This window comes from Podarcis cretensis, assembly GCF_951804945.1.
Source record: "Podarcis cretensis genome assembly, chromosome: 13".
NCBI lineage: Eukaryota > Metazoa > Chordata > Lepidosauria > Squamata > Lacertidae > Podarcis > Podarcis cretensis.
Genome location: NC_137182.1, coordinates 2,723,257 through 2,998,540, shown reverse-complemented (window position 1 = coordinate 2,998,540; position 275,284 = coordinate 2,723,257). Strand labels below are relative to the sequence as shown.

The following is a 275,284-nucleotide window of genomic DNA, read 5'->3' as shown; positions in this document are numbered from 1 at the left end:
TATGAAACTGTGCAGTCACCTATCCAATGTATCTCTGAAAGCAGGGGAAATAGTACAGACACACATCTGCAGTCAATGTGGAGTTCTTATGGAGTATGGATTGGCAGACATGAGCAGTGAAGTCAACACCAAGGAAGAAAAACTCACACTGTTCTAAGGACCTAAGTATAAGCATGTTTGAATAAGTTTCCTGCTCTGCAATGCGTCTTTTTTTGTTTGTTTGAAAGTTAGGATTTAGCTTCAGGCCAGTTCAACAAAGAAAACTATACAATATCAAACAATAACAACCAGAAAATCAGATGGCATACTTCTAACACTATGGTGCAAAATCTTATTTGTAGGGCTCTTTGACAGACCCCTTCAATAGTTGTGCTTCAATCCTAATTTGTTTACGGGGTGTTTGTGTCTTCCCATTTATCATTCATTCATACCCTATTTTTCAATGCATTTCCGCATCACTTTCTAAATTGCAAAAAAACGGATTCTTTTTTAAAGTAAGATTTGTTGTAGTAGGGCAACAGTCAACTTTTAAAAATTCCACAACCTAAATTTACAGTGTGCACATGAACACCTGCAAAATAGTGACTGTCTAGAGGCACTCTGAATTAACACATTTGTATTTTACTGATGGTTTTGAAAAGCAGAGCTGTCCGATTAAATGGGCAGCCTTGCCGTCGGTTAAACACTTGCAATTTGATTAACCAAGCATATCCCTAATAAGAATAGTATGTCCAAACCTCAAACTGCAGCTTTGGTGAGTACTTTTTTTCTAACTACACTAATTTCTCACCTACAATAGGAGAGAGGCCTGCAGCCCCCTTTTAGATTAAAGTGAATAGAATCAGTTTTGCTTAAACTGTCTAGTCCACCAGTTCCATGACGGAGTCTTCTTGTGATGTCCCTTTGTCATCAGTTGACTTTGAGTTCAGCAGCATAGTGTCGCCAGGGACTGCAATGTCTTCCTGCTGACGTCTGTATGCCAGATTCCAGCAGCGAGGGTGGAAAAGGTGGGGCTTGCAGTGCTCATAATGTGGAGTTCTCTCCCCCTACAGACCTTTTGGGAGAGTTCTAAAAAAAATACCCAGATGGCCAGATGGTTGATAAATAGTGGAATGTTTTCAGTGAATTTTATGAAATTTGATTCTGCTTCACTTGTCTTGGTTTACCCTGAACATCGTCTATAGATCCAGGTGCATCACACAAACGAACGGTATCATAAAAGTCTTTTAAAAGTCCACGTTTCCCTAACTTTTCTGTACAAGTTCATGTACCTGATTTATATGAGTGTGTTCTTTTGTTGTCGATGTTATTGTGTGGGGAATTTTTTTAAAGAGATGCCATGTTCCAAGCATGGCCAAATTCTTGTCTTTATCTTTTCCTATTGGCCCAAGCAAGTATCTGAATTGGGATCTTGGATTTAATTTTAGTACCTTACATATACTTAATTCACACCACAGCTTCAGTTAAAATTCCATTCACCTAGCAAATCCTACCATGTTATATAAATAGGTTACATAACCTGAATACTGAATCATGAATACACAAGCAACCCACTGATAAATGCATTGTAAATTTGAAATGATGCAAAAGGTCACAAGCACCAAATTTCAGATCCTGGAGAAAGCCGTTCATTTGTAAAGGTTTGTGGTTGAAATTTAACTCAGCTGTAGCTTGTGCCCTGCTTTACATCACTGATCATTTCTGCCACCAAACTATAGTTCTGTGGTGTGGTTGGAAATCTATAACAGTGTAAATTCAATATCTTCACAATCTATATTTTCCATGACTTGATTTGGGGTGACATGATGAAAGCATGCCTCTTATACAGGTGTAAACATGTTTATCCTGTTAAACCATGGTTGACAAATATGTATTAGTTTTTAAATTTGTAATATAAAAACTGTGCCCCCATGACAATGAATCCACAGTACCTTCACAAAGTTACACTTTGGACATTTATTTGGGGGTAGGCAAAAGTAAAGGGACCCCTGACTGTTAAGTCCAGTCGCAAACGACTCTGGGGTTGTGGTGCTCATCTCGCTTTACAGGCCGAGGGAGCTGGCGTTTGTCCGCTCCGCAGAGTTTTTCCAGGTCACGTGGCCAGCACGACTAAGCCGCTTCTGGCGCAACGGAACATCGACACCAGAGCAGTGCACAGAAACGCTGTTTACCTTCCCACTGGAGTGGTACCTATTAATCTACTTGCACTTTTTTGGCGTGCTTTCGGACTGTTAGGTTGGCAGGAGCTGGGACAGAGCAACGGGAGCTCACCCCGTCGTGCGGATTCAAACCACCGACCTTTTGATCGGCAAGCCCAAGGCTCAGTGGTTTAGACCGCAACGCCACCCACGTCCCTTATTTGGATGTAAACACTAGGAACTAATCTGGTCTCAAAGCAGTCTAAAGTTGTAGAGTAGTGATGCCCTAAGAAATGGTAGACTAGGTTCAAGAAGGCTTGAAGCACAGTGAGAAGGAAGGCTCACACAATGAAAGTCTTAAAGCAAATTAAGTTGAATTGAGTAGAGACTTGAAACATCTTGGACAAGAAAAGGAAAAGTGGAGAGTTGTTAAAGACCAACTTAGGGAGTGAGTTCTGGGGTGCAGGGTAGAGGAGGGATGTTGAGGGAAGCATGCCTCTTGTGATGTAAGAGAAGTCGGCAAAACTGTAGCTATGTGGGGGAGGGGTAGTTGGACTTTTTGCCTGGGTGAAGCCTCTAGGGGGCACCATTGAGGCTCCCAGCTTGTGTGCATGTATGCAAATGCACATGGGGGTGCCAAACTGGGTCTTTGACCGGGGTGAAATAAAGCCTAGTTTCACCCCTGGAAGTTGGTATTAATATGCATTTGCTAGGACTTATTAGTGCTCTTCCCACCATATGTTTTCTCTGTTGGAATCCTGGAAGCAAAACCCCAAGTTTGAGCCAGGCACACTTGGGTAACGTTGCAAAACACGCAGCAAAGGAAAGTATTGAAATACAGGCTGTAAAACCTTTAACTTGTGACCTTCCAGTGAGGCCCCAAATGTCCTCTTTTAAAAATTCTCTCCAAACTATCCTACTTCCCTAGCACAGAGATAGACCACATGCTTGGTAAGTCATAATATGGTTTACTTACAAAACTCTTCAAAGGTCAGATTCATGTGCTTTTCCATACAGCATTCAAAAAAAATGAACAAGCAGTCCAAATGTTGCCCAGTGACAAATGGTAAAAGTTTCTAAACTACTGGTATGGGGGGGACACACTAGTTTCAGACTCAGTTCTGTTCTGAAACAAAAGAGGCTAATTAAAGCCATGTACATACTGAAATCCACATGGAGAGAGATATATAACAAAAGCTGGTGACCCATTTCCTCACAAGGTGGGGAATAATGGCATAGGACAGCTTACTCTATGGTTTTAACCTCTTCATTGACTAAATCAGGGGTCGGCAACCTAAGGCTTATTGAAATTGAAATACTTTATTGTCACTTGTACAACTTGTATACAGTGAGATTACATGAGCACCCCCCACTCAGCTCTCTTAGTCTTAATTCCCCTCGTTTACTGACGCACACCCACCAAACCTGAAAGTCAGTTGCCCTGTTGCTATCTTTTCATTCAGCAGCCTAACAGCCCACGGATAGAAGCTGTTCTTTACCCTGTTGGTGCCACTAATCATGCTTCTATATCTTCTGTCCAAGGGCAGGAGATCAAGAAAGTGCCAGCCAGGGTGGGAATCATCCCTGAGAATTTTCCTCACTCTCCTAAGGCTATGTTCTTCCTCAATGTCATCCAGCGGATTCACGGGGCAGCCCATAATATCTTGTGCTGTATTCACCACCCTCTGTAGGCACTTCCTATCAGTTGATGTCAAACCAGCGTATCACACCATGATATGCTTTCTATTCCAGGACACTTTCTATTGTGGACCGGTAGAAGGAGATTATCAAATGTTGATTTGACATCGTTCTTTCGCAATACTCTGAGGAGATGGAGTCTCTGTTGGGCTTTCTTAACCACCTGGGTTGTATTGATTTTCCAAGTAAGGTCTTCACTGAGATGAACTCCTAGGAATTTAAAGGAAGAGACTCTCTCCACACAGCCCTCCCCAATGTACAGTGGGGCTAGTTCTCCTCTCTTCCTCTGAAAGTCGAACACCATCTCCTTTGTCTTTGGCTCATGCGGCTCGTCTATCCGGCCCATGGTGACCCCTGCCGCCCCCCCCCCGCCCTCCGCTCTTACCGGTGCAGTGCAGCATGGTGCAGTGCAGGGACTGACTTCCGGGTTGCTGATGCCTGTGCACGTGCACATGGGCACTCTTCCAACCCAGATGTGCACTGAAAATAGTGTGTACACATGCATGCAGGACGGAGAAGCGCCCGTGCGCATGCACACACACTATTTCCGGTGCACATCTGGGTCGGAGGAGTGCTGGAAATAGTGTGTGCACACCTGCATGGCCTCTCCTCTGACCCGGAAAAGCACGCATGCGCACACGCATCCTCCGACGGACAGAGCGTTGACCGGCCCATTGTTCGTTAAGCTTGCCGACCCCTGGACTAAATAGATTCAAATATGCTAACATTATATGAGGCTAAGACCCTACAAGTTCTGCCTCCACCCTGGGAAGGGTGAAGGGAAACAAGAAGAAACAGAAGCCTCCACCATATGCAGTGGCGGAGGAAGCCTCTCGGGCACCTGGGGTGGTGCGCCCAGGGGCAGGGTGAACCACCCATAGGGAGGGACAAGGCAGGGTGCACAGCACCCATAGGGACAGGACAGGGCGCCCATTACCATCCCCCTCCGTTGTTTGCTCACCTGCCTCCTTCCTGTCCTCTCTCCTCCAGCCAGGAGCACGGGGTAACAGTGCGCTGCCCGCCTGCGACTCCCGACCCAGGCGTGATCCGGTGCAGAGGCCAGGCCGGGGTGTGTGATCCGGTGCAGCCGCGATCAGGCCTGGCTGGGAATTTGTCACCCCCCTCAGGGATGACATCCAGGGCGCACCGCCCCCACATTGTTCCGCCTCTGGGTGTATGTGTGGTTATAGTCGCTGCCACTCAATAGGAAAGTGACGGATAGTGAGGAAGAATCATAGAATCATAGAATCATAGAGTTGGAAGAGACCACAAGGGCCATCGAGTCCAACCCCCTGCCAAGCAGGAAACACCATCAGAGCACTCCTGACATATGGTTGTCAAGCCTCTGCTTAAAGACCTCCAAAGAAGGAGACTCCACCACACTCCTTGGCAGCAAATTCCACTGTCAAACAGCTCTTACTGTCAGGAAGTTCTTCCTAATGTTTAGGTGGAATCTTCTTTCTTGTAGTTTGGATCCATTGCTCCGTGTCCGCTTCTCTGATGCAGCAGAAAACAACCTTTGAGTGGAAGTCCCAAATAACCAAGCGCTTTGCCCTCTGTTATCCAAGGTCTTACATGGCCCCCAACATGTCCCCAGTGATGCCAACTGCTGGTGCCAAGCATGAGGCTTGTGACCCTCTTGAAGATACGTAGTGGATATTTTGGGATGAGATGGGGAAAGAGTCTCTGGCTAGTATAAATTCCTTTCGAAAACAGAGGCTTAGACCCAGACTCAATCTCAATTAGATTGCATTGAAAGAAAAGTGAAAAGTGAAAATGAATGGGACCCACGTGTGACTGCCTTTCTCTGGATCCAACCCATAATATTTGTTTCACAATGTGTTTCCCAAATCCTCATGTTTTTACAAAGGGACCAGGATCAGAGCAAAGTAAAAGAGGTTTAATTAAAGATCCATGACAATTAAGAGCTATGTTTAAAACCTTATCAGATTTTTGATAAATGTGACTGCTGTAATAAATGCAGAATGGAAAGAGTTGCTATTTTAAACGCTTCCATTCTTACAAAAGAAATCTCTCTAGAGCAGAAAGCAGTGTGTGTTGTTCTTTGAATAAAGGAATTAATTTCAGGCTTTATTAACAATACAAATAACACTGCGTGATTTCTTTGCTTCCTAGAGCCTGACTCAGCCTCATAAACCAGGAGTTAAAACATGATTTGGAATTCAATAGCCTCTGAATGACAGGAGTATACATTTCCTCTCTTGGCTTGATAGGAGACCAAATGATGCTCTCACTTGCCTGATTAGAAAGTGTGTGGGGGGGGGACAGTTTCTTTATATGAAACTAAATTAACATTGCACTTTTGGTTTAACGTGTGCCCATATTCCCTGATACTGCAGAATACTGGGGAACTGCAGCAGTTGAAACCCATACAAGGGATGGACAGATCTTTGCATTTCATCTGCCTCAGTTTATCATTTTTCAAATTTTAAATTCAGTTCTGCACATTTCTGCAGTAATTTGCATTAAAGAAAACTCATGAAAATTCATCAGCATTTTAGTGAAAATTTCTCTGAATAAACACATTTTTGTATGTTATTTTTGCATCTTATTTTCACCAATATATTCATTTTTACACAGTCTCCCAATGTTTGTATAAGCGTTGCTTGGTTAGAGAACCACAATGCAAAAATAAGAGACATGCAACTTGAAAGGATGGCTATTTTTTGGTTTGCACATTATCTTGGAAAGTGCAGATTAGGTAGGTTTGCTGTCAAAAACAAAGGGAATCAAATTTCTGCTCGAGTCCCACCTTCACCAGCAATGTTATTTTGGCAATCCGGATGTGGCACACTATTCTATTTTGTGGTGTGTGTGTTTTTAACCAAGGCCAAGATTATCCAGGGTGCAATTGGAGCAACTGCATCAGGGCCCCTGACTCACGGGGCCAAAGGGTTGGAGCATACTTAAAAGGAAAGTAAGTATTTAGCCACCTTGGAAGGAAAGTTATAAATCAAAATGTGTAGGGTACTAAACTGACTAGAGTTAAGATTTTCCTGTTGGGGACGCAGCTTTCATTTTGCTCGGCAGAGCAGCTCCAGGAGTCAGAATGGTCCCCTCCCCTTCCACTCTGATTATTATTGTTGTTGCTGTTGTTATATATTTCTTTAAACCCCACCATTTGTGCTGACAGGACTCAAGGCACCTTAAAAACAAAAACTGTTAAAAGCGTAGAAAAAACAATAATTAAAAACAATTAAACACACAAACATATATATGAATGATTATATATACTCTATTAAAACCAATTACAGTAAAACTGCACAGAACCAATCCTTTCATTAAAAGCAGTCATTCCCGAAAGGCTGTTGGAAAAAGAAAGTATTCACCTGCTGGCAGAAGGACAAGGAAAGAGGCCGTCTAACTTCTCCACAGAGTGCCAGAGTCTGGAGACAGCCAACCAGAAGGCCCTCTCCTACGTCCCAACCGTTCATGCCTGTGAGGATGGCAGGACTGAGAGAAGGGTCTCACCAGAAGATCTCATAACCTGGGCAGGTTTGTATGAGGGAATATGGTTTTTCAGATAGCTTGGACCTAAGCTGTATAGGACCAGCACTTTGAATTGTGCCCAGAAACAAACCAGTAGCAAGTGGGGCAGTTCTAGCAAGGGAGTCGTCTGCTCCCTTTAACCAGCCTTGGTCAACAATCTGGCTGCAGCCCTTTGAGATGGTCAGAGTTTCTAAACAGCCCCACTTAGAGCACACTAGAGTAATCCAAACGAGATGTAACTAAGACCCATGACCATTCATTGTGACCAAGTGAGACGACTAAAGAAATTGTCTGTGAAGTAATCCTCTCCGCTTCTTTTTCGTGGAAACTCTGAGAGTTTCCCACCCTTGAGAGTTGGGAAGTGCAGGGTCTGCCTTGGGGGTGTGTGTGTGTGTGTGTGTTGGAGAGTGGGGGCAAAAACTTCCCTCATCCTTCTGATCAATCACCCAACAACAGTGCAGTGCCATTAACAAGCTAGACTTCATAATGACAAGTGGTGTGAATTGAAATAAGTGTGACTTGAAAATGTACCTGTTGCACATTTAAACCCCATGTTTGAGAGCTTTGCACCTCTCACCTCTGCATCTTGGTCTAAACGAAGAGAAAGGCAGGTAATAAAACTGGTTCTTGTGATAACTAAGTTGGGAATAAGTGACCTCTCTATAGCCTCTTACTAGGAGTTGTATCTTACCCCTGGCCCATTAGGCTCAGCGTGAAGGGCAGGAATGATGGGGGCCAGGGAGGAATTGGTCTCTCATACCCTCCAACTCATTATAATCCCAATTTTGGACACACACCCCACCAACATGCCTCCCATAACCCCCTGCCTCCCCCTTATCTTACTCTCCCTCTGCCAGCTCCTCCTCCTTGGCCAGCATGACGCAACCAGCCCTTCTTGGCCTCCTCCTGCAGCTGGCACCGCACAGGCAGGCCTCCTTGCTTCCTCACTTTGCCGCCGTTGCTCCACTGCCAGCCCATTTGTGTTTTTCTGCTCCCCGCCACATGCTTCTCCCAACAGCCACTGCAGCCACCTTCTTTCCCTCCTAAGCTATTAAGACACTGAGAAGAGGGGAAAGTCACACTTCTGTGTGGTGGCTGCCCAAGAGAGGAAGGACACATGTCCCAGGATCTAATCAGAAGCTTGGGTGACTTATTTAAATTTGGGGTGCCTCAGTAAAAATGGGACATTTGGGCTGTATGGGCTCTTTGGGCGTAGCATTATGTGCTGCACAGTTGGCTGTGGGCAGGGGTGGAGTGGGCAGGCAGGACAACAGACTTGGACTTTGCTTCAGGCAGCAAGCTCAGTTCAGTCCTAAACTCATGGTGCAAATACTGATTGCATCCTAAGGCAAAAAACCTGAGTTCAGTCAGTCAGCAAATTACTTTGCAGACTCATTTTTCATCTAATTAAGAAATGTGTCTCTGAAGAACACAAGAGAAGCTGGGCCTCATCTATTATAATCACGGGATAATTTTGTTCTAAATATAGGGTGAGATTAGAAGGGCTAGCCTTCCAAAGCCCTAGCAGAGCAACCCAATTCCTGAACCCTCGTCATCAGCAGCATATGTGGACTATTTATTTTCTCAACTCCTTTTCACCTTGATTTTCAAACTCCAGTTTCCCTGCGGCTCTCTTAGCATACAAGAGATACCCTTCAGCTTCAACATTCCCAGCTCTGTCCCAAGCCTAGGCCCAACTCACCATGTAGACAGTCCAGACTCCAAACCAGTTAGGCCAGATCCCAAACTAGCCTGCCCTGCTAACACAAACTTCAAGTACTGAAAGCACAAGTGTTTTGAGACTGCTTCACACAATGCACATCTCAGATGAGGCAATAACTACTAGCTATGACCACATAGCTATGACCATGACAGCTAGAAATTACCTTTATGACCAAGGCAATATACACTCAAAAACCAGATGCCTTGACCACAGAGCATTGCCCAGCACTCCACAGGACTGACTCCTCGGCTGACCAGCTGTTGCATGGAGGTTCTGATCCTGAGGGGTGCTGCTTCAGGGGGCAAGGTGTTGAGTGGGAAGAAGGCAAGGCTGGGCAGGAAGGAGAGGTTGGGTGGGAAAGCCTGCACCCCGCATCTATACGCATTCATCCTGACCTTTTCCCAAGAAGACACCTTCTTCCCAAGAAGAAGAAGATAGTGGAATTTGTTTGTCTGTTGGAATGTCCATGTTGTGCGCCTCCATCTGTATTCAACATATGTGTTTGCAACAAGCACACATCTATCCTTCCAAATATTTCACATTATATTGATTACTCTCCGTATCCAGCAACAGCATCAATTTATGGCAGATGAAGCTTGTCATACCAAGTTGTCAGGGTCTGGGCAGAGGAGGAGGAGGAGTGGTGGAGACAGCCTCCCCATCCCGACCCCTCCAGGGAGGAGGAAGAGGAAGACAGTATAGATTGACAACAGGGGGTTGAGGGAGGTCACAGCTCAGAGGCAGATGAGGGGGAAAGTTGGGGAATCATGGGAGAGCCAGAGCAACAAACACCTGGCTGACGCGTTGTCACTAGAAAGCATTCCAGGCCCTCCATCTCCCAGAACCCGGCGAGCCTTGAAAGTAGGAGAGCAAAGAGCTCAAAGACAGAAGGCACGTAGCAGCACCTGTAGAGGAGATGATGATGACGAATGAAGAAGTAGAAGAGAAGTGGGTGGAGATTCACTCGGGACAAGGCCACTATCCAAGAGGCTGGGTTCTACAGCCTCTCCGTGTAAAGATTGAAATGAAAAAGGACTGTAAGAAACTTTTCCTTGTCTTTATAATTTCCTGGGCAAACCAGCATCCTGACACAAGGTGAGAAAAGCAACTGCATCCTAAAATTCCTTCTTGTTTTAACCCCAACTGCATGCATGTATGTGCAGCCACAACTGAGTCTTTAAGTCCCACCACCAAATCTCATTAGAGATTTCTAATTTAGAGCAAATTAAACGCATCCACACACCCTATCCAACATATGCTTGGAGGGTTGTAGTTGTTGTGGGGTTACGTTGTACTGGTGTGTTGGAATACACTACTTGTTTAGGCAGCTTGTAGCCAGTCTGATGTAATGACACAACATCATGTCGTTATACTGACTAGAATCACACAACAAGGCAAAATATAGGATAGGCCCAGAATAGGAGCCGTGAGTAATGGAACACTAGGGCTGGAGCAGACATGGGAAACACTAAGTTTCCAAGGAGCATTTTGCACCTTTAAAAGCCCCCCTTTTGCCCTGAAAGATTAATTGGGTAATTTGGCTCATCCCTAATCTGATCATTTAAGGCTGTAATCCTGCTACATTTCCAAGGGAGTAAATACCATGGAGGTCAGAGGGATAGCTTCTGAGTAAACATGCTTAGACTTGTCCTACATTATGTTCAATAAGGGGATCGCTGGTGGAAGTCCAGAAGCATCCACCGTGACCCCGACCCCCCAAATCCCATGCCAGTTAAGTCACCAGTCTGTGTCAAGAGTTAGCTAATGCTCTGGTTGCCATAGAGACTTTTCTGTGGCAGATAAAGCTGAGAGATACCAAGCTGATTAAAACACCAGGATAATGTACCTTCTGCTGCTTAATTAAGGACCAGCAACATCTGAACACACTAAAACCCCTGGATTCTGAACATCATCCATATTTAAGTGCATCTTTACATATAGAGCCATAGCCGACTGACAAGGAAAGGCAGCATCTGCTTGCAGGATTATGCTAAGGATAAGATAAATTACCCTGTGTTTGGATGTGCTACTGCCTCACTCTTGCCATTTATTTCCTATTCAGTGAGTTCTGTCAGATTAGAATTCATAAGAAATCTCCCTCTGAGGGACTGGGCATCTGGGATTTGAATGTTGTAAAGGAATCATTTAAAATTATGCTCAGAGCTGGATTTACAATTATGCTCAGACAAACCAGAGGTTTCTCAGGTACCAGGCTGGCAACAGTGGCTGGATCTGGACACATCAAATAAGTGTTGTAAACTTTGCATGAGAAATCGAGTTGGCAAAAACAGAACTCCACAGCGCCTTCTGGTGCCACAATGTGATAATGCATATACAATGCATATAAAACACCTTTTCTTGACCAATCTAGCAGGCACAGTGTTTACTTGAAGGCAGTGCTTTTTTTCCTTAAAAATGTTTAGGGGTACTCTCATTTTGACTCAAGAAAATCACCATTTTATAGTTCAAATCGAGAAAAATAAATACAGTAAATGGACAAAAGTACATAGAACATGCATTACCTCATATTGAAATACTGTCCCTCAATGAGGCCAAACCTTCACCAGTAAAACACCACACATCCACATTCCACACTGCTTTACATATTAAACCCTCGCTTCCGTCTGAGACTCAGGAAACACCGTGACAAGAAATGAAGCTGCCATCAGGGGTAGCAACGGAACTAACGATTCACTGTGCTAGAGAAGAAACTAAAAAATTTAAAATTTTTAGTTTCTTCTCCTGTTAGATTCACAAAATGTTTAGGGGTACGCGTATCCCTGCGTGCCCCCCCCAAAAAAATGCACAGCTTGAAGGACTAGGGTTCTTCCAAGGGGAGAAGGACTAAGCTACATTAATAGCCAAATCACAAAGTGTACTTTTTATTGAACTCTACCACTTCTGGAGGAACGCGGGTGGTGCTGTGGGTTAAACCACAGAGCCTAGGGCTTGCTGATCAGAAGGTCGGTGGTTCGAATCCCTGCAACGGGGTGAGCTCCCGTTGCTCGGTCCCTGCTGCTGCCAACCTAGCAGTTCGAAAGCACATCAAAGTGCAAGTAGATACCTTCCAGCGGGAAGGTAAACGGCGTTTCCGTGTGCTGCTCTGGTTCGCCAGAAGCGGCTTAGTCATGCTGGCCACATGACCTGGAAGCTGTATGCCGGCTCCCTCGGCCAATAAAGCGAGATGAGTGCCGCAACCCCAGAGTCGGCCACGACTGGACCTAATGGTCAGGGGTCCCTTTACCTTTACCTTTTAATCAATGGGACCTGGGTGGTGCTGTGGTCTAAACCAATCAGAAGGTCGGTGGTTCGAATCCCCATGATGGGGTGAGCTCCCGTTGCTTGGTCTCTGCTCCTGCCAACCTAGCATTTCGAAAGCACGTCAAAGTGCTTTCTTTTATTAATCCTGAATCTTCCAACATTCAGTTTCATTGAGTATCCACAAGTTCTAGTGTTGTGACAGAGGGAGAAAAACTTGTCTCTCTCCACTGTCTCCATGCCATGCATCATCTCATAAACATCTATCATGTCACCTCTTTATCACATTTTTTCCTAACCAAAAATCCGCGAATGCTGCAGCCTGCCCTCATTGGGTAGTTGTCCAGTTCCCTTGACGCTGCTCTCCATGATGCAACTGATGAAGAGCAATGCCCAGTGGCTGAGTGTGGACTAAGGGCCCAGGTTCAAACTCCAGTTAGAAGCCTCTTCCTTTAAGGCCGCTAAAGATTTTTGGCAAGGTGCAGAATTGGAGTTGGGCTCAGGGGACTCGTGGTCTGAATCTATATGAGAATGGTCCGGATGCATTCCTATGGTCAAGACTAAGGAAGATGCAAGGGCTGTCCAAGGTCAAATCCACAAGAGTATGCCAGTCAGAAGCAATTTGTTAAGAGCGTGGGTTGTCAGCACCCGGGGCAAGGCAAGTAATTTGCGCCCCCTAACCCATGGATTTGTGCCCCCTAACCCATGGATTTGCGCCCCTAACCCTAACCCCCAGATGTTGCGCCCGGTGCAGCTGGCCCCCCTGCACCCCCCACGCTACGCCACTGGCTAAGAGGAGCAAAAACAAAACAAAAAAAACGAGCAAGAGGTCCAGTTCAAACAGGATGATGGGAAGAAACTCTGAAGCAAGGTTCCACAAGCAGGAGAGAGAGTTAAGTCCTGATGTCTCCTGCTCTTTCTCAAGTACTTAAGAGTTTTCTAAATGGAAGAGCATCAGCTTCCTTTCCACTCTGGATTTCTTTCTCATTCATCTCAGAATCAAGCCGGGAGCACTATATGTACAGGGGGCTGTGATCCCCTTGAGAGCATTATTTGGGGGCAGTGGCTGCCAAGAGTTGGACTCCAAGCTCCCATCAGCCTCAGCCAGTTTAGCCAATGGTCAGGGATTGTGGGGTTGTACTCCAAGAACATCTGAAGTGCACTGTGCTGGCTACCCATTTTGTAAATGTTGACTGAACCTGGCAAGCTTCCTGCATGTCCACAGGCAAACAAGAAACATTGGGTGCTGGACATTTCTTGTGCAATTTAATCCTTTTGTGTTTAAATAACTAGTACAGTACCAAGATGACCTTGGCTTTCAGTCTAGTGTTTCTTAGATACAGTGGCTGAAAATTACTTTCCTATAGTTAAGGCCTGTAAATAAAAGCTAAAGCTAAGCAGCCGTTTCTCAAATAAGGGAGATGTATAAGGCTTGCTTTAGGTTGATTATTTAGGCCCTCATAATTTTGTTGTGAGCATTAACTTTTAAACAGAATTAATGATCAGCCCCCAAATTCCTTGTTCATCTCATTACTTTCCGTTCTGCAGTAGCCACCTGCAAGCATACGGTAACTGCAGTCAGGGAATGGCTCTTTCTGCCGAGAGATGGATGTGGAGAAAATAACAGTACAGTGGAACCTTGGTTTACGAACTTAATCTGTTCCAGAAGTCCGTTCTTAAACCAGAACCGTTCTCAAACCAAGGTGCACTTTCCCTAATGAAGCCTCCCACTGTCGGTGCCCTTCCACCATTCGGATTCCGTTCTTAGACCGAGGTAAAGTTCTCAAACCAGGACACTATTTCCGGTTTTGCGGAGTTTGTAAACTGAATTGTTCTTAAACTGGACTGTTCTTAAACTGAGGTACCACTGTAAATGCAGCTATGGGAACAATAAGCTAATGCGTCAGGAAAAGAAGAAGCACCCAACTGTTCATGGAAAGGAAGAGGCTAGAATGGGGATAGCACTGGGGAAAACCTAGAGTGACACCAGACATCTGACTGAATGTACCATATTTTTCGCTCAATAAGACGCACCAGACCACAAGACGCGCCTAGTTTTTGGAGGAGGAAAACAAGAAAAAAAATATTCTGAATCCCAGAAGCCAGAACAGCAAGAGGGATCGCTGTGCAGTGAAAGAAGCAATCCCTCTTGCTATTCTGGCTTCTGGGATAGCTGCGCAGCCTGCATTCGCTCCATAAGACGCACACACATTTCCCCTTACTTTTTAGGAGGGAAAAAATGAGTCTTATAGAGCAAAAAATACGGTAAGCATACAATACTGCACAGGAGCTGAAGAAATCCACTGCTGTGAAACTAGGTTTTGTCTCAACAGAGACCATGTCTCATAAGAGGGAAGGTCCCAGCCTCAGACTGCATTATTATATAAAGCCTCAGCAAGCTGATAGGGAGAAAAGAGAAACGCTGTGGTTCAATTTGATGCATGTGAAGAAGCTGAGCAGGAGCAATTGCAGTACTGGGAGGTGGTGGCACAGGGAAATAGATGAAAGACCAGCAAATCCTGATCTGCAAAAGAATTGGTGGGGTTGTCGTCTTTTCTGCTGGACCTGCTCCTTTGCCTTTAAAAACAATCAGAAAATTGGCTGAGGATTCTCTTTTTCACCACATCGCTATGCTGCTAATTTCCTGCAAGTCAGGCTGATCTTAGAGTTACAGGAGTAAGACCTGAATAAAATTAGCACCACCAGCAGCAGTTTTCCTGTGGAGGGAAATGAGATGGAGGGAACATAGGAAGCTTCCTTATACTGAGGTTCAACCCTTACTCCACACTGACTGGCAGGGTTTCAGGCAGGAAAAATCCCCAGTCTGACCTGGAGGTGCCATTGGGGATTGAACCCAGGACCTTCTGTGTGCAAATCAGATGCTCTTCCACTTAGCAATGGCCCTTTCCAGGGAAGAACCTGTTTGGAAAGTGTGCAGGGTTGCCACCTCTTCACTGGGCCTATTTCTCTGCCCTGGGGAATGTTACCAGGGGAACATTCTCCAAGAGATAACAACGTTGTGAGTGGGGTGGGGGAGTGTTAGCTGGCATGATAGCTGAGTCCCTTTTACTTCCAGGGTCCTGGATCCAGCAAGCGTTGAAATCTAATGGAGGATTCCATTGTTGAACTAGTCAGGCCAGTTTCTTTGTCAGAGTATGGCTCTGTGCCAGAGGCCTTTGCCCTCACCTGGCTGGCAGTTCGAAGACAAAAGCTAGGGCAGTTGTGTGAGAGCTGGGCTAGCAGCAGGCAGAAGCTGAGAGATTTGCTTGATTATCCGCTAGAATCCAAGGCTGTGACTATGGAAAAAGCGAGACCTTTTGCGGTCTTAAGGCTGTGAGCTCCTCCATCTTAGGCTCAAGTTGTATTGAAACTACTGCCTCCTGCGTTGTTTTTGCTGTGTTAGCAGCAGTGAATTGGCCTCCCCAGGGTGCAAGCCTGGGCTGCTCAAACCACAAGACCCCCTCTTGGCCTTGCTGATCTGGTCCAAAGGGAAACAGAGCAATACATTTGGCACCAGCTGGGCTGCAGGAGTCGCCGGAAGGAGGCCTACAAGATGCTACCCAACCGTCTTAACGACTCCACTCCAGATTTGTGTCACTTTACTCCTGAGCCTTTTCTTCTCCCAAAGATGTCCCACAAGGCAGCAGGTATAGATTTTTCCTTAGGGTTTACTCGTGTAGCTTTTCTTATGAATGTGTATAGCCACCAGGCAGCGGAGGTTTAGGATGTATATACAGTGGCAGGGCCGTCTTAAGTATATCCGGCACCATGATGCGAAGATCCCTCTGGCGGGGGGCCGCCCCCCATTTCCTTTTTACAGCGCTGCCGGCAGCGTTGCGGGGCTGAAGGAGGAGGGCAGCGGCTAGAGGGCAGCTCGTCCAGCAGGGAAGAGGCGGAGGCTCTGGGCGCGGCACGGCTTCAGCAAGGCGGGTGAGGGCGGTGAGCTGATGCCGGGAGGTGCCATGCCCAGCCTCTGCCTCTTTCCTGGCACCTGTGCTGCGGTGGCCACAGCAGGCAGAGGCTCTGGGTGCAGTGCTGCTTTGGCAGAGGCGGGCAAGGGCAGCGAGCTCATGCCGGGAGGAGCCACATCCAGCCTCTGCCTCTTCAATGGCGCCCTCCAAAATGGCGCCATGGTGCCCCGCGCCACTTGCCACTATGGGCAAGACGCCCCTGTACAGTAGTACCCTGGGTTAAGAACTTAATTTGTTCCGGAGGTCCGTTCTTAACCTGAAACTGTTCTTAACCTGAAGCACCACTTTAGCTAATTGGGCCTCCTGCTGCCGCCGGAGCACTATTTCTGTTCTCATCCTGAAGCAAAGTTCTTAACCCAAGGTACTATTTCTGGGTTAGCGGAGTCTGTAACCCGAAGCATCTGTAACCCGAGGTACCACTGTATGTGTAAATAAACCATACATCACAAAACACCAAAGTCTCCACTGCCCATGGGTTCGGTTCGCCTGGAACTCAGAGATGGAGCGGGGAGTGTGACAATAATAATTCCACCTGCTTAAGTGATAGTAAGAGCTCCACCTGTGTCAAGCTGCTGTGAAAGTTACAAGAGTAAAAACTAAAAAGTGCCACTTTAGTCCTTTGTTGCATGCACAACCTCATCTTGCCTTGGTGCCATTTTGCTTCTAGTAGAGTGAACAGAGAATCAGAAATAGCATCAGATGGGGAGATACAAGTGAAGACATCACTCTGTGCCAGCAGACCCTGCTGCTGTTTAGATATGGCACAGCAAGCAGAGTCAGCATCAGAACCTGGCATCTCTGGGCAGCTGCCAGAGAGAAAAGCGGATGTGCCACTGCTGCTGTTCTTGGGATCTTTGTGCTAGACATCCGGATCAAATAGAGGCCCGCTATTATAATTACCCACAATGCCAGTACACTAGCAAGTTTTACCAAGCTGCGGGAGGCAGTGGAAGACAGGAGTGCATGGTGTGCTCTGGTCCAGGGGGTCACGAAGAGTTGGACACGACTCAACGACTAAACAACAATTATAATTACCCACAATGCCAGTGCACTAGAGTGGTGCTCTGTCATGGGCATTGTGGGTAATTTTGAGTGTGGGTGGCTCACAACCATCTAGCATAGACTGTGTTACTGCTGCTGCTGCTTCTACTACTATTTGCCATCAGATAGAGGAGCCCACACTCCCGCCAGCTCTGGAGCTTGCCCTGAACCTCAGCTGCCAGTGACACCTTGATTTCAATGAGGCTGCTGCAGGAGTACAAAATTTCATTGTTTCTATCAGAGTTATAATTTTACATAGGTCCCAAAGCATTGGAGAAGTCTAATATGTTTTCTAACACTTCAGCTCATGGTAAAGAATTCCTGACTACCTGTGCCATTCTTGTTGAAAGCTTAATCTTGACCTTAAGAAACTGTGCTGAATTTATGGGAGTTATATTCTTGCTGAAATGTTTCCTAAATACATTCTTGTGTCAGTAAAGACAAAGAGCTTTGTCTGTGGATTATGTTTAAATCCTGCTGTAATAAGTCAGTCAGATCTCGCAGGAAATGAGATTGAGTAATGAAAAAAGTGCACAGAGCTTCTGTTAATCCGAAATGTAAAAAAGAAGGGCATTAGTAACGTTTAAAAACGTTTTCCATCCCAATTCCCATTGACTCAAAATATGTTAAAAATTTGGTAATGAAACTGGAGCTGTACAACATCTACATATATAATCACCTTTCTTTATCAAAGTAGTGTAGGAAACAGTAATGGGTTGTGGATTTAATTGCTTGTTTTCAAAGCTTTCCTTGTAAACCAAGGAAGAACTTGTTCTTCCTTTTCCAGAGGAGGAAACAGGCACAGCATAGAAAGAGCACTCAGAGGTTAGGTACTCTGCAAACTCACCTAGCCCAGGAGAAGAAGAAATTGGGTTTCCAAACAGGGTTTCTGATGGGAAGAGAAGCAGGATGAGGCCCACCATATTTCCTTCCCTCCCAGGCAGCTGACAGGTGATGATTTTGGCTTTTTATAACTGGTACATGAGCACAACCTCAGTTTTATTGTTCATATTGAAGCATGGATGTGGAACTTTTGCATCTAATGATCTAAATGCGAGGCAATTGGAATAGGCTAACATTTTAGAACAGAACAAGCCGGGTACATCACCTGGTGGGGAATTTGTGTCTTTTCAGTGTGGGGTTTTTAGGCACAAGGCACTTTCAGAGTGCCCAAGAAAATATTATTTATGCTTGCAGAATGCAGGCTTCATTTACTAACATTTCATTGACTAACGGAGATGGGGAAAGAATGGAATGACAGAATGGAATGGCAAAGCGGACTGCATGCTGATATTAACATAAAATTGTAGTGCATGACACTGAAAGCAAGAAGTAAGGATTAATGAACATATAGAGCACTCTAAAGGTACCACTTAGTGTTACAGGGCAACTAGGTGTCCATGAGTCCATGAGAACACTAATGCAGAGCTGGGGATGGCAGGGGAAAGGATGCTTGACAAATTACATATTTGTGAATTCTAATATAATCCGACCTTATTTGTACCTCTGTTAGGGTTACCATCTGTCCAGTTTTCCCCAGACACGTCCGGGATTTCAAGGGCGAAATCACTATCCGGGTGGAATTGTTTTTTAAAAACCTCCCAAATGTCTGGGTTTTTGCAAACAGAATCAGAAGAGTGTGTGCAAGTGTCACTCTTTACTTTTTCCTATCTCTATGGACCTGCCTGCTCTCTGTATAACAAAGACTTGCTTTGTAAGCAGAACCAGGCAGTGTGCATAGGAGGATCTGTCTTCTTTAAAGAAAATATTTTTGCATTTTCAATTTTACAATATACAAACAGAATTTAAAAATAAATAAACGTAAAATCCCCCTTGACTTCCCTCCCCCCCTTTGTATCCTTCATACAATGTATCCTCGTCTCTATGGGGCGCCTGCATTGTGCATGCTGGGATGGGTCAGATCCAGCAGATCTCATGCAATAATAATATTTAAGGAAGGCATATACTCAAGACAACCTCAGGGAAGAACAGCCAACTTTTATGTTCACACTGGTACTAAATGGGTGAGAACAAGTGACCACAAGAGTATATGGGCCAAGCAACATGGTACATGGAGCAAGTTTCTTCTAAAAGCGGCTATGGGGGTGGGGTAATTTGGATCGGGGCCATGGAAAGGTTGAATCATCTCCTGGACTTGCTATTTGTCCTCTTGGAGAAAATGTATGAGCCACAAGCCCTTTTAGGTCTTCAATTTTTTAAAAAAATGTGTCAGTTTTTGAGCCTACAGAAGCTAGATGTTCTGCTTTCTAAAAAGAGGCTTATTTTCTAAGTTCTAGCAAGTTGCACCCAGCGGAGCCATTTCAAATCTCAGTCAATTTCAGGGAGGCAGCTGGAGGACGGTTACCAGGGTAGCTGCCTACACAGCAGATGGGAAGTCTCGGGAGGCCAAACAGGCCGGGCAGCACTCAGGTGGCAGCACAGCTGAGAATGGCAAAGCCCAGCTTCTCTCGGCTTTATCAACGTGTAAATAATAAAGACAATTGCCTTGCTGCAATACATTCGGTTTATTCACCCCATCATCAAGGAGCAAGGCTGAAAGGGCAGCTTTGCATGCTGCTTTCTGAGCAGTGGAGCCACTTATGGCTTGGCTCCGCAACAGGGGAACTCTGAAACGTAGCCCTATCTAGGTTAGAAGGATCATTCTTCGTTATTTTTTTTAAAATGTTAGTCACTTTATCTGCCCCAAGGCACCCCAAAGTGACTTACAACCAACCAACCAAAACCCCACATAGATACAGTACTTTAAAACCAAGGGGGGGGCCGAGTGGCAGGGAGAGAAATGCATTAAAAACATCCCCCCCCCTTTCTAAAGGCCAAAAAGAATTAAGGCCCCAAGGCCTGGCTCTGGAGGAATGGTTTTGCCTGGCCATATTCTGAAGAGCAAAAAAAGAGTGTTATGTACTGAGTTGAATAGGATCCAAACTGCAGCAGTCTGATTGGTCCTAGAACAATAGGATCCAAATTGCAGCAGTCTGATTGGTCCTAGAACAATAGGATTCAGAATGCAGCAGTCTGATTGGTCCTAGAACAATACAGCAGTATGATTGGTTGGCAGGAACCACCCAATCATGCTCCAGATATAGGTGAATCCACAACCTGATTGGCTTACAGTAGAATTCCAGAATTAGCCAATCATGTGTAGCCCATTGTGTAAATAATGTATATAAAGCAGATACTTTGAGGGGACTTTCATTCATTCCTCCTCACCACCATGAGCTGAATAAAGAGCATGAAATCACTTTGCGACTCTTGAGTATATTTCAAAGAGGCTACCCAAGAGAGAAAGACAGGACAGGTGTCTTAAGGCCCCACTGTCCCACAGAACCAAGGCGGGGAAGAAGGAAGGAGCTGGGCAAGAGGGGTGGAAAATAGGTTTCTATATCTGATTATTCAGATCCAATTCACCCCGCTCGCAAAAAGCCCCATTTAGACTTTTCCAAAGGCTTCTCCCTCTTCCAGCCACCTGGAGAGGGGGCTTTCCTTCGGGCAGCAAGGGAGACCCCGCACCCCAGGTGCGCAGAGGGAGGCAGGCGTGGCGTAGCGGCCCCTTCCTCCCGGCCTCGCTCGGCACTGCCCGCTGCTTCGCCCGCCGCCCCTCTGGGAGCCCCGGCAGCAGTGGCGTAGCATGGGTTGTCAGCACCCGGGGCAAGGTAAGTAATTTGCGCCCCCTAACCCGTGGATTTGCGCCCTCTAACCCTAACCCCCAGATGTTGCGCCCAGTGCGGCCGGCCCCCCCTGCACCCCCCACGCTACGCCACTGCCCAGCAGTGCCTCCTTCCTGCGCCCAGAGGGAGGAGGCCGGGCGGGCAGGAGCAGGAGGGGGTGGGCAAAGGGGCGCCGCAGCCTGGGCACGCTGAAGCAGGAGGGGGCGGCAGGGCTCCCGTGGGGCTGGAGCTGCGCGCGAACCCGGAGCTCGCCTTCCGAGGGAAGATCCAGCCTGGTGCAGAGTTCCCCTGGCTGAGCCGGAGCTGTGGTGGGAGGAAGGAAGGAGCACCAAGGCGGGGCAGGAGAGGAGCACAAAACCCCGGACATTTTGCTAAATTTTAAAAATCCACCTGGATAGACATTTTGACCAGTGCTTTTTTTCTTTAAAATGTTTAGGGGTATCTCATTTCCCTACTCATATTGAAATACTTCCCCTCAATGAGGCCAAACTTAGATTCACAAAATGTTTAGGGGTATGTGTACCCCTGCGTCCCCCCAGAAAAAAGCACTGATTTTGACCTTAAAAAAAGAGGACATGTCCAGGAAAAACTGGACGTATGGCAACCCTAAGGATATATAGTGAGGGCAGCAAGTGAGTCTCCCTGGGGAGAGCATTCCACAAGCAGGGAGCCACCAGAAAAAAGGCCTGTTCTCATGCTGCCTTCACCCTCCAGGCACACACAGAAGGGCGTCCGCTGACCCCCACAGGGTCGGGTTGGTGCATATGGGGAGAGGCAGCCCTGGAGGTCTTGCGGTTCTGAGCCATTGTTACGGTTGGCACAATGCAACACAGTAGCCAGAGTCTTAATTCCCCAAACAGCAGCTTTTTCTCTCCTTTTTGTAAATCTTTTAATATTGATGTATTGATTAACAAACCCCACTTTTCTTTGAAATGATTTGAAGGCAGCTGACAAGAATCAAGTAAAACAATCAAAAAAGAACAAAAAAGAAAACCTGTAAGAATTAAAAAGTTGCAGATGTTAAAACAGTCATCAAAAGGCACACACACCCCCAAATTTAAAAGTAGAAAAATATCTGCATCCAACATTAGAAGACCTCCAAGTACTCCAAGCAGAATGTAGTTGGGATTCATACAACCCAGCTGCCAACAGAAGAAGGTCTTTACAAGGCCATTCAACTGGACACAGGTATTGGAAAGGCCTTCTCCTCAGTTGTGATTCGGGGGTTGCTGGGACACACAAGAGCACTTCTGTAGGAGTTATTAATAGGCAGGCAGACTCTTACATGGAAAGGAGGTTCTCAGGATGTCCTAGTTCCAAACCTCAGTGGCTTTTATGACTGAGAGAAGGGCAACAGGAATTGTATAGCTGCCTAATCTTGCTCTGATTTCTTACCAAGGAGAGCTGATATGAGGTAGTATGTTGCCATTTCCTTTGATGAAAAAGTCTTTGACTTTAGTAGAACAGAGTTTTGTATTGTATTTATTTGTATACTGTCCTATAGCCACAGGTCTCAGGGCAGTTATAACATAAAATCACAATATAAAAGCACAAAATACATAAACCCAAAGCAGATCAGGCTGTGTAGGTTTTGGGTGCCCTGCTGTACAAATAAACAATTCAGAAAGGCAGATAGATTCAAAGCATCCTCCATGTGCATTTAAAGCGGATGACTTCCCCTAAAGAATCCTGGAAACTGCAGCTTCCCCCTCACAGAGCTACCATTTCCAGCATCCCTTTAAAAAACCTACAGTAGCAGAGAAGGAATATGTTTTGCCTGTCCGGGAGGCTTACAGCAACAGCAAGAGCCAAGAACTGGAAGAAAATCCTCAGTAATGGATGAAGAACTTTTCAGGATGTGAAGCTGGTGATGATACAGTTCAGGATTGAGAAAGCAAAACAAGCAACAGCTGCAGCCTGGATGTAGGAGCCTCTGACAGCTTTCTTCAGCACCTGCACAGCTGTGGATGAAGAAGGGGCAGGAAGCAGAAAAGCTATAACGCTGTGTGCCAGAAGAGCAGCCAGAAGAACAGGATGAGGCCAAATCCTTGACTGGTTTTGCCCCATAGGCAAAATCAAACCACTATCTTAGTTTTTCTATTTTATTTCTGGCATTCATGTACCACCTTGTGGATGGTTGACAGATTCCTCTACAGGCCATGTACCCTAGAGGCAAGACCCCGCTGAGCAGCGATTCTTCAGACCCTCAATGGTCAGAGGCTCCACCACTGTAGGGGAATTACCCATTTAGGGGACCATACCAAAGGAATAAGAATCATTCACATTATTTTCTCAACGCCTGAAAACATAGTCAAAATTATTAAGCCACCCGAATGCACACTGACATCCTAGTCTTGTATATATGCAAGGAGTTATTGTACACGATAAATTATTTAACCCATCTGCAGTCTGAGCAGTTTTGACCACTTCATGGGCTATTTATGTGAGTGGGAAGCACTCACATAAATGTTAAAAAGCTTGTTTCTGTTACTGCCTGCTTACTTGTACGTTTCTATTACAGTAACATAAATCTACAGGAATACCTGGGAATTAATGTGATTATATCCCACTCCATCCCATAGGCTCAAGAGAGGCTTACAAGCTGTTTTTCTAAATGTTAATAGAGCTGTCTCCAGGGGGTTCACAGTTTAAGAAAACATGTTTTTTCTGGCATAAAAGAGGCTAAATTAAATAAAAAATGAGATTGTGAACACATATTATTTTTTTAAAAAACCCCAAACCCAAACAACTTAACACCCAAACCAAACTGTAGCCAACCTACCCAAAAAGCTACCTGAAGCACAATGTTGTTTGCAGGCAGGCAAAAGCCTAGTTGTTGTTGCAGCTCCATTCCAGCTGTAGTCCTGATGGTGTCCCTTGAGGTCCTGCCAGGAAACAGGCAGATCTTCATCCTTAGCCTCTAGAAATGTCCCACCACCAACTGTGAATTTCCTAGAGTGTGTGAGCCATCAGGGAATTCATCCCCTGTTGCTCATTACAGGTCCCAGCATCCAATATTTTAAATTCACAAAAAGTGATGGGGAGGGGGGAAAGGAAGATAACAAATAAAGCCCACAATCAGAAGAATCATGTGGTGCAGCTTTTGCTGGGTGGTTGCATTTCAGACTGAAGGTGTGGGAATATGTATTTGTTTGAATGTATCTGTAGATACACACCCACCCACCCACCCACCCAACCTGCCCATTCAAAGCTAGGCTATTAGAATGGTTCTGTGCTTAGCCCTTTGTCTGCCACATTGTTTTTTATGTGCAGACATACAAACTCTCCACCTGGAATCTGCATTGTCTGGGTAGGGGAGTGAGGCTCTGTTCCACCTGAGTAGATTTCAGAGTCAGAGGAAGGATTTTGGATTAGAAGATCAGTGCTAAATGAAAAAGCTATACATTCACCACCAGTTGCCCAGTGGATGATCTGGTTTGGTGGTCTGAGGACCTTTTATGTACAGTAGAAGAAATTACTTGCTCTTCTGGTTTTTGTACGTGACATGTATAAATGGATGGCAACTTTAGCAAACCAAAAGTGTATTTGTTACAAATCTGGACTTCACTTGGAAAAACTCTTGGATTCCTTCCTTCTTTTCTATGGAATATGATCCCCCAAAATCCTTATCCACACAATTTCTTCTCCCCTCTCTTTCCCTTCTCTCAGTTGTTTGGTGTTATTTCCCCCTCCTCTTTCTTTCATGGTGTTCATGTTTTAAAATACACTCAGTCTGCATATTTGTAGAGTTATAAAATGTTGAATAAGCCACTTAAAAGAGAAAGATGACAAAGGACCATTAGCAGAACATAAGAAGTGCTTTTTGCTATATCAGACTAAGCTCCACTGAACCCAGCATTCATCTTTCAGCAGCATGTTCCCCTGGGAAGTTCAGAAGCAGAGCATAAAAATGGTGCCTTTCCCCTCTTGCTTGCCCCCCTCCTGCCCCATGGTACTCACACTGCGTCTAAGCATGGATGAGCCATGTAACTATCACAGCTAATATCTCCCTTATATAGCATTTTTTTCTCTGGCTGCACACCATGATGCAATTGTTTGGTGGCAATTCTAGATGTGAAATTCAGAATGGGCAAAATCATTATTATTACCGTTTTCCATTTCATTTCTATACCACTTTATATTTTTATGAAAACTGTTTGAACAGTTTGCATGAAAACATGAAAACATCAAATAAAACAACCCAAAATAAAGCATTGCAGAAGAAAATCAAATATAAAGTATATATTCAAAGTGACATAACTAACAGAAAACTAAAATACTATCTTAATGAGTTCAAAATAAGACATAACAAAGGAGGTTCATGGTGGGCAGTGGTTGTGGAAGATGGGGCTGGATGAGACCTGGTGTCAGGCAGAGAAGCAGAAGGACTTCAAGATGACCCTAAGTGTGCACTTAATGTTGTACCTGTCATGTTGCTTCCACAGATACAGCTCATACTTCAACAATTCTCCACATTTCCCCTCCTCAACCTTAGGACACCTGCTTACGGTTTAGGCTTCTTGGCATATGTATGCAGATTTGTACATCACCTGGGTGTACAAGAGGAAACACAACTAAGTTTCATTCAGAGTAGTCCTACTGAAATTAATAGACCTTAGCCATGTTTTGTCATTTCAATGGGTAAAACTGCCACCCCCATGGGATGTCACAACCTGTCTGAGACATGGGAAGAGTCAGACTCGGGAGATGAGGAATTACAGTCATAGTCAGAGCAAGAATTGGTTAGTTTGGGGCCCACTTCCTTCAGAGTTTCCAGCGGCAGATAGTGAAGTAGACTTAGAAGGCTCGGGGGGGGGGGGGGAGAGAAACAGATGGCCTTGAGGGGGCTGCTATGCAACCAGAAGGGAGGCAGCATTTAGAAGACTCTTCATCTGAGAGTGGAGAAGTCCATCCACCCTCCCCCTGCTCCAGGAGGGCTGAAAGGGTTAAAATGCAACAGAAGTGCAATGGAGGGAGGATGGGACATTGGTGCACTTCCTGCTGCAGAAGGGGCGGAGACTCAGAGTGAGCAACTCATAACCAAGGGCAGATGGCTCAGTGCTGCTCTCTCTGTGTTAATTGTAAATAAACGTACCACAAACCTGCCAGAGGCTCATTAATTCTTATCGGAGCTTGCTTGTGTCTGCCTGAGATCCTGACACAACCCTGGCCTCAAGCTCAAAATCAGAGAAGGATGAGCTGACCATGTCAGGAATGGTGTACTGCCTGCTGAGGAACTGGACTGGGTTCTCAAGGGTCAGGGGCACCTGTGCAACGTGAGCCAGGACCCTTGCAGATGCCTTCCTCCTTGCCCTAGTCACCTGAGGAATCAAGAACCTCCTATACTTCACCATGGTACAGGGGGATCACCAGAAGGGAGACCACAGAAAGGAGGTGAAGCACTCACCTTCAGGCCAGTGGGTTGGTCCTTTCAGGCCAAAGGATGGAGGTTGGTTGGACTAAACTGGAAGGAGGGACTCTTAAGACTTCACTTCCATCCTTTGTTGGAGCACATTGTTCATTTGGAGCTTTCCATGGTGCTGAATCATGGGTTTCTCTGCTGTAGATGGATTACAATTTCTCTGATCAGGGGACAATTATTCAGAACATGTGTTTGAGGGCGGGAAGCTAATCAAAGTCAGAGACAAAAAAAATAGCATCTTGCAGCAAGAACCAAAGTATAAATCTCACAAATGGACCACTGTCTGGTGGCTATAGCTTCCCTTTCACAAAAATAAGAAAGAAGGAAGCCTCCAAGCTGCACAGAAAAAAGTGGTTTATTAGTCCCAGTGTGTTTCAGATAGAGACTCAGCAGGGGCACGATGTTCTGTATTCGTGTTGCAAAATAATTACTACAGGGTGTCTTTGTAGTCACATATATGCACTTAGAGTCAGGATGTCTCTCCACCCTCACCTCATCTTCCCACTTAGACTTAAGACCTAAACAATGGTGAATGCAGTATAAAGATTTCTAAACAATTATTTTTAAAAAGCACCCTCAAAATCTATCCTCAAAGAAAATCAGAAAAAAATTAGAGACAGTTACACTTAGACTGACCTGGTAAACAGAGTTGTATTTAGTTGCAATCATTTGAACTATAGAGCTTGGACATACTTCTCACCCTGGAACAGTAGAAAAACATGCCCATCACATTTCTTTTCTTTCTGTGGCATGCACGGAACTATGAAGGAGTAGTGATTTCTCAACAACTTAATTTCAAATTGAAATAGTTCCTACTTTCCCCCTGAATTTGAGCTATAATCAGTTTGACTTAAAAAAAGAAGAAGATACTATTCTTTGAATTCAGTGCTATTCTAATTACTCTTGAAAAGAGTGAGTAAACTGTGAAAGGCATAACTCTGTGGTTGACATTTCTATAAAACTGCACAGGTTAGCATTTATTTGTACTCTACGATTTAGTATGGACAACTAGAAGTAAGAAGTTTTGAACCTTACTGGCTGCGCCTGCATATCGCTTTAAACCATAGCTAAGGTTTAAAGGATTACATGCAGCGTGCTGGCACACGGGGCGAAACTCATGACTGCTTCATTCCTCTTCTACTCTTGCTGCTGCCAAGCTGCCAGGAGCTAAGCCATGGTTTGGCTCACTGCTGTGTCTGAACCTGGACTCAGGGTTTGTTTCTCCCAAACAAACCACAAGAACATACTTTGGTTACAGCTCATGGTATGTTTGGAGCATAGGAGCCACCCTCTCCCTATATGAACAGGTCCCGTCATGGTACTGGGGCATAGGTACCAACTCCTGGGGGCCAGGGTTCCTTCAGCCCCCACAATAAAATATTTGAGGGGACTGGGCCCCCACAAAGTTGATAGGCATTGCCATTCAAATGGTGCATGTTCTGTGTCTCTTGATTGATTATGTGGGGCAGGGCTTACCTGCCCCCCCATATTTTATCCAAGTTGGCACCCGTGGTTTTGGAGAGAGCCTGAGATGGATGTGATGCTAAGCTAACAATGGTTTCGCTCTCAGCAGCACAAGCAGGAGCAGTGAAGCAGCCAATAATTTCACCCCATGCACCAGCATGCTACACATTCACCTTTAAACTGTAGTTAAGTGGAAAGGATCTAGAGGTCTTAGTAGATTACAAGCTTAACATGAGCCCGCATCAACAGAAGTATAGTAGAATCATAGAATCATAGAGTTGGAAGAGACCACAAGGGCCATCGAGTCCAACCCCCTGCCAAGCAGGAAACACCATCAGAGCACTCCTGACATATGGTTGTCAAGCCTCTGCTTAAAGACCTCCAAAGAAGGAGACTCCACCACACTCCTTGGCAGCAAATTCCACTGTCGAACAGCTCTTACTGTCAGGAAGTTCTTCCTAATGTTTAGGTGGAATCTTCTTTCTTGTAGTTTGGAACCATTGCTCCGTGTCCGCTTCTCTGGAGCAGCAGAAAACAACCTTTCTCCCTCCTCTATGTGACATCCTTTTATATATTTGAACATGGTTATCATATCACCCCTTAACCTCCTCTTCTCCAGGCTAAACATGCCCAGCTCCCTTAGCCGTTCCTCATAAGGCTTCGTTTCCAGGCCTTTGACCATTTTGGTTGCCCTCCTCTGGACACGTTCCAGTTTGTCAGTGTCCTTCTTGAACTGTGGTGTCCAGAACTGGACACAGTACTCCAGGTGAGGTCTGACCAGAGCAGAATACAGTGGCACTATTACTTCCCTTGATCTAGATGCTATACTCCTATTGCTGCAGCCCAGAATTGCATTGGCTTTTTTAGCTGCCGCGTCACACTGTTGGCTCATGTCAAGTTTGTGGTCAACCAAGACTCCTAGATCCTTTTCACATGTACTGCTCTCAAGCCAGGTGTCCCCCATCTTGTATTTGTGCCTCTCATTTTTTTTGCCCAAGTGCAATACTTTACATTTCTCCCTGTTAAAATTCATCTTGTTTGTTTTGGCCCAGTTCTCTAATCTGTCAAGGTCGTTTTGAAGTGTGATCTTGTCCTCTGGGGTGTTAGCCACCCCTCCCAGTTTGGTGTCATCTGCAAATTTGATCAGGATGCCCTTGAGTCCTTCATCCAAGTTGTTGATAAAGATGTTGAATAAGACTGGGCCCAAGACAGAACCCTGTGGCACCCCACTAGTCACTCTTCTCCAGGATGAAGAGGAACCATTGATGAGCACCCTTTGGGTTCGGTCAGTCAGCCAGTTACAAATCCACTGAGTGGTAGCATAGTCAAGACTGCATTTTACCAGCTTCTTTACAAGAATATCATGGGGCACCTTGTCAAATGCCTTGCTGAAATCAAGGTAGGCTACATCCACTGCGTTCCCTTCATCTACCAGGCTTGTAATTCTGTCAAAAAACGCGATCAGGTTAGTCTGACATGACTTATTTTTCAGAAATCCATGCTGACTATTGGTGATCACAGTATTCCTTTCTAGGTGCTCACAGACTGTTTGCTTAATGATCTGCTCCAGAATCTTCCCTGGTATTGATGTCAGACTGACTGGGCGGTAATTATTTGGGTCCTCTCTTTTCCCCTTTTTGAAAATAGGGACAACATTTGCCCTCCTCCAGTCTGCTGGGACTTCGCCTGTTCTCCAGGAATTCTCAAAGATGACTGCCAGTGGTTCTGAGATCACATCTGCCAGTTCTTTTAATACTCTTGGATGCAGTTCATCTGGCCCTGAAGACTTAAATACATCTAAACTAGCCAAGTATTCTTGTACTATCTCCTTAGTTATTCTGGGCTGTGTTTCCTCTGCTGAATCATTTGCTCCAAATTCTTCAGGTCGGGCATTGTTTTCTTTATCGGAGAAGACTGAGGCAAAGAAGGCATTGAGGAGTTCAGCCCTTTCTGTGTCCCCTGTTTGCATTTCACCATCTTCTCCTCTGAGTGACCCCACTGTTTCTTTGTTCTTCCTTTTGCTACGAACATACCCATCAAAGCCTTTTTTGTTGCTTTTAACCTCTCTAGCAAGCCTGAGTTCATTCTGTGCTTTAGCTTTTCTGACTTTGTGTCTACACGTGCTGGCTATTTGTTTGAATTGCTCTTTGGTGGTTTCCCCCCTTTTCCATTTTTTGTACACATCCTTTTTTAATCTTAACTCAGTTAAAAGTTCTTTAGATAGCCACCCTGGCTTCTTTAGGCACCTTCCATGTTTCCGTCTCATTGGTATTGCCTGAAGTTGTGCTTTTACTATCTCCCTCTTAACAAACTCCCAGCCATCATGAACTCCCTTTCCCTTTAATATTACTGTCCATGGGATCTCACCCAGCACTTCCCTAAGTTTTATGAAGTCGGCTTTCTTAAAGTCAAGAAATTGAGTCCTAGTATGCTTGGCTGCTCCTTTCCGCTGTATAGTAAACTTCAGAAGAGCATGATCACTCGTGCCTAATGATCCTTCCACTTCTACCCCACTAACCAGGTCATCAACATTGGTTAGGACCAGATCTAAAATGGCTGTTCCTCTTGTTGCTTCTCCCACTTTCTGGACAATGAAGTTGTCTGCAAGGCCAGTGAGGAATCTGTTTGACCTTATGCTCTTGGCTGAGTTTGACATCTAGCAAATATCCGGGTAACTGAAGTCCCCCATTACTACTATCTCCCTTCCTTTTGCATGCTTGGCCATCTGTTCCAGGAAGGCATCATCTATGTCCTCCGTTTGGCTTGGGGATCTATAGTAAACTCCCACAATGAGGTCCCTGTTATTCTTCTCTCCCTTAATTTTGACCCAAATGCTCTCACTTTGGCTTTGAGGTTCTAAATCTGGATCTCTTCACAGGTATACACATCCCTGACATATAACGCCACTCCTCCTCCTTTCTTGTCTGAACAAAGGAAGTAATAGTATGACTCTATTCTGCCTTGGTCAGACCACACCTGGAATACTGTGCCCAATTCTGGGCACCATAATTTAAGAAAGATGTTGACAAGCTGGAACATGTACAGAAGAGGGCAACCAAGAAGATCATAAGGGTCTGGAAACCAAGCCTTATGAAGAACGGTTGAAAGACTGGACATGCTTAGTTTGGAAAAGAAAAGAATGAGAGGAGATATGAGAGCCATCTTCAAATATCTGAACGGCTGCCACATGGAAGATGGAGCAAGCTTGTTTTCTCCTGCTCTGGAGGATAGGACTCAAACCCATAGCTTCAAGTTACAAGAAAGGAGATTCTGACTAAACATCAAGAAGAACTTTCTGACAGTAAGAGCTGTTCAGCATTGGAACTGTCTCCTTCAGGATGTCATAGGCTCTCCATCCTGGGAGGTTTTCAAGCAGAGGTTGGGTGGCCATCTTTCATAGATGCTTAGCTGAGATTCCTGCATTTCAGGGGTGAAGTGAAGGACATGAGGCAGGAGTTGGTAATGCGGGTGAGCTGTGCACAAGCAAGCTGCCAGCTAGCTCTATAGAGGCTCCTTTTATTGCCACAATATACAAACCCAGGCAGATATATTTTGGGCTGTGATCTTTACACATCTTCCAGTTCCGAGATCGTGGGGTGGTAGAAAGTTATTTTGGCACCTGTTTCCACCATGTCATTTTCCCCTTGCACAATGTATGACAAAGGAGACAAAGGTCACAGACAGAGCATGGCAGACTACTAAGACCGCAAGAGGTTAAACAGAGGGGAAGATGTTCAGACAGCTGTGGATTTATCTGTGAGGGGGAGTGTGCTCCGCACCCCAAGGTCACGTGTGCAGACAGCTAAGGCTGCCTGTGGGCGGAGTGTGCTCCATGACCCAGCAATCATTCCTACACAGGGGTTGGACAAAATGAGCCTTGGTGTCCCTTCCAACTCTACACTTCTGTTTTATGATCTATGACCCTAAGTGTGACATGTGAACCAGGACACTGACTTAAATGGGGACTGTAAACATGTGGTTAAATGCCTCCCACTGACATCCACCGAATATAGAAGTGCGTCACAAACCTTGGCAGGATTGTGTCCTGTCTTTGGATTTTAAGAGAACATTTCTGTATTCTGTTTGAACTATTTTTTACATGCCTAGCAAGACACCACACTGCTTGCTAGTGCTTAGGCTAATGACTGAAACCTAAATATGGATGATGCTTTAACTCTACTCTACTGCCTTGCAAGAAATGAATTTTCAGTATATATTCCCAGCTCCACAGCAGATGTTCAGTAAGCCTGGTCGATGAACTGTACTATGCTTTAAAATGCAGTGTATCAGATTAGCACTCAGTCCTATAGATGTGCATAGCTGCAATCATACAAAGACTGGTTTGTTCCAATATAGCTGCAGGGGTGTCATATGTGATATGAGTGGCGCAAATCTGTCAGGCTTTGCTGCCTATCCGCTGAAATCCCATTTTAACGGCTTTACTGCAAATATATTGAGTGTTGGGCCATCTTGGTTATTTTATTTATTTATGACATTTGTACACTGGCTGATGACAGAAAGTCTCTTGGGCAGCTTAAAATAAGTACATATAAAAACACTCCGAGTACAAAAAGCCCCATAGAAAGCATATATAGCACAAGTATTACAATAAAACCAAACCGTTCTCAACCCCAAAAGTAAAAATTGAGATGCCCAAGCTACACAAGTTATTTAAAATGTCTAGGTGAACAGAAAGCTTTTCACTTGACATCAAAAACCTTCACAGAGATGCTTCCAGGCCCTTCTTCCTGGAAAGGCTGCCCCACAGCCAGGGTGTCACTGCCAGCAGAAGCAACGACTTGTGTGGTTGCCCCACTTGGAGCAGCACTTTCAGAAAAGAACTTCATGTTCTGGTGGGTACATATGGGAGAAGGTGGCCTTTCAAGTAGGTGGTCTTTTAGTTACGGCTAAAAGCAGTATTTGAAATAGGGCCTATAAATGGACTGGGAGCCAGTGCAGCCGACAGGCATAAAATAGAATAAATAAATTAGGCAAAATGAATCCATCACCTCCAGCAACAGATGCTCCAGGGCAGTGATGGAAGCCTTCTGGTTTTTCTTCCTAAGCTCTGAGGCATCTCTCTCAGCTGAAAGACAAAGATGTATACATATAGATGGTCCTTCTCTTCCCCAATGCTGATGCCTCCCCTGATGCTGCTTTCAAAAGTGAAAACAGAAGCAGTGCTACTGGGGATGGGGGGGGGGGTAATCTCGTGCAAGTGTCATGAGGGCTGCACTGCAAGGCCTGTTCCTGAAAGGGAGTACCAGAGACCAAGAACGAGGGGAGTGTTGAGATGCTAGAGGTGTCTCCTTCTCATTTCAGGCTAAGTGTGAAGGACGGCTGGATGTGCCTCTTCCATCCAAGGAGCAGCCACACTACTGATGCTCTCACCCATCGCTGGACTCCAAGGCAAGCCTTTGCACCAGGGGCGGGGAAGAAGGGCTTGAGAGAAGGGTGGAGGAAGGGGTTGATCAGGTTGCTTGAGCCTCCTCAAACAGACCCATCAAACTTCAAACTTGCCGCTCAGGGGGTTTAGATACTGGAGGACACTTCTTGGTTCATTTTCAGGCCAGTTGGCTCATTCTTTGCCCAAATGCATCCTAATGTAGCCCTTATTGATCTGGTGTTTGCATAACAAGTAAGCAATGACCAACTCCTTGGGAGATGCATTGTTTGCCATATTATGTAAACACACCTTCAGGAAGGACTACGTAAGTTGATTTTTTAAACACTAATTGCAAATCTGTGTGTCACGAGGGCTCCAAAGCATTGGTTTATGCTGTGCCTGATTCACTGGTCAGGCCATTTCTCATACCAATAAGCCTCTTCTAGGCAAAGGCCATTCTAGGGGTGGGGAACAGTATCTTGCTGATGGGACAGATCCTGAACTTCCCCACACCTTGTGAGCCAGTATGACAGGTTAGGCAGATGGTGCGCCTCACCTGTCAATCACCTGGCATCATCATGACAGCAGCTGAGCCAGCTTCAAAGGAAAGAATTGGAAGTGGGGCTGCCAAGAGGTAGTATGGCAGGGCTGCCATATTCTGAAGAGCAAAAAAGAGGACACATTTGCCGACACTATGACGACTCTCATTCTAAATACTATATGTAGGCTATAGGAGCTGTGATATATTGCTACTAGCAGTGTTATTAACTTTCAACAACAAAATAATAATAATACAAACAATTGAATTGGCTTTAATCAAATAAGTAACTAATTGTAAAAGTAAATGTGCTCTAATTACAAAAAATAGAACATGTGTTTCAATACATTGGTAGGCTATATGAATATAGGGCAGAGGAGGAAGAGGAAGACAGTATAGATTTACAGCAGTGGTTTACGGGAAGCCACAACTCAGAGGCAGATGAGGGGGAAAGTTGGGAAATCAGAGCCAGAGCAACACCTGGCTGACACATTGCCATTAGAAAGCATTCCAGACCCTCCATCTCCCAGAACCCGGCGAGCCTTGAAAGTAGGAGAGCAAAGAGCTGGAGGACAGAGGGTACTTAGCTACACCTGTAGTGGAGAGGATGATGATGACGAATGAGGAAGTGGGAGAGAAGGGGGTGGAGATTCACTTGGGACAAGGCCCTTATCCAAGAGGCCTCTCTGTGTGAAGACTGAAATAAAAAAGGACTGCAAGAAACTTTTCCTTGTCTTTATACTTTCCTGGGCAACCAGCAGGGAGCCGCTAGCAACATCCTGACAATGAAACTCCTGTATTGGTACAAATGTAAATGACTACCTCATGGTCACGGCAGGAATGCCTTTGAGGCTGGTGGAGCAAAGAGACTCAGTCAGTTGCTATCACCTGTTTTGAGGGTTTCCGCAGGCAGAGATTCCACTGGTTCTGCCCGCTACCCCTTTGGCTTTCCTGCCAGCGGTAGAGTCCCCCCCCCTCACTGGCAGAAGCCAGAAGGGCAATGCCCCACTCAAACCACCTCTCATATGGCATGTTGGAAGCTTGGATTTCTCAGTTAGCTCCCATGTGCTGTGTTCAAAATATTTTTTTTTTAAAAATAATTTTTATTAAAGATTTTTTAAATACAACAAACAAAATAAAACATACAGAAATGTCATGTGTCATAACATATTTTCTGATCCTCCTTGGACTTCCTCACATCTCCCGCTCCTACGTTCCAAATTTATAAAAATTAAACCAGCAATTTCTCAGCTTATCCCCACCTTAAAATCCCTTTTTACAATGTTATATCTTAAATTTTAGATATGTTTATTTCCTCTTAATTATCTAAAAAATTAGTTTTTTCATAAATTTAACTTATCTTCATAATTCACTTCATTTGTTTCCATGGTGCCCAATTGTTTATGATCAAACATCCTGCTTAACATTCATACAATTTACAATACTTTTGCAAATAAATCTTAAATTTTCTCCAATCTTCTTCCACCGTCTCCTCTCCCAGGTCTCGGATTCTGCCCGTCATCTCGGCCAGTTCCATATAGTCCATCAGTTGCATCTGCCATTCTTCCAGTGTGGGTAGATCTTGAGTTTTCCAATGCTTGGCAACGAGTATCCTTGCTGCTGTTGTTGCATACATAAAAAATGTTCGATCCTTCTTTAGTACCCCTTGGCCAACAATACCCAAAAGGAAGGCCTCTGGTTTCTTAAGGAAGGTATACTTAAATACCTTTTCCAGCTCATTATATATCATTTCCCAGAAAGCCTTCACTTTAGGGCAAGTCCACCAAAGGTGAAAGAACGTTCCTTCATTTTCCTTACATTTCCAACACTTATTATCAGACAAGTGGTATATTTTTGCAAGTTTGACTGGGGTCATGTACCATCTGTATATCATTTTCATTACATTTTCTTTCAAAGCATTACATGCAGTGAAATTCAGCCCAGTAGTCCACAATTTTACCCAGTCCTCAAACATAATATTGTACCCAATGTCCTGTGCCCACTTTATCATAGCCGATTTAACCATTTCATCTTGTGTGTTCCATTTTAACAGCAAGTTATACATTCTTGAAAGTACCTTAGTCTTAGGCTCTGACAGTTCCGTTTCTAACTTCGATTTTTCCACCTGGAATCCTAGCTTTTTATCAAGTTTAAAAACTTCTTTAATCTGAGCATAATGTAACCAATCTCGCACTTTGTCTTTCATTTTCTCCTGACTCTGCAATTTCCAGTTGTCTCCATCTTTTTCTAATATTTCCCAATATTTCGGCCATTTGGCCTCCATATTGAGTCTTTTTCGGGCCTTAGCTTCCAATGGTGAAAGCCACCTTGGAGTTTTGTTTTCCAATAAGTCTTTGTATTTTATCCAGACATTAAACAATGCTTTTCTGACGATATGGTTCTTGAAATTCCTATTAATCTTAACCTTGTCATACCATAAATATGCATGCCAACCAAACGCATTATCAAAACCTTCCAAATCCAATACATCAGTATTCTCAAGAAGCAGCCAATCTTTCAACCAGCAGAAAGCTGCTGATTCATAATACAGCCTTAAGTCTGGCAGGGCAAAGCCCCCTCTTTCTTTCGCATCAGTTAATATCTTAAACTTAATTCTGGGCTTTTTGCCCTGCCAGACAAATTTGGAAATATCTCTCTGCCACTTCCGGAAACACTCTGTTTTGTCCACAATCTGCAATGTTTGAAATAAAAACAGCATTTTTGGCAATACATTCATCTTTACAGCAGCAATTCGGCCTAACAAGGAAAGTTTCAATCTTGTCCAAGTTTCTAAGTCTCTCTTAATTTCAACCCAGCATTTCTCATAATTATCTTTAAATAGACTCAGATTTTTTGCTGTTATGTTCACCCCTAGGTATTTTACTTTTTTGACCACATTTAACTCTGTCTCTTTCTGAAACCGTTCTGACTCTGTAACTGTCAAATTTTTTCCCAACACCTTAGTTTTCTGCTTGTTTAATTTGAATCCCGCTACCCGACCAAACGGGACGCAGGTGGCGCTGTGGGTTAAAGCCTCAGCGCCTAGGACTTGCCGATCGAAAGGTCGGCAGTTCGAATCCCTGCGGCGGGGTGCGCTCCCGCTGCTCGGTCCCAGCGCCTGCCAACCTAGCAGTTCGAAAGCACCTCCGGGTGCAAGTAGATAAATAGGGACCGCTTACCAGCGGGAAGGTAAACGGCGTTTCCGTGTGCGGCTCTGGCTCGCCAGAGCAGCGATGTCACGCTGGCCACGTGACCCGGAAGTGTCTCCGGACAGCGCTGGCCCCTGGCCTCTTAAGTGAGATGGGCGCACAACCCCAGAGTCTGTCAAGACTGGCCCGTACGGGCAGGGGTACCTTTACCTTTACCTTACCCGACCAAACTCTTGAATCAATTGTAGTACTTTTTTCGTACTAGATTCTGGCTCCTGTAGAGTCAAAACTAGGTCATCTGCAAACGCTTTAAGTTTATATTGTTTCTCTCCGACCTCAATCCCTTTAACCAACCGGTCCCCTCTAATCATGTTCAAGAGCACCTCCAGGACCGAAATAAATAACAATGGGGAAATAGGGCAGCCTTGTCGTGTTCCTTTTTCAATTTTGAGCTCTTCTGTAATCACATTGTTTACTATCAGTTTAGCCTTTTGTTCTGAATAAATTGCATCTATCCCATTTCCAAAACCCCGTCCCACTCCCATTCCTTCCAAATTTTCCTTCATAAATTTCCAAGAAATATTATCAAAGGCCTTCTCCGCATCGATGAAAATTAACACTGCTTTTGTGTTGATATTTGTTTGCAATAGTTCCAAAATATCAATAATGTTCCTTGTATTAGCAAACAAATGTCTACCTGGGAGAAAGCCTGCCTGGTCCTTGTGAATTACTTGGTTCAAAACTTTTTTAAATCTACTTGCTAAAATGTCTGCAAATATTTTGTAATCCACGTTTAAAAGAGAGATGGGGCGGTAGTTCTTAAGTTGAGTCTTTTCAGTTTCCAATTTTGGTATCAATGTGATAAACGCTTCTTTCCACGATTCCGGCGCCTTCTTCCCCTCCAGAATTTCATTGCAAACCTCCAACAATGGTTGTATCAAATAGTCTTTCAATGTCTTATAGTACTTGGAGGTGAGCCCATCTGGCCCTGGGGATTTGCCCAGTTGCGTGTTCTGAATGGCTTGTTCAATCTCTTGTCGTGTTATTTTAGAGTTCAGGATTACTCTATTTTCCTGTGATAATTTTGATAGTCCATTTTTTTTTCAAAAATTGTTTTATCTCCATTTCATCTTGCGGCCCTTGAGTATATAATTTTTTAAAATATCTCTGGAAGCATTTTCTGATATTCACAGGGTTCTGAATATTTCTTCCTTCAACCTCTAAATTTGTAACAGTATTTAATTTTTGTCTCTTCTTCAACTGCCATGCTAGCAGTTTTCCACATTTGTTTGCCGATTCAAATGTTCTTTGTTGTGCTGTGTTCAAAATAGATGGGAATTAAGTATCCATTCACTTTCATACTTCTCTAGAAAAGGGGTGAAGGTGAGTCTTCACTAGGAATATGGAACCTGTGACTCTCCTGATGTTGTTGAACAACAACTACCACCATTCCTGACCCTTGGTCTTGCTGATATCTGAAAGGCCATCAACTACTCATTCCTGAACTGCATACACTGTGCCCATGTACACCTTTAAAGGACATTCAAAGCATATTCATACTTTCAAAGAATTATGGGCACGGTAGTTTGTTAAGGAATGTTGGGAATTGCACTGCTGAGAGGCATAAACTACAGTGTCCAGAATTCTCTGAGAGAAAGAATGTGCTTGTAAGGTATAGTGAATACGTAGCCTGTGGCTTTTAAAATCACCATTACCTTTGAACAAGGCATCAGTCCTAAGCAGGCTTTTTAATGCAAAAAAGGAGAGGTGCCAAATATACTTGTTGTTGAGTCGTTTAGTCATGTCCGACTCTTTGTGACCCCTGGACCAGAGCACGCCAGGCACTCCTGTCTTCCACTGCCTCCCGCAGTTTGGTCAAACTCATGCTGGTAGCTTCGAGAACACTGTCCCACCATCTCATCCTCTGTCGTCCCCTTCTCCTTGTGCCCTCCATCTTTCCCAGTATCAGGGTCTTTTCCAGGGAGTCTTCTCTTCTCATGAGATAGCCAAAGTATTGGAGCCTCAGCTTCAGGATCTGTCCTTCCAGTGAGCACTCAGGGCTGATTTCCTTCAGAATGGATAGATTTGATTTTCTTGCAGTCCATGGGACTCTCAAGAGTCTAAATATACTTAGCCAGCGGCAAATCAAGATTGCATATGCTACCAGGAAGATAATGATAAGAGTAGTTTGTAAGCCTCATTCAAACAAATAAGCTGCAATGTGGTGGGCAACAGAAATCAAAATCATGCTGAGGCTGTTCGTGCAATGCAAATGATTCTACCACAGCACAAGCTTCCAAAGAAAACAGTCTGCTGTGCCATGATGTCCAAGCCCAGTAGCCACACTCAAGCAGCTTGCCACATATGGACCTCAAGCAGTTTTGGATGTCAAGAGGCTGCTGCTTTATGCAACTCGAACCTTGAGATATATTTGCATGAATGTAGAATTTGTTGTTGTTTAGTCGTTTAGTTGTGTCCGACTCTTCGTGACCCCATGGACCAGAGCACGCCAGGCACTCCTGTCTTCTATTGACCACATCCAACCTACCAAGGTTCATGGTTCTTACATTCCAGGTTCCTATGCAATATTTTTCTTTAAAGCATTGGACTTTCCTTTTGCTTCCAGGCATATCCACAAATGAGTGACCTTTCAGCTTTGGCCCAGCCGCTTCATCAGCTCTGAATCTACTTGTACTTGTCCTCTTCTCTTCCTCAGTAGCATGTTGGACACCTTCCGACCTGAGCGGCTCATCTTCCAGTGTCATAACTTTTATACTGCCTTGCTGTGGCAAAGGGGCTTGAATAACTCAGAGAAGCTATGAGCTCTGCCATGCAGGGCCACCCAAGATGGACAGGTCATAGTGGAGAGTTTTGACCAAACGTGATCCACCTGGAGGAGGAACCGGCAAGCCACTCCAGTATCCCTGCCAAGAAATCTTCATGGACAAATGTAGAACTACCAAACCACAAAACTACATTAAGATGCACAAAAGCAAAGGCATATTTTTATCAAATTAAAACCAGCAAGCACACAAAAGAAAAGAAAACAGGCATCCAGAATAATGCCCTTAGGGTAGGACGTTGGGGCAGAAGTCCTGGTCCCCAATCAGCAGAAGATGCAGCAGGCCTGCTCACCATACGTTCAAGTAACACACATTGCCATCCTAAAAGGCCACTGACTTCAGAGTCTACGATTGCATAACTACATCATTTGGGCATACAAAGATGTGCCAAAATATAGGTACTCAAATTACTGTAGAGAAAAAACTACGCTGAGTCACAATGTATTTTGCTAGCTACCCAATATAAATCAGCCCACCACAGTTTGGAAAGGCATGTGCCCGAAAGCACTGAAACAAAAGGCCACACACACACACACACACACACACACACACACACACAGAGAGAAACATCTGCTAGAAAGATGAGAGAGAGAGAGAGAGAGAGAGAGAGAGAGAGAGAGGAGAGGGTTAAATGCAGAGACTCAATAGACAGACATTAGCAGAGAGGTATCTTAGGGGGTGCATTTGAGAGAGGATAAGTGAGAAAAGCAGGTCCCAAAGTGAATCAAGTTGGCAGGCAGGAGACACCAGATCCAATGGCGGCAGAGGGCAGGACGTAGGTAGGTAAGGGAGCATCTCAACCCAATGAGTGCTGCGGCGCTGTTGAATGATGGGAGGTGCGCCCAATAGAGGCATACCTTAGGTGGGAGCTAGGGTACCAAACAAAAAAAAAGGGGACATTTTGGCAAATTTAAAAAATCTGCCTGGATAGACACTTTACCAAAAAGAAGATGTGTCCAGGAAAAACTAGACATATGGAAACCCTATAGTATGAGGGATGCTGACGTCATTTCGTGGGGAAGGCATGAGCTTTCGTTTAAAAAAATAAAAGCAAGTGGGTGTCCTATAAATAAAGTGGCAAAGCCAAAGTTACAGGCAAACCTTAACTTTCTGAATGATTTCTGTGAGATAGTTACCATAGCTGCTCCCAAATTTCAGCATTTTTAGACAGTGAGTGAAGCCAAGGCTGTGATTGATCAGCAGATTGTTTGGATGCCAGGAGACAGGAATCCTTCTCTGCACTTTCTTTCCAGCTTCTGTCTCCTTTTCCATTCCATGGAAATCCTGTGCTTACATTCTGTGAGTTACTTTCTGCAAATGTTACTATACAGTAAGTACTATACAGTAACTATACAGTAAGTGTGGGTAGGGGTTAAATAATTCTCCTTCTTTTGAGTGTGTAAGGGAGAGCTCAATCCACATACAATATTCCACTCCCCCCACCCCTTGGCAGCCCAGGAAGTAATGAAGGGGTGGAAAGAACCAGGTTTTCTTGGAAAGAACTTGAGGAGTGTTAATAGCATGTCACTTTTACAGCTTAGATCTAGGGGAAAACTACATGGATGTTGGCATGCAATTCTGTTCGCTGATAGCTTATTGATTCACTCTTCATAGAAAACAAATAGGAGATGAATGAACAGGCCCATTTCCATCTTGTCTGCTAGACAGGAAACAGGCTATGTTGATCTACTTGACTTACACTAGTTGGAGCTGCTTTAATCCTGGGGAGAAAAGACATGTTGCAAGGTTTGGACAAAAATAATGCATAGTAAAACTTTATCACTCAGGAACTCGCTTCTGATTTTTATTAGCATGACTTACCGCAACTCACCCTGGGTGGGAAATCTGCTTACCCTTTGCAAGTCTGTATAACTCCCATGACATTCAGTGGCCTCAGTTGCCCATTTGCTATTGGGTGGTTGGACTGACACGTGGGGTGGACAACTCTCACAGCAACCCTGATTTCTTCCCCTTCCTCCTATTTTCCTCCAGTTAAGGGGGCACAGTCATTCTCACCAACCAGAGAAAATCAAAACTCTTGGGCAGGGCTAGACAAAGAGGTTCAGGTTCTCAACATTTCAGAGAGAAATAATAGAAAATGATAGGAAACTATTATCGAAAATGTATAATCTGTTGCTAGAATGGGAAATGAAAGATGAAGAGGTTAAATCAGTTATGATTACATGGGCACAAGATGGAGGATTGGGAAAAACTATGGAGGACTGACATAAAATTTACTGCAAGTGTGGCGATTAAAGAAAACTATGAAAATGATGTATAATGGTATCTAACTCCAGTAAAATTAGAAAAAATGTACAAAAATAAAGAAAGTGTTGGAAATGTAAATTAGCAGGAGACATTTTTTTTCATATGTGGTGGGATTGCAAAATTGTTAAGAAATATTAGGAAATGATTTATAATGAAATGAAGATGATGTTTAAAATAACTTTTGTTAAGAAACCAGAAGCTTTTCTATTAGGTATAACAGGAGTGGACATACCAGGACCACAAAAAGAAGACTTATTTAAGTATACAACTACAGCTACACGAATACTGCTAGCACAGCACTGGAAAGAAGAAGGTGTCCCAAAGAAGACAGGCAAGTTAAATTAATGCAATATGCTAAAATGGCAAAACTGACATTGAAACTAAGAGGAAGAGACGACGAGTTTAAAGAAGACTAGAAGGACTTTATTGTATATATACAGAAGCAATGTACACAGGTTAATACATTAGCAGGATTCTAGAAATATTTGTAAGGAAATATGAATGGACAATAAGTAATTTTAATGATTTTTAGAATTAAAATGGACATGCGGTATGATGATAAACAATGGAACCAGGGAAGGGACTAGGGGGAAGTCAACTTTTCTTTTTCCTTTTTCAATTTATTGCTTTTTTCTTTTTGCTTTTTTCTATGTCCGATTATGAATATGTATTATTGGTGCTATTGTTGATGTTATTCTTTCTTTCCTTTTTTCTTTTTCTGTTTTATATTTGGAAAATAAAAAATGAAAAAAAGAAAAAGTTCCGGAACTTGCTGACCTTTTTTAGGGGAGCACCCACCCAAAGTTGTTGAGCCAGACAGCGCCTCTGCAGCACAGCCCCAAGCGCCATGCCACCTGCCACCTCTGCCACGCAGCCCCAAGCGCCATGCAGGGGGACAGAACTACAGAACTGCTGGAGCACAACAAAGAGGGGCTAGAACTCAGTTCCAATGAGCTCCAGCTGGAAAAAAGTCCTGATCTTGAACCATCTTTCTGCTTCAGCATATATTTTGCTAGGTTGTATCAAAACTCCTTGAAATCTCGTGCTTTAACTGTGCAATAAAGGTGCTTAAACATTATTTCATGATCAGTAGCTAAGAGCAGGCTACAGTGTTCTCTTTAAATTTGCTTTGCCTTTCTGTGACAATGAGGCAAATGAAGAAAATGCTTCTAATAGATGATGTATGGGGCAAGAAAACAGGTGGAGAGATCAGTTGTTGGCAGGCAAAGTAACAGGCACCAGAAAGGGTTGCTGAATCTAGCAGTTAAAAGCACACCAGTGCAAGTAGATAAATAGGTACTGCTGTGGCAGGAATGTAAACAGCGTTTCCATGTGCTCTGGTTTCTGTTGCACCAGAAGCGGTTTAGTCATGCTGGCCACATGACCCAGAAAGCTGTCTGTGGACAAATACGGCTGCCTCGGCCTGAAGTGAAATGAGCGCCACAACCCCACAGTCACCGTTGACATCCAGGGGTCCTTTACCTTTACTTTTTACCTGTTGAGCCTAGAATGTGGCTTCATATTTCAATGGTTACATACTCACGGCTCTGAGGCTTTTTGATGGCTCTGGTTCTTTAACCATAGTTAAAGAGGAAATTTGCATTTACCCATAATGCTAAGTCATAGTTAGCATTAACCAAGATTTATAAACCAACTACAAACCTTGGTTAATCTCCATTCTTTAACTGTATAGGTAAGCTGCAGGACCAGGTTTGGACCATAAAAATTAACTCTGGTTAATGAAATTATGCATTATAAACCAAGACTTAGCATAATATGTCTTCCTTCTCCATGTAGAAAGGAATGCCTATTGTAATAGGGGAGCCGGTGCTGTAACTCTGTGCACATGAAATGTTAAAAGTAAACTACTGATTTCTTGTTAGTCTAAAGAGGTTAAGTAGGTCTGGTGTCTCTATACATTTTTAAAAACAGAAATGCGCCAACAACAAGAGGACACTAGTGTCAGGCAAACATAGGTCCAACTATCATGAAGAATAATTTTTCTGGCACAGTGGAATGAAGAATAATTATTGTGCTGGCTTCCTCTTCATTGTGCTATAGAAGACTATACGATCAGCTATGACTGCAATATGATATTCCTGATGAAACCGCATGCTGAGTATTTGTGTTTTGAGAAGCACACAAGATGTTTCTCGGCCTGTTTCCATGGGAGATGGAAGCTGCTTTGATGGAAGTGTTGACAGTGTTGTCTGCAGCTCCTCACTGACCTCTGTGGACTCATTCCATACTTTCTTTTGCAGAGATCCTGGGGTGGAAATCGTTCAGGCATTAAGAAGAGTTTTGGATTTGATATCCCGCCTTTCACTCCCTTTAAGGAGTCTCAAAGCGGCTAACATTCTCCTTTCCCTTCCTCCCCCACAACAAACACTCTGTGAGGTGAGTGGGGCTGAGAGACTTCAGAGAAGTGTGACTGGCCCAAGGTCACCCAGCAGCTGCATGTGGAGGAGCGGAGACGCGAACCCGGTTCACCAGATTAGGAGACTACCGCTCTTAACCACTACACCACACTGGCTCTTTAACATTATTTCCCCCTACCACTCATTCTCAGAGATCAAGCCAGCCAAACCCACAATAACGTGAAGCTGCTCTTTAAAGGGCGTCTATCCCACTGGTGTCTATTTTGAATGACAGCAGCACCCCAAAGTCTCAGGCGATGAGAAGCTACTTAAGAATCTTTTTGGCCTGAGTTATAGGGAAGTGAATCCAGGAGCTCCTGTCCGCATGGCGCTTGCTCAGTCTATGACCCTCTTGGTTAGAATCCTAAACTGTCCCCAGAATAGCCTGTCCCCTTCAGCCACCCTTGAAGGATATCGTAGACAAGGCTTCACGGAAGTCTTACTATAATTAACTGAAATTTTTTCAAAGGTCTCCAGAGAGCATGTTGTTAGTCCCTGCTAATAAACTAAATTGCCATAAAGAACTGTAAAATTGCATCAACTGAGTTAAATGGCCACCAACTGTGTAAGAATAAGAATGTTCTGTACTGGAACATTGTCCTGTCTTGGTTTTACAGTCATTTATGATTATTCTTACATTACTGGCCTGCTGTTTTCCAATAAATTTTATGATTCTCTCCTTTCTTCAGTTGAGTTTTAGAAAACATAAATTAGTGGTTCTTATAACTGTTATCTGTTAAATGCAGTTTGCATATAAAAAACAATGGTTCTCTTCCAAATGAATTAAAGTCTTGATTGCTGGGACTGTGTGGGAATTTTGACGATTAATATAGTAAAGAGACACACAGAGAGAAGTGAACAGGAAAAGGAAGTCTAATCAGTGATGTGATTTAATGTTGTAAATTACTTAACGTTCTCCTGTGCTTTACATTTTCTTTATTTTGTAGATAACATATACTATTCTAATTCTCGCTGACAATGTCAAAAATTTGTGTTTTACATTATGATTTTATGCTTGCATTATTTTTCGGGTTAATATGTTTCCAATATAACCCTTAGATATGTTTACATAAGCAGTCCTGACTTCCTTTTAAAGTAAATTATGGTTTTAAGATCAGGCCAAGTCCATGGACAGTTGCACTCCAGCCAAGACCTTGAACATGTGTTCTCTATCTCATGTGCACTGCTTTGTTGGCCAGGCTGAGGGCCAGGGCAGAAGACAAAGAAGATTCCCTCCCATTTTGTCATTTATACTTCCTGTCAATTTCAGGGGGTGGTGTTACATATTCCTATTCCCTTCTGTGTTTGAAGAAGGCTCTAAGTTAGTGTGGCGCCTATTCTTGTAACTGAGACTATGTAAGGTGAAAAGGAAACATGCAACATTTTTTCATCTATATGTGCAAACAAGGACTTAATTAAAAAACCATTCCTGGTCTTCTGATTACTGAATTGGCTGGTTGTCACCTTTCTCCATTGGACTGATGGCTATCATTTGCACCCTTGGTTCCTTTCTCTCCCCCCCCCCCCTTAAGGGTCTCTTCTAGTTTTCCTAGTACTTGATTTTCCTTTTTTGTGTAATTCATGATATTTTGGATATCATTAGTCTGTGGTTGTTGGGAAGCTCTGGCATGTTTGTTTTTTTAAAGCTTCTCTTCAGCCTTGACATCAGTAAACTTTTCTGGGTAAACAGTTGGCACCCTCCCCCCCCCCCGATACTTTGTGCTATTGCAGCAGTCTTTCTAGGTGAACAGTCCTGCACACATTCATGCAGGTTCTTGCAAGGACCAATATGGCGGCTCTTAGCTAAGCATATAGAAGCAAGAACCACTGGGTCCCAAGCTCAAGAATTGAGTTAGTTCCTCATTTACACCCTAGAGTCCCTGACAAATTGGATAGGAGTCTTTAAAAAATAAAAAATAAAAATGAAGGCTCATATTCTATAAATACAAGGTGAGTCCTTTAAAAGAGGCCCAGTGGATACAGAATACACGTTAAAAGACTCACCCTGTATTATAACAACTAAAATGATCACAATTTGTTTGTTAATGTTGTGACACACTTCACCTTCAAGTCTAGTTTAAAAGAATAAATTTAGGCAAAAAGAAGAAACATATGGAAAGTGTTTTTCTTTCTTCACACTGATTCACTGACACATCTGGTATTTAGCAACATAGCACAGTATTCTGGAAGTTATTGCATAATATTGTGAAATGTTTGTAGACACAACATTGTGTAGCTTCACTGAATACATGTGGTATCAAGCATCTTCTCTAAACGCCCTTTGTGAAGCACCAGGAATTTCAGAGCAGGAGTTCTGATCCAAGAGATCCAAGTGCCTGTTTCTTGCCATGAGGATGGCAGCTTGTCAGAAGAGGGACCTGTCTGTGTGCAAGCAGCAAAAAGAGCCACTTCTTGTTCCTCAGCTGACACAAAACTAAAGGGAGCAATACAGCACTGGGGGCATGTTTCACCTTTGCAACGGTGAAACTTGGGGTGGCAATCTCTTCAGTTGGTTTTTCAGGTACAGTTGCATTCCAGTATTTAAAAACACACGGTTTCAACTGAGGTGATATCATCATGAAGTTAAGTGCCTTTGTCAAGAGTTGTCTGAGGAAGGGTGGGTATGTGGGTAACAAAGGAAATTCTGTTGTGATGTCATGTCTCTCACACGGGGGTGGGAGATCCAGCATACGTCCGGCCCTGAGGTTCAGGTGTCCAGGTCACTTCATGGCGGTGCTTTTTTTCCAGCCGGAGCGCAATTCTGACACCCCTACACTTTTTAAAGACCTATGGCTCCACCTGACTCCTAGCCATGATTGGTCAGGCTCCAGGGTGGAGTCAATTCGTATTTCCTTTTCTTCAATCCATCTCCCATGTGGCAGTGGCAGGCTTTAAGCCTTCCAGCCAGGTGTTTGCGTGAGGGCCCTTCTGAGCTGCCCTGGCTCATCCGCCTGAATCTAAGAGAACAAGGCGAGGGTGCATTCACTTGACCCACACCAGAACCAGGGGTGACCCCCAAACCAGTTAGGGAGACAGCTTGCCTTCCATATCAGGACTGGTTCAGGACATTGTGCTGCCTAAGGTGAAGACAACCTATACCATCCCACATACAGAAGGCTTGGCTGTGGAACAGCATCCTCCACCCCTCCTGAGCGAAGTGAGCTGGTTTAAGGGAGGGGGTGGAGGGCAGGCCTTGAAGTGCCCACAAAGGGAAATGGCTAGTAGGCTCAGGGCTGCTGCCGCTGCCTGGTTGCCTCACTCTGGCTAGTTATAGAATAGAATCATGAACTTGGAATCGACCCTGAGGGTCATCTAGTCCAACCCTCTGCAGTGCAGCAATCTCAACTGAAGCATCCCTGACAGATGGAAGTCCAAACTCTGCTTAAGAACCTCCAAGGAAAAGAGCCCACCATCTTCTTAGGGAATCCGTTGAAAGGTCTTCCTGATTTTAGTCAGAATAGGACTGGCACAGTTACACATTGGGCTGAGGCAGTCTCTCATTCAGACATCTTAGATGGCCAAATAGGTCTAATTTCATAATAAAAGTGTCATAACTTCATACCATTCTCTGGACAAATTGTTCTTGCATAAAAGGAGGGCAGTCTTTCCACAAGTCAAGGCAACCTCTTTCCAAAAGTAGTGGAATAGGGAAAATCTTCAAACTGTACATTTCTGATAGCTCAGTTGGTAGAGCATGAGCCTTTTAATCTCAGTGCCATCGGTTCAAGCCCCACTTTGGGCAAAGTCCTGCAGGGAGTTGGATGAGAGGTCCCTCGTGATCCCTTCAGTCTCTAGAATTCTACTATTCTGTGATTTCACAGGACACATTAGTGATCTGCGGTGCTCAAATTACAAGTGGGCCAGAGGGATCCCAGCCCATTTACCTTTGAGACAGCCTTCTTAATTAGTGTACTGCTGGTCAGAGACTATAGGGGACATGATTTAGCTAAGATTAGGGGTGGTAGTCAATGTCAGTCCTACTCAGAATAGACCCTTTAAAGTTAATGGACATGAGTAACTTTGAAACTAATGAATTTAAGAGTTTATTCACCACAGGACTTCGTGGAACATAGCCCTATTTAGCTTAGGGCTCATCCAAATGTTTGTCCCAGTTGAATTTTTCAACATTCAGTCAGATCTTACAAAGAGTCTGGCCAGAAGATGCTCAGGTAGGGTGAGGGTAGAAAGTTCAAGTTGGCAGGATGAGTAGCATTTGGTGAGGTGACTGGGTAGACTTTGCCCAAGTATGTTAAAGGCAAGCTGCTGCACCCAGCAGATGGCTGCTATTTGGTTCGAAAACCTCTTGAGAATTAAGGTCCCTATACAATGCAATCCTGTAGCAACTCCCTATACAATGCAATCCTGTAGCAATATCCCCAGTGCTGTTTTCAAATAGATTTTTAAACTGACTAGTAGCCAGCTGCTGAGGAGAGTGGCTTGGCTCTGTTTAACGTTAATAAAAATAGAAGGAAATGGGAAGGTCACTCACTCACCTATTAAATAAGCAGGTATTCTTTCCGCCCAAAAGTTTTTTGGTTTTCATGGGACTGCCATGAAGATTGCAGAAATTCTCAGAAAATCTTCATTTGTGGACCAAGGTTCAGCAAGGAGGCAAGTGGGGTTGTGTATAGACTTAACTAAGTCCCATCCTGGCAACAGGTATAATTTTTGGGTCAAGTTGAATTTGGGCAGACACCAGTAAATGACATTCAGTAAGTAGTCTTACACAAGCCAGCCGTGCTTCACTGACTGGCATGAATTTTAAACTGCTTACCTGGAGGATGAGCAAACCGTAGGGTATCTTGATTTAAGGTATGTTCCCGTAGCTCTGCAAGTCAGCTCAATGCAAAAATATGCTAACTGCATTTTTCACCATCGTTGAGCAGGGAAAAGGGACACTGCCTCCCACAAGTGAGTGGCACAACTAACTTTAAGGTCAGATCACAGCAGACAGTTAACAGCACACAGAAGTACAATTCTGCCTCTGGGCACATCCATTTGAAATGAAAGAGAAGATAGGTACATGGTGGCAGGTACGGTATAATTAATGAATCTGGAATGCTGCCATGCAGTCTATGTTAATGGCTCTCCCCTTGTAAAAAGGACAGCCACTTTTTTTTTAATTGCTCACCAAGAGCAAAAGTTTAGTTTCGTATTTTTGAACAAATGTGGTTAGATTTATATTAGAACTCTATTTCCTTCTGGTTGGAAGAAAGGCAGATTACATCTTGCTTCATAGAACTTGCATAATAGAAGAGCAAAGTGAATTATAGAATCCTAGAATTGTAGATTGGAAGGGCCCCTGAGGATCATCTAGTCCAACCCCCTGCAATGCCGGAATCTCAACTCAAGCATCATTACAGGTGTCCATCCAACCTCTGCTTAAAAACCTCCTATAAAGGATAATCCTTCACCTTCTGAGGGAGCCCGTTCGACTGTCAAAAGTTCTTCCTGATGTTTAGTCAGAATCTCCCTTTTTGTAACTTGGTTTGAGTTCTACGCTCTGGAGCAGGAGAGAACAAACTTGCTCCATCTTCCATATTGAGATAGTTGAAGATGGCTCTCCCATCTCCTCTCAGTCTCCTCGTTTCTAGGCTAATTTTGTGTTATGCTACACCCTGATGGCAGCCATATTCTGACTGGCACCCACAATACTTCCTCAAAAATTGAAATGCTCCTACTGGTCCAAAAAGGTTGGCCTTGCCTGCTCTAGATCTGTTTCAGCTCTGGTTGGGAGGGTGAATGTGTAAAACTGTTTGCTTATCCAAAACTATAGTTGGCACTGAAAGGGAAACTCTGTATTTTTAGAGAACAGAGTATAAATATTATCAAGCTCCTATTAAGTCCAATATGTACCGTATTTTTCCGTCTGTAAGATGCCCCCCCCCCCCATGTATAAGAAAATAGGAAGAGATGCGCCCTAATTTTTGACATTACTTTTTAGGGGGAAAACTTAGTCTTATACACAGAAAAATACGGTACTTACTGGGTGATAATCTCACAGAATTTAGCCAAGTAGATTTCTGTAGGAATAGGCTGAAGAGCATCTTGGAATACATTTTAAATAAAATAACTCATTTATATATAGAGGTGTAATTTGGTATTGCAAATTATTTGAGAGATCAGTAGACTCCCTCTAGTAGGGTAAATTTTTAGCAAACTGACTTCATGAAATCTCCTCTTGTATACCTTGACCTAACCCAATTCTTCCAACAGGCATTGCAGCCTTGTTCTAATCTGGTAATTTTCCTTTCTTGCCCTAATTTTGAACAATGTTGCATTTCCCAATTAATTTCTCTTTCTTCTCTTATCCAACGTTCTTTTAATATTTTGTTTTGCTTAAATACTGAGGTAGGGAGTGCTTGTTAGGCTTCCAGAAGGCCAAAAGGAGTCTGTAGCTATTGCAAAATCATATATTCCCAGCCTGGTTGTTGCAAGGGAAGAGAGGTAAAGAACACAAAAGGGCTGTAATATTTTCTTTATTTAAAATATATCTAGGCTGCCTTTCCAGGTACAGTAGTACCTTGGGTTAAGAACTTAATTTGTTCTGGAGGTCTGTTCTTAAACTGAAACTGTTCTTAACCTGAGGTACCACTTTAGCTAATGGGGCCTCCCATTGCTGCTGCCGTGCGATTTCTGTTCTCATCCTGAAGCAAAGTTCTTAACCTGAAATACTATTTCTGGGTTAGCGGAGTCTGTAACCTGAAGCGTCTGTAACCTGAAGTGTCTGTAACCCGAGGTACCACTGTATATTCTTCCCAAGGTGGCTTGGGCGATCATAAATGAGAACCTTTTGAGGATCAGGTTTTTGTTTTGTTTTGTACAGAACAATTGTGCCACCAGCCTTCCCCTTCCCTATGAATTGCACAACCCTTTAACACTTTCTGTACTTAGCTCATACGTCCAGTTTTTTTCAGAGCTGCAAAATGCACACCACCCTGAAAGGCAGGTTGTATGTGGAGGGCAGACATTGCAAGGATCTCCGGTGGGTGATGGGAACATATAGAGGTGGGTTGTGTAAAGGTGCCTTCTCACTGCCAGGCCAGCCAGGGCAGAGAGCAAGGTCTGCTCTCATCATAACAGTGCAGAACTTGACTTTTCTCCATTCGAGTGATGGCAACCTTTCATTTCTCTGGAAGGGCTGAAATTCATGGACATGACTGGAGTCTGAGTTAAACTGCTCCTTGCGGCTTGTGCTAGTCACTTGGACTCCTACTTGCTCCTACACACAGCCCTGGACAGAGAGAAACTTGGCAACTTGCAGTGTTCACTGACAGAGACAGGGAAGTGAGACAACTGGCCCTTATCTGTCTTGTGCTTTGCTGCTTTGATCCATGGCATACCATAGAAGACACTGTGTTAAGATGGATGCCTTCTGTGCTGAAGAGCTCAACACTTGAGCCATATACTGTTTTCTTTCTTGGAGAGGGCAAACCTTCTTTGTTCACACATGCATCTCAGCATGCCTGGTCCTGCAAGAAGGTCCTCCATCTGGGTTTGGCTTTGCTCTAGGACACCAACACCTAAAGAAAGGGCACCATTAATGAACAACAGTATCATTACTTTATGGCTTTTTATGTATTGTGGTATTTTATGTATTTTGCTGTTGCTTTATTTTATAATTTAAGTAACGGTTACTGCAATTGTTGAGAGTGAATTTCTGTCTAATATTTGCTGATAGGTTGACTTTTTTTTCTTGTATACGATTATATTCTAATGGGTTATTAAATATTACTTTATTTGATAATGTTGTTTATTTTAAGTCATATATTTATTGTGATATTTGGATTGGATTATTATAAGATGTATGACCTTTGCTGTATATTATTGTTTCTTCAGCTTGTAAACTGCTTTGTATATAGCAAGATAGAAAAGGTGGTATGCAAATTAAAAATGAAATGAAAACGAAACAATTAAGGGTGCAGCCTCAGTGTGTTCTGTGCTTTACAGAAACCCTTGTTTCGCACTCCCTTCCACTGGCCTCACCCTAAGCTCTGTGCGGGGTGGTGGTGGGGTGGCTGTCGGGTGTTCAGGATCTGCCCGTGTGCTTCCCATTGGCATCTGGTTGACTCCTGGGAGAAGAGATTGCTAGTTGGCTTGATCCAGTAGGGCTCTTGTGATAGTAATCCTAGAATGGTAGAGTTGGAAGGGACCCCCGAGGGTCATCTAGTCCAACCCTCTGCAAAGCAGGAATCTCCACTAGATCATGGATGGAATGGCGGTTCCTACAAAATAAAAGCACAAAATACATTGATGTTCAACAGTGAAAGGGGCTCCTTTGGGAAGTTGTGGGCTCTCCTCAATAGCTGAGATTTCTGCATTGCTGGGGGCTGGGCTGGATGACCCTTGGGGACCCCTTCCCACCTCGGCAATCCTGGGACAAAGAAAACAAGAGCACAGACTGGGAAACAAACCAGCCATTCCCATCCTAACAGTTGCTCAGGCCCAGATCCAAGCGTGCGTTGCCAGGCCCCTTCCTGTCGGCTTGGCCTTGCCCAGAACTTACTCGGAAGTAAGTGTCCAACGTCCGCAGGCTGCTTGGGAGTAAGAGACGCGCTCTCCGCCGTTCGCCTGCCTCGGCGCGGGCCAGAGAGGGCGCCCCCGACTCGCCGAAGGGCCTCGCCGGCTTTCCGGGGAGGAGCGAGGCATCTCGGCCGCTGTTCCGACCCCTCTTCCTCCGCCCAGGTGAGGCCAGGTGGAGCAGGTGGCCGGCCCGGCGCAGGTAGAGCCACAGGCGCCCTTTCCGCGAGGCGGCCCCGGAGGGAAGGCGGCGCCTTGGGGCGAGCCAGAGCGACGGCGCCGCCGCCGCCGCCGCCACAGGTCGCCGCTGCCGCCTTTGTGCCGCCGCCTTCGCCGTCTGCGGCAGCAAGGGAGGCGGCGGCAGACGGGGACCCCGCCCAGCGGCGGCGAGCCCACCGCTGCCTGCCTGCCTGGCTGGCTGGCTCCCCGGCGGGCGGCGGCGGCGGCGGAGCTCCGTCCGCGCAGTAGCGCCGGGCCGCTCGGAGCCGGAGTGCCGCTCGCTTGCCCTGGAGCGAAGGCGCGCCATGCTGCGGTTCCTGCGCAGGACCTTCGGCCGGCGGTCGATGCAGCGCTACGGGCGAGCAGCCGGCGAAGGAGACGAGCGCGACGGGGCGCCCCGGGCGGCCTCGGCCGGAGCCCCGCTGGCCGCGCCCGGAGCCCCGGCGCCTCCGCACATCCAGGCGGCCGCGACGGGCGGCCGAGCGGCGCTGCAGTGCCGGGTGCAGCTGCTCGACGGCACCGAGGTCAGCGTGGAGCTGCCGGTGAGTGGGGCCGCCGGGGGAAGGCGGGCTGGGGCTGCGGGACCTCGGGGGGAAATTGCAGGGTCTTTAAAACACGGCACGGGTTGCCTGCCATTGCTTTTTTGTACCCCCGTGTATGCATTCAGACGTGCGGCTGGCGCCTTTCCGTGCAATTTGCGCGCCGGAAAAGCGTTCGCGTTCCGAGCGCCTTGGTCCCGGTCGCGCGTCGCTGGCTGCCAGCGGCGGCCTCCTCCTCCCTCCCTCCCTCCCCGGGCGAGGCTTGCAAACACGAGGGGGGCGCGCCTGGGACCGACGGCTCCTCCCCTCGCCCTCCTTATCCCCGGAGGGATACCTGCTGCTCCCCCCACGCGGCGGGTTTCCAGGTGGGGCCCCTTTCCAGGCCCCTTAGCCGACGGCGCGGGCTCCCTCCCCGCGTCCACTCGTGTCAACAGCCGCCCGCAGCTGCATTTTGCAAACTTCCTCCTCCCCCCCAAGGAGGGGGGGGGACAAACCTGTGGCGCTGCCTTGGGCGTGGCTAAGGGAGGCGGGGGGGGGTTAGCTGTCCCCCAATCAATTAAAAACAAAAATACATAGCAAACTGAGGTTCTCCCCCCCCCCAACAAAAGGCCTGCCCCTCCTTGGCTGCGCCCCTGGGAGCTGGTGCCTGTTTGTTTTTGCCTTGCCTTGCCTGAGGCAGGTGGGACCTGAGAGTCCGGCCTTCTTTCTTTTCCATCTTCGACTTGACAGGCGCATTTCGTTGCCCATTTGGCACTAATGAATTCCTGGCACTGGTGAAATTCTGCTACAAGTTGTGGTCACGACCCTCTTCCCCTGGCAGGGGCATAGCCAGACTTTATATGTGGGGAGGGGCAGAACCTCAGTTAAGTATTTTTATTGATTTGCTTGATTTAATGGGGGGAAAGCTGCCCCCCCCCGTCCTCCCTTGGCTACTCCCCTGTCCCCAGGGAAGAGAGTTTTCTGACCCTTGGATCAAGAGCCTTTTGAGTTTTCACAATACCAGTTCTGCCTGTCCCTGGTTACTCCACCTGTGATTGGGCTGCCTCTAAGCAGAGGATTGCCCTTTTCAGGGCAGGATCCAGTTCTTAACTGTCTAACCACCCTGCCTTCCCTATAGAAAGAATCCTTGCTGGGGATGAGTGTCAGGTGGGGGTCAGACAAGCCCCCTCCCCTCCCCATGTCCAAAATTGTTGCTTCTGCTTCCTACAGGTCTTCCTCCCCTCACTCCCTGTTTTTATGCTTCTTGGGTTCCTTGTGAAATTGCCTTTACAGTGTGTTGAATTTCTAAAGTGTTGGATATTGTTTTTAAAGAAACATGAGCAACTGTAGTTTTGAAAGTATGGAATTCAGCCACAGAAATTGGCCGGATAAGCTCCTGTTTGCTCTCAGTAAAAATAAAATAAAATGCAAATCAGATATGATTTTAAAACAATATGGAATGTAAGCAAGGTGAAACTTCTTTTAAACCCCCAAATCATCAGAATTCCATATGAATTTGTGTAGAGTCTGATTGTGTATTTTACTAATAATGACCTTGGAGTAAATATATGTGTGTGTGTTTAAGGTGGTTTGGACAGTGCTCAAATACACCAGATTACCAGTGTAATAGGTATTAGTCTTGCATGAAAATACACTCCAGAAATCATGTGAGAGATCTGTGTGTTTAATCTCCATACAGCAGGTCACTTATTTGTACATCAGAACAATCAGGTGACCTGTTTTCTGGAGATTTTAACACAAAGATCTCTCGTATGATTTCTGGTGCATCTGTATATCCAGAAATTGTGAGACTTCTGTGTTAAATATCAGTACCTTGAAAGCACATACGATGCTAGTTCTGGTGCATATAGTATTTCTGTTCTGATCATAGTATTTGTGCTTAGATTCCTAGGCTGGTTATTTTAACTAGGTCTGCCATGATTAGTTCTGATACTCAGGAGGCAATATGTTCTTCTAAAGCAGGGCAAATGGTCCCAAGGGAATGATTATGGGGCAGAGGGCCCAGAAATAATTTACTAGAGGGAATGCAAAACAGATGTATGGTTACACACCCTCCAACGTTTCTCTGATGAAAGTAGGGACATCCTATTCCATAATAATAATTGCCCCTATCCACATTGTTAGGTGGGCTTCCCCAAGTGCCCAATCCCCTATCCACTTTGGGCAGCTTATCTCCTTAGCTCAGAGATAACTCCATACCTTCCAACATTTCTCTGATGAAGATAGGGTCATTCTGGGATCAAATCAGAAATCAAATCAAATCATACATATCACTGTGTTTCTCTACTTCAACGGACATTGTAAGAACTGAGCCTTTCCAAAACGTTGTCTGCAGAGCACTCTAGATTTTTATTTTTATTTTTAGTTAAAGGGCAGTGGTGAATACCTTTTTTTAAAAAAGTTCAAAGCTCTATTTCATTGTTGCTCTTTTTAACCAACACAAAACTCAGAACTCTTCAGAACTCCACAGGCAACATCACAAGCATGTAATGCTGTAAGGCCTGTGAGACCTGTTGGAGGACACAATCAAGTGCTAGGAAGGAAAGCCAGTGGGATGCCGCAAAGTGTTTTTTTTTTAAATGTGCAGGCAAGAATACACTCCTCAGCTGCCTCTTTATTGTTTTTGAGTCAGAAAGAGTAAGTGACAAGTCCATGCCCCCACTCCAGATCATGGAGGAAAGTGAATCCCATTTGCTTCTGTTGCAACCCCACCCAGACCTATTTGCCTGCAGTTTGGTAGGCGTAATCCACTCTATAACCAATGCAATAAAGGGGGGGGCAGACAAAGGACCCCCTTCCCTGCCATGGATGGACCTTAGGGGAAGGGGGGGTGCAGGGGTTCCCTGGCTGTCCAAGAGACATGAGAGATGAGGGCCCTGGGTTCTGGAAGAATTTAGTTTAAGGGCATGAGGGGAAGGCCAGAGAGAGCGAGAAAGGACAGCCAAACCATTGCACATGAACCAGGAACTTCAGAGGTTGGCGAGGTTGAAGTTCATTGACTGATCTTTGAAATAAGCAGGCATCCTTGGCTTCAGGCCTTTGTTTTTAGATGAATTGCTCAAAATATCCATTGATTTTATTTTTGCCCACTTTCTTGCATTTCATTTTACTGTGCAGCTATTTTTTAAAAATAAAAAACCCTATTATTTCCCTCTTCTCTGAAGTGCATAACCTCAAAAGGCTACTAGAAATTGTGCTTGCCTTTTAATGTAAAGGCAGTTTCCTCATCAGGCTTTTCAAGTCTTGATCTCCTAATGCTTTCATGCTCTCTTCCTATGCTTTTAAGTCTTTACAGTGCACTTTTTCAAAAGGGCTCTCTCTTCTTTCTAAATGGAGTGATGCACTCTCTAGCCTCTTGAAGCTAGAACTCCTCAGGGTCTTCCACGCTGAACGACACAGATTCTGACACGAATGTCCGTTCATCTGTTGCTGTGGAGCGATTGCCTATGGCGAGAAGGGTGTAAATGTAGCCATTAGTTCCCGTTGACCTGATCCCATGTGATTCACTATGAACTGTTTTAGAGAGTAGTGAGAAGTGAGAGGAGCACTTGGAACACAACCCTTCTCTCTGCCTCAGTGTCTGGGCCAGCTAAAAGCTTGCCGCTCTCTATCTCAAAAAATTAAAATTGCAAATCTGCCCCTTCCTCTAGCTATGAGAGAGACCCGCAAACTCTGATGAGTATTGCACTCCAAGTCTGAAAGAATATTCAGGGAACTTGTTGAATCATCTTACTCCCAAACCCACAATTGTTTCCCTTAGTTTCAGGAGGAAAGCCTTTGTGACATCAGCAGTCATGACAACACTTCCCACCTTCAGCTCAAGAGAAATGTTCATACCTAGCAACTAACACAGCAGAAGCAGGAGGAGGGAGGAGTTTTTGGTGTCTCCTGTTAATTCTGTGAAGGGATTCCTCCCCCTCCCCAACACAAAAAAGTCTAATGTAGCCACTGCACTGGACTAAAGCTGAATGCAACAGAAAGGAAGTGAAGGTGTGAGAAGGCAACGGAGGATAAAGGCAGGATTCAGAATTGTAGAGTTGGGAGGGCTCCAACCCCCAGCCTTGCAGGAACCAGGAATCTTTGAGGGGCAGCACAGAATAAAGGTGGGTCAATGGCAGCTGCCACTCAGATGTCGTCCCCAATGCACTGCATCCTCACAGCATTTGAGGAGCGTCATGTGAGTCTTTTGATGAAGAGCAGCTAACCACAAAGAAATCCTATTTTTGAAAAGTCATATAGACTGATACTACACAAGCTTGCTTCTCTGCTTCATTGTTATGATTTCTTTATATAGATATGTCCACATATTCTTAAAACCCACATTTCTGTTAATGAATTAATTATATAGTATGATTAGGTATGCAGGTGGCGCTGTGGGTTAAAGCCTCAGCGCCTAGGGCTTGCCGATCGAAAGGTCGGTGGTTCGAATCCCTGCGGCGGGGTGCGCTCCCGCTGCTCGGTCCCAGCGCCTGCCAACCTAGCAGTTCGAAAGCACCTCCGGGTGCAAGTAGATAAATAGGGACCGCTTACCAGCGGGAAGGTAAACGGCGTTTCCGTGTGCGGCTCTGGCTCGCCAGAGCAGCGATGTCACGCTGGCCACGTGACCCGGAAGTGTCTCCGGACAGCGCTGGCCCCTGGCCTCTTAAGTGAGATGGGTGCACAACCCCAGAGTCTGTCAAGACTGGCCCGTACGGGCAGGGGTACCTTTACCTTTACCTTTATGATTTTTGAAATACACCCAAACCCCACCTTGCTATTTTGCTACTGAAAGAGCTGTTAGACAGTGGAACAGTCTCCCTGGAGGTTGTGGACTTTTCTTCACTGGAGGTTTGTAAGCAGAGGCTGGATGGTCACCTGTTGTGGGTGCTTTAGTTGAGATTCCGGCATTGCAGAGGATTGGACTAGATGATCCCTGGGGTCCCTTCCAACGCTACAATTCTATGATTCTAACTCATAATTGTGCCCAGCCCTGAGCTTGCACTATTCAGAGGTGTACTGCCTCCAAATACAGAGATTTCATTTAGGTGTCATAGTTAATAGCTATTGATACACTCCTTTTCCATGAGCTTGCTTTAATTCTTTTTAAAACCCATCTGTCAATGTCTTCTTTCTTTTTTTAGAACAATTAGTGTAAGTCTGAAATAATTTCATTTTAAACAAGTGTTAGGAATGGCTCATCACTGGCAGTTAATACTTGAGTGTAGCTCATGAATGAAAATGTTGGCTCTCATCTTCATACTGCTTCTCTATTCTAGACTGGTCCCGGAAAATATGGTAATAATGCCTAGATCTTCAGTCCACCATCCTGTAATCCTTGCACTAACTCTGTAAGAAGTGGTCAGTCAGTGTCCTCTGGAACCTGGTGGGTCTACTGAGAGTTTCATGGTGGGGTGGTGGCCAACTTTTGGTTTTCTCCCTATCATCTTTCTCTCTTGCATAGATACTTAAGTGGACACTTAAGCATTGCTGTTTTACAAATAGCACCAGGGTGGATTTGATTTAAATCAAATTGATTTAAATCACAATTTAAATCGCTAGTCAGTAAGACTTGATTTAAATCATTTTTTTTTTACAGAAAACTCATTCTTGCTGGTATAATCTTAATATTTACAACTAAATGAAGGCTTCATTTTTGGGAACAACAAATTTTCAGAGTAGTTTTTACAGTTACTGTATATAAAAAATTACTGATTTGGTTATACTATTAGAAATACATAGACAGATAATTATGAAATTATTGTGAGGTTTAATAAGTTAGCTGTTTATAGGGGCTATATTTCCCAGCAGCCCTGGCTTTGGAGAGGCTGGCCTTTCTTTTTCTAGAGGGGAGAGTGGAGGGAGGAAAGATAAAGTTGGGAGACCTAGTCTGGAAGAGGCTTGCAGAAAGAGGAGGCGGAGGAGAAACAGGCTGGTGGAAAGCTGGAAAAGGGGAACCAAGGACTGGGGCAGAGAATGTCAGGGATTCCTGCTGCAGGACTGAAGTTCCCGGTAGAGGCTGTATTGTTTGGACAATGTCAGGCCAGCCCTGGGAAGAAGGGCCTGGAAGCAGTGGACTCTTCTTAGTTGACCTGCAAGCACTTCAAGGACTTCCAGATCCCAGTTATTATTTCCACCCCTTTGGATTTGCCCAGTGGGATTGAGAAGAGGCTGCCATCCCTGAAGAGCCTTCAGCACTTGCCTCAAGTCTAAGTTGCACACAAAGCATCCCTGCTGCCAGAATTGCATCTCTGCTGGGAGAAAAGTTGTCTTCTTTTCCACCAGTTTTGGTACTCTCCCTGTCCTCCTCTTTGCAAAGAAACAGGGGACATTTGAACATTGGCATTTTATACTTAGCTGTTTGAGCTGTTTGCAGATGTAGAAACAGCTCTGAGCATGCTCAGAACAGCTCGTGGGTCTACTGGAAAAGTAGACTAGTTCTTCTTAGATGCATTATCTGGATTGAAATAGGGACTACAGTGAGGAGGGGAAATTACACATCCAGGACAAATAGCTAGTACTTCTGGTAAGATAAAAATTGGGTTTGGTGCTTAGAGACAGATGGGCAGATCATGACCTCCTGGTCTGGGAATAGTTTTGGACTGAGATTAACTGAGTGGTACAGAGAGCTCATTAGCCATAGAATGGGAGATTGAAAGAAAAGTACCCAGGGCACACTCTACCTTGAAATCAATTGTGGAATGAGGTGTGGGACAGGAAACAGTGTGGCTTTGAGATTTGAGGACTTAAAAAAAATATCTGGGCATTTCATTTGGTAAGGTGAGCCCAGGTTGTCCCAATGAATCAGCTTCCACCTCATTAGGTAAGAATTAGGATTTGAAATTTGCTAGGTGCATTTTTTCACCTGACTCTTGGCCCTTGTGACTGAGTGAAGATGCCTGGGCACTAGGATGGCACCTGAGGTCTTCGCCATCTGGAGGTGCCTGCCTGGGGATTCTTGGATCTTGACTACTTTCAAACACTAGCAACACATCCTATAGAATGCTATCTGTGATATTTTCATAGAATCATAGAATCATAGAGTTGGAAGAGACCACAAGGGCCATCAAGTCCAACCCCCTGCCAAGCAGGAAACACCATCAGAGCACTCCTGACATATGGTTGTCAAGCCTCTGCTTAAAGACCTCCAAAGAAGGAGACTCCACCACACTCCTTGGCAGCAAATTCCACTGTCGAACAGCTCTTACTGTCAGGAAGTTCTTCCTAATGTTTAGGTGGAATCTTTTTTCTTGTAGTTTGGAACCATTGCTCCGTGTCCGCTTCTCTGGAGCAGCAGAAAACAACCTTTCTCCCTCCTCTATGTGACATCCTTTTATATATTTGAACATGGCTATCATATCACCCCTTAACCTCCTCTTCTCCAGGCTAAACATGCCCAGCTCCCTTAGCCGTTCCTCATAAGGCTTTGTTTCCAGGCCTTTGACCATTTTGGTTGCCCTCCTCTGTACACGTTCCAGCTTGTCAACATCTTTCTTAAATTATGGTGCCCAGAACTGGACACAGTACTCCAGGTGAGGTCTGACCAGAGCAGAATACAGTGGCACTATTAATTCCCTTGATCTAGATGCTATACTCCTATTGATGCAGCCCAGAATTGCATTGGCTTTTTTAGCTGCCGCGTCACACTGTTGGCTCATGTCAAGTTTGTGGTCAACCAAGACTCCTAGATCCTTTTCACATGTACTGCTCTCAAGCCAGGTGTCAAGCTAGGTTTTATCCTCACAATCAGAATGAATCACAGCACCAAAAAGGTGTATTGAAAAATATGACTTTTGAGCCATCTGGCCCCAAAATGGCAACTAGGCATTCTGTTCTGGCGACTGTAAGCCTGGTTTAAGGAGCCATTTGGCACCTAGCTTATATATCTGAGTTTCTAACACTGATTACAGGGTCATGTGTGGATTGAGGGCTTCGAAGAGGGTTTGCTTCAAGTTACTTAGTGAGTTCAAAGAAGAGGTGAAATTTGAACCAGGTTCTCAGGATACTCTTTATAGGAGCAGCGATAGTGTTGAGGGTAGCAAGCTTTTCTTTCAGTGGCTCTGAAATGCCCATTACCACATAATACTTCTTTTCTGTAGAGCTCTGTGCCCCTTATCAAACTTTTGAGTATACCAAATCAATTTGGTCTAGTGGAAACTCTCGCATGAACAAAATTGGATTGTGTCTGACAGTAGAATTAAATGCTTCATCTCCTTGAGTACCTGAGCTGCCAAAGGGAAAGTTTTGAATGTGTGTGTTGCCTTTCACCCTCATTACTGAACTGGAACTGAATAGTTTGAAAGGCCTGGCGGGAGACGCTCCTGGCAGGCCACAGTGCGTGTCTTGAGGGCTGCATTTGACATGTAGGTCACAAGCTGTGCTAATCCACCCTAAAGCTAATTTTAAAAATAAGGCTGGGGCTTTCCCCTCCTCAAACAACGTTATCCACCAAATCTACAAAAAATAACACTTCACCATTTTTCACAGTTGCGGTCAATTAGGCAAATATGTTACTTAGAAAATATGCTTATTCCTATGATGTTTGGATTGCATGAAGTGAGCAAAGTGGTTCTCCATTAAGGCTAGTAACCCACTGGATCCATTTGCTGCTTTGGTGAAAATGCTTTTCTCCTTTCAGGCCTGGGAAGCTGCCTTTACCAGATCAGACTGTTTGTCCATCTTGCCGAGTGATGTAAACTCTGACTGAATTCCTCTTCAGGCTCTCAGATAGAACTTCCCCCCCAACATCTGTACTTTGTGTTGTTGTTGTTGTTGTTGTTGTTGTTGTTGTTGTTGTTGTTGTTGCTGCTGTTGTTGTTGTTTTGTCACCCTGCCTATCTGGCTGGGTTTTCCCAACACTATGGGTGACTTGCAGTGCATATAAAAACATAGTAAAACGTTGCACATTAATAACTTCCCGATACAGGGTTGCCTTCAAATGTCTCTAAAAGTTGTGTAGTTCTTTATTCCTTGACATCTGATGGGAGAGCATTGCAAAGAAGGGTGCCACTGCCGAGAAGGCCCTCTGCTTGGTTCCTTGTAACTTCATTTCTCCCAGTGAGGGAACCGCCAGAAGACCCTCGGAGCTGGACCTCAGTGTCTGGGCTGAGCGATGGGGGTATATACTGGGCCAAGGCCATTGAGGGCTTTAAAGGTCAGTACCAACACATTGAATTGTGCTCAGAAATGTACTGGGAGCCAGCGAAGATCCTTTAGGACTGGTATTATAAGGTTCTGGTGGCTGCTCCCAGTCACCAGTCTAGCTGCTGCATTCTGGATTAGTTGTGGTTTCCGGGTCACCTTCAAAGGTAGCCCCACGTAGAGTGCATTTCAGTAGTCCAAGCGGGAGATAACCAGAGCATGCACCACTCTGGCGAGACAGTCTGCGGGCAGGTAGAGTCTTAGCCTGAGTAGCAGAAGTAGCTGGTAGACAGCTGCTCTGAACACAGAATTGACCTGTGCCTCCATGGACAGCTGTGAGTCCAAAATGACTCCCAGGCTGTGCACTTGGTCCTTCAGGGGCACAGTTACCCCATTCAGGACCAGGGAGTCCTCCACACCTGCCCCCCTGCCCCCCCAAAACAATACTTCTGTCTTGTCAGGATTCAGCCTCCATCTGTTAGCCACCATCCATCCTCCCAACTGCCTCCAGACACTCACACAGGACCTTCACCGCCTTCACTGATTCTGATTTAAAAGAGAGGTAGAGCTGGGTATCATCCGCATACTGATGAACACCCAGCCCAAACCCCCTGATGATCTCTCCCAGCGGCTGCATGTAAATGTTGAAAAGCAAGTGAGAGCCCAGGGGTCTGAACACTCATCCCCCACCACCACTTTCTGGACACAGCCCAGGAGAAAGGAGTGGAACCACTGTTTCATGTAGATGATGAACTTTTCAGTCCAGGGTAGTAGTTTATTTTAAACTCATTTGCCCTACTCCTTATAGCACCAGAGAATTTAATTTAAATTCTGTTGCTCTTTGGCTGCAGTCCTGACACTGCCTGCCTGCTTTTAAGCATACCAATAGCCTGAAAATTGCAAGATTAGGTTAGCATTAGACTAGCTTCATGGACCTTCTAGAGTGCACTGTCAGGTTTAAATAAGTAAAGGACCCTTTTATTGTTCAGATTTCATGATAATGCTTCTCTCGTCTCAGAGCAGCAAAGTGCATTTCAGAGAACGACTGCTTTTTTAAATCATAATGGCATTTCACTAGACTCTGGATAGTTTTATGTTGTAATGGGAAGATGACATCATAATGAAACATTGTTCACGGGGGAACCTTGAATCAACATTTTCCATGAGTTAAAATCAAGGCTGTTCCATCAGTTAAAGACATTTAGGTTGGTAATTTTACCATTTAATCAATTAGTTCGTTTAAATTTACATATGCATATTCATACCTCACTACTGTATAGACCTGCTTCTTAAATTTTGGAGGAAGTGTGAGGCTAACAGTAATGTTAAATCTCACCATTTGCAATAAAGGATGTAGAATGCTTTCTTTTTTAATTCCCTATTACAATAGCATCAGCACCAAAGTAGCTTCAAAAATAAAAAATGCATTTTACTGCAGCCCTACTCATTAAAATTTTGCCTCCCAACCAAATTAGTTATTTTGCAGCTTTAGTTCTTTAAAAATCCATTCATTACAATTTCCAGTGCTACATATGTATGAGTGGGTTCAACATGTTGGAAGTATTTTCTGTAACATGTTTACAAACCATGAACTTTGCCCTCAGAGTTCAGTGAATCTTTTGCATTTCAGATATGAATAAATGTTGCAATTGCTTCCTCTTAAAATTAAAAAAAAAAAATGCTAAAATGAGGCAAGACAGCTTTCCGGGAGTCAGCGAAACTCAGGAGGCACTGTCAGGCTGCAGAAACTTGCTCATCTGTCATGGTTTTTGTTGCTATTTGCAGTGTGTGGAATGTTTGCATGATTCAGGAAGTTGCCCTTCAGCATCCAGGACTTAGGTGTGCAAATAGAAAGCAAGTTACTTTCATTTTCTCTCCCTCGGGGTGTTGACAGGCGGCCTTTGTAAGAGGGCTATTTGAGGTGTGTGAAAGTTGGCAAATTTGGCTGAATTTTCAGGATCTTGTCAACAAACTTTTATCCTTATTTTTGCCATACTTGTTCCTTCCTCTGTTTTCATCCTAAAAGGCTTCTGCTGAGTATGTTAAAATCCTTAGGAGGTGCTTTGTAAGCAGGATCTTATTTTGTACCTTTTAAATATGGTGACAGGTGTTTCCTAGTTTTTTGCTGCCCTAATTTTTTATGTGTGAAGTGAGTCCTTTAGAATTTGCTAAATATATAAAGCAGTTTACTGAATACAAGCATGGGATGAAAGTGCCCTGCCACTGAAACACAGTTTGGGACCTGAAAGCTTGCTAACTATTTTGCAATTACTTTGGTTGATTCTAATACATAGTTTGTCCAACTATGGGTCATGGTATTTTCCTATGGACAACTTTCTTAGTTTTTATATATTTGGTCAGTACCTGTTTTCATTTAATATCTCATAATTAGCTGACTTTGGCTGAGTGTTTTCACTGAGGCGCCAACTGCATTGGGATGGTTGCTTGCTTTGCCAGTCAGAGTGAAGAAAAAGGGGTGTTTCTCTCCCAAAAGTGTGCTGTTACTTGCAGGAACATTATTGGCTGACTAACCTCAGGGCCTGCAAGGTGAAGAAACTGCCTCGGGTGGCGGGATCCACAGGAGCAGCAGATCCAGCTTCCAAGGAATGCATTGGCTGTTGCTGGGCCACACACCTTGGAGGATGGGTTCTCCGCAGCCCTGCCAATGCTGCTTCTGTTCTGTGTGAATAGGAGGTGCTGCTGGTCTCCTCCCACCCCCAGGAAGCAAGTGGCGGGCCGGGCTGCTCTCTGGGGTCAGCTGGGCTCCTTCCTCCCACCCGACGGCCTTTGATCCCCATTTCAAGCATCAGGTTAGGTTGGTTTCATTCTTGCCTTGTTCCCGATGTAGATCTCCATTCCCTGCTTCTTCCCTGCTGGGTGTTGGTGTCATTTTGTGGCTTGCCTCAGGTGCCAAAATGTCTCTCCCTTACTAACCTTGTATCTTAAGCTTATAGTTGTGGCAAGAAACAAAATTCTGACGCTGGGCTCCCTTCCCTTTTTAGAGGGGGTGTATGGCGGCCTTATAAGGATACTTCTCTGTGGAACCCTTAACAAGAAGGCAGCGCAACAGGAGCCGCCTAGAGAGAGTCCAGGGTGAAATTCAGTGTTGCCTCTTCTGGTTTGAAATGAGATTACAGATTTTTTTTTTGCTTGCGTTGATTAGCCAACCAGTGCCAGGATGTTTTGGGTTAATTCGCAGCGTTGCCTTGTTACCAATGACCGCTATTTTGCTTTCATATAATTATTAATATCTGTACAATATCTGTAGTTCTCAAATCCTTGGGGGAGAATCAGACAAAGTTTTGTTATTTGTAACAAATCCACTTGGTATGAAATTAAGTAAAAAAAAATGTATCTCATTCTCTGATCAATATTCTTAAGGGATAATGCTTGTTATAATGGGGTTGGCATTTGAGCCATATGTTTGTTTTTGTTTTTTAACTGGTCAGTTTTAATGCTATCAGATCCAGGCAGGTAAGAAAGCAACATATAAATGAACAACTTCCAAGGGGAAAGTTAACATTTTTTCCTTTTTCTGTTTCTAACTGGAATTCATGTAATGTTAAGTCAGTCCACAGTGAGCACATATGCTGTAGGCTACCAGAAGGAAGGCTGTGGGCTCTTTGCTCCTTCCTGGTCCTGCTGCTGCTGTGCGGGGCCACAGTTTGGCTTAGCATATCATCTAAGCTCAGGCTCATGGTTTAGCTTTCTTCCAGACAAACCACAAGGTGTCACCAAGGCTTGTCCTGTGGTTTGTTTGGGGGGACAGCACACCACAAGGCTGGGCTCAGATGACACATTAAGCTAAACAGCAGCTGAGTTCAGTGCAGTGCTGCAAGCAAGAGAGCCAGCGAGGAGGAAAATTCCTCTCTGGAAACCCATTCATTTGCATTGACTAAGCCATCATTTGGCTTAGCTTTAATTGTTACCTAATTCATACAAGCACGTGACAGCATTCCTGTATCAGTTTTATTAATATTTTGATGGTGTATTTTCATGTAGCATACAGACTCAGTTTACTATTTTTTTGGCAAGATTTTGACAGTGTATATCTTATTTTTAATGGCTTTGCTGTACATGACTCATGCAACAAGGTGATCTAAATAATTGTATATTCACACTGAAGGCTTTTACTGTGTATGTTTTGGAATGTAATACGCAAACTATACTTTGACTTCAACTCCTTTCTGTATGGAACCTTGCCCAGGGTTAGAGGATGACATTCTCCAGCCCTGTGCACGGAGGAAATAATATTCTGAATCAATAGACTAGTAATCCCTTGCAGATGATGTAGTTACTAACCCATGGCATATCATTGTTTTCTTAGAAAGAACAGAACAGTCACTCTACCACTTAAGACGTAGGTCATTGTTATTCTTCTTTTCCATCCTTTCGAGGGACCTCCAGCTTCTGCCAAATTAATGTTCTTTCTGTCAGTGCTGCCAAGACTCTTGAAGAGCTTCTGTTGTCCAACAATAGGAACAATCGGGGGTTGGAGAAGGCTTTCTAGGGGGAACCAGCCATCCCTTCTGGGTTCCGGCAGGATCTAGTGAGATGGGTGCATGCCCTCAGAGGTGCCCCTTGGATTCCACTGCCCAAGGCAGGTGCCTCAGTCGGCCTTAGGGCTTGTGCATGACCAGAAGGAGACTCAGGGCTCTTTGACCAGGCTCCACTAGGGGCGGGAGAGCTCCTGTCCCCAACAGAGCCAGCCCAGATTTCCCTGCTGCTTGCACTTGAGCAGCAAGGACCTTTGGGGCTCCTTGGCCAGACTCCCTCCACGTTCGCTGATGTGGGGGGTGGGCGAGCCACCTTGTCCACTCGCCTCCCACTCCCCAATGACGGACCAGGCGGCAAGAGCCAAGCACACAGGCTCTGTGCATTTGACTGCCTTAGCCTTTGCCTGTGTGGGCGTGCTGCCTCTTTCCTGGGGAGGGGGGTTCATTCACCCCAGGAGGAAAGACGCAGCCCAACCTCCTGGGCGAAGGCGCCTTGTGGAGAGGGGCTGCTGGAGGCTGCTAGTGAGCACTAGACACCCCCCCCCCAGCAGCATCCAAGAGCCCCTACACCACCTGGCTGCCTTCCACCGAGAGGGTGGACTCCAAGCAAGGCTGCAACCCCAATCCCACTCCTCATGTGCAAGCAGGAGCGGGTTTGGGGCTCTCTCAGCTGGGAAGGGGGACCAGTTTAATGAAGCCGCTGGCTTGTGTGCGCCGGTAGAGGGTCGGGGGCTCTGAAAAACTGCTTGTTTCTCCCTCTGCCTGTCAGGAACTGGGCAGAGGAGGAATGTTGGAAACTGCCTCCCCAGGAGGAGGAAGAGGAAGACAGTTTAGATTGCACTCAGCACTGGTGTTGGCCTGGGACAAGCCACCGCCGGGCTTGGATAGTGGCGCTGCCCTTGCCCTGACAGGATGCGGCAAGCAGGGCAGAGGCGCCCGAAAGGGAGACGAGGGGAAGCTTTGACTTCTCAGGCGGTGTGAGCAGAGTGGGTGAGTGGAGCTGTTTTACCCTTGCCCTGACTGTTACAACCGCCTGCAAGTGGCGCTCAAAATTGGAGCACGTTCGGCTTCCAAAAAAAGTTTGCAAACTGGAACACTTACCTCCGGGTTTGCGGCGTTTGGGTTCCAAGTTGTTTGACGACTAAGCTGTTCGAGAACCAAGGTGCCACTGTAATGGGAGAGGAGGAGCAGGCAGAGTCAGAGCAACACCTGGCTGACATGTTGCCATTAGAAAGCATTCCAGACCCTCCATCTTCCAGAACCCGGCGAGCCTTGAAAGTAGGAGAGCAAAGAGCTTGAGGACAGAGGGCACGTAGCAGCACCCGTAGAGGAGAGGATGGTGACGAATGAGGAAGTGGAAGAGAAGGGGGTGGAGATTCACTCGGGGCAACGCCACTATCCAAGAGGTTGGGTTCTATAGCCTCTCTCTGTAAAGATTGAAATAAAAAAGGACTGTAAGAAACTTTGCCTTGTCTTTCTACTTTCCTGGGCAGCTTGCAGCATCCTGACACAGCCAGGGCAGAGTGTGATATACCGCTGGTGAAACCGTCCCTGCTTGAGTCCTTGTGCCTCCAGCTCCTGGCTAGTTTGTTTGTCCTTCGGTGCGCTAGGCGCTGGAGACAGAGGGACTCAAGCAGGGATGGTTTCACCAGAGATATACCACTGAGTGAAGCTGCCATCGCAGTCTCCCCCCCATATACTGGTTCTGTGAAATATATTGCCCTGGCCCAGTTGTAGCATCATTCCACATCTTTGTATTTCTGTGGCAGGCTATACCGTGGTACCTCAGGTTACAGAGGCTTCAGGCTAACAGAGGCTTCAGGTTACAGACTCCGCTAACCCAGAAATAGTACCTTGGGTTAAGAACTTTGCTTCAGGATGAGAACAGAAATCGTGCTCTGGTGGTGCGGCGGCAGCAGCAGGAGGCCCCATTAGCTAAAGTGGTGCTTCAGGTTAAGAACAGTTTCAGGTTTAAATAAAAAAAAAGATATATATATATATAATCATTGATTTTTATCCACCCTGGTTCAATCATGGTTTCTAAGGTCACGACATAACACTACAAGTCATGACTAGGAAGGTCAAAACATGATTTGTGGCCAATTCTTGACCATCGTTTAGGCATTCAGAGATCTTCAGGGGGGGGGGGAATAAGGAAGCCAATATATATATGTCAGGACTGACTTTTTCTTTCTGGTGCATTTAGCTGCATGTTTTTTGGGCACTCTTAGAACTGGAATCTAGACTTTCAACTCTGCATTCTGCTTGAGGGCCAAAGAACTTGCTTTAGGTGGTTGTTGTTGCACCAATGTCATTCCTTCTGAATATGTGAATTTGTAAATATAATTTTTGGAATACGTTTCAATTTATAGTTCACCCTGTCCAGAAGTTGCTGTCCAGACTGTACAGTGGCTTTTCCTTACTCGTCCTTGCAAACTTTTTAAATGGCAGCATAGTTTTAATGATAAGAAATGGCGGCTGTAATACAATGATTTGCTAGAGTTGATGCCTGAACTTAATTTGAATCCTTATCTCCTATGTCTGAGTCTGTACAGGCTGTCTTGATTTCTCTCATAAAGATTAGGAAGATTTATTTTGACTTAAAAATGCTTTCAGAAGTTATTTTCAGACAAATTCTTTTTCTGAATTAGTTGTATAAAGGGTGACATACTTACTTCTCTCCTAAATCTTCTAATCTTCATTGATCAGAGGAGGACCATCTGGTTGGGAGATGAGACCCTGGATCCAAGACCTTTAAGTTGTTGTAACAAGATACATCTGCCTTGAAGCAAATATTAAAAGGGTTTCTCTTAAAAAAATAACTAGAACAACTGCCTGAAGATTACCACATACCTTCCAAATTCCTCATTTTGATTTTGGCATCGTTTAAAAATGCTGCATTTGTTTGTGAGGGACATGTCACCTATCCTTTTTTTAAGTGTTCCTTTTCTTATGATTCTAAACCTTGTCCACATTCCTATTTATACAGTAGAATTATGTAAGTCTGCTTAGCAACAAGGCATCTGTGCCTGCAGTTATACTAAGATTTCAAGGTAGGTATAGCAGGAGTGGCGAGCCTCCAGTTTGGGGTCCTGATCCACACACACCGGCATTTTTTTCTGGCCTTCCAAGACACTCCCACCCCAATTTTGGTGGCAGTGGAAGAAACAAAAATAAAGTTTACACACCACAGCCCTGGGGCGATAAAGCCCAGTGCCCTGATTGGGATGCCAATCACCCCTTCCTCACCCCTCACTTGGATCATTTGAAGAGTGGAGATGGGGCAATGCGCCCCTGCTCTGATCTGCAGAGGTTGGCTGAGGAGAGGGGACTGTGTGCGTGTGCATGAGAGTGCATGAGAGAGTGTGAGGTGGTCACAGCCACTTTTGCCCACAGCCACTTTTGCCCACAGCCACTACTGGCATGCAGCACCTAATAAGGGTGACTGCAGCCCTCGGAGGACCATAAAACGTTAGCCACCCATGAGGTATAGGATCGCAGCCTGATTTGAAAACAAGTCCACTGAAGAGAGTGGAACTGCTGAGTAAAAATGCACAAGTTTGTGTCGTAACAAGTGTCCAGTACTTCCCAGAGGCAAATAAAGGGTATTACTGGGGAAAATACTCAGAACTGATCAGAGAGTTCAGGCATTTCAACAAAAAATAGGAGTACAACAGGATTGAGGTGTTTTAACTCTTGTCAGGGCCGTTGACTCATATATAGGGGATATAAAAGCCATTATCTGGACTGGAAGCAAGTGGAACCAGAGTCTGCATTATATGGGGCGTGGGGGGGCATGTTGGTATGTTGTAAGGATATATACACCCTTTGGCTGAGAACAAAACCAACCAAAAGTTTATTTGGAATTATAATCGTCTTTTTCTTTTCTTTTCTTTTCTTTTCTTTTCTTTTCTTTTCTTTTCTTTTCTTTTCTTTTCTTTTTCTTCTCTTCTCTTCTCTTCTCTTCTCTTCTCTTTTTCTTTCTTTTCTTTTCTACTTCTTTGCAATCTTCTTCACACATGTAATAGAAGTTATTCCAGATCAATCCAATGTGAGTTTTCCAAGCTGGGACAAGACAATTCAGTGATTTGACTGAAAGCAGTGTAAGATACCTGCTTGCTTGCTGTGAAATCTGCCATTTTGCATTTTGGGGAGCTCACACAGTTGGTTTGTGGATTCTGATGAATTTATCACATCTTTGTTTGCATTGATGTATAAGCTAGTTTCAGTGGAAGAACAAAATGTTCCCATGCAAGGATGGGTAAGAGAAACAGGTTCGGGAATTGGAAGAACAGGATGTATGCCGTTGGCTAATAACAGCTTGACAGTTGGGAAAGTGTTATGGAGATCACTTCAGGTGGCAGATTTATATGTGGGATTTGTTCTCCTGCTTCCAGGCTAACATGCAGTGATATGAAAGCTGCAAATGTTTTTGTGAAAGCATTTAGCTCAAGAAGTAAATTCTGATACTTCCACACAGCACTTGCGAAAAAAGAGCCTTTCGTAAGCTCTTATTTTGAAGATAGATAAAACTCTGCCGTTCATCATTTTTCTCTTAATGTAATTAGTTCAACTTCCTGACTTCTTTGATAAGGCAGTTGTGACAGAAGGGGCCCTGCCCACACCTGGCAGGATGGCTCTTGAAGATGAATGATGTCGCTTCCAAGCTTCTACTGTCAGTGCTGGAGACTCCTTGCTTTGGGTTTACTCCCTGCATGAGCAACATCATTCCCAGAAATCCATGTAACAAACACATCAAAACTTATTTTAGGAAGAGGCAAACTCTTGTTTTGGCTCCAGCAACCTGCCTCTGTGGGCTGATAGTTTGGCTTCAGAAGACACGGATCATCTCCCCAAAGAAGCCAGAGGTGATCTGCATCAGAATATTTCTGCTGCATTCCTAGCTCGCCCTTAGATCCGATTCAGTTCTTGACCTGAGCCCAGAAGCCAGAAGCAGCACACAGCCACCCAGTTGGATGCAGAGCCTGTCTCCCAAAATTGCCTTGCTTGTGATTCGTTCTCGGGTTCCAAGCTGTTTGGTGAGCCCCCACAGTGCAGTTTGGCGTGTGGTGAATAGATGACATGGTTGCTTAGCTATGCATCCAGCTTGTGGCCCAGCCGGCTTCATTTTAGCATGTTTGGGCTGTTGCAAGCTAGATTAGCAATTGCACAACCTCTTTATTTATTTACAGTACTAAAGGCTGTTCATATCAGCATTTCTCCATGTCAGAATGACTACATGAATTTAAGGCAAGGTGTATTTTTAATAAGCTCATTTCCTTCAAAACCTACTTCGTTGTCACACACAATATTTGCTTTTCATTGCTGCTACAAGAAAAAGGTTTAACAAGTGTTAAGAAATTGCATAATAATACCCAGGGCTCCTTTATAACCATGTGAACAAAGTGTTCAATTTGGGGCCTGCTGGCTGAGAGGTTAAACCATGTAATCTTGGCACAAAAACAGTAGTCAAAGACTGGGCTAAACTGATATTACCTTAGTGATATTTGGTTTTAACCAGATGGAATGTTAAGCATTAACACATGAAAGGATTACGTTGATGTTGGAAATGCAGCTGATGACAGTTGCGTACAAAAGAGGCAATTCACTAAATTCTTTGTACTGCTGTGCCTATTTTTGTAAAAGAGAGTCAATCCGGCATAAATGGCAGGTCATAGCCCCCCCCCCCATGCATGGGCCTCTTCTAATTACCTGAACTCTTGTAGCCTTTCTGTATTATAAGCTAACAAAACTTTGGGACAAGTAAGTAGAGCGAAACTCTGAAGTGGGAAGACTCCAGGTGATGGAGAGGACTGCATGTGTGGATCCCTGCTCTCCTCAGTGGGAGACTATTGCTGCTGCTGCTGCTGCTGCTGCTAAAAATACAGTTTTTATTCATTTTCATGGTACAGAAGATAAATTTCGAGAAAACAGTTGTTACAACAGTAAACAACAAATAACTTGTCCTGATGAAATTACAGACTTTTATCAGGCCATGTGTTAAAGTTTCATTTGATTACTCTAAGAGATCATGCCACATTTTCCCATGAGGGCTGGGTGGATTTCTGCTACTGCCTGAAGAATTTATGGATTCAATAAACATTTGCCATATATGGATCATGTTTGCCCTTTGCTGCTCTCACCTGGCATGTTAGTTTCTCAGCCCGTGCCATTGACTGTACTCTTGTTATACCAACACCTGTTTTCCAACATCTGGCTGTCTCTGTATGAGCAGCAGTCATTAGAAAGGCTAAGAGGTCATCTTTGGAATAATCAGGAGCAGGCAGGATCCTAAGCCCAAGTAGTGCTAGTGCAGGGGACATTTCCATGGTTTTTTGTATATTCAGCTTATTTCTTTGAAGGGTTTGATGATGTCTCAACACCACCACATATGGAAATATGTACCTTTGACTGCACATCCCCTCCAACAATTGGGACTGACTTCCTTACATATTTGGGACAGCCTCACCGGTGTATAATGCCACCTACACAGAAGTTTTAATCAGGCTTCTCTTATTTTTGCAGAAACTAGACCATTGGTATTTGCACATCTAGGTCCATTTCCCATGGCATTTTTGTGAACAATATTGCCATATTCCAGTGTTATTAGAGCTTTGTAAATTGAGGAAGCTATGAGTGGAGAGAAGTTAAAAAGATGTGCTCTATATCTGTTAGTTTCCTGTTTGCTTGAGTGGAAATGTCTGGGTTTAACAGGAATCTTCACAGCCGGTTGAAATGGTACCATGACCATTTAATGTTTGGTATGGCAGCTATGAATTGTTCCTTTCATAGTGGGATACTGTTTGCATAAAAATCTTTTAATCTGTAAAGGCCCACCTGTTCCCAACAATTCCAATCTAAGTATTGTCCTGTTCCTTTAAAAGATGGGTGAAAGCAAAGAGGGATAAGGGGAGGTAGTGGTGGAGCCAGTTTTTTAAATGTTGCTTTCCACACATGTGGTGCAGAGGACAGGGTACGCAATCGTATGGGTTTTAGTGAGTGAGGAGGGTAGAAAGGGATGGGCTCTATATAGTGGATCTGAAATGTCTATATTTATACATTGTTTACGTTTTTGCTCGTGGTTCAGTGACAATGCTTTAGTTGGAAGGCATTGTAATAAGTTTGAAGATGTGGGATTCTGAGCCCACCATTTTGGACCCTTCCATATATAATTCTGGAGCCTAGTCATGCTTTCCCTCCATCTTAAATAAACTTGTTTATTGAGCACTGCCAAATTTTAAATTGTTTGGGTGTAATCATAATCGGCAGCACTTGAAAGAAAAATGAATTTTTCAGCAGGATAGCCATCTTTACTGCAGCTGTGCTTCCTGACCATGATAAACGTAGGTGTCAGGGGCTCAGGAGCAGAGGCACAGGGAAGAGAGGAGATGGAGAGCGAAGGGGAAGAATCCGAGGGGAGCGTAGGAGAAGAGGACAGTGGATCGAGGGATTCCATGAGCCTCTCCAGCGAATTGGAAGATTCACAGAAGGGGGCGCCAGTGGCCAGGGGTAGGGGGGTCCCAAGGGGGACACCCCAGAAGCAAGGGGCCAGCGGGGACTCCCAGAGCAGCAGTTGGAAATCAGGACCAGCTTCCCCACCAGAGCATAGTGGGGGGGAAGAGTCACAGGTATCGGGAGTAGCGTCTCCCCCAGCAGGGAGAGGAGAGGAGTCAGGGCGGACCACGCCTCCATCGGAGAGTCAGACAACGGAGGGGAGGTCAGATCCGGCCAGTATCCCGGAAGAGGGAAGCAGTGATAGAAGTAGTGTAACGGTCAGGAGGAAGGTCACTGGGTTGGCGCGAGAGGCAAGTTCAAATATACAGGAGCGTGGGACAGCAGAGAATGAGGATTGGGAACCGGGTCCTAAAGCCCGCCGGAGGCAGGGGGAGGAGCTAAGCGACTCAGCGTCAGAGGAGTCCAGAAAGGGGAATGCCCCAGCGGGCAGGAGGACCCAGAGGAGAAGAGAGCAGCGGAAAAGGTGGAGCAGGGCTAGGATCTTAAACTGGTGTCAGAGGGGAGGAGATTCAGACGGGACTTCGCTGATCTAGGGTTTAAGATGTAGGGCTGCGCGCTGCGGCTTTGAAATGGAAATTGAACTTCAATAAAGACTTTTGTACATTACGACAGCCTAGCGTTGGTCCTCTGTGAGCTGGGACCTAGAGGCAGCTCTGACAGTAGGTCTTTCCAATATTCAAGACTTTCTCGTACCTGTAGGAATACTGGTGTGAAGTTTGCTTTTCTTAGAGCTGATAGATTTTTAGTTATCTGCACTCCCAAATATTTTATTACCTTGTGGCAGGTTTTAAAACCTGTCTGATTTTGCACGGTGAAGGAATGCCTATACAGTGGTACCTCAGGTTAAGTATTTAATTCGTTCCGGAGGTCTGTTCTTAACCTGAAACTGTTCTTAACCTGAAGCACCACTTTAGCTAATGGGGCCTCCTGCTGCTGCCGCGCCGCCAGAGCACGATTTCTGTTCTCATCCTGAAGCAAAGTTCTTAACCTGAAGCACTATTTCTGGGTTAGCGGAGTGTGTAACCTGAAGCGTATGTAATCTGAGGTACCACTGTATACATTGGTTCTGATTTGGATTTGTTGATTTTTAATCCAGCCACTTCACCATAATTGCCTAGTTCTTGCATTAATACAGGCATTGCATCTTTTGGGTTAGAGAACATTATTTTTGGTATATCATCAGGCAAAAAGACTTATTTTATGCACTTATTTTTTAATTTCTACTCCTTTTATCTCCAAATTGCTTCTAATGGAGAGGTCCAGTGGTTCAATTGAGAGGGCAAACAAGAGGGGTGGCAGAAGGCATCCCTTCCGTACCCCTCTTTGCAATAGAGAAGGCTTCAGAGGCTATACCAGTTACCCTAACCTGAGCGTATGAGTTTTTGTCATGATAGAATTCATAAAATATAGCCCCATATTCATTTTTGGCAACAACCTTTCTAGGAACTGCCAGTTGACTCAATCAAAGGATTTATATGCATCTATTGATATGACTGCTAGTGGTAGATTTTTGCTTTAGCTTGGATGGATAACATTTGGTAGATGGAAAATTGGGTCACAGATCTGTCTCTGGGGTATGGACCCAGCTTGATCTATGAAGAAATAAACGTGTTGAGGCTTGCAGTAAAGATTTTAGTATCTTGATTTTTCCTGGCTTAGGTATAATTTAGGGCTGGCATAGGTCCTGAATTTCCTGGACATAGCCAAGATTTGGCCCTTGGAAGCAGCATCCGGGTGGAAAACGCTGAAACGTCCAGGGAAGAAAAAGCTCAACAACTTTGGCAAATAAATAAATAAATAAATAAATGCCCCAAAACGTTGCCAATATGGCAACCCTGTATAACTATTATTTTAGAGTGTTTCCAGGAGGTTGGTACTTGACCACCTGAAAGAATATCATTAAACAGAGAGGTTAATCTTGGGATCAGAATCTCACTGAATCACTTATAGAAGTTTGCAGGGTAACTGTCTTAACTTTATACCCCTTCAGTTTTTTGATTACTGTGGCTACCTCATCTATAAAGGTAAAGGTAAAGGTACCCCTGCCCGTACGGGCCAGTCTTGACAGACTCTGGGGTTGTGCGCCCATCTCACTTAAGAGGCCAAGGGCCAGCGCTGTCCGGAGACACTTCCGGGTCACGTGGCCAGCGTGACATCGCTGCTCTGGCGAGCCAGAGCCGCACACGGAAACGCCGTTTACCTTCCCGCTGGTAAGCGGTCCCTATTTATCTACTTGCACCCGGAGGTGCTTTCGAACTGCTAGGTTGGCAGGCGCTGGGACCGAGCAGCGGGAGCGCACCCCGCCGCAGGGATTCGAACCGCCGACCTTTCGATCGGCAAGTCCTAGGCGCTGAGGCTTTAACCCACAGCGCCACCTGCGTCCCGAACACCTCATCTATAGGCTGGTTTAAATAGTCCCCATGGGTGTCATTTAGTTTAGGTAATGCAATTGTTTCCAAATACAGTGGTACCTTGGTTCTCAAACGTCTTTGTACTCAACTTGGAACCCAAACACTGCAAACCCGGAAGTGTTCCAGTTTGTGAACCTTTTTTCGGAAGCTGAATGTGCTCCGTTTTAAGTGCCACGCTTCCGATTTGAGTGCCACGCTTCCGATTTGAGTGCCACAGTTCTGTTTTGGGTGTTATGCTGAGGTCCATCTGTTTTTGCTATTTATTTTACGTTTTTTCTTTTTGTGGCTTTTTTCTTTTGTTTCTGTGACTGTGTGGAACCCAGTTCAGTTACTGATTAATTGTTTGACTGCAGTACATTGTTTATTGCTTTCATTTTATGGATCAGTGTTCTTGTTACATAGTAAAATTCATGTTAAATTGCTGTTTTAGGGGTTGTTTTTAAAAGTCTGGAACGGATCGATCCATTTTGCATTACTGTCTATGGGAAAGCACGCCTTGGTTTTAGAATGCTTTGGTTTTGGAATGGACTTCTGGAACGGATTAAGTTTGAGAACCAAGGTACCACTGTATTCTGTAACCGTTGGGAAGGAGGTGATAGGATCAGCATATAGGGAGGCAGAAAAATCTCTAAACATAATATACTTAAAAGGTAAAGGTACCCCTGCCCGTACAGGCCAGTCTTGACAGACTCTGGGGTTGTGCGCCCATCTCACTCAAGAGGCCGGGGGCCAGCGCTGTCCGCAGACACTTCCGGGTCACGTGGCCAGCGTAACATCGCTGCTCTGGCGAGCCAGAGCTGCACACGGAAACGCCGTTTACCTTCCCGCTAGTAAGCGGTCCCTATTTATCTACTTGCACCCGGGGGTGCTTTCGAACTGCTAGGTTGGCAGGCGCTGGGACCGAGCAGCGGGAGCGCACCCCGCCGCGGGGATTCGAACCGCCGACCTGACGATCGGCAAGTCCTAGGCGCTGAGGCTTTTACCCACAGCGCCACCCGCGTCCCCTCATATTTAAGAGTACCTTCCTTATCCCTTAGCTGGTTTACTCTCTTAATGTTCACTCTTTTCTGAATATGGTTAGTGAGCATCTTAGACTTCTTATCACCATGTTCATAATATTTTTGGTTAAGGAAAAGCAAATTTGTAGTGTTTTTTTTAATGTTTCCAAGGCTGTGACTTCTGCTCTCCTAGCATTCAAGGTCCTTAAGGTCTTCTTCCTGCCACCTCTTATGTGCTTTAGTTCAAGCTGCCTTATTTCCAGTAGGAGGTGATCTGATTCTTTGGCAGCCTTTCTTTTGATTGCTGTCGCTTCACTAATGCAGGTCCCCTGATGATGCCTTCAGAGCTTCCCAGACTGTTGCAAGAGGCATTCTCTCTGTGGTGTTAATATCCAAGTAGTTATTTATTTCTGAAAAGAGGTGGTCTGTTGCCAGTTTATTCGGTAGGAGAATTGCAGGAAATCTCCAGCAAGATGATGACTTGGGTTTTTCTTGGAGATGTAAGGTGGCCCCCACTGGAGCGTGGTCGGAAACAGTGCGACAACTAATCTTTGATTCAACAATTCTTTGAAAGTCTGATGTTGAAATCATGACAAAATTGAGATAGGAGTATGATGAGTAACAACTTGAAAAAATGAAAAGTCTTTAGTAGTTGGGTGGAGCTCTCTCCATATGTCTGTCAGGTTGTTTTCACGAAGTATGGCTTCCAATGCTGAGGGTGTTTTACGTGACTTGGTTACAGTGGGACCAGTTCTGTCCAGTTGGGGATCTCATACAAGATTTAATTCCCCTCCTAATAGCACCATGCCTTCCTGGAATCCAGATACTGTAGTTCTTGCAGAGTGAGTTGGAGAAATTGTAACTGTCCTTTGTTTGGAGAGCAAAGTGAGGCTATAGTTGGTGTGATGCCTTTCCTTGGGCCTTTGACATGGTGGCCTCTCTTGTCTGTCAAAGTTCCCTTGAGGGTAAAAATCAGACTGTTGGAAATCAGCACCGCTACCCCTCTTGCTTTTGATGTGCCAGGAGATGAGATTTGGAGATCAAAGCCTTTGAGACAATGAATTCTATCCATTTGCTTCTTACAGTGCGTTTCCTGTAGGCATATTATTTTAGGTTTTCCCATTTGAGCAGTAGCTTGACTCTTTGTTGTTTCACTGGTGAGTATTTTCAATACTAATACTAATACTAATACTAATACTAATACTAATACTACTACTACTACTAATACTAATACTACTACTAATAATAATGATTTATTTATACCTCGCCCATCTGGCTGGGTTTCCCCAGCCACTCTGGGCGGCTTCCAACACAATATTAAAATACAGTAATGCATCAAACATTAAAAGCTTCGCTAAATAGGGCTGCCTTCAGATGTCATTTCTAGTTTCCATATCATCCATTGGCCAGATGATGATGATGATGATGATGATGATGATGATGATTATTTAAATTTGTTAGTCATTTTATTTTGCCAAGGGTAACCTAGAGTGACTTACAACCAACCAGACAGACGGATTCCTCCACACAGATACATTAAAATAAAGAGGGGGGGGGGATACATTAAAAACATTCTGCCCCCTTTCAAAAGGCCACATATAGTTAAAGTTTTAGCCCAGCACCTAAAGATATGTAGTGAAGGCACCAGGCAAGCCTCCCTGAGGAAATTTTACTGCTCTTGAGATCACTCCGGGTCTGAGGCTATTCACTGGGGGAAAGTGGTGGTTCTTTTGCGTCTAACGAACCCCCACCCTTTCATAGTAAAATACGAAAGGGGATAGGAGATTTCTTTTTCTGATGCCACCGCTGCTTCTCAAGGCTCAAGATCCCCTCTTGAGCTTTCCTGGGGTTGCATAGCCCTTGCGTAGCCCCAAAAAGACCCCCTTTGGTGACTGCTCCCTCTCTGAGTAGCTCAGGTGCGCACCCGCTTTGATCCACGGTAAAACAGGAAGTTGGCAGTCCCACCCCAACCTGTGTCATGCTGCCGTTTTCCAGAACTACCCTCCTTCTGTCGCTTGGTTCCTCACACGTCAGAGGCTGCGAGCACAACCATGAACCACAGAACCTGGACACAGAGTTTGCCCTCGCTCTCTACCAACGCTGGAAAGAGCACCACCACGGAACGAACCTCACCATTTCCCCAGTGAGCGTGTCTCTTTCTTTGGGGCTCAAGGGAGCACCTTGGCCCAGCGGCAGCATGCACTGGGAACAGCACTCATGGTGAGGCAACCCTCTGAGAAACAGCTTTTCACTCATGAACTTCACCTTACAGCTTGGACTGTCAAGGCAGTGGATGGTATATGTTAGGTCAGTACTGACCACTGTCTCTCTTCAGCCACACGTGAAGAGTTTGGGTCACGGCAGGCTCTGGAGAGCGGGGACGAGGGAATAAGCGTTGGCACTGCCATGGGGGACCAAGGGGCAGAGAGAGCCAAGCCTGATTCCTCTCAGAGCTGGCCCCGCCTGACCACGTAAGCGTGTTGCAGCGGAGGAGGCGGGCCCAGCGGGGAGGCAGCTCCATCCTTATTTCAGACATCGTGATTTATTGGTATACTGCAATGTTTAGCTGGTGTTATATTGTGATGTTGAAAGGCAGATACCATCCAGCCCTAGTCCTGGGTGGAGTGCAGGGCTTGGTGTTACTGCAGCGTACATTGGGGCTGTGACTCAGTAGAGAAGCACACGGTGTGCATGTAAAAGGTCCCAGGTTCAGTCTCATGAGCCACATGGAGACTTCTTGGCAGAGCTGGTCAGAAGGGGAGAAGGAACAGGACAGGACTGTGGAATTGGATCCTGGGAAGGGGACCATTGGCTTGGGAGGTGCTGATCTTGACACTGGGGAGGCACCAGGTTAGTTGTCAAATGGGGGTCTCATCCACAGTACAATTGGACATCCCAAGAGCTGAGGAGGAGCCCCCTGGTTTGACTTCAGCCCTGTTTCCCATTGCCTCTGGATTGGCAGCTGAACAGATAGCAAATTAGCTGTGAGACTCTGTCTCCATATCCAGGGATGTGGTGCTAGCTGTGCCAGCACAAGCCGTTCCAGCCTACTCTCAAGAAAGCCTGTTTGCTTGCCCCAGAGGGCTCTTCAAAAGGGGAGCCGCAGGGGCATGTGAAGCGTTGGGACAATGTCTTACTTATGCCTAGCCATGAACATTAGGACTGATATAACTGCTGACTTGCACGCCTTGTAACCTGATCTTTGTTTAGCCATTGCATTTGGCGAAAAGGGAGCCAAGAGTACTGTGTCTTCAAGTGGGAGCCAGAACAATGCCCTGCTCGTGATCTTCCAGGGGCCAGTGTAAGACACAGAATCCTGGACAAAATAGACTTTGTTTCTGACCCAGCTAAGGGATTCTTAAGTTCTGATTACAGTGTACCATGATGCTATAAATTAGACTGGTAGTGTTTTTACTATTGTCTCCAAAGGCAGTTTGCAACAAACATAGAATAGAATCATAGAATCATAGAGTTGGAAGAGACCACAAGGGCCATCGAGTCCAACCCCCTGCCAAGCAGGAAACACCATCAGAGCACTCCTGACATATGGTTGTCAAGCCTCTGCTTAAAGACCTCCAAAGAAGGAGACTCCACCACACTCCTTGGCAGCAAATTCCACTGTCGAACAGCTCTTACTGTCAGGAAGTTCTTCCTAATGTTTAGGTGGAATCTTTTTTCTTGTAGTTTGGAACCATTGCTCCGTGTCCGCTTCTCTGGAGCAGCAGAAAGCAACCTTTCTCCCTCCTCTATATGACATCTTTTTATATATTTGAACATGGCTATCATATCACCCCTTAACTTCCTCTTCTCCAGGCTAAACATGCCCAGCTCCCTTAGGCATCGTTTCCAGGCCTTTGACCATTTTGGTTGCCCTCCTCTGGACACGTTCCAGTTTGTCAGTGTCTTTCTTGAACTGTGGTGCCCAGAACTGGACACAGTACTCCAGGTGAGGTCTGACCAGAGCAGAATACAGTGGCACTATTACTTCCCTTGATCTAGATGCTATACTCCTATTGCTGCAGCCCAGAATTGCATTGGCTTTTTTAGCTGCCGCGTCACACTGTTGGCTCATGTCAAGTTTGTGGTCAACCAAGACTCCTAGATCCTTTTCACATGTACTGCTCTCAAGCCAGGTGTCCCCCATCTTGTATTTGTGCCTCTCATTTTTTTTGCCCAAGTGCAATAATTTACATTTCTCCCTGTTAAAATTCATCTTGTTTGTTTTGGCCCAGTTCTCTAATCTGTCAAGGTCGTTTTGAAGTGTGATCCTGTCCTCTGGGGTGTTAGCCACCCCTCCCAGTTTGGTGTCATCTGCAAATTTGATCAGGATGCCCTTGAGTCCATCATCCAAGTCGTTGATAAAGATGTTGAATAAGACCGGGCCCAAGACAGAACCCTGTGGCACCCCACTAGTCACTCTTCTCCAGGATGGAGAGGAACCATTGATGAGCACCCTCTGGGTTCGGTCAGTCAGCCAGTTACAAATCCACTGAGTGGTAGCATAGTCAAGACGGCATTTTACCAGCTTCTTTACAAGAATATCATGGGGCACCTTGTCAGATGCCTTGCTAAAATCAAGGTATGCTACATCCACTGCGTTCCCTTCATCTACCAGGCTTGTAATTCTGTCAAAAAACGCGATCAGGTTAGTCTGACATGACTTATTTTTCAGAAATCCAGGCTGACTATTGGTGATCACAGCATTCCTTTCTAGGTGTTCACAGACTGTTTGCTTAATGATCTGCTCCAGAATCTTCCCTGGTATGGATGTCAGACTGACTGGGCGGTAATTATTTGGGTCCTCTCTTTTCCCCTTTCTGAAAATAGGGACAACATTTGCCCTCCTCCAGTCTGCCGGGACTTCGCCTGTTCTCCAGGAATTCTCAAAGATGACTGCCAGTGGTTCTGAGATCACATCTGCCAGTTCTTTTAATACTCTTGGATGCAGTTCATCTGGCCCTGGAGATGCAGTTCATCTGGCCCTTGCTATGTGCGCCTTACGGGTGCAATGAACAGAGGACTGGGATAAGCTGTGGCTCTTTGCTATGTAGACATGCGGGGGCGAAGCGCACATGACATTGCATGCTGTGTGAAGCAGCTGTCCCTTGTACCTCATTCTCAGGCATCAGTCCTCTTCCAAGTTGGCCTGGGAAACAGATGGCATATGCTGCAGGTATTCAGCTGTCCATTCAGAATCCATTTATCCATTCTTCCTGAGACCTATTTTTAACTTTTGTCAATTCTGTTGTTGTTGCAACAAGTTTGTGTAGCAGAGTTGATTGGCTATAATAAAGATAAAGTAAATTAGCAGAAAGCAAACTTAAACTGTTGATATACACTACAATTTCTTATTCCAAGCATGCACATTTCCTAATAGCATGTACTAATTGGTTGACGGAGTCATCAGAACATGCTGATTTGCCCCTAAATGTAACTTTTATGTTATTCAGAAGAGTTTAGTATACATGTGCATGCCTGCACATGCATTATGTATATGTTAAGGTGCATAACAACCAGCTGTTGAGCACATTCTGCAGGTCTCACAGATAATGTATTTTTCAGAAATATAATGCATCTAGTGTTTTAAAAATACAACAAATTCTAGTGTACTAGAAACTCATATTGGTATTTTGGGATACGTCAACATTCCCCGGACCCCGTAGAGACTTTTCCATGAGGGGTTCCTGAAGTGGCGTTGGGGCAGACATGTGGGTCTTTCACATGGAATCAATGCATCTGGCAGGAGGCAGACTTAGCGCATGTGATCCACACAATCGCCCTGTGTGATGGGGTCATTTAAATTTTACCCCAGCGATGTGAGAGCTTGTTCACAGAGAAGAGGCTTCCGTGAATTTGGACGCAGGTGTAAAGAGCCCCGGGCTCATGATTTATGTCTGACTGCATTTGGCTGATATTTGGATCTTGAATAAGGAAACTATATTTAAATTTCCAAAAGTGGACTTCTGCCTATCTCTTTGTACCCATACAAAGTCTCCAAATGAGGCTACTTGCAATCCACATTCTATTTTAAGTCGACACCAAGGCCCCAGAGATCATGGGATCATAGAGTTGGAAGGATCATCTAGTTCAACCCCCTGCAATCCAGGAATATTCACCTGTCCCTCATAGGGAATGAACCTGCAACCATGGTGTTATCATAGCATAGCATACCATGGGCCGAATGATAGAATTGGAGGGTGCCTTGTTAAGCTGTTCTGTTGACTCCCATGCTCAGTGTGGGAAAACCAAACACAAAGTATCCCCAACAGATGGCTGTCCAGGCTCTGCTTGAGAAGCAGACACCGTACTTGGTATGGAGACATAAATATTGGAGAACAGAACAAAACTGCAGAGTGTGAGTAATTAAGGAGTAATTCAACTCTCTGAATTAACCTGGAGAGATACAAGGAGGAAGGCATTTTCTTTGTAATATTTCTTTTTAAATTTTCATTTTATAATGTTATATAAAACAGAGAGAACAATTGTAACAGATGAAAATCAAAATATAAAAACAAAGTAAAATAGGCACCAAAGATGAGTGCAGTTGCACATGCAATAAAATAACAAAGTTCAAGTAAAAAATAATTAACATTATCATCAGATTATCAAGCCAAGGTAAATATTTGGAATGTTCTCAGTCTGTCAGTTTTGCCAGCCAAACTTTGAACAGGAGCTTTCAAACTGTGTGTGTTTGTGTTTGGATGTTCTCTCTCTTTTCTTACACACACACACACACACACACACACACACACTGTCTACATGTATATTTTGTGTGTCTATTGACATCAAGCTAAATGCATTTTTGATTAGAGTGGCCTACCCAGATATGTAGAATGTTGAGGGGTGTGTGTGTGCTTAATATATTTTACTGATTTTTCAAAATAACATGTAATAACAATCCTCCCAACCAACATCACCCACTTCACACACCCCACCCTCCAAATACAGGTTCCTCATGGGAAAACATTGTTCCAAAGTGTCAGGTGTGAGTCTGGTGGACCTCATTCTGAGTGACAGTCAGTTGTGTGTGTAATAAAAGAATGCCGCTATAAAGTTATCCTCTTCTCCTTTTCCAGCTAATGCCTTGATGTCCTTAGTTAATTTTTTGAAAGTGCCAGTATCCCTACTTTCTTTTTCCACTGTGATGATAATAATTAAAGGTAAAGGACCCCTGACAGTTAAGTCCAGTCGCGAACGACTCTGGGGTTATGGCGCTCATCTCGCTTTACTGGCCGGGGGGGCCGACGTTTGTCCACTCTGCAGACAGTTTTTCTGGGTCATGTGACCAGCATGACTAAGCCGCTTCTGGTGAAACCAGAGCAGCGCACGGAAACGCCGTTTACCTTCCCACCGGAGTGGTACCTGTTTATCTACTTGCGCTTTGAGGTGCTTTTGAACTGCTAGGTTGGCAGGAGCAGGGACCAAGCAATAGGAGCTCACCCGATCGTGGGGATTCGAACCGCTGACCTTCCGTTTGGCAAGCCCAAGGCTCAGTGGTTTACACCACAGCGCCACCCGCATCCCACGATGATAATAATAATGATTATTAAATCTGTATACCACCCTTCATCCGTAGATCTCGGAGCAGATCACAGCATAAAAATACGATAATAACACAAAATGCATAATAAAAACAAGTACAGAACAAACCTATAACCCCTTCACCTCACCCACTCCCACTAACACATTTGAAGGAGTATAGGATGTTAATCAGCCAAAGGCCTAGTTAAAGAGGAATGTTTTTGCCTGGCTCCTAAAGGTGGATAATGAAGGCGCCAGCTGACTCTCCCTGGGGACTTCCTATTTTGAGCTATGTAGTATTCTAGTGGCAATGTAAAGGAAGGTGATTAGTGCTTTGTATGTCAAATTAACACTATCACCTTAAAAACTGTTAGCAGAACCAAGGTTGGGGTGTAAGTAATGTTATGGTTTGTAATCAAACTTCTGTCACTAACAACAGTCTTCCAGAATGCTTGCGGTTTATAACAATCCCACCATATGTGAATAGTTCTGATATCTTTACACCCTCTAATGAAGGCGTTTTCTGAAGCACTCCAGTGCCAGTGATAAGTGCATAATAATAAAGATTGAGTTGAGGCTGAAGGTTCCTCTTCTTGGGTGGAAGGACACTTTCATGTTAAGCTTGTGGTCCACCAAGACCCCCAGATCCTTTCCACATGTACTTCTAGTAAGCCAGGTGTTCCCCATCCTCTATTTGTGCACCTGGTTCTTCCTGCCTAAGTGCAGAACCTGGCATTTGTCCCTATTGAAATTCACTTTGTTAGCTTGCGCCCAGTTCTCCAATCTGTTAAGGTCATCTTGAATCCTGATTCTGTCTTCTACTGAATTAGCTCCCCCTCCCAGTTTGGTGTCGCCTGCAAATTGGATGAGCATCCCCTCAATTCCTTCATCCAAGTCGTTTATAAAGACGTTGAACAACAGGCCCAGGGGCAGACCACTGGTCACTTTTTTCCAGTCAGCTTGCTACAAATCCACCTGTTGCCTCATTCAACCCACATTTTACCAGCTTCCTCGTGAGAATATCATGGGGGACTTTGTCAAAAGCCTTGCTGAAACCAAGATACACTATGTCCACAGCATTCCCCTGATCCAGGGGAGTTGTAATTCCATCAAAAAAAGAAATTATATTGCTGGCATTACTTATTTTTTAGAAACCCATGCTGGGTCTTAGTGATCACAGCATCCTTTTCTAAATTCTCACAGACAGTTGAATTATCTGTTCTGAAGTGAAATGCTATTCTTTCTTTGCATATAACATTTATATCTTGGGGGGTGGGGGTTGTATATGATGAAGGCATGTTCCTGGGCTCTCCTCAGCACAAACATATAAATATAATAATAATAAAAACTGTGAGAATGATCAGGTACATGTTGTTGTTGTTGTTGTTGTTGTTGTTGTTGTTGTTGTTTAGCCATGTCCGCCTCTTCGTGACCCCCTGGACCAGAGCACGCCAGGCACTCCTGTCTTCCACTGCCTCCTGCAGTTTGGTCAAACTCATGTTGGTAGCTTCGAGAACACTGTCCCACCATCTCGTCCTCTGTCGTCCCCTTCTCCTTGTGTCCCCTCCATCTTTCCCAACATCAGGGTCTTTTCCAGGGAGTCTTCTCTTCTCATGAGGTGGCCAAAGTCTTGGAGCCTCAGCTTCAGGATCTGTCCTTCCAGTGAGCACTCAGGGCTGATTTCCTTCAGAATAGATAGGTTTGATCTTCTTGCAGTCCATGGGACTCTCAAGAGTCTCCTCCAGCACCATAATCCAAAAGCATCCATTCTTCGGTGATCAGCCTTCTTGATGGTCCAGCTCTCACTTCCATACATCACTACTGGGAAAACCATAGCTTTAACTATACGGACCTTCGTTGACAAGGTGATGTCTCTGCTTTTTAAGATGCTGTCTAGGTTTGTCATTGCCCTTCTCCCAAGAAGCAGGCGTCTTTTAATTTCGTGGCTGCTGTCACCATCTGCAGTGATCATGGAGCCCAAGAAAGTGAAATCTCTCACTGCCTCCATTTCTTCCCCTTCTATTTGCCAGGAGGTGATGGGACCAGTGGCCATGATCTTCGTTTTTTTGATGTTGAGCTTCAGACCATATTTTGCACTCTCCTCTTTCACCCTCATTAAAAGGTTCTTTAATTCCTCCTCACTTTCTGCCATCAAGGTTGTGTCATCTGCATATCTGAGGTTGTTGATATTTCTTCCGGCAATCTTAATTCCGGCTAGGGATTCATCCAGCCCAGCCTTTCGCATGATGAATTCTGCATATAAGTCAAATAAGCAAGGAGACAATATACAGCCTTGTCGTACTCCTTTCCCAATTTTGAACCAGTCAGTTGTTCCATATCCAGTTCTAACTGTAGCTTCTTGTCCCACATAGAGATTTCTCAGGAGACAGATGAGGTGATCAGGCACTCCCATTTCTTTAAGAACTTGCCATAGTTTGCTGTGGTCGACACAGTCAAAGGCTTTTGCATAGTCAATGAAGCAGAAGTATCAGGTACATACCAGAGAGTAAGTCCTATTGAACTCAGTGGGACTTACTGCTGAGTAAAAGTGCTTAGGATTGTAGTGTAAAACTGCTGCGGAGGCAGGAAGAAGATTAACAAAATCCATCCTCCTGGCAAACTGGGGAAATATCTCCTCCCTCACGCAGTTTAGGACATCCTACACCTTTCCTCAGCAGTTTCTTTTTATTTGAGAAAAATAAGAAGCTCATGTAAATGTAAACTGAGCTTTAATAATAAAGAAAACTGGAACAAAATAACATAATGGGAAACTAAACACAACAACATGAGGCAAGTCTTGAGGCAAGAAACAAGGTGGCAGTTGGTCCCTCTTAAGGGATCACACCCTGAAGGGAGGGGCTGATCCAGAGCAGAACCCCAAGAGACCCTCCCCAGGGGGGGGGGGGAGAGAGAGAGAGAGAGAGAGAGAGAGAGAGAGAGAGAGAGAGAGAAAACACACAGAAGCAAGCAAGACTCCCAAGTGCTTATCTTGTGAACTTGCCATTTAAATTGTTTAATCACGTTGCAAAAAAGAGGACCGGGTGAGGAGATCTGATCTCTTCATCACTTTTAATGGATCTCAGAGACGTGAAGGAGAGGGAAAAGCAAAAGGAGAAAGGATCTTTCTGGGGGCCAGGATGCGAGGTCCCTGCCAACTCTGCAACAGATTCTCTTCCTCCTCCGCTCCCTGCCCCTCCAGAATTTCTTTCTCACAGGGAGCCTACCTTCCGCTTCACTGCAGACAGCCTCTCCACATTTTCCAGCTCTCCCTCTCCCTCTCCCTGCAGCTTCAGCTTCATGGGGAAAGGGGACAGTAAGAGCTGGTGGCTGCTGTTCACTTTTTCATATTTCTCTCCATTTGAAGCACAGACATGCAGGGATCCTGGCTGCCCCCCCCCCCCCCCAGCTGCGGCTCTGATTGAGTTCACGTATAAAACCCACTGTAACACTGTCCTTTATGCAGCCCTCTGTGTCTACTTTATCCTTCTCTTGTGTCCTCCTTTCTTTTGCCACTGCTCCCAGCTCTAAAGTTAACTTTCAGCCAACAGAATGCTGTGAAGAGAATAGAGTGGCCCCCAGAAAATGCCCCCCCCCAATTACCAATAAAAGTTTCCTTCCAAAAAGTTAGTTAGTAAATGGACAGAAAAGGCCCAATGTAAGTCCTGTAAACCAATCCTAAATGCAACAATTATATCACCTTTCCGAATGTGTAAAGTGGCTGGATCTGGTTGCATGGCTGACTGCAGAACAGAGGGAAAGTGGAGACCCTGAGTGCAAGGCAGCCTGGCTCCGGTATTGAGATTCACTCCTCTTGTTTACAGGAAACACAAGCTCTGCAGAGTTCAGCGTCCTAGAAAAAAAGCAGCCTTGTACCAGTTATAACTTGTACAACAAGAAGTACCTAGTTAACAGTAACAAGCGTGGAATAATCATTACAAACGCCATGCTGAAAACTGAAGTTATGTGTTCATGCTCCTGTGGAATTAAAAGTGTGCATGGGGGCTTCAGTGTATTTTGAGTATGCCAAATTGCATTTTGTTCAGTAGGATGTGTTGTCCTTGGGAGCCACATCTGGAATTATATGTTCACGTTACTCTGCACACTTTAATTAAACTTGAGAAAATCTGTGCATGCCACAGAAATTAGCAAATACCATGTAAGTAATGAGAAGGGCCCAGAGGGCACGGCTCGACAGCCACAAAATTCTTGCAGAATTACAAAAAGTACAAGGGGTATATTTTCTCCCCACCATCATGCACTTAGTTTTAGGGGAGATCTAGAAGCATGAGTTCCTCTCCAGCTGATTTTTAGATACTTCAGAATTTATTACTCATCTAAGAAAACCATTCTCTTACATAACTTAGTTAAGAGTTAGATGCACAAAGCTACTGGTGTTGAAGTTCTGTAACTAACTTCTCAAGGCTTTGTAAAACCAAGTTAACCCTCAACATAATGTTGGAAAACGTGCCTTTTGCCCTCCAAGTCAGTCAACAGTGTGAGTCATACTCTGAACTTTATCAGGCAGTAATCTCACACTTTTAAAATTGCAAATTCATTACAGTCATCTGTGCTTTATGTGGAATAACAGGCTCAACAGGGTTCTCTAGTCCAGGTTGTGGTTACTCATTAAACATGCAAATCGAAAAATATTTCATAACTCTAAATGAAGCAACTGACATTGGTGTTTTTTTTTGGGGGGGGGGTAGGTATTTGAAAATATGAATATGAATTTTCATGCCTCTCTGTTTATATATATATGTTCATATATAAATCGGATTAACTTTGAATCAGAGAATTGGAAAGAGACCAAAAGGGTCATCTATTCCAGCCCACTGCAATGTGATACATTCCCCACTCCTGACCACTTGCTACTTGGAAATCAGTGTGGAAGAAGGACTCTGTGGGTGAACTGAAAGATTCTCAATGGCTTAAGATCTGGTCCACTCGTCTCTTTAGGGCTGTGTCTGCTAACATTAGGGATAATTCTTTGAAGGTGGTCCACCTCTGGTTTTTAGACTCCAGTCCAACTAGCTGAGGTCTACTTCCTCATTATGTTGGTGGGATTGTAAGGTACTACTACTCAGTCCACCAGAACCTGTCTCTGCATGCAGGGAAGGGGTTGAGACCCATCAGCTCCCCTCACCTGGTCAGCCGGCAAGTCAAAGTCGTTTCCTGCAATGTGGCCGCTGTCATATGCTGATAGCTTCTAGGAACCACAGGTGAGAACTGAGTGCAGCGTAGAGCCCAAAGGTGGACAGACTACTCCAGAAAGAGCACAAAATCTCCCCCACCATCGGTACAGTGCTGCCCTGCAAGACGAACGCCTCGCAAGACGGAAAACCCGCTAGACAAAAGGGTTTTCCATTTTGGAGGCACTTCGCAAAACGAATTTCCCTATGGGCTTGCTTCGCAAGACGAAATGTCTTGCGAGTTCCTGCGGGTTCCCCCCCTTTCCCCCCCTTTTCCTAAGCCGCTAAGCCGCTTATCAGCTGATCCGCTAAAAGCCGCTAAACCGCTAATAGCGCTAATCCGCTAAGCTGTCAGTGGGCTTGCTTCGCAAGACAAAAAAACGCTATACAAAGAGCCTCACGGAACGGATTAATTTCGTCTTGCGAGGCACCACTGTACTACCCTTCCCCCCACCCCATACACCCCTTTTTAAGTAAAATAAATAAATCAAAAGGCAGCAAGCAGCAAATATTTGAATTCATGATCCTTCTATCTCTGGTTTTATTTCATGTGGTGGTGGTAATTTTATTTTTTCTTCGATTTAGTAGCATAGGAAGGGAGGGTGGGGAGGTGGGGCACCCAGGACAGCACTGGGGCTGCAGGGTGCCCAAACAGCTGCATCCCTCCTGGGTGCCCTCCAGCAGGCCCAGTGCTGCCGTGAAACGCAGCTGGGGTGCTCCGTGGGCCGGCACACACCAGCTGCATCCCTGCCGGGTGTCCTCTTGCCCACTTGGGACCCCCTGCCTCCATGGCACAAGCGGGGGATGCTACACCAGTGCTCCTGCAGGAAGAGCCTCAGGAAAAGAGGGGAGAGATGGCAGGCAGAGCCCAGGAGACAGGTGCCCTCAGAGATTCAGTGTGCAGGTCACTCACTCTTCCTCACTGTTACTAGACAAACACATTCAATGAACAATTTCCCATGGAAATGTAAAGCGTCAGAGAACCTTCCTGATCATGTTGTTTTTGGGAAAACTTCATGCGGCCCCTCCAGGCGCCCTCTGTGCACAGCCACCCCCCCAACCCGGCTCCCCAGAGCAAACCACCTGGTCCAAAACTAGACCTCAGACTTATCTTGGGCAGCCCTGCCTAGCCCAACGGCGAGAGGACCAGACAAGGGGCATTCTCACTTCCCATTCACTCAGGTGGCACACCCTGCCCACTTCTACCCCATGGCACAGCACATGCAAGCGCACCTCCAGCCCCCCAGGCGCAGGTGGGGGGGGGGCTATGCCAGTGCTTCGATTTGCAAATGTTGGAAGAATTACCCTGCCAGTGCAAACAGGGTGGATTTGATTTAAATAACTAGTCAGTAAGACTTGATTTTAATCATATTTTTTTTTTTACAAAAAGACTTGTTCTTGCTGGTATAAGATTTCATTTTTTAAATAATAAATTTTCAGAGTAGTTTAGATACTCATATTTATGGTATGGGAAAGGGAAAACACATAAAGGCTTTTCAAACCGTATAATAAGAAAGTCATTAATAAGAGTGTGGGAAAAATAAAAAGTTCTGTTAGAGGGGAAAACACCATGGTGGCTGTCACCCACTGAAGCATTTTCACTTAAGTCGACCAAAAAAGTAAGCTGGTTGACATATAGAGAGTTGTTAACAGAAGAAGACGGTAAACTCAAACTAAAAGAGTATGATGAGCTGAAAGACTATCTACAAAGTTGGTTACACCATAGGCAATTAAATGAATTTTTAAAGGAAGACAATAAAAGGGGGTTTAAGTTATACAATCTCCAGATTTCAAAAAGAAATAGTGAAAGAGAATGTTAAATTGTTAAAATAAGCATGTAGTATTTTATTAGAGTGCGAAACCAAAGGTGAAGAGGTAAAATCAGTTATGATTAAATGGGCTCAGGATGTGGGACGCAACATCCAATTTGAAAGTTGGGAAAAAGTATGGAAAGTTGATATAAAATTCACAGATTGCATACTATTAAGAGAGAATTACATTAAAATGATGTATAGATGGTATATCACACCAGTGAAAATGGCAAAGCTGTTTAGGAAAGAAAATAACAGATGTTGGAGATGTAAGGAAAAAGGAAGGAACATTTTATCATATGTGGTGGGAATGCCGCCCAGAGTGGCTGGGGAAACTCAGCCAGATGGGCGGGGTATAAATAATAAATTATTATGATGATGAGGCAAATAGATTAAAAATATTGGGAAATTATATACAATGAATTGGAAAAAAAAGAACATTTAAAATGAATTTTGTCAAACACCCTGAAGCCATTTTGTTAGGTATCTCAAATCAAGAGCTATCAAAAGAAAAATGGACATTATTTATGTATGCTACAACAGCAGCAAGAATCTTGATTGCACAATGTTGGAAGACGGAAGAAATACCATCAAAGGAACAATGGCAACAAAAGCTGATGAACTATGTAGAATTGGCTAAGCTAACATACAGACTACAAGAGGACGAAAAGGACTTCAAAAGAGTCTGGGAACCATTTACTGTTTATTTGCAGAAATAACAGAATGGACTGGATTCACTGGCAGGATTTGAATAAACTTTCACAACTTCATTTAAGTAACAGATATTTTAAAGAAATGATAAGGGATTTTACTTTTGGGTAGGAAAAGCAGGATACGATATATAAAACTAAATAACTCAGCAGAGGGGGAGTTGAGGGAAGTCCAGAGGAGGGGAGGGAGAATAATTGTAAATAACATGATGAATGAGATTGGTATCATTAATTGTTATAGAATTCAATAAATAATCGGGGGGGGGGGGGAAGAAATACATAGACAAATAATTATGAATTATTGTGAGGTTTCATAAGTTAACTGTTTATATTTGGACAACTTTTCTGATGTACCTTTTGTAGAGGGGTGGGGAGGAAAGATAAAGTTGGGAGACCTAGTCTGGAAGAGGCTTGCAGAAAGAGGAGGCGGAGGAGAAACAGGCTGGTGGAAAGCTGGAAAAGGGGAACCAAGGACTGGGGCAGAGAACGTCAGGGATTCCTGCTGCAGGACTGAAGTTCCCAGTAGAGGCTTTATTGTTTGGAGAATGTCAGGCCAGCCCTGGGAAGAAGGGCCTGGAAGCAGTGGACTCTTCTTAGTTGACCTGCAAGCACTTCAAGGACTTCCAGATCCCAGTTATTATTTCCACCCCTTTGGATTTGCTTCTGCATTCAGGTGCCTATTCTGTACAGTTAGGTGTGAGTGCAGTTGTTGGGACCCAGTGGGATTGGGAAGAGGCTGCCAGCCCAGAAGAGCCTTCAGCACTTGCCTCAAGTCTGAGGTGCATAGATATGCAACTGACTTGCACAATTACCGTATGTTTCGCCCTATAGGACACACTTTTTCCCCTCCAAAAATGAAGGGGAAATGTGTGTGCGTCCTATGGGGCGAATGCAGGCTTTCGCTGAAGCCTGGAGAGCGAGAGGGGTCGGTGCGCACAGACCCCTCTTGCTTTCCAGGCTTCGTGGACCTCTCCACAAGCAGCGGGAGCGCTACCCCTGTTTGCGGAGAGTTGCCTGCATGCGGAAGCCTGGGCGCGCTGAGCTCAGCGCGTCCAGGCTTCGCGGACCTCTCTGCAAGCGGCGGGAGCCAGCCCTGGGCTCCTACGGCTTGCAGAGAGCTGCCTATTTGGGGACTGCGGTCGGGGGAAGCTCGGGCCTCCCCCCCCCAGCCCCGCGCCTGGGGGGAAAATAATTTTTTCCCCTTTATTTCCCCCCCAAAAAACCTAGGTGCGCCTTATGGGACGGTGCGTCCTATAGGGCGAAAAATACGGTAATACACAAATATCCCAAGACTTGTGGAATATTCTGCTCCCAAGACTGCACTTTCATTTTCACTGCTTCACATTTAGCTACTAGGGCAGATCAATTCCTCCAAACAATCTATTCACTGAACCTCTTGGAACTTAGCCTTTCAGAGGTAAAGGCTTGGTTCTGTGTATATAAATTTGCAAAGGAACAATGGGATTAAGATTCTCTCCTCAACTCTGTATGTTTATTTTATAACATTTTTCCTGTGAAGAAAAGGCATGTTATCTTTGCAGACACAAATTCACACTTTTGAGAGCTGCAAAAACAAGCATCTGTGATAATATCTTCTTGTTAGAAAAACTGCCCCAAATAATCTTACAGAAGCCTCTGGAAGAGCACATTGTGAATGGATTAATGGAATTCATTTATCAAAAAAACCCACTGCATATTAAACCTCATGCTACGTAATTAAAAATAAATCCTTATTTCCTGATGAATAGCCTTTGGACTATAATGTAACTTACTGTAGATTTCGGCATATTAGATGCCCCCCCCCAAATTGGCAGCTGCAATTTGGGGTTTCGTCTTATAAGCCCAGATGCCTACTACGCTGGGCTGCTCCGCACCGGGAGAAGGCTGCCCGGAGCGAAGCGCAGCCCACCGCCCCTGTTGCTGCTTCCGAAGCAGCAGTGGGCGGGCTCTGCGCCAGGCCGCTCTCTCCCGGTGCGGAGTGGAGCCTGCCGCTGCTGCGGCTGCTTTGGAGCTGCCGCAGCTGCAGCGGGGGGCGGATATCCGGCGTAAAAGGCGACCCCCGACTTTTTAACCTCTTTTTCGGTGTTAAAAACTCCCCTTATACACCGAAATTTACAGTAAATAGAAAACTATCTTTAGAAAGATTTTTCCTCCCAAAGCATTTTATTTTTTAAAAATCTGATTTAATTTTTTAAAAAATCAGATTACAAAATAATAATAATAATAATAATAATAATAATAATAATAATAATAATAATAAAATTTTTATTTATACCCCGCCCTCCTCAGGGCAGCTAAAACCAATAAAATTACAATAAAACATAATGGGGGGGGGGAACAAACAAACAAAACAGTTTATAAAAATACGGGTTAAAATACAATTTAAAATGCAGCCTCATTTTAATAGTAGCCCATAAATCAACCACAACGGGAGGGAAACATAAGGGTCAGACTGAGTCCAAAGCAAAGGCCAGGTGGAACAGCTCTGTCTTGCAGGCCCTGCGGAAAGATGTCAAGTCCTGCAGGGCCCTGGTCTCTTGGGACAGAGCGTTCCACCAGGTTGGGGCCACGGCCAAGAAAGCCGTGCTGAGACCAATCTAACCACCTTGCAACCCAGGACCTCCAAAGTGTTGTTATTTATGGACCTTAAGGTCCTCCGCGGGGCATACCAGGAGAGACAGCCCAGTATGTATGAGGGTCCTATCATTGATTTTTATCCACCTTGGTTCAGCAAACCAACCCCAAATTTACCCTCAACTCTACCCTCCTTTCCAGATGTTTGGGTTGCAACTCAAAACCACTTCCTACCTTGTGAATTCCTCATGGAGGTTGTTCGGCTCCGATGAATAGTATTTGATTCGAAAGTGCAATGTATATGGTGGCCCAACTAGATGAAGAAAGGTTTTTAAATGTTAAAAGCCAGAAGCCGTGCAGTAACTCTTACAATACATCTATTACAGCGAACGAAGGTATTTTGTGAAAGTGCTGAAGCCTTTGGTGTGAGCAGGGCTGATGTCACAAAGGCCCAGCAGTGATGCTGTCACAGACAGACTAAGCAGGAGAGGAGAGTCCAGGCAGCACCAGAGAAACAGGAGAGCTGAACCAGATGTAATGGGGGCAGCTGTGTTTGTTTCATCACAGATTTGCCGGGGGAGCCAAAAAGCTGCCTTAGTAGTGTTAGGAAGCAGCCCCTCTGATTCAGATCCACTCTGCCATTCCACTCTGCGCCCTATGGTTGGGTGCGACCTGTAGAACGAAAAATACGGTAGATAAATAGGTGCACTGCTCTGGATCGCCAGAAGTGGCTTAGTCAAGCTGGCCACATGACCCAGAAGCTGTAAGTAAAGCGAGATGAATGCCACTACCCCAGAGTCGGCCACGACTGGACCTAATGGTCAGGGGTCCCTTTACCTTTTACTAATTATATATATTTAGAATTTTATTGAAAATTAAGAACCTCTCTCTTTGTTCCTGGGAATGTGCTGGTGAATATTTTTTCTTTGAACTTGGTGTTCTTTGATAGCTGACCTGTTTATAGGGACTAGCTTGAAACATGGCGACTTAATTGGTCCTTTTGTTAACCTTAAAAATGTGTTCTTCATATTCTTTTTCATAATTGCCATTTGTGCCATCCTGTTCAGATGCCCTGGCTTTTGTATGAGTGTATGTGTGAGTGTGCAAGAGAGAGAGAGAGGGAGGGAGAATCTTTATGTGGGCTGTACTGCTTTAGAACGCAGTTAGAGGGCTCACATGTTTGAATATTCCTTCATATTCAAAATAAGTAAAATTAAAATTGCTTGATGCAGGAAACCAGATGTCAACAAAGCATGCTCTTGATATGTTGGTTTTCTAACATCCCTTCCTGGAGAAGACTTGGATATTTTTCACACCAGTAAGTTAAGCAAGAAAGCCTTTGCAGGGGTTTGCAGGTGGCAAGTAATGCAGCAAAAGACCCGTGAGAGTTTTGACCTGTTCACTTACTGCTTTCTGGGGAGAAATCCCAATTTAGTAAGAGGATCTAATGCACTGTAACATTTATTTTGAATGTTTAAAAAACATGGTTCAGGGACAGACCGGAAAGTGGTTTCATTCAAGTAAGTGGCAGGGCCTGACTTAACTTGTGATGGAGATTGCTCTGGTGGATCAATTGCTCTGGTGGATCATCTATACCAGGAGGAAGACAGATTGTGGATTATACTGGATCCCTCAGTAGCTTTTATACCTGGTATGCTTCAGATAAGTTCTTGGGCTGGGGACTGGAGACACCATTTTTCTGTGATTTTCCACTCCTATCAGGAGGGCCAGTAACCTTGAGACTGGATTGCTGCAATGCACTTTATGTGGGGCTGCCTTTGAAGAGAGTCCAGAAATTGCAGTTAGTCCAGAACACTCTAGCTAGGTCACAAACTGGACAAAGAAATCTTACTTTGCCTGTGTTGGTCTTGTTACGGTAAAATCTGGGTGCGAGGTTGCTCTGCCACCCAGCTCATCGGACTAAGTCCGTGGGTCCCTGCGGAGGAAAATGAGCTCAGCCGGAGACAGGAGCAAGCAGCAGGAGATCCAAGTTTATTGCGCAACAGGTTCAAGGCGAGATTGAACAGTGAGAAAGGGGTGACATGAGTTTTTGAAACTCCCTCCATGTCCCAGAATACAGTGCAAAACACGTCATGAATACATTAAAGAGAGGTTTGGTTACACAGATTACATCATGAATATATTAAAGGGAGGTTGGGTTACACAGATTAACATATGGAGGAGGGAGGGGGGAATATGCAGAGCTGGAGATATGCACAGATAAACACTTCCTGGGGATGAGAAAACAGTGGTCCCAAATATGCATAGTCTGCCACCTGACATTGCCTGGAGGAAAGGCTGATCAGAGCGATTTGACAGGATTAGGGTCTTGACACCTTGCTTGAGGGATTATGCTGGACAGGGGAGGTGTGATGGAGTCCTAGAGAAATTGAGCAAACTGGCACGTTGATTTTCTATGAATTTTATAGATTTTAGTCCCTTTTGACATTGACAATTGGAAATAAATTGATATATTGTAGCGAAGAAGGTGGTGAAGAAGACATGCCCCCCCCTTCCGTATCAGTCTTAACGTTCATGGCTTAGGACCCAAATGTTTCTTGGGCTGCCTTCTGCTCTTTTGATCTGTCCACTTCCTGAAAGTATCGTCTGGCACTTTTTGAGGGGTGCCCTTGCCTTCTGAAATATAGCGAGGAGCGAGCAGAGAGGATGCCTTTTCCTTTGGTGGCTCCTTGCCTTTGGAATACCTACTTCAAGGAAGTCCAGACCTTGTTGCCACCATTTAGGCAACCCCCCCACCCCACCCCCCACCCCGGCATTTAAGAACTGCTACTGTAAGCATCTTTAACTCAGAGCAGTTTGCTTTTACTGTCTATTTGAACAGGCAGTTGCTGCTCCAGTTGCTTTAATTTTCTGTATTAGCTTGAGTTCGTTATGCTGTTGTACTTTTTCTTTACTACCTTTCTGTTAGCTGAAAGCGCAATATTGTGTTGAAGTTGTCAGATGTCAGTAAATAAATATTGTTTGTATGAAACATGCATGTGACTATATTTCCTCCTTTTTATGTAATCCTTTCTTGTAGAAACACGCAAAAGGGCAGGATTTATTTGACCAGATTGTGTACCATTTGGATCTTGTGGAAACGGATTACTTTGGCCTTCAGTTCATGGATACATCCCAGATTTTGGTATGTAAATGAGCTTTATTTTATGGTAATTATGGTGTCTAGAAGCATATACTAAAAGCTCTGATAAGGAAGACCTTGTTTATATAATGTTGTGTGCCAGGTGGACCATTGTTTCCCGACTAGGTCAGAAAACTGGCACAAGTTTCAGAATTGCTCTGTGGAAGCTAGTGTGTCTTCAGTCCTTGGGTCTGGCTCTTATGTCAATAAGATACATCTTGCATTTAGAGGTATGAGAAGCATTTTTACATCCTGGCTGCATTCTACTGAGAGAGGGTGTGGGATGCTATAGAAAGGTATTCTTTATTGGCTGTGTTTTGCATATTGCCTCCAGTGGGATGTAAGAAGCCAAATATGTAGTACAAGAATGAAGCCCAAGAGTTGGGATTCAAATGAGAAAGAAAGTGTGTCATTGCAGATTTGCTCTCCGGGACCCTCCACCTAGTGGGGGAAGTGATGAATATTGCTAGCACCTCTTTCCACCTGAGCAGAGCTTGCATGTTTTCCTGCAGATATGCAAGACTGATCCGTGCTCTGAGGCTCACTCTCTTTCTCCCTTTTTGCTCCCTGCAAAGAAGCCTTTTATGAACTGTATGGTGATTGGTTTGGTGTGGTGGTTTCCAGGGATCTTTCCACCAATGTGTGCTCCCCTTTCATCTGAGATTTTTGGTAGGCATGTTACAATGGAAAAGGTATAGAAATGAGGTTGAGGGCTAATCTGAGCTATGTTATGTGGGATGGTTTTTCACTCCCAACCGGAGGCACTTCAAAATCTGCTTGAATCTGTCACTTTCAAAGTATGCCAGGAAGTCGTATGTGACTTGGGGTAAATCTACATCTTCAGTAGATAAACAAAGTACAGCTCTCTTCATCACAGAACCATTTCCGAGTAGGAACACTTGGAACACTTGTTTGTGTCATAAACTTCCTGCACGTTGAACAACTTTTGTGTCAAGGAAAGGCGTGGCAAAATAGGAGGGGTGAACTGAAATCCTTCTTGCAGTGCAATGGCTTTGGCAGCCCCTAAAGCTTCCCTGGCCTGTCTCTTTTGGGGTCTTTGTGGCTTCAAGGCTGAGAAATTGCACCCACATACAAACTAGCTTTGAGTACAGAATAGCTCTGTTTCTTTAGCAGACTGAATTGCCCTTGGTATCAAATGGAAATTGTCCTGGCAGTTTAGAAGAATTGGTGCTTAGAGGGTAATCTGAGAATATATGAAACTGTCACTTCCAAAATACCATACTAGCTTCTTTCTGAATAGAGAAGTCATTTACTTGAGATGCAATAACATTTTTAATTATCAGGCTTCAACTCTACAGAGGAAGAAACCAAAACACTTGGGATTCAATTTGTATCATCTGGCAGAGATGGCACAATAGAGATTTGCTAAAGCCAGAAGTTGCCTGAATTATCCATAGCTTATTTTTGGGTAACTGAAGTGACAGTGTTCTTTGAATGAATAACAGCAAATAGTTGTGCTCCTCGGCCCCTGGGTGAATTGTATGCATTATCTTAAAGGAGATCTTGTAAAGCGCCTCCACCTGTAAAGGAGCCGTGTGTATTAAAAGTGGGCATTGCGTCCCCCCCCCATTTGAAGTGGCTGCTTCAATTCATTGTTTCCCCGTTGTCATGCTATTTTAGTGCTGTGTTCTGTGTGTTCAGTTTTTAAAATAAATAAATGCAAACACACCTATATTTCATTTTTTTAATTTACAGTATTTATATTTATTTTCCCTTTTTTGGTGAGATTATCTGTTAAGATTTGAAGAGGAGCTCGTTGCACAATGAGAATGGGGATTAAAAAAAACCACAAAACCAACCAAAAACATTTGGGCTCTTCCTCTCTAATGTGGATGGAGCTTTTCTCCATCAGGCAACCTCACTCTGCTTGGTCCAGAGGTTGGGGAGGCACAGGGGATTGGGCTAGTATAGGGAAGGGAAGTTGGGGCAGGCACTCAGCACCAAAGCAGCTGTGGACTGCAGCCAAGTATGCAAACAGTGAAAGGTCTCCCTATTTTTGAAGTTTTTCCCAGGTAGATTTCCCTTACAGTTCTCCTGTTTTTGAGGGGAAGGCTTTACATGTTTCTCAATACAACTTCTGAACACCCCCTCTTCCAGCTCTAAGCTGGGATGGGGAGTCTGTGGCCCTCCAGAGTGTAGTTGGGCTGCAGCTCACATAAGTCCCAGCCAAGGTAGCCAATGGCCAGGCTTTGTGGAAGTTCCAGTCCAACAGCATGGAGAGGGCCATAGGCTTCCCCACCCTGGTTTAGAGTGGGACGTGGGGGTGATCAGTAGTTGTACTGAGAAACCTGTAAATCCTTTCCCCACCCAAGCAATTCAGTACCTCTCACTTATCATATCCACATGTGTCGTAAGTTAATTTTTCTTTTTAAAAGAGGAAATTGAGCCTCCTCCATCTCTTAACAGTTGTGGCATATAAGGTTCAGCTCCAGACATTACCCAAGCCAAAGTCACATCTCTCAAGAAAAACAGACAAGCACTGCTAAGGACTGTGGAGATGGTGCTGTTTTTCTGGACTTTCAAAAAACATTAGATTTTTCTGTGGTGTAAAAAGTCAGAAATCCAGGGGATATGAAGGATGGTATTATACATGCCACATTTAAAAAGTGCAGTTATTCCACACAAATGCTTGGTGTGGAAGCAGCACATGGAAATGGTGCAAATGCTTATTGAACATGGTATTCTTTGTATGTTTCTTTCTGAACTATTAAAAACGAGCAGAGTCCTTCCTTTTTTTAAAATAAAACAATTTTCTTTTCCTAGCACTGGCTAGACCATTCAAAACCCATTAAGAAGCAAATCAAAAGTAAGTATGGTGAACCTAAATCTTGAGTCATTGCTAAATATTTCATATTTTTCAAATTACAGATTCACATTGCCCACTATTTGCCATGTTGCTCACTAGTTGAAAGGTGTTTGTGTGAGATCCCTAAGCACTCCCCCCTCTTTCAGTAGTTTTCTCTTGATCAGATTAATGATATGCTATTTGGTAGTTCCCCAACTGGGACCACAATGCAGAGCTGATGAAACTAAGCAGGTATGAACTTGATCACCGTCCACCAGGAGCTCTTAATTAAGTTTGATAAGGGCTTTCAGACTGCTTTCTGATAAGCAAGAATGCAAACTTCTGATTGGCTTCGCTGATCTGAGCACCTAGATCCTGAGTGTGCACTCTCAATTTACCGTATTTTTCGCTCTATAAGACGCACCAGACCACAAGACGCACCTAGTTTTTGGAGGAGGAAAACAAGAAAAAATATATTCTGAATCTCAGAAGCCAGAACAGCAAGAGGGATCACTGCGCAGTGAAAGCAGCAATCCCTCTTGCTGTTCTGGCTTCTGGGATAGCTGCGCAGCCTGCATTCGCTCCATTGGACGCACACACATTTCCCCTTACTTTTTAGGAGGGAAAAAGTGAGTCTTATAGAGCAAAAAATACGGTAAATCATAAGAAGTGCCTGGTTGAATCAAGCTAATCCCTGGACTAGCAATTGACTGGTAGTTCTGTAGTGAAGTGCAGTCATCCTTTAGTCCACCTCTGCTCTTCTTACTCCGTATTTACTGAGCATTTGATATGTCCTGTGTCTCTGTGCTCTGTTGATAGTTAGTTGAATGTGGAAGTGGAGTGAATATACACCGGAAGAGTAATTTATATGCAATGTAAATGTGCACTTAGATGAGCCCCTTAAATAAAAAAATTACACTGCTTTTTAGAGCACATTACCAGACATAAATTTTCCATAAAAGCATTTACAACAGAGTACCTACCTAAGTCTCCCAGTTGAAGTGTATTTCAACCAGTGATGTTCATGATCTATATTTCTTCTCCTTTAGCTCTTACACCCATGGCCCATTCTGTCCGCCATTGTTTGTTTCCTACTTTCTCTGCCCATTCTGCCTTCAGTGTTGCCCTTTCCTTAAGCACCCCTCGGCCTTCTGCTTCAAGCTGTTGCCTCCTCCACTCCACCTGTCCTTTTCTTAAGATAAAACAAGATGTAATAGTAGCAACCCAACTTACATGGAGTCCACTTTTGCAGAAGTGCTGTACTGCCGCCTGAAATTTCACCATATCTCCAATTTTAATCCACTTTTTAAAATAAAAGTTTTCCTGCAGAAACCCCCACTGAATGGATTGGCCTGAAATTTGCCAGGCTTAATCCACTCCGTTTGAAGAGGCAATTTTTCGATTTATAGTCAAGGAAGGGAGAGAGAGGGAGCTTCAGATTTAATGGATCAGATTGGGATGACTAGTGAATGGAATGGCAGAGTGGATCTGCATCAGAGGGGCTGCTTCCCAATGCTACTAAGGCAGCTTTTTGGCTCCCCCAGCAAATCTGTGATGAAACAAACACAGCTGCCCCCATTACATCTGGTTCAGCTCTCCTGTTTCTCTGGTGCTGCCTGGACTCTCCTCTCCTGCCTAGTCTGTCTGTGACAGCATCACTGCTGGGCCTTTGTGACATCAGCCCTGCTCACACCAAAGGCTTCAGCACTTTCACAAAATACCTTCGTTCGCTGTAATAGATGTATTGTATGAGTTACTGCACGGCTTCTGCCTTTTAACATTTAAAAACCTTTCTTCATCTAGTTGGGCCACCATATACATTGCACTTTCGAATCAAATACTATTCATCGGAGCCAAACAACCTCCATGAGGAATTCACAAGGTAGGAAGTGATTTTGAGTTGCAACCCAAACATCTGGAAAGGAAGGTAGAGTTGAAGATAAATTTGGGGTTGGTTTATTAACCAGGGTGGATAAAAATCAATGGTTTGTTGCTGGCTTTTTAAAAAACAAATGATGAAAAAAATGATTTTTAAAAAATTTAAATCGGATTTTTTAAAATGAAATGCTTTTGGGGGAAAAATCTTTCTAAAGATAGTTTTCTGTTTAAGTTACATTATAGTTCAAAGGCTATTCATCAGGAAATAAGGATTTGTTTCTAATTATGCAGCATGAGGCTTTACATGCGGTGTTTAAATTTTTTGGTAAATGAATTCCATTAATCCATTCACAATGTCTAACTCTTCCAGAGGCTTCTGTAAGATTATTTGGGGCAGTTTTTCTAACAAGAAGATATTATCACAGATGCTTGTTTTTGCAGCTCTCAAAAGTGTGAATTTGTGTCTGCAAAGATAACATGCCTTTTCTTCACAGGAAAAATGTTATAAAATAAACATACAGTGTTGAGGAGAAAACCTTAATCCCATTGTTCCTTTGCAAATTTATATACACAGAACCAAGCCCTTGCCTCTGAAAGGCTAAGTTCCAAGAGGTTCAGTGAATGGATTGTTTGGAGTGGAATTAGCTAAGTGTGAAGCAGTGAAAATGAAAGTGCAGCCTTGGGAGCAGAATATTCCACAAGTGTTGGGATCTTTGTGTATTAATTGTGCAAGTCAGTTGCATATCTGTGCACCTCAGACTTGAGGCAAGAGCTGAAGGCTCGTCAGGGCTGGCAGCCTCTTCCCAATCCCACTGGGTCCCAACAACTGCACTCACACCTAACTGTACAGAATAGGCACCTGAATGCAGAAGCAAATCCAAAGGGGTGGAAATAATAACTGGGATCTGGAAGTCCTTGAAGTGCTTGCAGGTCAACTAAGAAGAGTCCACTGCTTCCAGGCCCTTCTTCCCAGGGCTGGCCTGACATTCTCCAAACAATAAAGTCTCTCACCACATCAGTTAACAAACATGGATACATATGCTGTAATATTATTGTTTTAGTTAAATAAATTGTTTAAATAGTTATTAAGGAAATGATTATTTTTCTCCTTCCAATAAAGTGCAGGAGAAAAGTTGTCCAAATATAAACAGTTAAGTTATGAAACCTCACAGTAATTTCATAATTATGTATTTCTAATTGTATAACCAAATCAGTAATTTTTGATATAACTGTAAAAACTAATTAGAAAATTTATTATTCCAAAAATGAAACCTTCATCTGGTTGTAAATATTAAGATTATACCAGCAAGAATGAATCTTTCTGGAAAAAAATGATTTAAATAAAGTCTTACTGACTAGAGATTTAAATCATTATTTAAATTGTGATTTAAATCAATATGATTTAAATCAAATCCACCCTGTTATTAACAATGTTCTTTTTAATAGCATTATGTGCAGCTTTTGCCTAAATGTGTGTTAAGGGAGCTGCCACCAAGTACGGGATCTTTTGCATTCTTATTGAGTTTGGTGTCTGTAGGGACCATGTTCACGGAAAATTGACAGAATTTAGTAATGGTTAAAAAAATTCTGTGCTTAAGTGACTGTATCTTCAGAATATCAAGGACTGATTTTGTCTTAACTGTGGTTAAGCTTCATTCTAGTACCTTCTTTCTCCCTGGTTTATCTGTGACACTAGACTCCATGTTCATTAAACGTAGGCACTGGGAATAACTAGCCACTGCCAACAGCTAAGGAGGGCAGCTCTCAGATCTCCTTATCTTTCACACGGCTAAAGGATGCTGGGTCACTGTCTGTATCAAGAGAGTCTTATAAAGCAGCTGGTATCCAGTTTCTTATAAGATTTTGACTTATTCTTTCCTATATAGTCTCTGGAAAACACATGCAAGGTGATGTCTTGTCCTTCCTGCATTCGTAATTCTAAAACTGGAGGCTTAATTTTGTCAGAGGTTGGTTTGGATGGGATGGTGCTGTTGCATCTCATGGCAGGGAGCAAGGATCACACTTGTCAGGTAGGAAGGGTCCCTCTTTAAACAGATGGTGCTTTAGTTCATATCACACACTCGCTCTCATCTCCCCGAGAGAGGAAAATAACCTGACTGATGGGTTTTCTGTCTGTCTTCTCCAAAGACAGGTAATCCACCCCACCCTGGTCTGGAGTCCAAACCATGAGAGAAGCATCTAGGAGTGGCATTTTCAGGTCAGGTCATACAGTAGCATTCTCCCTACCTAGTTTCCTTGTGCCTTGACTTTTTCCTCACTAGTTCCATTATAGTACACTGAGATGTCTCCAAGGTTCTGGTTCCTTATAAGAAAACTTGGATACCTCTTGCCTTACCCAGCATCCCCTACTCCTGCAAAAGCTGTCAGGGTTTGAGAGTTGTCCTCTTGATTCACCTGGAATGTGAAGCCCCTGGCTCATCTCCTGTGAAAGGGTAGCAGCAGCTGGCATGGCTTGGTTGTTCACTCTTCTCTGAGGCCTAGCTAGCTAGAGTCTAAGTGGCCCAAACAGAAACCCACCTCTCCCTATTCACTTACCCAGAGACCCAGCAAGTGAGCAGGCAATGCAGCAGATGGTTGGACACAATCTCCTCTTTCCCCACCCTCGCCTGATGTGTACCTTCTTTTTCAGGAGTGTGGGTAAATATTTCTCACTTCTTCCTCAGAGCCTGGCTATGTGCGGTTTCTGGAAGAGAAGGGAGGGCCAGATTTGGCATAGCAGGCCTTTCCTTACTCTTCCTTTGACCAAGCCAGTAACTTCATTTTTGGATGAGTAGGGCAGAGTGGGAATGAGGAAAGAGCTGCAGTGCTATGTTCCTAAACCTGTCAAATTTGATGAACATTTAGCTTTAGGTATATGCAAGTTCCTAACGTTCTGTCACACTGTAGCACGACCAAAAAAAGCAGAGGAGTGAGAGGTGAGGAACTTCCAGATGTTGTTAGACTCCAACTTCAACCATCCTTAACCACTGACTATGCTGGCTGGGACTGGTGGGAGTTGGAGTCCCATGATATCTTAACAGCCACAGGTTCTCCATCCTTGAGCTTTGCCAATAAGAGTGGGCTCTGTCACCAATGACTGCCATTGAATTCTGTGGAGCAAAGTAAATAAACTGCTATCTGGGACACACCTGAAAGGTGGGGGTAAAGCCTGGGCCCTTGAAATACGGTACAGAGTCACTTTCTCTGCATGCAGATAACCTGTCACAGTGGCTGGCATTTCACTAGTCAAATGATGAAATAAATTGTGTGCTATTATGGTGAACTGGGGTTCTATAGTTGGACTTCACAGCTTTGGGGATACTGGAGGCTGCTGAATCTCCTCAACATCTGCTGGAGTAATAGGAAAGGGGTGCTTTCTTTTGGCCTAAAAGTTTATATAACTAATTCATACCTAACAAGGTCAGTAAGAAACATCCATGAGTGGAATAAGTTCTGGTTATGGTTCTTGTATGGAACATACAAATCTTCCAGAAGTCATGGAATGCAGGCAGTTCACACACTACTCTGAAATAATACATTTGGTTTTATTTGAAGTGCTTTTGGTGTGGGTATGAGAACTGTTGCTAGGACCTTTTTAAAAAGTTGTGATCCAAAAGGGTTTTATTGTTTCACAGGGTGGGGAACTCTTGGGAAACATGATTGATCTTTTTTCTTTTTCTTGTGTATTTGCTAGGTACCTGTTTGTATTACAGCTGCGGCAAGATGTTCTTTCGGGAAAGTACGTTCCTATTTTTCTTTTCGTATTTCTTGAACCCGAGTCCCGTTTTTCAGGAGGAGATGCTCAAAGTAAAGTGTATCAGTTGAAAGCTTAAACCTAATAAGAGGAAACTCAAATTCTTAATCACTCAAAGCACTATCATCACCTGACGTAACATTTCATTAAGTAATAAAATAAGGGTGGCTAATCTTTGTTCCTCCAGATGTTGCTGCATTCCAATGCCCATCACCCCTGATGTCCATGCAGATGGGCTGTCTGAGTCCAGCAACATCTGGGAGCCCTGAGTTAGTCCACCTATGCAAAAACACTTCAAGTCACTTGACAAGAGTGAAGAACCTGCTGTGGGACTCTGTCATTCTCAACAAGCATGGCCAATGATCAGGGGTGATGGGAACAGAAGACAAAAGTGTTCCATCTTCCTCTTCTGGTGTGTCTGTATGTGTCTATGTTAAGTACCTTCCCACACTCAGATGACACTAATCTGAGCTAAGATGAAAGGAAGGTTTGCACATCACTGCTCTGCATATTGGGGAGCGGGTGGCGCTGTGGTCTAAACCACTGAGCCTCTTGGGCTTGCTGATTGGTTGGCAGTTCGAATCCGCACGACGGGGTAAGCTCCTGTTGCTCTGTCCCAGCTCCTGCCAACCTAGCAGTTCAAAAGCACACTGGCACAATTAGATAAATAGGAACCGCTGCAGCGGGAAGGTCAACGGCTTTTCTGGGTGATCTGGTTTCCTTCATGGTGCCCCATTGCACCAGAAGCAGTTTAGTCCTGCTGGCCACATGATCTGGAAAGCTGTCTGTGGACAAATGCGGCTCGCTCGGCCTGAAAGCGAGATGAGAGCCGCAAGCCCATAGTTACTTTTGACTGGACTTAACCATTCAAGGGTCCTTTATCTTTTTTACCTTTATATTGGGGGGCTTGTTATTGTTATTGTTATTAATTTAATTTATATACTGCCCTATACCTGGAGGTCTCAGGGCGGTTGACAGAATAAAATCAAAATATAAACCAACAAAATACATAATCAAAATGAAAACAACAACCCAATAACTCCACCCCCAAAACCCACATTTGAAAGGACATAGGATCCTCACAACATTTAAAAGTATGGCAATGAACAAACCTGGACAAGGGCCTCTTGTTGGAAAGACCATGATCTCAGAAACGTCTGCAGCAATATTTATTGGCAGCCAAATTGGCTGAGTGCCTTTCTGATACAAAGACAAAAATAGCTTTGAAATAAGAGTGGAAGGGGGGAATTAGCTTTGGTTATTGAGCAGATGTAAGACTAGGGCTTCATCTTCTACAAGGGAAAAGCCTGTCCTCTTTGCTGAGTTTCATATTCTTTCTTCTGGGTGCTGTTTCCACTGATGCGCTTCCACCAGAACGTGGCTTGTCCACCCCAGGGCCACTGTGGCTTTCTGGATCAGCCTCTTGATCAGAGTCTGTGTTTGCATGGATGCATGGATGATAGAGCTTTATTTCAACAGCAAAGACTATATCATGAAGGCTATCTAATAATAATAGAAATATGTTTTTACTTCCATCTTTCCACTAAAAAAGCCCTCAAGCCAGCTTGCAAACACAGTTAATAAAATATAAAAATGCAAACAATAACTAAGATAAATTTGAAAACCATAAGAAAATACAAAAAAAGAAATGCAGGGAAAGAAGAGTCATGGCCAGTAAATATTAATTGCTATTACATGCTTAAGCAAACAGGACCAAATTATTCTGGCCTCTAAAAGGTGCTGTTGGTTTGCTTGGGGAAGGGCTATTGCCTGTCAGGGGCTGGACTCATGGGGGCCACCCCTTCCTCCTGAACCCTCTCGAGAACAGGAGAACAGTGAAGATTTAGAACTGTGGTTTGCAGGAGGACATACCGTAGTTCAGAGGCTGCAGAGGGGGAAAGCTGGGAAAAATTGGGAGGAACAACAGAAAGAAGAAACACAGGGGCAGAGACAGCTGACAGGCTCCGTGTCTTTGGAGAGCATTCCTGAGCCGCCCTCTCCCAGGACTAGAAAGCTCAAGGGCAGAAAGCTCAGCTTAGCCGGCACAGGAATGACACAGGATAAGAGAGACGGAGGGGGTTGGGCTTTACTTGGAGCAACTCCATTATAGAATAAGAATATAGAATATAGAATACATTCCTTTGTCTCTCTCTGTGAATACGGAATACATCACGTGGTAAGGACTCTTTGTGTTTATCTGCTTTTTGGCTGCCACCGGGGAAGGGACAAGATTCCCTGAACCTTGATGTTGCCAGAGGAAAGGTATGCTTTCTGGAAGCCGTGCCCCTGCCAACTGTTTGAAGGAGGTAGCAGCTTGGCAAGAGCCTCAGATGAAGATCTGAGTTGACAGACCAGTTCAAGGGAGGAGAAAGCAGTTGTAGAGTGCAAGTGAAACTTTGTCTCTCTGTGTTACGGTCAACATGAATAGCAGATGTCATCCCAAATGGAGCCTTTACTACAAGTCTCTGCTCCAAAATGTATTTTTGAAAAGGAAGTGATACCTTTAAAAAAAGCCAGTGGAAGTTTAACTGGCTTCAACCTGTATCTGATAAAAGTGGAGAGTTTTGCAGAGTGATTCTGAGTGTATTTATTCCCATTCTGCCCTGCATGCAATCCTAAGAAAGTCTATTCAGAAGCAAATCCTGCTGAATTCAGTGGGAATTACTCCTAGGCAAGTATGTTTAGGATTGCAGTGCACCTTTCTCCCTTGTAAGAGCTCATTCATATTTCCTTTGCTCCACGTTTCTAGGCACAGGGCCAGGCTTTCCAGGTCTGTGTCTGAGGGGTTTTGGTGTTTTTCTGGTCCCTGCGCTTTCCCCAGGAAAACCCACGCTTTACCACTTAATTGGAGCAAATGGCAATTTGGTTTTCTGCCGTTTGTTCTGATTCAGTGGCAAAATGCAGTTTTGCCAGTGGACAGCTTGGACCTGTGACTAGAAAGCATTGATGAGCCCCAGGTGCTAAGGATTGCAGCCTTGGTCAACAAGAGAGAGCCTTTCTCTGTAGAGTCCTTGGGGGAAAGTTTATCTTTCGTCATGAGCTTTTGAAAGGGACCCTTTTTGACTGGTTAATTGTTACATGGAGTGTGTAAAATCCTTTGAGTGACTTCCTTCTTGCTCATGGAAATAAAGTAACATGCTATATTTGCAGCTAATAGTAAGTATTTCACCTTTCGTTTCGAAAGGGCATGAGAAAATGTTCAAATATATAAAAGGATGTCACATAGAGGAGGGAGAAAGTTTGTTTTCTTCTGCTCCAGAGAAGCGGACACGGAGCAATGGTTCCAAACTACAAGAAAGAAGATTCCACCTAAACATTAGGAAGAACTTCCTGACAGTAAGAGCTGTTTGACAGTGGAATTGGCTGCCAAGAAGTGTGGTGGAGTCTCCTTCTTTGGAGGTCTTTAAGCAGAGACTTGACAACCATATGTCAGGAGTGCTCTGATGGTGTTTCCTGCTTGGCAGGGGGTTGGACTCGATGGCCCTTGTGGTCTCTTCCAATTCTATGATTCTATGAGAAGCTCTTACAAGCTAAGATTAGGCTTGGCAGTGGTTACACTGTTATGCATGTAATTATTTGGTGTGGGGGCAGGGGATGTCTGAATAACTGGTGTAATAGGAGTTTGCTCTGTTTCCATAGAAGGGAAACATGAATCAGGGACCATTAAGTGGGCTTGGCAAGGCACCCTCACTTCTGATCTGCTAAGTGCAGAATGGGAAAATGGCAAGGCTTGTACCTGCTGTTTAACTAAGCTTGGCTCTACAAGGGTGGTAAATCTGTCTCTGAGTTGTACCCCTCATGTGGCCAAATGATTCTCTACACAGAGCAGTTTCCTGCACATAGAAAATTAGCTTATGGAGACGGCAAGGCCAAAAACTTGCCCCCTTGAATACTAGTTTTCTGTGTGCACAAAGTGGTAATACCCAAGCATAGAGTTAGCACCTCACAAGGTAGTGGAAGGGACGGGGGTGTTGCATGCTCTGGCAGCCACAGCCAAGGCCAGCCAAAAATTATTTATTTAAGCATTTCCATACTCCATGGATATGGAGTTCATGGATATGGCATTTTAACATTGCAGGAGAATTCATAAAAGGTTTTTAAAAATGGTTTCACTTGTAACTACTGTAATTGGATTGTGTATCAAATTGTTTGCAGTTGGCCACCTTGAATGTCATTTAAGAGAAATAATATGAAATATTTTAATTAATAAATAATAATGTTGAGTTTAATTGATGGAGGGGAGGGGGGCTTCTTTGTGAGGGATTATTGTTGTTTACTGAAATATCTGTATCTTTCTTTACAGATTGAAATGCCCTTATGAAACAGCTGTAGAACTCGCTGCTTTGTGTCTCCAAGGTATGTCCCAGTGTTGGTTGCTCATTCACATATGGCTGCCAAAGGCCACGTGTCAGAGCTATGGTGGTGCCTGGAACTGCCGCAGACAGAGTAGACCTACATACTGCCTGTTTGAACTTTACTTGAACTGAACTTTAAGGGGGGGGGGGAGTAATAGGCTCCGTAGTTCTTGTCTTCCAAGAGAAGGCAGTCTTTCTCTTTCCCAGTAGCCTTTGCCTGTCTGAAAGTCTGATGGAAACTCTTCTGCAGCCTGTGAAAACTCTACCATGGTTGCACATTAATTGCTGACAGGGGACTGACAGCTAAAACTCATTTATGTATGTATGTATGTATGTATGTATGTATGTATGTATGTATGTTAGGTTTCAGTTCCTGTCCCAAATCGCTAACCATGTTTCTATGAAATAATGCTTTCACAGAAATAGTAAATGACTCGGTTGTAATACTTAAATTTGTTCATTTGAAATAATCTGAATTGGCTAAGTGGAAACAAGAGAGGAGAATATATATATATATATATATATATATATATATATATGTGTGTGTGTGTGTGTGTGTGTGTGTGTGTGTGTGTAGGGGACGCAGGTGGCGCTGTGGGTTAAAGCCTCAGCGCCTAGGACTTGCCGATCGAAAGGTCGGCGGTTCGAATCCCTGCGGCGGGGTGCGCTCCCGCTGCTCGGTCCCAGCGCCTGCCAACCTAGCAGTTCGAAAGCACCTCCGGGTGCAAGTAGATAAATAGGGACCGCTTACCAGCGGGAAGGTAAACGGCGTTTCCGTGTGCGGCTCTGGCTCGCCAGAGCAGCGATGTCACGCTGGCCACGTGACCCGGAAGTGTCTCCGGACAGCGCTGGCCCCTGGCCTCTTAAGTGAGATGTGCGCACAACCCCAGAGTCTGTCAAGACTGGCCCGTACGGGCAGGGGTACCTTTACCTTTACCTACAGTGAGGGAGGAAAGTATTTGATCCCCTGCTAAATTTGCCCATTTGCCCTCTGATGAAGAAATGACCAGTCCATAACTTTAATGGTCATCATCATCATTAATCTTTATTACGGTCCAGAGACCCAACAAATCATTACAAAGCAATACACAATTCATACAGCCTACCTCCAGGTTAAACAAGCATTTTGTTTAGAATATAGGGAAACTTTAATGGTAGGTTTATTGTAGCTGTGAGAGACAGAGTAACAACAGGAAAACCCCCCAGAAACCCAGAAGACAAAGTCAGAGAGTGATGTGCAGTATGATGGGTGAAATAAGTATTTGATCCCCTATCAACCAGCCAGATGTCATGCTACTTGGTATCTTCACTGTATGTAATGAACTTAGATTAGAAGCACCTTCTGTAAGGGAGAGGTCTTACCTGTAATCCCTTTTGTACCTGTACAAAAGACACCTGTCGACAGAAGCAATCAATCCACCAGATTCCAAAGTAGCCATCATGAGCAAGACCAAAGAGCTGTCCAAGGATGTCAGGGACAAGATTGTAGACCTGCCCAAGGTTGGACTGGGCTACAGGACTATAACCAAAGCAGCTTGGTGAGAAGGTGGCAACAGTTGGTACAATAATTTGCAAACAGAAGAATCACAAAATAACTGTCAACCTCCCTCGGTCTGGGGCTCCATGCAAGATCTCATCTCGTGGAGTTGCAATGATCAGGAGAATGGTGATGAAGCAGCCCAGAACTTCATGGGGGGAACTTGTCGATGATCTCAGGGCAGCTGGGACCATAGTCACCATGAAAACAGTTGGTAACACATTACGCCGTGAAGGACAGAGATCTTGCAGAGCCCGCAAGGTCCCCTTGCTCAAGACAGCACATGTACAGGCCCGTCTGCAGTTTGCCAATGCACATCTGAATGACCCAGAGGAGAACTGGGTGAAAGTGTTGTGGTCAGATGAGACCAAAGTCGAGCTCTTTGGCATCAACTCAACTCGCCATGTTTGGAGGAGGAGGAATGCTGCCTACGACCCCAAGAACCCCATCCCCACCGTCAAACATGGAGGGGGACATATTATGCTTTGGGGGTGTTTTTCTGCTAAGGGGACAGGACACCTTCACCGCATCGAAGGGACGAAGGACGGGACCATGTATCGTCAAATCTTGGGTGAGCACCTCCTTCCCTCAGCCAAGGCATTGAAAATGGGTCGAGGATGGGTATTCCAGCATGACAATGACCCAAAACGCATGGCCAAGGCAACAAAGGAGTGGCTCAAGAAGAAGCACAATAAGGTCCTGGAGTGGCCTAGCCAGTCTCCAAACCTTAATCCCATCGAAAATCAGTGGAGGGAGCTGAAGGTTCGAAATCTTACTGACTTGGAGAGGATCTGCAAAGAGGAGTGGGACAAAATACCTCCTGAGATGTGTGCAAACCTGGTGGCCACCTACAAGAAATGTCTGACCTCTGTAATTGCCAACAAGGGTTTTGCCACCAAGTACTAAGTCATCTTTTGCAAAGGGATCAAATACTTATTTCACTCATTATAATGCACATCAATCTCTGACCTTTGTCTTCTGGGTTCCTGTTGTTATTCTGTCTCTCACAACTACAATAAACCTACCTTTAAAATTATGGACTGGTCATTTCTTCGTCAGAGGGCAAATGGGCAAATTTATAGCAAGGATCAAATACTTCCCCCCCCCTCACTGTACAATGCCAATATCTGTTGGGATAAAGAATGAATCTTGCTACCAAGGAAATTAAGAAATGATCTGTTCATAAAATACAGTTGTTCTAGAGATCTTTCAAATAAGAGAAATATGTGATGTTCTTCACATAGTTGCTCTTTTACATTCTCTCCCCGCCTCTTGAAAAGAGATCCGTTTGCGTATATTGGATATAAATCCTGGGTCCAGCAAGCTTCCCAGCGCAGCTCCGTATCCCTGGAAGCTCTGAGCTGGCCTAGCAGAGTAATGCAGCAGTCCTGAGTCCGTGTAAGAAAGGGATAAATCAAGTCCAAAAGACAGATCGGTTCTTATCTCTAGAAGCGTTTATTTACAAGCCATAAATCAGTCTTTTTCCCGTCAGGAACTTCCGCCATTCCAAAGGCATTCCTCCGTGCTTCCAAAAAGCACACAGACACAGCCTGTCCGTTGAGCTGTGTCTCTCAGCGTCTCTCGGTAGAACTGAAAGTAACTCTCACAGACAAAGCCTATGACGTCCGGCCCTGCCCTCCCAGATGCAGGGCACCACGGAGTTTTAACCCAGTCTGTTCCAAACTCCACAATCCGTGCATTCAAAAAATGTGTAAAGTAGGCCACCCAGACACGCCCAGCACAGCACCCAGCAGGGGCGCCCCTTGGCACCTGTGCATTTGGTACACAGCTCTTTCGTACAAGGGGGTGGGATCCAAATCAACTCGTGTGTGCAAGGTTGAATGCTCAGCTGGTGTGACTTGGCTCCTGGGCACAAGCAGCAGGGAGCCTGGTGACTGAGAGCAAAGCTGCTCCCTCCCTTAGCATTTGAGGGATGTTCTTCCTTAGGGCAAGAGGTTGTTCCGCTTAATCTAATGGCTTTTTTCCAGTGAAATTATTTATTTTATATATGCTCTTAATACTCATAATAAATCCAGGAGTACCCAGTGAATTTGTGTTACAAATCTGAGTAATACCTTTTCCCACAGACCAGAATATCTATATGCTAACTTTCTCTGTTGCTTATTGCTCTCTTGCTCTGAATTTGTTTAAGCTGGAAAACTTAAATGGAGGTGTTTTCTAATAACGTCATAGCTTGGAAAAGATAGTAGTGTTTATAATCTACTTCGATGTGATATCTTATTTGGAATTTCCAACTTTTGACAGCTGAGCTTGGCGAATGTGAGCTCCCTGAACACACTCCAGAACTTGTTTCAGAATTCCTATTTACTCCTAATCAAACTGAAGCAATGGAATTTGAAATCTTTCAGAAGTGGAAAGAATTCAGGTATGGTGGGAAGATACCTGATTTTATCTGCAATTTAGCATGTGATGAGAGAGAGAGAGAAAGAGAGAGACCAGCAAAGAAGTGAATTGAGCTCTGTCAGAACTGGCCCCACCACTATCACTGGAGAAACGAGAAGCGGCTGCAGTTTCTGCTTCCAGCAAGATCACGCCAGTGCCTTCAACTGTGCAACCCCAATAAGCAAGGCTGTGGCGGAGGGGCGGTGACGAAGATGGCACCTTCCCATTTTGCCTCAGGTGGTGAAACGGGATGGGCCATCCCTGCCAGGAGGGAGAGGGACAAGGTGGTGGGGAGGTCAGTGTGGTGCGGGCACACTGGCAAAGCCAATTTGGTGCTAGTGTTCCCACACTCATCTCCCCACCGCTTGGTCCACCTCCTGCCCAGCAAATGGGAAGGTGTTGCTACAGCTCCATCCCACTAGATAAACAGCTTCTGGTCTCTGTAGTAAGACATACAAAGGGCTTGTCCACACCTCCGCTTGTCCCATGCCTAGAAAGCATGGGTCTGCTTGACCCACGGTTTTCTGCTTGACCCACACTTTCTACGCCCGAGTCCAAGCCTCCCCCCCCTTGCTCCTCTCCTTTCCCAGGGAAAACATGCTCTTTAGCTCTAAATCAGAGCAAATGTCAATCTGGGAAAATACTAGAATTGCCATTTGCTCTGACTGAGAGCTAAAGAGCAGTTTCTCCCAATGGAAAGCATCGGGACCAGAGGAAGTGTGAATAAACCCAAAACTGAATCCCTAAGGCTTGGTGGAGGGAAAGAAGCAATACTTCTGATTACGAACTGTTTTTCTCCCTTTCCTTTTCCTAGGGGAAAGAGCCCAGCACAGGCAGAAATGTGCTACTTGAACAAAGCCAAATGGCTAGAAATGTATGGGGTGGATATGCATGTGGTGAAGGTAAGAGAGCTCCCTGCAGTTTCTTTAGGGAACGAGGGCGGGAACGAGGTTCGCCTTGTGGCTCTAAGACATTGGGCTTAAAAGAACCTTTTTTCACCTGTTTCACTTTCTGAATGTGCATCTTGCAGATGATTTTTTGTGTTTGATATAACATCATTTGTTTGCTTGTAGGGAAGAGATGGCTGTGACTATGCTCTTGGGTTGACACCAACAGGGATCTTGATCTTTGAAGGGGCAAACAAAATAGGTTTGTTTTTTTGGTGAGTAATTCCTACTTACACTTACTGTTATTCAATACTAATCTCTCCCCACCCCCTAAAAAAAGGGAGAGATTGACACACACCCCGGCTCTTCAGATTAGCATGATAATAATAAAACAGCATTTGTATATAAATATGTTACATCATGTTTTGTTTCTCTTGAGAATTAACCGTTTACGTCATCTGTCTTCTATGTGACCAGGCCTAAAATCACTAAAATGGACTTCAAAAAGAGCAAGCTGACCCTTGTGGTGGTCGAAGATGATGATCAGGTAAGGAACCCAACTTAGCAATATCCAGAGTCCCAGGAGTTCAGCAGTTGACCCTGAGAGATTCAGCACATTGACAGTCCAAGCTTTCTTTCTGTGACATTGGTTGGCAAGCTGATTGCATGAAAACTTACAAGGCTTCCATTTTTTGTCTTTCAGGGTAGAGAGCAAGAGCACACATTTGTTTTCAGATTAGACAATGCTAAAACGTGCAAGCATCTCTGGAAATGTGCAGTGGAGCACCATGCCTTCTTTCGGTTGCGCACACCTGCAAACAGTAAATCTAGCCGGTCAGATTTTATCAGGCTGGGATCCCGCTTTCGATTCAGGTACCTAGTTGCATATGCACCCTTGCAAATAAGGCCACAGAAGCTGCTAAGTCACAAAAATTTGGCTTGTTTGTGTGCTTGTTTTAACAGGAGTCTCTCTCCTGCCAGACACATTGGCAGTCTTGGATAAGTAGGAATGGTGTCTGGTTCCTTCTAGCAATTGGAGAGGGTGAGCCTGAGTAGGGGAGCGCTCCGGAGGTCCTGGAGGTCTTGGCTTCGCTTCTGCTTCGCAAGGCAGCTCTTTGCACATATTCTGAGGACTCTTTTGAGGATGAGGTTTTTGTATTCTGGTAATTTAGGGTGGCGCTGTGGGTTAAAGCCTCAGCGCCTAGGGCTTGCCGATCGAAAGGTCGGCGGTTCGAATCCCTGCGGCGGGGTGCGCTCCCGCTGCTCGGTCCCAGCGCCTGCCAACCTAGCAGTTCGAAAGCACCTCCGGGTGCAAGTAGATAAATAGGGACCGCTTACCAGCGGGAAGGTAAACGGTGTTTCCGTGTGCGGCTCTGGCTCGCCAGATGCAGCTTTGTCACGCTGGCCACGTGACCCGGAAGTGTCTCCGGACAGCGCTGGCCCCTGGCCTCTTAAGTGAGATGGGCGCACAACCCCAGAGTCTGTCAAGACTGGCCCGTACGGGCAGGGGTACCTTTACCTTTAATTTAGGGTTGCAGGACAGGCACCCCGCCCATGTATACACCTATACTCAAAAATCTGCGCTGGGTGCTAATTTGTTACTAGGCCAAGTTCATGCTATTGCTATTGTTCTGTCCAGTTTTGGGTCCAGTTTTCTTAAGGTTGCCTTTCCCCATATGAGCCCATTCGAATCATTTTAGCTGTGGAACTTGTACTTTTACAAGTGACACATGATGTCCATTCTGCATTTGTGAGGTGTTGTTCCTTTACTGTAGCAGCAGCTGTATCCTTGACAGGTGTCACTCACAGTATGATAAGCAGGCTTATGCAGAATTAATTGGTCAGTTGAGACTCCAATGATATATCCACTTAAGATTTCTGAAACTGGCTGATAGCCATAATTGTAGCTATATTGATTGCTCTGAAGTGCCCTTGTTGTCTTTAATTTTCTTGGGGAAAGAGATGATTTATGAAGCCACAAATAAATGTAAAATACAGCTGTACTAAGCTAAAGTCTTGGTTTTGCATACAGCATTTATATGACTGTAGGTTTTGTGTTTTGAGGATGGGAGCTGTTAGTGAAGTAAACTAAGGCTGAAAACCTATGCCCTCTCACCTGGAGGAAAACATTGTTGAACTTGCTGGGACTTGCTTCCAAGTAGATTATATAGAAATGCACTGTAAGTCTTCGTTACTTCTTATTTTTTTAAGTGGTCGAACAGAATACCAGGCAACACGTGGATCCAGACTACGCAGAGCCAGTACCTTTGAAAGGAGGCCCAGCAAGCGATACCCATCCCGAAGGCATTCAACTTTCAAAGGTTAGAATTTGCAGCGAACTTGCATGCCATATTCATTAAGCAAATTGCTTAACTAAAATTAGAGTTTATTTTCTCCATTGCATCTCACATACCATAATGGCTTTGTTTCATCACACCATGAAGAAGTGCAAGGGGATGTCCTAAAACAAAGATCCCCTTCCACTTTGTAGTGCTCCTGTTTGCTAGTTTGTTCTTAAATCTCCCCTCCCAATTATATTTTGTTCATTTTGTTTTGTTTCTGTCAGTTTCCTTTCCCGCACTCATTATTTTTCTAGTTTATTGCTTCTCTGAAGCACTTGAAAAGCCCCAAGGTACTTCTCTGTATGTTGTTCATCAAATATAACAGAGGCCTTAAAGAAGTCGACAACACCTACAGTTATGAAGAAGCAGCACTCATGAGACAGACCATAGTTTAGCATGATGAGAGCAAGGCACAGCAAGCCGCCTTCTCCTCCCCTCTTCTCGCACACCTACGAGGAAGAGCTCAGATTATTTCAGTTCTAATTTCCATTAACTACAGTTCAGTATGACACTGGAACCCTAAATTGTGGGTAATGTTAGCTATGGCTTGTTTAAACAAGTCAACTTCATAACCCCTGGTTTGAAGTTTGTTTCAAACGAACCATAGCTAAGATTCATGTTGTGTCTGGATTGAGTGACACAACAAGTTGTGATTAATCTAAGTTGGAAGTGGAAGCTTCTGAACTTCTTGTGGTCTCACCAGAGGATATGAGTGAAGGGCGGAACACAAGTCAGAGGCTCTCTGCAGCTTTTTCTTGTCATGCTAACCTATGGCATAACGTAACATCTGGACACCACCAACGTCTTTTGAAGGTGGACCCCAAGCATAGCTGCATTAGCTTTTTGGTACAATCTTCAGTCACAGAACCTCCTTTTCACCCACAAAAGTGGGCTGTACATTAAATTTCCTTTATGTGCCTAGGTTGGGAAGTACAGAGAGGAGAGTTCAGTTGTAGATGTCTCATTCATCTCCACCCTGTTTTCATGAGTAGGAGTTGGGTGGAGAGGAGACCATGGGGGCTGTACATGAAAACTTAGGGCAGACAGACCTACTTATTCCCCCTTCTGTCACTTGCTGCCCCTTATGTAATGCTGGAATGTTATCCTGTATAAAAAACAGAGGGTTGTTTTTTTTTTCAAAAGTAGTGATGTTTACCCCTGCTTTTCTGTGCCCTCTCTTAGCAAGCAACACTCTCAAAGCACCCCAGATTTGGTAAGTGTGAGCCATCTTTCACATTAATTATTTGGTTTGGCGTCTGCTATCCAAGCTGCCCCTAGATTAAATGTACTGGAAACCTCCTAGTGCAGGAACTCCTAATATGTCCCATTAAGGGATCAGAATAGGTACAGAAAACATTTTACAAGCAGTGATGCTCCTCATCTCTTAACTCAGAATACAGGCATGATGTTCCTGAGCACTTAATTTGTGGTTCAGAAGCAGGCGGCAGGATCATGTGCTTCTCCAGTGTTTGAATCTTCCCTCCCCAACATTCAAAACTGATTTGAACCATTGCAACTGAATTCAGTTGGGAATTGTTTATGCTGTAAACTGTCTTTGGATCCTTGCGGATGTTCCATCTGCCCCAGAAGTTTCACTTCACGAGGTTGAGGGACAGGTGGCAATATGCTGTTGGAAGGAGAATGGAGCACACCTTCATGTTGGTCAGCTGCGTGAGAGGGATTGAAGAGGGGAGATGCAGGCAATATTTTGCAAAAGCACCTCCTCACGTTGCAGTCTCTTGAGCTGCCATTCTAATAGCTACACTACTTAAAACATAATTCAAACCTGCTCGCTAAGATCTTAAAGGCATTCCCCCCTTGCGTTAGCTTGCCTTGTTCATTAATAAGATAAGCTTCTGTGTTACACTTTATGAGAACTATGCAAAAATAATAATATCATTTTTGTTTTAGCACTAAAAATAACCAAGAAGTCCATAACTATCAGGTAAGAGGAATACTGAATTCTTATTTTTCTGTTACCTTAGTTATAGCACCAACAGTGTCATGATCAAAGTGACTTGCTTGCTTGCCTAGCCTTGTGAATATTTTTGGTGTGCTAATGTCATATGCCTTTCATATGTTTGTATGTTTGTGAAGTATGTTGGCTAAAGGTGAAGCTGTATCTGAAAGCTGGAATTCAAGGGGATTTCTTTAAAAAAGAAAATTAGAAAGTTTGATTAAGATTAAATTTATGTTTCAAATCTATGCATTGTACACATACACTTATTAGAGAGCAATGACTAAGTGAGATTATAAGATTTCACCTGTGAAATGTGTGAAAACACTTAAATAAATCAAAATCACTTGGAGGATGCTGTCAGTCTACCAGTTGTGTGGTTCCATTTTGGACGCAGTGGCGTTACACAACAGATGTACATAAACCCAAGTACTCAGAAAAATGAGAAGTGACAAATGGTCACAGCAGCCTAGTGAGATAGATGGCCGACCAGATCTCTAGCCACAAAAGTAGTATCAGTGTCTCATTTAGAGTATTGCAACAATTCAGAAGTATGCTTCTAGACCCAGGAATGTGTGGTATAAGAGTGGTGTCACTTTCAGCAAAGAATTTATTTCAGACTGGATTGATACATACAGCATAAGGGAACTGTGAGGAGGCGGAATGCCTGTACTATTTCAGATTACAGGAGAGGGAATCGCTTTGTTAAAAATGCCTGTCCACCACTGCAAATATAAAACTAGCACAGAAGAAAGAAATATTCTTGCCTAATTCCCCTACTACTATATCCAGTTGTAGGGAAGCCTTTTATTTATTTATTTTGCATTCAAAACATGATCACCCAGAGTCTGAAGTGATACAGTTCATTCTCAGATCTCGGGACTCCCCACTTTACTCCTAGTGAAGGGCACACTTGGGACGTTTCTGAAGTTGCAAAGGCTACATGTGAAGAGGAACCTCAAAAGTCAAAGTACGGTATTTTTCGCACCATAGGATGCACCGGACAATAGGACGCACCTTGTTTTAGAGGGGGGAGAACAAGAAAAAAAAATCTCCCCCTCTCTGCCCAGCACCCCTTCAGCGAAGCGGCAGGAGGCGCTGCGCAGAGAGGGGGAGAATTTCCCCCCTCTTGTTTTCCCCCTCTAAAACAAGGTGCCGTTTAAGGTGCGTTCAGTCGCCTTCAGGCGGCTACCTTGGAAGCCTGGAGAACGAGAGGGGTCGGTGCGCACCGACCCCTCTCACTCTGCAGGCTTCAGGTTCCTTTCGACCTGCTCTTTGGGGCTGGCAGAGGGAAGCCCACCACCAGCCCCAAAGAGCAGGTCGGGGAGCAGCGGAAAGGCGCGCAGCAGAGAGGCTGCTGCCATAGCGGTGCGTCACCTCTCCAGCCGGGAGAGGGTCGCGGGGCTATGGCGTCTTCGCTCCATAGGACGCACACACATTTCCCCTTCATTTTTGAACGGGAAAAAGTGCGTCCTATAGAGCAAAAAATACAGTGAACTTCTGAATGTGTTTTTGCTCAGAATTGGAATCAATATTTGCCTTATAGGCAACTATAAAGTTCTCTGCCAGTGTGTAAGCAGTTTCAGTACGTTCCTTCCTTCCTTCCTTCCTTCCTTCCTTCCTTCCTTCCTTCCTTCCTTCCTAAAAGGCTGCTGTGGAATTTTTAACCTATGTAAGTGAGATTACAAATTCTCTTCAGTAACCTAGGTTCATATTTTATTTCCAGCTTCCGTATCACCCAAATACGCACCCTGGCCAATCACACTGGCACCCACACCCTCCTGTAAATCTAAGGTAAGTGATTGCTTGTGCAGATGTTGTAAAAGTTATTCAGTCTACGGGGGGGGGGGGAATGATCTCACTAGTTGGGAAACAGGACCGTGTGTTTTATGTGTGCACAACATGTTGCTCCTAATCTGGTGTCACCCGGGGGCTAAGCATATGATGAGCACAGTGCCAGGAAATCCTCAGCTCATCTATGATCTCACTGTATGAGAATAGGCAAACCACTATTCTCATTTTCAGCCATCATTTGCAGTACCAGCACCTCAATAATTCTAGCCTGTCTTGAAGGTAAGGATTGCAAAGATAATGTATATAGTTTGAATACTGGGGAAGAAAGGCTATTTGAGAAAGAGGGGATGTGAAGGAATTTTTCACAGAGGCACCTGTGATTTTGGAGATGGCAGAAACAAAACTTGGCTGTATATTTGGGTTTACCCAAGCCTGCAGAATTACACATAGCTAAAATAAAAAAAGAGAAATTGGTAGACTATGAAATCTGAAATCTGTGATATGGGAATGGTGCATAACACAACCCTCTCATCACCCTTCTTATTGGATGCCAAGAGTGGAGAAGTCCATAACGTGAGGACATAGCATGGGTTGGTACACATTAATGCTTGGGGGGGGGGTTGCTGCTCAGGCCCAGGGGGGCAGATGAGGCTTCACACTGCAAGCATTTTTGCCTCACTGAAAAACATCCTTGAGCACTGCCAATACCTCATTTACCTAGCTGGAGGAATGACTGCTGTGTGAGTGTATGTGCAGTAAGCAGCTTACTGTGCAAATATAAAATTTGCTTCTCTGGCCCCACCCAACACTGGCACTTGACCCGCAGAAGGGAATTTTGCTCCCAGGCTGAAATTTTAAAAAATGCAATATGGCTTATGAGAAATCAGAATTTGAGACGCAACATTGCAGAGAGAAAGTTGCTGTCAAAATCATATAATCATTTTAAAAACAAACGGGTTTTTTAAAAATAAAAATAAAAATTGAAGCTGGATCTAGTAAAGATTTTTATGCCCATCAAAGAATGGGACATTTTTATTTAAAAAGAATCCTGATTCTCTGGGACAGTTATTGATAGAGAAAACTATTATAAAATTAAACAGCATGGACAATCTATTACCTAGTTAGGATCAGAGAAGGGAAATGATGGCACAAATAATTCAGAAGATGGTTAATGAGATTTTTTCAATTAAAATGAGAGCCTAAAACTTCCTTAGTCTTATTGAATATCGTTAAAACTACCATTGGCTGGACAAACAAGAACCAGTGTTATATATAAATAAATTATGGAAGGCAGATTTTTTTAAAAAAATTCTAGTACTGATTTTTTTTCTTTAAATGGGTCAATTTGAGAGAGCTACATTTTCAGCCTTGGAGTAGCTCACTATGCTTACAGCCTTTTAGAGTTCATCAAAAAATACAAAATGAACCTGGTGTAAATGAAATGGGTATGATATTGTATACAGATTTTGGCTGCAGAGTTCTCCTGTTTCTGGGAGGGTACCCCACAGGCCATTGGGTGTTTTGGATCATTCTCTCAATGGGAGGAGGGAGAGGTCACAGAATAGGGAGGCAGGTCTGAGTTTGGGAGCCCCCCCCCCAGCCATTGTAGAAACCTTGTCTTAGCACCATCAGACCTACAACATCAGTGGAGGCAAAAAAGGAGGCACATTGGTGGAAAGTAAGGGTGTCATACCTGAAACGGGGGGAGCTGGTGTATGAAATGGAAATAATGGAAGTTTCATAAAAAATGAACCCTGGAAAAAAGGGGGGTGCTGCCCTGCCCTCTGTTTTTCTCTATTCTTCTCAACTTTTACCAGTCTAAAAGTGTTGGTAGAGATGTATTGTGTAGTGAATTATATTTTCTATGTTTTAGTGTTTTGTCTAAATGTGGGGTGGGGTGGGGTTGTTATGTCTTAATGTTTTTATAGAATTAAGTAATAAAAACAAAAAGGAGTCCCACATTCAGCTAGCATTTCCACATTACCCATAATGCCCACATAGAGCAGTGCACATGATTTCAGTACATTTTCAGTGTACAACTAACCCGTTTTTATATTAATGTGCAGCTCTCAAGTGTTGAAAATTCCTTAGGGCTGTTTCATCATTTTTCTTCATGGAGCACATCTCTGAGATAAATCTGGTGAACAGCTTCTAAGTGGTCTACTTGAGGCAGAATAAACACTCGTGTGCCACTTTGCAAGTGTCTGTGTCTGCAGTTCCATGCTTACACATGTAGGGGAAAGCACGGCACATAATCCTCCAGGGGGAAAGTTCTGCACAGCCTGCATTGCACAGATGGACAATGAGTTTCTCCCATTCATTGAAGTGGGACTTAGTGAACTTTCTAGAGGATTGTACTCCATCTGTGGTTTCAGTTCTTCATTCCCCACTTGGGTTTCCCCCCTGCTAATATTTTCCACCCATATAGTTCCCCACTGTTGTCTCATTTTCCATGTATGTGATCAGCTCATTTATTTTGTCATTCATAACTGTGTTTTTCCTTTTTGCTTCTCATTCACCATCACTCTGCATATGCTTCAGGCCACCCTATCAGGATGACAGGCTCTGTTGGAAACAATCCCCAAATGGAGAGGACAGCAATTTGTGGTATATTCAGGACCAGAACCAGAAGAACTTAGTTGGGATCCAGAGCCTGTTATATCAGGATAAGCTCATGACAACTCTTTGAGAAAGAACCATCTCTCACCGCTTTATGCATCATCTCACATACTCATTGCATTCCAAATAAGTTTTTAAAATGGTGTCATAATCCATAGAACAGAAGGTGTAGTAGACAAAGACTTGCAAGCTGTAGTTCCATTACTTTGGAAAAAGCTAAGAAATATGCCCAAAATTCTGGAATTTTGCAGGTAGTTTATAAAACTGTCATTATTTTTTGACTACTGTAGCCTTTTAATTTTTGTTTTGTTTCATTTACACACAGTTGCAGCTGTTCTGTGGTTTCATTTATGAATAAAATCCAGCAATGATAGTCTTTTGCTTTTTTTCTTTTGAGTTATACTGAAATCAGGAGTCAATATAATTGTAGTTATTAAATATGACTTAATGGCCAGTGATAAAGGGATCCAGATGACTAATAATGAAATGCTTTTAAAAATTCTGTTTATCCCTGAAACAAATAGGTTTTTGCACCATGTTAACAATTATACAAAAATCACTAGAGCTTATATATATATATTTATATAGCGCATCTGACTCTTTGGATTTTATTGATCAGCTTATAAAGTAATGAACGGGTGTTAAGATGGTGCCTTAATAACTGGTGGTGCTGTCTTTCAGTAGACTTGTGTTTTTAGATGAAAGAAAAACAGCTGAAAGAAAAACCACCTTAGCCTGCTGATGCTTCTGGTGCTACTCCTTCTCTGTCCCAAATTTGTTTGGCCTACGTGTTCAGTAATCCCAGGCTCACACATTCCATTCCAATCACGGTTCCTGTCTGTAGTCATTAATTTTTGCATTGGTTTGTGTGAGGAGCAGAGAGAGGCCCAATCCTGAGCTCATCATGCAAGGACATTAGCTGTCTGAATGCATCCCAAGATTTTGGTTCTAAAAGATAGTTTAGACCTATGTATTTTGACATGAGATATGGATAAACAAGTTCAGCTTCTACAGTTGGATATACATTCTTTATCTACACACTCAGGTTCCTTAAACAAGACAGGCTAAACTTGTGATAGTTTTGGTTTTCTTGAATATGGAGATAACAGTGCCAGCTTTGGTTCACGTGTTGATTTGGCCTTCAAGCTGTGATCTTTTGAAATTGATTGAAATAAGGAATATCTTGCTATTTGGGGGATATTTTAAAGTGCTAGTGTTGTTCATATGATTTTACAGAATCTTTATAAATGAGGGTAAGTCTACTTCTCCTCCAGAGCAAATACATGATAGTTTAATTTTTTTAATTTAAAGTACGTTTACAAATGCAATTACATTTGTTTTGATCTTTGTATGTGCTGAGTACAAAAAATAAATATGAATATTTTCTGTTGTCTTTGCATTTTTTATATTCTGGACATGTTTTTAGTCTTCAGACTAGGAAGACTGCATACACCCACAGTACATTTGTTATACATTTTAGTTTTTAGAAAAAACAGGGTTATTGTTCTTATGGTTACTACATGCACACAAAGTGGCTTGGAAATAGGTTGGGAGATATATTCAGCAAACAGGAAACAGGTCCAGTCTTCTAAAGAAAACACACACAATTGGGAGTGTCCAAATTAAGATTTTTCAAGGATTGCCTAGGAACTGTCTTTGTGAAAATGGCATGCAAAAGGCTTCACTCAGGGAAGAGTGCATTTCCTGCAATCCAGTGTTGCTAGCAAATGCCATGCCTGCTGTCATTCCACCAGAGTGGGGTTAGGGCAACCTAAGGGAGGAGTAGAGCTGAGCTTGGTTCTCCTGGGCTAGTTCTCAGATTGTAAACAGTATCTGAGCTTTACCACATTAGACTGCAGTCAGAGGGCTTTGTACAAGCTGAGGAAAACTCCTACACGTGCATCCCAGGGGAAAGGGTTTCAGCCCAGCCTGGTTTGCCCGTTTTCAATGTGTACAAAGGAGCATTCAATCCCACGTGCCTTCAGCTGCAGTCCAAGGGGTACTGCCATCAAGACGCCTTGTTTCCACCTCCGTGACAAGAACCAGCCCTGGCTCTGCAACTCTTTTGCCACCTGGTAGATTCTCTCTCTCTCTCTCCCCCCCACCTGATAGGAATCATGTTTTATAAAACCTTCTTGAAGCTATAATAGACAAGAGCTTTTTAAATTATTCAGATTTCTGTTTGCTACTTTCCCCTTCAGTGGGTCCCTATTGAGCCCCTGCCTCGCTTCTTTAGCAGACGTGCCTGCTTTGCGTTGCAGAGAGTCCAGAGCCCCATGGAGAAGGAGAGAGCCTCTCAACACGGTTCCTGTCAACAATCCGAGCTGCATAATAATAAGAATAATAATTTTATTTTTTATACTTGTCCGTCTGGCTGGGCTTCCCCAGCCACTCTGGTATCGGGGTTGTCTTTCCCCCTGCAGGATGCTAGCCATCCTTTTACAGAGTGGTTTTTTATTGCTAAGGCTGGGTGGGCACAGAGGGAACTAGAAACTTGATTGTACTGGGGAGAAAACACATGGAATCATTTTCCCTCTTCCTCCATGGCCAACATGGCAGATAAGGTGTGTAATGCTTCATCTCACACCTTGTTCATGTTAAAATTTTAAGATTTTTAAGGGCACAATGCTAGAACACAGCTTCCAGCACAAATTGATTTTGCATGTATAATACCTGAGATGTATCACAGTTAAGTTTCTGGCATCTCCTTTTAAAGGCCCCGTTTCCCTTCAAAGTGAGTGAAGTCAACCTGTGTGGTTGCTCCTGTGAAGAATGGATGTCTTGAAAGCATGTACTGTGCAGGGATAGAACAAGAAGCTACCATTCTGCACAACCTCATTTGGAAGCGTAGTATTGAAAGGGCAGCAAAGCATCGTGAATTTAGAACATTTGGGTTTCATAACAGGTGTGAAACGAGCCAATACTATACATCTCTATCACAACATACATTTGAGATTTTCATGCCTTCATATAAAGACTGAGGATGCGTAGCCTTGCATGGCAGCAAAAAGTAGGTAACATTGTTAGAATTTCTTTATCAGTTTGCAGATGAATGTGGCAAAGATGCACATTGGATGGACTGCACTTTAATTTTGTTCCCATAACTTGGTAGATCCTGTTCGTGTTTAAGGTAGTTGATTAAAAAATGCCTAAGTAGAGGGACTGAAATGACTTTTAGCTATTGTTTTTCAGCTATTTCTTTTCAGACTTTGTTTTTCAAACCATGAATTGAGCTATTAGCAAAAGTAATGCATGTACTGCAATTGTTCTTTCAATCTTCCATACTTTCTAATACTGATTTATTCACTGCTATCACACTTCCTTGTGTAAGAGATCAAAGTTTCCAACTGGATATCTATTATACCTAATGACCATTCCAATCATCATGTGTTATCACTTTAGTTACCACAGAAAAGAACGCAAAAGCTGAGAACCGTTTATGAAGAAGTTTACAAATAGTAATGGAGCAGCATCTGTAAATGTAATAGACCTCATCTATAAAATTATTATATTGTATAAACCTTCCTTACATAATTTACTAGCAGCCTTGTACCTGGAACCACTCAGGATTCTAAGAAACCAAAAATCAGTGCAGTTTTGAAAGGTTCAGTTCACCATCTTGATTCAAAACGGCACCCAATTCTATCCAAACTGTCTTGCCCTCTGCTGGATGAAGAACTCTTATTCAGATTACAGTTCCTGCCAAAAACCTGAACACTCAAATCAGTATGGTACATAAGCAAGGCAAGAGGTTAACGCAGCAGGCGAAAATGTTCCTTCAATGGTTGGCACACCTAGAGTCCCTGCTGTTAAGGACAGGGGTGGGCATGGCTTTAGCATGGTAAACGGCACATATCTTTGGACGGGGAAACACCTGGTGGGCTGGACCTGAGCCTTGTGTTCACAGCAGCACTGGCAGACTGGAGGAGACAGCTCTGGCTTGGCGTCAGGCTTGGCACCTGGTGCCTCCCTGTAGGCAAGGCTGGCCAGTAGGAATGGGAGGTAGTGGCTACTCCAGCAGCGCAGAAGCCAGTTCCGAGGAAGCTGGTTTGGGCTGGCTAGAGGACTGCCCCCTGAGTCCTCCTTTGGGATTTGGTTCTCCTACCGCAACATCTCCCCCATAGAACGTCTAGCTAGTGGGGTCTGGATGAAACCAGTCTCCCAACCCCTGGGATTGTTGGCCTCTAACTCTTTGAGCCCCGAACCTTCAGCCTGATCCAAGCAGCCCCTCCAAGACGTCTCCTTGGAACTTATGGCACAGTGAAAACCTACTCAACCATATTCAATACACAATTGAACATTTAATAGTAAAAGTTAGCTACCTGCTTTGAGAATCTGGAGGAAAACCTTTATGCAGAGCTTCTTGAAATGAGCAATGAAAAATGGTTATAGAAAGTCTGGAACAGCATAGAAGGTTTACCAGCCCACATTTGCTGTTCATCTGCAAGTTTTAAGCAAAACATTCAAACTGCTAAATACCACTCAAAAGTACTCACATCCTCTTTTTTCCTTAGTGGTTGGATGGAATAACAACCCTTTTGCCTTGAATATTAGTTTTTAAAAGGTTGAACAGAAATTTAAATAAATAACATAATTAAAAACAGCCGTTTTAATATCCTCCCAAGTCGTCATTCAGACATCTTATTAGAGCCTCCATCTCCTTAGTGTGCAGCAGTGAGTTCTGCAGGCTTAGGTTGGATGGTCAAGAAATAGAAGCAAAACAATGGCCAGGAGGCCTGATCTTTATTGCTGCAACAAGACTTCAAACTACAACATGGAAGAAGCAGAGAGAAGCCCCAAACAATGGGTGCTCCTCTTTTTCAAAGTTTCCCTAGATTACCCATAACAACTTGTTAGAAAAGTCATATATATGTCATAAGCATGTCATAAAATAGGAGTGGCATCCAGGCTGAAAACTGATGCCATGTCAATCAGAAATACTCAACATTCCTGTTACAGTGGTACCTCGGGTTATGAACTTGATTCGTTCTGGAGGTCCGTTCTTAACCCGAAACTGTACTTAACCTGAGGTGTGCTTTTGCTAATGGGGCCTCCCACTACCAGTGCACTGCTGCCACACAATTTCCATTCTCACACTGGGGGAAAGTTCTCAACCCGAGGTACTACTTCTGGGTTAGTGGAGTTTGTAACCCAAAGTGCTTGTGACCCAAAGTGTTTGTAACCCGAGGTACCACTGTACTTGTTAAGACAAAGGAAAATATTCACGATCTCCTACTCCCCATGTCGAGTCAAATAACCCCCTTTGCCTTGACCAGTACTCCAATACACTGAGGCTGAGTGGACATTGTTTTCTGAATGGTTTTGAGTCTGGCACTCCAGAGACAGGATGCTGAGATGCAGTGTGGTTGTTGAGTATGTGACCACACACTTCAGGGATTATGGCCGACCTAGGCCTCATCTTCAGCCCCTCCTCTGATAGACATCTTTCCCCTTAGTAAAACAACGTTGGAATGATGAAAATCCACCACAGGAGGGATTTTATATGAATTTCTAAAGATTCCTACTAAAAAGAGACTAAAACTCAAACTGGATACCGAATAGCAAAGTTCGTCCGCACTTTCCCTGGCGCTGGGCAAGGTTCCTCCAAACCTCAGCTGAGCTTGCCTGGACAGCTGCAGTACCTGCGTAGTCCTTGTTAGGGGGCGCTGTTTCATAACCTTTCTACTACTGTGCCTCTGATTGGGTGAGGAACCAGGTCGCTGTCAGAATTAATGGCTGCTGGTTGGTCAATTATTTTGTGAATGAAGAAAATGAGAAGACAAAGGGATATGTCGTGTGGCCCTTATCCATGGGCGTGAAGAGAGAAACAAAAACAAAGAACTGTTGGAGTTATTTCTCTGGTTACAAGTGGAATGTGGGAAAGGGGAGAGAAACAAGTGTGTATCATCTACAAATTGGTGATACTGCCCTCCTGCCCATTAAAAAAAAACTCTCAAACAGAGCAGAGCACAAATTGCCCCTCCATTCAGAGGATGATTTCAGTTAATTTCTTCAGCGGGAAGAGAGATTCTCCAGCAGTTTTTCCTTGGTGGGATTCACCATTAGTGGCAAAGCAGCACCTCTTCTTCCCCCTCCTCCCCTTAAAATTTCCCTGTCTCTACAAGAAAGAAGAACAGCAACTGTATGGCCGCATCTTGGCTCCCATTTTGCAACCCCCACAAAGTCGCAGATATTTCTAGGACATTTGGGGAGAGTAGCTTCCTTTTTCTAGTGGTGGGGGTGAAAAAAATCTATTTGCTCAGGAAAACACCTTACAAAAAAGCTCATCTCTACTCTCAGGGGCTTCCCGTCAAAAGACATGGGAGACAGAATGGGAAGCTTGCAGTATCCCATGGGAAAGAACTGGCACGGCCTCTTGACACCTACCTGAAAAGAGTGACTACTGTTGATAGAATGTCTCCCACGAGGCACTTCAGAAGGGTACAGTGGTTGCTGGTATCAGATGCCAGAGTAATATTCAGGACGATGTACATCCCTGCCTTGCTCTCTCCTGAGCAAAGTCATTGCCCACAACTAAGGCAAAGCTAAAGTGACGTGGGTGATACTGTGGTCTAAACCACTGAGCCTCTTGGGCTCACTGATCGGAAGGTCGGCGGTTCAAATCCCTGCGACGGGGTGAGCTCCCCTTGCTCGGTCTCTGCTCCTGCCAACCTAGCAGTTCGAAAGCACATCAAAGTGCAAGTAGATAAATAGGTACCACTGCAGGAGGAAGGTAAACGGCGTTTCTGTGCGCTGCTCTGGTTTCGCCAGAAGCGGCTTAGTCATGCTGGACACGTGAACTGGAAAAACTGCAGACAAATGTCAGCTTCCTTGGGTAGTAAAGTGAGATGAGCGCTGCAACCCCAGAGTCGTTCGCGATTGGACTTAACTGTCAGGGGTCCTTTACCTTTAAGGCAAAGCTAGGTCTGAAATCAGACCGAAATGAGCTTAAATAAATATGTAGTCTGCTCAGAGGTGTAGCATGGGGGGTGGGTTCCTGGGCCAATTGCCCTGAGCACAAAATTTTTAGGGGTCCGGCTCTGCAGCTGCGGCCCTGAGCCGAGGTACTCCACACCCTGCCCACCTGCCTCACCGGAGTGGCACACTGAGCAGTAGTTGGGAGAGGACAGGCCCTGGCATCCCTTGGCTGCACAGCGTCCCCAGCTGGCAGGAGAGGCAGGCGGGCGGTGAGACTTGCAGCGGTGGAGGTGCTCCAGCTGAGGAGGTGTGCACATATGTCTCACTGCTGCTCAGCAGCTCCGTCTGGCGTCGGTGGCAGTGCCACAAGCCAGCGCTACTTAGAGGGCGCCATGCTTTCCTTGCCTAGGTGTGCTGGCTACCCACGCTACCCCACTGACTGCTCCTTCCTATTTTATGGTGGTTCGTCTTGAGTTCTGAGTTGGGAACAGCTTTTCCTTCAGTGCATCCCACAGAACAGCTGTAACTGTAGACAGCTCCAGGCGAGTCACACAGCTCCTTTGTCCCTCGTTTTTGCCAGTGATTTTGACTGAGCCACCTTAACAGGAGATTGTGTGACTGGCATAACCAAAGCCTCTGTGGGTAAGAATGAGTCAGGGGTAGTGTCAGTGGTGCTGGGCCTCCAACCCTTGCTCCCCCCCCCCAAAAAAAAAAATATTGAGCTTTTAAACTATCCTGTTCAGTTTAAAACCTAAGTGGGTCTCACACAGTTTAATATAAAATGTTAGGGGAGTAATCAGCCCACAGTTACTAAAGATATGTACTCAAGAGGACTAATATCAAATAAACCCATGAATCCAAAATCTTGCACTGGGGGTTCACCAGAACAAACAACTGCAATCTACTGAGATTCCCACACATAGAAAATTACCACGCTAGAACCTGTCTTTCGAGAATACTAGCTTGCAGGGATTTGTCTTATTTTTTTGCATGGAGGTACATTAAGTCATTGGACCACCATTTGTGCTCTGAAGGGGGGCAGACTACGCAAATGTCCACCATCTCTTTAAGGACGAGGCTTGAAGCTACTAGGGAGGCCAGCTCCGAAGAGACTGCAATCTACTCACAGAGTTAAAAACTGGCAGTGATCTACCCCCTTTTCAGGGGTTCAGGTAAAAGTTGTTGAGCTTTTTTAGGGAGGAGGAAAGCCCTGTTTTGGGGGGCTGCAGGGCAAAGATGTTTAGGTTTTTTAGGGGGCCAAAGTTGTTGAGCTTCTTTGGGGGGAGCCAGTGATCTACCACAGATGTCCAGTGATCTGCTGGATCCGCTGGACATGTCTGGAAGTAAGTGAGATTTAGAGCCAGTAAGGTGCACATCTCCCAGGGTGTTTTTTTATTATTATAGAGGTGCAAGATATGAATGCAGTACATATGCAGGCTGGTTTTTTCATCTCAAATATAGTTATCACTTTTTAATTCTCTCATTGGACCCACACTTGTGTTTCACAGCTACGCTTTGAACAGCGCAGAGCTTCACCCATTTAATATTGAGGAAAATGGTGGAACACCACTGACTACAAAAATGCCTGGAAGACCCCACCACCACCACCACCTCCATCACCACCACCACTCCAACTATGGGGCACTGGCTCCTCCTGACAACAAGGACAGTGTGGCTGGCAGGCAAAGCCCCAACAGTAAGTCTGTTCAACTAACTCCATCTCGGCATTATGAGGGGATGCAGTGGAAGGCTGAACTGTCTAACCTGAGATTGCAGTGAGACAAGCAGGAAGGGACAATAAGCACCAAAAGCTGGTGGGGCTTGTGCCTTTGGTCACAGACATCATAGGAAGATCATTTTGTATATTTTTATATAGCAAATTTAACTGCACTGGAAATACCTTTGTGAGGGAAGCTATACATTAACTAGTTTGGATTTCACTGAAGCTTTGCGCAGGGCCTTGCCTTTAAAGAAAGTAGAGCTTATGAAAATGTGGGTTGCAGTAAAATCTGGCTGCTTCTCTTAGCGCGTAGCCCCACTCCCCATGAAGAAGTGTATAAAAGCTTCTCCAGAGCCAAGTAACACTCGTAAATGACTCATTGGTACCCCTCAAAAATTTTCAGTGCACGTTTTCTTCTTAATGGATCTGGAAATAGGTTTTTGAAATGTGGGAACTGTCACTCCAGATTGATTTGATTGACTGAATCAGTCAAAGGGGTGGGCTAATGGGAGGTTCAAGAGCTCGATTCATATTTACTGGCTCAAGATCCTGGCTTTACAGTGTTCTGTTGTAAAAACGTTAGTACCCATCACATTAGCCTGTCATAATAGCCCAGGCCAGTACCTTATTATTTGTAGCAATACAGACTGGAACTGTACACAGAGTTCCAAATGCTTGGGGTTCTGCTCACAAATTGTGAGAACAGAGGACTGGACTAGATTGGCCTTTGCCCTGGTCCATCAAGGCTCTTCAGAAGTTCTTGTGCAACCTCAACATAGATTAAAGGCATTGTGATACTTGCCCTTTTATTTGCACTTTACTTCCAATCTCTTTCTGAATACCTCCTCAGTTTAATATATTCTTAATGGACATTGTCATTTTCAAAATACATTGGATAGGCATAGTTACAGGTAGGTAGCCGTGTTGGTCTGTCATAGTCGAAACAAAATAAAAAAATTCATTCCAGTAGCACCTTAGAGACTAACTAAGTTGGTTATTGGTATGAGCTTTCATGTGCATCACATACATGCACACGGAAGCTCATCTAGAAATATGGAAAACCTGGATATTCCACAAAAACTTGAAAAATGGGAGTAAACCATGAGGTGGGGGGGTATGTTTATTTTTGTTTTCTTCATTTTCAGGCTATTACTGAATTGCAGTTAAATCCTTGAAGGCAAAATTTAAAGTGCAATATTTTCATATGGATATGAAGTCGTTCTTTGTATGCTTAGATGCTTATTTGGCTGTTTTAAAGGATTTACTATATGGATAGAGTTTTTGTAGGGTTCATGAGTTCTCTGCATTTTATTTTTCATCTATTGTAAATTAAATTGTATGTTAATACAAGTTTTCTAAAAATTAAAGAAGTCGGAATGGTTGCAATTTCAATGTGACTGTACAAAAGTGTTTCAGGGAGGAAGCATTCATTGCCTAGTCTACTCCAGCATTGGACCTGGGTGTCGAATTAACAACAGGGGGGAGGGGAGAATGGGGGACAAACTGAAACCTCCATGGTGCTGTTTATAGGGATTACGTCAGGGGTGGCAACCTTTTTCAGCCGTGGGCCGGTCCACCGTCCCTCAGACCATGTGGTGGGTCGGACTTTATTTTTTTTTGGGGGGGGGGGGAAATGAAAGAATTCCTATGCCCCACAAATAACCCAGAGATGCATTTTAAATAAAAGCACACATTCTACTCATGTAGATACACGCTGATTCCCGGAGAGTCCGCAGGCTGGATTGAGAAGGTGATTGGGCCGCATCCGGCCCACGGATTACGTCATATCTCGCAATAGGCTTACTTTAAGGGCAGCCTGCCATGAGGCAGAGTTAAGCAACTGCCTTGGGTGGCAGAATCCCATGGGGTGGTGTGTCCCACCCATCCCTATTGCTGGGTTTGTGTGGTAGCAGTGGTGAGATCTTGCGCAAGTGCCATGAGATCTTTCTGGAAACCTCTGCAGTAGCAGAACCCCAGGAAGTGAGCCTGTTGCGGAGGGGCCTTTCTGTTTTGCCCATTGCTCCAAAGTGGTGCTGGGCAGGGCGGGGATTGTTTAGTACAAAACACCTGAACTAGCCCACTGTGCTTTAAGAATTAAACAGTAAAACTTATTCAACTCTGTAATGTAGATTTGCCCAGAAAGAGGGCGGTCCTAGATACAGTACCATTGTCTGGGTCCTAGTACCACTGACTGCCACAGACCCCAGGACCAGGAGATGAATCCTCTGGTTATATTCCCCAGTCCCAGGAACAGCAATAATGGCCCTGGCTAGGTTGGCAACAGATGCCGTTCTGAAAGGGAACAAGAGGTGAACTTTAGAAACCATCTACCAAAAGAACACATGGAAATCTGTATAGTGGTTTTCCTTGCAGGATTTTTGTACTTTGCTTTCAGGCTGTTTTCTTTCCTCATTTTGGACATCCAGGAGTATCCCGGCATTATGAGGATGCTTCTCCCCGTTTAAAGAAGATGGAGGTGGAGACTGCGAAAGTACTAGGTCCTTGGTCAGCTCTGCACATCAGCGCAAACAAGGTACATTTCAGGAAGACATGCCTGGGAACTCTTTGCTTAGCAAAATGACAGTGATTTGAATGCACAGGGTGTCGAAGGATGGACTAGAGGCAGAGACCAGGGGATGGATCTGTAAAGCTTCTTTGTGTGCATGTGCGCACTGCATAGAACCCCGGGCACCTTTATCTCTCACTGAAATGTCACTCCCAAGTTTAGCACTATATTCCCCACCCCAGGGAAGAAATTGCAGCCATTCATTTATGTGGGAGGAAGCAAAAAGGTTTATTCAATACTATCCAAATAGGAAGCTAGCCCCTCCCCCCCCAGGGAACGAAAGCTGCATACGCACCACACATTCAGAACACATTGTATTCCGCAAAGAAGCCTGGGAATTGTTTACTCCTCTCAGAGCTACAATTTCCAGCACCCTTAACAAACTTAATATTCAGTTCAACTTATTTACAATCTGTAGTCTAAGTTCATTTTGTTTTGATTTTATGCTTTATTGGTTGTATCATTGAAAAACAAACAATGTACAGTTCCCAGGAATCTTGGGTCTCTCTCTGTGTGTTAAATGTATTTTACAGTAAATGTATGGTGTGAAGACAGCCCTGGTCCCTAGAAGATTTGCTTAATCTCAGATGCATTCCAGATTTCAAGGCATTTGCTATTCCTATGGAATTCAATGGCAACCTTTGAAATCTGAGCCTGCCCATCTCTCTTGTGACCGGACTCTTCTTCAGCCAGAGCCCACCAGAGCTCAGCTCTGGCCCCTCTCAGGGGGGTGCCACTGCCATTCAAAGAGAGTCAGGGAGATGTTTGTGGTCAACTCTGGCACCTCTTTTTATAGAAAAATAGTGCTGCTTGTGATAAAGAGAGATAATAATTGGAATTGGCTGTTATTATATGCATATAAGAGGAAACACCCAGTATTATCAAAAACACAGTTGAAGAGGGGTGAAGTCTCTTGGGAAGCTGTTATGGGGTCTCTATGTTTGGAAAAATGTGATAGGCATTTTCTATCTGTATAGATTAGCTAGATGGGCACTAGTGGGAATCTGTTAGGAGAAGTGCAACCAGCCCTGGGAGGGCACTGAAGGCACCATAGAATCATAGAATCATAGAGTTGGAAGAGACCACAAGGGCCATCGAGTCCAACCCCCTGCCAAGCAGGAAACACCATCAGAGCACTCCTGACATATGGTTGTCAAGCCTCTGCTTAAAGACCTCCAAAGAAGGAGACTCCACCACACTCCTTGGCAGCAAATTCCACTGTCAAACAGCTCTTACTGTCAGGAGGTTCTTCCTAATGTTTAGGTGGAATCTTCTTTCTTGTAGTTTGGATCCATTGCTCCGTGTCTGCTTCTCTGGAGCAGCAGAAAACAACCTTTCTCCCTCTTCTATGTGACATCCTTTTATATATTTGAACATGGCTATCATATCACCCCTTAACCTCCTCTTCTCCAGGCTAAACATGCCCCGCTCCCTTAGCCGTTCCTCATAAGGCATCGTTTCCAGGCCTTTGATCATTTTGGTTGCCCTCCTCTGGACACGTTCCAGTTTGTCAGTGTCCTTCTTGAACTGTGGTGCCCAGAACTGGACACAGTACTCCAGGTGAGGTCTGACCAGAGAGGTGGGCGGTGGCTGCTGCTGCTTAAAAAAAAAAAGAAAGGCAGCAAGGAGCAGAAAAATTAATACATTTTTCTTGCACTACCAGAAACACTGAAGAGGTGTAAAAGGAGCCCTCACTCCCCAATTGGCAGCTGGAGCTGTCAGTCAGGCACACAGTTAGCTTCCCTGCTCCTCTGTCTGTCTCTCTGTGTGGCATTTCGTGTTTATGGAGAGCTTGGGAAACTTACAGAAATGCTTCCCAGTAAGGAAAAAACACCTTAGAAGCCGTCTACTCCCTCGGTTGCAATGCTTCAGAGCTAGGGTTGCCATACATCTGAGAAATCCTGGACATGTCCTCTTTTGGGGGGGGGGGCAACAAGTCCATCCGGGGGGATTTTTACATCTTAAAGGAAATGTCCAGGTTTGGGGGTTTTAAAATTTTATTTATTTATTTATTTATGGCTCGGGCACAGGCGGCTTGGGCTCAGGCGGTTTGGGTTGGGGCTGCTCTGCATGCCCTGGCCACTGCCAGCCTGAGCCAAGGAAAGAGGCATGTGGGCACAGTGGCAGCAGCCTGTATGCCCACGTGCCTCTTTCCCTGGCTTGGACTGTCCTCTTTTTTGCTCTTCAAGGTCTGGCAACCCAATTCAGAGCCATCCTGCCACTTTGGGTTCCAAGGTGAATCCACATCCCTGATTTGTAATCCTCCACACTCTGCAACTGAAGTTAATATTTGTTTTGTATTTCACATAATTAATCATTTTCCAGTTTTAAGAATTGATCTTTTAAAACCATTTTTTATTCTATAATTCAATTCAAATCAAATAGAATCTCCCTTGTTTGGAGTCTTAAACCTATCCCCCTGAAATGAGATGATATGCTTATAGACTTAAATGCATGTTTAAGAATAAAGTACAATGCTGGCTTCTGTAACAGGTTCCACCCCCCACCTCCACCCCCCGTCTAGCAGTCCTGCTCAAGTTATTTCTCCTCGCTACAGCTGGTCTCATCTTGTGGGAATGAAGAAATATTCAGAAGAACTCTCTGTCAAGCACGGCCATCTTAAGGCTCTTGATTAAATGCCACTATCTCCCGGCGGGGTGCGCTCCCGCTGCTCGGTCCCAGCGCCTGCCAACCTAGCAGTTCGAAAGCACCTCCGGGTGCAAGTAGATAAATAGGGACCGCTTACCAGCGGGAAGGTAAACGGCGTTTCCGTGTGCGGCTCTGGCTTGCCAGAGCAGCGATGTCACGCTGGCCACGTGACCCGGAAGTGTCTCCGGACAGCGCTGGCCCCTGGCCTCTTAAGTGAGATGGGCGCACAACCCCAGAGTCTGTCAAGACTGGCCCGTACGGGCAGGGGTACCTTTACCTTTACCTTTACCTTTATCTCCCTTGGGCTGCAGTTCACATCGGGGTGTTGACAGCCTCTGAGAAAATGAAGCACCACAAGTGATATTAAAGAAGCCTGTTACTCTTCTTGACACCACAGAGATAATATTTAATCTCCAAGGTGAAGAGAAATATCCCAAACAGGAATACGAGTATCTTTTCCCTTAGTTCTTTATCCCCTCTATCTTCAGGTATGAATATTACTGGTGGCAATCTGAGAAGAGGTGTAGAAAGCCCTCTTCCAGTGGAACTTGGTACCAGGTTCCACATAGTCCAGGCTCCAGTCCCCATTTAATCATTCCTGCCTTTCCTCTTTCTGGCTCTAACAGCATCCAATTGCAAGGATGTTGCTGAACTGCTCTTAACCACAATGACTTAGTTTATGTCTTTATTTTTAAGATGACATGCCACTTTCCTATCCTAAGAGGTTTCCAAACATCCACAGAGAAGAATTTATATAGTACACGTACTACCACCAAAGGCTTAATTTTCTTAGTGTTGGTCCTTTTCTAAAAGCCTTTCTGCAAGATCTGGAACTGGTGGAGTCCACGTGGGAGGATGTTGTATTGGGGAAGGCTAATTCCACTAGGCATTCTCGGTGCTTTTTCTGGGGGGCGCAGGAGTACGCATACCCCTAAACATTTTGTGAGTCTGAGTTTGGCCTCATTGAGGGGCAGTATTTCAATATGAGTAGGGAAATGAGAGTACCCCTAAACTTTTTTTTAGGAAAAATGCACTGGGCATTCTAGAATGTATCCAGAACTCATGCTGTTTGGGGCTTTAAAATAGGTCAAGGGGGACTTTGACTCAGTCTAAAACAGATATATTTCATAGAATCATAGAACAGTAGAGTTGGAAGGGACGACCAGGGTCATCTAGCCCAACCCTTTGCCATGCAGGAATCTTTTGCCCAGCCTGAGGCTCAAACCCGCAAGCCTGATTAAGAGTCCCCTGTTCTACCCACTGAACTATCCAGTGCCAGCCCTGCCTTTAGACAGAAAGGGAGGAGTGACTGGCTGCTTCAGGTGGCAAATGCTGGGTAAGGACTGTGCCCAAGCCTCCTGAACACAAATTTCTCTTGGAGAATAGATCTGCTACCCTGTTGCTCTTTATAAAGCACACAGATTTTATAATGCACACACACAGAGGTGGTGGAGGCCTGTTTTTCAGGGTGCTATAGCAACTCTACTGCTGAATAATCACTGGGAATCAAATCATTGACCTCATGGTTATTTTGCATTAATAATAATAATAAAAAATAGATTTCAAGATGAGATAAACCAAAATAAAAACACGCACAGTAATATTATTCTGATGGTTCTTCTCTATCAAATAGTTTTCATTAAGGATCATGAAAGATAAGGTGTGCAGAGGTGACTTAGTCCGAACCATATAAACTGAGTTCATAGCCGTCAAACAGGCATAGGCAGACTCCAGCCCTCCAGATGTTTGGAACTACGATTCCCATCATCCCTAGCTAACAGGACCAGTGGTCAGGGATGATGGGAATTGTAGTCCCAAACATCTGGAGGGCTGGAGTTTGCCTATGCCTGCCGTAGAAGCATGACTAATCTGAAGCAATGCTATGAGTCTACAGCAAAGGGCATCTCCCTTCACCATGAAAAACATGGACCAAAGCCTTTGATGGGACATATAATGCGAATAAGCTAGACAAAACAGCCCGTGGCTTGCTTTGAACGTTTTGGCTGTGCCAAAAGGAGTCATTGCCCCTTCAGCATTTCTCAACACCTCTTGTGAAAATTATCACTTATTTATTCAAATTGCCCTCATCTGCTTTCAGTGATATCATCCTTCATGAAGCGATATTTGGTTGGCGGTGTTGACTCACATGATTTCATCTACTGATATCTGGTGACAGTGCCACGTTAGACATGGTACCGTGATGGCCTTATTGCTTTCGGATCCCTTTTGGGGGAAGGAGCACCAATGTGACAAAATTCAGGAAGGAGGAGCCAGCTATTCTATCTTAAGGAAAGGACTGTGACGGTAGGCAGAGCATTGGAATAGGGACAGTTAGACGGTCCAAAGGCAAGGGCTGAGGCAGAGTGGAGTATTGGTGCAGTCATAGTTAGAAAGAGCAGCTGAGGAGAAAATCTGTGTTGAGCAACAGAGAGGAACATGTGCCCCCCACTATGCTGTTAGATTCCAAGTCCCATCAGCCCCAGCCAGCATGGCCAATGGTTAGGGATGGGGTGGGGACTGCCACAGAGTCCAAAGAGCAGGGACAGAACCATCTCCAAGAAGAGGAGTCATCAGATTCATCTTTGAGGAGTCGGGACATAATCGTACCTGACTCAGAAAAATTATCATGCCACTCTGGAAAAACTCATACTTGTCAGATTATCAAAAAAAGAAGATACAGCAACAGTGTATGTTGCTAAGTATTACAGCAGAGTGAAATATTATCTGTGGTTTGGGGAATTCACAGTGTAGATGGTGAATGTAATATTACATTTATTCCTGGATGAATCCCTGTAAGCAAGAGTCCAACACTTTTGTTCCCCACACATTACTTCAGTATTTTGAGGTTACATAAATTGGTTTATCCCTAATTGAACATGGAGCTGCTGTGGGATGTTTTATGATATTTGAAGGTAACCGGTCTTCTCTAAAGGCTGGATGCAGCACTGACCCTCAGGACTAACTGAAATATTCTTCAAATATCTCTTTTTACCCTTGCCTTCCCTGTGTGCTGTCAGGTGCTGTTGCTGACCCTTCTCTCCACTGTGAATTCCCTTTCTCTTACAAAATGTAGATGGTAAATTACTGGGGGGAAATCTAGCTTCATTTTCTTTTCTTTCTTTTTGCTTACATTACTGTACATTTCCATGCTACGTGATGGTGCTATAAAAATAAACAAGTTTTCAGTCATCTTCAGATTAGGAACAGCTCCTCCTCTGTGATAAATGTTTCCTTGAGGTAAAGGTGCACATAATTAAGTTCTGGGGCAAGTGACAACATGAGCCATCACAGATTAATTATCATAGCTATAACTTTCATATTGCCCAATGTCAACTCAGACAAAATATATTAGTAGAGGCAGTTCACACAGTTGAGAGTCAAACAAAGTACATGATGCATTAACTAGTTCTTTGACTGCATCTGTGCACACTCACCAGAACATTCATATTAACAAGCCATTTTTAAAGTTATCAATTCACAACACTGGAAAAAGGCATGTTGTTAGCTGATTGATAATGCAATCCTATATGCATCTATTAGGAAATTAAATCCATTGAATTCAATGGGTTTACTCCCAGGTAAAGGAGTACTGGATTGTGGCCTAACATCATACCCATGTAAAGCTGTATCTATCACTAAAAAACTGTGTTGTTCGCCAGGTCTTTCCTTCTTCAGGCAAAGATTGGTGTTCATATGGACACTAAGGCTACAACATTGTACAGATGATGGCAGCTGTTCAGCCTCACCCAAGTCAGCAGATTAAGTTTCTTAAGACATTTTAGTGGGCAGTGGTATCCTGCTTGCAGATCAATATGTCTGATAGAAAATTTGCTTGCAAGAGCAGGATAATGGAAAAATTGACTAATTAAAAGGATAGGCCTTCCTCTTGACATTTTCTCCACTGACTAAATATTATGATCTACCTTACATAGATGGTGGACCTAGCAAAACCAATTAGAAACAAGGGTATGTGCTCAGTTTTTAAGCATTCAGTGTAATTTCTCTCTGCACAGCATCCTCCAGTGCACACACTGAAAAGTGTAATAGCAAGTTTGCTAATATACTCCATTGCTAATCACTCACAGGGATGGAGCTCAACCACCTCTGTCAGCTCAGAAAGGGAGGTTGCTGGGCAGTAAGTTATGGGGTACACCCAACAGAATTCTCCACCTGTCCCTATTATTATTACCACCATTATTATATATTTAGAATCATAGAATCACAGAGTTGGAAGAGACCACAAGGGCCATCGAGTCCAACCCCCTGCCAAGCAGGAAACACCATCAGAGCACTCCTGACATATGGTTGTCAAGCCTCTGCTTAAAGACCTCCAAAGAAGGAGACTCCACCACACTCCTGGGCAGCAAATTCCACTGTCAAACAGCTCTTACTGTCAGGAAGTTCTTCCTAATGTTTAGCTGGAATCTTCTTTCTTGTAGTTTGGATCCATTGCTCCGTGTCCGCTTCTCTGGAGCAGCAGAAAACAACCTTTCTCCCTCCTCTATGTGACATCCTTTTATATATTTGAACATGGCTATCATATCACCCCTTAACCTCCTCTTCTCCAGGCTAAACATGCCCAGCTCCCTTAGCCGTTCCTCATAAGGCATCGTTTCCAAGCCTTTGACCATTTTGGTTGCCCTCCTCTGGACACGTTCCAGTTTGTCAGTGTTGTCCTTCTTGAACTGTGGTGCCCAGAACTGGACACAGTACTCCAGGTCAGGTCTGACCAGAGCAGAATACACTATTACTTCCCTTGATCTAGATCAGTGTTTCCCAACCTTGTGCCTCCAGCTGTTTTTGGGCTACAATTCCCATCATCCCTTGCCACTGGTCTTGCTAGTCAGGGATGATGGGAGTTGTAGTTCAAAAACAGCTGGAGGCACAAGGTTGGGAAACACTGATCTAGATGCTATACTCCTATTGATGCAGCCCAGAATTGCATTGGCTTTTTTAGCTGCCGCGTCACACTGTTGGTTCATGTCAAGTTTGTGGTCAACCAAGACTCCTAGATCCTTTTCACATGTACTGCTCTCAAGCCAGGTGTCCCCCATCTTGTATTTGTGCCTCTCATTTTTTTTGCCCAAGTGCAATACTTTACATTTCTCCCTGTTAAAATTCATCTTGTTTGTTTTGGCCCAGTTCTCTAATCTGTCAAGGTCGTTTTGAAGTGTGATCCTGTCCTCTGGGGTGTTAGCCACCCCTCCCAGTTTGGTGTCATCTGCAAATTTGATCAGGATGCCCTTGAGTCCATCATCCAAGTCATTGATAAAGATGTTGAATAAGACCGGGCCCAAGACAGAACCCTGTGGCACCCCACTAGTCACTCTTCTCCAGGATGGAGAGGAACCATTGATGAGCACCCTTTGGGATCGGTCAGTCAGCCAGTTACAAATCCACTGAGTGGTAGCATAGTCAAGACCGCATTTTACCAGCTTCTTTACAAGAATATCATGGGGCACCTTGTCAAATGCCTTGCTGAAATCAAGGTAGGCTACATCCACTGCGTTCCCTTCATCTACCAGGCTTGTAATTCTGTCAAAAAACGAGATCTGGTTAGTCTGACATGACTTATTTTTCAGAAATCCAGGCTGACTATTGGTGATCACAGTATTCCTTTCTAGGTGCTCACAGACTGTTTGCTTAATGATCTGCTCCAGAATCTTCCCTGGTATTGATGACTGACTGGGCGGTAATTATTTGGGTCCTCTCTTTCCCCCTTTTTGAAAATAGGGACAACATTTGCCCTCCTCCAGTCTGCCGGGAATTCGCCTGTTCCCCAGGAATTCTCAAAGATGACTGCCAGTGGTTCTGAGATCACATCTGCCAGTTCTTTTAATACTCTTGGATGCAATTCACCTGGCCCTGGAGACTTGAATACATCTAAACTAGCCAAGTATTCTTGTACTATCTCCTTAGTTATTCTGGGCTGTGTTTCCTCTGCTGAATTATTTGCTCCAAATTTATACCTCCCTTTTTCCCTGACAGGGACTCAAGGCGGCTTACAGAGAAAATGAGAACAGCTAAAACATATAAAAGAAATCATAAAAAAAATTAACAGTCCCCCGCATTGAATGCACCCAAAAGCCTGTTGGAAGAAGGTTTTCACCTGCTAGCAGATGGACAACAAGGAGGGGGCCAGTCTAGCTTCTCTAGGGAGGGAGTTTCAAGGTTGCCTGGGAGGATGGCAGGACCTGAGCTGTGTAGGGCTTTATAGGTTGTAGCCAGCACTTTGGATTGTGCCCAGAAACAGCCATTGGAGTTGTTGTAGCAAGGGAGTTGTCTGCTCCCTATAACCAGCCCCAGTCAACAATCTGGCTGCAGCTCCTTGGGGCAGCTGAAGTTTCCGAGCACTTTTCAAAGGCAGCCCCACATAGAACATGTTACAGTAATCCACAAGAGCCATAAACTATGTAGAAGTGTTGGGATCCAGGTGCTGATTTGATGTGTGGTTGGGTAAGGAAGACAGAATCCCACTATGTCCTGCGCTGGTGCTGTCCTGAGATCTGATTTGAAAACATCTGGAATTGATTCAATCTCAGTGATGCAATCCAGGTTGGCTTCCTCTTCCAAGATGAAATCATGAATAATTGCAGTTTTATTACAGGCAGACTTGGTATTTAGCAACAGCACTGGTTCACCACATGACCTGAGGGCAACCTGGCAGAACTTCTCAGGTTACTGCGGGAAATGGAGAGAGCTGGAAACAGGAGGACGCCTTGAGAGTCTCAATCCTCTTCCCCTTAACTGGCCTGGCCAGTTAGAGTCATAGAATCATAGAGTCATAGAGTTGGAAGAGACCACAAGGGCCATCGAGTCCAACCCCCTGCCAAGCAGGAAACACCATCAGAGCACCTCCACTGTGTCGCCCCCTTTCTGTTATCACTAGAACAAACACACTCCTCTCCTTCCTCCCCATGCCCACCATAAACTTAAACTTTTTCTAAACAAAAAACAGTTTCAATATTTGTTTCATTTATTCAATTGATACCATCTTTAGTAGATCACTGGTTTTTTAATAAAGAAGTTATTAATAAATCTACACAGGTAACTCACAACTGACGTGCATTTAACTTGTGCATATTCAGCTTTACACAGTTCACAATTTAAAAAGTGGGGGGCAGGCATCTGAGAAAAAAGTCTTTGGCAATCCCACCCACCATTGAACCCAAAGTGATTTGACTGTACACGATTTTGGTTTCACATGCTATCCCTAGAATGTAACCCCTACATAAGTTGAGAGTCGCCTGTATCCTCCTAATTTGTTTAGGACAGCACTGTTTATTTCACATAACAGAGGTTGTAGAGTGAAGAGACATCTCTCTCAGATCAGTATGTTTCCTGCTCAGCCGTGTGTCCTCTTGTGTTGATGACAGGGTGAAGATAGCAAAACTTCAGAGAAGAGCCTTCATCCCCCTCCCGTGTCACCTTCCGCAGTACCTGACCACTTTAAATGCAACATCCTGAAGGCTCAGGTGGAAGCGGCTTTTCGTGTGGGTCCTCAGGTGGGTATGCCATGTCTGCCTCCCCTTTAAATGTTCTCTTGTGGCTTACGCACATGTGTATCCATGCTCATGCACTACACATACAGGCCACGCATTCACTGCACATTCAGCACACATACACAGCATACACACTCACTGCATGTACAAACGTTTACATGTAGTCAGGCACTCAGACATACCTTCTCTCTCACACACACATGTGCAAAGGGGTGTGGGTGGGTGTGCATACACAAAACCAGCATTTCCAACCCTACCCACTCCAGCACTGGTGGAGGGGGGCTGAAGAAACTGCCTTTTACTTTGTGTTGGGAGTTCTTTTACTGTAAAGCAAAGTTGTTTCTTTGGAGGCATTTCCAGCCCATGTGGTTAGCCTATACTTTCTGAAGTCATTTAGTGTCTGGATTTATTTTCTTACCTTGGTCCCCATTGCCTGAATTTCTAGCACAAACAATTCCTGCCCAGACACAGATGCCGAGACCAAAAATAAGCAGTTTGTTAGAAATAGTCAACTGTGCCTAAGGACTTAGTCTACCATAGTTACAAATAATTTGGGATGATGCAATTTTCATGACTGCAGTTGCCTAATAATAGCAACATTTACATTGTTTTTCTTTAATAGCAAGGAAAAGAATAGGTGTGCCTTCAAAGATTTGGTCTGTGATTTATTTCATTCTCCCTCTTTCACCTTGGCACAGATTTCAGATGAAAGATAAATCACTTTGGCAAAATATAGGATTAAAACCAATCCAATTATAATAAGGCTGACGCCTATGGGGCAAAGATAGATTTATCCAAAATACCAAGAGAGCTTATATCAGGGAAAGTCCATTTACATATTCTGAGGGGCCACTCTTTTCTGCAAGGTAGAAGTTTATATTGCTTCTCTTCTCAACCCAGGCCCTTTAACTGAATTGGGGGCGGGGGGGGGGGTTGCAACTGCAAGATATAAATTGGGGCAGCTTTTGCAGCTCAGTGCACAGCTTGAGATCAGCTGGAGGTTGATGGTGTTCAGTGAAGAAGGAAAAATATGGTCTCCAAGATATGGTCTCTATTGACTTTCCTCAGGCACAGTGTTGCCTATGCTTGTCTCGAAAGGCCTCAATAGTCCCAGATCTCAATCTCCCAGCTGAAAAGCCTGCCGCTTCCACATTATAGGGAAGTTTGTCTTCTTGATAAAAGGCCTAGAGGAAGAGCCAGTGCTTTTTTTTCTGGAGAGACGCAGGGGGACACATACCCCTAAACATTTTGTGAATCTTTGTACGTTTGTCCATTTGCTGTATTTATTTTTCCCAATTTGAACTATAAAATGGTGATTTTCTTGAGTCAAAATAAGAGTCCCCCTAAACATTTTTTAAGGAAAAAAAGCATTGGGAAGAGCTATTTCTGTTCCCCCTCTTTTTCAGAAACTGGTCTTGTAAAACTACACTATAAAGGGTTTTCTTGAACCCTATTAGAGGTGAACTGTGTCAGTTCTCTGCTCCATAATTGTGGGGAGAGTTAGACATTTTCCCTCTCAGAACAGAGAAGGATATGAGCACTTTAGGTGGAGAATGGGATAGTCTTCTAGATGGGAAGTCCCCCCTCCCTCCGCCAAGGCATTAGAATATCAGGATCAGTATTTCTTCTTACAGAATTGACTCTCTCTCCACCAAGGTTAGTGAGGAGCTTCTAGGGCCAACAGAAGAAAAGTCAGCTAGCTTCTCTAAAGTACCACAGCCAAACAAACAAACAAACAAACAAACAAACAAACAAATAAATACGAATTGCTTCATGAGTTTTCATGAGAATGTTTCCCCCACAGGTGACAGTCCTGTGTTATTTATATTTGAAAGCATTTCTAAGGATAGCAGCAAAGGGCCCCAGTTTGATCTTCTGAATAGCTGTGGTCCAAAATAAATGAATGAATAAACAGAATCTCCATGTATGTATTTATGTGCATATTTATAGGCTTCTCCTGCCCAAAGTCACCCTGTATACAGGCTGTATTCTCGGCAAACAAAATTAATGCAGTAGACTCCTTGAATGCAGATGTGTTTTCTCCCCAAAACGTAGTGGTCAAGATGAAATGAGTGCAGATCTATGGTTGCCGTCATTTGTGATGGATCTGCTTATTACATGATAAGCGAGGAGGGAGGCAGAGCACCTTGCTAAAGACTGATATTTAAAACAAGCACAGCAGCAACTGTCTGAAAGTTGTGTAATGAATTTGCATGATTGTGGTTTTTGTACAAAATCATTGTTTGATCCTAGTTTATTATATCTGTGTTCAAATGTAATGCAAAACTCCCACTGCAAATAAAGGTGGATGGAATGCAATGGATCTTGCATGAGCCGGAGTTTTGCTGTGGCATGTTTGCTTCCCTCAAGGATCCTGGTTCAGAGAATCCACATTCCAGATCTGGATTCAGTATGGCTGCAGCCATGGAGTGTAGGTCTGTAATAACCATGCACATGTTTTAAGTTGTGCACATTGCACAAACAACTGAATGAATTAGGAGCAAAAGAGGAAGAGCAGCAACTCTCTGGTTAAGTTGTGCTGTGCCCTTCCACCGTTGGCGCTGTGTTGTTGCATGCAGTGCTTTGCGTTGCTCAGAATGAATGAATGAATGAATGAATGAAACTTTAGTTGCATCAGCCAACAGCCATAGCAACAAAAGAACATTGCAATATACACAGAACAAAATAAAAAGTCGATTATATAAAACACAGTTGAGGGTCCTGAATCAGCAATCAAATAGTGGACCTTATTCTGATTGCCTCAGCTACAAACCTTTCAACCTTTGCAGTCATCTGCTCCTCTTGATCTGCCAGGAGAAAAGACACTGTGGCAGTGGTTGGGTGACCCGGAATGGACAATAAAAGAGGTGTGTGTGATAATTTCGTTCCTCAGGTCTTTGTAAAGAGTGCATGCCAGGAGGACATGTGCCACTGATTCAGTGCTGCCAACAGAACTTTGCTATTAGTCAGATGAGAAATAAATTAAACTCCTCAGCAGTCACATTCCCCCCAAAAAAAATTAACTTGAAAGACATTTTTATGAAATGCAACCCCGACCGACTGTTACCTTGAAAAACCTCATTGTTTGTAAGAGTAGGATTTAATTCAGTTGGTCTAAATGGGGAAACATGAGAAACCTAGGGGTATGGTGAGACTGAAATGGACTGAGTATGTTTGGTGAGGATCATCAAAAGGGAAGATCCAGCACCCATAACTTCCTTTCATCATAGCCTATATACAGTGTTACCTTGGTTCTCAAACTGAATCCATTCTGGAAGTCTGTTCCAAAACCAAAGCGTTCCAAAACCAAGGCGCACTTTCCCATAGGAAGTAATGCAGAACGGTTTAATCCATTCCAGACTTTTAAAAATAACCCCTAAAACAGCAATTCAATATGAATTTTACTATCTAACGAGACCATTTATCCATAAAATGAAAGCAATAAACAATGTACTGCAGTCAATCAATCAATCAATCAATCAATCAGTAGCTGGTTCCACACTTGGTTCCACACAGTCACAAAAACAAAGAAAAAAGCCACAAAAACAAAAATGCAAAATAAATAGCAAAAATAGACAGACCTCAGCCTAACACTCAAAACAGAAGTGTGGCACTCAAATTGGAAGCGTAACACTCAAAGAGTGTGGTGGTAGTGGTTAAGAGCGGTGGACTTGTAATCTGGTGAACCGGGTTCGCTTCCCCACTCCTCCACCTGCAGCTGCTGGGTGACCTTGGGCCAGTCACACTTCTTTGAAGTCTCTCAGCCCCACTCACCTCACAGAGTGTTTGTTGTGGGGGAGGAAGGGAAAGGAGAATGTCAGCCACTTTGAGACTCCTTCAGGGAGTGATCAAGCAGGATATCAAATCCAAACTCTTCTTCTTCTTCAAAATAGAGTACGTTCGGCTTCTGAAAATGTTCACAAACCAGAACATTTAATTCTGGTCTTGCAACGTTTGGGCTCCAAGTTGTTTGAGCACCAAGGCATTTGAGAACCAAGGTACCACTGTATTGTGTTGGTATGAGGTCTTGTTCCAGCTGAGGGCTGCAAACCAAAGCAGTCGTGGAAGGCATGTGAGTGATGGTGCTGGCGCAAATAGCCCCTCTGCAAATGAACCATGAGCTTAGCAGCAATTGCTGTGTGCTCCTCATAGGCTCCCGTAGATCACTGCATTTGTATAATGAGCTGGGTGTGAGAGTTGGAGTAAAAGTTTATTGTTTTGCAGACTGGCCTAGAATAGCTGCCTAAAGAATAATGCGAACAAAAATGAGTCTAATTTAATCTGGAAATAAAAGTATTTATATGCCTACAATTTTCTAAAGCCCCCAGTTCTTGTTAAACAACACAATTGTGATTTCTGGTGATTCATTTACAAAATATTCTCAATGGAAAATACAGGAGAAGACCTTTACAGTGTTAGCCTTGATTCAAAAGTAAGCACTCACTGCCAAATGTATCTGTATTTGTATGCTGAATCTATGTACTATACTAAATTACTATGCACTGTACTAAAGTAGAGTTATTTTTTCAACAGGTTGGAAAAGAAGAAACTTCTTTGACAAATCCTTCTAATGCTTCCAGTCTGCAGGACTCTAATGTCAGGTCTGTGGATTCTTATTTGCAGGGTTGAGATTATTAATGAAAGTTATTGGAATCGTCAAAGAATGCAGTACATGCTTGTCAAGGATACAAATCTAGTTGATAGTTGCAACCACTCATGTCCTAGATGCTCCCTCTCCCCCCAAAAGCAAGTTCTTCACAAAGGGCAGGAATCTTCCACTGTAGGGGTATGCAAACTAATTTCCCATCGTCCCCAAGTTTTCAAACACACAGAGAGAAGGGGGGTATTCCTATTGTTTAGGGCTACAGTTTGAAAAAAATAAATAAATGGTGGAAATCTCTCTTGTTAGGGTTCAATATGTAAACCTTGAATATTGTTACAAAAGTCCCTCTTGTTACAAGCCGGCCCCTCTCTCTGCCAAGTGGTGGCGAGAGCCCATGGGGTCTGTGTCCCTTTGGAGAATAGAAGACGCAGCAGAGACTGTCTGGCTTTAAGAAATAGGGTTTATTCACCTATTTACACCTTCAGTCTGCATGCCAGTTTTCAAGGCTATCCAGTGTTAGTGTTTGGTATCTCCTCCCTGTAAATATAATCTAATTCGTGTGTGTGTGTGTGTGTGTGTGTGTGTGTGTGTGTGTGTGTGTGTGTGTCCTATCCCTAATTACCGGTAACTGCCCGGGGCAGAAAGGTCTAGCTTGGAAGAATCAGTGGTCCAAACCAAATTTATCTAAATTTGTGTCCTCAGGTCACTGTCACTTTTATGGAATTAGTTTATTACTATTTTATAATTAGCTACAATAGAACTGGAATGTTTTCAGTGCCTAATCAAAAACAGCTGCTTCAGAAACTGAAGCTGTCAATTAATGCATTAGTTGGAATGCTTCCTATTTATGTCGAGGGGTGGGGAGAGAATGGCTTTATGTGGAGAAACTGCCCCATCTTCATTGTACTTCACTGATGAAGTAGAAATGGAGAAATAGGATTTCCAGACAGATTTGAGTCTTGTAAATGAAGCTCTGGCAAAACAAGAATCTGGCAGAGCTAAAATCTGGCACAGACTAGGTGCCATAAAGAGAACAGATTTATGCTGGAATGAGAAAATGGTTGCTTTTTTGTGATAGTTGGGGCCATATCCAACATAATAATTCTTAGAGTACATATAGTTAAAACCACTTTCTTCACAATGTACAAAGAGGGTCCTTCTAAGGGCTTCACTTCCACTGCCAGTTTCCTCCTCCCCATTTGAGATACATGTGGGACCATTTTGGGGGGAAGAGTGTAATATACTTTTCCATGCCTCCCCAGTCTCTTAGTGGTAAGAGATTCCAGGGCTTGTAAGGCACAGTGGAGACTGCCTTTGTGATATATGGTTTATTTACACACACCTATATAACCTGAATCTGCGGTGGAGGGGCTTCTAGCATTGCTCCTCCCATGGCCACAGTCTTGGATGCAGCAGAAATCAGCCCTGACCCTCAGCCCTCTGCGCAGCCCCTTGCATTTAACAGACAGACCCCTTTTCTCTGCTCACTATCTCTCTGAAGGAGGGGCTCACACCTCTCTGCTATCTGCTTTGCTAATCACTCATTACCTTCCTTTTGTTCTCCATGATGATGGCTTTTCTCCCAGGTGATTTCCTGAACACAGAAAAACTGGTTTGGCCTGTAAATTGACACTGCTAAATTCAGCATCTGGCAGCCTATTTTAATACTCCAAGCATTGATTAAACTCCAACACACACTAGACCCAGGAATTTAAGGGAGGGTCTGTCACCCACAAATTCATAACATTACAACCAGCCAACTTGATTCTTGGTACACTGGCTAGTAGAATGTTAGGTTTGGATATCAACAGGTTAAAATCCACACTGAGTTGCAAAATAGCCTTTGAATAGCCTTTGTTAACTTTGTTGAGTTACTGACGTAATCTCTGTCAGACTAATTTATTTTGCAGGGTTATTGTGATGATTGAGGTGGTAGAGAACTGGATTCAGATCTCTCCTCTGCCAGAAAGCTTTCTGGATTATCTTGGGCCAGTCACTCCCTGCCAACATAATCTACCACAGAGAATAAAAAGAAGAACCATATATATTGCCCAAAAACCCTTGGAGAAAGTGTGGAATAGATATATACGAGAATTCATAAAATTACAATGCCACTCTTTTGGCTCCTGGGAGAATGAGAAATTCAAATGGAATAAATACATAAATCATGATAATTGACCAATGCCTGCTGGAGCCTTGCCATATCAGTTGAGTGCAACAAAATCCTCTGCAAGTGTGTGGATGTGTGGATTGATTGAAATGTGCTCCAAAACCTGCGAAGTTGAAGAAAGGAAACATTTGCTGCTACGCATTTCTGATCAGCCTATTTTGATTTTCCTGACTGTCATTGTTTTTAATATCACTTGTCATGTGGTACATTTGTTGAGCCACTACTTTCGTGGAACGCACACGAAAGCCATCTGGGCTGCTTGGAATGCCAAATGTTTAAACATGTGCTCGCAATATTCTTTTTAAAACAAACTGTTGGCTCAGCATAGTCAGCTTTTATCCACTGATGGTATCTATCATTATTCACTAAAAAATTTTTTAACCCAGAGGTAGGGAAACCCCGGACAACAGGCCATTCTTGGTCCACTAAGGGGTCTAAACTGGCCCATGAGGCCATTTCCCCAAACTACTACTACTTATTAGTCTGTGAACTGCCCTAAGATTGTATTATGAAGGGTGGTATATAAATCAATCAATCAATCAATCAATCAATCAATCAATCAATCAATCACTCAATCGATTAAATAAATAAATAAATAAATAAATAAATAAATAAATAAATAAATAAATAAATAAATAAGTCAAGTCTTGCTTGTGCTGCTTCATTAGCATTTTCCATGAGAAAAACCAATCTACATATCAACAAGTAGTCACTGAAGAAGAAATCAGTAGAGGAGGAATAGGTTGCCTTTCTGTCTATTATCAGGTAAGATACAACAAGCGCTGCTGCTTTACTCCCAACAATATAATGATTATTCCTGTTCAGGTACCCCAGTATGTTGAACGTCTGATGCAGAGAGAGCTAAGAGTTCTCTTTAAATGAACTTGTTTGAATGTGCTATCCCTGTCAGACAGCACTGCAAAATTCCCCCAAATGATGGGATGAGCCTTTGAAATTCATTAGCAGTGCAGAATCTTACACATTTTTAATGGTCTGTGAAATATAAATGGAACTATGATCTAAATATATTCTACCACTGTTTTTACATTTAGAAGAAAATGCAACTTGACAAAATTAATGTATTTAATGTATAATTAGAGTAGGTCCGTCACATGCATAATAGAAATTTCTGTTGCAAAAGCTTCGAAAAACAACTTAATGAATCTAGAAGAAGGTGCACTTCTGACATATTTAGCTTGGAATATATATTGGACCATAGCAAGATTAAATTAGACTTCTCTGTTATGTTTATCTGTATTTTGCTTTTCTCCATAACATGTCTCCGTAACTCTGTATCTTAGTTTGTGTGTTCCTTTGTGGGTTGGGGAGGAGTAGGGTTGCCACATTTGTTCTGGCAAAATGCAGGACAGGGCATGGCAGTGGGGGTGGGGTGGGGGTTTATTTTCATTTGGTGCTGAAGTGACTTCATAGCAATCCATTACAATCTATTGCAGCCTAACAGGACGGCCCCCCTAGGAATTTGTCATACACAACACACACATGAATTTCCAAATCTGCTTTGCTTGGCTACCCAGAGCTTAAATACCTGACCTTTCACACACCCTTTCAAACACATGTATTTGGAGAGGATTCCTAACTTGGCAGAGAGAAGACGTGAAATACAGGACGTAGCATTTTACATTGAAATATGGGACAATCCTGTATAATCCAGAACAGGTGGCAACCCTAGGGGTAATACTGAACGTGAAACTAAATACAGTGGTGCCCCACAAGACGAATGCCTCGCAAGACGAAAAACCCGCTAGACGAAAGGGTTTTCCGTTTTTCGAGGCGCTTCGCAAGACGAATTTCTCTATGGGCTTGCTTCGCAAGACGAAAACGTCTTGCAAGTCTTGCAATTTTTTTCGCTTTCCCCCCTTTTTCTAAGCCGCTAAGCCGCTAATAGCCGCTTTGCCACTAAGCCGCTAATAGGGTTGCTTCGCAAGACGAAAAAACCGCAAGACGAAGAGACTCGCGGAACGGATTCTTTTCGTCTTGCGAGGCACCACTGTAACTAGATGATTTTTTAAAAAAACAAACAAACTTGAAATGCTTTGATAACTGGTTGCTAAAACTACATAAAAACTGGTGTTAGAAGGCACCTCAAAGGTCTTCTAGTTGCTCACATGAGTTGAAATCTCTCTTGTAACTTAAATTCCTTTGGTCCAGGTTGATTTCCCAGGAAATGGCTTCCAGGATATTAACTAATATGTTTACAGAGAAGCAGCAGCAAAGCCAATACCTGCCCCTCCGCATGGTGGAGGTGGCAGGAGCAGAGGCAAGCAGCTCAGGGCCCAGATGAAGTATTTTACACAGGGAGGAGAAGTGGTGGAGATGGCTTTACTCTGACCATAGGTCTGCCTAGTGGAAGTGGTAGTGATGGAATCCCTGGAGTTTCCTTGAATATGGGGTGTGTGAAATAGGGGGTGGGGTGTGCTTCTCCAGCTGCTCCATGGACCTGCCTGTCTGCATGGGTTTTTCTTTGAGTTTCGGGAGTGAGAGATTAGCTTCCCAAGCTGTGGGCTTTTGGAAGGTGCTTGGGCAGAAAGAGAGGTAGAAGAGCACCTGTGGTCTAGGATGCAGGAGAAAAAGCTGCTCTAGGGAAGAGAGAGGGGGGTCTGTGGAGTGTAGAAAGAAAAAGAGATAATCTTTGGTAGCTGAGCAGGTGGCGCTGTGGGTTAAAGCCTCAGCGCCTAGGGCTTGCCGATCGAAAGGTCGGCGGTTCGAATCCCTGCGGCGGGGTGCGCTCCCGCTGCTCGGTCCCAGCGCCTGCCAACCTAGCAGTTCGAAAGCACCTCCGGGTGCAAGTAGATAAATAGGGACCGCTTACCAGCGGGAAGGTAAACGGCGTTTCCGTGTGCGGCTCTGGCTCGCCAGATGCAGCTTTGTCACGCTGGCCACGTGACCCGGAAGTGTCTCCGGACAGCGCTGGCCCCCGGCCTCTTGAGTGAGATGGGCGCACAACCCCAGAGTCTGTCAAGACTGGCCCGTACGGGCAGGGGTACCTTTACCTTTACCTTTTAATACAGTGGTACCTCGGGATGCAAACGGGATCCATTCCGGAGCCCTGTTCGCATCCCGAACGGAACGCAAAACGCGACAGCACGCCTGTGCGTGTGCAGGTCGCGTTTCACCGCTTCTACGCATGCACGTGACATCATTTTGACCGTCTGCGCATGCGCGAGTGGCAAAACCTGGAAGTAATGTGCTCCGTTACTTCCAGGTCACTGCGGAGCGCAACCCGAAAGCGCTCAACCTGAAGAGTATTTATCCCGAGGTATGACTGTATTTGTATTCCATTTTTCCAGCAACAGATGTTGAGCTCAAACCAGCTCACAATATTCACAATAGCATTAAAAACAGCAAACATTGCAATCTATAACAGCAAACACAACAGCATATAAAGCAAACAACAACAAATTCATGAAAACAATTCATACAATTAAATAAAATCATAGTAGGTGTGGGTGTGTATGCACACACGTACACACACAGAGACAAACAAACAAACACTTGAGATATGTATCTACCTACCTACCTACCTACCTACCTACCTAAGATATCGAACAAATGATATCTTCTCCCAGAAGTCCTAACTTTGTCTTTTCTTATTTTTTTCATTTCTTTCTTCTTCTTCATTTAGAAATCTAGCCCCTTTACGGCCAGAGACAACACAGACAAGCAGTGTACCTGAGAAGCAGGAAGTTAAAGCACCACGGGTGAGGAAACTGATGAGGCAGTACAGCTTGTGAGTATAATTCCAATTATGGCTGCTGTACACTGTTTCAGATGTGTTTTCCTATGGGTCCATTTCAGGAGTTGCCAACCTTTCGGTTCAGTGGGCACATTTTAAATGCTGTGGGTGCCAGTCACAAAATGGCAGCCTTGGGATGTGGCATAATACAAAATTTAGAGTCTTGTCAGTGCTGCTTCCCCCACCCCCCAGACAACTTCAGGCTTGCCATGCGAAGTCAGGAATGTCCTGCTGGTCCTGATTATGGAGATCACACGATATTGATCACACACACAATGATGATGTTGCAGTGACAACGGTTGACCCATGGAAAGTCATTTTGGGGTCAGAGAGTGAATGTGGAGAGCTGTCCCTCATCTCTCTGCCACTCCTCTTTCTCTTTCTCTCTCCTTTCACAGAGACATGCCTCCCCACCTTCTACCATCCTTCTCCCAATCCATCCAGCCTGAGTCCAACAGGTTAGACCCCACCCCCATCAGGCCTTTCCCTCAGAAACAGAGCCAGCTCCCCTGTGACGGGGTGAAGCTCCTGCCTCGGTCAGTGGAAGTGCAAGAGGTGGCACCCTGCCCACCCAACCACTTCTGAAGCAGAAAAGGAGGTGTCCCGGCAGGTGGCATAACTAACCCGTTTTCCACAGATGAAGAAGCCGGGCGGCAATGCTTTGAGGAAGTGCTCCAGCTCCCACTGAGTTTGGCAAGAGCCAGGGCCACCCCCAGCCCCCCTACTTCTGCCCTTGCCATGCCCTGGCTCTTGCCAAACTCACAGTCCTCAAAGCATTGCAGGGGGTTGAACTAGAATCTGGCATGTACAACAGGTAGATCATGATCCACTGGTAGATCGCAGGGTGTTCCTGGTAGATTCCTGGTAGATCCTGGCTGATTTCTGGCCCCTCAGCAATCTCCTTCCTAAAAAAGCTCAACAACTAGGGGTAGATCACTGCCAGGTTTTTTTATACTGTGAGTAGATCACAGTGTATTGGGAGCTGGACGTCCTTGAACTGGATAGTCCTCAGGATCACTTCCACCTCTATAATCCTATGATTCTGTGAGAGGTGATTGTGGAAGTGGTAGTGGGGGCAGCAGTGGAGGGAGAGAGGAAAGGAGGCGGCCATTCCTGTTTTGCCTCAGGTGACAGGCCAAGCCAGCTCAGGAAACACCTAGCAGTGGGGAGCATTTGGGTGCTGCTTTGCCACTGGGGAGAAGTGACTGAAGAGGGAGGAGAAAAGTGAGACCGTGAAGAAAACAAAGAGGAAGAGGAAGAGGAATAAAAAAGTGGATAAAATTAGAGGAGTCTTTTTGCACTGAGGTTGTTTCACAATCGCATGGAAAAAGACAAGTGGTCCAGTTTGAAAGAGAGTGCAGACTTAAAAGAGTGGAACAGTGAAGCCAGCAGTCAAATCCCTGCTCAGCTCTGAAGCCTACGGAATAGCCTTGGGCCAAGCCCTTCTCGCCACCTCCTCTGCACCTCAGCATTGTTGTGAAGATGATGGGGAAAGACTCATGCAAGCTTCCTTGAGGACTTTCCATGGGGAGTAAAGGTGGAATCAAAGTCTACTAATAAAGTAACCAGAAACAGTTCAGTGTGTGACTTGTCTCATCTGTTTTTGGCCCTTTCAGCAGAAGTGACAGAAGCAGACTGAAAGATCTTGGCAAACTTTAGCAAGTCACAAATAGATAAGGTGAACAAAACAAATCAGGACAGGCCTCTAGCGGAAAGGAAGTGCACAGCTGCAGCTCACACACACACACTGGATTATGTTCGCCCCCATTATATACGATAACATGCAGACTGGATGAATTTTCTGTGGCTCTTCCTGGTTTTTAAGCAGCCCCCCCCCCCAGTTCTGTATGCAGACAAGGTTTTCTGAATGCAACCAAAACTGTCGAATTAGCTTTCCAACCTGAGTAACCCCTCATATTACATCTACTAACTGCTTCAAAAACCCTAAATTCAAACAAACTCTTAGCTTGCACTTTTGGCTCATGATGCCCTGCCATTGCCATTGCCACAGCCCCCTGCTCATTATTATTCCTGATGACTACTGCCAGTTGGGGACGCGGGTGGCGCTGTGGTCTAAACCACAGAGCCTAGGACTTGCCGATCTGAAGATCGGTGGTTCGAATCCCCGCGACGGGGTGAGCTCCCGTTGTTTGGTCCCTGCTCCTGCCCACCTAGCAGTTCGAAAGCACGTCAAAGTGCAAGTAGATAAATAGGTACCGCTCTGGCGGGAAGGTAAACGGCGTTTCCGTGTGCTGCTCTGGTTGGCCAGAATTGGCTCAGTCATGCTGGCCACATGACCTGGAAGCTGTACGCCGTCTCCCTCGGCCAATAAAGCGAGATGAGTGCCACAACCCCAGAGTCGGCCACAACTGGACCTAATGGTCACGGGTCCCTTTACCTTTACCTTTACCTTTTAATCAATGGGACATGGGTGGCGCTGTGGTCTAAATTGATCAGAAGGTCAGTGGTTCAAATCCTCGCAATGGAATGAGCTCCTGTTCTTCGGTCCCAGCTCTTGCCCACCTAGGAGTTTGAAAGCACATCAAAGTGCAAGTAGATAAATAGGTACCGCTCCGGCAGGAAGGTAAATGGTGTTTCTGTGCACTGCTCTGGTTGGCCAGAAGCAGCTTAGTTATGCTGGACACATGACCCAGAAAAACTGTCTGCAGACAAACACTGGCTCCCTTGGCCAGTAAAGTGAGATGAGCGTTGCAACCCCAGAGTCATCTGCGACTGGACCTAACAGTCAGGGGTCCCTTTACCTTTACCTTACTGTCAGTTGAGCATGCCCAGTAGAAAGAATAAATCAGAGCCTGTGTGCACAGCAAGCCAGGCAGCAAACTGTGTACCTGCTGACTTACTAGTTTCTTTCTTTAAGCAAAACATCTTAATAATTCAATCAGCATAGTTTTCCCACTGTGAAAAAATAATACTATTTATGGAGATTTTTTTTACTGGGGTCTAGGACATAGCTGTCAACTTTTCCCTTTTCTTGCGAGGAATCCTATTCAGAATAAGGGCATTTCCCTTAAAAAAAAAGGAAAACGTTGGCAGTTATGGTCTAGGAGCAAGACAAGAGAATGTAGAGAGCTGAGAATCATTGAATAAATTGAGTGCTGTGAATGGTGATTAAATAGACTAAGTTTCATTGCAAATATTCCAGAGAAATTAATGTTACAGCTGTGCACAAGTGGCCTCCAACATTCACTGCTCTGTTTGTGCATTGAAAAAATGGGAGGGAACATTTCAGCCTCATTCTGCAACAGTTTCTCCCAGTGGGGCTCTCCAGGAGCAGCAGCCAGGGTACATCTTCATCCCCCTCCCATCCCAAGGCTATTTTATGTTATTTTAATTTTTTGGTGTAACTGTCTATTTTGTTGGCTGGGCAACCTGGCCTCCATTGTGCATCCTCCATAATACCTCAGACCTAGATCAGATCTAAGTTTATAACTTAAAATGCTTATAAATTAAAATGTGTTATTAAAATGTGACACCAGAGGGCACTGCAGAGCAGCAAAGGGAAACTGCCATTAAACGTTATAGAACGTTATGTTTAATAAGGTTTATAAGATCAATGTAGCTCCAGCCTACTAGTGTCATGCCAGGGCATCGCGAGGCAGAGAGGGAGAATGGTGGAGAATATTTGGAGATGTTTATTGGCTTTTTAGTAGGGAGGAGGAGGGAGGAAAAGAAACATCTCAAAAAATATGTCTTCTGAGGAATTTTGTTTTCTTTTATAAATATTTATTAAGGTTTTTCACAACAAAACAAATGTCACAATCAGAAAAAAACAGAAAAGAAAAAAAAGAAAAAAGACAATCAAAAACAGCACGACAAAACAACAATAAACAAAGAAAAAGTTATTACTTGCTTACTATCTTTATAACCCTCTTTCCTGACTTCCTCACATCTCCCTTTTCTGTGTTCCCCTTTACACAATCAATTTTAGCAGTTTCCTACCCTCTTTCCAGTCTTAATCAATATTATACATTTCAGCCTATTATGCATTTGGTTTCCTTTCCTTTTAAAACCATTTATCACATGTTCTTTATAACTTAATCCTTTATATCATTTGTTTAGTCACAACATAATAATAATACTCTGGTCTTACCCCTTTTTTTCCACGTCATTTTTACATATTTCTTTTTACCAAATCACTAATGCCATATTATCTTTGTATCCAACATCATTTTAACATTCAAACATTTTACAATGTTTTTGGAGGTATTCTTTAAACTTCTTCCAATCCTCTTCCACCGACTCTTCTCCCCGATCTCGGATTCTGCCAGTCATTTCTGCCAATTCCATGTAATCGATCACTTGCATCTGCCATTCTTCCAAGGTGGGCAAATCTTGTGTCTTCCAATACTTTGCAATAAGTATTCTTGCTGCAGTTGTTGCATACATAAAGAATGTTCTATCTTTCTTTAACACCAATTGGCTGACAATGCCTAAAAGGAAGGCCTCTGGTTTCTTAGAGAAGGTATATTTAAATACCTTTTTTAGTTCATTATATATCATTTCCCAGAAAGCCTTAACCCTTGGGCAAGTCCACCAAAGGTGAAAGAATGTTCCCTCAGTTTCTTTACATTTCCAACATTTATTATCGGGCAGGTGATAAATTTTTGCAAGCTTGACTGGGGTCATGTACCACCTATATATCATTTTCATAATATTTTCTCTTAAGGCATTACATGCCGTAAACTTCATATCGGTGGTCCACAACTTTTCCCAGTCAGCAAACATAATGTTATGACCAATGTCCTGTGCCCATTTAATCATAGCTGATTTAACTGTTTCATCCTGAGTGTTCCATTTTAACAGCAAGTTGTACATTCTCGAAAGTATCTTAGTTTTAGGTTCTAACAATTCTGTTTCTAATTTCGATTTTTCCACCTGGAAGCCTATTTTTTATCCAAGTTAAAGGCTTCTCTTATTTGATGATAATGTAACCAATCTCGCACTTTATCTTTTAGTTTCTCAAAACTCTGCAATCTCCATGTGTCTCGATCTTGTTCTAATATCTCCCAATATTTTGGCCACTTGGCCTCCATGCTGAGTTTTTTCAGAGCCTTAGCCTCCATAGGTGATAGCCACCTTGGGGTCTTGTTTTCCAATAAGTCTTTATATCTTGTCCAGACATTAAACAAAGCTTTCCTGACAATATGGTTTTTGAATGCTCTATTAGCTTTTACCTTGCCATACCACAAATATGCATGCCATCCAAAAATATTGTTGAACCCTTCCAAGTCCAAAATGTCAGTGTTCTCAAGAAGTAGCCAGTCTTTCAACCAGCAGAATGCTGCTGATTCATAATAAAGCTTCATGTCTGGCAGGGCAAACCCCCCTCTTTCTTTAGCATCAGTCAATATTTTAAATTTTATTCTGGGCTTTTTGCCCTGCCAGACAAATTTAGAAATGTCTCTTTGCCACCTCTTGAAACAATCCATCTTGTCCACAATCTGTAAAGTTTGAAACAAAAATAGCATCTTTGGCAATACATTCATCTTTATAGCTGCAATTCGACCCAACAAGGAAAGCTTCAATTTTGACCAAATTTCTAGATCTTTTTTGACTTCTGACCAGCATTTCTCATAATTATCTTTAAATAAATTCAAATTTTTAGCCGTCATATTGAGCCCTAGGTACTTCACTTTCTTAACCACATTTAAATCTGTCTCCTTCTGAAACCTTTCTTTTTCCGTTATTGTCAGATTTTTCTCTAAAACCTTAGTTTTTTGCTTGTTCAATTTAAATCCTGCCACATGACCAAATTCTTGAATCAATTCTAACACCCTTTTCGTACTAGATTCTGGCTCCTGCAATGTCAAAACCAAGTCATCTGCAAAAGCCTTAAGTTTGTATTGTTTAGCTCCGACCTTAATTCCTTGGATCAGCCGGTCCCTTCTAATCATGTTCAAAAGCACCTCCAGGACTGAAATAAATAGCAATGGAGAGATAGGGCAGCCCTGTCGTGTTCCTTTTTCTATTCTAAACCTTTCTGACACCACATTATTAACTATCAATTTTGCTTTTTGTTCTGAATAAATTGCTTCTATACCATTTTCAAACCCCCGTCCCACTCCCATTCCCTTAAGGTTTTTCTTCATAAAATTCCAAGAAATATTATCAAAGGCCTTCTCCGCATCAATAAAAATTAAAACTGCTTTTGTATTAATATTCTCTTGTAATAACTCCAAAATATCAATAATGTTCCTTGTGTTATCAGACAAGTGTCTGCCTGGGAGAAAGCCTGCCTGATCTTTATGTATCACTTCATTTAGGACTCTTTTTAATCTATTAGCTAAAATATCTGCAAAAATTTTGTAATCCACATTTAAAAGGGATATGGGACGGTAGTTCTTTAGTTGTGTCTTTTCAGATTCAGATTTCGGTATAAGTATGATGAAAGCTTCTTTCCACGACTCCGGCGCCTTCTTTCCCTCCAGAATCTCGTTGCATACCTCTTTTAATGGTTGAATTAAGTAGTCTTTCAAAGTCTTGTAATACTTGGAGGTTAATCCGTCCGGTCCTGGAGACTTGCCCAATTGCATGTTCTGAATGGCACCTTCAATCTCCTGTTCTGTTATTTTGTAGTTCAACATTGTCTTATTTTCTTGAGATATTTTTTGTAATCCATTAGTTCTTAAAAATTGGTCTATTTCCGCCTCTTTCTGTGGCCCCTGAGTGTAGAGTTGTTTGAAGTAAGAGTTGTTTGAAGTAATTTTGACTTATCTCTAAAAATTAGAGTATTTACTGCATGCCAAGAGTACATGCATTACATTTAGAACAACACAATTCATTTTAGTAGCAACAGAAACACATTCAGCATTTTTGGTTTTAGTTAAGGGTATATTTGTGGTACATCAACAGATTTTTCTTCTGCTGTTGCTTGAATGTAACGATAACACAAGCTAGTTATATTGACACAATGTGTTTATTGGTTTAAAGTTATGTCTCCACTTACACACACTTCAGTATCTACTGTTTTATTTTGGATGAAGGCTTGACATGGAGCATTTGAATGTTTGTAATGCATTGAAATTCTTTTATGGTTTGTTGCTAAAAAAAATTACAAAATGAAAAATGGAAGGAAGTACCGTATTTTTTGCTCTATAAGACTCACTTTTTCCCTCCTAAAAAGTAAGGGGAAATGTGTGTGTGTCTTATGGAGCGAATGCAGGCTGCACAGCTATCCCAGAAGCCAGAACAGCAAGAGGGATTGCTTCTTTCACTGCGCAGAGATCCCTCTTGCTGTTCTGGCTTCTGAGATTCAGAGTACTTTTTTTTCTTGTTTTCCTCCTCCAAAAATTAGGTGCGTCTTGTGGTTTGGTGCGTCTTATAGAGCCAAAAATACGGTAATATTGTTTGCCTCAATATATTATTAAGAATCCAGAAAACTGTGCAACTAGTCTCCAGACTGATGATGGCTTCAGGGGTGCCAGCTTGAATAAAATATGGGGGGGGCAGGTGAGCCCCACCCCACATAATCAATCGCATGACGCAGTGCATGAACTCTATTTGAATGGCAATGCCGATCAAATTTGGGGCCCCAGCCCCCTCAAATGTTTTACTGGGAGATGAAGACCCATCGGCCCCTAGGAGTTGGCTCCTATGGTTGGCCTTGTTTTAAACTGCGATGAAAGCGATTCTGGAATTGCCATTCACTTTGCTGTGCTCATCACAACTATTTTCACTAGGCATTTGTTATAATCACATTTCTCTAATGAGTATGAAAAGGAACATATTGCAATATAAGTTAAAATTAGACGAAAACAAGTGGCAGAATGCAGATCTAAGTGTTAACATGCACGTTTTTGAAGCTTCGTTCACACCTATTGAACATGACAAGAGTTTTCTATACAAGAAACAGTGACCATGCCCTCATTTTTTTAAAAAAGCCTTTAAATAGGTAAAATGCAGGTGATCCTCTTTTAAAGGAAGTTAATTGGGCAAATGTCTGGTGCTCCAGCCTTGCAGCCAGAATGTGTGAAACTAAATTTCTGCTGCAACCTGCAGTTGTTATTTTCAAGTGACTGAGAATATTTACTCAACTGGCAAAGCCACATGAGAAAATTCCACTTCCATACAAATGAGTACAAGGAAACAAATTTACCTAGCGAGAGTGGGGAGAAAGCCAAATTATTCCTGCTGCGTGTGAAGGGGAAAGTTTAAAAGAATGTCAGCAGCCTTGGTGCAAAATAAAGATTAACAAGGTCAAGGAACTAAAACCTGTCCATTTGCATTAATATAGCATCTAATTAACACAGAAAATAGTCTTTTTGTTTTATAATAAGCTAGGAAAGAGGGTGTTGTCATGGGTTATTGTGTGCTCCGAGGAGGGGCAAGGAAGGCAGCCAGGAGCTGCTCTTGGCCCTGAAAGAAAGGAGCAGCCAGCGATTCCCCAGCCTCTTCAGTGTGAACCACAAAATACTCCCCCTGGCAGCAGCTCTTGGTGCCCCTGAAACCTGGTTTTTACTGGAGACTGAGACTCAGCAGACACAGCTAGGAGTGGCTTTGTATGTGGCAAGATTAATGTATTCAAGGTGTGTGTGTGCAAAGGGGGGTGGGTTTGTGGGAGACAGGGAGCTTATCTTGGCAAGGAAGGGTGGAGTGGGAAGGGTTTCCCCAAACCATTTGAAGTGATTTTATAGCTGTATACGGTAATTAACGCATTTGGTGAGAATCAGAAAGGAAGCACCTCAATTTTTGTCACCCATAAATACATACAGTAATCTACAGATATGTTAATGGTAAGTGGAGCTTTAAATACAAAACAAATTCCAACCAATATGGAAGCTTTACTGTTTTATATTGTCATTTGATATAATCTCTTGAACAAAATGCTTTTTCAAAGGTTTTGTGGTTTGTAGATGCTTTCTAATGCAGCAGTTGGAGCCAGTGGCATCGCAAGGGGGGGGGGCAGAGTGGTCCGCCCCGGGTGCCAGGTCTGGGTGTGTGTGTGACAAGAAGGCATCCTGCAGGGGCTCTGTTAGGATTGTCCTACTCTAGCATAGGACTCTGGCAGAGACATATGCCCAACTGGCATGTTCCCTCCCTCCTTCAAAAGCTTTCTTCAGCCCAAATATCACAGCAACTGATACCAAGAGGCATCAGCACACTTAGGGATCCGCAGAGTATTCACAGTTTGCATAACAGAACTCAGTAGCACAGCATTTTGGCTAATCTACATTTATTTACATATAATACACTCGGAGCATTCTGCCTTAGCTCCTTCCTCTTTCTCATCAAACAGCAAAGAGAGAATGAACAAAGGACAATAGTCCTATATTCCAGAACACAGTAGTACAAAACATCCTGTCTCCGTCACTTCCCACACTGTGGAATGAAAACATACACCGCCATGTGATAGACAACAATCTCATGACTGCAAACATGGAGCAAGAATCCTAACAGGTTCACCCCGCTGCTGCAACACGAGCAGCCATTGCGCCGCTGCAGCCGCATGTGGAGGATCCTCTGTTCGCGGTTGCAGCCACGAGCAGAGGATCCCGGCGCTGGCAGCTAACCAGTATGTACAGTGCATGTGCAGTGTCGCATGCGTGCGCTGTATGTAACGATGCTGCACATGCGCTGTACATCACGGTTTGCCGCCGGTGCAGCTTAAGTGCCATATGGACGGTGGTGGGATCCCTTTGTCACTGCTACAGCCACATGTAGAGGATCCTGTCCATATGGCACTGGAGCGATGCCACCGGCAAACTGCTATGTACAGCGCATGTGCAGCATCGCTACGTACGGCGCATGTGTCGTATGTAGCGACACCACACATGTGCCCTATGTAGCAACGCCCTGCCCTGGGTGTCACGATGCCTTCGTTTGGCCCTGGTCGGAGCACCCTCAGCATCCATCCTCCCTATATGTACAACTTTGTATGTGCATTAGGAGACTCTGGTACCAGCAACTAGTGTGTGTATGTGACACACTTTTCAGAAAACACAAATGAAAATATAGCAGGACTGAAGAGGTGAGCAAAAACAAGTGGTAGACATTTTGAAAATGCTTTCTAGGTTATCCTCCCCATGAAAATGAGTATTTAAAAATATTGTGGTGAGCAAAGTTTCTTGTACTTTTAACAACCCAGTGATGAAGATGACCTTCCTCCAGCGCTTGCAGCAGCGGTTGGGGCATCGCCATCACACTCATCAGCATCTCCTGTGTCACAGAGAACAAACTCGGAGGGACATTTTTCATCGTGTGCAAAGGTACATACAGATAACTGGAAGGGTGGGTTAAAATGTGGGCTCAGCAGCAGGTGAGGGTGCAACTCATAAATTCATGGTTGCCTTCGAGAAGCATATTTGGTTCACATTCCTTGCTGTTATTGAAAATCTCCCCTCTGCTAATCCAAGCCTGAAATGCCAAGGAGTCCCTGCAAGTTCAACTTTCTGTCCCATGTTCAACTTGACTAGCTAAGAGTCTCACAAGCCTGATCAGGAGAGCTTTAAACTAGATTTTGAGAGGGAGAGAAACAACATTACAGACAAAAGACAAACGAAAAGCTGAGGTGGCGCTCCAGTAACCTACTAAAGTAAAGAAACCACAAGAAGGAAGCAGCTGGAGGGAACAACTCATGGTTTTAGTTGTCTCTACACAAATGCATAGAGTATGGGAAACAAGCAAGATGAATTGGAGCTTTTAATTCAGGGTGGCAAATATGACCTGATAGGCATTAGTGAACCTTGGTGGGATGGAACCCATGACTAAAATGTAGGGATTGAGGGAGGGGTATAACCTGTTCAAAAGGAATAGGCCAAACAGGAAGGGGGGGTAGCATTATATGTAAAGGATGTGTACACTTGTGAAGAAATCCTTGACCTAGAAAATGGAAAGCAGATTGAGAAAATATAGGTAAAAATTGTAGGAGAGAGAAACAAGAGTGACCTTACTGTGGGGCTCTGCTATAGACTGAAGACTTGGGTGATGCCTTCCTGATGCAGATTACCAAACATTCAAAAACGAGATATATAACAGTCACGTGAGACTTCAATTTCCTTGATATTTGTTGCAACTGAAGCTCTACAGCGTCTGATAAATTCCCCATTGCCTTGCTAACAATTCCATTTTTCTAGAAGGTGGAAGAAGCAACAAGGGGATCCTCACTGGTCCTCACTGACAGGGAGGGACTGATGGATGAAGTGGAAGTACTCAGAAACTTGGGATAGAATATGGCAATATTGTTCACAAAAATGCCATGGGAAATGGACCTAGATGTGCAAATAGTTTCTGCAAAAATAAGGGAAGCATCATTAAAAAATTCTGCATAGTGGCATTATACACCGGTGAGGCTGTCCCAAATATGTAAGGAAGTCAGTCCCAATTGTTGGAGGGAATGTGCAGTCAAAGGTACATATTTCCATATGTGGTGGGTGTTGTGACAGCATCAAACCCTTCAAAGAAATAAGCTGAATATACAAGAAAACCATGGAAATGTCCCCTGCACTAGCACTACTTGGGTTTAGGATTATGCCTGCTCCTGATTGTCCTAAAGATGACCTCTTAGCCTTTCTAATGACTGCTGCCCATATGGAGACAGCCAGATGTTGGAAAACAGGTGTTGGTATAACAAGAGTACAGTCAATAGCACTGGCTGAGAAACTAACATGCCAGGTGAGAGCAGCAAAGGGCAAACACGATCCATATTTCTCTTATATGGCAAATGTTTATTGAATCCATAAATTCTTCAGGCAGTAGCAGAAATCCACCCAGTCCTCATGGGAAAATGTGGCATGATCTCTTAGAGTAATCAAATGAAACTTTAACACATGGCCTGATAAAAGTCTGTAATTTCATCAGGACAAGTTATTTGTTGTTTACTGTTGTAACAACTATTTTATCAAAATTTATCTTCTGTACCATGAAAATAAATATTTTAAAACAGTATTTAAAAAAGAAGCTATTCCACAACACGTGCAAGAGCAGGAGGAGCACTGAAATCTTTGAATGGGGGTTAACACAAGACCCCAGATCCCCACTGTATTGCATGGGTCAGGGATAAGGAAGACTGTGGTGGCTGAGCTAGGCTTTATTTTGCGCCTGAACCGGGAGGCCAAAGAAGAGTTGAGAAATGCACTGCCTCTCTTACAGTTATTGTTGTGGTTCTGACACTGCTAGTGAATATAGTATTTAGCTTTCCTGCAGTTCATCTTCTCAAATGAAATTATTATTTTTTACAATTCAACTCCATTAACACTTCCTGAATTTTTACTGTGCTTCAGAGCCCTGCAGATGCTGGAGGGACCTTTGCCTTGGCACCTGGAGATCTCCTCATGGATTTCACGGAAGCCACGCCGATGGTAAATGATTTCATTTTGCAGCCCTGGAAGTTATGTCTCAGAGAATTTCTTAAATCTGCACGGGAAAAAGCTACAATGCTTATGTTGTAATAATTCAGAACACAATCTTAGTTCTGTTGTGATTCTGGCTTTCATAAATTAGACTAAACCTGTAGAGATTCCTGATCTATTTATTTGAAACCAGCTTAAGAAACTGCTGACAAATGCTTGTATACTGTCAAGCCAGGAGGAAATTGTATCGTTCTAGTGATCTGATATGATTTTTGTATGCATTTACTTCTTGATTTTTTTTTGTAACAGGACACTACGGTTGTTCTGAATTTTAAAGTTTGTACTTGCCTTTGCCCACAGTCCCGTCACCAATGGTAGATTCTCTCCTGGAGAAAAATAGCTTCTGGGGAGGGGGAGGGGCTGGGGCTTTCACTGAAACCGCTCCACAGGGAAAAATAATTTTGTGAACAGCATTCATGATTTTGCTCACACACATGCACACCCTGAAGGCAATTGCTTTTTGATTTATTTTTCAAGTAAGAAGGAGTCACACATTTAATTCGTACACATATATATTGTCTTATTTTAGGCCTGTGACAGAATCTTGTGCTATTAAGAATGTTGCCAAGAGTGAGTGTTCATAAAACAAATGCCATAAACTACAACTTTTGACCATGTCTTCATCTTTGCAGCCTCCATCTCCATGTTCACAACCAGACCAAATAGTAATTGCCACCTTGTTAATGTCTGCTTTTTTTTTAAACTTAGAATCATTTCCTCTGTGGGATACCATCAGGCTCTGCATTGCACTACGCAATTCTGGTATGTCTGTATTTGCAAGCAGCTCTTTTGGAATGCCTATTAATTTCATGGACCGGTGTTCCTTGTTCCTTGTTCCAAAATACTGCAAGTTTCATTTTTGAGAGTCAGTGACTTTGACTTTGTGAGCAAATAATAAAAGGAGCCGTGTACATTCTACTCAACATTTGACTGACCCTTTCCCCCCGCCCCTAGTTTGTACCATCCATGCTTACACTAAGGATGCAAGCAAAGCAATGCAGACACATGGACAGATAAGGGGCTATGGCATGGCATTTGCAAGGCTGTGGAGGATGGAAATTGGGATAAGAGGCAGCATGAGTAGGCGCTTGGAGGAGTTGGTGTGCGGGGCAGGGAGAGCCCTGATGATTAAAACTCCACTTTAACCACCACCCTCTCTTAGTTTTCTTTAAAGCTTTCACCAGATAACTGCCATTTTGTTGTAATTTCTCTCTACATTCAAGAGGTTTGTAATATCAATCACAGGCAGTGTATACCTAATTTCACAAGAACCAAGGTTATCCAGCAGTAAGTGTGCTTGAGTTTAAGCCTAAGGGGCCCAACACTCGCTAACTTGGGTTAATTTTCTCTTAATTTCCCCATTGTGTGCAGACCAGACTGTAGGGCCCAAAGCAGGAGGAGCCTCCTTGGCTACATGGGTGCTGGGAAACGATGCTGGTGCTGTGAGAGGAGTAACCATGCATCCCATGCTGCTCCATGAAACAGACCACCAATGCTGGAAGGAAGGAAGGAAGGAAGGAAGGAAGGAAGGAAGGAAGGAATTGGCAGCTGGTGCAGCTGTTTTAAAATAAGGATGATACGAGTTCTAAATGGAATCCCAGCCAGTAATCTGGCTGCTCCCTTTCGGATCATTTGAAATTTATTAATTGCCTTCAAGGGCAGTCCCATGTAGAGTGCATTGCAACAGACTGATCTGGAAGTGACTGCAGTATGGCTTACAGTGGCCAATTCATCTCAGAGAAGGGCCCTAGCTGGTGAACCTGGTATAGCTCCCACACTTGAGAACAAGAACACGTAATGCTCTTTCCAAGTTTCATTTTCACTTTATTGCTGCACATCCAGCCAGTCCATCACCATCTCCAAGCATTCTAGTACCTGAACCTTTCACCTGATTCTGATGGAAGAGAGAGAGAGAGAGAGAGAGAGAGAGAGAGAGAGAGAGCTGAATTGCATTCATATATTGGTGGCACCTTGTTCCAGATCTCCTGATGACAACTCATAGCTGTTTCAGATAGATCTTAAAGAGCATAGAGGACAAGACAGAATGCTGTTCAGTGGCCCACCAATATTACTTTCTTGGAAATGGCACTGGAATTATGAGGAGAACTAGTGAAGTACAGTCCCCCTAATCCCCACCTCTCTGAGTTTCTCCTGAAATCTACATTGGTTAACAGTACTGAAAACCACTAAGCAGTCAAGAAGAATGAGCAGGGGTTCAGTCCCTCCCTCGTCTCTCCCAACAAATGTCACTAGCCAGGTCAACCAAGACAGTTTTCATGCTATAACCAGGCCTGAAGCCATACTAAAATGGATCCAGATAACTAGTATTTTCCAAACATGCCATTCAAGCACCACCGGGTGATAATTGTTTAATGCTTCTGAGTTCAGGGAGGTGTCCTGAAGGAGGTAACTCCAAAAAGGAAATCCACTTAAGTTTCACCCCCACACAAACACACACATTTTTTCCACAACAGCTTTAAAAACAGTTGGTTTAAAAATAAATAAATCATTATCTCCCTTTGTCTGTCTTGATTATATAGTATATATATAAAAATACAAACTACCTCAGTGATGCAAGCAAGGGAGTGCAAATAACCCCAGTGCCACAGCTGAACTGCAAGCCCTGCCTTTGCAAAGCCCCAGACTTCAAAATGCAATTGCATTGCACAAATTGCATTCATGCTAATTTTACAGACTCTTACAGAAGAACTAGGACAAATCTAACTCCAACTTCAGAGTTGGTCCTCTTTTTTTTTAGAGCCAAATACATTTTTATTAGTTTTCCAACATTAATCCAATAATAGCCCAATTGTAACAATACCAATTCATACCCAATTAATACAATTATTCAAATACCAAATGATACTTTTACCCCCATCATTCTCTTAATTTCCGTCTGTGTTTCCCTGCAATGTTGAGGGAGTCGTCCATTCCTGGTGCAGAACAGAAATGGAAGTCAGAGTTGGTCCATTTTATCATATAGTGCTCTTTTGCTATGTCAGAAGCAGCCCTTCTATATGTGAAGGTTTTCAGCCTAATAATAATAATAATAATAATAATAATAATAATAATAATAATAATTTTTATTATTTATACCCCACCTGTCTGGCTTGGTTTTCCCAGCCACTCTGGGTGGCTTACAGCATATCTAAAAACATAATAAAAACATCAAGTATTAAAAACCTCCCAATACAGGGCTGCCTTCAGGTGTTTTCTAAAAGTTACGTAATACTTCATCTCCTTGACATCTGATGCAAGGGTGCTCCACAGGGAGGGTGCGACTGCCAAGAAGGCCCTCTGCCTGGTTCCCTGTAACTTGACTTCCCGCAGTGAGGGAACTAGCAGAAGACCCTCAGAGGAAGACCCCAGTGTCTGGGCTGAGTGATGGGAGTGGAGACTCTCCTTCAAGTATACTGGGCCAAGGCTGTTTAATGAAGGGCATTTTAGATTCAATCCACTTCATTCATCAATTTATAGTGTACCCTTCCTCCCAAAGTAACCTGGGACAGCCTGTATGCATGTACAAAATGTACAAGTTAAATCCCCGTTACCATAGCTTTTCCTAGAAAAGCTTGAGGATACAGTTTGGGGAACAGAAACACTTGGATGCAGAAAGGGCCAATTGCTACCTCACCATTTCTTCATGCTAAACCAGGGGTCAGCAAACCTTTTCAGCAGGGGGCCGGTCCAGTGTCCCTCAGACCTTGTGGGGAGCTGGACTATATTTTTTTTTTGGGGGGGGAATGAACGAATTCCTATGCCCCACAAATAACCGAGAGATGCATTTTAAATAAAAGCACACATTCTACTCATGTAAAAACACGCTGATTCCCGGACCGTCCACAGGCCGATTGAGAAGGCAATTGGGCCAGATCTGGCCCCCAGGCCTTAGTTTGCCTCCCCATCTGCTAAACTGATCCCTCTGAAGCTGCTTTTCCTTTTTAAAAAAGTCAAAAGCAAAAGGAAGCTTTTCTGTGCCCAGTGGTGCATAACATCCAGCCGGCTCCTGAGGGAAACACGTTTTGAAACAAGTCCATCATACAGGTAGACTCAGCAATGATTGATTACAGCTCCCTGTTGAGAGTGTACTTGGCAACAAACATTTTTCTGCCATATGATCTGTGGGATTAAAGGTAAGGAAGGAGATCAACCACTCTGAAGTTCCTCATTCCCATAAAATTCATTAGAAAAAAGCAAGCAAGCAACCCTTCAGTGACATCTGCTGACTGCAGCATCATCGTATTGGTCTATCACTGTATAATTATATGGACGGAATGCTTTCTTGACCTTGCAAACAGTTTGTCTAATGCATTCCTTTGTTTCTCCATCTCTTTCTGCAGACACTAATTCTATCACCCATGCATAATAGGCAATTTGACCTTACCAGCCCTTTTCAATAAAAGCTTCCACTGTATCATAAAGGACCATATTGGAGGGAGCAAAATTATTGGAACATAGAGGCTCATTCTCACTCGCTTCATTTGTGTCACAGCAGATTTCTTCATCTTTTCTATGGAGTTTCTGTGGAGTGCCTCTCACCGATGAAGCATCCTTTAAAATTGCAGCTTCTTAATTAGATTCTGTATGGCTAATAGCAAAACAATCAATGCACATCAGTGTCTCAGAATGTGGATTTTTTCCCATTGTAGATTTAGAGCTCTGGTTTCTTGTTTATAAAAGCTGCTTGTTGCTCTGTATCTGCTGGATATCTGTGCCATTGCATATGGCAAACCCCCTCAGCTCCTTAAGAATCAGGAAACGCACAAATCCCTACCTACAAACAGCTCACACTGTACTAACTTATATAATGATTGCCATGAACATTTATTGTGGCTTTGTCTCTAGAAATGTAAGTGTGTGTCTGCTCCCCCCATGTGTGAAAATAGGAGGAGATAATGCTCCTGTCGAAAGTATGCAGTCATACTTTCTTCAGAGAACAGCACGTTCCATTCTCTTGATAAACCAGTATGATGTGGTGAAAAGTATAATATGGAAGAATGAAAAAATGCATTTTATTTGGGAAATGATGGTAAGTCTAGCAAAATGAATCAATGCTAATTTGCATTCACTGACATGGCAAAAATTAAAGATAATTGTTGTTATCCACCTAAGGAACTCCTTGTGTAAACAAGGTTATGGAAACATATTACTAGTTGGGTTGGAAGCCATGGATATAAAGATAATACAGATTCTATGCAACACTGACTGCAGTGGCACCTCGGTTTAGAAACAGTCCTGTTTACGAACTATTCAGTTTATGAACTCCGCAGAACTGGAAGTAGTGTTCCGGTTTGTGAACTTTACCTCGGTCTATGAATGGAAGCCGAATGGTGGAAGGGCACTGGCGGTGGGAGGCCTCATTAGAGAAGGCGCACCTTGGTTTAAGAATGGATTTGGTTTAAGAACGGACTTCAGGAATGGAAGGTACCACTGTATACACCCAAGAGAAGATCCAGTCTGTCTGCACTGTATTGCTCTAAATGGGATATGGAGTCCAATGTGCTTTTAAACATGCATCCACATGTGTGTTAAATACCTAATATCCAGCTCTGTTTATATACAGTATAGATGCAATCCTCTTTTCTCACTCATGGTAACCATGATTTCTCATATAATTATGGTAGTTATAACTGTTATAATTGTACTTAGTAATTATTGTTATAATTGTACTTATGGTAGTTATAATAGTTATAATTGTACTTAGGAGTCCACTAAATGATGATAGGTTTTCTTTCCAGCATGTGCATTTCTCAGACAAAATACGGTAGCTGGGTGATGCTAGCCTGTTGCCTAGACTCTGAAATGACTCCTTGCACCAGCACCACAGCTGCTGCATTACTGAGTCATCCGACAATAAAAATATTAGTGGAAGTTAATTTCTTATTGATAAAAAAGGCAGGAGAAATGCTGCTGAATTTCTGACTCCTAGTAAAGTTTTCTAGGAGGCAGATGTTTTGAGTAAGACGCCAAAGTGCACTTTTGCTCCTACTGTAGTGGAGAAACAACGGCTGTGAATCCAGTATATGCTGCCTGTTTTCTCACTGTTACAATTTTGTAGGACAAAAATCATAAACAGAAAACAGAATTTTCATCAAGACAAAAAACAGAAACAATAAGTCTATTAAAACCTGAGAATGGTTATACATATTGTTGCACATGTTCCCCATTTCCCTGAACAGTGAGAAATCACAAAAGTTACAGTAATTAATTAATGAATGTACTTATATCCCACCTTTCGCCAAAGTTGGGACTCAAGGCAGCTTACAACATTTTAAAAGCACAGTTATAATAACAAGAGGTCAAAATATAAGAGAACACATTAGAAGCAGCATTAAAACAGCAATTGCCGTGATGGGAGCCCAGGGGATTTTCAAAGGCCTTTCTGAATAGGAAAGTCCTAAGAAAGCCAGTGTAACCTCTCTTGGGAGGCAATTCCACAATCTGGGAGCAGCCCCAGAAAAGGCTCTCTCTGTGTCACCATTAACCCTGCCTCTGACACTGATGGGACCGAGATGAGGTTCTCACCTGAAGATCTTGGCACCTAGAAAGATTCATAAAGGGAGATTACGATCTTTCAGGAAACCTGGGTGTCACTTGCAACAGGCTGTGGATATTGAAATGCTTTCCAAAGCTTTGTTCAGAGTGGTAACAACCTCAAGTTGCCAACTGACCCATTAATAAATACACTCTTAGCCACTTCCCCTTCCCCCACAAGACCTTAAACGGGACACCTTACTTTTTAAAGTTATTCTTGCTCCTCCACAATCCTTATTCTAAAGTCAGTCAAAAACCAGCAACTTAAGCTTCAATCATCTGACTTCATAGAAATTTCAGCTGTGAGGGATGACTATATATGTGTACAGCTGGGTTTTGCTATTTATTGCTGTGTCTTGGGCTATGTGGTCTGTTAAAAATAATTGCAGTACAGTTCCCCTGCTTTCCATCACTGATGTCATGTCTGCATCAGTGGTCCCCTTGATCAAGGTGAGTGGTCTCTGCATGAATTAATGGCTCAGCTGCTTTCCTTCGCCTGGTGCACCTGATGTCCATCTCGGCAGGGGAGGGTGAATCCTTAGAGGAGAAGGAACAGATTGGATGAAGCAAGCATTTGGGAGGTTAGCTCACTCTGATCTGAATAATATTTCACCTGATCTGAAAATACGGCCACTCTGGGGAAAGGTTGGAGGAATGCCTTGGAAGAGTGTCATCTCAGGTGGGGTTACCTCTTGTGGGGCAGTGCTGGTAAAGAGACTGTTGGAGGGATGGTTCATTGGGTGCTTGTTTTCTCCTTTTTGTTCAGAGTGTGTGCTCACTTCTCAGTGTCTGCTCCCTCAGTATGCCTCCACTCATAAATCAGTTTAAAAGATGGTGATTACAATAGAAACAAGGTATTGCACGTATTGCAATTAAATTGTCCTTTCAAAAGAACAACAAATAAAATGTCTGGATTATCTGCAGATTCAAAAATCAAGTTAATGGCAAGATTTGAATTAGGAACTCATTGAATTCACTTTCTACTTAGTATGTTTATTTCTTCAAAGACCACATTACTAAAGCAGTGAAAGTGTCAGAGAGCTTGTGTTCCATGAGATTCTGACTACTGCTAACTCACATGGGATGCAATTAAAAAGGTGGTGTAAAGATTAAAAAGTGGCAGAGAGAGAACACCCCCCCCCCAAAAAAAAGCTATGAACCAATGAGTTCCTAATTCAAATCTTGCCATTAACTTTCTAGGACTAAGGATTAAGTGAATCCTTTTTAAACCACTTCGAAACAGAAAGGCTGCCCTTACCGAGAAAGCAGTACTGCTGTTCATTTGACATTTGGCAGATACCTGCAAATTCTATGCAATTTTGCTAAACAATTAAAAGTTATAGTGTAGCACCCTGCTTGTGGTTAACGCTTAGCTGGAATGAAATATTCAACGCAGCAATAGAGAAATTAAAATAATAATTTATTTGTCAGACAAATAAATGATAGGCACAGTAGTATATGGTTACCAAAGCTCTGCCCCTTCCAGCCCTGATGGCCAGCACTTATATTTCCTCAGCCCAGCCCCCTTGCTCCTCCTTTGGCTGCCTCTGTCCAATCAGCCTGGTTGAAATTACTATTGGCTGTTTGCTAGAACCAATCATAAAAGATACACCCATTTCCTATTACCTTTTATTTATTTATTTATTTTATTTATATTTCCTTCTATCCATAAATGGCAGACAAGTAGCCATATATCTTACATTTGCCTCGACAAGGCACCTTAATTACCAGATCACCTTTTGCCCCTGTTGCCCCTGCATTCCAAAACAAATGGCTAAAACAAATGGCTCATGGTATTAAATTCTATCTAAACAGAGATCTTGGGTTCACATTCTCACACACCATCAATGAAAGAAGAATCTAACATAAGAATCTAACATTTCTTACTTTCTAAATCCTTTGCCTAATTACATTAAGCCAACAAATCTCATACATAATATAGATAGCTTTTTAGAAGAAAAGGCCTTTGCAAAGTAAAAAGGAACTCAGTAAAAAACAGCTTCAAAAGAAGCCTCTTCAGTTTACACCCCCCTTTCCCAGCCAGCTGCTTTTCCCATTAGCTCTTCCCAAAATTTATTGCCCTTTAACTCTCTCAGTATACCTTAAACCTTAGGAAAATATGGCTAGAGTCTGATGGGAGGCACATGGTATTATTTTCTGTTAAACAATAAATCTTACTATTTACCAACTCTTAATTAGTGTTTTTGCAGCTTGATTGTATTCTGTAATATGTAGGGTCAGTGTAACATTTGCTCCCAGCCTGTAAGTCCCTTTTACAACTTTGAGAAACTTGTCTCCTGCTACTGCTATAAACCAGGGGGGCCCTTGTTCAGGAGAGCAGGAAGACAAACAACTGCCAAAGTACTTAGCCAGCTGGTTTCTGCCTGGCATGAAACATACAAACATTTGCAAATATATCTTTAAGCTCATTTTAAAATACAGGTCTTGATCAGATGCCTCAATAGGACAGTTCCTTTTAAGTCATAAATATAAAGGTGCCCACTGCAAAACAAAAAAACAAAAAAACAAAAACAAAAACAAAAACAAAAACCATGGAACTATTTGTAATTTGGCAGATATCCACTCAGGAGGCACTGATATGCTTGCAAATCTGATCCAGTTCTGGTAATAAGTCATTTTTTATTTTTCCATAATAGTTAATGGGGAAGAAACAAAGGTTTGTTTCCACATGAGCTGAATTGAACAACCTCCCAAGTGCTTTGAGCTGAATCTTGCTTTTCCCCCTGAAGCATTGAAATGGTTGATGCCCGCCCCTATTTAATATCCTTCTTAATCCCAATAGGTGATCTGCACCAATGTAGGGGCCTTGGGGCATCTCTGTGTGCCCAAAGAAGTGTTGGCATTGAGTTGAAGTTAGGCTGAAGGTAATATTCAGAAGGGCCTCTCACAGCACTTAACCTAGTGTAAAAAATAAAATAAAAAATGTTTTCACAAGATCTTAATGTTTGCTGTGGGCAGGGACACTGTTGTTTCCTACAGCAAACATGCAAAGCCTGAATAACCATTTATGTTGATAAAGTCTCTGTGTGTATACACCTTGGAACCTCATTACAATCAGGGTTGTTTAAGCACTTGCACAGAGATTATATACTTGAGGAAACACTAGCAAACAGTGTTCTCATGGCAAACAAAATTGCCATGTAAACCTGCGTCCCTCCAAATGTTGATGGGATAGAATTCTCATCTTCCCTGACCACTGGCCATGGCAACTGGGGTTGATGGGAGTTGGAGTCCAGTACTATCTGGAGGGCTCAGGTTCTCCATCTTTGAAGCAAAGTGGTGAGTCACTTTTTCGTGTGTTAACCTGTATTTTCAGCTGAGGGTGGAGTTCATGTATAAATCTGCCAACTGCATCCTTTTTCTGGATTTATGGCTCTTAGACTCAATCCTGCATGTTCTGGTCAAGGAGCTTTGATATATAAATCTTATATTTTGGCTGAGGTTGAAGTCATTTGTTACAGTACAAAACACTGAAAAGAACTGTGTTTGTAACACCACAATGGTAAATGCTAGGTATGTGCATTTGTAAGTCTTTTCCTCTTATGAGAAGGGACCATTCCAGGTCTGACTCATAAGAATAGAAGAAGAGGACCTGCAGGGCCTGGCTACTGGCCCACCTCATCCAGCATCCTGTTCTCACAATGACCAACCAGAAGCTGTGGGGAACCTGCAAGCAGAACATGAGCACAAGAGCAGCTGTCTCCTACTGTGGCTTCTAGCAGCTGGGATCCAGAGGCAGAGTCTGGCACATGTGGCTGGGAGCCATCGAGAGCCCTCCCCTCCTCCATGAATTTATCTAACCCATTTTTAAAGCCATCTAGGTTGGTGGTCATCCCTGCCTGTTGTGGAAGCGAGTTCCATCGTTTAACCATGCGCTGTGTGAATAAGTGCTTTTCTTTTATCCACCTGGAACCTCCCAACATTCAGTTTCATTGGGTGGCCAGGAATTCTAGCATTATGAGAACCTGCCTTCTGCACTCTTTTTTTCCTAACTAAAATTAGTGAAAACAGGTTTGTAGCATGACAGGGTTTGCAGACCTTCCTGGTATGTTAAAACGTTGTTATTATTCTTGAGCAGATCAAAACTGTTTACAATTGTGGCGTATATAATGTGTACTTCAAGGAGTGATTCTCAAACAGGTTGCATGAATAAAAGCAGTCCTCTTTCTGTGAACCTTTGAATCCCCACCATTAGCTTCTGCATGTGTGTCAGGGTGCGAGAGTTAATTTGTGTGCTATTATAAACCATTCTGGTATGTCGGACATAATGCTGGAGATTGCAGCGCTTCGCTTCATTTTGTTTGTGTGTTCTGAAAGTAACATCTTTCTCTTTATCTTCCTTAAAGATAAAGGCATTCCCTGCTGCTACATCCAAACCCTTTTTCGATCCTTTTCCAACACTACCACAGTTTTCTGTAAGTAGAAAATGCAACTGAAAAACTGCATTTAACATTAACATGACTATGGCCATGGTTGCCAGAGAACCTTCCTGCTCCTTCAACAGTCTGCAGCCATGAAGAAAGATACAGATACACACGTGTGATTCTGTAGCATAGAGGGGCAATCCCATCTTATCCAATGGGGGCAATCCCATCTTATCCACAACTTTAGCCATTTCTAATAACTGCACGCGGCCATGTTCTTTTCTTCAGTTTATGGCAGTACTATGCTGAAACATCTGGGCCGATGTCGTGATGGGGTGGTTTTGTCCCCCCTAGCAAGACTTTCACACTTATCTGGCTCAAACCTCATGCAGTTTTGCATGGCTAGTTGGGGCACAATATGGATAAGGATGCATATTCCACTGAATGTAATGCAGCACAAAATGGCATTCGTATTTGGATCTGAGTATGGGATTCATCTGCACTGCATTAGTTTCGGTGGGATGAGCCCTCAGATGCGTTAAACAGCTTGGAACCAGACTACCTTAAGAACTGACATCTTCCACATAAGCCCACTGGCTAAAAACCTTGTTTCCCAGGCCTTTCTGAGCTTCATTTCACACACAGAGACAGACACACACACACACACACCCAGTGACTTCAGTCTAGACATCAGATGGTTGTGAACATGTGAAAGGGCTTTTTCAGTTGTGGCTTCTCAGTTTTGAAATGCCTTCCTGGTGTCTTTCTGGCACTAGAGAAAGACCGTTTAAATCACACAAGGCTTCTCACTGTTGAATTTTCAAGCAAAGCTTAAACCTGGCTCATTTTGCTGCTCTGTGTTTTATCTTGGTTCCTTTTTCTGTAATAGTGCTGTTTTTAATTATGTTTCATGTGGCAGGACAGAAATTATAAAAATCAAATCAAATGAATGAATATGATTTGGATGCACATCTCAATGGGCACGTGATCTACATTTGGCCCCAGCCAATCAATTAGGCCTGGCTGGATGTCAGCCGGATTGTCTTGTCGGGGGGTGGGGGTGGGTGCTGCTGTTGCCTCTTCCCTTGACACCTCTCCTTTCATAAACAGTTCCACCTGCTTTTTCAAAGGGGTGTGAAAAATCACTGCACACAGGTGAAGGTTGGGATTTTGTACCTTCTATTTCAACCCAGCTTTATTATAAGCAACTTTGAATGGCAAACATATACCATTATGTATGATGGTATGTATACATATCTGATAATAAATTATACATGAAGTCCAGTACTGGGGACTTTCTCTTTCAGTTTTCTTAACACCCAAATTGTTCTGTGCTCAACACCACTTTATAACCCCTGCTAAAAATAACTACTTAAAGGATGGACAGATCCTGCAATTCAGCTTCTCAGTCTGAATGTTTTGCTCTCATGCTTAGTCACATTTGGTTGCCAATATGTGTATATATCCTTTCAATGCTTCTTTATTTAAAGTGTCTCATTTTTTGGCTTATACAAAAAGCTGTTGTGGTTTGTTCTTTTTCTTTTATAACATTGTTGTTCTTAAAGAGCAAATTTTTAAAAAAATCAGCATGAGTTTTTTTCTTCTATGTTCATCTTATATTCCTTTAAGAACTGGGTTTATAAAGAGAGGAACAGCTCTTCCTCTCGTTCTTCTTCATGGCCTCTGAGCAGTTTCACATATTATCTCTGTGCCTGCATATGATGTCACCAGAACTTCATAGAGCTAGGCTAACACTTTGGTGGGAAGCCCAAGCTATGCTCAGCTATGCTCAAGGTGTTTCCAGCACTCCCACAGTGGCTGCATTCTCAGAGCTCAAACTAGGCTCAAATTACTGACCGTTGCAATTTCACATGGATTATTCTCTATATCACTTTTTCCACTGCATCTCAGTCACTTTTTCTTCAGCTGCCAAGGCTGTTTACAAGTTCATCCTGAAAACTAATAATGATGGAGGCAAAAGCACCTAATTAGGGAGGGCATTTTTTTTAGTGATTATACTGAAAGATTGGTGGCAGCTGTCCTGACTCTTACTGGAGCGTGAGGAACTCAGAGTATAGTTCCCGCCGAAATACTTAATGCTGAAATCAGTATGGTAGCCAGGGGGCAGTTGTCCCCCCCCCCCATCTTAACTAACTGACCAATTCCATCACAGATAACTCAGTTCTGCCCCCCAGGATAATGCCCCCCCCAAATAAATCCTGGCTGCACCCATGATGGTACATAGGCAAAAAGGATCAAGAGTCTTAACAGCCTGCCTAAGCAAGCTAAGGCACTGATCCAACAAGTAACGCACACCTTTGAGTCCAGTTATATTGGAGCGAGTACACTATGGGACAGTTGCTAACAAGGCATTTCCCTCACAGAGGGTTTCCCTCTTAGCCTGGGACAAAGAAGACATATTTCATGAAAATCTGATCTGTCCGCTTTGATGGTGTGTTGCAACATAATCTCTGTGATTATTATTTTCCATCTGCTAGAATAATCTTGTCCTTTGTGCTGAAGTCAATACCTGGCTGTTTGTTATGTTATGCAGCTTGTAGATGCCCCCCTCCATCCTATAGTATACTTCATATGTGGACTCATCTGTTATAACCTTGACTTCTTCTTTGTCTGTTTAGATGTTTCTGCTGCTCAGTTTTCCAAATTAAATAGTTCTTTTCCAGGTGTCTCTGCTTTCTGGTGGCAAAAACACACCCTGGTTTCTTCTCCTGCTTTATCTCTTAATCTGCCTAGATCAGCTCTGGCCTCAAGGATTATAATGAGAACACTATAGGACACGGAGGGCATGCTCACATTAGGAGCTTAAAACACAGCAAAATAGTTTTCCCCTGCCGCATTTCAAGACACATTTCCAGAGTGTTTTAGAGGGGTCAGGGGGGCCTCTGCAACAGCCCACCTTGAATTTCCATTCACAAAGCTGTCGTCTGTGTGCGCGCACTAATCTGCACATGCATGATGGCTGTCTCAAATGATCATACCATTCTTAAATATGAAAGGGATGTGGTTTGAGTTTTCTACTTGAACTGTGGCTTATTTTGGGGGGAAATGCACCACACAGCAGTATTTGTCATGAAACGACAGGATCGCTATGGACTGTGGCTAACATGGTGTCAATGCAGCTTCTGAAACTAGTAGTGGGAGCACACTGGTAAGCAGTAATGTGAGAGTAATGTGTCTGAGACATAGCTTATGAATGCCATTATGTGTTTGCCCTTGATTTCTTCCACAATACCATGTAGTTGTTTTACAGTCTGTAACATGGTACTTACATTTTCCTCTGCTGAGTCTCTTTATATGATGATGTAAGAGGTATAGCTTTGTTTTTTGGTGTGACTTGGATACTGAGTTTAGTTGTTCAACAGCAGGATCCCAAAATGTAGAAAGAGTATCTTGTTCTATCTTATGATAGAACTTGATTATCCAAGGGAGCATTTCCTTCAGCCACTAGGCAAAGCTATCTAGGTTGGCTTCCAATTTGGCTTCCACTGACCTTTTTTAATCCAATACATCACCTAAAATTAATGCCCAGCTTTATTGATATAAAAACTGCACAGTTCCTCTTTGCATCTGTTTCCCACCTACCAAGGAACCTGTGTGTTTCACCTAAGGGTGGGGACAGATAAAGGCAGCATATCTTATGTTTTCAGAAGTGTTGAATCAAACACTGTATATTTCTGCACCCTGGCAATCCCAGGAGCAGCCTTCATGGCACTTGGTAAAGACTGCTTTGACAGTCTGCTACCCTCCTACATTCCATATTTAGACTGTGACTCTGTGTAATAAATAAATAAATTCAGACTCCATGGCTAGAACTTCAAACCCAGGGATGGAGAGCTTCTGGCCAATGGGCCAAATTAGACTTGGCATACGTCCCAGTTTGGCCCAGGAGGCTGTTCCCTCCAAACTGCACCTGCTTGCTGTCCAACAGACATCATAAAGAGAGCCTGATTGGGAACTCTGTAGCCCAGCTGGGTGGGCTTGTGGTAAGTATTGATCATCCGGTTGGAAGCCCTCCTTTCCTGCTGCAGGTGGCGTTGTTTTCCTGCTTTTGCTCTGTGTTTGCATATATAGCTAGGGCTACAGTCTGTTAGGAACTGAGCAGGAAGAGAGGAACCATGCCCCCCCTTGAGCATATGCATGGAGCTGGGTTTCCGGTCAAAATGCTAACCTAGCTCTAGAAATCTGCAAACAATCTTCCTTGCACAGCACACATATGTGGGATTGCACAGATGATCACTAAAAAAACCAAAACAATCTGGGATGGGTTTTTTTTTAACAGTTACTGGTTGCTGGCTTTTCTGAAACATTCATCAATTGCAATTACTGTACATTTATTGTAATCACTGTCAGATCAGTAAGTATCCAGAACTACATCATCAGTTTCTCGCTTCTCATTACAGCAAGGCAGCTGAACCCTACAGGGCTGACTGTGGGAACGTGATTTACATGATTAGGAAGTTACATGGGAATGACTCTCTCCTTGTGCCTTCCTTCTCATTGCAACCATGCTCTCCTCAGCCCACCAAACAGGCTGAGAGAAGTGCAATTGCCCACACCAATCAGCTGAGGAGTAGGGGGAGATACGCGATGGGATTGCTGGTAGGATCAGCACACTCCTCAACTCTTCCCAGCACCAGTCGTCAGGGAAGGAACAAAGTATCCCTGCCCATTGCACACCTGCCTTTGTTTCTCTCTCTGTGTGTGTGTCTCTGCGAGGGTGAGCAGGCGTGTGCTTTTATATGTCTGTACTGCATACATCTGCGAGTGCTGAGAACCCACCACCCAATGTGCCCTTGGGAGCAAAAGGGTTGCTTGGCCATGCCTGCATGTATGTGTTCGTGCATGTGCCCCACAATTTCAGATTTCCCTCTCCTTTGACATTGGCCAACTTCAGCATTTGATATACTTTGGAATAAGGTGTGAAGAGCAGAGAGAATATCTTGGCCTTGTTCAGATAAAACAGCAGAAGCTCCTTGAGCATGTCAAGGGTGTGGAAAGCTGCCATTGGGCTTGCAGCTTAGCTGCTGTCACCTGGGTGTGCCATCTGCAAGAACGCCTCCACATTGCCCATTTGAACACCCTCCCCCTACCCCCAAGGTGCTGGCTCTTAAAAGTGGCACCACTGCTGGATCCAGGGTTTAGAAGGCTTTTGGGTCAGGCCCTTCTCTCTCAGCAAGTCTCCCTCTTCACTGCCATTATCGCCAGTTGCTGCTGCTCCTCTCCCTCATTGCTGTTTCCACTTGCTCCACTGCCAGGCAGAGTGACAATGAGCAAAGAAGCAGCAGCAGCAATGTCTGCTCTTTTTCCGCACCACCGTTGTCTGGGCCAAACTTGAGAGGCAGACGAACAAGCAGGTTGCCATGGCCAGGAGAGCAAGCCAGCCTCGTCAGCCAGCCCCTGCTGGAGTATGGACCCTCAGCAGATGCCCAGTCATGCAGACCCTGAGTTCCAGGCCTCCCAATGCTGCCCCCATACATTCCCAACGTTGTACCATAAATAACACTGTTTATTACTAGTCTAAAATTTCAAATTCTACATGTTGATATAGGGTGTCAACTCACTCAGAGTAGATCTATTGAAATCAATGGGCCTCTCTTGCTCATGTCAATCATTTCAATAGGTCTACTCTGGGTAAAACAGGGTAGTTGACTATCACCCATAGCATCTTTCTCCTAGGGTTCATTGTAGAAGGTGGTTTGGGGAAATCAGTATTAAGCCTGACAAAATTGTCAGTTAAAAGTGTCAGAAATCATTACAGAATTTAGGAGAGACTTTATACTTAGAACTCTGTAGAGGTTTGTAAAAACTAATGAACTTGAATTTTATCCTCAACAAGTGCACTATGCTGAGGAACCTTTGCCTAAAAATCTGGATGGTCCCCTTCATCACAATCATTATGATCATAGTTTTTTTGGCTCAATGGCCTTTTGACATCTAGCTGCGCCCTTTTTTAAAAGACCATTGCTGATATCAAATGTGTGGATGAAATGGGAACAGGGAAAGATACAACAAACCTATTTTTTCTTTTATGTTCATTTGTAGGCAGAATTCATAGACAACAAGCAACAATGCTGTGTAGTACAGTCATCTCCAAAGATGTTATCACCAGTTGCCCCAACATCTGTGACAAAGTCTCTGGTGGGAACCTTTCCGACGCCAACGGTGCAGACCATCTATTCATCTCACAAACCAATTTCTCTGGCAGACAGGTACTGTTCAACCATTCCACGGAAGTATTATGTGGCTTTCTTTCTGAAGTCTTTCACCAGTCAATAAGCGTGTCTCATGGGGCCAGTTTTCAAATGTGGGTCGAGGAAGCAAAGCAAGAGCCTGGGGACAGGGAAGGAAGAGGGAAGGCGCTGCTGTTTTGCCTGGGCTTCCCACATGCTCAAGCCCTCATCAGCCATGGTCTCTTCTTCAGAATATTCATGCTTAATTATATTTAAGTTGCTATGACAACCTGTCGGCTGAGAAACCTGATAAGGGATGGTGTGAAGATGTTAAATCAGGGGAGTGTTTCCATGTCAATCAGTATTTACTGTAGCAGCAACCCTTCAAAATGCCCACAACTGCCACACTTTCCCATATTAACTTATCCCTTTACAACATTACACAAAAGTACAGCCCTTCTTCTCTGTCTTGGTGAAGCCTCTTTGATTTGCATTCTAAATGACTCTCAAACTATTGAAATCTTTGCCTCTCTTTTCTTCCATCTTCTCACCTTGGTCCACTCAGTTCTACCTGCAATTTAGTGCCACACCTTTCTTGTTTCTCCTCTAACCCTCCTTAAATCCTTATATGGATTTCTGATCTGTCTCAATGCTCTCCTGCTGATATTTCTCATTCTAACTTTTAAAATGCCCCATCTCTTCTAAACAGATATAATCCCTCCCTGAGATGTTTGCTTGCCCAATTCCCATCACCTGAGGCACTGAAGGTCTCTCTCCCCCTCAAACTACACCTTTTCTCACCCACTGCCTCTTATCCAACCAGAATTCTTGCCACCTCATTTACTTTTCTGTGACCTGCCTGGCACAATATCCTTATCTCCACAGTGTATGGTAACTTATGCCAAGTACTTGGAACTGCACTAGCTAGATATATGTCATCCCTTCTTCTGTGTCATTTTCTAGAAGTAGCCTTATATTATTTGTGAAGTATTGTGAACATCAGGGGGGAGGAATCTTGTTCTTTTCCTGCCAAGGGTGGCCCTGTTGCAGAGGTAGATTGTCAGGGGTTATATTGGGGGGGGGGAGCCAGAACCCCAAGTGAATATGACCCCAAGTGACTTGCCTCATTGTGAGTCTCGGGGTCCTCAGAGCCCCAAGGTTTCTCCAGGGATAGCTAGTGGTGAGCCTTTCACACTTGCCTGCACACTGGCATCCAAAAATGGTCTCATGTTTAAAAGATGATAGGACGAATGGGTGCATTGCAACTGCAGAAGGACTGTTCTAGATTGGGCCTATGGCAAACAGGGAGGGTAGCTTAACCTTTCACTCCCACCCATTTTTTCTAATGAAAGTTGCTGCCAACCCAACAGCTACTATTTGCCTTGTTAAGGAAAAGTTGTATCTTCATAATGGTACACAAACATTTCTGTGGAAGGCCAAACAGCAGCTGCAGAGAAGAGAAAATGGTGTGGTAGCAAAAGGTCAAGCCGTTCCTGATCCAGATTTCTCTTCCTCAGCAGCTGATGCTTTCCAGGACTGAAAGAGATAGGCGTGCCAGTCTGTGCCCAAGGAGCCCCTGCTAATTCCCCATCTTAGCATCACTTTCCTAAGTGGCTGCATCTCATCATAGAAAACCCTTTGTTGCACTTTCTATGTACAGTGGTACCTCAGGTTACATACGCTTCAGGTTACATATGCTTCAGGTTACAGACTCTGCTAACCCAGAAATAGTGCTTCAGGTTAAGAACTTTGCTTCAGGATGAGAACAGAAATCGGGCTCCGGCAGCAGCGGGAGGCCCCATTAGCTAAAGTGGTGCTTCAGGTTAAGAACAGTTTCAGGTTAAGTACGGACCTCCAGAACGAATTAAGTACTTAACCCGAGGTACCACTGTATTCCTATTCTTTGTTCCACCAGTGAGGTAATTGACCCCAGAAGCCTTTGTCTGCTTTCTTCCTTGGAGGAGTGACTGGCTAGCTAGTCCTTTTCTGGACCACTCTTTCTCAATTCCCTCCTATTGTCATACCCACCTTGTATCCTTGTTGTGTCCTTCAACCCTTTTCTGTTTCTTTGCTTCTCTGACCCAGCTTAGCTTGTTTTTACCTCTGTTTCATAGGTTTCTCCACTGCCATTTCCTCTTCAGTGATAACACATCTCTGCCTCTCTCTTCTTGCTCTCCTCTGTTCACACCAACACTTCTACATGCAAACTCTAGCAAAAATTAAATTTCAAGAGTCTAATAGGCCATAAAGTGAACTAGAAAGTCCCCCTGCATATAGATTTCCTTCACACACATAAGGAAGTGGGGCATACTATTGATCAGAAACCAGATCAATCTTCAGGGTGCCGCTGGAAGCTCTATGACCTGTCTGCCCCACACTTGGCTACTGGACAGAGACTTCCACCAAGACCCCGTTAATGGGGTACCCCAAGTATGTTGCAGGTTCCACTCAGGTTGATGCACCAATTCACCCATTTTGCTATGTGACATTTTGCTATGGTGAAGGCAAAACCTGCAAACGGAGTCTATCTCAGCTCCAAATATGGCAACCATTGGTATCCATAGCAAGGTCAGGCAGTACAAGAAAAAAAACATTGTTAGAACCTACCTGTAAAATAAATATGGTTAGACTTAATACAATTGACATTGACCTAGAAAGCAAAAGATGGTTAAACAAAAGCACTGTAGCCTAACTGGGGGGGTGGGGTGGCGGCTCTTCTGCTGACCGTGCTGAGGGTCACTGACGTGATCGGCTTTTATTGTCACTGAGGGAGCCAAGTGGGAACGTCTGACTCATGGCCCACCAATGAGGCTCTTGAATTTGAATCAAGAGATTTGACAGGCAATCCCATAATGCAATGCAGCCAGCTGGGGGGGGGTTAACATCTGGCTCTGCATGATCTGGCCCCCCAGGGATGGTGCAGGACTGCAAGAAGCTGCAGTTGTCACCCATCCAAAATGGGGGTAAGCAGCGCTTGAAGACCTATGCACAAAGTTCCCACTGAATACAACCCTATTAGTTTATGCTCTAGGCTTACTCTAGCTCAGTAGATCATTAGCAACCTCAGGGGAAAGAAGCTGCTGAAAGAGATTTGATTGGGTGTGTATTTGTTACTAAACTCACAATGTGAGTCACATTTCTTCTCACGTAGTGGAATATTTTCAGGATGTTTTACTTGATCAAAAAGCAACCTTTCTCTATGGTTGGTGTTACTGGAATGTTAATTATTTTAACAGAAATATGCAGCATCTTCTGCCCATAAATGCTTTGTGTGTTCATTAATTCCACAGTGCTGAGACTCTGAGGCGGGAACTTGAGCGAGAAAAGTTGATGAAAAGACTGCTGATGACAGAATTATGAAACTTCTCACTTCTGTCTCATTCAGAGAATGGATTGGGGCCTTTTCGTGCCTTCTGTCTGTTTACATTCCTTTGCTTGTGTGTGTGTGTGTGCGCAACATAATGTATCATTACAATATGATATATTACAATCCTGGATTAATCAGTTGGCTAAAAGAGTTAATTCAAGGATTTTCTTTGTATATTTGTTACTCTGGCGAGGATCCAAAGAACCATGAAACTAGTGGTTCTATACCACTATACCACTAAAAAGGGGTTTAGAGTTCAGTCTTTTACCTCAGACAGCAGCCCCTCTCTCTTCCGCATGGCAAACAGCTTTTCAAACAGAGAGTAGTTTCAAGAGCTGTTTGTAAGAGGGACTCAAATGGACTGGGACCAGCTCCTCCCTGAACCTAAGCCTCTCTTCAGATCCCAGTCTATGATTCTGTCTGTCTTTTATTTCTGCTGAATGTTAGGATTTTTAAAAATTACAAAATCAAGTTGAGGCAAATTTTGGTAAATCTGGAATGAAGAGGAACACTGAGGAATACACACACACACACACACACACACACACACGGTGTTCTTTTTCTCCTAGATTTCTCCTATATGTAGATTGCTTTCTATTAAGAAACAATATTGTGTATATATGTTAATAACTGCACAGGGATAAATATTATGCAGAATATTTTGATAGCATATACAAAAGGTCATTTTGTAGATCTGAAAATTGCAGCAGTCTGCTGTTGTTCATTTGTTTTCTTTTTTAAACAAATAATGGCTGTTTGTTATATAATACTTCTACATGGTGGCAGGGGAAGAGTGGGGAGGAGTTGTGACCCTAGGACTGTTAGTCTCCATAGAAAAATAAAAGCTGCTTTTTTAAAATTCCAAACTTCAATATCACACAAGGAGGAAATGCACAAACCCACCTACACTTTCAGGAAATAAAAACCTTGTTAATTCAATTTTATATTAAAATAATACAATTTTCAGTTATTCCAGTTTGCTTCCATTGATCCCCATGTTATCATACCAAATAAAATTGAAAATTAGAATTTTAAGTGAAATTCTAATCTGCAAACTTCTGCATGCAAATTTCAAGTTCATTCAATTTATTGTGCATAGCCAAAGGCCTTTACAATGTACAGCAGAGGGCAAGGCAAGGCTTTCCTCTGAAATTACATGACATACCATGGAAAACCACATTTGAAATTCTTACATGCATATAAGTTAAGCATGTATGTAAGTGCTGGTGAATATTAAGGCCTTAAAGAACATACACTATTAAAGGTCAAGTTTCTTAGAAAACTTTGTCTTCCCAATTTTAAGCAGTGCCTAAAAGTGTAGTTCAATTCTGAAACTACTGTTAGTCATCAGTTAGAGAAATTTTTGCTTTATATGGTCTGGTAACTCTGTTTTTCTGTTACAGATATAACCCTTTTTCTTGGTACTCTTAACATCAGCAACTATTCTGGTAGTCCAACAAGCACCGGGTTACCCAAACCTTGGTGATAGCCGATAAGTAGAACAGGTTCAGGTCTTTCACAATAGGGTAAGGAGTTAAAACTGAATATCTTTTGAAAATCTACTGATGAAGAACTTGTGATAAAAAGAAAATGGCATAAGTGTTGGGAGGGCTTCTGTGATTTATGGTACCTAAATAAATTTCAAAATAGGCACCAATAATGTAAAGCGTCTCCTAAACTCCTGTATGCCTGAAATGTATTAAATAGGTGTTGCCACTTGCTATGTTAAACTGCTGTATGTTTGAACTCTGTTAAATTAGCATTACTCCTCCTACACAAAAGCACACAATAGAGAGGGGGAGTCATTCCATATCAGGTGATCCAACTTTCCCCCCTCATGTCATCCAATTTTCTTAATAATTTGTACGCTTGTTGAATGATCAAAAATAAGTTTAAATCTATTTTTTTTAGCTTTTTTTATCTCATCCCATTTGTGAGTTATGAGGGTTTGAAATTTCAAAAAATTGACCATTTTGGCCTACACAAAAACCTTAAAAGCTCAGACCAGCATTGAGATACGTCAAAACTAAAAACACCAATCTCTTTAGAACCTCATGGGCTTTAATATAATATTTCACAAGATGGACTTGCTTTAAAATTTAAATTACAAAATTTTAAATTTTAAAAAGTGATTAAAAATTAATATGATTTAAGAAATTCAAAAAGATTGTATTGATTATTTAATATTTCTAAGATCTACCTGCGAAATTTCATATTGGGATCTCAATGGGATCACACTGGAAAAAATATTTTGTACATACATGTCTACATTATTGGGACATAATTTTGTTTTATATGAATTTTGTTTTAATGTTCATGAAATGAAGTACTAACAATAATTCTTTCAAAGCAGTAATTCTATCACTCTGCTTTGGAACACATTTTCAAAAGAAAAGCCTGACTAGCATTTCAGATACCTTTTAATTGCATAACTTTCTAAAGAAATGCCTGAAGTAACGGATATTATAGTTTGAAGTCTTGTTTCTTCTGTTATATTTTACTGCATGAAGACCCATTTATCCCATATAGAACTCAATGAGGCAGACATGTATGTACAAAGCATTTTTTCCAATATGACCCTGTTGAGATCCCAAGTTGAAGTTTTGCAGGTAGATCTTAGAAATATTAAATAATGAAAGCAATCTTTTTTAAAATGGTTAAACATATTAATTTTTTAATCACTTTTTAAAATTTTGTAACTTAAATTTAAATTTTAAAGTAAGTCCATCTTGTGATATATCATACTAAAGCCCATGAGGTTCTGAAGAGATTGGTGTCTTTAGTTTTGACGTATCTCAATGCTGGTCTGAGCTTTTAAGGTTTTTGTGTAGTTCAAAATGGCCAATTTTTGAAATTTCAAACACTCATAAATCACAAACAGGATGAGATAAAAAGCTAAAATTTCAGATTTAAACTTAGTTTTGATCATTCAACAAGCGTACAAATTATGCAGAAAATTGAATGACATGAGGTAAAAATGTTGGCTCCCTTGATCTGGAATGACCCAGGGGAAAAGGACTATGCCTAGTGGATAACAGCCACATTTGCCTGGCAGACAGATACCAAGACTGAATGAACATTACAATAGTGACAGCCTTTCTGATAGATGCTAAATATTTGACTTTCCGCCAAAGCACTGTGCTCCTTGTATATAATCACTTTTCTGTCTGAAATTGCAGAACGGAAGTTTTGATAAAACATTATCATTACGCATCTTTTTACACATGCTCTGAAAGAGTTGAACAAGTGACTGGGAAATTTTCATTTCCAGTCTTTTAGAGACTAGAAACTCCTTATCACCCAAGCAGGCTTAATTCTGCATGTAGTCGAGAGTGTTTTGAGTTACTAACAGAGACTCCCATTGATCCAATGTCATATCAGATGCCACACTGACTGACTGCATACATGACAAGTCATAAAGCTCGTTCTTTGAGAATCACCCAGGAGAACTTGCTTTGGGGCTGGCAAAAGAGTCGTGGCTATGAGCCATGTGAGACTTGCCCATATTGAATGGACTGCAGTTAGCAGCTCTGGTGGAAGCTATTGCAAATTTGCACTCCCTGAGGCCTCTATAGCAGCCCAAGTTCAGTTTTATCAGGGCTGAATGTAGCCTGTTTGGAAGGACGCTCAGGACTTGGAAATCCATCTTCAGTTTCTTTTTAAAGAATTGCATTTCCACTTGTTTCATTGTGGGAGACTTTTTGAGTCTAGAAATATTGTGGACAGTATTTTCCTGTTAAGTCCTGTTTATTTTTCCTTCCCACAATCTGACTTGTGTTAGCTTGTTTATCTATGATATCTTGCAGAGTTTCAGGAGCATCCACAGGTTTCTGGGATGGGAATCACAGTACAATGCACCTCCGTTTGCTTCTTTCCCCTCCCACAGGAAGCATATTATATCATAGTCAGATTCTCTATCGTCTGGGGTTTGCCAATATTCTTACCACTATTCAGAGCTGCTTGCAGTAGTCCCAAGTCAATGGGAGCACTGTTCTGTAAATCACAGTATCCTATGCCCATGATAGATGTTGTTGTTGTTGTTTAGTCGTTTAGTCGTGTCCGACTCTTCGTGACCCCATGGACCAGAGCACGCCAGGCACTCCTGTCTTCCACTGCCTCCCGCAGTTTGGTCAGACTCATGTTTGTAGCTTCGAGAACACTGTCCAACCATCTTGTCCTCTGTCGTCCCCTTCTCCTTGTGCCCTCCATCTTTCCCAACATCAGGGTCTTTTCCAGGGAGTCTTCTCTTCTCATGAGGTGGCCAAAGTATTGAAGCCTTAGCTTCACGATCTGTCCTTCCAGTGAGCACTCAGGGCTGATTTCCTTAAGAATGGATACGTTTGATCTTCTTGCGGTCCATGGGACTCTCAAGCGTTTCCTCCAGCACCATAATTCAAAAGCATCAATTCTTCGGCAATCAGCCTTCTTTATGGTCCAGCTCTCACTTCCATACATCACTACTGGGAAAACCATGGCTTTAACTATACGGACCTTTGTTGGCAAGGTGATGTCTCTGCTTTTTAAGACGCTGTCTAGGTTTGCCATCGCCTTTCTCCCAAGGAGCAGGTGTCTTTTAATTTCGTGACTGCTGTCACCATCTGCAGTGATCATGGAGCCCAAGAAAGTAAAATCTCTCACTGCCTCCATTTCTTCCCCTTCTATTTGCCAGGAGGTGATGGGACCAGTGGCCATGATCTTCATTTTTTTGATGTTGAGCTTCAGACCATATTTTGTGCTCTCCTCTTTCACCCTCATTAAAAGGTTCTTTAATTCCTCCTCACTTTCTGCCATCAAGGTTGTGTCATCTGCATATCTGAGGTTGTTGATATTTCTTCCGGCAATCTTAATTCCGGCTTGGGATTCATCCAGCCCTGCCTTTCGCATGATGAATTCTGCATATAAGTTAAATAAGCAGGGAGACAAAATGCAGCCTTGTCGTACTCCTTTCCCAATTTTGAACCAATCAGTTGTTCCATATCCAGTTCTAACTGTAGCTTCTTGTCCCACATAGAGATTTCTCAGGAGACAGATGAGGTGATCAGGCACTCCCATTTCTTTAAGAACTTGCCATAGTTTGCTGTGGTCGACACAGTCAAAGGCTTTTGCATAGTCAATGAAGCAGAAGTAGATGTGTTTCTGGAACTCTCTAGCTTTCTCCATAATCCAGCGCATGTTTGCAATTTGGTCTCTGGTTCCTCTGCCCCTTCGAAATCCAGCTTGCACTTCTGGGAGTTCTCGGTCCACATACTGTTTAAGCCTGCCTTGTAGAATTTTAAGCATAACCTTGCTAGCGTGTGAAATGAGTGCAATTGTGCGGTAGTTGGAGCATTCTTTGGCACTGCCCTTCTTTGGGATTGGGATGTAGACTGATCTTCTCCAATCCTCTGGCCACTGCTGAGTTTTCCAAATTTGCTGGCATATTGAGTGTAGCACCTTAACAGCATCATCTTTTAAAATTTTAAATAGTTCAGCTGGAATATCATCACTTCCACTGGCCTTGTTATTTGCAGTGCTTTCTAAGGCCCATTTGACTTCACTCTCCAGGATGTCTGGCTCAAGGTCAGCAACCACACTACCTGGGGTGTACGAGCCATCCATATCTTTCTGGTATAATTCCTCTGTGTATTCTTGCCACCTCTTCTTGATGTCTTCTGCTTCTGTTAGGTCCTTACCACTTTTGTCCTTTATTATGGTAATCTTTGTACGAAATGTTCCTTTCATATCTCCAATTTTCTTGAACAGATCTCTGGTTCTTCCCATTCTGTTGTTTTCCTCTATTTCTTTGCATTGCTCGTTTAAGAAGGCCTTCTTGTCTCTCCTTGCTATTTTTTGGAAATCTGCATTCAATTTCCTGTATCTTTCACTATCTCCCTCGCATTTTGCTTGCCTTCTCTCCCCTGCTATTTGTAAGGCCTCGTTGGACAGCCACTTTGCTTTCTCCATGATAGATAATTGAACCCTAATCCATATTTGCATGAGCCATGAGTCATAAGATGCTCATTCAACTAAGAAGGGCTTTTTCATAACGGCTTATGCCAGGCAATGAGATCAATCTATTATTCCAGGGTAGGGGTTTTTGAGGTGGTGGTGTGGGGTGTTTTTTATGTAAATAAAATATTCCCAATATTTTACTGGCAGACCCTAATGAATTTGCTTAATTGGGGTGCACCTTCTTGAATTGTTTAAAAAGTTGCAACAAGAGAAACAATGTAAAAGGGATTCTCCAATTTTCACTGGGAGCCAAAGGACTGTAATTTTCCCTGTATGGTCTAGCATTGGATCTCATGAAATGAACAGACACTGCCTTTGTAAACCTTGTGCAAAGTTCTAAATCAGCATCAGGATATGCTCCATGTAAGTTTTAAACTTATTATTCTGGCATTAGGTTTCTGTTTTAAATTTTATGTTAAGAGAAATTTATGTCCTCCCAGCTACATGTGACCAACAAAACAAAGTTAAATGTGCCAGCCAAATATATATATTTGTTTTTGGAGGCTCATTTTCATATATTTCTTGCTATTTCCCCTGGTTAACAGAGAGTTTATACTTATACAGTGGAATATTGCTGTTTCCTTTTTTTTTTTTTAATGTCCTGATGCTCAAGGAGTTTGCAATAAGTATATTGAGACTGATCTGTTGTTTTGCATGCATGATCAGCCCCTAATGTGTGTTTTTGTAATTTTGAGCGCTGTTAATGAATCCCAGAATGTTGGGAGAAGGGAGACATCTCGGGGAGATTCCGCTGCAGAGCCAGGTAACTTACGCCAGCATGGGACCAACTGATCAGCAGCCTGGAACAGAAGCAGCACGTTATGGCATATGTTAGTGAACCATGCCTTGAGGGAGGCTTTTTGTGGCTGAACTGTTTACCTGTTCCTGTATTCATGCCTGCAATAAAAGAACTGAAAATTAAAGAACAATCTCATAGTGATTTGTTTTCATGTCAGGGATTTCAACCTCACAGCTTCTGGAAGATTGGTCAGTTGCATATTTTGGATGGGGTTGCAGTCCCTCTGAAAGAATAGGCTCATAGTTGCTTCCGGGTCCATCTTTGTTGCTGGAGGCAGCCTCCGTGACCAGGAGACCTCTTACTAGCCACAGCTGGTAGGCCAGCTATGGCCGTTCTTGGATGGTGGTAGTCTGGCCACAGTAGTCAGGCACTGGTAACCTCAAGACCTGAATATCATAATGTGCTCCATGTGGGGCTACGTTTGGGCTTAGTCTGGAAGCTCCAGCTGGTGCAAAATGTTGTAGCTAGACAGCTGGCGGGGACCACCTCAGGTTTCAGGTTCTGAATTAACCTAAAATCAATATTTGCTTCATTTTCATGTCTCTTCCCTTATTATAATCTTAACCTGTTTGAAGTTCAGAAATATTCCTTTCTTTTCTCTTGAAGTTACTCTTAAACAATGAACTGTCTGAAGTTTAATCTACACCAGCATTTCCTAAGCAACACATTTCTGCAATCCATCAAGACACTTGAATTCAGGATCAGGTTTGAATTTTCTACTTTGATGCTCCAAGGATATTTCTATTCATCTTGTCACATTAGCAAGCAGTATTACCAAATCTATCTTAACCAAGTTCCTTCTTCTTAAATCCCTTAAATGTCTTTCTTAAATCTTCCAGAGAAAGGAATGCAACAGGTGGGAAGCAAGTCTAATCTGATAAATTTCCCTTCAAAATACATTGCTTCAGTTTTCAAACAACTTCCGCCAGAATTGCTGCTCATTGGGTGCCTTGAAGACTAGGCAGAATGAGCTATAAACTATTTCTCAACTTCTAAAAGAGGCTCCTTAAATTCTTTGTTAAAGCTGTGGATGCTAAGCCTCCTCAATGGACCTTGAAAGTGCACATAATGTGTTAGTCATAGGAATTTTTCAAAAACTTATCATTTGCAACAAAAGCCAAATGAGTAATCTTGTAGACTGCATTAAAGGTGACTTGTCTAGTTGATGCCACATATCAGATGGAAGCAAATGTCAAAGCTTCAATTCCTTTGATATTTCACTAGAATAAGAGAGCAGTAATGAATCTTGTGAGGTTTAAAATATCTCATTATATCATGTCAGCAGAGATCCAGGACAGCTGTTGTCAAAGATAATGCGAGAAATAAGATGGGAGAACATCAAACTATAAATATAGTTAAGAACATGAAACATGTTTTGGTATCTAACAACAGCATAATCAAATCCAAAAGGTGACATTTAAAGACATATTTATGAAAATGGCCTTTTCACCCTATGCAAATTGCTGGAGGGCCTGATTCAAGTTGGAAGCCCACCTACCCTCCACACTAGGATCAGGTCAGGCCCCCAAAGCCCCCTCTACTTAGGGGCAGGGATATGGAGTCTCCTGGGTTACTCTGACATAAAATGCTCCAAGGAGAAGGGGAACTGCTTTTTTAAAAAGAATGTGGTGTGGTTGGCAACAAAACAATCTGAAACACACAATGTGCACCATGTGCAATGTGTACCAATGTGCAGACCATGGGGTGGGGGGTTATGGAGGCACCCTCTTGACACTGGCAACCAATGTGACACTCCCACTGGTAGACCAACACAACCCCCCCCCCCCCCCCGCTATGCCACCCAGGCAAACTGAAGCAAAGCCAGTGTAGAGAGAGTGTCTCTGCCCCAATGCAGCCCCTGCTATGCACTTTGCCCAATGCAATCACTGGTGGTGGTGATTTTGGGGTTTTGTTTTGCAGGGGTCTTTAAACTCCGCAGGGCATAACACAACTGGAGTGTTATCCCAGAACATCGTTAAGAGATCCTCCCTACAATGCTCTGCTTTCATTCAAAGTGCACTGCAGTAGCCAGATAGTATAAGCACACAGGGCATTTATGACCTGAACTGTGAGTAGGCCAAAAGCTAGTCCACACATGGCCCACCTAATCCCTTTTGACTCGGGCTGAGGGCTGCATTGACCTATGGGAAATCTTCTGAAAGCTGTGTGTCAAAGTGGGTATGACCAAAGTGTAAAAGCGGAAGTGGCCAAGCATGCCAATTGTATATATTTAGTTGCCTCTATAGGGGCTACCAAAAAGAAACATTTTAGCATCACAGCATCACACTGGGGAAACACATAACAGAAGTCAATTTTATTTTTGTTTTTTCAAGAACTTACAACACATATCCCTATTTTTAAAATGGTGAATTGGGAAGAGTGCAAAAAACACTTGAACTTTGAGCTCACCCCACACTTCACTTCTTCTGTGCCTTGAAAGCAGGGGGCCAAGAGGTTTCCCACTTGTCGCCTGCTTTCTAGGGACAGGTCTGAGCAGTTATCTGTTTGCCACTTTCCCCAGGAAACTCACTCTTTACTGGTGAATTGGAGCAAACATCCATCTTTATAAAACCGACAGAAGACATTTGCGATAAAGAGGTTTCCCTGGGGGAAAGCAGAAGGACAAGCAGAAGTGTAGATGAGCCCAGGATCTTGGTTTTCCAAGATTTGCTATTAACTAGGATTTGAAACTGAGGTTTAGGCATGCCCAGGGCTTATGTGTGTGTTGGCTTTGAGCCCTGCCCTAAGGAGATGTGGTAAGCAAAAGCAAAGTGGCCTGCTTTTTAGGTTTTTGGAAATAGAATATTGGTCCTCTCCTGGCAAATTCAAGAACTTCTTAATATGCCATTTCACAGTGCTGTATAATCAGAAAGACCTGCAGGTAGGGAACCCAGGGACACCTCTTTATGCAACCTCCTCATACAGCCAGGCAGCAGCTATAGAGTTTGGAATCTGACTCTCCTAACAATTTAAGCTAAACAATAGATGCACTAATTAATAGCGTTTTTTTCTTCTATCAAGACAAAAACTGGAGGATAAATCATTACGTCATGGGAACTGATCTGGCACTATCAGTTTAAGCAAGGATTGGCACAGGAAAATTGGAATTTCTTTTGTACGCTCAGATTCATTCCATTGATGAGAATCTGTGATTGCTTTGCCTTGACTCCTTTCAGGTATATAAGCACATTTGGGCACGGAAGTCATAACTTATTACTTTCTTGGGGAGGTGGGCGTTGCCAAGAGGGTCCTCAATACAGCCTGGCAGGGGAGTCAATGTGCCAGTTTGAGATGCCTCTCTAGGCAGCAGCATGGACCCAGGCACCCTTAAGGGAGAGCAAGTGAGAGAGAGGAACTGGAAGCATTCCCTGCCTCCTCCTCCTTGCCCAGCAACAAAGCTCAGATGGAGGGAGGAGGGTGTTAGGCTGCCTCTTGGCTCAGGCTAAGGAGTCCCTCCCCTCACTCTCTTCTTCCTACACTGCAAGGCTGGGAGGGGGGAGAGATGGTTATTTACTGTCTGAAGACGACTCAGCAGGCAGCTTAAGCTAGACAGTGAGGCAGGACTTGAGAATCCTGACTGCTTTGTTAACCTCCCTTTCCCAAAACACACAACACAGGTTTTTTCTTTTCTTTTCCAGTAATTGATATTCTCTACAACAATATCAAGATGCTCCTATCCTATTTTACTGAAGCTTCTTAGAAGCTGTTTCCCCTAACTATGATGATTATTTTGTTTACAATATAAAGTGAATATTAAAAAAGGTTTTCTTCCTCCATGCATGGGGCCACCTGCCTTTGGTCAGCTAAATTTTCTGTGGAGTGATGGCCCAATTTAGCCCTTAGATTAAAAACTGTCTTTTATTTATTTTAATGAATGTTCTGGGTGGTTTCTGCTTCTCTCTTTTCTGGTTTTCTGAAACTGTTCTCGTTTGCTTTATGTTGTGCTGCTCACACTGGTTACTTACTGCCTCCTAGTGGCCTTGTATTGTTTGTAAAAAAAATATTGTGGGTAGAAAAATTTAACACTGAGCAAGTCCCAGTGCAATAAATAAGAAATAGAGCCGAGGGCTTACCTACATAGGATGCTAATGTTATGATTAGCAATCATGCTGTGGATTAAAAAATAAATAAATAAATACCAAGCATTGGGGTGAGGTTCAATCTTCCCCTCCCCAGTCAATTTATCAATGAAAATTAATACCCCACATAGCAATTATCATGGGGGGGGGGGATAGTTTGCTTTCTTCCCATTGCTAATAGCACTGCATGTGGGAGGGTCACCACCTCTATAATGGCTGGAGAAAGATTAAATCTTTGCTCCAGCTCACTGCAGTCCTGAGGACAGTGACCAACCCCACCAACCACCCATTACAGTGGTACCTCGGGTTATGAACTTAATTCGTTCCGGAAGTCCGTTCTTAACCCAAAGTATTCTTAACCCGAGGCACGCATTCCCTACATAGGCCTCCTGCGGCCCTGGAAGTGGATTGCTTTCGTATCCCGGGGCAAAGTTCGCAACCCGGGACACGTACTTCCGGGTTTGTGGAGTTTGTGACCCAAAGCGTTTGTAAGCAGAACTGTTTCTAACCCGAGGTACCACTGTATTATTCTTTTATAAACCACATGACTGCTAACCACACCGTTCACACAATGGTTTGGTTTGCACATGACAGAAAGACAGACTATGGCTTGCCAGGACCATGCCAACGCGGTCCAGAGAGGAGCTCCCATCCGCTTTGCCTTGAAGCTTGCCACAGAACATGGAGCAGGAATCCGGAGCCAAGAGACTACAGTGTAGTTAGAGGCAACTGCCTTGAGCTGCATGACGAAAGAAAGGGAGGCTATAAATGCCTTAAATGATGCACAAAGTCAACACTGTATCTATATATCAGCAGGGGAAGACCACCTTCCACCAGGTTTTTGGGAACTGACTGCTTTTAATGAAACGGCTGTTGCTATGCTGTTTTCATGGCAACTATTTGTATGGTTTAAACAGATGGTTTTAACTGGGTGTGTGTGTGTGTTAACTTGGGTGGGCATTGTGTTATTTGGGTGCTTGGGTTGTTTTAAATTGTTTTTAAATGTTAAATATTAATTTGGATTTTGGTATTTGTTATACAGTCGTACCTTGGACCCCAAATGTCTTGGCTCCTGAACAAATCGGCTCCCGGACAATCGAAACCTGGAAGTGAGTGCTCCAGTTTTCAAAAGATTTTCGGAAGCCGACTGTCCAGCACAGCTTCTGCAGCTTCCAATTGGCTGAAGGACACCCCTGCAGCCAATCAGAAGCCGCACTTTGGTTCCTGAACGTTTTCAGAAGTCGAACAGATTTCTGGAACGGATTTCGTTCAACTTCCAGAGTACAACTCTATGTTAATTTGGATTTTGGAGTTTGTATTGGTGGGCTGGGGGCTTTGGTTGGGGAGTATATTTTTTATTCATTTGTATACATTACTATTGTTCATTGTTTTTATTATTTATATTATTTTGTGGTGTAACTTTGTGTTGTGAACCACCCTGAGACCTGCCCCCTGCCTTGGCTTGCTTCATAGCTGCACGCAACCCCTACGGCAGTGAGAGGTTGTGTGCAGCCTGTACGCTGCTCTTTGGGGCTGGGTGGAAAATATTTTTTCCCTTGATTTCCCCCCCCTAAAAACTGGGTGCGCCCTATGGTCCGGTGCGCCCTATGGTGCGAAAAATACGGTAATTGTTAGCTTTTTTGAAAATGTCCATTGGGGCACTTTGATACACTAAGACATTGATGCATATAAAAGTGCCCTGCTAGTGTAAAATAGTGCCCCAATATACAAGTTTGCATGAAATCTCTAAACTCGTTAAATTTGAAAAGAAATAAATGTTGTTTACTACATGGCCAAAGTCATTTCTAAATATAATATGACAGATTATCAAGTGTCATATCTCAGGAAAAAACCAGGATCTTGTATGTTTTCCTTCCCCATTGCAAGCACTGATTTCAAGGATGTTGTTTTGCCATTGCCAAAACCAAATTTCCCAAAGGGCACATCTCAAACATCATCTCTTTATACTTTTTCTATTGACTTAAGTAGGCATAATGTGCAATAGAAGCTAAACGTTAAGTAATTATCTTATTTTTTATAAGCATTTTGTTTAAATTACTATTTTTTGACTACCTAATGTGAGTTCTTATACTTTTAAAGTTTTTCTAAAGCTTTTTTTTAAAAAATTGATAGGTGTTTGAGGAAAGATTAATATAAGTTTTGATGTTTTCTTAAGAAAACCTGCCATAAAATCTATGATATGTGTGTAACACTGTTAGCTTTGATACGTAATTTAGATTTTAAGTAACAAATTGTAAGGCTGATTATGATCCCTCACAATAAAAATTGTACAATTTATGCTTTGTATCAAAGAGCCCCATCCAATGTATCAAAGTGCCCCGTAGGTACAGCCCCCCTTTTTTTTTACTGAAGTCATTATATTCTCATTATCTTCTAACTTTAATGGTTCTTTGGATTGCTGTTATAATATTGATTAGTTATGCCATGCATCAAGCCAAATTTTTTTTTATTTGCCTCATTTTTGTTACATAAAATATGAGATGTTTTTTTCTGTATCAATCTGCCCCACTCCCCCCTATGGACTTCAAATCTGTTTTGGGCAATATATTGATATATCGCCCAGCCCTACCCAAGATACATATCACAGGAGAAGTGCTGAAACAGCAGCTCAAGAGGATGATGATTTATTAAATTTGTATACCACCCTATACCTGTAGATCTCAATATGTTCACAACAGAAAATCACAATGTAAGAAACACAAAATACGTCATCAAAATAAAAACACAACCCCACTTCTATAATGTATTTTAAAAGGGCATCAGATGTCAATCATCCAAAGGCCTGGTTAAAAAGCAACATGTACAAAAGGTGTACAATGAAGGTGCCAACCGAACCTCCCTGGGGAGAGCATTCAACAGACAGGGAGTCACTACAGAAAAAGACCAGTTCTAGTTTGGCCACCCTTCGGACCTTTCATGGAGGAGGCACACAAAGCGGGGCCTCAGATGATGGTTGCAAGAGCCCAGGTTGGTTTCTATGGGGAGAGGCAGTTCTTGCGGTATTGAGGTCCTGAGCCGTTTAAGGCTTTATAGGTCAAAACCAGCACTTTGAATTGGGTCTGGAAACTAATTGGTAGCCAGTGCAGTTGGACCAGGATCGGTGTAAGATGCTCAAACTGTCTTCCTCTGGTGAGCAACCTGGCCACCAAATTTATGCACCATCTGAAGTTTCCGAACCATTTTCAGAGGCAGCCCTACTTATAACACATTTCAGTAATCTAACCTTGAGGTTACCAGAACATAGAGAACAGTAGTTAGGCTGTCCCTGTCCAGATAGGGGCGTAGCTGGGCCACCAGCCGAAGCTGATGGAAGGCACTCCGGGCCACTGAGGCCACCTGAGCCTCAAGAGCAGGGGTCAGCAACCTTTTTCAGCTGTGGGCTGGTCCACTGTCCCTCAGACTTGTGGGACTTGAAAAAAGAAGAAGAATGAATTCCTATGCCCCACAAATAACCCAGAGATGCATTTTAAATAAAAGCAAACATTCTACTCATGTAAAAACATGCTGATTTCTGGACCGTCCGCCGGCTGGATTGAGAAGGTGATTGGGCCAGATCTGGCCCACGGGCCTTAGGTTTCCTACCCCTGCTCAAGAGAATGCAAAGGATTCAGGAGGACCCCCAAGAGACATGGCTGCTCCTTCAGAGGGAGGGTAACCCCATCAAGAGCAGACCACCTATCAGTGCTGTTATGTACTGAGTGAATAGGATCCAAAGTGCAGCAGTCTGATTAGTCCTAGAACAATAGGATCCAAAATGCCGCAGTCTGATTGGTCCTAGAACAATAGGATCCAAAATGCAGCAGTCTGATTGGTCCTAGAACAATAGGATTCAGGATGCAGCAGCCTGATTGGTCCTAGAACAATAGGATCCAAAATGCAGCAGTCTGATTGGTCCTAGAACAATAGGATCCAAAATGCAGCAGTCTGATTGGTCCTAGAACAATAGGATTCAGAATGCAGCAGTCTGATTGGTCCTAGAACAATAGGATCCAAAATGCAGCAGTCTGATTGGTCCTAGAACAATAGGATTCAGAATGCAGCAGTCTGATTGGTCCTAGAACAATGCAGCAGTATGACTGGTCTGCAGGAGCCACCTAATCCAGCTCCAGATAGAAGGGAATCCACAACCTGATTGGCCTACAGGAGAATTCCGGAATTAGCCAATCACGTGGGGCCCATTGTGTAAATAATGTATATAAAGCAGATATTTGAGGGGACTTCCATTCCCTCCTCACCACTATGAGCTGAATAAAGAGCATGAAATCCACTCTTGACTCTGAGTATATTTCAAGTGCAGAGGCGTCTTCTCCTTTTGCTGTCCTGTTCTGCCTTCATTTGCTCAGCAGAGGGAGCTCCCATACTTACCAATAGTTATGAATATCTCCACAAGGTGTCACACAAGGAATTGTTTTCTGAGACAGTGCTGAAAGCAGTACAATAGAGGCAGTGAAAAGAAGAGGCTGCTGGGTTGAATCGCAGACCCACCGAGTCCAGCATTCGAGCTCAAGCACTATCACCCTCCTGTTCCTGCTCACTAACCACAGGCTTTCGGAGCCATTCTGCCTCTGATCCTGGTGGCAATATATGGCCATCCTGACTCGCCATGGATAGCCTCGTCCTCCATGGATTTGTCTAGTAACTTGTTGAAGCTGTCCAGATTGGTGGCCATCACTCAGGGCAGTGGCCTCAGGCTGGAAGGATTCGGGCAGCTGGGAGCCAGGGCATGCTGTCTTGGCCTGCAGCCAACTGCCCTCCACCTTTTACTCTCCTGGCAGCGAAGGAGGGAGAGCAGGCGGGGCAGAGGCATCTTCAGTTTTGCCTGAACACATGTCAGGAAAAATTAAAATGTGGAAAACAAGTCAAAACATGATGCGTGTGTCAAGAGAAACAAACAAGCAAACCAAATTAAATGTGATGATAATGTGAAATCATGACCCCTGGATGAGGAAAAATAAAAATTCCAAGAATGCAAAAAGCAGAGGCTCAGGAAAAGTAAAAATAAAAATAAATGTGAAAAACAAGTGAAATAATGACCTGTGGCTCCAGAAAAACAAAAACTAATAATAATAATAATGCAAAAAAGGTGTGTAAACTCAGGAAAAAGAAAAATACCCCAAAAGCAAAAAACAGGTGGAGCTCCCTTTCCCCCTAAGATATAACCTTTCTTTATCAGCCTGGATAGCTCAGTTGGTTAGAGCCTGGGGCTGAGAATGCCAAAGTTGCAGGTTCAATCCCTGTACAGTCATACCTCGGGTTGAAGTTGCTTCAGGTTGAGCGCTTTTGGGTTTCACCGCTCATGCATGCGCAGACGGCCAAAATGACATCATGCGCATGCGCACAAGTGGTGAATTGCGACCCATGCAGACACGGGTTGCGTTCACTTCAGGATGCGAACGGGGCTCCCCAAAGACTCCGTCAACGTGTCCTTGAGGCTCTGCACATTGGCCACCTGGGAATCGTCAAAATGAAGGCGTTGGCTCAGTGTTATGTCTGGTGGCCTAACATGGACGATGCCATCACTGCCTGGGTTTCTGCTTGTCAAGCATGCCAAGAATCAAGGCCTGCTCCACTGGCAGCTAAGGGATACACCTGGGAGACACCCAAGACACCCTGGTCGAGGGTGCACATCGATCTGGCTGGCCCCTTTCGTGGCTGGACCTTTATGGTAGTGGTGGACGCCTATTCCAAATGGCTGGAGGTGGCCCTGATGCCCTCCACCACTACCGAGGCCGTCATCCGGGTGCTGCGAGGCCTGTTTGCGACGCATGGGTGTCCTGATGTCCTTGTCTCTGACAACGGACCGCAGTTCACGTCAGGCACTTTTGAGCGGTATCTTTTGGGACTGGGCATCCGCCATGCCCTAACGGCACCATTTCATCCATCCAGCAACGGGCAAGCGGAGAGAATGGTGCGCTTGGCAAAAGAGGCACTGGCGCGCCTGGACCGGGGAGACTGGCACGAGCGGGTCGCCGAGTACTTGTTTGTGCAACACATCACCCCTCATGTGGCCACAGGGCGGAGTCCTGCTGAACTGCTTATGGGCCGCCGCCTGAGGTCACCGCTCGACTGGCTGCACCCGGACTTTGCCATGGCCGAACCCCCAGGCTGTGCCAACACGCCACGGTCCTTTGTTCCAGGAAACCAGGCCCGGAACTTTGTGGGGGACATTCCTTGGGTGCCAGCCACAGTAGTGGGAGTCACTGGACCTCGCTCGTACCAGGTGGCACTCGAAGACGGGCGCTTGTGGCGCCGGCACATAGACCAGCTTAGGCGCAGGGTTGGGGACTTGGACACTACCGCAGTGCCGCCAACTGCGCTCGTGGCTCTGGAACAGACACTTACAGATGGCGAGGCTCCACCCACACCTCTCTCACAAACTACAGGTGTGGAGCCGAACCAAGCCGCTTCAGAGGGTCTGCCAGACTTCCCACAGACTCAGACCACTGCCTTGCCTGACATTCTGCCAACTCCACTTGCGTATGTTCCACCCACAGCAGTGGATCCAGGGGACTTGGTTTCAACGCCACCTAGGGTCGCGCCACAGCCTCAGCAAGAATTGGGCAGCCCACCGGACCTGGGTACCGCTTCCTGGCAGTCTGGCAGAGTTTCCAAGTGCCCAACTTATTTAAAGGACTATGTTGTTGGACATGTAATACTGTTGGTCTAATGGGAGTATGTGAAATGTAACCGATATGCTTTTGTGCCTAATTGAACCATTACCTGTAGTGCTGTATATAAGGAAACCATTATGATTGTAACTAAAGCCTGGGGAGGGGTGTTATGTACTGAAGTTCTCACCCTGGGCCAGCAGGGGGATACTGTAGATAGTTATGCAAATAAGGGATCGAAAGTGACGTTCAGTGATTGGATAGTTTTAGAAAGTTGTTACAATTATGTGTACTGGAGCTCTATATAAGCAGGCTGACTGAACCCTTCAGTTCAGTTCTGTTCTGGCCTCTGAAAAAACAAGAGCTGTTTGAAGAATCGCTGTGTTGTCTGATATGTTCACCCACAACTTAACACTCTCCCCCCACCTTTTGGTGTTTGTTGACTCCTTAGGCTGCCCGTCACGCCTTGGACCTTCCTGTCGGGTGAAGCGGTTTGTAGAGGAAACACAGAGGGGGAGGGTAGAGGAGTAGTTGAGCTGCCTGCCCCTCTTTTCCAAATGCCCAGCCCCATCTGCCGTCACTTCATGTGCTGGTGCTCGGCTGTTGAAGATCTCGGTCTACTCTTAGGCCAAGATGTTCAGCATTTTTTTTAAAAGGGGCACACTTGAAAAAGCAACGTGTGTCCTGCACCTGGGGTGAAAGGTGTTTTCTTCATAAAGAGCTATTTCTCTTTTTTAAAAAAGGAAAGATTAAGATAGTGAAGTGAGGGGGGATTTAAAAACCCCAATTTTACTCATCTCCACGTTATTTTCATCAATTTGGGTATTAAAATGCCCCCACAGCAGTACGTCTGCCTTGGAAATAGTTCCTCGATGTTCTATATTGTAATACTAATTAGAAATCACACCAGACCTGCTTAGCATGGTGGTTTGTAGATTTAGGAGACATGTAGACATTTAAGCAGCTAACTGGATTAGTATTAGGAATATTTGCTAATACTGTCTGAATATATTCATTATCTGTTAGGTGCCTGCTATCTTTTATGTCTATTTGCTTATCCCTAGAAAGGTGGGAGGCCTGACCTTCCCTAACATACCCATTTGTACATGTGTTTAAAAGCTGGAAGAACCACTATTTTAAAACCTTGCAGTTGAATATCGTTTGCTTCTATAAGCCAAGTTTCTTGTAGGCACAGCAGATCAAATGATTTGAAGGCATGGGAGAATATGGTTGGGGAGGAGGAGTTTCTGCATGTGGCAGAGGTTAATGATTGGTGTGCTTCCTTGTGGATGAGATTGATAGAGTAAAGCAGCTTGGTCTTACTGCCCCCTGAAAATCTTATTTTCTTGAATCGGCTTGTTTGTGGCTCCAGGACTCTGCATGGTGCTATCTACTTTATTCAAAACACCTGAAAGTTGAAAGGAAAAAGTAAGTAAAAACGAATGTGTTACAGGACTGGGAATCTTAACCTTTGTACCAGGCTTTTGAAAAGTGTAAACTCTGCACTGTTGTAATCAACTAGTTTGATACCATGTTTTCAAGGCTACTGTTTTGCACGATCAGAGCATGTTTAATAAATGCTGCTTTCTTGAACATGTTTGCCTTTTTAAAATCAAATCTTTGGAAAACACTATACTGATTTAAATGATCCATATATTTGTGATCAACCCTGTTTGCCCGCCTGCTTTCTTGTCAAACACAACTCTGTATATAACAAATGTATAACATACACTGAATGTCCCAGTGCAATATTGGATAGACCCGGGCTATCATCCCTCCATGACACTTTTTCTTAATCTGAATGCCTTGTCTGAACCACGTGTATACACTGGACTCCGAGTTATCATGGCTGAACTTCCCGGCTTTATAAGCCCTGACCTTATCTTGAAATTTCCTCAATGTCTGTGATATTATTTTGCCAAACACTATCGTCTACCTGTCCCTTTTGAACTCTTCTCCAGTTCACAATCTCTAGTTCCAAACTCCGTTCCTCTTGGGTGGCCTTGTCTATAACTCAGAGCATTAAATCGCTGGAGCATTTATTTAGAATGCCTACTGATTTCTGTTTAAACTTCTCTGAGTCTAAGAATAAAGTGGGAGCCTTTTGGTATGCATTGATTTTTGTACTATTCTGATAAAGACACAGCATGATGGTGCATTTTAAGCATGCGTTTTTAAAGAACTATGTATGCCGCACAGCACTCCTTGAAGGAAAGGTGGGCTGAAAAATAACTTAATACACATTCTTGCCATTTTGGTGCCTTGCTGTTACAAACATATGGGATTTTCATTGAAAGCTTCTGTAACAGTCATGCACAAGTTCTAAAGGATACAATATTAATATGCATCACATTGGTTTTGGGGAGCGGGTGGCACTGTGGTCTAAACCACCAAGCCTCTTGGGCTTGCTGATTGGAAGGTTGGCGGTTCGAATCCCCGCAATGGGGTGAGCTCCTATTGCTCTGTCCCAGCTCCTGCCCACCTAGCAGTTCAAAAGCACACCAGTGCAAGTAGATAAATAGGTACTGTGTCCAGTTCTGGGCACCACAGTTCAAGAAGGAAACTGACAAACTGGAACGTGTCCAGAAGAGGGCAACCAAAATGGTCAAAGGCCTGGAAACGATGCCTTATGAGGAACGGCTAAGGGAGCTGGGCATGTTTAGCCTGGAGAAGAGGAGGTTAAGGGGTGATATGATAGCCATGTTCAAATATATAAAAGGATGTCACATAGAGGAGGGAGAAAGGTTGTTTTCTGCTGCTCCAGAGAAGCGGACACGGAGCAATGGATGCAAACTACAAGAAAGAAGATTCCACCTAAACATTAGGAAGAACTTCCTGACAGTAAGAGCTGTTTGACAGTGGAATTTGCTGCCAAGGAGTGTGGTGGAGTCTCCTTCTTTGGAGGTCTTTAAGCAGAGGCTTGGCAACCATATGTCAGGAGTGCTCTGATGGTGTTTCCTGCTTGGCAGGGGGTTGGACTCGATGGCCCTTGTGGTCTCTTCCAACTCTATGATTCTATGAGTCTATGATTCTACTGCTGTGGCAGGAAGGTAAACGGCATTTCCGTGCTCTCTGGCTTCCATCATGGTGTCCCATTGCGCCAGAAGCGGCTTAGTCATGCTGGCCACACTGGCGGAGGAAGAGGGGGGCAGGAGGAGCGCCCCACCCCGGCAGCGTGACCCCAGTGGGGTTCCATCGTGGCTGTCCCCCTGCCTGTGCTGGATGCCCCGCCCCTGCAGGTGGCGCGCCCCGCCCCCAGGATGCACACCCCGCCCCTATGGGCGGCGCCCCCGCCTCTCTCTGCCTGCTCTCCGCCCCCGGTGCCAGAGCATGAAGCTCCACCACTGGCTGGCCACATGACCCGGAAAGGTGTCTGCGGACAAACGCCGTCTCTCTCGGCCTGAAAGCGAGATGAGTGCCGCACCCCATAGTCGCCTTTGACTGGACTTAACCATCCAGGGATCCTTTATCTTTACCTTTTATCTGCATCACATTGGTAGTCAAATTAATGAAATGGTACCTGCTTTTTTAAAAAATGTTTCAAGAATAAATCACATGTTCTTTGATTAATAACAACTGTCTCTACCTCTTGTAAGTTTGCAGGGAATTTCTTCCCGCTCCTCTGTCTGTTCAGGGGTATGATAACGCACAGAAGCAAACATGGCAGTGTTATAAATAAAGATGGCCAGCTTTATTCACCCAGAGAAGAGGAAAAAGGAAACATAGGCCTGGCATTTCTTATAGCCCAAGCTATCACAAAATCACACAAGTCTGCTTGTAAGTAAGTGAGGTTGCAGGAAGATGCATATTGGCATATTCTCGCGCAACAAACATACAGATTTCTGTTGACCAACTAATCTTTAAATTAAACCATAGCTCAAAAGACACATGCCATTTCTGTCAGTCTTACTGGTAGTTAACATCTAAGCTTGGTGGCATTACACTGTCTGCTACATTTACATTTCTTTATCAACCAACTGGTTCAATCAATAAAATGTTTATTTAATGGCTGACTGATTGTAGTAAAGTACACATCACAGCCACCAATTATTGATGATTACAGGTAGCAAGCCAGGAGGTCTGAAATATACCAGAACATTCAGATATGTTGCTACCTGTTGAGCAATAGATTTATTAGACCTCTCAAGAAAGTTATTTAGAACTGTCTCTTAAGGATCAACTAGGAAATTGCCTTATATAAATTTTGTGTTCTCTGACCCCTTGATAAAATCTGGACTGTTACAAGCTCTTTAGTGGTTGCAAGGACACTGCCTATCATTAAAGGAAACTTTGGCAAATCTGCCATATATAGTCCTAGAGGCCAAAACCTTTAAATATGCTAACGAAACTGCTCTTCCATAATGCTATAGAATTCAGATATGGGCTACATTTATTAGAGGCTGAGCAATGCAGGGCAAGTGAGCATTGTGCATATGGCCTATAAGTTGACTCATGTCACTCTTGAGCATCCTTACACAGGCTTCCCCCCACGTTCATGGGGGTCACCCTGTAGGCGTAAGTGAAATTGTGTAGAGTGAGGACACCCCTCTTTAAAAAGGAGGATGTACAAGAGGACACAGAGAGAGAGACTCACCCTGGAAATCACCCAGGGAGCCGGTGTGTGCTGTGCAGCAGAGCAGCAGAGATGGGGAGATGAAGCCTCCTGCCCTGCGCCACTGGCTGATCAAAGGACGCCTTCCCTTGCTCAAGCAGCAGCCCCGAGTGAAGGAAGGCCACGCTATTTATTTATTCATTCATTTTGTGGCAACCAGTGAGAGAGTGGGGTGTGTGTGTGTGTGTGTCTGCATGTGTGTGTGCCTGAATTTCATTCTCTGTTTAACCCAAGATTACCCTGCACTGTGGAAGGATCAATTCTTTGCAGGTGTGGAACAGACATTATGTAGCAAATGTGAAAGTGTCCATCCTGCAGATTGAAGTGGTGGTGTGGGCATTTAGGGGGTAAGGTGACCCTTCAGTTAGACTGGTCCAAAGTTTTGAAGAGCTTTATATAGTAATAGCAAAACCTTGAAATTGGCCCGGTAACCAGTTGCAGTCATTGCAGATCTCTGAACAATGGTGTAATATGCTCCTCTCAGCTGTTACACTGCAGTGTGTTGCTGTTATGCTACCAAGTGCAAGGGAATCGCCAAACAGAGTGAATTCAAGTCTTGAAGTTACCAGTGACTGGATTACTGTGATCGAATTATCCTGGTCTAGGAATGGGTGCTGCTGTCGTACAAGCCAAAGCTGATAAAAGGCGCTCCTAGCTGCCGAGGCTACTTGAACATCAAGCAAGCAAATTGGATCCAGATGCACCCACAGAAGCTCCTTCAGGGAGAGTGTAACCTCTGTCTAGGGCAGGCAACTGGCCAATTTCTCAGACACAGGAATCACTCACCCAAAGTGCCTCCATCTTGCCAGGATTCAGACTCAGTTTATTGGTTCTCATCAAAACCAGCTCAATTTAGGATTTAGGGCAGACAAAAGAAAATGCTTCTTCATGCAGCGCATAGTCAAACAGTGGAACTTGCAGTGATGACAACCAACTTGGATGGCCTCAAAAGAGGATTAGACAAATTAATGGAGGAGAAGAGGCCTATTGATGGCTGCTAGCCAGAATGACTATACTCTGCCTCTGCAGTTGGAGGCGGCAATGAAGACAAGTCCCTGGAAATCTTCAGAGGCGGAGAGTTGCTCTTGTGCTCATCTTCTGCTCCCCAGTTTCACCAGGTACCTGGTTGGGAGACCAGGATGCTGGACTAGATGGGATATTATGTTCTTGAGATGCAGGATCTGGGATATGTCCAGAATTGGTGCACAGCTCTTGAAAGTACATCACACATCTGGGATATTTTCTCTCTCTTTGGCTGTTATTTGAAATGTTTCTTTCAAAATTCAGTTTCTGCTCTGTTGTACGCTTCATTCTTGATTTGTTTTTGCTTCCTTCCTATTCTGCACTCGCGTCTCTTCTCCAGGCATGATCCAGGATGGTTTCAGTATTCTTTCATTCCTCTAGGAAATGTATATTTAATGTTGGTATCCATCTACTATCCCTTCTTCAATTCTAACAGCTAAGGCAAAAAAAACCAAACAAAAAACATTTAATAATTTAGCAATGTTTCCTGTAACATGCTTGTTGGAAATTACATGTACTCAGCTGGGATTTTCAGCATGATTTTTACTTGTCAAGATTCCTTTTATAATCCTGTTTTTCCCCTGATGTGTTTTTTGCCTGAATCTTAAGTGGCTGGCTGTTTGCTCTGTGTTTCAAAATATAACCACAGTACCACAACTTTTTTAAAAAATAGGGTGAATTTGCCTCACTTCAGTGGGAGAACTAAAGATTTGGTTTTCTGAATTTTGTTTTTGATTCCAGGTGTGAATTGGGTTAGATCAGGCCCAAAATGAACTGAACTGAGTTGGTGCCTGTTGTGCCAGCATTCCCCCCCCCCCACCTGCCCCTCTCTGAGGTCCTCTGGCTCTCCCCTGCTCCACCTTCCCACTCTGAGCAACTTGTACAGCTCTGAGCTAGGTTTTGGACGGGCATGTCAATAATTCCCCTGTATTCCTTCCGCCGCCACAGATAACATTTATCTGGATATCCCAGCCCAGCATAACCAAATATGAGGCATGCGGTATAATGCAATTAATTTAGCAAACAGAAATAATAAGCAAGGGTTTTGTGTGTGTGGTTTCAGCTTTTCTTTATCTTATTTGTTACTTTATCAGATACACAAAAACGGCTACTATAATAGTGATCCTGTACAAAATCATGGGCTCTGCCAAATCACGTCCACCACCATCTCTCACCCCCCCGACTCCACTCTCATGTGTCTCACCCCCAACATTCAGACTCCCTTTCAAGTTCTCCTTCATTCACCACTCATTCATTCGCCCACGTTCTAAGCTCATTCCTCCCTAACATTTACCTCAGTTCTTCTCATACACTTCCCTGCGCATTCACCTTAATTGCACTGCTATCTTATGCACACACCAGAGCCTCCCACTCGGAATCCCCCAGGCGGAATCACTGAATCGGAGTTACTGTTTCATTGTGTTTTTTAATGTTATTGTTATTTTATGTTTAAACCATCCTGTGATCTTAGGAAGAAGGGCAGTAAAATGAATGAATGAATGAATGAATGAATGAATGAATGAATGAATGGAGCTCACACATTTCTAGCTTCAATCTACCCAGGTCTTGGTTAGTGGGGAAGGAAAGTGGCCCCTGCCTCAAGCGCCTCCACTTTGCTGGACTCTGCGCTCTCTGCAGCCTGAAGGCCACCTGCCCAGAGGCAGCACAATATTAAGAGCTGTGCTCAGTCTGCCTTAAAAGAAAGAGAAAGGGCAAGATCCATGGCAAGTAGGGACTATGTCAAATGGTTCCCTGTATCTATGGCCTGCCCTTGAGGTTTTGCTACTCCTTTTGCTGGCACATTACACTTTCAAATTTATTTGTAGTTTATTCACTCTGAAAAGTCCTTTGATCCTTTGATCTTTGCAACTTGTTGAGTACGTTAAATCTGAATTTTCTTTTTGGTCTTTTTACCACATGAAAAAGGATTTCTGCCTTTATTATACATACATGAGCTTAGCTCAGGGGACCCAATTTCCACTTTTGTTTTCTCCCTTAACAGGTAATCTAAAATTAGATCAACTGGGATCACATCAAAAGAGGGATGTCTTTGTTGAAAGTAAATGTAATTCTGTCACCAATTCCAAATTAAAATTGTGTGTGTGTGTGTGTGTGTGTGTGCACACGCGTTTTCATTACAGAAAAAAAAGAACAATTAATAAGGGAAAGCCACTTATCCAGAATAAGTTAACAATGATTAATCTGAACATCACCACTCACAAACTGATTATGGAACTGGAAGCCCACAGTTCAAGATGGCATCCAAAATGATGCCCCAAACTTATGCTTCCATTGCCATATAGGAGCTTGAGAGAAACAGTAAATGACTGAACTGAGATACCTACAAAATCATTAGAATACATATACATTTATACCAAAGCATAAAGTAAAGGTAAAGGTACCCCTGACTGTTAGGTCCAGTCGCGGATGACTCTGTGGTTGTGGCGCACATCTCGCTCTATAGGCTGAGGGAGCTGGCGTTTGTCCGCAGACAGTTTTTCCGGGTCATGTGGCAGCATGACTAAGCCGCTTCTGGCAAACCAGAGCAGCACACGGAAATGCCATTTACCTTCCTGCCCGAATGGTACCTATTTATCTACTTGCACTTTGAAGTGCTTTTGAACTGCTAGGTTGGCAGGAGCAGGGACTGAGCAACGGGAGCTCACCCCGTCGCGGGGATTTGAACCGCCGACCTTCTGATCAGCAAGCCCTAGGCTCTGTGGTTTAGACCAAACCATAGGTAAAGGTAAAGGTACCCCTGCCAGTTCGGGCCAATCTTGCCAGACTCTAGGGTTGTGCACTCATCTCACTCTATAAGCCGGGAGCCAGCGTGGTCCGCAGACACTTCTGGGTCACGTGGCCAGCGTGACAAGCTGCATCTGGCGAGCCAGCGCAGCAGACAGAACGCCGTTTACCTTCCCGCTGGTAAGCGGTCCCTATTTATCTACTTGCACCTGGAGGTGCTTTCGAACTGCTAGGTTGGCAGGCGCTGGGACCGAACGATGGGAGCGCACCCCGCCGCGGGGATTCGAACCGCCGACCATGCGATCGGCAAGTCATAGGTGCTGAGGTTTTACCCACAGCCCCACCCGCGTCCCTACAATATAGCACAATATAAATTACATAATCTATGCAGCAACCTTTATAGTCTTGTCAAAACATATAATGCTTTTAGATTATATTGTTCTGTAAAATACTTCATAGACTCACTTGGCATTCCAAAAAACATAGAACACTAAACAAAATATCACAGCTAGAAGCCTAGAGCTGACAATATTTTTTAATGTTTTATAATTATTGGTGTCACTGTAGCCTGCAGTTTGAGCCCCTTCCCAAAAAAAGTTTTGAAGTTTTATTTAGTTTTAAAAATTAAAATGTAATTTTTTAAAGCTAACTGTTCCTATAGGTCCCTGCTACAATGCTGTGATGCCGAAATGTTTTTCTGTGGTCCTCTAAGACTCCACATTTATCCTTTAAAAAAGAGAGGCCATGCTCACCGTTGCACTTCAACAAGCAGCCCTTGGAGGGTTGACCATGGGTAAATGAGACCCCCCTCAGATCCCCCAAAAGGAAAAGGGGAAAAACTACTGACTGGTCATCTTGATGTTGATACCAGGAAAGGTCCTCAAACAGATAATTAAACAGTTGGTCTTTGAACACTTAGAAAAGGAGGCTGATTACTAAGACCCAGCATAGATAGATAGATAGATAGATAGATAGATAGATAGATAGATAGATAGATATAGATAGTTACAAACTTGGTGGATCAGGGGAATGCTGTGGACATTGTGTATCTTGATTTCAGTAAGGCTTTTGAAAGCATTTCCCATGATATTCTTGCAGAGAAGCTGGTAAAATGTGGGCTGGGTGAGGTAACTTATGTGGATTTGTAGCTAGTTGACTGACTGAACCCAAAGAGTGCTCAACTAATGGTTCCTCCTCATCCTGGGGAAAAAGTGACAAGTGGGGTGCCACAGGGTTGTGTCCTGGGTCATTGTTGGTCAGTGTCATTATAAACAACTTGGATGAAGGAATTGAAGGGGCGCTCATCAAGTTTGCATATGACACCAAACTGGGAGGGGCAGCTGATGCCGCAGGAGACAGACTTGGGATTCAAGATGACCTTAATAGATTGAATTTCATTAGGGCCAAATGTCAGGTTCTTCACTTAGGCAGGAAGAACCAGCTGCACATATATAATATGGGAGACACCTGGCTTGCCAGTATTCCATGTGAAATGGATTTAGGGGTATTAGTAGACCACAAACTGAACATGCGTCCACAGTGTGATGTAGCAGCAAATCTTTTTTTATTTTAAAAATGATATTCTAGGCTGCATCAACAGAAATATAGTGTTCAGGTAAAGGGAAATAATAGTAGTACAGTGGTACCTCGGGTTAAGTACTTAATTCGTTCCGGAGGTCCGTTCTTAACCTGAAACTGTTCTTAACCTGAAGCACCACTTTAGCTAATGGGGCCTCCTGCTGCCGCTGCACCGCTGGAGCATGACTTCTGTTCTCATCCTGAAGCAAAGTTCTTAACCCAAGGTACTATTTCTGGGTTAGCGGAGTCTGTAAGCTGAAACGTATGTAACCTGAAGCGTATGTAACCTGAGGTACCACTGTACTCTATTCTGCCTTGGTCAGACCACACATGGAGTCTTGTGTCTACTTCTGGGCACCACAATTTAAGAAGGATGTTGATTGCAGCTCTCTGTCAAAATCAACTCCACCCTTAAAAGCTGGTCCATTTTGTTGCTCTCTCCCAACTTGTTGAGACAAGATATCTGCTATTTTCTCTCACACATCTCCGCTCATCCTGTAAATAGTTCCTGCATGAATAAAGCCTTTGAACTCCAGAGACTTCAGAAATTGTAAGTGATTATTCTAATCTAATTCACCCAAGCTGCAAGATCTGCTAGCACATACACACCATACAATTTATGCACATGTCTGCACATCCAAGAATCCTGGCAGCCCATCACTCTGTCCACTACACCATGCTGCCTCTCCATAGTTTTCTTAATCTGCACCTGACAATTTTCACAGCACTACCTATCTTGCAGGTCAAAGTACTTGATAAGCACCCTTAAGTAAACCTTGAAGTGATTATTTCAGGCATAATCCAGCCAAGCCAGTGATAAAGCAAGTTAACAGAAATTTGTAACCCTATAAATAATAGAGAAAACACGTCCACAATGTATTTCAACAATGCTTTTTCGAGTTGAGGGTTTTATGACCTTTGTTGGCTGGTGGCTTTCAGTTCTTCCACACACATGTATTAAAAGCAGCTCAGTGCATGCACTAATCCTGTGTACACAGGTTGGCCTTTCACTGATGTGTACCCAGCAAAGCTCAGAGAGGCATATTCTAGACATATTGTAACAAAACTCTGTCAGTGCCAAATGTTTACTTCAGTAATTGTGGCACGGATGTGTAAATAAAAATTGCTGTAGTGGCTTCAATAGTAATGAAATCTTCTTGATATATTTAGGGTGAATACTGTACTGCATTTAGCAGTGTTTTCTAAAGATATTTAAAGTAGCGTTTGTGAATGAATGGATGCAGAGAGGGAGGGTGTGTGTGACATGCAGAATGTTAAAATGCAAAGCACTATCTTCTGATTGGCTCATGGAAAGTGGATACTGTAGATATAAACTAGCAACTGCATCCTCTGGTCTTTATAACTGTCACAAAGAAAGCAGACGGGTGAGAGAGAGAGAGAGAGAGAGAGAGAGGACAAAATCTCACCAACAGTAAGTAAAAGTCCTAACTTTCTAAGCTTAAATAGTATAGAAATGGCACCTTAATGCACCATTTAATTGTACACTATCCCAGGACTTTACTGAAATAGTCAGTAGAGAGAGTAAATGGCACACATGCATGTGTGTGCAGATACACATATCAATTATTATTTTTTATTAACATGTCAAAATTGTCATGGTTTTTTTTATACACCTGGCATGCGCATGTCTCTTTGAGGTTGCATAATATGACAAAATAGACTTGAAAGGTGCTGATCCTATGTGCATTACATGAAACTGCTATTGCAAACACGTGTCTTCAGCATAATATTTGGGATCAAAATATAAATGCTGTTCATGTAACTCAGTCTCTATATTAAAGCAAATATACTGGTTAGTTGCCTTGACAGTCAATGAAGTGGCTAAAACAGGCACTTAATTCTTAGAAATAAGCAACAGATCTTAAAGGATCCATTCTATAGGAACTGAAGCAGAACCCATCCTTATTTAAATGAAAATGACAAATACAAAGTTTCAGCAAACTTACTTAAGCGGGTTTACTATATATACAGTCTATAAATGTCTATAAGCCAGAAGAGGGGTGGAGGGAAGTTAATTCAGATAAGATATAGATTTTAAGGAGAATACTATTGTTAAGCTGTATTGTGTTTAAGATATTTGAAAAATAAAATAAAATATGGGGGGGGGGTTGTTTCAGCAAACTTTATTAGTATTTTTGTTAGTATTAATGTAGTGCATAAACCCGCCAGTTATTTTAAATGATTTTGTTAAATTGTATTATATCATTAAAAACAAACAAGATAATTATGTAGTATAGTTATTGATTTCAAAGGGGGAAATAATGCATAAAGTTGTATTTGATCTTGAAATTTACTCTTTCAGTGCATAGTAAATGAAATTAATTCCCCAGCAAATCTCTCTTCTGTTATTACAGTAGCTCAGTCAGTTACAGCCCAGACTGGGTTTTTTTTACCATTTGTTTAAATGTGATTATGTCTCAGTTATTTCCAGTAAAAAGCAGCTCATATTTTTGCAGTTGTTAGTAAGCAAACTACTAATTCAGGATTTTCACATGCCATAGAATCTGCTAAATATTCCAGTAACACTATATTTCAGGATCACCTGCCTTATCTTTCAATATTGCCAAAATTTGCTTCCAAAGAATGTCAATAAAAGTACATGAGATGTCCAGACAGTAGATGAGATCACCAAGAATTATCATGCTGCAGAAGAATAGGCATGCTTTAATTTTAGGAGAATCAAGTATCAATGGAGCTATCTTTTGTAAGTTTTCCTTCATATTAATGTTAATCGGGTTTCCAGTCACATTTCACCATTTTGATACTCTAAATGAAGATATTTACTCCATTTCAGTTTCTCTCTTTGTAAATGGTTAAACACATCTAAAGCAAAAGTAGACATGTTTTTTCCCATTAGACCTTTCAGTGTAATTTGTGTTAGCCATGTTGTTTTCAAGATGATTTTTAACTTTCATATATATATATATCCAATGCAATCTTGAATTGCATTGAATACTTGGCTAGTTAGTCTTGTTCTTAACTTTCTAAAGGATGAGACTGAAATGACTATTCAGTACCTTAATACATTTCTGGCTGGCCTCAGAGATGGGATAGTTGACCCAATTGATGGTTTCACTTAGACTTCTTACGACTCAGGCCAAAGGCCCCTTCTTCCCCATTAGGTTGTTATGTGTAGCCCAGTTCCTTTGAAAGGAGGTCACTGAAGACTTATTGGTATTTTGTGATACAAGCTTTATTTACACATCTAGACAGGCTGATTGACCATAGGTGTTTAAGTCCAACAGATGCCCCAAAGTTTAGTTCATTTGTTTATATACCACTAATTCATAAAAGCCCAAAGGGCTTTACCCCAATTTACTCCACTTCCTCTGCAAACCTCACAATGCCCTCGCTGCAGGAACAGTTCCAGGATTCGGTGAGATTTAAAGCCAGAGAACTCCAGCGCAACAATAGCCCTTTTCAGCTATTACGTGTGCCACATTATACCCGTTCTACGTGCGCAAGAAATCAACTTTTAAGTGTTGCAGCACCTATGCTTTGGAACTCCCTGCCTGTTGATATTATGGTGCCAGCTAAAAACATTATTGTTTAGACCAACCTACCCAGATAGGTAGAAGACTGATTTGTGTTTTACTTTGCTTTTAGTTTATTGCCGATTTTAATTTTTAAAAATATTTTAAATGGTTATTTTTAAATTATTTTTGCCAATACTTTTATTGTTTAATTCTTTTTGTAAACTGCCTTGAGGTGTGTGCTTTTTCCAATCAAACATTATATAAATTTTATTAAATAAATGAATAAATAAAATGTGTGTGTGTGTGTGTGTGTGTGTGTGTGTGTGTAACCACTCACAATCTAAAAGAGTTATCTGATTTAACAAATGGATAATAGTGGATAACTATTATATAATAACTGGGACGCGGGTGGTGCTGGTGCTGTGGTCTAAACCACTGAGCCTAGGGCTTGCCGATCAGAAGGTTGGCGGTTCGAATCCCCACAATGGGGTGAGCTCCCGTTGCTCAGTCCCTGCTCCTGCCAACCTAGCAGTTCGAAAGCACCCCTAAGTGCAAGTAGATAAATAGGTACCGCTCCGGCGGGAAGGTAAACGGTGCTGTTCTGGTTCGCCAGAAGCGGCTTAGTCATGCTGGCCACATGACCCGGAAGCTGTATGTCGGCCCCCTCAGCCAATAAAGTGAGATGAATATATATAAACTATATACAGAGCTAAATGGAGAAGCTAGACTGCACTGAGTGTCTGCAGCTGTTTTTCGCAGCAACCTTATCTATACAGAGATAGCACACACTCTCTCTAACACTCAGTCTCTCTCTTTGATGTGAGGCTGGAGCGGAATACAGTAGTAGCGCAGAAACCGTCCCCCTCCTCTCTGGAGAATCAGCAGAGAACATCAGCAGATTCTTAGAATGGGAGGGGTGGAATCTCCTCATCCTCCCCCATTTCATCCAACCATTCAAGAATCTCAACATAACTGCAATTTATGTACACACTCCGAAAGTTGTTCTCTGCTTACAACTTTTGTTAACACATTTGCAGGTATCTCTTTCCCCGGCATATAAAACACTTTTATCACACAATTTAACAACCCCAGAGTCGTCCGTGACTGGGCTTAATGGTCAGGGACAGTGGCGTAGCGTGGGTTATCAGCACCCGGGGCAAGGCAAGTAATTTGCGCCCCCTAACCCATGGATTTGCGCCCCCTAACCCGTGGATTTGCGCCCCCTAATCCGTGGATTTCCCTAACCCCCAGATGTTGCGCCCGGTGCGGCCGGCCCCCCCTGCACCCCCCACACTACGCCACTGGTCAGGGGTCCCCTTACCTTTACCTATTATATAATAATGGGTAACTATTATATAATAATAGATAACAAATAAAATAATAGTAAATTGAGGATTATTTCCACATAAATTACCCACATTTGTAATTAAGCTATCTTCCTGTGTATCATCTAGATATAGCAAGCAACCCATTTCTTTAAAGCCCCAGAACTGAGCGAAGGAGGTAGCTGTCTCTAGGATTCCGTTTCGGAGTATTCCGGGGGGGGGGGGGCATTGCATGTAACTTTGTGCGGTAAAACTGGGACAGGGCAGGATTTACCTCTGAGTAAATGAATGCATGAGCACTAGAATCTTGATCAAGAACTATTGCAGCAGTATGATTGACTGCAATACTATTGGGGGGGGGACCCCATTACTTTAAAAAGTATACAACTTGTTGTTTTGAATGAGACTATATTGCACTGAATATTTTTTTAATTCCACCCTTCGCCCCGGTTTTTCCTTTGGAAATTTCCCTGAAAGCTTTCACATTTCTGACTCCATTCCTTTTGATTCCAGGCTCTGCCCTGGGATCATTTTTGTTGTTGTGTTTTTCAGTACAGTGGTTGACAACCTGATTTCTGCATGCATCAGACTTCACTTATGAGGAAAATTGGCCAATTCCAGGTGTGCAATTTTTTAAAATGCCAATTTGTTTCTTTTAGAGTCAGAAATCTTGACATGGATGCCACAGAGTTCCGAAAAAGAGGGAAAGAAATGGTGGACTATATTGCAGATTATCTGGAGACGATAGAGAAAAGACGGGTCTATCCTGATGTGGAGCCCGGGTACCTGAGGCCTCACATCCCAGATTCTGCTCCTGAAGAACCTGAGCGATTTGAAGATATCCTTAAAGATGTTGAAAAGATCATTATGCCTGGGGTAAGATCAAACTGCAGATGAGCTTTAAAGAAAGGGCTTCTCTACATGGGAGGTTTACTGTGTGTTTACAGCTGTTTGCATTCTCATTTAATTTGTGCAGTACATGTGTCGTCAGCCTCAGACAGCAGCAGTCCCGATGCTTTCCTGCTGTAAATTTGAGTTTTCCCAACACAGGGATAATCTGTTAAATTGGGAGAAATCAGGCCCCGAATCTCTCCACCTGGAGCCTCAGACAATTAGCTGCGGTGGTTTTGGGTGGGTGAATCAGTTGTCACTCTCTGTTACTTCCCTTTCCAAATTCACTGCTTCCCCAATGCTTTAACTTCCTTTCCAGCTATGCTCATGACTATATCTGGCATGATCCTGAATGGATGACTGTATATGTATATGTATATGTATATGTATATGTATATGTATATGTATATGTATATGTATGTGTGTAGTTCCCTCAGATATGTCCCAAACCAGAAAACTGACTCTGTGCTTTTGCACACTTCCTGGGCTGGGAATTTAAAAACAAGAGAACGCCCAAGGTGTGTGCATCGCTATCCATGCACATGACCTGTTGGTCCTCAATCAGCATAATGGTATCAACAAATCACAGACTCTTCAAGTGTCCCTATTTTCCAGGAACAGGCCCAGATTTACAGAAGCCATCCCGGTTTCTGATTTGATCCCAGAATGTCCTGCTTTTCATTAGGAAGTCCCTACTTTCATAGGAGAAAAGTTGGAGGGTTTGGAAATATGCGAACCCCGAGCCAAGGAGAAGACAACTGAAGACGGCCCTCTATAGGGAAGTTTTTTCATGTTTAATGTTTTGTTATGTTTTTATACATGCTGGAAGCCGCCCAGAGTGGCTGGGGCAATCCAGTCAGATGGGCGGGTGTATTATTATTATTATTATTATGGAGGGAGGGAGGCTTTTAAATCCCTGGAAGCAGAGAGGAGGCTTTTGGTTCCCCATCCAATCACAGGGAGGACCATTCCAGGAAGAAGTAGCAGCCCAGCGAAAAGGACCAACACAGCTCAGTGGTAGAGCATCAGGTTTACATGTAAATGGTTCTGGGTTCAAGCCCTGACATCTCCAGCTAAAAGGAGGAAGGAAGGGGGATGCACAAACCTGGGAAAGTCCTGAAGCCTTTAAGAGCTGCCACTGGTCAGAGCAGAGAAAGCTGGGCATAAATGGGCCAATGGCACCTTTGTATATTCACATCAGCTCCCATGAAACAGAATAAGATGTCTGGGTGTCCCATCTCTAATGGGACTTTGGGGGGCAGGGGGGAAACCTTGGCCACTCAAGATTTTAGACAACTGGAGGCCAAGGAGAATGGTACCAAGGTAGCTAAGAGTAGCAGGTAGAGGAAGAAGACCAAGATGTGAATTCCCACTAAAGCGCTGCAGCAGAGGTGCTTGCCAACGTTTACGCTGACTTTGGTGACCCTGGAGAAAGACAGTTGCTACCAGGGACAGCAGCTCTGAAAAGCCTTGCAAAAGCCCAGTTATTTTCATAATTTCTTTGTCAAACTTTAAGTTGAGGGGGTCAGGGGAAGGGTCTGACATGGAAAGGATCAATTTGATTATTTATATGACCCAGGTGTCTGGTTGTGGGCACCACCAAAGGACACAAAACATCCACCAACCGTAAGTGGAGGTTTACTATGGTCACTTAATAACAGTGAAGACAGGAGGGCCTGGCGTGCTCTGGTCCATGGGGTCACGAAGAGTCGGACACGACTAAACGACTAAACAACAATTGTCATCTGAGAAATGTTGGAGAGTGTGAAATCAGAAGACGAGGACAAACAGAAAAGGGAACCTGTACAATATTTGTATCTGCTGGTACAAATGTGAAAGACCCAAGTAGTTCCTTATTTACAAATTCAATATACTGTATGTGGGATAGCCCTACTCAAAGATTGCAAGAAAAAATGGTAATATGGCTAAGATTATCCACAGCAGAAAAATGGAAGACTTTGCACAGTCTACAAATATATCTGTGGTATAAAAATGTCTGGAACCTAGACATGGCAGAATACAGATCACAATATAAAGGTTTCCAAAGGCTTTGAAGATCCAGAATGTTTTTATTCTGTTCAGTGGGACTTTATCCAATGCAACTAATCTCTAGGTCACTATGGTGCTACCAATGCGGGAAATGCGGGCCTCTTAATGCTTCTCCAAACAGGTGTCCTCTTACATCCAGTTTTGTTGACAAATTAAGAAAATGGCTACATGGCCATCTTCGTAAAAAAATTCAGGGGGAGAAGGGGGGAATGTTGGGGAAAATAAATTAAACCATTCACATGCAACAACAGCAAAAAACATGAAATACATCAAATACATGTAAGTGTGGACTACTTCAGTCTAATTTGAAGGGGGGAAAGTGGATTAACAAATAATGTTCAAATGTGGACAAGTCCAATATGAATTAATTTTTAAATAGCTGTAACAAAGTTCTTGAGGCAATAATTCTGATCAGTAGTGACTTGTCCATATGAGAATGGCTCTTCCATATCTGTAGAAATTGCCTCAGCGCATGAAATCTGTCATACTCCAATTTTGCGATCCAGTACCAGAAAAAGGCAGCTTAGAGACTGCAAGTCATGTCAGAGTGCCCTGGGAAATCCATAAATCACCCACTACTAGATATGATCTTCAATGGATGGAAAGCAGGTAAATTAAGGAACGGGAGGGTCAGTGGGCACAAACCCAGCCTCTCCCCCAACTCCAATATAGAAAATGCCATCTATGCTGAGCTGGTGTCAGAGCCAATGAGTGTGAAAGTGATTGTCCCTTTGACTTTCTCCATAATCCGCCTCTTTGCAGACTGTTCTCTTTTGCTTCATCCTGCAAATAGCCTGAAGGAGGGTCACATTTGATTAATCTCTTCAGAATGTGTCACTGACTTAAGTATTATTGCACAGGCTGATCAAGATAAACAGCTTCTGCTGCCTCATCCAAAGCTTCAGTCTGCCTCATAGGGGTCTGTGGTCAGCAGCTCCATTTCTCAAGCCCTTGACATTTCCTGGATTTCTTTGTAATAACTGCCCTTTTCATTCAAATATCAGACTGAAGATCTTCTCCCCAGAAGCACCAAATGCACTTCATATAGCAATTTGTAGGGTTTGTTTTGCATTTCTGGTTTCAAACTGAGATAAAGAAAGGATGTATTTGCAGCACCTGGAGGGATGGATTTTTGGAGATGAGCACCACAACCCCAGAGTCGTCCGCAACTGGACTTAATGGCCATGAGTCCCTTTACCTTAACCTTTACCACAGCATACATTTGTAGCACATGACTTCCCCCAAAGGATAATGGAAACTGTAGTTTACTCCTCACAGAGCTATGATACCCAGCACCCTATAGTCCATATAAACTCAATAGTCAGTAGTAAATTTATAGGCAATATAAGATAGATTTAGATTTGAACCAACCCAGACACCGTAATCTTCATCTGAGGTCCTCCTTCTTCCAGGCTATTGGCTGATTAAACAATCAAGGGCCTGTGTTTTGCAGGGGGTATTGTTCTGTTTGTTGTTGTTTGTTTTTAAACTGTAAAGCGCCCTTGATCCTTGCATGAAGGGTGGCGTAGAAATCTAGTAAATAAAACAATTCTTCACTCCAGCTTCTTTTCCTGATGTGTGCCTGCTTCTGGTCTTTCTGGCAGGTGACGCACTGGCACAGCCCCTACTTCTTTGCCTACTACCCAACGGCCAACTCCTTCCCAGCTCTTCTGGCTGACATGCTCTCTGGGGGCATAGGGTGTATTGGGTTTACATGGGTAAGTGTGTTCCACCCCTCTCTGCTGGGCTACCTAGGGACAGGTGACATGCGCAACCTTTGCACCAAGCAGGCAATTCACCCTGCAGTCCATAGGCCAACCACACACCCAATTATTTGTGTTCCTAATTATCACCCACTACCAATGCCTCCTGCACCCATGGCCTGGAGACCCAAGTGTTTTGTGTTTTATTGTTGTGAACCACTTCAGGTTTTTGTTTTTGTTTTAATATAGAGATCTATAAATATTTTAAAACATGCAGATTAAGATTGAAGGAGTTTAGCCTGGAGAAAATATGGTTAAGAAGTGATATAATAGCCATCTTCGAACATTTAAAGGACTGTCATATAGATGATGGAGCAGATTCATTTTCTGTTGCTCCAGAGGATAGGGCATGAGCTGTTTGACAGTGGAACAGACTGCCTTGGAAGGTGCTGGATTTCTCTTTGTGAGAGACTTTTAAAGCAGAGATTGTGTGGCCAACTATCAGGGATGCTATATGTGTGGGTTTCCTGTATTATAACTCTTTGTATAAATATTGAGGAGAAGCTACCACACTCCTGTAGTTTCTTTTTACCACATTTCTCTATTTTAGGCATCAAGCCCAGCTTGCACAGAGCTGGAGACAGTCATGCTGGATTGGCTAGGGAAGATGATCAATTTGCCACCCTCATTTCTGGCCGAGAAGGATGGAGAGGGGGGTGGCGTAATCCAGGTAAGCTGGAAGCTTGTGGTCTTAGTTTCTGCATGGTGTATGTTCTGTTCAAACTGGATTGAAACCGATATGTATCTTTGATTTTTTTGGGGATATTATATGGGCATAATGGTTCCCCACAAAGGTGCAGAAGACATGGCATCACGCTTTCAAGTCATCATCTGATATCTGAGGAATGAAGACACTATGCCTATGTGAACCATCCCTGAAACTCCTGGTTACCCCTGTGAAAACCTAGTTGGGACAATGTCCTATGGAAATATGGATTTGTATATGTAACCTGCCTTTTACCTGAAGGTCCCTAGTGGGATGGCATACACCTAAAGCAAACAAAATTAAAACACACACAATTAAACCAATTAGACACAAATTTACAAAGTTCATAAACCTTCCTCTCCAGGGCTTACAATTTGGATAAGAAAATTAGCTTTCAGGTGGAAAAATCAAAATTGGAAATAGAACTATTAGACCCTAAAAGTAAGAATTTGTCAAGAATGTATAACTTGCTGTTGAAATGGAATACTCAGGATGAAACGGTGAAATCTGCTATGATTAAATGGGCACAAGATGTTGGACATAACATTATGATGGCTGACTGGGAACAGTTATGGACCACAGGTATGAAGTTTACGGCATGTAATGCCTTAAGAGAGAATATAATGAAAATGATCTACATGACGCCAGTCAAGCTTGCAAAAATTTACCATTTGCCCGATAATAAATGTTGGAAGTGTAAAGAGATTGAAGGTACATTCTTTCACCTTTGGTGGACATCCCTTTACCAATATGAAATTATTCTAAATGTAAACAAAGGTATGCCAATATCTTGTAACCTATACTTACAATGATTGGCTTTGCAAAATATGAGGACCCAAGCCTTTTTGCTTAGGATGTAAGCATGCAACTTCAAATTCTGTAGTGAATAGAGTGGTAGATATGGGTGTGGGAAACTCAAGATTCAAATCCCCACCCAGCCATCGCTTGCCAGTCAAGCTTGCAAAAATCTATCATTTGCCCGATAATAAATGTTGGAAATGTAAAGAGACCGAAGGTACATTCTTTCACCTTTGGTGGACATGCCCAAGGATTAGGAAGACTTTCTGGGAGATGATCTATAACGAAATGAAAAAGGTACTTAAATATACCTTTCAGAAGAAACCAGAGGCCTTTCTCCTGGGCATGGTCGGCCAACTGGTGTTAAAGAAGGATAGAACTTTTTTTATGTATGCCACAACAGCAGCAAGAATACTTATTGCAAAGTATTGGAAGACACAAGATCTACCCACCCGGGAAGAATGGCAGATGAAGGTGATGGACTATATGGAACTGGCGGAAATGACTGGCAGAATCTGAGACCAAGGAGAAGAGTTGGTGGAAGAAGATTGGAAGAAATTTAAAGTTTATTTACAGAAACATTGTAAAATTAAGGAATGTTAGAAGGATGTTGGAATGAAGTTTTGTGGTCTTAGCAGAAATGATATAAAGGATTAAGTAAAAATGGATTGTTAATTGGTGAAAGAACAGAACGTTAAATTATAGTATATTAAGATAAATCATTAGGATAGAAATAAAGATGGAAAGGATTTGCTGAAATATCTAATTGAATTAGAATACAAAAAAGGGAGGTGTGAGGAGGTCAAGGAAATAAGCAAAGGAAAGAAAGTTAGGTAAAGGATTGATTTTTTTTTTTAATTATCTGCATTTTTTTTCTGTCCCCCCCCCCCCTTTGTTTTTCTCTGTTTAAATATGTTCTTTATTTTTTCTTTTTGTAACCTTTAAAATCTTAATAAAAATCTATTGGGAAAAAAAGAGAAAAACATAAACCTTCCTCTCCAAAATCCTAGGCAAAAAGGTGTGTTTTCAATGACAATGAAACAACAACAGTGTTGTGGGTGAAATGTACCTCAGGGGGATGGTTGTTGCAAAGGAATCAAGACTTTAAAATGAGCCCAGAAGACAGGAGATTGTTCAAGATTGATGTTATGCTGAGGCACCCTACTAGTACCCTGGCTGCCACGTTTGGTACCAGATTCAACTTCCAAACTGGTTTCAAGGATTTTCTTGTTGTTGTTTAGTCATTTAGTCGTGTCCGACTCTTCGTGACCCCATGAACCAGAGCATGGCAGGCACTCCTGTCTTCTACTGCCTCCCGCATTTTGTTCAAACTCACTTTTATATGCCTGTTGCCTTTGTCCATGGAGTTTTCTTGGCAGGGATACTGGAGTGGCTTCAGGTGGATCAAGTTTGGTCAAAACTCTCCACTATGACCTGTCCATCTTGGGTGGCCTTGCACGGCAGAGCTCATAGCTTCTCTGAGTTATTCAAGCCCCTTCGCCACGGCAAGGCAGTGATCCATGAAGGGGGTTTTTAAGGATAGCCCCGTGTAAAAGAACACCAACAATACAATAGGAAGTTACCAGAATGTGGATGATAGTAGCCCAGCTCTCTCTCCTCAGGTGGGGCAGTAGATGGTGCACCTGCTGAAGCTGAGAATCAACACTCCGAGTTCCTGAAGCCACCTGCGATGGCACCAGTTATCCTCAAGCTGTGCACCTGTTCCTTCAGGGGAAGAGCAACCTGTTGTAGAGGAACTTATCCCTCTTTTAGCTGAGCCAATTGTTAAAGTGTTTTAGATGCTACTCTGGCTATTTGGATAAACAGCTGTAATCAGGGCTTTTCTTCTGCCGAAACTCAATGCCATTGACATTATAATAGAACAAGGGAGGTGTTTGCAGTGAGTTCTGGCACCTCCTTTTTTTAGAAAAATAGCACTGGTTGTAATAACTTTGCCCTTTTTAATGGCTAGTTGGAATTCTAGAACTGTACAGATCAGCACAGACCTTGCCCCCAACCCCACAGTGTTAAATCTGGAATAACTGCTTGAACACTTGCTAGCTGCTGAAGCCTAATGTCAGGATGAATTGCTTTTACATGTAGGGTGCAAATGTTGTTTTACTTCACCCCACCATAGCCCCCGTTTTGTGCTGGGGATCAATGAGCAATTATGTCTGTTTGCCAATGGGAAATGCTGCCCTTTTAAGCTGACAATTCTTGATGGACTATAATTTGGGGGCACTGAGAGTGGGTGGTGTCTGTGCTGCTGGTGGAGATGAAGCAATTTGTAGTGCTGGTCTTCTTGCCTCATTCTTGTATCAATAATGATAAAAACAAGAAAGAATATGGCGGAGATGGGCTTTATATTAGACTGCCAATCAAATGAATATTGCAATATTGGCCTGTGGAAATGGGTGCTTAATTACCCTTAAAGGACCAAATCAATATGAAATTATCCTGCTGCCTCAAAGGTGACACTTGAAAAATCCAAAGACGAAAGGAAATTTCCGCTTGGGGCTCTGTTTGACTCACCAATGCTTCTGTCGCCTCTTGAGGCTGCTCACCATGGTAACCTTTGTTTGCTTGCTGTGAAGTAAAAAGTATAATAGCCAGCTTACTTAGTATGTGTGTCATAAAAACCATCTTTCCTAGCAGCGCATTCAATGGGGGCGCCTCAGTTTCCCCACTCTGACATTTTATGGAGGCCTGATCCAGCCATAATTACACAGCCAAGACCCACTGATTTCAATGGGAGGGATTTAAGCAAGTGCTTAATGGCCTCTGAAATCAACAGTGTTAAAAAATGCTTAACTTTAACTACATTTAAAGTGTTCCTTTTCTCTATGCCTGCTGGCCTTCTCCTCCTGGAACTGGCTGAGGGTGCTTTCCCTCTAAACCAGAGCACCAGTCAGCAAACCAGACGTCTGCAGCAGAGAGAAGGAATTCCTAATGTTGTGAATTTGAGTGGGGACAGACTCCCCATAATTTCTACATTCAGTGGATGGTCAGGCTCCTGAATTTAGCAAGGGCTGGGAATAACACTCCTAACTTCCCCAGGCTCTGCCAGGCGTAGAGGGAGCATAATGTCACCCCAGGAAAAGAGGGTGTCCTTTTCCAGCAGAGGTTTAGGGGAAAAGGGATGTGGGGGAGAAGGAGCAGGAAGTGGGCACAACCTCATGTGGGCAGCAGTCATGCTGGGAAGGACAAGTCCCTCTTGGGACATACATGCTGTGAACTCACTCTCTGTAAATTCAGGTTTAAAAGTGTGAATAAGCCATATTGCTAAGACACAGCAGACTCTGCTGCACCTTGATTTCCCCACAGAAATGCAACCCTGGGGGAGCGCCTGGAACCTCCTGGAATCTTCCTGCCATTCAGCAGAGACTGGGGGTGGTGTGCAAGGCTGTTCTGAATGCTGCTAGACCACAAGGGTTAGCAGAATCCCTAGTGGAAAAAGAATGTGCGTCTTTGTGTCAGAAAGGCACAAGCGGAAGGTCCCAGGTTCCATCTACGATGGCATCCCCAAGGAGGCCTTGGAGAGACTCCCTGCCTGAAATCCCACAGAGCCATTGCTGCCAGTCAGTGTAGGCTGACTGAGCCAGGTGGCCCTGTGCTCTGGCCTCACAGAGGGAAGCTTCCACTGTTTCTAAATTGCTTTCCACAAGAAATGCCTGTTTAATGAGGTGCTTCCGGCTGTGCTTCCTTTCCCCTGGCTTGCAGCACCCTAAATCTTCACCATGTTCTCTTCTGCCGCTGTCCTGACTCACTTTCCATTGGCTTCTCCTGCCCAACTGAGCCTCTCTCTCCTTCCCTGCAGGGGACGGCCAGCGAAGCCACCTTGGTTGCACTGCTTGCAGCTAGAACCAAAGCGATCCAGCGGGCGCAATCAGAAAATGGAACACTGACTCAGGGAGACATCATTGGCCGGCTGGTGGCTTATACCTCAGACCAAGTGAGTATGGAGACACTCCGGAGCAAGAATCACCAGCCCAGCACCTGCAGCTGCCACAGTGCCTGCAAAGACCTTCAGTGACATCCATAGGCAGCGGCCCTCGACCCTGAGCTTTCGTATAGACATAGATATATAGATATATAGATATAGATATAGTTTTGTGCCTGCTAAAAATAAAGTTATGAAGCAAAAAGTACAGGCACCCTTTTAAGCGATTTCTGTAATGGCTGCCCCCAGCGGCCTGTGTTTTCACCAATGTGTGAAGTCAGAGCTGTATAAGTGAGTTCTTTGGACGCCTGGCAATGGGAATCACTGGAGTCCTAAAGAGCTGCTGTTTCTCCCTCGAGGGGTTTCCCTGCTTCTGTCTTATTTTCCATAAGTCCTTGGAATCACCATAGTTTCCCCTTCCTTCCCTGCCCCTGGCAACCAGAACGGGCCTTTCCTATGGTGGGTCATCTGAGACCAGGTAGTCCTTTGAAGTTGTTTTCTGCAGATAGAATCCCTGCTCCACACAAAAGGCAAATGTGAAAACCTGTGAAGAGGCTTAGATATGCTTCCACCTGTACAGGAGCTGGAGACCATACACCTGTTAACAACTGTATAGTCAAGTATGCACCTCTATTCGTAATTTGCTCTCTTTGTTTTAAAGGGGACTTGCCCCCAGGTAAATGGGAACAAGATGCCAACCCAGGCTTTGGTTTAGAATTGGGCGATACAGGCCTCTGAATACAGGGTTCTTATGTCTTTAACAGCTCTATTATAGGCAGAAATTCCACAGGTTAAGTCTTTTCTAGGATGGAAATAAAATTATGAGAAAGGCTTCACCATGACTGTGCTAATTTTGTTTCATGACATGCCTCTCACATGGTAGTCTTCTTGAATTATTCCATGCCCCAGTGGCAGCCATTTTTTGACTCTTCAACATTCAGAATATGTCCACTGGTCCAAAAAAGTTGGGTTGTGACATAATGAATGGTATGAAAACTAGTCCTACTCTGATAGACCTATTGAAATGAATGAACATGGCTAACTTAGGTTCATTAGTTTCAATGGGTCTACTCTGAGTAGGACTTAATTGGCTACAACCAATTTTCATCCACACACTGGCTTTTGAAGTGGCTCCTTGCACAAGCGTACTTTTAAACAAGCGTGTGAAATTACCTCCTCTTTTCTTGCAGAAAAAGAAGCAGATGAAGGGGGGGTATAAGGTTTAAGGTCACAGAAACAGGACCGTTATGTATGCAATGAAGCTTTTCTCCTGTTCTTTGAATTCCTCCTGGGCAGCCCCAGCCATGCAGCTTGAAATCAAGAGCACCTGCCCCCCCCTCTTTGGATTGTAAATGCCTGATCCTCAATAAGGGATGACAGTCCGATTTGCCTGCTGAAGGTCAGGGGATTTTTATTTTGTCTGCACAAGGATTTGCCTTAAGATGTTTCTGACCTTTTAAGGCAGCCTGTTGCTGAGCTCACAACTCCTTCTGCATTAAGTTCATAACTGGGTGACTCAGTAATCCAAAAGGAGAGACAGAAAATCCAACCTAAGGGTAAATAGCAGGTTTAACAAAGGTAGATGGTTTAGGAGAATTCAGGTATATGATAAACAGGATTGCTTTCTTTCTCTCTGAATATGGTTGCATCCTTAACAATATTTGGAAGAAGGGCTTGTGTGTACTCCAGTTTCTCACTTGTCACATTTTTGCTCCATCTGAGGCAGATCCACTTACCCCTTTTAGGCCGCCTCCTCCAAGCATCTCCAGGTAGTGGTTACTAGCCTATACCAGGTGGCTTGGCCAGTATTTTGGGGTTGTATCCTACTCAGAGTAGACCTATCGAAGTTGCAGACATGACTAACATGCTGCAGATGGGAGACTGAGACTCGGATTTATTTGCCTGTCTTCTTTTTAAAAGAGGTGTTGTGTTCTACAAGTTTAAACTTTAACATGTTTTGTCTGTGATGGCCCTTCCCTTTTTTAATTAATTATTTTTTTTAACAATAAGAACAAACACTTGTGTGAAGTAATAAGTAAATTCAATAAACTAAGCTTCGTATGCAAATAAGTTTTTAAGACACATTTTCTCCTGTTTCATTGCAGGCTCATTCATCGGTTGAAAAGGATGGCTTGATCGCTGGAGTTAAAATCAAGCAGCTCCCCACAGACGATGCATTCGCTGTTCGTGGGTCAGCCCTAAGGAAAGCCGTAGACCAAGATAAAGCTGCTGGCCTCATTCCATTCTTTGTAAGTGCTGATAGCTCAGTGTTTGTTAATGGCTGTAATACCCAATGAATAAGTAGACAACTGGGGTTGCCAACCTGGGAACTGGCCTGCATCTCTGTGCCTTTAACAGCACCCAGAAGCAGAACAGCAGCTGCCATTTGAAGAAAAACAAGCTCAGGGCCCCCTCTAAGTTGCCAGCTGTATTTGCAAGAGGTAACCTGCTGTCCCTGCTCCTGATGTGATTACAATGTTGTAATACGGGTTACAAATTGGGTTAGAGTCACTGGCTGCTACAGACGCTGCATCAGAACAGATGTTTTTAGCTTTCGGCTGTGGATAAAAGGAGCTTCAAGGTCACACACACACAAGGTCACAGGAAAAGCAACCAGGAGAATGAAATATAGCTGAGCTTCATCTCTTGTGATAAGGCCTAAAGCCTGAGCTCCTTCTTGAGGCTTGTGTGTTACTGCATTTAGCAGCAAGAGGACATTGACACCAAGATGCTTTCATTTGGATTTAGCTGTTTCCACTGAAATCCGTCTCTGGTCTGCCTACCGGGAGTGTGGGCTCCTGGAGAGTCACAACCATGATGCCGCTCCCTGGCCCTTTTTGTGCCCATGAACTAAGCCAGGATTTGGCTCTGAGGGCTCCCCAAACTTCGATTCAGGGTTATTGTTGGCGTGTTTATAGCCGACCTTTTCCCCTGACAGACACTCAAGGCAGCTTACAGATAAAAATAAAGAACCACTAAAAACACATGAAAAACAGTCATTAAAAACAATTGAATGTTTAATTTGATAGAATGGTTAAGCTCCCTCCTCACTAACCAGAATCTTTCCCCACAGGAAAACCACTTGCAAAGCAGCACCCCACATAATGCGCCCCCTTTGCTCTTGGTAGCGGGAGGGGGAAGAAAATGCAACTTCTCCTTCTTCCCTCCTCTTGGTGCTGTGATAAATTGGGGCCTTTTAAAAATATATAATTAAATATTAACCCAACTCCCTGAATTAATTTGGGACTGGATCTGGGGTGGGTGGTCCCTGGGTCCAGGGTAGGTTGGCCTGCTTGCCCCCAACCTGGATCACAGCCACAGGGCAGAACAAGTGGTCTGTACACAGTATTTATGTTGTCCAATAACTAAGGTTCTCTGGGCAGCTTTCAGTTTTATGCAAAAATAAAACCATAAACTCATAAAATCTAAGGGAACATAAAACCAGCAGTAGAAGATAACCACCATTTCAAAAAGCTGACACCATAAAGAAAGATCTGAACTTCAGAGCCATCCAAGGGTCTATGAGTCACTTAACATTTATAAAAACCAAGAGATTGAAAAGCCTGGGGAAATGAAAAAGTCTTTATCTGGCATGGAAAGACCACAACGTAGATTCTAGGCAAGCCTCTCTGAGGAGGGGTCCCATGTCTGGAGCAGCACCACTGAAGAGACATGACAGAGTCACTCCTGAGCCAAATCTTTTGCCCCTTTATCATCTCTAGCCAGTAAATTCAATAGAGCATTATACAAAACCTGTCTGAGCAGAGATGACAGTTGGGCAGGAAAAGAGAGTTTGCCAAACCAAGGAGCAGCAACAAAAGCAATAAAAATAGCTGAATGTCAGGTTTCAGCCCGGCCCCAGTTGGGAGCCCCCTCAGAGGAATGTGGGATTCTCCTTCCCATTTAGCCAGCTATGCAAAAGGAAGAGTCTGGGTTGTTTAACCCTTTCGTTTGTTCCCTTCCTACAAAAATGACACAAGACACTGTCTTTTAAAGTTTAAATAACAAATAACTTTTACTCAGTGTGCAGGCAGCTCCCCATTTATCTGGGGGTTACATTCCAAGGCACCGCACACATTGGTGAAATCACATATAATCGAAAACCATTGAAAAGGCCTGCAAACACCCTGTTTTGCCCTGTTCTGCCCTTTTAGTGACTTTTCAATGACGTGTTTATAATGGTTCTAGGTCACTTCTGGGTTTGGTACAATATGGTTGTGCACAGACTGAATGCGCGTGAACGGGGGCTGCCTGTACTTGCACTTGGTGGATCAAATATACAAGGCAGGGAGGTGTTTCTTATGTTAATGATACATCTTAAGTAGATTTGTATCTAAGACAAAAACTGTTACAGATGGACTAACTCTGAGGCAGACAGCGGCACAACAGGACAGACCTGCTGCTCAGGTGCTCTAACAGCTGAGATAGTTCACAGCTGCCAAAACTGCCCCAAATGACATCACGGCCTCTGGCAGAAGGTGAATGATGTCACAGAGTTATATCTGGGAATGCTATGGCCCTTGTGAGCATTCACCTTTCACTTAGCATTTTGGATGCTTTCATCCGACAAGGAAGACCAGGGGGAGCAGAAATGTCCAGCAGATCTCCACAACCTGGGAAGAGGGGGACATGGAAGCACCTGCCTGGATTGGGTTCTGGCGGAGAGCCTGGAAGGAGTGGAACCTCCAGATCCTTCCAGATCCCAGATCCCATCTCAGCTTTCTTAAGAGGTCCAAAGCAAAGCTTTCTTGACCTGGGGAACGGGGCAGAGCTTCAGAGATCTGGGTCATGGTACATGTTCCAATAGTTCTTTTGAATTTCTCAAAACTGGACCCATATTAGCTGAAATTATACTTAATGTGGAGGCAGTCTGGACTTGTTTTAGCTGAAAATACCACCACTACTCCCAAACATGCACAAATGCGTGTGCACACATGCACGCACACACAAGATCCTCAGATTTTGTATTGGGAAATGCTGCATGAAATTAGTTTGTATTAGTTCTATGTAGCTAATCTTGTACCTTCCCAAAGAATGCTGAAAGTTTTGGTTTTGGTTTGCTGATGGTTGATTCTCTCCTTCAATTAGATTTATTTTGTTGTTGTTGCTTTTTGTTTTTGGTCCTGTAGTTTTGTGCAACACTTGGAACCACAACATGCTGCTCCTTTGACAAGCTGTCAGAACTGGGTCCTATTTGTAAGTCAACAATTATTTATTTTGTCTCAGAGTTGGAAAAATATTGCTATAAATGAGCTACCATTTAAATTCCAATAAATTTCACTTGTCACATCATTAAATACAATACTTTCAGTGAGATGTGCTCATATTGTTTAACTAAACAAACAAACAAACAAACAGGGTTTGTTTGAATTTAGTATGTTGTCATACCTGTTCCATCTGGGAGCAGAATGAAACCATCACCCTGGAGACCTGCCTCTTCCCTGAAAAACGTCCCTGAGTAAGCTCCTTCCTCTTCTATTGCAAGTGTGTACCTGGATTCACAGGTGCACAGCCAACACTCATGTATGTTCATACTGCTGAGAGGTTTAGGATCTTTTGCTGCAGTTATGACTTGTGCTTGCTATGGATGTGTGTTAACCCTTAATCTTATGCCCATGAGAAGCTCTCCCACAGAGGACTGAAAAAGCTTGGTTTATACTGTGAGATAGGAGTCAGAAAATATATATAAATGCTGCTTCAGAAAGCCAAGTTATAATCTAATCAGGTAGCAAATTTTACAATACATACACACCTTGATTAAAGAGTAAAAGATCCCCTAACTATTCTAAAATGCATGTAGAAACATGGGCATGACAATTTTGCCATAAACCCCCACTAGAAGTGGAAAGGGGTGGGGAAACAAAGTATAGAGGTAAAGGGACCCCTGACCATTAGGTCCAGTTGCAGATGACTCTGGGGTTGCGTCGCCCATCTCGCTTTATTGGCCGAGGGAGCCAGCGTGCAGCTTCTGGGTCATGTGGCCAGCATGACTAAGCCGCTTCTGGCGAACCAGAGCAGCACACGGAAATGCCGTTTACCTTCCCGCCGGAGTGGTACCTATTTATCTACTTGCACCTTTTGGTGTGCTTTTGAACTGTTAGGTTGGCAGGAGCAGGGACCGAGCAATGGGAGCTCACCCTGTCGCGGGGATTCGAACCGCCGACCTTCTGATCGGCAAGCCCTAGGCTCTGTGGTTTAACCCACAGTGCCACCCGCATCCCTTCTAAACTATATAACTTTATTACAAAGTATACCTATCCTTAAAGCTAAACAGATGTGTGTCGAGTCCTGGCCAGTGCTGGGTCAGTTCTGTCGTGTTGGAGCCAGGAGAGCTCACTAGCCTTTGAATCTAAAAGTTTTTAAAATACCTTTTTGCCAAGGCATGCCAGTGGGGAAGGGAATGTGATCTGAGTGATTTCTACAATTTCCATAATTCTTTCCAGAATAGTGGCAAAATGTTAAAACTGGCCATCCAGTTTGCTTAATAAAGGGACTTGTGACAGTGAGCCATTATTTGAATCTGGCCGTCTTTGTCTGCTATCTGCCTTCAAATCACCTTTGAGGAGTTGAGTATCCTGTATTTGATAACTAAATTTGCACATGTTAGTCTTTAGGTCAGGCGTGTGTGAATTCAGGATATGCCTGAGTGCCTTTTAGGGGCCTGGAAGTTCCAGAGTCACCAAAGTTTCATCATGGAGAATCTCATGCCATATTAGTTATGTCCCGGTGCGCTGCCTCGCCCCCATGACAGAGGGGTCCCAGGCCATGCTGCTGTCACCGCAGTGGGTGTGAGTGACGTTGGCACACCCTGCCGTGTGTTCATGTCACCGCGTAGAATTTTTTGGGGCCCCCTGTCCCTTCATTGAACATTTGTGGGTGCCTGGGCCCCCTGGCCCTGCATGGATGGTGCCTGTAGTTATGTCAGTCTTATACTCCTGCCATGATCTGCAGAGATAAACCACATCGGAAGTTCAGATTCACACAATCTTTTCACAGTTTCCCCCTCTGCTCCATCACTGCCCATGTACAGTGAACAGTTTAAACATTTTCCTCAGTCTTGTACTCCCTGTTGCAGGGAGACCTACATTTTCTCAGCCCTGGATATGCAATATATATTGTGTCTGGAAAAATATGACCTATCCACATAGTCCCTTCCAACTCTACGATTCTGTGACAGCCCATTTATTGTTATCTAGAAGAGAGTTGTGCACCAATGAAGAAGCAGCCAAGAACTGGCTGTTGCCTTGGATATGTAAAGTCGTGGGGAGCATCATGTCTGAGCTCTTCTGTGTCTTAACTAGGGTTCTTAAAATATATTTATGCTTTAAAGACATAAATATCTCCGCATTACCATTCATAAAACTTTTTTTAAAAAAGAAAGGCCTTCAAAGCCACTTACAGACTAAAAACAAACTTGGAAAAACACAGGAAAAATATTTATTTTATAACAAGACTGCTCCCCCCCCCCCGACTTTTTAATGTGGATATTCTGTTGCAGAAAAAGATTAGAGTTTTGTAGCACCTTAAAAATTAGTCCATGAATCTTGGGTGGCATAAGCTTTTGTCGCAAGATGACACTGTTGCCTTGTTGCTGCACTTCCTAACCATTTTGATCACCCTCTAGAATTAGCATGTCTCCTTTAGAACATTGCAGCATTTTAGATTAGCTGCATTATGCAGAAATACTTTTTTTAAAATGACATTTAGAAACCTGCAACCCAGCCCTACCCTCATTACTGATTGTTCAGTTTGGAGAGTTATTAAAAATTGTTCCTATGATTCCCCACTTCTAGGTAATGAGGAGGATATTTGGTTGCATGTTGATGCAGCCTATGCTGGGAGCTCATTCATCTGCCCTGAATTCCGCCACCTTCTCAATGGAGTGGAGGTAAGCAATAGTAATGAAAACTCAAAATGAAATCCAGGCAGAATCTTTAGTTGCTAATAACCTGATTTTACAACTTTTATCATCATGCACATGTCTGATGCAGTGGAAGAATGGGTGGCTTGGCAAGGTTTTGCTTACATATTTTTCTCTTCCTTATGCAGCTAAAAATACCCTGGCATTCTGCCTCCCAGCCTCTATGTGGGGCGGGCAGTTAAGATCACACCTTCCTGCCCTGGTGCACCTGTTCTGCCAGTACCTTGGGGTCCTTTCCCTTTCCCTTTATGAGCATATTGTTAAAGTCCAGAGTACACACATCTGAATTATGCAATCAGTCTTCCAGATAAACCTTGTGGATCAGCTTTGTTATTTGAGGTCTAAGCATATTGGATTTTGTGTATCTACACCCTATTCAAACATTATATTGTTGTGTTAACACCTGGTAACAGTGGCGTAGCGTGGGGGGTGCAGGGGGGCCGGCCGCACCGGGTGCAACATCTGGGGGTTAGGGTTAGGGGGTGCAAATCCATGGGTTAGGGGGCGCAAATTACTTGCCTTGCCCCGGGTGCTGACAACCCACGCTATGCCACTGCCTGGTAACCTTGGAGGGTGAACAGGGAAGCGGGGGGGGGGGGGGGGAACATTCACTCCAAGTCCAACAACCTCTCAGCTGTAGCTTATGCTCTTCTTAAAGCTGGAAGAAACAAATTAAAATTTCCAAAGGCTCCTTTAGACGTGGTCCTGGTCAGTTGCATAGGGGATCTGGAATATCTTCTAGAAGTACAATTTGTAGAGAGTACGTGCAGTCCCTATTGCTGTTAAGCTACACATGGCACCTGCAAGGGAGCCAAAGAGCTTGCAAACTGCATTTTAACAGATGGGGGAGGGAATGAGAGGAGGGGCGAGAAGTAAAGGAAGAGCCATTGTGTGTGAAACAGACATTGATTGATTTGGGACAGTGGCTGGATTACTGATTTGGGTAGAAGAAGCCACCTTTGTCAGCTCTGAGCCTGTTGGACTCAGTTGCTGACACTTATTCTGCCTTTTGCTATCACCGCCTGCCGCTTCTTAGCTCCCACTGTAATTGTTGCAAATAAAGAGACTGGCAGAAAAGCAAAGGAAGACTTTCCCTGGCCTCTTGCTGGACTGTCTCCTCTGAACCTCCCTCTGCTTGGAGGAGGGAGATGGGGAAGGTTGCCTTTCCATCTTGAGTAGCTGTGGAAATATTTTCAAGCAATTATCTGAAACAACATGATCATTTAGTGACCGCTTTCCTCATCTGCATCTGTTTTGAAAACCACAGGAGAATACATTGCAAATGCAGAAGGGGGAAACTGAATAGTATGTGCAGAATCACCAAAGGGCATTCTGTTTCACGTACTGTATAAATGATAGGTGACTTTTCATTTTTTAAGTAATGCTGGGCTGCTTTTCATGTGCATCCTTAGATAAGGGCAATGCAATTTCCTGAGTCTCTTTCCAGACTGCCAGATAAACTCCTGGTCTTCCTTGACATTAAAGGGGAAAAAATATTACTGTTTGCTGAATGTACCTAAATAATGCCAATGTGTAAGAGCTAATAAATGAAAAGAAGCAAAAAAGCCCTAGCCAATAAAGCACCCTCATTTCTCGTTTTTATCAGCAAAGCTTGCTGTAATTTCCTGTGCAGGTTTCACTGGCTCCTGAAGGAAATGAATCATCACTTCCATGGTGTTTCAAGCGTCAGTGTGGCAACCATTCAACAAGTCTAAATAGATGCCCTCCCTCTAGCCATATGGCCTCCCCCCCACCTCAAATACTGCTTCACAAAAGGCCTGTATGCAAATGGAGACGCTGATGCGGCTGGGTTGCAATTGGCTAAAACAGAGATATCCTGGTGTTGCAAAGCACCGTACCATTATTTTCTTCATATACTTTCAGAAACCACAAAATCAACCTACATTATTGTTAACTTTGCAGAATGGATAGTTTCTTTCAGCTTCCTTTGCTGTATGTGAAAATCCTTGAGGGGGGGGGGGGAGAGAGCTGCAACTCTGTTGGTCCTGGTGGCTCACTAAGGCAGGAGGGACCCTGCGGCCGGCAGCCAGAGGCTGGAGTGGGTGGCAGGGATGCAGGTGATGGTGGCAGGGGCACATCGGAGCACCATTTTCTTCTGATCCAGTTGCAGCAGTGTTGTTAGGGGACTTGAGATCAGGAGGGTGACAAAAGTGGGAAGGGAGAGGAAGAGGTGGGGCGAGTGGAGGATTTCATCTTGGAAAGTGCTGCTTCTTTTGCTTCCAGCTCAAGCTTTCTTCCTTCCTTCCCAGGGCCTGCCTCTCCTTGCCACCTGGCCCCTGACAGCCCCAGATCATTCTGGGTGCCGTGACCCAACCTGAGGTGATCCAGGATTGTCTCCACCTAAGTCAGACAAAACCCAGATCCCCACAGATTGGCCTGATTTGGTTCAGGATTCAGCCTAATCTGGTGCATGGCGCTACAGAATGCATTGAAGTGTGGGATAACATGAAAACATGTATACTCAGCCCTGGAGCCTGCATGCTGAGCAGGCCTTGCCCCCAAGCAAGGCAGAGACCTGAAAAGCTCATTTTGTCTGGGTCTTCTTGGCACAGGAAGGACTTTTAAGCTCTCTGTTTTTCTTGTCAGGCAAAGCCTGCATAACATGCTGGCTCTGGAAGCTTGGGGGTGATCACAAACTCAGACGCCCCTGAGAGATCTTGCGAGAGCATCCCAGAACCTGTGCAATGCGTGGAGAGCTAAAAATCTCTCTCTGCACTGGGAAAACTTTCAACTTGTGCAATTGCAACCATTTTTCTCCATGGTTGTTCCCCAAATCCAGAAGTGCTTCTTAAGCTTCTCCCCTAGATCTCCGCTTTGATGCATATGAAGTATATTGTGCAAGGTTGAAATTCCACAAGTTAAATGCACATAAGAAGTGATTGTATTGTACTTTGAAATTGATGAATAGAATCATAAATAAAACCTTCAGAATATGAAGAGGACTTCACCAACCCATCAACCAAAACCTCTTAATAAGGGAGTTGTTCTTCAGAATCCCCGTCTGTGAATGCTACTGTTGAATTTCACCAGAATTCTCTAAATATTCCAATAATGAGAGCACCTCACAGGCACACTAGAAAATCTGTCAAGGCTGTAAAGTTAGACATATTGACCTGGTGGTTGTAATCATTTTCCTGATGGTTTTATTTTAATCCTTTCAGTTTGCAGATTCATTTAACTTTAACCCACACAAATGGCTCTTAGTAAATTTTGACTGTTCTACCATGTGGTGAGTATGAAGTGCAAAAATGAAGAGTTTGCATGTAATGTTAAACCATTATTTAATGAACAAACCTTTGGCTCAAGTCATAAGATATTCTGCAGATAATCAAAGTAACTAAGCTAAGAGGTTCAGCCAGATCCCATTTCTTACTCTTGATTAACATCACAATGTAATGTGATGTGTGGACCAGGGCTGTGAATGCACTACTCCTTTAAAACACATTCTAAATACATCTTCCTCTCAAATAATTCTAGGACTGGAGTTTGTTTAGGGTTGCTTGGAATTGTGACTCTGTGAGAGGTCATCTACAGTGCCCAGAATTCTCTGAGGGAAATAACTTGCTTTGAATGTGCTTCAGATGTATAGCATTTACATAGCTATTCCTCGTCTCTGTTTCTTCCAAGACAGTTTTTAAGTTCTTTTGAAGAAATGTGGTAGCGGTGATGTTAGTGCTATTAGTTTAATGAAATTACTTAGGGGCAGCGTACATATTGTGGGGCATTCTGCTACCAAGGTTTATTACACTTGAAATGAATTTGAAAGGAAATCTAGGAAAAGTATATGCTAGTTGCAGATACAAAGTAGTTGGAAAAAATGATGTTTCATTAGGTTAAATTCTACGTTAATCAAATCCGACACAAGAACAAATCATCTGGTGTCTGCATGACTTGCATATGAATTGGGCCCTTCCATTTGACATAAATTAATGAGGGGTCAAATTTTAATCTGCAATCAAAGCTTTTATATATTTTACTCATGACAGAAGTAGCTGGCAATACAATGGCAAATAATCCAAAGTCAATATTTTTTCAGGGTGAAGAAGAGAACAGATTTAACCTGTGCCTTTAAAATAGATCCTGTTTATCTGAAGCATGCCCATCAAGAATCAGGTAAAGTGTTTTATCTTTTCCCTAACTTGAAAATAGTTTTTGGCTGTCGAAGTTTGTTTCAGTTTAGATACTTTCAGCACAGTATTTCAAAATGGAGTTTCCCATTTTTTCTTCAAAACATGTGTTAGCCAAGTATGTAAATCAAGTTTACATGAGTTCAGAAAATTGCCTGATTTTACAAGTGTCCAAAGAAATGGACAAAGGAGGGGAACAACTCTCTGATTTTGTGTTCAGTCAATAATGAGGATTAAAATGACCACTGCCACTTTTGAAAGAATGCAGAAGATGTTTGTGGTGCATAAAAGGGTGGATAGGGTATGTTAAGGGAGAAGTGAAGCGATGAACATTTTGATTCCGAGAGTACATTACAGGGGGATATGTTTTGTTGCAAACTGTAGGACTCTCTTGAGCAGCCAGGCAGCTCAATTGCCCAATTGCTCATTGTTCCGGTCAGGTTTGATTGCCTGTTGTTGAGAGAATGAAGCCTGGAAACCCCCCCCCCCCTCGCCCAGGTGGTGAGTGATTGCACAACAGAAAGTAGGGGGAAAATCTTGTTGGGGTGAACATCGCCCTGATATGTTCAGGTACTGCGCATGCAGCTCCTGTTGCTAGGTGAGAAACAATTGCCAGGATAGCAATGAGGAACAGTAGGCCTCATATTTCATGTTTGTTTTATTTATGATTTATGATTTTCATTTATATACATTTTATATAGTTCAAAACTCAACTTACTTCCTCCTCTTTCTGCAGTTCCTTAAATTTATTTTTTACATTTCCTGCATATTCTAACTTAACTTAACTTATTCTTTTATTTATCTACTTTAAATATATACTCCCATGAAACTGCAGGTTATTACAATAATCCTGCTAATGTCCTTATCTGTGTACAGTAGGCCTCATATTTTTGCTCATTCTCTTTCTGTAGCATTTCCTCTACCATGAACAAGTCTATTGCCTTCCCAACAGGTTCAGTCCATTTCAGTGATGGCTAGAATGAGCCAGCAGTGATGTTTCCAACATCTTTCTTGAAGCAATTCAGCTCAGGGATGGGCAGAAGGTAGACCCTGATACACTAGTGGAGCAGCTACTGTTTGCCTGTGGCTGGGATTCTTGCAAGAAATGCCAGATTCAGGCTCCTCTCATCCTAGAACCCTTTAGTGCTGCTAAAGTGTGGCTTTTCTGAACTCAGCTGGAAGCAGGATTAAAATGAGGACTCCACTCAAACACTTAATACTGTTATAGATTTGGGGGGGACCCTTCCTAAACCTTATAAATTAATAAATGGTAGGATTTTGGTTACTTGGAATATGGATGAAAGTACTGTGTCAGATAAGGAATCCCTGGGCTGGCTTATGCAAACCAGCCTGGCTGGCCTAGCAAAGAGCAAATCTATTAACATGACAAAAGGTGTTGACAGACCATCTGAGAAGAATCATTTGGCCTGGGAAGACAGATGTTGTCAAGGTGATGGTTTGTGTGTGTGTTTGAGAACAGGAAATGGAGAGTCTTGAGCAAGGGTTGCTGGGAAGAAGGAGGAAGAAAAAAAGACCAGAAAAAAGACTACACTGGTTGGTTATAACATTAAAAATGCATTATAAAAATGTAATTCCAGAGGGTGCTGTAGAGCAGCAACCCATTGGCAATGGGAAATTGCATTGAGAGCTATATGTTTTTTAAAAAATAGCCTTTAATAGATGTCAGGGGCTCAGGAACAGAGGCACAGGGAAGAGAGGAGATGGAGAGCGAAGGGGAAGAATCCGAGGGGAGCGTAGGAGAAGAGGACAGTGGACCGAGGGATTCCATGAGCCTATCCAGCGAATCGGAAGATTCACAGAAGGGGGCGCCAGTGGCCAGGGGTAGGGGGTTCCCAAGGGGAACGCCCCAGGAGCAAGGGGGCAGCAGGGACTCCCAGAGCAGTAGCTGGAAATCAGGACCAGCTTCCCCACCAGAGCAGAGTGGGGGGGGAAGAGTCCCAAGGATCGGGGCCAGTGCATTCCCCACCAGGGAGAGAAGATAAGGCAGGGCTGACCACGCCTCCATCAGAAAGTCGGACAACGGAGGAGAGGTCAGATCCGGCCAGTGTCCCGGAAGAGGGAAGCAGTGACCGAAGTAGTGTAACGGTTAGGAGAAAGGTCACTGGGCTGGCGCGAGAGGCAAGTTCAAATGTACAGGAGCGCGGGACAGCAGAGAATGAGGATTGGGAACCGGGTCCTAAAGCCCGCCGGAGGGAGGGGGAGGAGCTAAGCGACTCAGCGTCGGAAGAGTCCAGAAAGGGCAATGCCCCAGCGGGCAGGAGGACCCAGAGGAGGAGAGAGCAGCGGAAAAGGTGGAGCAGGGCTAGGATCTTAAACTGGTGTCATAGGGGAGGAGACTCAGACGGGACTTCGCCGATCTAGGGTTTAAGACGTAGGGCTGCACGCTGTGGCTTTGAAATGGAAACTGAACTTCAATAAAGACTTTTGTACATTACTACAGCCTAGCGTTGGTCCTCTGTGAGCTGGGACCTAGAGGCAGCTCTGACAATAGCGTTTTTACAGATCAGTGTAGATCCAGCCTTAGATCCATCTTGGGCAGGCTGGCTGCAGGCTGGATGGGAGAGATGCCTTGGACTCCAGGGCTGCACAAGCCCTTCTTGAAATGACCATGCCGTAAGGTCTGGACTCCCTCCATGCAGACCGAAGGTGTAAATAGGTGAATAAACCATATTTCTTAAAGCTAAGACAGTCTCCGTCATGTCTCAATTCTCCAAAGGAACACAGATGCCTGGAACACGCTGGAATCTTGCTATCACTCAGCAGAGAGTGCGGGTGCACCCATCTTTTGTAACAATAACTTGTCATATTACCCAACAACTTTACTTGTTACTTACCGTATTTTTCGCCCTATAGGACGCACTTTTTCCCCTCCAAAAATGAAGTGTGCTGGTCCCGGGGGAAAGGTACCGTGATCGTAGTCAGAGTTCACAAGATGAGAGGCGAGGTCCGAAACAGGGAGCCGGGCGAGGAACAGGAACGCTGGGAGGTCAGAAGCAGAAGGCTGGGCAGGGAACAGGAACGCTGGAAGGTCAGAAGCTGGGAGCCAGGCGGGAACAGGAGCGCTGGAAGAACAGAAGCAGGAGGCCGGGCAGGGAACAGGACCGCTGGAAGGTCAGGAACAGGAGGCCGAGCAGGGAACAGGAACACTGGAAGGTCTGAAGCCAACAACGACGTTGCTCCCGCAACCTGGGACCGGGCTGACTGACCTTTATCTTCTTCTAAGGCCAGGGGTGGTCCCGGCCCCCAGGAGCCCCGCCTCCTCTGGCCTTAAGGCGAGCACTCCTCCTGGGAGCAACCAGTTCCCTTCGCCTCTCTGCCCTAAGCCTCTGTAGTTCAGGAGAGGCCGAAGGGTTACTGGGCCCCGGAGGAGGCTCACCTGTAGCCACTGAGTCCTCAAGCACCTCTGGGGCCAGAAGGGTTTCACCTGGTGCCTGCTCTTGAGGATCTGACACAGGTGCAGGCTCCTCAGAATCTAGGCCTTGCCCCAGTTCAGCCGGCCCTGGAGGCAGGGACTCCTGTGCAGGCTGGGATTCCTCTGGTTCAGCCTCTGAATCGGAGTCCCAGGCCATCACATGAAGGGGAAATGCGTGTGCGTCCTATGGGGCGAATGCAGGCTTTCGCTGAAGAAGCCTGGAGAGCGAGAGGGGTCGGTGCGCACCGACCCCTCTCGCTCTCCAGGCTTCAAGAGAGCCGCAGCGCCAGTCCCACAAGGTCGGGGGACAGCGGGGAGGCGGAACGCCGCCATCCCACTGTCTCCCGATGTGGTTTGGAGGCTGACGGCGGGGAGACGCGTGCTTCTCCCGGCCGCCAGCCCCGCAAGCTCCGGGGACAGCGGGGAGGCGCAGCGCGTCCTCCCGCTGTCCCCGGACCTGATCTGCAGGCGGGCGGCGGGGAAAAGAGCGCTTCTCCCCGCTGCCGGCCCCACAAGCGCCTGGGGGGAAAATAAAATTTTTTTTCTTTGTTTCCCCCCAAAAAAACTTGGTGCGTCCTATGGGCCGGTGCGTCCTATGGGGCGAAAAATATGGTATTTACAGAGGGGAGGCTTTAATACCTTATTCCCACTGGTAATTTCTTAGTTGTGAAGTAGTTTCATTTTTTAGTTGTGAAGTAGTCTCATTTTACGATGAAACAAATGGAGTAATAATAATGGCAATAATGAAAGGAAACTGGGAATTAATCCTCCCCCTTTGGGAACAGAAGCTAACACTGGGGAAATTAAAAATGGCTACTTGAAGGGTAATTAATAGGCCATTAGTTACTAATCCTCTGATCAAACTGATCAGGAAGCAATGAAACAAGAAGTGCTGAATTCAGGACACAGAAGCCTTTCAGAGTTTCACTCGTGTTCTCCTGACCATACACAGGAATTGCTTTAGATTAGGCATGAAAAACACAGGAGGATAGCGCAAAACCCTCTGGAATGTAAGAGGAGGAAAGTGACATCAACTGGGTGCTTCATAAAAATTGAGCGGACAAAAGATGACAACTCCAAATAAAAGGATTGCTGTAGACGCAGCCGACATGAACGCTGGGCTCTCAAAGGTTCTTCTGATGTTCTTAAGTGGGAATGAAAATTTGGGATCCTAGTATAGATTAGTTATGACTTGACGGTTCTGGGATTTCAAGTCTGTACCTTGTAAATTTGAATCGGGTTCAGAGGACTATGGGGGTTTGGGAGTTGCAGTAAAAACTAAGTAGGCCATGCAAAACGGAAACCAGTCTGTTCCACGTTGAGCTCACTTGATATGCTGACCATCCATTTCATTGATTGTTATCTGTGCAGCAGGGCATTTATTGTGCAGGCTCTCAGAGAACCAGCTATTAGGTGTCTTGAATAAAAAAATCACTTGCAATTTAATGGTTAATTTCCTCTTAACAGGTCTTAATGAAAATGTTAAAAAGCACAGCACCAGAGCACAGCCTCAAGGCAGAGCTGCTTAGCTTCCCCCATATGATAACTGATGCTCTCCCTTCTGCTCCACTGCCAAAGGCTAATCTAAAGTATATTTGCCTTTTTCTGTCCAGTGCTTGGCAATAATTATAATAAGGTGTGTCATTTACATTATTTTAATATAAGAGCTGGATTCAACTCACTTTGGGGTTTTTGGTGGACCCTCTAAGTGTGGATGACACAGAACAGCTGTAGGCTTTCTGGAAAGAGAGGAAGGACTGGCCGTCTCATTGCTGGATATGATTCTGAAGCTTACAACATTTATTGTATTTAAGAAGGCTATTGACAAGCTGGAAGGGTGTGCAAAGGAGGGCGACCAAGATGGTCAAGTGTCTGGAAACCAAGCCTTTAGTGTTTTTGTGTGAATTTCTCTTGAAACTGCATACAAAAATGTGTGTATTAATGAAGGTATACATTTTTGCAAGCAATTTCTCCCAATTTTGGCATTTTTTGCCTACTCTTTTCACTATTACATTCCTTTTTAGGCACATTTTATTCTAACCTGCATTTTTTAAAAAGACTTTGGATAGAGAGCTGCAGTGAAAAAGTTGGATAAGTGTGAATTTTGAAGGATGGCTCTGTTTTGGTTCTTACATTGCTTTGGAATGTGCAGATTTGATAAATTGAGCTTCACATGCGAAAAGAATCAAATCTCTTCCCCACCTCAAAGTCCACCTCATGTCAATCTATTTTTGTAAAATGTATTGCCTTTCCCTTCTTTCATGTAAAATTTTCAGAATTGTGCTTAATGCTTTTTAGTACCTTCCATTTACAGTTTATTCATTTTCTTTGTACCATAAAGCTTAAAATAGATATTCTTCAGTCCTGACAGAGACATTCATCTTTCCTCTTAGTTCTCCTCTTCAGCTGAAATGAAGCCTTTGCACTTGCAGTTGCTCCCACTTCTTTTGCTGGCCTTTCTCTCTCACTTCCTCTCTCGCTCCCCCTTTTTGCCTAAATTTAGACTGCATGTTCCTTAAAACAAGCACCATCTTGGTTTACAGAAAGTGCCCTGAGCACTTACCGGTGCTATAAAAATACACCATGGAGCCAGATGGACCAGTAGCCATGCAATAAAGATGTTTTATAGGAAAATTAATTAAGAACCCCCAAATTTGGGATTATCTCCAAACCTGTGCCAAAATTTTGCAGTTTTTTGCAGCATTTTGCAGGGGAAACCCCTCATTTTGCAGCGCACCACAAACTGAGCAAATGATACATCAAGCACAGGGTTCATATTTAACTACAAATCCCCAAATTTGGGATCCAACTGCAACAGTTTGGCACTGGTTTGGGGGCGATCCCAAATTTGGGGGTTCATAGTTTATGGGGCAATGTTTTATGTTTTTGGAACAAACCCTGAGCTCCTGGAATAGACCCTGCCATTTCCCTAGGGGAAGGGTTATCAATCAGTTGATCCTTGCCTCTTCCATAACAGCTTCTTTTGAAAGTACTCTTTGCTGGGAAAGTAACACAAAACCAGGAAAGCTTCTTTGAAGTGGCAACGGGAGCCTAATCGAATTCTAGGTGCAGTTGGAGGGCTGCAGCTGGCAAAGTTGACATAATGAAAGCCATTGCCCCAGAAGGTAAACCAAAGTGGGGTGGATTTGTTGTTGCTTTTCTGCCTGTCTGCTTGTACGGTGTACTTCTATAATTGCAAAGCAACTCTGTACTGGAGGGGAAAATCCATATTTTGTCTGATGCTGTAATTTTGTGTCAATTTGCATTCTCGAATCAGGGATTGTTTTTTTACTTCCTGGCAGCCAAAGGATGGCAGTCGGGTGGCAGCGAGGGAGGGATTTGCCTTTATGCTGTATGATAAATGCCCCATATGCAGCCTTAATTGCGCTCATCTGGGCTGCATAGAGCTGTACAAGTGAGGCTTATAATCATGGTGACAAGGGCTAATAGCTGGTGGCATTACGCTTGTTTCTGAGAGGTTGGAAGTAGCTCATTAGGCACATGGCCTGTTACAGCAACATGGAATTAGTTATCCATCCCCAGTTGCTTCAGACATTTGCTCAAGCCCTGCAACCATTAAATTGACATCACCAGTGAGATAGAAAAACATGTTTTTTTCTGCTGCTTATCTGGAGTTCTGGTTCATTGAGATCTATCAATCCAATCCTGTATATACCAGATACACACACAGTTTTACTTCTATCGATGTCTAAATGTTTCAAATGGTTATTTATTCCCTTTGTTTTTAGCTGTTCTTATTTTTATCTGTAAACCGCCTTGAGTCCCTCGCCCCTCCCTTACTGCTATTAGGCTTTAAAGATAATCTTTGATCCAATAAGCGGTTTGTTTGTTTTTAAGCCTAAAGGCAGTAGGGAGTGGGGGTGTTTTTTGGTAGGGGGAGTGAGAGCTGGAAAGGGAAAGCTTAACTTCAGCTGTAAGTGTTCTTCCCCCAACATGCCTCCTCCCACACTTAGATTTGAGAAAATCCCCTAATGCAAAGTCATAGCTATTTTGGGGGGGGAGAGGGGGCTAGCCAGTATTTTTTTGCCCCGGGTGAAGCCTCCAGTGGGGGTGTCATTGAGGCTCCCAGCCTGTGTGTGTGTGTGTGTGTGTGTGTGTGCAAATGCTTGTGCCAAACTGGGCCTTTGACCCGGGTGAAATAAAGTTGGTTTCACCCCTGCCTTATGGAGGCAAGTAGGGGTTTCTCCCCCGCCCCCCCAAGCCTAACCACAGAGCTGGGGGCATTTTCAGTAGGGGATTACAGCTGTGACCCCCCCTCCCACAATGGTTCTCTTTACATCACGTCCAGCGTGGGAAAGGGACATTTTTAAAAAGCCTAATTGCAGCATTGGGAGGAGGAAGGCAGGTGGGGAGGCTGGCAGTTCCACTCCCCCCCCCCCCCCGAATTCTAGGTTCATGGAGGGGAGGGACAGGTGCCCTGCAATATATTTATACTGTTACAGAAGTTGGACGCCACAACCACTCTCTGCTGAGAGGTTTCAAGGATTTGACTTCCCACAGTATCATAATATGACATTGTAGTTGTGAATGTGTGTTTATATAATATTACATTATATGTTTTTCTCCCCACCAACATACAGGACTTATTACAGATTATAGGGTAAGTACAGAACATTAATTCATCACAATATTTTCATTTCTCACTCGTGTTGGAATGCTTCAGGAGAGAAAAGCGGTGTTCATTATCCACCTATCTGGAATCAGCCACCATATTTGGCTTCTTGAGCATTTTACTATGGAATCTGTAAAGGTGTGGGCAGTTTCTTCTGGTGCAGATTCTGTTCTGTATCAAAAATAATCTTATTTGATCTCTCCTCTAGCACTGGCAGATCCCCTTAGGGCGTCGGTTCCGGTCCTTGAAGATGTGGTTTGTGTTTCGGATGTATGGAGTGAAAGGACTGCAAGAGTATATCCGCAAGGTGAATGCATTTTATTTTACCACTGAATACTCAAAGGGCAAGAAAAGAGGAGAGGGAGCTTTACAGATGAACACAGGCTTTTTTCAAATCTCATTTCTCCTTTTTTGATAGATGTATAAGCTTGGTGGATCGGGGGATGTTGTAGATGTAATGTATCTTGATTTCCGTAAGGCTTTTGTCAAAGTCCCCCATGATCATCTTCTGGAAAAGCTGGCACAATATGGACTAGGTGAGATAACTGTGAGGTGGATTTGTAGCTGGTTGACTGAGAGAACCCACAGAGAGCTCACTAACGGTTCCTCTTCATCCTGCTGAAGTCCCCCAGAACCAACATTCTGGGAATCCCCAACACCACCTCCGAGACCAGCTCTGTCACCTTGGGCAGGGAGACTGCTGGGCAGCAAGGGAGCAGTAAAGAATCCTTTGGCCATCCTGATTGCCCAATGCCAGGAACACAGACTCTAGATTCCACCCCCAGCTGGACAGAGAGACTGGAGAGGGAGGGGGAGAGAGAGAGAATCTCTACCTCCCAGACCCTCAGGTCTGCCCTGATGCCACACTGAGTACCCAGGTGGGTACAGCTGGGTGAGACCATCCCCACTCTGTTCACCCACCAGGTCTCAGTGATGTCAAGGATGAGAGAGGTCTTACTCCAAGCCAACCGGGCATTCAAGAACAGTAGCTGCAGTCCCGAGGGCTGGCTGATAGAACAACCACAATTCCCCAGGCTGGAGCAGGGGCTGGCAAACAGCACAGTCACCAACTGCTTGTGCCCCTTACCTGGCCTGCCCCCCATCTCCCCCTGCCCTGAACTACTGCAGTTGCCCCCGAGGCACATTCTTCAGACTAAACAACACCCACCCTGAATTTAAAACACTCAAGTTAAAAACAATTACAGCAGTTAAAACAATTTAAAACTATAATTTAAAACCTCACAGGAGAGGGAGCAGGAGCCGCAAGACTTGAGTCTTCGCTGCGGTCTCAGTCTCTTCCAGCTACAGTCTTACGGCCGAGGCGGCCTCCGCTTCTTGCACTGCTATGATCTTTGGGCCTCCTCTGCAGACCCAGTTTTTGGGGTCTGGGCCCTGCTCTTTGAGGCCTGATGTAAGGGACCAGCAGGTACGGAGCAGGTCCACAAAATTTCTAGTAACGCCCCCCCCCCAACCCAGGAACGATTCTGAAGGGCCCACACACAGCAAACTTTTTGGCAGTTTTGATATTTAATTTGTAAGTGGCAATACTTTTTAAAGGCAACATCTGTGTTCATATGCTTAGAAATTAGATGCCGCTGAAGAAAACGGGACTAGCTTCTGAGTAAATCTACACAGGTCTGGGCTGTAAAGTATCTTGTTGCAGCTGCAGAGAAAGAACTTCAGTTCAGCATTGTAAGAGCCAAAGCTCTGGGCGCCTCCCAGTGGTTTTATTAAGTACTACTTGTTATATAGATTAATACTGTAATTATAATAGATTTACAATTTAAAACTTCAGCGAACTATTATTTTCCTGTAGAACAGCTGCTCTAATGCAAGAAAAGTCCCACATTTTAATCTAGTTTCTCCTTTGTAGTTTAATAACATAAAAGCTATGCAGAGGCCATTTGAGGTTTTGAGGAGCAATTTGGAATCCTCCCCCCAAATCGATACAGTGCTCCAGATTAGTGTATCAGTTCTAACTTTCTGGAACAAATTAAATATAGTGAAAAGGTTGCCACACTGAGTGAGAACTGACCTTCAACACATGAACCTGCTAAACAACATAGAATCCGAGAATTGTAGAGTTTGGAAGGGACTCTGAGGGTCCCCCCCCCTTCAGTCGAACCCCTGTAATGCAGGAACATACTAATAACCACATGGTACAGAATATATTCACAACACACACACACACACACACAGAGAGAGAGAGAGAGAGAGAGAGAGAGAGAGAGAGAGAGAGAAGACAATTAGTTTTGTATCTTGTAGACATTTCCATATTCTGTGCAGATATTCAGTTTCCATATCCTGACATTGTAGCTACTGCTTCCAAGGATGAATTCATGCGTGACAGAGTCTGTGCAAAGACTTCTGCAAATGCGATTCTTCTAAAAATGTGTCTAGCAGCCCATGGCCCACATACAGCCCAAATGGCATTTTTTTTCTTGGCAGCCCTCAGCAACATTCAAGAAAATAATCTTAAAGCCTTACTGGAGGGTGGGGATAGGATTAAAAGGTAAAGGTAAAGGTACCCCTGCCCGTACGGGCCAGTCTTGACAGACTCTGGGGTTGTGCGCCCATCTCACTTAAGAGGCCAGGGGCCAGCGCTGTCCGGAGACACTTCCGGGTCACGTGGCCAGCGTGACATCGCTGCTCTGGCCAGAGCCAGAGCCAGAGCCGCACACGGAAACGCCGTTTACCTTCCCGCTGGTAAGCGGTCCCTATTTATCTACTTGCACCCGGAGGTGCTTTCGAACTGCTAGGTTGGCAGGCGCTGGGACCGAGCAGCGGGAGCGCACCCCGCCACAGGGATTCGAACCGCCGACCTTTCGATCGGCAAGTCCTAGGCGCTGAGGCTTTAACCCACAGCGCTAGAAAAAGTTGGTGGCAAGGAAACACATAGGCACAAAAGGAGAATTCCTGGATGCTAAAATCCAAGTTTGGGGCAAGTGAGAGAACTCCAGCAGAGATTTAAAATCACAAAATATGCAGCAAGGTAAAAGCTGAAATATAGGCTCTTGAACTTTTAAAATATGCTTTCCTAAGTTTATTCCAACTTTCCTTCTTCACCTAACATAGAAAAAGTATACACATTTGGTAAGTTAAAAGTGATTTACTTACAAACTCTTCGAAGGTCATGTTCATGTACTTTTCCACACAGCATTCAGAAAAAGTTGCATAGGCAGTAATACTTAGTTTAGCTCCAAAGTGGTGAAAGTTTCTAAATTATTGTTATAGGAACTCAAGAGAGGCTTCTTAGAGGCATGTGGTCTGAGATTGGTGCAACCAGCTCAGACCTCACATGTTACGCTTCTCAGGTAGACTGAAATACAATGATAGGCTTCCTCCCAAGGTGAGGGGGAGGGGCTTAGCTAAGCCTGGCAGGACAGCTGACTCTATGGTATTAACTCCAGAATAAGAATAAGAATAATTTTATTCCCCAGCCACTCTGGGCGGCTTCCCCCTTCCGCCCGCCCCCTGCCCCCCCCAAATAGTACTTCTGTCTTGTCAGGATTCTGTTTGCTGCCAACCGCCTCCAGACACTCACACAGGACCGTCACTGCCTTCACTGGTTGTGATTTAAAAGAGAGGTAGAGCTGGATATCATCCGCATACTGATGAACAACCCCCCCCCCCAAATGATCTCTCCCAGTGGCTTCATGTAGATGTTAAAAAGCATGGGGGAGAGGACAGAACCCCGAGGCGCCCCACAAGTGAGAGCCTAGGGGTCTGAAGACTCATCCCCCACCACCACTTTCTGGACACGGCCCAGGAGGAAGGAGTGGAACCACTGTATAACAGTGCCCCCAGCTCCCAGCTCCTCTAGACAGTCCAGACAGTCATGGTCGATGGTATCAAAGGCTGCTGAGAGATCCAGCAGAACTAGGAAACAGCTCTCACCTTTGTCCCTAGCCCGCAGGAGATCATCAACCAATGCGACCAAGGCAGTTTCAGTCCCATGAAGGGATCCAAATGGTTCGCATCCTCCAGGCGTGCCTGGAGTTGTTCAGCAACCACCCACTCAATCACATTCATGAGACTTAAGCATGTTGGTTATATGAAGTTGGTTATCTCCCAGAAAGAACGTCAGTTTTTTGGTTCTTCTGCTTCTGCTTCTTTTGATGGATTTTGTTTTATAACTTTTCTTTTTTTAAAAAATATAATTTTTATTAACAGGCCAATCAAATCACATTAATTCCAAATCACATTAGTTCCAAATTATACAGCCATATTTTTAAAATTTTGTTGGGGGTTCCCATACTTCAAGCTCCGAAAGGGGTCCAAACATCACTCTTGCTGCTGCTTTAATTAAACAGTTCTATCCAGTTCTGTCCAGATAGTCTCTTTGTTATTTTCCTCATCTTCTTGATCGTTATCATATATTCCTTTCTTTGTGATCTCTGATAATCTTCACAAGCGGGTTAAAAACAAACATCTCCTGTGTGGGTTTTACACTCTCCAAAAGTCATTTCACATAAAGGACAGACACCATTTCCACACCTCCGTTAAGAACATTCCCACAGTCTGTCCGTCGGTTTCCACAGGCTTGCCAGTCTATATCTCAGGGGGCCCTGCAGGGTCAAGATAACATTCCGATAACCATACATTCACATTCCGATGACTCTGGTCCTCCTCCCCCTCGTCGGCAAGCCTGTCTTCACGAAACTCCATTTGTGGCTGTGTCATAAAACTTTCCTTTCATTCCCCACACCAGTCCTCTCTTTGATCAGTAATTCATTTCCACACAGTTCATGATCTCCTGCTTGTGATTAATAATAGCAACGATTCTTCTCTCTGGAGGGGAGGGTTATTGGTACTCACATAAGACCAAAAAAGAAAAGAAAAGTTTTTCCTCCCCCTCCTTTCCGTTTCACTCCAACATACCAGTCTTTTAATGACGATTCTTCACTTGATTTATTGTCCAGCCCATTGCTCCGCTCACAGAGATCCATTAATCAGCAGTCTTTACTCCCGATCTTCACTTGATATATGTGCATTAGCTTCTTTCCAATTATATATTTCCAATTATGTATTTTGAGCTAATGCGAACCAGTGCGCAATTAGAGACAGCGTCCGGGGAGGGCCGACTTCACTCGAGGGCTTCGTGCCAAGTGTCCACACCCCCTTCTTTTGAATCCGGGGGTGAATTATGGACACAGCTGGCAAGGCAGTCCCCCCCCCATCCCCTTGGGGGGGCAAGGGAGGCTACATACTCCCATAGCAGCCTCTTAATTACCTTGTGTGGGTCGGAGAGATGTTATTATCGGCCGTCTTCCAATGCGCCTCCTGGTGGCCCCCTGTTTTATAACTTTTCATTATCATTTTAGCATGTTAAGCTGGCACATGAATTTAAGGACTTGGTGTTGCAGGATGATCGATTTGAGATCTGTGCTGATGTCATTTTGGGACTGGTGTGCTTCCGACTAAAGGTAAACTTGCAGTAATTTACAGCTCTTATATTATTTGTTGCGATTTAGAGGCCTCAAATTTCAAAAGCCGCAATCTCCCAGTACTACTTTCTGGTGATGACACTACCGTAAGACACATTTTTGTATGCCTTCCTCCTCCCCCCCCCCCACCCCCCAGACACATATTTTCAATGCATTTCAACCATAAAACATGTGTTTTTTGTATACATTTTGTGCACCAAAACTTCATTGCAAAATCTGGAAACTGCATTATCTGTTGAAGAGGTCTGATCTGTAATTAAGTTTGGGACCTTCAAATTGGGTCACTCGGCTGTGAAAAGCAGAATGAACATTAAGCCTACCCTGGAATGTAATTTTAGCATGCAGTTTTAACATGGGATTTTAGTAAGTATAAATGTTTTTAAATGGCTGATTATATAGGTAAACTTGTTTTTAATGTGTGTTTTTATTTTGTACTTTTAATGAATATTTTAGGTTGCCTTTTGTAAACTGCTTAGGGGACTTTTGTCTGCATAAGCGGCATATAAATGTTGCTAAAAATAAATAAATGTGGGTGTGGCTTACTCCAAATTGAGTCATGTATCTGCAGGCTGAAGGTTGCCCACCTAAGATGGTCCTGGCAGGGCTACCAGAATGATGTGTGTGATGTTAATGACCACTCTTGCTTGTTTTATCTTTATTCTAGGGTACTAATGAACTGAATGAAGCACTACTTAAAACCATAAATGCTTCCAGGAAGATTCATCTTGTTCCCTGTAACCTGAGAGGGAAATTTGTGCTGCGTTTTGCAGTTTGTGCCCGCACAGTGGAGTCTGCCCATGTTCAGTTTGCCTGGAAGCACATTACGAAGTTGGCAGGGGAACTTCTAAAAGCACAGAAGCAGCAAGATTAATGGCTAAAAGTCACTTGAGGATTTAAGGAATTGGGAAGGACAAACCGTAGCGATGAATTATTTCGCTTCTGGCATGACTGATACATGCAAAACTACCATAATAAAACTGTGCTGCTATAACCCAAATCCAGGAAGTATGTAGATAAAAACACTAAGCACTGCTTTGCTGGATCAGGCCAAGTTCCTTATGTTCCAGCATTCTGTATCCAAGAGCCCCAACCAGTGGCCTGTGAGGCCTCTCAAGCACTGACAGCCGCCTCCTGTGGTTTGTTGCCAGTGTCTGGAATGCAGACAGATATACTGGTTCTGTACATGGCAGTTCCATTTAGGAATCATGGCTAATAATAATTTCCCACAAACCTTCCCTCTATGCATTTTTCTAAAAGTATGTGGGCCCCATACTTCTAAGCCACCCCCTTAGCTTGTGGCAGGTGGAATCAGTACACAGGAAAAGCAGACAAGATTAAAATCTTAGGTTTTTTTTTTAAAAATCATAAACAATCATTTTGTGAAGGATATGAGAGGAGGTAGTAAAGAATAGAAATGGTATCATAGCTGATACTGTTCAGATTGAAAATCAAAAATATATGGAAAACCTTTTGGGGGTTTGTGAAGCTCACTTAATTTTTCCCTTTTTCAAACTATTGAATCACTCAATTTATTTTTGATATTTTCAGAGTTGAGAATTCCCACGTAGTTTCCTAGGTTGTTTCAAGGTTGCTACCCTGAAGGAGCAATCCTTGTTTCAGTGGACAGGCATTCTTGCCCAGCTCCTCTCGTGTACCTGAATCACACCCATCACTGCATATGCTTGCTGCTTACAGCAGAATGTTTGCCGTGTCTCTTGGTCCAAAAGAAAGAAATATCTAGTCTTTTTTCTTTGATTGCTAGTCACTACAGCCTCCTTGGCTTGTGAAAGGAACTCTTTGATTATGTAAAACCTGGTGCAAATTAACAGGTAGTTATCGCAGGAACATTTATTGGATAAACACGTCCTTTGGAATCATGTCGAAAAATGTATTTGCTATTATGGTAGTTTTGCTAGTATTGGACAAGCTGTTGATGACATGTACAAAATCTGAATTAAGAAAGTATTAATAACACAGATATATCTAACACCCTGATTCTAATTGCATTACAGTGAAGCAAGTTTATTTCTGCGTAGCTTTCATTGAAATATTGATCTGGATTGCTGTTGTAATTCTCAAATGTGCTTGTGTGTATTGATTCACAATTCAATATCTGGGTAGTTACAGGCAACTCTCCATTTGTGCGTGACTGGCATGCACACGACCGCTGGCACATGCATTGTTATCGGCACCACAGGACAGGGACAGGGCGGGGGTGGAGCGGGGCAGCCTTGCGTGTGTCCCACTGATGCACACGGTGCCTTAGAATGCAACCGCTGCGTACATGGGGGTCCCCAGTGCCAACCTCAAGTTCTTCAGTGCTTAACTCTGAATAACCGGCAAGCTTGGTTTGTGACTGTATTTCTCTGAATTTCACGTGGGGCTAACTTGTTTTGAATAGTCTATCATACAAAAAGCTATTTCCACACAGAAAACTGTACGCACACACATGGCAAATATACGAATAGTTTAGAACCGTTCTTTTGGCATTTAATTTTCTATGTGCAAATAATTAGTTTTCAGTCATGTGAGACTTTGTCTAGAGTTGGAAGTTATACAACCCAGAAACAAGTTTACCATGTCATTGAGAAGTAGGCCCTAGTTAAGCTAAGCAAGACACACAATTATGGTTAGTTTGCTTTTTAAGTTTTTATCACTAGATGCATCAAAACTCTAATAATTAGAAACCAGTACGCCTGTGCCTTTGATGCCTTGCTTGTGTGGGGGAGGGGCGGGGGGTTGGTTGGTTGGGGGGGCATTGCTGTTGTTGATGTTATTTTTTGGATCTTTATTTTGGATCTTATGATTTATGTGGAAATTGTTCAGTTTTTTGATGCTTCATTTGTTGTTTACAACTACTTTTGTTCTGTTTGTAGTTCTGTTTTTTTTTTATGTTGTAAGCTGCCTTGAGCATGGTTTGAACTGTGGAAAGGAAGCATACAAATAAAATGGTTGACCAAGTGATTCACAGAATTGTAGAATTGTAGAGTTGGACAGGAGCAAGGGGGTCCTCTAGCCCAGCCCCACGAAATGCAAGAATATTTTTGCCCATGTGGGGCTTGAACCCACAACCTTGAGATTAAGAGTCTCATGCCCTTCCGGCTGAGCTTGATTGACAGCACATCCCAGAATCCCCTCTGAAGATTCAGGAAGCCTGCCGTGCATCTCAAGCAAAAACAACAAACATTTTGTTGTCATAAAATTCCCATCTCTAGGAAAATACAAGTTGTTAAATATTAGTATTTTCGTTTTCTACATTTTAAAATCTGTATAGTGCCTCACCTCCCTGTCTTACAGTGGAAACATTAACACATGGACACAAAGTTTGGCTACATCGCCACTATCATTTCTGTACTGGTGTTAAGAAATCACCATAACCAATATAGTCACATTGAGGTGTGGCTGTTGGACGAGGGCAGGAAAGCTCTTCTCCCAATCCTCTTTGGCCATGAACCACGTGCCCAAAGGCCAGTCGCTATTTCTCAGTGAGGATAAAATGTGTCATGTGCAGACATGGGTGGAAGAGAACTGAGCATGTCTCCTTGATGGGAAGCTAGGCTAGAAACGTAATAAATGAATAAAAAGGCATTTCAAGGGAGAACATTTTCATTACCAAAGACATTTGTATACTCCGGATTGTAAAAGAATAGTACTTGTACAACAAATGGATCTTTAATAAGCTAGAGCTATTGTGGCATTCCAGATTTCACCATCTATCATAGCTGATAATATTAATTGCCTGTGAACATTTATTGGACAAAAGAATAAACTGTTTCATCTCTCTGAGGTCCTTTCTCATCTTCTTTGCCCCACTGACATACCAACAGAGTTTTAACAATAAAACACATTGAGCATTTTCTTTAACTGCAATTGATACAGTATCTGAAAGAATTCAGAAACTCATTGAATTCCCTTTCTAGTTCTAAATTAAGGAAATAATTGATTTACAGTATTAGCTGTAGATTATGCTTTATGCCAGGGCAATGTGAAGTTTCTGAAGTTTTCTGTGTGCTCTGGGTACCTAAAACTCTCTGCTCTGATGATATAGTGAACTCTGTTTTGAAACTGTTGCCGCTGGTTCCCACCATTTAAGAAAATGCTATTTTATTTATTTCTTTTTGCGGACAGGTCTCCTGAGGTTTCATAGCTGCATTGACAGGCAGAAATTCAGCAGCTGCCTAGCTGAGCAGGGGGGAAACCTGTAGCAGTAGTCCTGTCAGGGGGAAAAGGAGACGAGCCGATCAATAGTGATATAATATGGCAAAGGCCTCTTGCATTCAATCTCGTTTAGTGGCTAGTTGAAGTGCTGCCCTGTTGTGCTCATATTGTCTTATCCACTGCTTGTAAAATGTGTGCGTCTGGACATGCCTGGCACTATTTTTCCACCTATAATCACTCATTCATAGATTTACTGAGCCAGGATGCAATGTGTCTTTTCAGCAAAACCTCACAAAGCTGCTGAAATTATTTATTGTTAGCTGTTATTTTGTAATATAAATGCACTTAAGCAGAAAATCAAACCTCAAAGGTACAGTTCGACGAGGAAAAATGATTTAATATTGCAGTGTTCACTCATTTTGTACAAGAATAATATTTGTGCACAAGAGATTATATATATGCACTTCCTTATCGGTTAATATATTTTAAAATAGATGTTAATTCTGCTATTGTGCAAGATATTGTGTATTGCTAAAGTGTATGGCAACACACCAGACTGCATTAAAACTGATGCTGTAAGATTGCATTTCTCTCTTCATTCTTGCTTTCAATATTCTGATGGGGTTTGGCTGGGAGTTTTTAAATTAATGGTTGCTATTATACATAGGCTCATAGCTGATGAAAAAAAATGAAAGGGGACCCTGATACACTGGCCCATGGCTTTGCTCACCAATGAAAATCTACATTCAAGTTGGTTCTAGGTCTAATTTTGTAACCATTTCCCCCTTGGACAGGAGGGCCCCTTGCTTTGGTGGGGGTGGTCAGGCCCAGCAGCAATCTCACACCCGATAGGAAGGACAGGGCAGGAGCTACTGGGAATGGTGTGTGTCCAAGAGGGCACTGAGTCCATCAAGCTAGAAATCCCCAAGGGATGGACTCCTCTGCTCAGTCATGGAGGGTGGCTTAGAACTGTTCCAAAATGCTAAGAGAGCTCTTGAGATGAATGAATTCATTGTGGTCTGCTCCTTTGGAAGCGAGTGTGGGGTTGCAGCCTGACTTCCAATAAAATTTAAAGGATTTATGAATAAACAAGTTTTGGGGTTATACAGTAAAATTACGCATATGGCACCCTTGGGGGCCTCCCCCCCCCAAAAAAAACCCCATTGCAAACATGGAGATGGCAAAGCATGAAACATAGAATAAAACTGGTGTTTGATCTTTTGGAAATGACCAATTATTTCATGCCTGAATTTAACCCCAGCTGTGATGTAGTAGCTTGCACACAGGGCTTTTTTCTGGGGGGATGCAGGGGTACGCATACCCCTAAACATTTTGTGAATCTAAGTTTGGCCTCATTGAGGGGCAGTATTTCAATATGAGTACGAAAATGAGAGTACTGTACCCCTAAACATTATTATTATTTTTTAGAAAAAAAAACACTGCTTGCAAGTTCATCATTCCTGCAGCCCCACCTGGGCTAATGTGGAAGTGGGTCGATCTTCAGAACCAAGGAGGAAGGGATCTTTTGTGTGGGTCTATGAAGAAAGATGGTATGAGACCAACAGGAGCTTCACTTTAGGACTGAGGAAACCCACAACTTACACAGGAGTTACGTTCCAGAGATAACATGCAAAGCCAGATTCACATATAATGGAAACACATCAGGTTTAATGAGTGGGATTGCCAAAGTCATTTTTCCTGGAAACTGGAGCTCTTTTAATTTAATATAAATTTAATTTTACATTTTTAGCCATGCATGTAAAGCTGAATGCACACAAACTAAATGTGTGTAAGTTGTGAGCTTGCTGCGCATCATTCATTCATTCCCCACCTTTTTCCCTAATAGGGACTCAAGACGGCTAAAAACAACAGCTAAAAACATGGCGGGGGGAGCATTAAAAATAATTAAACATTGAAAGAATTAAAACTATATATATGTATATATGTGTATATGTGTGTATATACAGCACTCAGTTCCCCGTTATAACAAGAAAGTCTTCACCTGCTGGCAGAAAGAAAACAAAGGGGGCGCCCGTCCCACTTCTCTTGGGAAGCAGTTCCAAAATTGCCTGGGAGCAGCCACCACCAAGAAGGCCCTCTCCTGCATGCCCCCCCCCCACGCGTGCCTGGGAGGGTGGTGGGGTCACGAGAAAGGCCCCTCCAAAGTTGTCCTGGCAAGGGAGTTGCCTGCTCCCTCTCGGGAATCAGCGATGGGATTGCCGCTCTGTGAGCCAGTTGAAGCTTCTGAGCACTTTTCAAGGGCAGCCCCAAGTAAAGCACACTACGGTAATTTGAAATATCAGAATTATTTGTCAAATACATTACGATGGACAAATAAGGGGTCATTTAGACTGCCTCTTCCCTAGTCTGAACTTAATGTGAAAGGCAAACTTTCCCCCTTTTGTTGAAGCATACTTTTGTCCATTTCTGTCATGCAGACCAGCAGCCCCAGTGACATATACCTGAGTGAATGGCAGAAAAATTACTTTGGTGTTACCTTTGGCACCTGTACACCAAGACAGAAGGCAGATGTGTATTGTGCACAGATTTTACGCATGCATTATGCATGGGCAAACTTAGCGATCTCCCAGGTTTGTGCAGCCAACCTGTTCAAACCATGCAGAAAAATGCTCTACAGTTATTGACTCTGACAATGCAGAGACTGGCTTGAATAACTATGTTAAAAACATTTTGACTTTGGCAAGATGTCAGGAAAATGACAGTGATAAGTGGCAATCTGCTTTGACAATGAGTAATGTGATGGAATTAAAGGATGTGTGTAAGTGTTGGCTGGGCCTGGCAAAAGTTTCAGAGCTGTCTGACGCCACAGGCAGATGGAAGCATTGATAACAAGGTCACTGCCTCCGGTGCTTCACATCTTCCCAAACTCACTCTCTGCAGTGGTGGCTGGAGAATCTGTGTTTGCGGTTGGCTCATTGAATTGCATAAATCAGAGTGTAGGTGTCCTTGGGAGAACCCCAGCTGTGAAATTTTATCAAAATTTATCAACCAAGGCAGGAGTTGCATACTTCAAAGTTCCTGAATTGTTTTGGCACTTGGAATCAAACAGGAGTTAAGGGGAATCATGGAATTGTAGATTTGGAAGGGACTCCAAGGGTTATCTAGTCTAACCCCTGCAGTGCAGGAAGCATCCATGGCAGGTGGCCATCTTTCTAATAAGATTGTTTTTGAGAAACCATTCTGGGTCTTAGTATCCACAGCATCTTCTTCTATGAACCTACCTGGACCCTGGGATCACCAACGGAGTTCCTTCTTCTTGTGCCTCCCCCTCCAGAGGTCGGCAGGGTGGCCACATGAGAACGGGGCCTTTTCTGCAGGGGCTCCCCATCTGTGAAATGCCTTCAGGCACCGGGCAAAAGAGCTGCTCTTTAACCAGGCATTTGACTGATTGACACCCATTGCCCATTTAAAATGTGATGGGGGGCACTACTGTGTTGATTCTATTTTGATTATGTATTTTGTGTTTTTATATTGTGATTATATCCCATAAACCACCCTGAGACCTGTGGGTAAAGGGCAGTATACAAATTTAATCAATAATGATAATAATAATAATAATAATAATAGTAAAACAAGCACAGAAGAAAAGCTATTATTTAAGGCTAGAAGAAAGGGGCCATTGTTGCTAGAGAATGCTAAGAAGGGGGGGCAGAGTTTCCTTTCCAACTCTGCAATTCTATTATTCAAAAACAGCATCCAATTGTATCCAAACATAGATAAAACATCTGGCTTCTTAATCTTGGGAACCAGCATGCAGAATTTGGTGACAATACCTTAAGATGTATCCTAATGCATAAAAAAGACAAAGGGATAAACAACTTCCAAAATATATAGTGGATACAATTAACCTATATAAAAAAATTAACCTTGCATTAAAAAAGAGGAGAAAAATGAGTTTTTTCCTTAATCAGCATTTTCAGCGAAAGTGCAATTACTTTTCTAGAAGATTCTTACTTTTTGGCAGCACATGACATAAACTTTGTTGCTTTTGAATGTTTCAGTTATGCTGAACCAGCTACCCAAATGGCTTCATAAAACTTTCATTTCTGCATTGTGTACATAGAATACTCGTGTCCTCTGCAAATCCACTGGTGGGTGGATTTTAGAACTCATTCCACAAGGGAGCAGCAGCATAAGCCAAGAATTGTACACAGCAGTTCTCAGACTGTAAAGCAGCCCCCCCCCCCTGCCAAGGAGACGCGAAGTTCCAGAGTGGGAGAGGGCTGGAGACAGGGAGTGCCGTCCTTCCCATTGGCCAGGACTGCCTCAATGGAAGGGGCCTCTTTTCACCACGCTGAAAGGGGGCAGCAACTCAGCCCAAACTGAAAGGTGAAAGTGTGGCAGATGAGAACTGCGGTCAAAATGGGAATCATAGAACTGCAGAGTTGGAAGAGATCCCAATGGTCATCTAGTCCGACCCCCTGCAATGCAGGGGTCACAGCTACATGCCCTCCAAAATTTCTCCAATGGAAATAGGGACGTCACATTCCATAATGATCATTTTTCTATTTATACCCCAGACATCTTCAGGGTTCCCCAGCCACTCTGGGCAGCTTCCAACACATATAAAAACACAATAAAACATTAAACAATAAAAAACCTTCCCTATACAGGATTGGCTTCAGATGGCAAGAGAGTTGGATAACTCCATCTTTTCCAACATTTCTCCAATGGAAATAGGGACATCCTAAGGAAAAGTGGGACATTCCAGGATCAAATCAGAAACCGGGGCGGGAGGAGTGGCGTTATATGTCAGGGATGTGTATACCTGTGAAGAGATCCAAGGTTTAGAACCTCCTCTCTCCCTGGGAAAGAGAGGTGCTTCCCAGAGGCACCATTCACCTGCAGCGCTCATAGCCAGGGCTGCTGCAGCAAACAGCTGTGCAAGCCTTGGGGAGGCAAGAGACGTGAGAGGGGATCAGAGGAGGGAGGGAAGGAAAGAGGGGCAGAAGCCAGTGCTGGCCCCTGGCCATCCTTCAAGGCACCCCAGGGGGCCACAGCACACTGGTTGGAAACCATTAGCCTAAGAGGTGGCAAACCTGTTAGACATCTGTGGCAGGACATAATTGACGGGGGGGGGGGGAGTGGGATACATATGCCGTATTGTGTTGTTACAAAAGTTGCATGCCGCCCCCAATCTCTGATAAGCTGTGGCAAGACTCCAGGGGGTTCCAGGGGCTCACCCAGCTCTGTGTTCCTGTGAGAATTAAGACTTGGTGGAGAAATATGATATATTCACCTATTTACACCTTCAGTCTGAATGGAGGGAGTCCCGATCTTGCGGCCTGGTCATCTCAAAAGGGGCTTGTTCCCCACAGCAGGGCAGCCCTGGGGTCCAAGCCACCTCTCCTCCCAGCCAGCCTCCCAGATGGTTCTGACCTTGGTTCTCCTTTCTTGTTTGCAGCAACCCCCTGCTCCAAGCAACTCTGCCCCATCCATCTGCTATCCCAAGTCTAACTATTTAGAGGCACATTTTCCTAGAGCCCAAGGCTTCCTCTCAATGTTGCCGTCAACCCCCTTTTGTCATGTTATTGCCTCAGTGAGGCCCTGGCTTGGAAAGGAAGCTTCACCTGTATTTTCCACTGGCCTGGAAACTTCCATTTAGTGCTCCAAATATAAGCTAGATTCTGATATTCATTAATTACTTGGGTTCAGCAGGGGTTCCCTCCTCCCAAATTTATAACAATCTGAAATAATAATATTTTTCTGCTGAAAAAGCAAACAGTGCTTATTATACTGGCAAAAAATAGAGACATACTGAATACATATCTACAAAAGGACCACATTTTACAGAGTTGGTCCCTTTGGATCCAGTTATACTTCTGCAGGCATCACTGACTTGGAACCAAAGAACTGCAGGACTATTTTTACGCACACAGTGACATGTTGGCATTTCTCTCTGATGACCGTCCCATTCCACGTACACCCCACAAACCTCTTTTGAAATTCAGGGGTATAGAAGATCAGTTTGTAATATGCCACAGAGAGTATCTGCTGTTCAAAGCAGAAGTAAAGAATTGTATGGAATATTTCCAAGTTCTTGGCTGAAACTAAAAGAACCTTAATGTGTAGTATTCTTTATTTCAGTATTCTTTACTTTTCCATAAAGGTATTTTGCTCATGGAGTAAAATATAATAATGGGTTGTTTAGAGTGAATTTGCCTTCTCAGATATTTGTTTCTTTCATTAACATTCAGGCAATATGAATATTTTTCCCATCATCCCGTAAAAGTCCAGAAATTGCTGAAAATTGATGGAAACATGATGGAGCAGAAGTGGCTGTCTAAAACACGTGTGTGTGTGCGCGCGCACACACACACACACACACCCCTCATAATTCCTATTAAAATGCCACCCCAACAAAATATAACATAATTCCACAAAATATACACAATTGCAACGAAGTAGGGCATGACTGCAATTTAAGGCAAATGATGCAGATAAATCTACTTTAATGGATATGTTCAGTAGATGCAAAAATAAATACACCTTATTTATTGTTTTTGGCTGATTGAACTTAGTGATAAGAAATGCAGAACCCTCATCCTCTCTTTAGTTCAGTAACATCAAATACATTCTCACCCACGCTACCTTTCTCCTAAATTGTAGTAAATAATTTCTGCAGCCTTGGAGGGGTAAGCCTTCATCAGCAATTAAAGTTGTGGAAAATATTTTCATTTTCACCCTGGGTTTTCCATATCTGATTTAGCTTAAATTGTGCCAGCATATTTCAAAACCATCTGTATTTCCATTTAAAAGAACTCTACCACAGGGACCAAACACAGAACTTGATAGGATGATAATGACCATTACTCTAATGATTAAAAAAACCCATTAAAATCTAAAAGGCAACAAGGACAATTTTAAAAAATGAATCTGAAACAATAAAATTTGTTTCATCAAATTCAATTTAATGTTCATTTTTAAAAATACATTTTTCTGTTTTTATAGGTAAGGTAAAGGTAAAGGAACCCCTGACCATTAGGTCCAGTCGTGACCGACTCTGGGGTTGTGGCGCTCATCTCGCTTTATTGGCCGAGGGAGCCGGTGTACAGCTTCCGGGTCATGTGGCCAGCATGACTAAGCTGCTTCTGGCGAACCAGAGCAGTGCACGGAAACGCCGTTTACCTTCCCGCCGGAGCAGTACTTATTTATCTAGTTGCACTTTGACGTGCTTTTGAACTGCTAGGTTGGCAGGAGCAGGGACCGAGCAACGGGAGCTCACCCTGTCGCGGGGATTCAAACCGCCGACCTTCTGATCGGCAAGCCCAAGAGGCTCAGTGGTTTAACCCACAGCGCCACCCGCGTCCGATTAAAAGGTACTTCTGGGTAAATACAGTCACACCTCAGGTTACAAACACTGCGGGTTGCACGATTTCGGGTTGCACACCACGCCGAACCTGGAAGTACTGAAACAGGTTGCTTCTGGACTTAGTTGGTCTCTAAGGTGCTACTGGACATTTTATTTATTTATTATATATTTCGACTGTGTCAGACCAACATGGCTATCTACCTAAATCTGGAGCCATTTTATGTACCACTGGAATACAAAATTCAGGGGCAACACAAACCATATACTTTATTTACACACACACAAACACACACACAGAATCTGATTGGTTCCTATAGTTTATTGGTTTATTAGTAAAACTATAAATACACATAAAGGAAACCGTGATATCTAAGTTTAATTATTACCACATTTTCTTATTATTATCTTATTACTTTTTACCTTCAATATGGTTTTTAAAACGGCAGTCATAGATATCAATATAGATATACAGTGGTACCTCGGGTTAAGTACTTAATTCGTTCCGGAGGTCTGTACTTAACCTGAAACTGTTCTTAACCTGAAGTACCACTTTAGCTAATGGGGCCTCCCGCTGCTGCCGCGCCACCGGAGCACGATTTCTGTTCTCATCCTGAAGCAAAGTTCTTAACCCAAGGTACTATTTCTGGGTTAGCGGAGTCTGTAAGCTGAAACGTATGTAACCTGAAGCGTATGTAACCCGAGGTACCACTGTAGATATAGAGATACCTGGATGGATTAGATATGCATGTATTTTACTCCCCGTTTTTAATGCATTCTTTTCTCTTTTTTGGTGGGCCATCCATCCATCCAAGAGGACAGATTGCTGCCCTCAGCAGCAGCTAATCTTTAAGGTGCCACAACACTTCTCAGTGTTTTTCCTACAAGTAAGATATTCTGATGAGTTTAGGGAGAAGTCCATATATAATTATTTTCACTTTTGCTGTTCCAATGTAGTGGTAGTAATAATAATAATAATAATGATAATAATAAGAATTTGTCCTTAATGGCAGTATTGAAGGATCATTGTAAGAGTTTTGAATAGTCTGCCACCAGGTGGAGATATTTTCCCAAATAAATTTGTGCTGGCACTTAAATAAGTGTCCCTAAGAGAAAACACTTGCCTTTCTCCGTCTGTGTTCTAACATGGAAACAGAATCACAGAATCATAGAATTGTAGAGTCATCGAGTCCAGAGCTGGAGGCGAGAGAGGGATGGAAATAACGGATATCCTTAAGTGTCTGTATAAGCAAACAGGAAGAACACTAAGGAAATTCAGAAGCAAAAATTATGTGACATAAACTGATGCAATAATCCACAAGTCTTTCTAGTTCTTTTCTAGTTCTCTCCAGATTTTTTTTTTTAAAAATAACATTTTTATTGATTTCTAACAAATTGTAAATACAACACAGAAGTTCCCCTATTCTCTTCCTTGCCCCTCCTGGAACAGATTTATGAAGCCCTGTCACAGCCTTGTTTGTGAACTCAGTGGATGCCAGTCATTGGATGGCTTGTTATAAAATCTTGTAAAAGGGCACTTTATTTCATAGAATCAGAGAATGCGCTGGTAGAGCTACTGCTCACAAAGCTGATAGGATCATAGAAGAGTAGAGCTGGAAGGGACCCCGAGGGTCATCCAGTCCAACCCCTGCAATGCAGGAAGCTCAACTGGATCCTCCCTGACAGATGGACAGCCAACCCTGGACGTTTTTAATGTTTGATGTCTCACTGTGTTTCTATATTTTGTTGGAAGCTGCCCAGATTGGCTGGGGCAACATGGTCAGATGGGTGGGGTACAAATAAATAAGAAGAAGAAGAAGAAGAAGAAGAAGAAGAAGAAGAAGAAGAAGAAGAAGAAGAAGAAGAAGAAAAAGAAGAAGAAGAAGATGATGAAGAAGAAAAACCTCCAAGGAAGGAGAGTCCACCATCTTCTAAGGGAGTTCCACTGCTGAACAGCTCTTGCCATCAGAAAGCTCTTCCTGATGTTTAGTCAGAATCATCATCATCATCTTGTTGTTGTTATTGTTTATTAAATTTGTATACTCTCCTTTACCCGCAGGCCTCAAGGTTACAACATAAAATCGCAATATAAAAACATAAAATACATAATAAAAATAAATACAAAAACAACCTACAAACCAACAAACAGGGAGCTACTGCAGAAAAGGCCCCGCTCTCATGTTGCCACTCTCTGGACCTCTTGAGGAGGAGACACACGGAGAAGGAACTCAGAAGATGATCTCAGGGTCCAGGGCAGTTCATATGGAAAGAGGCGGTCTTTGAGGTGTTGCATTCCTGAGCTGTTTATATGAGCTATAAAGCCTTATAGTTCAAACCCAGCACTCTGAATTGGGCTCAGAAACTGGTGAGCAACCTGGCTGGTGAATTCTGCACTAGCAGTGTGCATAAAATTAGGGTTGCCATACATCTAGGAATTCCCAGACATGTCCTCTTTTGCGGGTCCTACCTACCCATCTGGGGAGAATTTTACATTTTAAAGCATATGTCCTGAATTTGGGTTAAAAAATAAAATAACAAAATTGTGTGTGAGTGGTTCTGGCTCTGGTTTTTTTCTCAGCAATGGTGGCAGAGGGGCCACTGGGCCATTGCCCTAAAAAAGTTCAACAACTTTTTGTGTCCAGATTTTTACCTCTTAAAATATGGCAACCCTGCATAAAATGGATATATTAGTGAAAGCAGCATATAAAAATGTATTAGTTTAAGGGAATTTGCTTGCACACTTGTGCAGCAGTACAAACTGCATAAAAAATGTGGTTATTAGGAGAAATTCAAATAGATGAATTTGCATATAGATTTTTTTTAAAAAAAGTTAATTGTTGCAGAAATGTAGTGAACTGAATTTAAAATAGGAAAAGTAAGAAACAGAGAGAACCAAAACTGACATATCCAGCCAGCCAGCCACCCCGGGCCCTACTTACTTTCAGAAAGGCATCTTTTCTAGATTGTCCTTCTTTTGAGGTTTCTAGAAAGGTCACCAATAGTTAATATATTTATCCCAAATTAGACATACTTTGAAAACTTACAAACCAGGTTGTTTTGTTTTGTTTTGTTTTGTGTGTGAGAGCGAGAGAATTCATGGAACATTTCTTTAATTTTAAAGGAAATTAGGCAAGCAGTTTTGAAAGAAGCAGTAGCAAAGTGGAAAGTGGCAGGCTATTTTCCCCCTATCCTCTTGCTGTTTTTTTCTCCAAATCCTGCAGAACCTGACAGGCAGGGTATAGCAAGTTCTTCCCTATTTTCTGGAAATCCCACCTCCTTCCCCGCAGCTTATCTTGGGTTTCTTTTCTCTTTTTTTGCCTATCAGCATTTGTACAAATTACTTCTTCCTTATTTGTTCTGTTGCAAGTTAGTAGTCTTAACCAAATCCAGTGCTTTGGAGTTATTTCCTCAGAAAGCGCAGTATTTATTTGGGTTTTCAAAAGATGTTGAAGTGAACACTAAGATCTTTGAACAGGCCCGTAAAGGGCGGGGGGGGGGCAGCCGGGTACCCCTGCCCCAGTCTTCAGAGGGCTAAGCTGGCCTGTGGGGGGACCAGCCAGGGACCAGTGGCTTTGGGGTATGAGTTTATAAATTTATTCTAACAAGACTCCCACCCTGGGCTTCAAATATGCTCTGCACCAGCCTGAATCTGAATGAAAAAATTAGAGAGGCTATTTCTCCATGTCCAGGTGTAACTGAGCCTTTGCTCATGAAGTAAAGCTTTAGTATTTAAGTGGTATACGTTGGCATCATTCATTGAAGCCCTACAGGGATGTAACATTTGCACATTATAAAATAAGAGTGGAAAAGGAGGAATACCTGCGAAAAGTAGTCAACCAGGGCCTCACATGCCCCAATTTGTACAGCAACAGGCCCACATTGTCCCATTTGCTGTCAACTGCAGCAGCAATTGGAATCTTCCTTTTAAATGTTATCAATCAATGTCTGCTGTTTTGCAAATTGGTTTCCACAGGAAAAGCAAGGGGATAATCAGAATCGGCATATGTTTCACAAATGATAGCTTATTAGCACCACTGGATAGTTCAGTTGGTTAGAGCAGGGCGCTGAGAATGCCAAGGTTGCAGGTTTGATCCCCGTATGGGACAGGTGGATATTTCCGCATTGCCAGGGGCTGGACTCGATGATCCCCAGGATCTCTTCCAACTCTATGATTCTACTGTTTGCATTTCTATATCACTAAGTGAAATGAAAATGTGTCATTAATTTGCAATAGCATGCACTTCTGATTTCAAAATCCCTTTGTATCAATGCCCTTCTAGACTCGCGCTGCAATCCTATCCCCTGATCCGGGATGCTAGAGCAGTACAGGCCTAGCAGAGCCATGGCAGAGGCCCTTGCTGTGCCCACTGCCAGTGGGGGTGCTTGAACCGTGTATCCACCAGCGGGAGCCCATAGGGCCCTGACGTAGGGGGTGAAAAGGTGGGGCAGGGCCAGCCATTCATGCCCTGGATCCTGGAGCTGGGCCCTCTGGGGTGCCAACTTAAAAAATATTCAGGGGGGCAGGTAAGCTTCACCCTCATAATTGATCACAAGAAGCGGTGCGTGCACACCATTTGAATGACACTGCCCATCAACTTTGGGGGACCCTGTCCCCCTCAATTTTATGGAGGCTGTGTGAAGGGAGCTTGGCCCCTGGGACTTGGCTCCTATGGGCCCAATCCAGGTCCTTCTGTTGCACCATCCCAGAATTGGCTCGGCAAACAAACAGAAACAGGGGAGAGAAACTCCCCACGTCCCCCTCTGGCCAGCAGGAACCTGCAGAGCTTCTGATGCAGAGCAAGAATTGCTGCCCAGCGCCTCTTAGGATTGCTCTGCCTGCTTAAAACGTTTCACTGCTGGTGCGGCAATCTTTTAAATTGGACGCTGTTCCTTGTGAGAAATTTCTTCCCCCATGGCTTGACCAATTTCAACCACATGAGAATATTCTATCTTTGGGGGGAGAGGGCTAAAGTGAAAAGATAAGCAATTGTGTGGAGAACGGCCAAGGCTACCTACTTGCTCTTTCGAAGGGGGAACCGGGCCGGTGCCTCGTATGTGCAAGGCCTCCGCAACACTTGTGAAAACACATCCAAGTAGGGGTGCCTGACCTGTGGCTCTCCATCTATTGTGGGACGACAACTCCCATTATCCCTAGACATTGGTCCTGCTGGGAGGTAGCATTCAGCAACATCTGGAGAGTTGCTGCACAAGTTAACCCCTCCTGCCCTAAAGTAAAGGGGGAATAACTTTTCAAGGGAAAAAGGTGGCTCTCTTCTTGAATTCCATGGGTTCTGGGCAGGATAGTCCTCAGGCCACTGCTGCTACATATGAGACTTTAATTTCCCACCCCATTTTCCGCTACTGTACATCTTTCTTGCATTTTCTACACTTCCAGTACATTTCTTCTGCTTTGAATAGCCAAAATATTATCCAGTCATCTAAGAGCTAGGCCATAA

General features: G+C 43.7%; 2 protein-coding genes and 3 long non-coding RNA genes across 11 annotated transcripts; 2 read left to right on the top strand and 3 right to left on the bottom strand.

The window, feature by feature from the left end:
* Positions 1 to 50,975: 50,975 nt before the first annotated feature.
* LOC307201131 lies at positions 50,976 to 53,114 on the bottom strand. The gene is made up of 2 exons (XR_013832569.1): positions 53,019 to 53,114; positions 50,976 to 52,035 (listed from the first exon to the last, which is right to left on the bottom strand). It is a non-coding gene; the product is annotated as an uncharacterized lncRNA (long non-coding RNA).
* Positions 53,115 to 53,520: 406 nt separating this feature from the next.
* On the top strand, positions 53,521 to 192,325 carry EPB41L4B (erythrocyte membrane protein band 4.1 like 4B). Of its 6 annotated transcripts, XM_079949450.1 has the most exons (26): positions 53,521 to 53,793; positions 99,173 to 99,277; positions 102,059 to 102,101; positions 103,884 to 103,962; positions 107,653 to 107,697; positions 112,016 to 112,068; positions 115,870 to 115,990; positions 116,822 to 116,909; positions 117,081 to 117,169; positions 117,372 to 117,441; positions 117,598 to 117,767; positions 119,106 to 119,215; positions 120,419 to 120,449; positions 121,148 to 121,181; positions 122,920 to 122,987; positions 134,033 to 134,220; positions 136,671 to 136,777; positions 146,836 to 146,964; positions 151,495 to 151,562; positions 157,378 to 157,482; positions 167,594 to 167,714; positions 169,728 to 169,805; positions 170,565 to 170,618; positions 180,758 to 180,826; positions 186,839 to 187,005; positions 190,257 to 192,325. In XM_079949450.1, the coding sequence occupies exons 1-26, from the start codon at positions 53,557 to 53,559 to the stop codon at positions 190,324 to 190,326; spliced, it is 2,499 nt and encodes an 832-aa protein (XP_079805576.1). In that variant the 5' UTR covers positions 53,521 to 53,556; the 3' UTR covers positions 190,327 to 192,325. The 6 variants fall into 6 exon arrangements, with proteins under 6 accessions (XP_079805576.1, XP_079805577.1, XP_079805578.1 ...); XM_079949451.1 differs by lacking the exon at positions 170,565 to 170,618 and having other exon boundaries at positions 53,522 to 53,793; positions 190,257 to 192,324; XM_079949452.1 differs by lacking the exon at positions 180,758 to 180,826 and having other exon boundaries at positions 53,523 to 53,793; positions 190,257 to 192,324.
* Positions 66,863 to 68,707, bottom strand: LOC307201130. Its single transcript, XR_013832568.1, has 2 exons — positions 68,505 to 68,707; positions 66,863 to 67,453 (listed from the first exon to the last, which is right to left on the bottom strand). It is a non-coding gene; the product is annotated as an uncharacterized lncRNA (long non-coding RNA).
* LOC307201109 lies at positions 83,504 to 96,599 on the bottom strand. Its single transcript, XR_013832548.1, has 2 exons — positions 96,367 to 96,599; positions 83,504 to 83,610 (listed from the first exon to the last, which is right to left on the bottom strand). It is a non-coding gene; the product is annotated as an uncharacterized lncRNA (long non-coding RNA).
* A 16,818-nt stretch (positions 192,326 to 209,143) lies between the features above and the next one.
* Positions 209,144 to 263,084, top strand: DDC (dopa decarboxylase). 2 transcript variants are annotated; one of them, XM_079949749.1, is made up of 14 exons: positions 209,144 to 209,259; positions 223,271 to 223,487; positions 227,156 to 227,269; positions 227,865 to 227,984; positions 232,636 to 232,770; positions 234,864 to 235,007; positions 237,888 to 237,954; positions 240,552 to 240,646; positions 243,862 to 243,929; positions 244,737 to 244,813; positions 252,862 to 252,881; positions 253,102 to 253,200; positions 258,218 to 258,319; positions 259,005 to 263,084. In XM_079949749.1, the coding sequence occupies exons 2-14, from the start codon at positions 223,287 to 223,289 to the stop codon at positions 259,209 to 259,211; spliced, it is 1,449 nt and encodes a 482-aa protein (XP_079805875.1). In that variant the 5' UTR covers positions 209,144 to 209,259; positions 223,271 to 223,286; the 3' UTR covers positions 259,212 to 263,084. The 2 variants fall into 2 exon arrangements, with proteins under 2 accessions (XP_079805875.1, XP_079805876.1); XM_079949750.1 differs by lacking the exon at positions 209,144 to 209,259 and adding an exon at positions 219,164 to 219,221.
* Positions 263,085 to 275,284: the final 12,200 nt, after the last annotated feature.

What these genes read in the sequence shown, in the direction of transcription:
- EPB41L4B (XM_079949450.1), top strand. Translation starts at nt 53,557, where the DNA reads ATGCTGCGGTTCCTGCGCAGGACCTTCGGCCGGCGGTCGATGCAGCGC. An exon ending in CATTAAGAAGCAAATCAAAA is followed by an intron (nt 102,102 to 103,883) that starts GTAAGTATGGTG and finishes TTCTTCATCTAG; the next exon opens with TTGGGCCACCATATACATTG. An exon ending in AAGAAGTCCATAACTATCAG is followed by an intron (nt 121,182 to 122,919) that starts GTAAGAGGAATA and finishes TTTTATTTCCAG; the next exon opens with CTTCCGTATCACCCAAATAC.
- DDC (XM_079949749.1), top strand. Translation starts at nt 223,287, where the DNA reads ATGGATGCCACAGAGTTCCGAAAAAGAGGGAAAGAAATGGTGGACTAT. An exon ending in AAAAGATCATTATGCCTGGG is followed by an intron (nt 223,488 to 227,155) that starts GTAAGATCAAAC and finishes TCTTTCTGGCAG; the next exon opens with GTGACGCACTGGCACAGCCC. An exon ending in GTCAGAACTGGGTCCTATTT is followed by an intron (nt 237,955 to 240,551) that starts GTAAGTCAACAA and finishes CCCCACTTCTAG; the next exon opens with GTAATGAGGAGGATATTTGG.